This window comes from Lepidochelys kempii, chromosome 5 (genome assembly GCF_965140265.1).
Source record: "Lepidochelys kempii isolate rLepKem1 chromosome 5, rLepKem1.hap2, whole genome shotgun sequence".
Lineage (NCBI taxonomy): Eukaryota > Metazoa > Chordata > Testudines > Cheloniidae > Lepidochelys > Lepidochelys kempii.
The window spans coordinates 49,298,946-49,536,777 of NC_133260.1; the positions used below are offsets into that span (position 1 = coordinate 49,298,946).

Sequence of the window (237,832 nt, forward strand, 5' to 3'; positions counted from 1 at the left end):
TGCCCCAGCAGCAACAGTTATCAGGCACATTAAATCTTTATTTGCACAGCATGGAATTTCAAGAACAGTGATAACTGACAACAGACCACAGTTCAAAAATAGGGAATTTCTGGACTTTGCTGAAATGTACGACTTTCATCACAAGACATCTAGTCCCAGATATCCTCAAACCAACAGATTAGCTGAATGTGGAAGTATAGTGATAAACTTACTCAAAAAAGCATTGGATGGAAGAGAAGATCCATATTTATCTCTATTCATCTATAGAGTTACACCACTGCAATGTGAAAAGTCACCTGCTGAGCTCCTCTACAACAAAGTACAAAATACTCAATTACCAGATATGGGACAAAAACAAAGGATTACTAAAAGGAGCCTGTGACAGTGAGGAAAAGACTGAAAAAGTACCTCCAACAAAATATTACAATAAAGGAGCAAGACCACTTTCACAGTTAAATAAACAAAGACTCCATGAGAATTTGGCAAGATGGAGACTAGCTAGTCAAAGCTACAGTGATCAAAGAACAATCACTTCACCGATACTCAGTGATCAGAGATGAAGGCAAAATCTTACAAAGGAATCATAAGCATCTACTTAAGATACCTGACAGGTTGGCTGAAACAAGTGACAAAAGAGCAGACATACAACATTAAAACAATTCTCAGATTGACCCTGTTACTGACCCTGTTATTGAACTGGCCTTTATAGACAAGGACTTGCCTAAAGAGGGTTTGCAATACAACAGATCAGGAAGATGGCTGAAATGCCCCAAAAGACTGATCGAGACATGTTAAAGTTGTGTTAAAAGTAACCTGAAGGGCTGTTAAGTCAGTTATTGTATTTTTTATAATTTTTTTAGTTTAATTTTTATAAGAGAGAGCTGAAAAGGGGAAGATGTGCTGTTGAGTTAGTCCTCCAGGAAGTGTAGAAAGGCCACACACTTCCTATACATTCTTCATTTTCCTGTAACACACTTCCTGCTGGGGCAGAAACAAGGAAGGAAAGGACAATCACAGGCTGCACATACACAGAATAGTAAAAAGTTTGTTACCTCATTCTATACATAGTTCCTCTTCATAATAACAGGTTTATCTTGACCGGGGTCTGCTCTTCTGTAAGATACTATAGGCACAGAGGTAGGATAGTCTAAATGCCAATGCACTGGGCTAGAACTCAAGAAATCTGGGTTCAGTAACTGTCTCTGCTGAAGACTCACTGAATGAACTTGATGAACCATTGTGTGTCAGTTCCAATCTAAAAATGGAGACTACACTTAATTTCTGTTTAGGATACACCTAGCACAATGTGGCCCTGAACTGCAAAAAGACCTCTAAACACGATTGTATATAAAAATAATAAAGTCGGACCATGCTCTCCCCATTCTGCATCCCCGCTCGGGCAGCTAGCACTGGTGGTGGTGCTACAAAGGAGCTGCACCTGCACACATCAATCACACTGTGACTAGCCCCTGCACAGGGGCACAAGAGCAGAGAGAAAGCTCCTTGCACCCTCCCCCCGCCCCGCACGCACCCATGCAGGGACTGACCCCATTGTGGCCCTAAATGTCCATCGTGATGCTGGCAGGCAAGCTCTTCCCAAAACTGCAGGCATTAGCTAAGAACAAACAAACTCATAGCTGGAGACGACACCAGGTCACCTGTGTATTAGTTTTACACAAAATAGGTATTAGTCTTATAAGAATGTATTTAGTGTTTAGACTCTATGAAATGCTTGTAAGTTGCTGCGTGCATTCTCACCTTTAATGTCGGTATTCCATGTAAGTTTTGCTTTATACCTTTGAAAATGCTGGCATTGAACTTGTGAACCCAGGCATGTTAATCCCCCCGCCCCCAGAAGGACTATCAAAATCAGATGGGCCATCAAGAAACATCACAATACAGAGGATTGGCCCTAACGCACCTTGGAAATGCTAGCGTGTCCTGTGGACTTGGAAGGAAATAAAAGAAAGTCACAGGAAAATTTTCCATCTCTCTCTTCTCTGTTTGAACTCTGACAGGGCCAGAATATCTAACCTGAGGCAGAGATCCCCAGAGGTTATCTCTGGGTCTGCCCTGAAAGACACTGAATTGACAGATCTGTCACTCTTAGGATTTAGATCTCATTTGTGTATATACATTTGCTTGCTTTAACCTGTAAATAATTCTTATTTCTTTTTCCTAGTGGATAACCTTTTAGATAGTTTATTACAGAATTGGCTGCAGGTGTTGTCTTTGGTGTAAGATCCAAGGTACCAACTTTGTGACTGGTCTCTTGGGACTGGAAGCAACCTGAACATGGTGTGATTTTTGATGCAAGTGAGCATTTATCACTGAGTCCAGTTTGTCTGGGTGGCAAGATGGACTGGAGAATCTATGGGGACTGTCTGTGACTCCCTGGTAAGACTGGCATAGTGATCCAGGAGTTCACATTTGTTCCTGGCTTGATGAAATCTAATTATAGAACACATCATTCTTTGGGTGTTTGCCCTGTTTCTGACAGTTTGCCCTGAGGTAGGCACTCACAGTTGTGAGCCACTCCAGACGGCGCGACATCCATCTTATACATGGATAATTAAATGAATCTACAGAGTGAAAACAAATAATAAAGTAAACCTCCTGTAATGTCTCTAATCTGCTTGGGGTTAGATGGGGGAGGTAGTGGGTCTATTTGTCTGAGCATCTCTAGCCCTCTCTTGCAGTTCAAAGCACATCATTTTACTTTTCTGAATATTTTTTTCTTGTCCGTCAACAGGGCAAGTCTCCTAGATTCTGATACCAGGAATATCGAAAGAGCTGGTGACATTTAAAATAACGAATGAATCGGTACGTTTTCCTTAGATGTGACAGATGCAAGAGATGCCTCTTCAGCCTTTGCTCTTTCCTTTGACTGACTGAAATAAACAACTATCTTGGTTAATGAGAGAATCAAATAGAATACATCAAATTATGCATGATCTGTAGACTCTGCAGCTCTAGCTCCCTGCTCTTCTTACATGGCAAATGGCATCATTGATTTGATTTTGCTAGGAACTGTATTAATTGCTATCAGTCTGTCAGCATATATATGGTGCTATTTCTGAACCTATTGCATTATTGCTACATCTTTAAAATATCAGCTAAAGTTGGAATTCCTACAAAGCAGGACTCTTTGCAATCTTGGTCTTGACCTTCAATAGTATCTTCTCAATATCCATGTGCCTAGCCATCTATCTACCTACTTGTAAGGCCATCATCACTGTAGAATCTCAAATGCCTGCAAATGGAAGCCATGTTAACAATCAGTGGGCTCGAGCTGACTTTACTTTTTCGTTTCTTTCTGTTGTTTAAGGTAAGCATTCTCAGCTCTCGAACACTGCCATTATGAACGCAGGTTGATAGCGGCCAAAAGCTGTAACCTGCCTGGGACAGGAGGCTCGTATATCTGAACGATGAAGCACGTAGCGCTCTTCCAATACTGCAATAAAATAATGAAGGTGTTCCCCTCTGGTGGCTATTTAATGAGCCAGATGCAATTAATTGGTGATCCCATCCAGTTCCTGGTAGGCAGATGCTCACTTCCCAAAGCTACCATTGAAACGGACATCTTTGTTGGCAGTCTCTGCACTGCGGTTAAGGAGTTAATTGATTGAATGCCCTACAGTCTCTCTCCTCTTCAGTTGGTCCCTCCAGGGTATGTATGGAAGTCTGCACTGCTATTGCCTGCCCTGTATCTGTTCTGTGGATAAATAAAGACCACCTGTCTGTCAGGCTCGCACCTATCCAGCACACCTCACATACACGAAGGGCTTGGGCCAAGCCCTTTAAAGTCAGTGGAAGTCTTTCCTTTAATTTCAATAGGCTTCTATCAGTTCATTTTAAAAAAAGCTAAAAAATTAACTACTCATCCAAACAACCTGGCATTAATATATGCACCCTTTAGAAATAATTAGTATGATTTAAATGATAACTAGCTATAAATTGGTGTGAATATGTAGGATACATTCTTGTGCAAAACCAGCTATTAAGATCATAGGTTTTCAGAAATGACGTCTCACTACATTATACGTCAATTTTTTCTGTTAAATTTCACATACTCTGTTATCTTAAATAATATTTTAATACAGCATGTGAAGGAATTCTTGAATTCAAAATATTGACTGCACCATCCAGCCACTGAGTTCTACTTCCTGAGAGAGATCAGCTAAGCTGAAATTGAAATACAGAACCAATCAGCGCAACACAAACCCCTTCCTGTACAGCTTCAGGATAGAGCTTTGTGAAAACTGAATTTTTGGGTCACTGGCCAGTCTGAATTTTTTTGTTGTAAATCATGTCACATCAACCTGAAAACAATTTTAAAAAAAAAAGTCAGCAAATTGAAAAGTCAAAAAAAATGTTTGGGGCTGAACAAAATGTTTAGTGTGACCCAAAACAAAATGTTTCAATGTTGGCCATGTACAAAAAAATAAAAATAAAACTGGAGGAAATTTTAAAATGAAGTCATTTTGGATCAAAACATTTAAAAAATGTAAAAATGAAGCATTTCAACTGTTGTCAATTTTTTGGGGGGGGGACTTTTTTTTCTTTTTCTTTTTTTTTTAACATGAACAATTAGGAGAAATAGACACAAATTCACAAAACATCTTGGTATCGCCAAATCTGCTATTTTTGCTGAAAAAGTTTCAGCCAAAAAACTGCACCCCGCACTACTCCCAGGACAATGCAGCTATATGTTTTAGCTTATACAAGGCAGATTGTTTATGTGCAGTCGAGACCTAAGACTGCTGATTTTTTTTTAAATGGTGACCACTGTAATTGTATGAGGTATCATAGAAAATACCCTGCAACAGGAGCAATGATACTTGACATGAGTGAAAACTATTCTGTTCCCCTGAAGTAACTGGTTGCACTAAATGTGTTAGGAACTATTTGTTGTGGTTACTTGCACTAGATGGTTGAAGAAATTACTCTGTGCATTGGCAGTGAATGTCTGTACTGGGGGCTTAATCCTACACTCAGGGAAGTCAATGGCAACGTCCCCATTGACTTTAATGATGCAGGATCAGGGTCTACTTGAGAGTAGTAAGTGTTGACTGTGCTCAGATGAAACAATCTTAAAACACCTGTCATGAACTTCAGGGAACTCAGCACATTTTACTAGGGATTCCCTGGATTCTTCCTGGAGACACTTTAGTCGAGTCAACATTGCCACTCTATTTCAATCCTTTTTATTTAAAGATTTAAAAAAAACAAAACCCACCTTATTTAATCACATTAGTCCTCCACAAAAACATTTGGCAGTTTTTGTCTTTTTAAGCCTTCACTCACAGATTTATTTTTTCTCATTTGAGAGCAGATTGTACTTTTCTTGATGGAAAAAATATAGATTTTAAAATCAAAGTAAGACCAAGCAAGCGTCTCATTAGCAACAAGAAAAATAGAAATAAATCTAGACTCATTCAAAAGGCAGACCTTAATCTCTTCTAATTATTTCCATAACTCTAAGGAAGCTGTGTTTCCCATGAGAGTATCCAAGATAATCCTTGAATATTAAGAAAGGGGTGGAAAATGCAGCAGATTTAGCAGGCAAATTGGAGAGAGAAAGTGGGAATTGAGCACCTGGGAATGAGACATGCTTCAGCATTCATTGAATTGTCTGGCAGTTATTTCTCACAAGCTGAAAGAAAACTGCAGATCACCTTTCATTTCACAATCATACAGAGAATTCAGACTGTTTTTTAAGACACAAATAATTCCATTTCATAAATATATTTTTCAACATCTTGATTACTATCTGGGCAGCAAACTTGGATATGAAATTATGTTCAAAGAGCCTGGGATGGGATAATTTTTCAGAAATAGGTCTCAGGATAGGAATTGTTACACTGAAATATTTTATTTTTAGTAGCTTTCAGCGTGTCAATATTTTTGCTGTTTCATCTAGCCTTTATAATTCCTCATTTTCTCTGCCTAACCCTCCAAGCCATGATTGTAGATGATGATTGCCCTGGAAATTTCAACAGTTTTATTATATCTACATGGCTACACTGTGACAGCTTTTGCCATGTGTGCTTGCTCTGAAATGGCCCTATCCTGCTCCCACTGAATTCAATAGTATTGCTACAGGCACCAGTAAAAATCTAAACTTCTATATATGGGAAGATTCAGGGACTTCAATCAAAAAGATCAAGGATGCATGTGAGTTTGTTAGGTAAATTCAGTTTTATTGTTTAGTTTTAATGTCTCTCTCACTAGCATATTGGCTCTTTGGAGCCCCCAGCTATTGTAAGTATAAATCAACCTACATATGTATTAGGGTTGTATTTTTATTCAATTAGTCCTTTCACACAATACATAATGAACAAAAGATGGAAGCTGATTTTGAAGGCCTTTGTTTATTCACTTTTTATCTGCGTGGCAGGGGGAAAAAATAACCTGTTCAGTCATCAGCAATTCATTTTACCTGAAAAGCTGTTAAGGATGCCAAGTTCTTCTCTTTCTCTGTCACACACAAACACATTCTTTAATTACAAGCAGAAAGCACAAATGACACTACATACTTCACAGCATCTGCTCAAGCCTTAATTAATCCAGTCTTCACACCGTCACCATAGCAACAATGCTTAGCCTGCTGGCTTGGAGTGCTCAACAGAAAATCTTTGCACTACATATTTTATTCAAATTATAGTCATTATAGAAATATTTCTGAATTAGCTCCACAATGTCAGTGTTGATGGAAATGGAATGAATCCTTACTATAGGTGACCTTACCTTATTGTCATGTACAATGACGTTTCTGCTAAGCCATAGAAAAGAAAACACACTGTTTCTCAAAGCTTATGAAAATGGCATGACCACCTTTCGTTTATTCTTAACAGAATTCCCAAGCTGCAGAAAATTAATGGCCATAGTTTTCAATGCCATTCCTACAACCAATATCTAAAAAGCAATTTCTGTATGAAAACATAAAGCAATAACAAAAGGATAATTTTCTTGCAGTAGTACCTGAATGTCCATCTATCTAGGTTCTGTGTGTGGTATTCCAAGGTGGGTTCCCTAGAGTACTTTAATTCAAATTTGGGTGGGTGGGATGAGTGACAGTGATCGTTAAGAATAATTACATCATCTGCATATTTTGGTAGTTTGTTTGCCAAAGAAAGACCTGTTCATTCATGGTATCTGTTTTTTTGGTCATGTCCTTTCGTTCCAGCTAAGTTGAATGAGGTGCAAGAAAATAAAACAACATGCTTAACGTTACATCCTTTGTTAGTGCCTCCTACGGGATTCGATCTCAGCATCCTCCATGCTCACAGTTCTTCACTTTAAAGGTTACATTCTGGGGCCACTGCTTTAAGAAATAAAGGATTTGACCCAGATCTTCTGGGGAACCCAGTCTATGTTGGACACAGGCCTTGGGCTGTCAGTTGTGGCTCTATAATGTTCAGGCCAGTTTTATACCAGACACAATAGAGTGTAAAGCAACCTGAAGGCTGCTCTAAACTGTGCCAGCTGGCAACAGCTCCAAAGGAGTCATATGCCAGTTGTGGGAAGCCGAAGTGCATGGTGTCCCAGAAACACTTCTCTCTGCCTTTCCGTGCCCCAACATGCCCACCACACCAGTGGCTACAGGTGGATGGAGTGTCCTGAGAGCCTGGTACACTAGCTCTATGCCCTCTGCGGGACAGTTCTACCATCAGAGGATATCCAGCATGGGAGACTGAGCCAGTTTGCCCAAAGCAGACAAGGGGAGTGACAAAATGGCAAGATCTGGCCCTTTGATTCTAATCTGATTTACCCTGATTTACACTAGAGTAGTTCCATTGAAGACAATGGAGTTGCATCAGTGTAAAAACTGATGTAAAATTGATTAGAATCAGTCCTAAAAGATTGCCTTCTGGCACTGTTATAAATTGCAATAGTACAGATCATGAAGTCAGATCAAGGATATTATGCATATACTGATGACACTGGAGTACAAGGTGCATTGTACTGTGAAACTGACATTTGTTTAATAAACAGTCATATCTTTTCTACGTATATGAAATTACAACTTTCTTTAAACATTTACAGTGTATACATGGACTTGAAAAGAACAGGATTTTAATACTGTATTTGTACAAAATTGCTGCTCTGGGGGCCTATACAAATTAAATGTTAATCTGAGCCTTGGGATAATCTAATTATTGCTCCTTTTGAAGTACAAGAAATAATATTTACTGAATAGATTATGAATCTTTAAAGGTACAACTAGCTTTGAAGATTAAACACCACATATGTTGTTAGTTAGTGTAACCATGTTCAACCCTTTTCCCTTTGTAAATCATAGGAGAATTTGGAGCTTTCTATGAGATTTCATGTAGCAGTAGAATCTCACTAATTTGCTAATTAATGATTGAGACACTCATTGTGGTTCCTCAAACTTTTTAAAACAGCAGGCAAATGGACAACATAGTAAAAGTATAAAGGGGGTTAGATCACCAAAGGTACACAACACACACACACACACTTTTCATACAACCCACAGTCACTCTGGTGTACACAAGAATCATTCATTCTGGTACGCGGTGGATATTATGGGGCCAGGTTGCTCCAAAGGAGACTGACTGTGGAGGACAACTTCGATGAGGCCCCTCACAGAATGAGGTTGGTCCTCAAAGCTCCAGCTCTTGGTGGTACTTAGATGGAGGCCAGGGCCATCCCAATGCAGATGTACTGACTGGTACTCACCTGCCTCCCGATTGGCCTGGAATAGTCCATTTTTTTGTGAAGGAAAATGTTCACAGCATGGACAGGGCTCTGTAGAGAAGTCAGGAATCCTTAGAGATTATTTAGTACATTATTCCTTTCAGCAGGAGTCTAAGTATTACTCCCACCCCTTCTCATTTGTGAATCCTCTCCCCTGCAGAGGGATTTCCAGGGGTGCAATGCCCTGGAGGAAGATGATCTCTCCCCCAATGTGTGTGCCCCCCAGGAACCACACAATCAAGCTCATCTTTTATTAAACTCAATCCATTCTGTGTAGATCCACTTACAGCATTTGATTAGAACAGACCTACAGTCGGCAGTTTATTTATCTGCTAAACCCAAAATGTTGAAAGTACACTTTCTTTTTATTATTATTTATCTTTGCCTGTGTATTTCTGTGTCTGCTAGTTTGTAGTTTAAGTTTAAAAATACTTAATTTAATCAGAGATGAGCATGAGTGGTTGAAGTTTGGATTCAGGTGGGTAAATTACTTATAGTAAGTGGAAGGTCTCCAAAATCTTGTCTGTATTCCACTGTGGGTGTAAGCATGTGCTCCATGTGCCTTGAGTCAGAGAATTCCTGAAAGCAATGTCTGTTGGTCCGTGCATGTGCCCTCACTCTCCTTGTCTCCAACTGAGTAGATAGAGGGCAGGGCTGACCACCTGCCTCTCTGGTTCCTTCTCTACTTCTCTCCTTCTGTCAGGATCCGGGAGTTGTGGTGGATCAGAATCTCAACATGTGTCAACAGGGTGATGCTACTGCAAAAAAAGGAAAAGTAATTTTAGGTTGTATTAACAGAGGCATAACATGCAAGTCACAGGCAGTGATAGTACCACTCTATTTGGTTCTGGTTAGGCCCCAGCTAGAGTACTGAGTCTAATTTTGATCACCAATGCATAGAAAGGATGTGGAGAAACTGGAAAGGATCCAGAGGCAAGTGACAAAGATGATCAAAGGGATGGAATGCAAGCCAGATGAGCAAAGGCTGAAGGAACTGAGTTTGCATAGTCTGGAAAAGAGAAGATTAAGTGGGCTCATGATAGCAGTCTTCAAATACTTGAAAAGCTGCCATAAAAAAGGTGGAGAAAAGTTGTTCTCTCTTGCCACAGAGGACAGGACAAGAGGCAATGAGTTCAAACTACAGCATAGCAGATTTAGATTAAATCTCAGAAAAAACTTCCTAACTGTAAGAACAGTAGGACAATGGAACACACTGCCCAGGGAGGTTATGAAAGCTATTTCATTGGAAGTTTTCAAAAGGAGGCTGGATAGCCATCTGCCTTGGATAGTTTAGACTCAACAAATCCTGCATCTTGGCAAGGGCTTAGACTAGATGACTCTTGCAGTCCCTTCTAACCCTAAGCTTCTGTGACTCTACCTCAAATCCAAGTATGATGAGAAACAGAGGGGAAGGAGACAGGGTATTAGAATACAGATAGAGATCACACATCTCAAAGAACCTCCAGTTACATAAGATAAGTAACTTACTCTTCTTCAAGTGCTGGTCCTTATATACGTTCCATTGTGGATGACTGACAAGCAGTACTCAAGAAGGTGGGTGTGAGGATGCAGGCAGTAGAGCTGTTTGAAGAACCGCTGTCCCAAAGGAGTTCTGCACTATAGCATAATGTCTAATGAATGTGTGGATGGAACTCCATGAAGCTGCTTTGAAAACGTCCAGTAGAGGTACCTCTTGAAGTGATGCCATTCATGTCGCTTGTGCTCTTGTAAAATGAGCCCTCACTCCATGATGGGGAGGAAGATGTGACAGTTGGTAGCACAGGCACCAGCTTCCTCTGGACCCCAGGGGTGCTCAACCCCCCGCTCTGCCCCAGACCCCACCCTCTTCCCCAGGGCTGGAGCATGCACAGAGTCGGCGCGTGTGGTTGGTAGCAGGGTAAGATACAGCCCGAAATCCATTTGGAGATCATCTGAGAGGTTATCTAATTTGATTTGGACTCATTCAGCTACTGCAAAAAACAGGCAGGGTGACTTTCTGATTGGCTTTGTCTTTGCAGGTAAAAAAGTTGCATGTCAAGGGAATGATGGTTCCTCTCCTCTTCACATGCATGTGATTTCTGGGGTGAAATCACAGGTAAGTGGATTGACTGGTTCAGGTGAAACTCTGAAACTACTTTGGCCATAAACTTAGAATGTAAACATAATGAGACTTTGTGTTTATGTAACACGGTATGGGGCAGATCTGTTGATCGAAACAGAAGCTAAAATGAAAAGGTGGCCCAGATCTCGGTCTCAGGTTCGTCTCCTACCCGTATCTATCACCGGGGGCTTGTATATATTTCCACATAAACACGAACAAGAGGAAGGTACAACTGAATTATTAAAAAGGGGGGCAAGGACTCCCAGAATAAACAAAGTAAAACAGATAGCAACCAGGCAGATAATAAAACAAAGCAGGCTGTAACAATAGGGGACTATGTACACAGACAAGTGATGATCACCATACCATCTCTGGCAGCTCTCATGGATGTCTTCTCCCTCTTAGGGTGGCACAGCACAATGGGACTGCTGGATCCCTCAGGTGGAAGCAGGAATTCCAGAACAGGATCAGACGAGCGCTTCTTCAGGTAAATTGTTAAATTAAATCCCTCCCACTCTATACATTGCGTCGTCGTGCGTGTAGTAAGCGAATCCTATAATAGATGGATTGGATGCATGTGAGTATGTGTATCCACTATTTCAAATAACCCTTGTGAGGTGAATGGCCTAGCCTGAATTACCAAGTTTGTCTTCACCAGACTCTACCGCTTAGGGCAGGCCCGATCTGATCTGAACACTGCCTTATATAGACACTTGGTCACTAGGCAGATTAGGTGATTGACAGCTACTGTCATTTCCCGCCAAAACAGAAAAGAGCACCAAACTACAGCTAGGAGGGGACAAGAAGGGCTTACGAGATGGACACCAAGTTGTCCTTTAGAAGAATTCAAGATGGCCTTCTGATTTTTATCCCTACAGATCTGCCATCAGTGCACCAAGCTCACCTGCTCTTCTGATTTAGAATGATGATGGCCACAAGCAATGTAACCCTGGGTGCCTTCTGGCTCTGGAATTTTGGCTCAGAGCCCTGACGCCAGCAGCCTGCCCACCTCACAAAGGTCTAACCCCGAGCTTCCACCAGCCCAATTACTCCTTTAAGGGTGACCCAAACAACCCATCTAATTGTGAGGCTCCTCCAAAAACTTTCTCCCCTGTGGCGTCCAGTCCCTCTTACTGGAAACTCACACAGGTCATGCCAAGTTTGCTGCCTCCGAAGAATGAGTGCACACTACGGTTTATACTCTCCACTTTAATACACAGCACTGAGATGGTCTGCAGTAAAACTAAGAATATGCTTCTTAACAAAGGACATAGATTTAAGTGTCAGTGTCATCAGTTCCTGGTGTTTAGGTTTAACTGGTACTGGAGGTAGCATTGTCACCGGAGCATGATCTGGAACTGACAGAATCCTGCTTTGTGGGCTTTCTTGTCACGATCGTGAGACTTAGGACGTTCTAAGTCCTCGTGGGCTCAATTACAATTCCCCATTTACAGTCACATTTTGAGACCTATCAGTTTGCCAGTTTTTAATCCACTGAATGTGGGCCATGTTCATTTTATATCATTCTAGTCTTTTAATCAAAATCTCATGAGACACCAAGTCAAATGCATTACAGAAGTCTATTACATCAATGCTATTACCTTTATCAACCACACTTATAATCTCATTTTAAAAAATTAAGATCTATTTTCCATAAACCCAGGTTGATTTTCATTAATTCATTTTCCCTCCTTTAGTTCATTATTAAGTTGATAATTATTGATAATTCTACCATTTGCATCTAATAATGGACCAGTACCATTGTCAGGATTCTTTATGTTCCTAATATATTTTAAAAACTCCTTTTTATTGTCCTTAGCTTTGCTGGCCATAGATTTCTCCTTGTGTCTCTTAGTTTCCCTTATTTATTTTCTACAATTTATAACTTCTGATTTATATTCATTACTATCAACTTTCCCTTTCTTCTATTTGCCTTTTTTATTATTAATTAATTAATTTATTATTATTATTATTATTAACAGAAGCCTTCACCACTTCCTCTCTAAATCAGGTTGGTTTTTTAACCATCAGAGCCTTCTTCCTCATTTGTGGAACTGTAGCTTTTTGGACATGTAGTAAGCTTTTCTTCTATGATTCCCAATTATTGTTCATATTTTTCTGAATAAATTCTTGAAGGAGGGTTCCAAAGAGGATGGAGCTAGGCTGTTCTCAGTGGTGACAAAACAAGGAGCAATGGTCTCAAGTTGCAATGGGGAAGGTCTAGGTTGGATATTAGGAAAAACTATTTCACTAGGAGCGTGGTGAAGCACTGGAATGGGTTACCTAAGGAGGTGGTGGAATCTCCATCCTTAGAGGCCTGGCTTCTCAAAGCCCTGGCTGAGATGATTTAGTTGGGGTCGGTCCTGCTTTGAGCAGGGGGCTGGACTAGATGACCTCCTGAGGTCTCTTCCAACCCTAATCTTCTATGATTCTTCCTCCCAGCTGATTTGGTTCATAATTGTTTTCAGCTTTGTGAAATTGGCTATTAAAGCACCAAGTATATGTACTGTTGCTCTGGATTTTATTCTGCTTGTAGATTACACATGTGATCAAATCGTGATCATTTGTACCTAAGCTACAATTAACTTTTAGTTCTGTGATCAGTTCTTCTTTATCTGTTGGGACATGGTCTAATATACAATTCCGCCATGTTGGCTTCTATACTTTTTGAGTTAGGAAATAGTCTTCTATATTCTTTAGAAATTTCAAGGAAATTTTAGTACTGGCAGAATCAGATCTCCAGCATATGTCACTCAAATTGAAATCCCCCATGATTACAAAGGGTTCCTCCCACCGCCCGCACCTACACATCTAAAATAGGTGCATAAGAAAGCCATCATCCTGTTCCTTAGTGTGGTTTGGAGGTTTGTAGCAGACACAAGCTAAGACCCCCATCTTGTGCTTTATCTGTTAGGAAATTGATCTATTTAAGATCATTTTCTTCCAAATCATCAGTGACTTGGAAACAGGTAATGCCATTTTTGACACAGAGTGTCACTCTCCCACTCCCCTTACGTCCACTCGATCCCTCCTAAACAAGTTATGATTGTGCAAATCATACCACCAGGTTTAAGAAATACCAACTAGATGAAATGTATTCTCATAAATGAGCAAATCTAATTTCTCTTGTTTGTTACCCAGGGCTCCAGCAGGCTCCGGGGACAATTTAAAGGGCCCGGCGCAGTAGTGGCGGCCGGAGCCCCGTCCCTGGAGCCCTGCTGCCGGAGTCCTGGGGAAGCAGTGGCGGGGCTCCGGGGACAATTTAAAGGGCCCAGGGCTCCGGCCGCTGCTACTACCCAGGGCCCTTTAAACCGCTGCCAGAGCCCCCAGCTGCCACTGTTACCCCGGGGAGGGGGAAGGAGGCACTTGCCAGTACAGGGTGGGCCGGGGCTGGCTCTGACCTCCCCCACCCCCGCCCCTTCTGCCTGAGGCCCCGCCCCTTCCAGGGGCCAGAGCCGGCCCCAGCCCAGCCTCATACCGGTGAGTCCCTAGACTTACTTTCACCCCTGAGCACAGCCACCAACTTGCACTTCATGCACAGGAAATCCCTTCTGTCTTCAGGCAGAAAAGAGAATATGGCACAATCATTGCAGGTCACCACCAGTGTTCAATTGCTGACCATCTTGAAATCACAAATAGTGCTCAATTTGGAAGGAAAGCTTCTCTGACTCCAGATGCATGATGTGTGTATCTACCCATGGAGTACACATAGGGACCAGCAGTCAAAGAAGAACTGAATTTTCCATATGCCTCAGAGCTTTTGGATAGGGGATTTTGGTTCAAACCCATCTCTATAATTACCCTCAAACTGTTCATAGCATTTATAGAAATAACAGATTTGAAACATCTGAACAAGGTTTAAGGAAAGTTTTCTGCTGATCTGAAGGCCTTTGTTAAATTAACTGGTACACACTAATTAAATTATAATTAATAGAGATCAGAGATGGTAGGAATGCATTTTGGGGAATTTCAGCCACTCAGATGTTCAGCGCTCTAAGTTTCCCAGAAGAATAGAACATTCTGAAGTCTGAGGTTTTTTTGCTGAAATGAGTTTTCAAAATGCTCTTGAAGCCTCAAATTTATCAGGGGACCCTGAGTCTGAGCTTCAGATAAAGAACTGATAAACACTACCAGGACTGTCTAACCCCTTACAAGTATTCCTGAAATGTAACCTCACTTTAAGGTGCTCTTGGATAATGCTAATGTACTGTGTTCTTGAAATTAATTATAATGAACCTCAAAGTACTGTACTGCACTACGATATGTGCATCAATAACCAGAACAACAGGAGTAAGAGACATAAAGGATATGCTTACTGAAGTATATGAGGCTTCAGATGAAATAGCTGATCATTCTGACCATCTTTAAACATTTCTTATTTTCATATATTTCTTTGTATTCATTATTTTGTTCTTTCACCATATATCTGAGTGCCTTCCAGTAAGACATTAAGTGATATGACTAACCTCAATCATGTGTGGTTCCTTCTGACTCTCATCCTCACCCTACGGGGAGAATTGTGTGTGCAACAGAGTGATTTGTTTTGCTAGGGTTTTTATTTTTGTTCTATGCACAAGTTGCTATGTGTTTATGTTTGAGAAGATAGGTCAAAGAAGTGCACTTTGTACTTGGAGCAGAAGGTGGTGAGGCTTGTGATGGTTCTTAGATCCTATGAGAATTTGCTCCATAGTCTCAGAGCATCCTCTGAGAAAGCTCTTTCTCTTGCACAGATGAGATTTACTCTTGTGATAGAAAGTTCCATTGTGCTTGAGAAGCGGAGTTGTCAACCACAGTCTTCATCCCAGAGCTTTAGGAGATCTTTTAGATAGACCAGGCCCAATCATGAAGCATGATAAGGACCAAGACCTTGACCTTGGCTTGATGTTCTGTGGGAATGGAGAGTGGAAGACAGATAGTTCTAGTGTGCTTGTTCAGGGGACGCGCTGCAAAGTTCTGTACTAGCTGGCATTTCCTAATGGCTGAAGGCATCATGTCCAGCTGTATTGCATTGCAACAGTCCAGATGGAAGGTGATGAAGCCAAGAATAACTGAGGGCAGGTCAACATCCACCAGGATAGGGATGGAGTTTTCTCACCCATCAGATAGGGTAGAAAGCACTAGTGGATTCTGCTATGTGAGAGCTTGGCTTCAGTGAAGAATCTAGGAGCTCTCTTAACCTATGGACTGAATTGACCAAGCATGGGTGTGTCCCAAGGAGATGGCACTGTGACTGAAAACTCTTCAAAGTGCTTGCCTCTGCCCACTGGTATCACCTCTGTCTGGTCTGGGTTGAGTTTTGGCTAGCTGTTGTTCATCTATTAATTAACCTCATCCAAGCACTGGGCCATCTGGATGGTAGTGGTGTGATCATGTGTGAAGAAGGATAGGTACAGCTGTGTCTCATCTGCATATTGCTAGCACTAGAGTTTATGCATCTTAGCAGTTCACCTAGTGGCTACATGTAGATGTTGAAAAGGACCAGAGAGAGAATTGATCCTTGTGGGACTCCACCTGTGAGGGGGGTCTAGTGGAGGTGCAGTTTCCCATCACTACTCTTTGTGTGCCTTCTTTCAGGCAGGACTCAAACTACTTTAGCCATTCCTCTTTGACACCCAGGCAAAATACCAGTATCTCATGGTCAACAGTGGTGAATGATGCTGAGAGATTTAGGGTGATAATGGATGTGTGCTCTCTAACCTGTTGTTCATGGTTCTTTCACCAACCAGGAAGGGCTCATGTCAGATACATTGCTTGGGGCAAGCACACATTTTTTCATCTTCTCTGTGTATATATATCTTCCTACTGTATTTTCCACTGCATGCATCTGATGAAGTGGGCTTTAACCCACAAAAACTTATGCCCAAATAAATTTTTTAGTCTCTATGGTGCCACAAGTACTCCTCATTTTTTTTGCTGATACAGACTAACACAGCAACCACTCTGAAACCAGTAGTCCTTGAAGAGTGGATGTACTGAACTCTGGGAATGCAGGTAGGCTGTTTGTTGGGTGGTAAAGGGGAAGTGGATCTTGGCTTCTTTGAAAAGCCTTCCTGTTTGTGTACAATCTTTTCAGTGAAGTAGGATGATAGTTATTATGCAGCGCTTGGTTCTGATGTGGGCTGTAGGCATTCTGGTTTAATGATGTAGCTTACCACTTAGGAGAGCTCCAAAGGTCAGGATTTGGCAGCTTCAATAGAAGGTTCTCTTGGCCTGTAATACAGCCCCAGCTTAGGTCTGGAGAAATTATTTGTTTCAACACATTTGTTTCAGCCTTCATTTTCTGCCATTGGCACTCATGTTTCCAACTTTCTTTCTTCATTTGCCACAGGGTGTCAGAACACCAAGGTAATCTGTGTGGGCGATGGAGAGGAATGGGCTGTTTAGGGGCCAGCGTGTTAATGGTTAAGGTTAGCTTATAACGATGAGGTTTCACCAGATCCTCTACTCCTTGTCTTGTGGGTGGTGGAATGCTGCTGTCCTTTAGCATGCATGAGAAGTTGATGGAATCTATGAGTCTCTGTGGTCAAATCAGGGTCATGGGTCTGTCTGGGGTTGCCTGAGACCTGGGAGAGCTCTAACCACTGCCTTAACATGGTGATGATTTGTCTAAGACGGTGACTGGGTTGTGATGTCCTTGATCTTGACATCTAACCAGAACACCAGAGCCAAGGTGTGACCAGCTGTGTGGGCTGGACCAGGGATGACCTACAGAAATCCTAGGGAGGCAAGTGAAGAGATAAGTTTTGAGGGTGAGGGGTGTTCTACATCTATGGCCTTGTCAGTATGGACTCATGAATGTTGAAATCTCCCAGGGCAAGAAGCCTGGGGTATTTCGCCACCAACTAGGTATGAGTGAGGTCCTTTCTCAACCATTTATTCCTTCTTGGTCTTTAAATGATCCTCAAGTCTGTTAGCTTTGGGTCGGTTCCCTATTGTTAGGTTTCAGAGTAACAGCCGTGTTAGTCTGTATTCGCAACAAGAAAAAGAGTACTTGTGGCACCTTAGAGACTAACCAATTTATTTGAGCATAAGCTTTCATGAGCTACAGCTCACTTCATCGGATGCATACTGTGGAAAGTGCAGAAGATCTTTTTATACACACAAACCATGAAAAAATGGGTGTTTACCACTACAAAAGGTTTTCTCTCCCCCCCACCCCACTCTCCTGCTGGTAATAGCTTATCCAAAGTGATCACTCTCCTTACAATGTGTATGATAATCAAGGTGGGCCATTTCCAGCACAAATCCAGGTTTTCTCCCCACCCCCTCCACCCCCACAAACCCACTCTCCTGTTGGTAATAGCTTATCTAAAGTGATCACTCTCCTTACAATGTGCATGATAATCAAGGTGGGCCATTTCCAGCACAAATCCAGGGTTTAACAAGAACGTCGGGGGGTGGGGGGGAGGTAGGAAAAAACAAGGGGAAATAGACTTGAATAGAGACTGGGAGTGGCTAAGTCATTATGCAAGGTAACCTATTTCCCCTTGTTTTTTCCTACACCCCCCCCCCCAGATGTTCTTGTTAAACCCTGGATTTGTGCTGGAAATGGCCCACCTTGATTATCATGCACATTGTAAGGAGAGTGATCACTTTAGATAAGCTATTACCAGCAGGAGAGTGGGTTTGAGGAGGGGGGGGAAGAAAACCTGGATTTGTGCTGGAAATGGCCCAACTTGATTATCATACACACTGTAAGGAGAGTGATCACTTTGGATAAGCTATTACCAGCAGGAGAGTGGAGTGGGGGGAGAGAAAACCTTTTGTAGTGGTAAACACCCATTTTTTCATGGTTTGTGTGTATAAAAAGATCTTCTGCACTTTCCACAGTATGCATCCGATGAAGTGAGCTGTAGCTCACGAAAGCTTATGCTCAAATAAATTGGTTAGTCTCTAAGGTGCCACAAGTACTCCTTTTCTTTTTCCCTATTGTTAGATGAATTAATTCAAATGAACTAGTTTTATATTCAGTGCTTTGCCTACTAGGCACAATATAACATACAGTGGTACAGAGCAAGGAGATGTCCCAGTGGGTCACATCTGAGCAATAAGAAAACCCTATAGGTTTCGATCAGAGAGAACTTAGGGATGGAGCCAGTGTGGTTTCACACAGGCCTGCAAATCATAGAATCATAGAATATCAGGGTTGGAAGGGACCTCAGGAGGTCATCTAGTCCAACCCCCTGCTCAAAAGCAGGACCCATCCCCAATTAAATCATCCCAGCCAGGGCTTTGTCAAGCCTGACCTTAAAAACTTCTAAGGAAGGAGATTCTACCACCTCCCTAGGTAACGCATTCCAGTGTTTCACCACCCTCCTAGTGAAAAAGTTTTTCCTAATATCCAACCTAAACCTCCCCCACTGCAACTTGAGACCATTACTCCTTGTCCTGTCCTCTTCTACCACTGAGAATAGTCTAGAACCATCCTCTCTGGAACCACCTCTCAGGTAGTTGAAAGCAGCTATCAAATTCCCCCTCATTCTTCTCTTCTGCAGACTAAACAATCCCAGTTCCCTCAGCCTCTCCTCATAAGTCATGTGTTCCAGACCCCTAATCATTTTTGTTGCCCTTCGCTTGACTCTCTCCAATTTATCCACATCCTTCATGTAGTGTGGGGCCCAAAACTGGGCACAGTACTCTAGATGAGGCCTCACCAATGTTGAATAGAGGGGGACGATCACGTCCCTCGATCTGCTCGCTATGCCCCTACTTATACATCCCAAAATGCCATTGGCCTTCTTGGCAACAAGGGCACACTGCTGACTCATATCCAGCTTCTCGTCCACTGTCACCCCAGGTCCTTTTCCGCAGAAGGAATATCACGGCTGCTTGTCCAGTAGCCTTTACTTGCTTACTACACAAAACCAGCTTACAGTCATTACCACAGTCCCTTCCCATGGCTTGATTGTTGTTGAGAGAGGATGTATCCTTTTCAGAGATGAGCTTAATGTGTAATTATCCTCATTACAAAGATTCTCGAATTTGGACAGCTAATTGTTATTTGTGCAGTGCTTTTCCATGTGGCTATTTCCTGGGGATTAGTGAATTAATACATTAGACTTGGGAAGCAAGGTGAAATTAGGACTATGATTCAAAAAGAGAAAGGTCAGTAGTTTGTTCATGAGACATCCAACCCCCCCTCCCACCCCGGAGAAGTAGCGTAATAACATCACATAATGCTCTATCATGCTTCCATATATAAAATAAAGAATGGTTCAGTGGGCAGTAAAGAGCTGGGACCCAGGAGGAGCCTGGATTGAAATTTTATCTAAGCAGCTCATTCATCATAAGATCTCAAGGAAGTCTCTTGCCCTCCTGACTTCTCAACGTCAATCCATGTGGAAAACTACTCCCTCAATGTAACACTACAATTATATAAGGAACACCTTTCCTTGCCATTAAAAAAATACAAGTACTAAAGGTGTATATTCACTATAGCATGTGCTCTCTCTGTGTCTTTCTCTGACTGAATCGCTACATGACTCTGTGTGCTGGCAAGTGTTACAGCACATTACTACAGAATTTACACCAGCTTGATGAAATGCAGTGCAAAGTCTTGCTCAGTTTTGCACGTTAAGGGCTGGCACATAAATTCATGCAGCCCCAGGGGCAGCAGGCAAGGGAAATATTGCCGTTTTTATGTGTCAAATCTCATAAGAGATTTTAAAAATCAGCTCAGTAAATAAGTTCTGCTCTCTACTGAGAAATCAAAACTTTTTATCGAATTTAGTCACATTCCTGGAAAACAGTTTGGCCTAATCATTTCAAAAATACAATCTCTGTACACAGGCAAATGCTATGATGTGGCTCTAGAGACAGTTAATAGGTGGCTAGAGATTTTTATTTTATTTTATGCTATAAATGACAAAAAGATAAAGTATTTAGTATGTTCCAGCCTAACCTTGCCACGTACCAAGTGCCCAAAGATTGTATGCTCAGCATCTTGTAAGACTGAGCCCTTCATGAAGGTCATTGGACCATAACCAAGCTGTTTATAAGTATTATTAGCACTTGCAGGTTTGCTGAAAAGCTTAGTTTTTAAGGCAAACTCAAAACTAACAAACTTTACCAAGCTGTTTTGTATCTTTGCTTTGCATCACATAATCACATCAAACTAAAGGCACCGGGCATTAACTTGAAGAAACACCCCCTTTATTAAATGATTGAGGAACATTTTAAATTTTTTTTCGAACAGCAGAGAGAAAACAGAACCCCACCAGTGTGGGTGCCTCTCAGTAAGATGAATCTTCTTTATTGTCAATATTAAAATGTATTACCAAAGTCAATGCTGAGGAGCCAAAGATAAGCTGCTCTGGAAGTCATGGTAGAAAAAGGAATCAATTCCATACCTGATGAGCTGAAAGTAATTCTGACAGGAATGCTTGGCACCTGCAAAATAAACCTGCCTCTAAATGGCGTAATAACAAGCAAGGTGATTTGCACTACTAAACAGCAGCAGAAGGTCAGAGAAAAAGTGGAACCAGTTCTTTGAAATACATTTCTCTACTGCACATAAAAATGAGAAATGGAGGAGAGGTCATTAATATTCTCCTGACAATGCCTGGAAAATGTGTCTACTGAGGTGGCTATTGAAAAGGTACAGTGCTGTTTCAGGGAGGTGATTTCATTGTTGTTAGCCTAAGCTAGCTGATTTTCATTAGTTTTTAAAAGCTCACGTTTTAGTTCAGCTAAATATTAGAAACGTCTGAATAATGGCAAGCGGTCAGGTTGCACACTAGATCTCATTTTAAAGACCACCTGCCTATGGCATGCTGGCCTGTTTTTTAAATATTTTCTTCATTTCAAATACCTAAATCCAGAGGCCACCTGTTTCCTGCCTTTGCCTTCTTCAGTTTCATAAGTTTTATTGTAAACACAGGTGAGCGAAAGACATTGCTTGATGTTGGGGGGGTGTGTGTGTGTGAGGAATTTCAACAACAGCTGAAGCACAAGCCAGCTACTTCTGGAGCTTTCCAGCCTCCTCAATGAACTCGATGAAAGAAGTAAAATCTTTCCCCCTTAAAGATACTGTTTGTAAAAATTACCATACTGGGTTTTGAACTGTGGCCCATCTAGTCCAATAGTTTGTCTTTGGACTTTTAACACCCCCCCAAAAATAGATCTACAGGCAGATTCTCAGCTGCTGTGAATAGAGTTACACCAATTAATATTAGCGGTAGAGCTGGCCCAATGTGTTTGGGGAATAAGCCTCTCATTTGCTTAAGTCTAAGTAAGAGTCAATTACCCATTCTGCTAGCCCAATGACATCAAGCTTGAAAAAGGCCACTTTTGGACTATTCCTAATCCAACTCACTAGAAGTACAGTTTACAACAACAGGAAGCAAGCAAGTCATTGCAATGAGGGTGCAGGCATTATGTTCAGAAGACTGGCCTGCTCTCAGCAGGCAGGTAGAATAGAAATTTACTATAAGGCTATCAACTCCTTGGTAGAGATTTGTGACTATTTAAGGCACTATTTCCCAAATGATGGATTGTGGGTCATGGGAAGGTTCTGGATGGGTAGTGGGGCCGGTGCGGACGGAAGGTTGGAGAACGAACCCAACCCATAGTGGCAGTTCCTGTCCCTTGGGGCTGGCCCCTGCTCCGGGCAACCAGGGTCACACAACCACTCAGCATTGTGGCCCCATGCACCAGGTCACAACACCCGGAGCAGGAAGCCAAGCCCAGCCCCGTGGGACAGGAGCTGCTGCTGTGGAATCAGTATCCCACTCCAGCTCCCAACCCTCCACACTGGCCTAGGGTGGAGGGTGGTGCTGCAGGTGATCAATGCTGGAGGAGAAGAATGCTGGCCTGTGACCCCCTTGACTCCTGGATGGACTGTAAAAAAAAAAATAAAAAAAAAAAGACGAAGTGCAGTTGGTGGGTTGCTTACTAAAAAGTTTGGAACCACTGATCTAAGGCCTATGTGAAATGTGAATCAGTTTATCTACCAATTTAGGCTAGTCTGGTGTAATTCATTTGTTTGGCGTTCAGTCACTGCTGTGTTTGACAGTAGCAGAGCGCAGATACAAGACCAGACAGCACACATTTTAGAAGAAGGTCTTCTAAGGTTGCACCCGATGAAGTGAGCTGTAGCTCACGAAAGCTTATGCTCAAATAAATTGGTTAGTCTCTAAGGTGCCACAAATACTCCTTTTCTTCTTCTAACTCTGTTCAGAGTGCGGGAATGTCATGAAAGTTAAAACCTTCCAGAGAGGTACAGAATATTTATTAAATCCAACAGAAGTATACAAATATTTCTGAAGAACAAAAGCCAAGAACAGGTCCTGGTTTATTATTCTCTAACATACCGAGTGAAAGTAGAAAGGTGGCTTTCTCCTTTATAGAAAAGCAGTGAAGGCTTAATGGGATTCAGTTAGACTGAAGACACTACATGTTCTTCTCTTCTTTTCCCTCCCTGTGGGAAAGCTTCATTTGGTGAATTTTAATGCTAATGTAAGTAAGGGCACTTTCTGTAACCAGGCACAGTTATACTACAATACATTGCCAAGCTGACCTACAGCACCTGTGCACAGAAATCATGCCCAACACAGGCTGATTCTCTGTTGTTAACAGACCTCAGCTGAGACCGCCCCCAAACAGCCTCCTTTGTGAGGTGAGCCATGTGGGAACCCAGCTCTGCAGAGCTGCAAGGCTAGTAACTCAGAAACCCATCTAGTCTTCCAAGCAGAGTACATTTTTATAAATATTACAGCCTGCCACGCTCACTGGTCCATCTTCCCCTATCATATCGCTATTGTTAAAAAGTTACTGATTCATACTATGAAAGCTCACATAGCAGGCACTTATCTCTAAACATGGAAATCTGCACTTTTAAACTCAAGAGAAAAGCAACACCGATCTTTGCAGTTCCTACCAGCAGTCTTATGTCATGACAGTTCCAAACATCACTACCTTTGAGCTTGTCCTTCTTTCTGTTACTCCTTGTGAAGCATTGGAAACCATGTGTCATAAATTAACGATTACAAAAAATTGCTTTTAAAAAAATAACTTAATTGTTATATTTATGGTGGGGGAAATCTTGCACTGAATATTAAATACTATTCTTAGAGCCTTTTGGTCATCGAGGGACCAACTGCGTAGAGTTAGAAAAGCAAAATACAATTTCATCCCAAAGTGCTACTGGTATTAGAAAACGTGCAATCAGAGGTAAACAATATTTTCTTCAACTCTCGCTCCGTTTTCTGCATCCTGCGAGCTGTGAGGCTGCTGGTTCACCAGCAGAACATCGGCAAGAGACTGGGCCTGGATGCGTCCGGGATTCAGACTGTGCGTTCTTGGACACCGGATCTGGGATGCCGTTAAGTCTGTAACACATACAGAGGACATGGTACAATAAACAGCTGATTCAGACTCATAACTAACAGACAAAATTCTTACTTGGTGATTGGCAATTTGTTAAACCACCACTGTGTATGTACAGTATTTGTGCATAAAGAAAAACGTAGTTACTATAGGAATGCACCCTACAGTGGGGCACAATGTAGGCCTTAGTCACAGCTCAGTGAAATCAATGGATACCTTTCCATTGCTTTCCACGGGCTTGGGCTGATGTCATTGTTTTTAACCATGGTACTAAAAACATAAGCAACTATTATCCATAAAAGAAGTTTGTGTCTATCCTGTAGTTATTCTGTGTGCACTTATGGAATGGTATAAAAACTGTAAGAGAAGGGTTTGGAAGGTAGAATACAGTAAATAATACATATTCTGTTTGCCCTTGTTAGTGAGCCCACCCCTTTCATAAAGGTATTACACTGTCACACAGCACATAATGGGATGTATTTTCAGCCAGGCTGAGACTTTATTTGTGGGTGCATTTTTTGTGCTTGCAGATAAATTACATAAGAATGGCCAGACTCTTTCAGACCAATGGTCCATCTAGCCCAGTATCCTGTCTTCCAATTGTGGCCGCTGCCAGATGCTTCGGAGTGAATGAACAGAAAAGGGCAGGTATCAAGTGAGCCATCCCCTCTCACCAACTCCCAGATGCTGGCAGTCAGAGGTTTAGGGATATCCAGAGCATGGGGTTCTGTCCCTGACCATCTTGGCTAATAGCCACTGATGGACCTATCTTCCAGAAACGTACCTAATTCTTTTTTGAAACCAGTTATTTTTGGCCTTTGCAACATCCCCTGGCAATGAGTTCCAGAGGGTGTGCATTGTGTTAAGTACTTTTTTGTTTTAAAGAAGTTTGTTTTAAACCTGTTGCCTATTAACTTCATTGGGCGACCCCTGTTTCTTGTGTTACGTCAAGAGGTAAATAACACTTCCTTATTCACTTTTCCAACCATTCATGATTTTATAGACCTCTATCATAGCCCCCTCCCCACTCCATCATCTCTTTTCCAAGCTGAACAGTCCCAGTCTTTATCACTCCTCATATGGAAGCGGTTTCATACCCATAATCATTTTTGTTGCACTTTTGTGTATTTTTTTTTCCAATTCTAATATCTCTTTTTTGAGATGGGGTGACCAGAACTGCATGCAGTATTTGAGGTATGGGCATATCATGGATTTATATAGTAGCATTATGATAGTTTGTCTTATCTATCCCTTTCCTAATGGTTCCTAACATTCTGTTAACTTTTTTGACTGCCACTGCACACTGAGTGGATGTTTTCAGAGAACTATCGATGATGACGCCAAGACCTCTTTCTTGAGTGGTGACGGCTAATTTATATCCCATCATTTTGTATGTATAGTTGGAATGTTTTCCAATGTGCATTACTTTGCATTTATCAACACTCTCAGAATTTCATCTGCCATTTTGCTGCCCAGTCATCCAGTTTTGTGAGATCTGTTTGTAGCTCTTCACAGTCCGCTCTGGACTTAACTATCCTGAGTAGTTTTGCATTGTCCGCAAACTTTGCCACCTCACTGTTTACCCCTTTTTCCAGATCATTTATGAATATGTTGCATAGCACTGGTCCCAGTACAGATCCTTAGGGGACCCCGCTATTTACCTCTCTCCATTGTGAAAACTGATAATTTATTCCTACCATTTGTTTCCTGTATTATAACCAGTTACTGATCCATAAAAGAACCTTTCCTCTTATCCCATGACTCCTTACTTTGCTTAAGACCTTTGGTGAGGGACCTTGTCCAAGCCCTGAAATTCCAATTGTGGGAGCAAACCTTAACAGTTACAAGTCTATCTGATTTGTACTTGCAATCTGCAGTTAGATGTATAGCGAGTCTTGGAAGCGTTAGATGTTCTCGGTAAATGTGAAAAGAAAAGGAGTACTTGTGGCACCTTAGAGACTAACCAATTTATTTGAGCATAAGCTTTTTGCGAATACAGACTAACACGGCTGTTACTCTGAAATCGGTAAATGTGGTAAACGTCAATTTCACTGCACACACAAACCGACAAAAATATTTCTATTGAAAATAATCAAAATGTACAGAAATGCAAATTAAGAAAAACACTGCTTGAGAATGGATTAGAATTTGATTTAAGGATATTTACTTTGTATATTTTGACATGATCTTGACAATTTGTGTTTTAATGGTTATAAAACTAACTTTTTGTATCTCAACATAATTGCCTGATCCTCCCCATAATTTCCCAAAACTGTGAAAATTTAAATCAATACAAATCTAAGAAAACATTGATATCCATCAAAATTACTAAAAAATAAAAAATTCTGCCAAGTCTAGTTATAACTATTCAGATTTCACAGCTCAGCCACAGACTTCCAGTGTGACATCGGACAAGTCAATCTACCTTCTGCCTCCATTCCGTGTGCTTAAAATGAAACCCAACTATACTACATTGTGCAGTGGGCTTGGATTCATTTGAGTGGCTTACTGGTTTAACAATGAAATCTACATATTTCAGTGAAGTGATTCACTAGTTCACATCTTCAGCGTAACTGCCTGTGATGCAAAGACACTTCAATCCATGTTTTCTTTCTAAACCAACTGTTACAATCGTGATACTGTGTTTTAAATGTGTCATTATGATGGATAAGATATTTGGTTAAACTAAACTTTCTAGATTAACTCGTGTTCTTCTATTTTGCTAAATAGTATAACATCTTCCAAAGGAAACTGCATCCTCTGAGATCATCACAGGGAGGAGGCATCATTGCACACAGGACTCAGCTCATGACATTGGCATCAGCAAGTCTTGAGTCCTGATCCAGGCTGTGCCAGTGACTTTCACTATTACTTTGGACTAGTTGCTTCCCTCTCTTCCTCAGCGAACCCCATCTGTAAAACTGAGAACACATTTTGCAACTCTGATCACAAACGGTTCAGCTTGTACAATGAGATGCAAGCATTAACATTTACTGCAGATGGAAACACTTCTGACTCCATCACTACTGCAACAAATTATTCATGGACAGCTTTTGGAATTCTGCTCATAGACTCAGACTTTAAGGCCAGAAGGGACCATCACAGGCATCAGTCTGACCTCCAGCACATTGCAGGCCACAGAACTTCACCCACCCACTCCTGTAATAGACCCCTAACCTCTGAGTTACTGAAGCCCTCAAATCATGGTTTAAAGACTTCAAGTTCAGAGAATTCACCGTTTACGCTAGTTTAAACCTGTAAGCGACCCCATGCTGCAGAGGAATGTGATCTCTGTGGATGTTACAATGCTATGCCAAAGTCCCGCACTTCATGGGTCTAACACGTGAGGCAGGGGGAGAGGGAACACAAGAACTGTGAAGGAATAAACAGGTTAAGCCTAAGTTAGGAGTAGCCAGTACTTTATTATGAGGCTCTTTAAAAATAGCTCTTTCAAAGTTCAGGAAAGTCTCAAATAGGGGAAGTTTCAGCCACTATGAGGGTGACAAGTATTTTTTGGCCAACAAATGCTCTGTGTAAGCTGACAGATGAGGAAAGCGCCATTCTTGGCTGCCATTTGGAAAGGCCAGAACATAGGCCCTGCCTAATAAAAGCACAATGTGTCCCCAAGACGACATAATCAGTCTATGAATGGAGAGGGTGCCTGCTGTCTCCATGCTTCAGTGCCATGAGACCTCTCCAGAGAGCAGCTGGTACCACAGTAGGCAGCAAGATGCCATGACGACAGCAGCTGCTCGGGGAAGAATGAAGGAACTGCCCTGGAACAGCAAATAAGTATCTCAGGTGTAGGAAGAGTTGAACAAATGGGGCCTGCTGTATGTTTAGTTATGCCCACCCTGCTCTCCTGTTATGCATAATAGTGACAGCTGAAAAGAACAGTGCTTTATGAGACTCTTCATCCAAACTGTCCACACTGGGACAGAGTTCCTTTACCAAAAGGAAGAAATTATAATAGTCAAGTGCTAAAGTGGATACTGCTAGAAATAAATAGTCAAGTATTATTCTCTAGTATTTATATGCAATGGAGGTAAGAAGCTGCTGCAGATTGTGGGTAAAGGTACAGGACGGCTGTGTGAGCTTCTTTTGGTGGGTACCATCTTATTCCCCTAGCTACACCAGACACTAAATCAGTTTCATAATCTTCCCTGTGCGTCTCTGTTACCTTTAGGATTAAGCAAGATCTTTTTTGCTGATTTTCCAGCCCTTCCCCCAACTTTGAAGCAAATTTCCAAATTTTAGGTGACCACTCTACTATAGCCACTGAGGCTTAGCTCCAAACATGGATCTCTTTTGTAGAACATGGTTTAAACCAGAGCGCTTCTTGTGAGGTACTGATCACTATCAGCTCCCACTGATTTGTACTCAGCCCCTCACAAGATATGATAAGCACCCGGCAGCACCAGGTCCTTCATGATTCAATTATTTCTCACTGACATCATTAATGTTATTGCACATAACCATATTGTGCTGAACAGGATGTTACTTCCCCAGTGACTGTAACCACGGCAAAAGCAGATGTTGTGGGAAAGGTAGGAGATGTGGCAGCCAACCTGAACTGAGGGCCAGATTCTTGGTCCCAGTTTCAGCAGCATGAAACAAGTGGAAAGTTGCCCTGAAGGAGCAGCTGAGGGTTCCTCCTGACAAAGGGGAGCCCTCAAGCAGATTAGTCCTGGTGCTGGCCTCAAAACATCTTGTAGCTCCTTCTCAGATATGAAACAAAATATATCATCACCATCTAACTGTTTAACTAACTCTTATTTAAACACACAAGGCCAAATCCTCAGCTGCACCACGTTTCCTCTATGCAGAGCTAAGGAGAGCAGGAGAAAAAGGTCTACTCCCCTTGTGCTGGGTTGGTCAGATTCTACTCCCAACTACCCTATCCCAGAGGGCGTGTCGAAGGTAGGAAAGGGTAGGAACTGGATGACTTTGAGTAGTCCTAGACTGCTGTATGCTACACTAAAGCAGCCCACCGCAGGATAGATGCAGTGGAAAAATGGCTTCAAGCCACACTTCTCCCTCAGCTGAGGATCTGGCCCTGTATGTTTAAACTAGAGTTATTGAAACCAATCAATGACGATTTATGTCAAAAGGAGCTGGAGGCGGTTTCAATAGCTGGTAAGTACTAAAGTCCACAAACAATTGAGACACAGAAACACATAGGCAGTTTCAGTATTAAAAATGAACCAAATTCTGTTTAAATGTAAATAAGAGCAGATATTAGCCAGCTGGCTAAAGTGCATGTAAATGAACTGTGCAAGGAACATTTTACTCATAAGGATGTAGTTTCTGTACAGCCAAACTGGAACGACAGAGGGCAAATATAAGCAGGTTTCAGCTCCCGTGGACATCTGAGCCAAAACCTGACGACATATAAAATGTGGTTTAATTTAGGTGTAAAGTGGTCAGAAAATGGGTGCAAATGACAAAGCAGTGTAACTTGTACCAATCGAGGATGCGGCGCGTGTGCAAAACGAACGTAACTTGCACCTCGAGGGACTGGCCTGGCAATGCAGCAGGGAAAATGACTAACAGGACAGTGTAAGACAAACCGATGCCCCACCTTCAGTCCCATGTCATGCTGTATTGATTAAATACCACAGATGGTCTCCCTGACCACCACTCTGTCCTGGAAACAGTGCTCTTCAGGTCGGCCTCAGGTGCTCAAACACCATAGTAAGCAGACAGGAAGGACAGACAGACAGGGTGTCAGGGAATTAGGGAGCAATCCTATCACAAAACGTGGGTGTATATAAACAGAAAATCCCCTACAGCTCCCTCCTGCTCTGACCCAGATTCCCTCTCTCCTCTCAGGTCCCCTTAGGGTCCATATGCAGTGGCCTCCCCATGGAGTAGGTGTAGAATTCCTTTGCCCCAGTCCACCAATCCCAACTGTTGTCATGTCCTGTGCAGAACCAGTTCAACAAACTGAACGGGGTTACTGTGATTTTTACAGCCACGCAGCGTACATTTCAGCTCCTTTTTGCATCAAATACTTTAAAAAAACAAACAATAACGCCTCCATTTTTCCCTTTACAACTAAACAGCTTTTGTACCATGCACCAGGTTTTATCCCACGTTCATCTGGACTGACAGCTGACATGTCGAGTTCAGCCAAAAGCTATTTGAAATGGCAGAAGTACTGTATTTAACCCTGAGAGCCGCATTCCTACATAATGGAAAGCATTGGCAGAAGCCAAAAGTATTGTGTTAGTGTAAATGTGATTGAGTCTGGGATTTTCAAAGGTAGGAGATAGGCATCCACCAGCCATTGAAATTCAATGGGAATTGAGTGCCTAAGTCCCTTAGGCATCTTTGAAAATTCCAGCCTATATTGCTACTGCATCTGTCTAGATTTCTGCCCATCACCGTAGTATCTGAGTGTCTTGCATATGAAATCAATAGCAATAGCCAAGTCCTTAGTGGGATTCATGGAGTCTCTGGCTCTTCTCCCTTTTTGGGGGGCAGATTCACTCTACTTGAGAGTTATCTGGATTTTTATTATATGCTAAGTATTTTCCCAGTATTAAATGGATTTTACATGTTAGGGGTTCACTTGTGGCTGTGAACAACCAGCCATGGGCGAAGACAACCTGAAGTGTGCTGCCCCATTGGGGTGCCAGGAGGCAATGAAGTGAAAGCTGGAGTGCAAGGGGAGCTCTGTGCCACTCTTTGAAAGCATATGGATGTGCCCCCTACCTGTGTGTGGCCATTTCTGCTGCCTGCCACAGCGTGGTGCCATGGCTCCTCTCCTTCCCCTTTTTTGAGTTACTGGGTGCACTGCAATTGCTGGATGCAGAGTGCCTGCACTCAGGGAAGTGCATCTGGCCCACACCCTGCACAGAAGGGAGAAAGCTTCTTGTGCCCACTCCCCCGAGGGCTGGGCACAAGCAGGCCTTTGGTGTCTCCGGGGGTCTGGCATTACTTCAACTGTCCCTCCATGAAAGGCTTCACACTGGAAACTGGAAGTGTTATGAACCTCTCACACACCCAGAAAAATTTTGACCCTCATACCACTGAGGAAAGAAGAGCCTAATCCATTTCTTAACCAGCTGAATAAGACTGAAAATCGACCTAGGAATTTTAATGCTGCCCTTTACTTTTAACCAGTCCTACAGAAGAAAAACCAGCTGCTACATTTCTCAGGCAAACAAGCATCCTCCTGCATGAGAGATCTTTTCACAAAAAGCAGAGGAGCAATTAGATCAAAACAGACCCAGGGTTAATTAGCCTCGTCAGTCTTTTGAGTATTTTGTTGTTAGTGGATTTAAAACGAAGGAATCAGAGTTCAAGTTCTATGACATTAAAGGTCTGCAACAGCATAATCTTTTCTTCTGTCTCTGGAGTGTCACAGGCCTATGTATGCCTATTATCTGTGCAATTCATAGTTTAAACAAAGCAGCGTGGATTTTGTTTTAGCCTCCCAGTTGTTTAGAAAGGTTCTGTTAAGAGCCTTTGGACCAAGTCCATGGCTTAAATGGGTGCAACTCCATGTTGTTGACCTATGGAGTGGGGTCGTTAAAAACAGTTTTGTAAAGATTCTCAGATACCATTGTTGTCAACAAGGTTTAAATCTTGGACCTTCAGCATCAGATATACAGGTCTCTTCACCACTTGAGCTGAAGGTGACCTCCTTTAGGCTAAAATATTTATTTTTGGTTTTTATCCTATTATATAGACGCATCAACAATTGTGCTGGCTTTAAAAAGTGCACAGCTTTTAAAACACTTTCTTTCTACAGTATTTCCATTGGACACTGACAGCAGAGATTTAAAAACAGATATTACTTGAAATCACACCCTTCTACACATTAAATGTCTAGTCTCACCTCAGTGTGGAGCACTGCCTACCAGCTGTCAGATATTGCTTAATATTAATTTAATTAGGTGTGAATTCTCTACTAAGTTGTCTATGTGGTAAGCTTTGAACCTTTAGATGGCTAATGACACGCACACGTGGTCCAATGGGTAGTCTTTGAACAATGAACAATGAACACATTTTATTGACCTACTTCTTTTCCAGCTCATTAAACACAGCTGCACACAAATGATCAAGAGAAAATAATCATCATAAAACCTTAGAATGCTTTTTTATACAAAAGAATCACACAGAATGTTACTGGCTTTATGTACAGGGATCATTTCACCCATCACAGTAGCCAATCTGTGCCAGCACACTACACAAACATCAGCTTTAGAAAGAAAGTAAAGAATATTTTATCCAACTGATAAAACTGGGGAAACACAGGTAGATACCTCACGTAATGTAAACACCAGAGCTGGAATGTAGCCAGGATACTGAAGTTAAAACAAATTACAGTGGGTAGCTAAAACTTCAGTATGAGCTCACACTGGAGAAACAGAAATTCTGTAACAAACCACACCTTAGAACAGTGCCCCCATACTTTTGGGAGCTGTATCCCCTTCAGGAAAAATCAAACCAACTGCACCTTCCCCCCCCAGCACTGCCACATACTGCTAAAAGCCTACACATCTTAATTTATTCATCTTCCGCCACCTCAGCTAACCCTTTGCACTCCGTGATGGCTACAATGCTAGTGTGGATAATCATAGTAAATCTCTCTCTCCTTTCTTACATACGTTAATTTTCAGAGTAGCAGCCGTGTTAGTCTGTATCCGTAAAAAGAAAAGGAGTACTAGTGGCACCTTAGAGACAGACCAATTTATTTGAGCATAAGCTTTCGTGAGCTATAGCTCACTTCATCGGATGCATTTTTACATATGTTAATGTACAGCTAAATCGTTAACCATGCAGACATTTAAAGTGTGATCACTGGCATTTGAATTAGCACCTGTTGAAATGAAAGGGTTAATTCATTACTGTTGTTTCAGGCTCTCTGCAAACTCAGGCAGACATCACTGCATTGGTTAAACTGATATTTTGTAGGCTTTTCTGCAATCATAAAAGACAGACACTTAAAAAATGAAAGCTGAGGTCCTGGAGAACTACAGCTGCTGTGTCCACCTCCCAGGTCATCATTCACGTGCCCCTCAAGGGGCCGTGCCCCACCCTTTGACTAATACTGCCATAATATAATACTAAGTCACAGATTCATTACCCATGCAGAAGGAAGAGTGCCTTCTACAGAGGTACTATGCACACTTCCCAAAGCACCAGAGTTTTTACTTGGTAATTTCCTAAGCAATGACCAAGTTCAACTTTTTAGCTTATAAAAGCTGCCAAGACCAAAACCCAAGGTGATGTGAGTACAAAAGGCCTGAAAACAATGTGAAGAGCCATTTCAGTAGCTAAACTAATGCCAAGTGCTTGTTTTAAATTCATTATGTGCTTATCTTACCCTTTAATGGAAGAAGCTGCTGATTACTGTAGGAAAACCATGGACACCACTAAAATTGGAAGCATGTGATCAAAGCCTCTTATCTGATGGTCATAGTGAAAAAATCTTCATGCTCCGCTGATTTCAACAGACAGGGAAATGTTCCCTTTTTCTGGTCTGTGAGGGATCTCCTGACAGTCATCTTAATGTGGCCATTGCTGACTTTGCTTTGTCTTCTAATCAGCACTGGCAGGAAGCATGCTGTGTTGATTTCGCCTCCTGTGGTCATTTACAAAAAATATTGCAAAACCGGAACCTTGGCATGTAATCTGTGTTATGTGCATCTCGGACACAGGAAGTTTAGGGGTGTGATTAAATACTTTGAAATGGGCTCTTTTTAGATTGTTTGATAAACACACTGTGAATAAGTAACTGCTGTTGAAACAGTTTGCGTAAAACCAAAGGGAATATTTTACATTAAGGCTGGGAAAACACTTACCAAGTAAACTTGTGGCTTTGTCTCAACTCCTTTCAGTGAAGTGCTTCCCTTGAGCAAAAGGAACAACCTCAGACATTACTCTTCCTCTCTCCCTCCCCCTTCATTTTCCCCACTTGTCTCTTTTATCCATAACCCTGGCCTTACCCTTGAGTCTGAATTTATCAGCACTTCCTTCATCTCCCTTTTCTATAAATCTATCACCACATCCTGCAGCAGTGCCCATGTACGATGCTGGTCTGATTTCACTTCCGCTGTAATCTGCAATTGTAACTTCATGTTCCCTTGCTTTAACTACTGCTAACCCCTTCTTTATGACCTTCCCAAATGCTAGCCTCTCCAGACCCCATCAGGTGACAATGCAGGCCATCTCCTCCCAAAAAGTAAAAAATGGTACCAAATCAGTCACATTCTCAAACTACTGCAATGGCTCTCCAGTCATTTCTGGAGGCAGTCCAAAATTGCCCTCCATATTTTTATGCTTTTATGGATGTGCTGCAGCATATATTAAGACCAATTTCTCGCCTCATCTGCTATCTGTTATTGAATTCTGGAAATATATTCTTTACAGTTACTCTTTAAAGTGTTTTTCTTTTTTGGATGAAAGACTCTAAGCAAAATAAAATTGCACTGTAGAGTAGAACCTCACTTATTCTCATTAGCATTCACATTCAGAGGAACTGGTGTGGAACAAACTTCCAGAGGAGATTAGATAAATCCAGTCTGGCCAACCTTTAGAGTATGTCTACACTGGAGTTGGGAGGTGTAATTTCCAGCTTATTGGAAATTAGACATACCTGTGCTAGCTCTGATCCCGCTAGCACACTAAAAATAGCAGTCTAGCCACAGTGATATGAGTACTTGGCTAGCCACCCCAGTACTCATGGAATTGTACTTCAGGCAGCTAGTACAGTATGGGTATGTCTACTTGAACGGGAAATTACACCTTCTAGCTCAAATGTAGACCTACCTTTAGAAAATTCTACAAAACCTTCTGATGTGCTAAAGTTTTTCTACCATAAACATAACACTGACACCATCAACATCCCATCATCGCTCACTACCACACCAAAACACCCTACCCAAAGAAGAGCTTTCTATAACCAGATAAGGAAGGCAAGCCAGAGATACCATGGCCAATATATTTTATGTGGAAGGCACTCAGCTACTATGGTGATAGGTGGCAGTACAAGACACAGACAGACAGACAATCTGCCCCAGATTTCTTAGCAAATATTAAGCAGATACTGTTGTGAGGTCTCGTATTACTATGACTCCATTATTTTTATATAATTTGCTATAGGGCATTTCCTGGAATATTATGAAGTACTATAATAAATAATTGAAGCTAGATTGCATTTTTCACAATAAGCAAGCAAGGTACATTTTGTGATTCAGTAGCCAAGACTTTTATTGCGGGTACTTGCATCCTTACTATTTTGCAAAATTTGATTATCTTCAAAGGGTTTCTCTGGGCCATTAGAGTGCATTATTTATTCATACTGGTGCATTGTATCCATTCCAGGCTGTAAGTGCATTACAAAATTTATATAAAACAGTTTTAATAATGTATTAAAACAAGGCCCCCTACTAAGCCTACACCCATAGATCATACTGCATAAGAGAAACACAGCCTCCCCATCAGCTCTTCTTCACCTCAAAAAAACAATTAGTAAAGTTCTACTGAATGGCGGCTCCCTTTCCTGAGAGATCACCTCTCTCTCCGGGACACAGTGTCACATGTGAGATCAGCAGACCCTCTCAAGTTGAGCTGAGGATTGAGTGTTGGGGTGGGGTGGGGGGGGAAATCTTCCGTGTTGGAACTTGTTCCCGTCGCACTCCACTTCTCCAAATCCCAGATCTGCTAACCTTCTGGCCATGCTACAAAGCCCATCCTTCTGGACTCTTCTCCAAGGATGCTGTATCCTTTATTTACTTTGTGGTTTCTAATTTATGGAATGGACACATACAACTATATTTCAGAAATCTGAATGAATAAATAAAAGTAAATAAGTATGTAGCCATCGTTACAGTTAACAGACTATGGGGATAGAGTCACTTTAAGGGACTGAAAACTTGCATGTTGTCTCCATTCGTTTTATGCTATTGGAACAACCACATGCCTGATCTACCCCCCTGCCCTCCAAAAAAACCCCAAGTCTATATGTAAAGGTTGATGATGGCCTTTATTTTTTATACCTACATGGCCAAATCCTCTAATTCTCCTTACTCTAGCTGTCCCATTGACATCAAAGCCCACTCCACCAAAATCCATGGGACTACATGTGTGAATAAAATGAGAAAGGTTTGGCCATTATCCTGTTTTTGTGTGAGAAATTGGCATGGAAGGCACCACTGAGTAAGAGGTGCCCACGTATGTAAAATATATAAAATGCCAGTGGGATGTCCGAAGGAAGGGGATGATTAATCTGAATGCTGCACTTCCACAGAATTATAATGCTATTTTAGACTTATCTCCTAATTAACAAAACCCTCAGAAAGGGACATTGGAAATTGCAAAGAGTAAAATTATACAAGAAATCCTCTATTTAAATTAGCCAACATTATAAAAACAACACTTAGTTAACTGTCTTAATTATAAGGCTATGTAATACCACTTCATCCATTGTGGTTATGTTCAAAGACTAGATAAGATATTTTCACTGACAGAATTAGTAACAGAAGTATAAGACCCTACAACTACGGAAGCCAAAAGCAAGTGTTGGTTGAAATATGCTAATTGCAGATGACATAAAATGACATATTTTTCACTTTGGTATCACACTGCCATGTGATTTAATCCCTTTTGCCATCTGCTTTAAACAAATGGTGATGTTATTCCCAAGAGGAAAACATACTTCCCTTATGATTCACTTCCACCAAGCATCCCACAAACATTGCTTTATTAAAGTTGAACATAAAACGTTGTGTTCTGTGTCATGAGACAAGACTAAAACTTGTTGCCAATTTCAAATTTAAAGACGATTTTATTCTGCCTGTGAGGTTATCTCCTAGCATTAATGCATCTGTGCAACATTAGTGCTAGCACTGATGGAATTACCTTGTCTTACAAATATCTATACTTGTTCAATTAGCTGAATTACAACTATGCTTTGAGCAATGGGTACCTTCGATGCAGTCACTCATACTAAGGGTACTGGGAATGTGTCTAGAACAAAAGACACAAACTACTCATCTTAGAATTAATGGAATGCTGTCAACTTGGCATCTCGTCAATTTCAAAAACTGCGTTAAAAGTAGTTTCAGATACCACACCTGCCCATGAGTCTCCATGTCAATTTTGTGGGTTTGCAACCACATAGTCCTCTATTTGAAAAAGTGTTTCTCCTCCTTATTCCTGGGTGAAAGACCTATAAAAGCAATGGAGGAATACAGGGCAAACAGTAAAAAGTGACAATAAACAATATGTTGTCAAATGCACAGAGTAAGCAAACTTGGGGGTGGGGGGTATTTTTTCCATGCTAATCTGCATTTTTTTTCCCTGCTAAAATTATGCAGATGGAATATTCAGAGCCCCTGTTTTGCTGTTTGCCATACAGGATTTCCCTAAATGAAATCAGAAATCCTATTGTGTACTATACTTGGGTGCAATTTTTTTTTTTAAATGCAGATGTTGACTGCTGCACCAGATGACTTCCTAATCTGATAATTTCAAATGAATTGGTTCATTGCTGATGGGTTATGTAAGCGACAGTATGATATATGCAAAAGAAGTTTATGTTTCGATACAAAATTTGGTATTTAAAAATAAACAGTTAAAAGACAAATAAAGGAACTGTGATGACATTTTTGTAACAACAAGGAGTCTGGTGGCACTTAAAGACTAACAGATTTATTTGGGCATAAACTTTCGTGGGTAAAAAGCCACTTCTTCAGATGCATGGAGTGAAAATTACAGCTGCAGGCATTATATAATGACATATGAAGAGAAGGAAGTTACCTCACAAGTGGAGAACCAGTGTTGAAGAACTGAATCAGAAGAAGTGGTTTTCTACCCACGAAAGCTTAGCCCAAATAAATCGGTTAGTCTTTAAGGTGCCACCGGGCTCCTTGTTGTTTTTGTGGATACAGGCTAACAGGGCTACCCCCGATACAGTACCTGACATTTTTGTAACAGTTACTCAACATCTTGAAAGTCCCAACTGACGAATGAATCCCTATGAGCTGTAGCTCATGAAAGCTTATGCTCAAATAAATTGGTTAGTCTCCAAGATGCCACAAGTACTCCTATTCAATAAAGCACTCAAACATGAGTTCAAAGTTAAATATGTACCCAAGTGCTGTTCTGAATAGTGATGGTTTTCAGAATCAGGGCTTTGCTAACTTGGAGCCCTGGTGAGACAGTAAGAGCACTTTTAGAATGTGTTTAACACTATGTAATATAAAGTGAATATCACCTGATCATCATACTTATGTTAGTTTCACATGGTGTGGGCCCTGTGACTTCAACAGAATTATTCCTGATTTACACTAGTGTAAATTCTAATCATGCCCATTCAGTGTATTTTTAATTTCCTGGATGGAAAGCACACTGCGGAAAATGATATGTAAATACATCTCACTATGTCATATCTAATGTTAAGGTTTTTAAAATCAACATATTACTAAATACTGCATCTTAAATATTAGGTTAAAGCAAGTGAAACTGGTTCACACTCTTTAAGAGTGGGCTCAACAAAACAATCATCAGTTTCTTTGCCTCAGGGAGCAACTTTTTAAAAGGATTTAAGAGTATCTAAAAGTATAAGAGACTAAAAAAAGGCAAACGGACTGGAAAAATAACTAAAGGAAAACCTCCTCCTTGGATGGGGATAGAAAGTCTAATAATAGAGTTTGCAGTGTTGTAGGCACGTTGGTCCCAGCATAAGAGATAAAAGGTAAGTGAAGTAATATATTTTATTGGATCAACATCTGTTGGTAAAGCTTCGGAGCTACACAGAGCTCTTCTTCACGTCTGGGAAAGGTAGTCAGAGTGTCACAGCTAAATACAAGGCAGAACAGATTGTTAAGCATAAGGAATTAATACAAGTTGCAAGAGACCATTCAAGATGAAGTGGGCAATTAACACCTCTGCAGTCTTAGGACAAAGGAGGGTTAGTGGGTTACAGACTGGTGTAATAATTCATAAAACCGGTGTCTCTAGTGAGTCCATGATTTTTAATGTCTAGCAAAGTTATGAATTCAAGTTCCCTGGCCTGGGACTCACCAGCTAGACTTCGAATGGTTCACCTGATTCTCCCTCCAACATACTTTGCTCTTTTCTATCTAGAACACCTGAATATTTATGAGGCTACCTGGGTCAACTCACTAAAGGGATAATGCTGCAAGGGGCTGAATGCCCTTAGCTTGACTACAAGAGGAGTTAAGGGCACTCAGCACATCATAGTGTAAAGTGTACCCCTATTCAGAGGGGCGGCACAAAGCCTTAAATTGACTTAAAGCCCACTTTAGCACTTGGGGAAGCACAAGTGGGATTTAAGTGGTGCACAGGTCTTGAGCTGGCCCTCTGCACAGGAATGAATTTTACCTAGGAGGCACTCAGCTCATGGCACACTACCCAATCCCTGAAAACAGGTTTGTTGCAATAAAGCCAAGGGTTCCCACCACCATGGCTAGGCTTCTGTACTTTGAAATGATGGCTAAATTGGGCAATAATTTGAAAATGATCAAGATGCCACCGATAGAGAAGCATTGTGAATATTTAAGCATGGGTGGTGGGTGGAGATCCCCTTCAGGGAGGCTAGCTCCTGGCTGCACCCCTTCTGCTTGTGCTGCCCCCCCCTCACAGCCAGAGCCCTGAGACCCACTTCCCCCCGCCGCAGCTGGACCCACAAGCCCTTTCCCCCGCCACACCCAGAGGAGCCCCGAGTCCCCCACCTCGGCTAGGAGAGCCTTGGGCCAAATGCAGCCCTGAGCACCTCCCCTCACCCCACGGCCAAAAGAGCCCCAGGCCTGACGGAGCCCCCCACAGCCAAGCCACACCTTCCCAGAACCAAAGCCGCCCAGCAGGAAAAGCTCTTGTCTTTTCTCTTCTGGAAGAAGAACCTGAGCTTTTGATTTGCCCCATGCACGTTCCGGGGTGGCTGGGGAGACAGTATGTGTTATGCAGCTTCCCAGTGTTCACCAACAATCTCCCTGAAGTCCAGAGAGATTACTGAAGAACCCAGGAAGCTGAATAGCAGATACTGCCTCCTTGGCTACCTCGGAACCTTCACGAGGCATAATAGTAAGCAAAAACTTCCACCAAACTCACAACCAGCATCCGGCAGCAGCAGCTGCGCCAGGGGAGGCTGAGCCTCCTGTGGCCTATTATACCTGCCACCCATGTATATAAGCTAAATGAGAGGAGATGAATAATTGGTGCATCCATTCAAAATTGTCTCTGATCACTAAAGAAAACAACTCAAGATGTGAGGTTTTCATCCTTCCCCCAAAAATGTGTTTTATGCTCTCAGAAGTGTCAGAATGATTAATAGTGAAAAACGTGTATAAGTAAAATGGTGTTATGAATGTTTTAATCTTTTGCTTGTTTGGAATGATATCAATAATTTTTGGTACATTCCCAAGAAATATTTTTGTGATACTTTTCAGTACACCATACAGTACATGGACATATCTTGTGCTGAGATTGCAAAAAATAAAAAATCAAACTTCAATTTCCCCCCAAATTTATCCTTTGTACAGACTGCAATACAATTACTGGTACAGATAACATCTGAATAGAAAATGCACTACAGCACCTTATATTGAAGCGTCCATATAAGACTTTAAAAGGGGTTCAAAGTGTACACATTAATCAAATCTAAGAGATAACGATTCAGTACTATGCATGGCTAAATCCTGAGGCATCATTGTGGATATGTACCCCGACACGTCAATTGAATTCCGGGAAGTAATTTATTCAATTCTCAAGCTATCCAGACACAGAACTATATTTTCTTCCTCTTTCCAATTAGCTGAAGTAGTTAAATTATCTGCATGAAAGAAGACAACAATTACCCTAGAACAGGGGTGGCCGGAGCCACATGCGGCTCTTCAGAGGTTAATATGCGGCTCCTTACCTAGGCACTGATTCTGGGGTGGAGCTATAGATGCTAACTTTCCAGTGTGCTTGGGGATGCTCACTGCTCACCCCTCTGCTCTGCCCAAAGCCCTGCCCCCCCCTCCACCCCTTCCCCTGAGCCTGCCATGCCCTCGCTCCTCCCCCACATAGCCTCCTGTGCATGTGACACAGATGACTGCAGTGGGCGGGGGGAGGGGGGGAGTAGGGGCTGATTGTTGGGGGCTGCGGGCAGATGGGAGGCGTTGGGGGCTGGGGAGTAGATGAGGGGCTACTGACGTATTACTGTGGCTCTTTGGCAATGTACACTGGTAAATTCTGGCTCCTTTTCAGGCTCAGGTTGGCCACCCCTGCCCTAGAGTATGAAGACACTTTTCTATCAATCATTTTCTTCCTTCTACTAAAAGACTGTATGGGAACTAATGCCAGTTACAGCTTAAGGGAACTTGCCCTAGGTCTTTGGTAAGCGCTCTCTCGCAAACACACACGATTTGTAATCGTGTCAGCTATGTGAAGAAACCCTATGTCTTACCTTTTAAAATATTAATTCAGTATTATTCAGTAAAGAAATGTAGCTATTTTCATGTGGGTATATTTATAAAGTTAAATTGTGTGGCAGGTAATACACCATAGAAGATAGTATCATTAGCTTTTTGTTAATATTTATAGGCATTAAATATCTTGTTTCTGAAAATTATTTCATATCTTATTTTTCCAGTATTCCTACATACTTATTACAAAACACTTAATAATGCAGTAAAAGCAATTGCCTAAATGCAGTCAATTGTTAAAATCAGAACTGTACCTGCAATACAATTATTTGTGCATTGCCATTTCTAGTCAACTAGAAGCACAAAATATTCAACAGTTGTTTTTTAATTCTATTTCCACTTATAATTATAACTTGTGTGTATTTTTTCCTCAGAGAATTATAAGAATTCACAATAGCTTTCAATAGAAATGGCTGAAAAATTCAAAACACCTTTCACAATTTTGTCAAAACTTTGAAAATTCAAAAAGTTTTCACTAACTCGTTTTCCTACATTTCTGATTGGGTGATGTCATAGTTAAGAGCAATGGCACTTGTATTCCTCCTCCACGGTTAAGCAAGGGCACCCACTCTCAGGCTTCTGGCTCCCCAGCCAGCACCTCTTCTGGACAGAGGCCTGTCTCTCTCTCCATCCTGACCAGGTTTTTCCCAGGCTGCAGAGTTTCCTACCTACACTCTGAGATCCCGAGCAAGCCAGACTGTTTAAGCAGGCCTCCTTTGCCTTCTTCTTAGAGGCTATAAACAGGGTAGTTACCCACAGTTGTTATGACCTGGCTCTTTCTAAGCAAGCACATTTATTCTTAAGGTAAAAGCATTACAGGAAAAGCATATTAAAAACAATTTAAAAAACACCTAATAAGCTTACCAGAGATCACACCCTTCCCCCAAACTCCACAAAGACTCTGGTTGGTGTCAGTACTTCCAACTTTCCCTAGAGGATTGGGCCCTCCCTTTGGACTGAACGTCCTGCCCATTTGCTGGATCAGAACCAAGGCCCCAAGTCAGTTTAAACTCAGTTTATTTATCCAAAAGTCCATTCTTTGTCTGCTGGTCTCTGGAGAAGCCAGTTTGAACGAGTATATGCAAGTCTCTCCAGGTGGTGGTGCCTCTCAGGAGGTTTTTACAATCTGAGTGAATTTGCCTAATCATACCCCATTGTTCTTAGTTCTTGGAAAGCTAGGGTCCCCCACCCCAGGGAATGACATAGAATACCTGGCCCACAGTGAAACATAAATTTAACACAGTAAGATTTAACTTAATTCAATGAGGTCTGTCCAAGATATTGCAGGATATTGCCATACATGTCAGTCAGAATTTTGGAACACTACAGAGCAGAACTGACTTTATCCTGATGAGGTATCAGGAAATGTGTGCACATGATTAGAGATCTCCCTGAACTCTGCAAGTTTAACAAAATGCATGGGGAAAAAAATCAGTTTCCTGATATGAAATATCCACACAACTCAGCTTATTTTATGTTGGGTGATTTACTTCATTTCCATGTGCTGAGCCATTTGATTTTGCTTTAGAATGCCATCTGTCTTTCAGCAGAGAAGTTTAAAGTACTTCTCATGCCGTACTCTGTGTACAGCAGCACATGATGAATGACAGAGCGAGGCCTGAATCATTCAGACTCACGCAGTGGAGGACCGTAATACAAAATACCTTTCATCTGTTTTACAAACATTATAATGGAATATCATACAATATCTATTTGCGGGGTTCAACGCATCACCTGCTCTAGGAGTACACTATGGGTAATATTTTTAAAAGTGCCTATGTAACTTAGGAGCCCAAGGACTTGTCTACACACAGAAGTTGCACCAGGATAACGTAAAATCAATTTAATCAAACCAGTGCAACTTTTGGCACGTATTCCCTTCTGTAGGTTTAATACTGGTTACATTGGTTCAGCTTGCACCTGCACATTTATCAATGCAAGCTAAATAAATATCCATGCATTTAATCCTGCATAAGTGTTGACACACAGAGTTGCATTAGTTTAACTACATCAGAATAAAAATCACAGTTTTAGTTAAACTGGAACAACCTTGACTAGGCCTAGGTCATTTAGGCATTTTTGAAAATGTTACCCTGTATTAATAGGGCCCTACCAAATTCACCATCCATTTTGGTCATAGGACTTTAAAAATAGTATATTTCATGATTTCAGCTATTTAAATCTGAAATATCACAGTGTTGCAACTGTAGGGTCTTGACCCAAAAAAGAGTTGAGGGGGAATCACAATGTTGTGGGGCCGGGGGGGAGGAGGGGGGGTTGCAGTATTGCTACCCTTACGTTTGCACTGCTGCGGGCGGTACTGGGCCCTCAGTCAGCAGCCGCCACTCTCCAGCCACCCAGGTCCAAAGGCAGCAGCACAGAAGGGTGGCATGGCATGGCATGGCTGCTGGCAGGGCGCTGCCTTCAGAGCTGGGCACCTGACTAAAGCCGCCGCTCTCTGACCGCCCAGCTCTGAAGGCAGCACAGAAGTAAGGGTGGCAATACTGTAATCCCCACTAAAATAATCTTGCAACCCCCCTGCAAGTCCCTTTTGGGTCAGGACCCCCAATTTGAAAAACGCTGGTCTCCCCTGTGAAATCTGTACAGTATAGGGTAAAAGCACACAAAAGACCAGATTTCACGGTCTGTGACATGTTTTTCATGGCTGTGAATTTGGTAGGGCCCTATGTATTAATAATTAAGCTGATTTGCTTTGTTACACAATCTAAAACAGTTATAATGATCAGACTAAACTGGCCCATTTTTGATTATTATAGGGTAACTGATCGTTATTGCTATATGGGAAGCAAGTGTGTTAAGGATAATGTTTGCTCAAGTAAGACTTGAGCTGATTCTCTTTTCATGCATAAAAAAGGGAATTAAGGAGCCAACTCCTTGGTCAATGAAATTCTTGTTTGAGTAACAACTTTAAGATTTGGCCCAAGATAAATGAAAATAACACTGTGCATATGCATGTTTTCAATTTTTGATCACACTCAGTTCCGCTCTCCATTGTTTTTTTGCCCTGTTTTGAACATAACCCCTACACAGTTGGTTGTAGAAAGAGTGATCTTTCTGCACTACCATGAACCAGGCTCAGATTCAATTCTCAGGATATTTTTATTCTTTGAGCTGGCAGGAGGTAATGTGTTCAGACCTCACCCAGTAATGCTAAATTGCCTTGTTTCACTTGGAATCACAGAAGTTAGTGTTGGGGTAAAAACCCTACTAGGTCATTTAATCGATTTCCCTGCCAGTGCCGGCTTGTCCCCTACATCTATTAGATCTTATTTATTTCTTGGCTTTTTTAACCAGGTTCATCAGAGTGCCTTACGAACTGTAATGAATCAATGAAGATACTAAATAAGACCAGAGCTGACACAGAACCTGAAGGCACCCCAGCTAGCTGCTTCCTTGAAAACTTGATACTTTGGAGTTTATCATGAACTTTTATTTAAATCCTTCAACAAGTTTTCAATCCATAGGACAATGTTTCTTGCTTGCCTGTATTGAGAGTGAGATTTCATGAAATAGTATCAACTGCAGGAACAGAATCCAAACATTTTATCTACAACTTTTCCTGCATCCAGTAATTTTGCATTTTGGGAGCAGGAATGGGCATAATCAAGGTCATACAGTAAGAGCTATTCTTCACAAACTCATACTACTTATTTTTCAAGATTCCTTTACTCTCTGAAGTTATGTGATTTTCCTTCCATGATTAAGGTGAGTCTTTCAATGCCATTCTCAGTGGATCCTCAATGAGGTCCTGAAGCAAAGGATATGTTCAAGGATTACTCTAAGCACTAATCATCAGTTAGCAGTTATAAATTAAAATCTGTTCTGACTGAGAAATTTCAAGTATTGAACAGGAAGTTTCTTGCAGTAGCAACTTGTCTGCAGCCTTGATATTTTACACAGTACTGTGAAATGCAAGCAAACCTTAGCATGTTGAAAAAAGGCCTTGATTTGGTGACACACAGGATAGCTTTCGCAAAGATTGAGTTATTCATCAATTTTTGTTCCATTCCTCTGACTTCCTTTTCTCCTCTCCTGTCAGTTAGCGTAATAGAGTTGTCTCAGTAAAATCTAGTGTATTAACAACTCTTCTCACACATCACAATCAAATCGTGATCAAGTATCAGCCATGCGTCCATTGGCACACACACAACAACTCACCACTGCAATATTATTAGTGTTCCTTTTTACTACAGAATTGCCTTCATTTTTTAGGAATAATCCCTCTGAAAGGTGATGGATTGCCTGTTTTGTCTATTAGATACAGATTTAAGGTGTTTAATTACCATTATTACAAGCATCCTTGTTGCTTTTGCAGGAGGAGGATACCTGATGGCAGGGAGCAGTAGATTTCCAAAGTTCATTGGTGATGGCTGGTTGATTTTCACTAGTCCTGGTTATATCTGAATTGGTGACGTTTATCCCATATACACCATCCTGGTACACTAGAGATGGATTTGATTTGTTGAGACTGTTTAGTGACATCTGTACTAAAGTTTCATTTATGAAGAATGAATTTTCAGCACTTAAGCTCTCCGATTGACTATGTCCCATTATCTGAACAAGAGAAAACAAGGAAAACATGTAGCTAACCACTTCACCTTTGCCTAACATCATCAGTCCCCTTCTTATACTAGCTGCCAGTAAGGGTGAAATTCATAACAAATGTCCACTTCATTCATCAGGAACACATTAAGTCGGTTGTGTTGTATAAGAATAATCAGCAAGAGTCTGCTAAATAATGTCTCAGCTCCATTCATAATACAAGAAAACAAATCAATGTTTGCCAAATGGAAAACAACAAAGGGCCAGATCCAGGGAGGAGCTGAGCTTTTTTGCTGTTCACTTTGAAGGGGTTAAACTCTGTCCCTCTGCTCAACATTGGACCATGTCACTTAGAAAGAAGGAGCAGAAATGGCAAGATAACCACTCCAGTTGCAAATTCATAGAAGCTTTTAAGAAGTCATCAGTGTCTTCTTTTCAAGCAGATCTTGAGAGTGTCATTCTTTCAACAGGCAGAGGGGGTTTGTTAATACATGAGGCCACCACTGAGACAGCCTTCGGGGACAAAGACTGAATTTCAGCCATAGCAATGAGGAGCTTATAGCTTTTAGTTAAAGGAATGGGAAGCAGAAACTTGACACTGGAGGCTCCCTAGACCGCTCTTGTGTTCCTCTCTCTCCATCACAGTCTGTTAGCACTTCTCCCACCCATTAAAACATTCAAATAGACACCCCCACTCCCTCCATTACAGTTGATGGACAGACTCTTTTTGTCATCCCTTTTAGTAAGTCCTGCCCAGTGAACCAAAGTGCATTGGAAACTGAAATACTCTCCAGCTGCACCAGTGCTCAGACTGGTAACTATACAGATTTACTCACATTCACACTGCTTTCACCAAGGTTAGATCAAATAGGGAGGTGAGTGGAAGGAGGCCCTCACTCACCTCTCACTTTGAGCGCTGGTCTGGACCGAGCCTCAGCTGGGGCTGGTCAGGGACATATGTGATTTCCTGACAACTTTTCACTCTCGTGCCCCCAACTCCCAGGACTGTTGGGGGCGGGAATTTGGTTCCCTTCATAGCTCAGAGCAGTCTCAGAGATTCTGCAAATTGTGTCAACTGACAATGGCCCCCACCAGGCCTTTATACCATCAGGGTTTGCTGGCCTGAAGCACAACCCCTCCTGCCCGCATCTGAGATGCTGCTTGTGAGAGAGGGTGACACAGAGCAGGTTTTATACCCGCCAGGGATTCCCGCACTGGGGAAAGCCCCAGCTGCTCACTTGAGCCAGCACTGTTGCAAAGGGACTGCAGCAACTGTTGAGGATCTGTCCCTTAGAAGTTTCTAGACAGTCTGTACCCCACACATGGATATAGCCTTCCTCTGAGAAACAGGGGTGTTCTCTTGCTCCAGAAAACTAAACATTTCCCCAACTATTTAATGGGAAAGCAGAAGTGGTTGAGTAAAATGTGGACATGATGATCCTTTCTATTTCCTCACGTTTATACCCATGGGCCGAGTGTCATTCTGCAGTGCTCCTAGCCTTTGGGAAACCCTTGGATGCTTCTGAAGCTAGGTCACATACACACCAACTCAATACGTTGCCAAGTGAAGTATCAGATTTGTCTCAGAAAAAACTTTCTGCAATTTCAGTATCTTAAGGGTAGGTCACTATAATAATATAGACTGGCTTAGGGTAAAATTATCGAAGGGAAATCATGTACCTCATTGCTCCCTGATGGAAATGCTGCAGGCAGACTGCTCTGGCGGCTGTGTTTCCAGTGCCACAATATCTTTTGTTGCATCTTCACGTTATCTCTTTCCTTTTCCACCATCCTCTGGCCCTCCCTAAGCCTTTCCAGGTTCTGCTGGAACTCCTGCAGCTGAAGCTCCAGTTCTCCCCGGTTCCGATGAAGAAGCTGTTCCTGACATAGGCAATCTCTCTCCCTCTCCTGCAGCTGATTCTCTCTTATCTCCTGCTCCCGTTGCTGCTGGTCACACTCGCGGGACCAACGCTGCTGCTCCTGTTGAAACTGTTGCTGAAGTTTGTGTATATTTGCCAGTTCTTCCCTTTGTTTTTCCAAATTTCGGTATTTTTCCTGGTCTAGCAGTAGGTTTCCACGAGAACTGTGACCCCGACTGGTCCTTTCATGCTCTTGCAGTAGTATCTTATGGATCTCCACATGGCTGTCCTGGATGGTTAAGGCTGCCTAGTCACCAAAACCAAATATTAATTTCCACCTGGTTTTGAATTTTTTTAATAAACATTATGTAAAAATATTACTATTTTCCTTAAGCGTCAGCACTCAAGTGCATACTGGCTCAGACCAAAGGTCCATCTAGCCCAGTATCCTGTCTTCCGACAGTGGCCAGTGCCAAGTGCCCCAGAAGGAATGAACAGGTAATCATCAAGTGATCCATCCCCTGTCACCCAGTCCCAGCTTCTGGCAAACATAGGCTAGGGACACCATCCCTGCCCATCCTGGCTCATAGCCATTGATGGACCTACCCTCCATGAATTTATCTAGTTCTTTTTTGAACCCTGTTATAGTCTTATCCTTCACAACATCCTCTGGCAAGGAGTTCCACAGGTTGACTGTGCATTGTGTGAAGAAATGCTTCCTTTTGTTTGTTTTAAACCTGCTGCCTATTAAAAGTACAGAATTCTGTATTCATGCATGTTCTGAGAGACATTTTGTAATGAACTGAATCATTTCACTCTTTTTCAGGGAGTTTCTAGTTAGTGATGAATATTATCATTTCATTTTTATATTACAGCCATGCCCAGAAACCCAAATTAGGATCAGGGCCTCATTGTTCTAGATGCTATATTGTAATAACAACAATAAAGAGAAAGAGCTTATGCAGATAAACCTGAAATGCAGCTTTTCATCAGTAGATTTCGAAGAGCCTTACAAAAGGAGGTCAGTATCTTCATCCCCATTTTACAGATAGGGAAACTGAGTCACAGACTTGCCCAAGGTTGCCCAGCAGGCCAGTGGCAGAGTGAGGAATAGACCCCAGGTCTCCTGAGTCCTAGTCGAGTGCTCTATCCAGTAGGCCACACAATCCTTGTCTCAAAACAGCTCACAGAGAAAAAGGATGGTTCAGTGGTTAGGAACTAGCCTAGAACTTGGAAGATCTGGGTTCAAGTCCCTGCTCTGCCACAGACTTCTTGTGTGCCCTTGGGCAAGTCACTTAGAACTGAGGCACAGAAAGGCTCTCATTGTAAAATGGGGACATACAGCACTTCCCTATCTCACTGGAGTGTTGTGAGGATAACTACATTAATGACTGTGGATGAGGTCCACATAAGTAAAGAGATGAAAAAAGCCCTGTTTATTTTGTTATAGAATAACTACTTCTTTCATTAAGAGTTGTACTTAAGCAATTAAGCAACACCCTGCATTGGGGCTGGCGCGGCTGAGGGAATCCATTCCAGCAGGAATCATCTGAGACTTCCAAGTGACTCCATTATAATTCCTGGCTCTTGCTTACTATATTGGCTGAGTTGCATTGCCTAGTTTGGAAGATGGGGAGGGCCATGGTTCTCTCTCCTTGCTCCTCTCTGCTCCATATGGTTGCTACTACAACAGAAGTAAACTATCATAGTTCTTAACATTAGGGAGAGATTATGGCTGGCCCCTGTGCAGAAATTTAAGGGGTGGCAAGATCACAGTGCCCTCACCCAGGAACATTCACCCTCTGCCAGGCCCAGTCTGGGTCTACAATACTGAAGTTATAGAAATGATAAAATAATTAACTATCAATTTCGTATTTTGCCAAACTATTGTATTTTGAAATTTTTAGGGAATGAAATTCTTTAGCTATTAGATAAAATAGATAGATACTCTGGCAAGTGGGAAAAGATCAGTGGCTCTGCCTGCCCATAAATGCCCTAAATCTTATAATAAATGACAACAGAACTGTGCATGTATATAGGGCCGCTCATTCAAAAGTATCAGGCCTGGTCTACACTTAAAAATTAGATCCACCTAACTATAAAAGCGGCAAAGAGTCCTGTGGCATCTTGTAGACTAACAGATGTATTGGAGCATAAGCTTTCGTGGGGAATACCCACTTCGTCGGTTGCATGTAGACTCAGGACTGTGATAAATTTCGAGCCCTGATTGCCATGGACAGGTTGACAAAACCCCCAGTGTAGATACAGCTACGTCGATGGAAGAATTCTTCCACCAACCTAGTTATTGCATCTTGGAGATATGGATTAACCTCATCAACAGAAAAAGCTTTCCACTGCTGCAGGACGTGCCTACTGCCATGCAGATGCTTGTGGAGTAAACAGCTATGCCACTGTTGCGCTTGTAAATTATATGTAACCTCAGATACTTTACAAACAGTAATTAATTAGGCCTCACAACACCATTGAATGAAGCCAAGCAATTATTAGCGCCGGTCCAAATCTTTGGACTGAAAAATTTCCTGTGGGAAAATGTGGCTTTATCAGAATTAAAATTTTTCATGGGAAACGTCATTTTTAATTTTTTTTCAATTTTTCTTCAACAAAAAAAATTTCATTTCAAAATGTCAAAAATGTTGTCATTCTGATTGTAAATGTCAACATTTTGTGTTTCAAAGTTTCTGAATCAAAATTTTTCAGAACTTTTCCTTCCAGCAAAATTTTTGATATTTCAATGTTTTGTCTTGATGTGAGATGAAAACTAATGTTGAAAGACGGGATTTTTCTGTGGGATGGAAATTCCACTTTTTGACCAGTTTGGGTAATTGTACCCTGTTTACAGTTATGAGGTTAAATAATATAGCCAAGATCATACAGCTGGCAACAGAACCTAGAAGTCCAACTCCCAGCAGGTTACTCTACGCATTAGACAAAAACTGTTCAAAGTCTTGGCTTTGTTGTTAGGAGTCAGGAATCTATTATGCAAGAGCTATCTGTGCAATTTACATAATCTGGGGAGTGTTTTAATTTAAATATCCAAATTTTCCAAGATTCTGAATGGTATCTGGAAAGGAGATAAAGTGCAATTTGACTGATTAGTTTAGATCCTCCATCTTATTTTCTCCACAGCCCTTCGGATTGTACAAGCCTCTCCTGGAAAAGGTTTTCCAAAAGAAGTATTCTTCTGAATTCTTGGAAGGAGAATATCATTGTAGCATAATATAAACCAACACGTGTTATATTACTTTATTATTTAAATTACGCAAGAGTAAAAAGTCAATAGAATGTGACATGGTGACAGTGTCTGAAAGTAGGGGAAGATAAAGAAACTTTTTCTTAAGGAAAACATTAATAGATGTATTACTGTATGAAGTTAACAGAGTAATCACCTGTATGCTGTACAAGAGGCGGGTTAAATTCTGGATTGCTTGTACAATCTGGAAAAGAAGAGAAGGATTTGCAAAACTATGAAAACTATAAAGATTAACTAAATAATACGTTCATATTTGGACTTTATACTCACCTCAGTCGGTGTAGAACCTGAGAAATTCATGTGTTCTACCTACAATAAATGTAAATACATATAGCTGTGAATATCTGTTATAAACTTTGAAATAGGATATTCTAGATAATGTTTTTTCCTAGCCCAAATACTCATATTACTAACTCATGCAATAGTAAGTCAAACCTTTTTATGTGTCATGTGACAAAAGACAGAAACAGTAATCTATGAAGACTAATAATTCACCAACACCAGAAATTACTTGGAAATCACTAGCAATCCCAAGGACAACTGTAAAAACAAAAGTATTTCATCTACAATTTTAATCCCCACGTGGACAACTCCTGCAGAGAAATTATATTTCCATTAACACTTTGTTTCCTTGACAATTTTGCAAATACAGTATCCTGATTACAGAGTGTACAGCAGAGTGACTTGTGTTACTCACGGTCAGTTGTAACAGATTTCTGAAGAACCACAAGCTATGTACTAACACAGCAAGAAACCACAACAGGGTTTATATTAACAAACTAGGGTGAATGCCTTAGATGTGTTATGAGGCATGAAGCAGAAGGGTGAGTGCATTCAGCCTCCTGAAAGGTACATCAGTAGCCTACTAATATGCATCCTGTCAAAGCTTGTTGCTATTAGAGCCGGGTCATTAATTCTACATTTCATTTTTTTCTAAGAACCTTTTTAAAATTCAGGAGTAAGGGTGTGGGTGGGGGGTGGAGAAGTTACCCACAATCCTTCTATCATGAAAAACAGCTCCTATGAGAAGGATGAGGAAAAACAAATAGAGAAAAAGCCAAACACTATCCTTTCTAGACTACTTTGAATACACTTGCTATGTGATCACTGTTACGCTGTTTTTGGTTGCCTAGAATATCTGGACTCTCTCTCACTTCTCCATGACAACAGCAGCATCTTCTACAGCACTTTGTGGACCAAAACTCACCGCTGATCTTAATTTCTATTATAAAGAGTAAATCAGGGGCCTAATTTAGTTTTGATAACCAAAAGTGATGACGGAAAGGCCACAAGCTGCTGCTGAGAATGCAGCCAAGGTCAAGGGGGAAGTGGAAACATTAAACTTGATACATTTTTCCCTTCCCTTTCCCTCTCCATCTTTTCTGTCTTCCCTCCCCACTGTAAACGCTTTAGCTGAAAAGCTGCTCCCTTAGTGCTGCTCAGCTCTGCAGCAGATTCCCTGCTGAAGTCCCAGTGCAGCAGGAGCACTAAAAAATGGAAGAGCTGCTGCCTGCCCTTGTGGCCCAGTTGCAGAGCTGAGTAGCACTGAAGAAGAAGCTGGGCTGCTTTGGTTGAAGTTGCAGTGGGAAAGAGGGGGACCATGAGGCAGCGAAAGGGAGACACGAAGGAGGGAAGGGGAAAGAGAAGGACAGGAGAGAAGGTTGGCACAGAAGGCAGGGCAGAGGGGGATTGCTATAAAATCCTACAGGTCTTATGTTAAATGGAGTGTCTATAGGGGAAAAGATGACCAACCATTCTCCCTTGTTTATTCTTATTAAACCTTTTAAATTCCATATAATGGGCATGAGATGGAACTGAGATCACAGCTGTGCCCGGCTGGCAGCTGACATCACTAAAAAGTGCCGAATGGGCCAATCAAAACATAGCATTGGACAATCAGTGCCCATGACCATCCTCTAAGACAGTGGTTTTCAAACCGTGGATCGTGACCCAGGACTGGGTCACAGAATGAAAAGCACTGGGTCGCAGCGGCTCTGGTCAGCACCGTCAACTGGGCCGTTAAAAGTCCCATTGGCAGTGCTGCCCGGCTAAAGCAGGCTAGTCCCTACCTGTTCGGACACCTTGCTGTGCCCTGGAAGAGGCCAGCAGCAGGTTTGGCTCCTTGGGAGGAGGGAGATGGGGAGGCGGTGCCTGCAGGTAAGAGCTGCGTGGAGCCACTTACGTGCCTCCGTCTAGGAGCTGGACCTGCTGCTGGCTGCTTCCGGGGCGCAGCATAGTCCATAGCGTCAGGATAGGCAGGAAGCCTGCCTTAGCACCCCTGCTGAGCCGCTGACTGGGAGCCACCTGAGGTAAGCCGGTGCCCCAATCCCGTGCCCCAACCCCTGGCCCCATCCCTGAGCCTCCCCCCCCCACAACCCAGATCCCCCTCCTGCGTGCCAAACTCCTCATCCCCGGTCCCACCCCAGAGCCTGTATCCCCAGCTCAGAGCCCTGACCCCCTCCCACACCCCAACCCACTGCTCCAGCGCTGAGTCCCTCGTACACTCCAAACCCCCAGCTCTGTTGGATCCTGGGCATCAACAATTTTCTTCAACTGGGTCGCCAGAAAAAAAGGTTGAAAACCACTGCTCTAAGAAAGGTTTGAGAACATCGGCTGCCCTTGAAATCCCTTGTCTCTTCTCTTGTGTGTGCTTGCTCTGCCACCTCCTGGTGGTTGATTTACTACAAAGCAAGAAACTAGTTCCCAGCTGTTTTGCCTTGGAAGCCCCAAGTCTGCAATGGGTCTGAATGTGTCTCCTCAAACCCCAGGTGGGATTGGTGCATCTCACCTAGTTTTTGTCCATTCTCTCTCACTTTTACCCCTCTGATCTCTTTTTTCCTTTTTGTCTTTTCCCTGCCATTTCTAAGCATTTTTACAATTTTGCTTTCCATTTTAAAGATTTCCCCCCCATCTTTCTCTCTCTCAACCCTCTTTCCCCTTTTTCTGCTTCTCTGTAAAGCTCCCAGTTTGCCCCTTCTCTCTATAGGAAGGCCATAGTTTTTGCCCAATTTTAATCCCTGTTCTAACTTTTTGAAAAAGCATCTTGCTGCTGCCTGAAATGTTTCATATGTATGCTCCATTAGGGAGAGATTTTTGAGTCCAACAGTTTGGAATTAATTGCATGAGTTGTTTAAAGAGTTAAGGGATTTTGAAATATTGGTAGTTTCTCTTATTTTGAAATTGTTCTGTTTTGCGTCCACTTAAAATTCAACAGTAACTTGTTGTAAGAACACCAAGTCTGTTTTATATGGGAGTTGATAGTGAGGTGAAAGTCACCGTGGTAAGGACAGCCAGCACATGTCCTATTTGTGCCATCAGAGATCTATTCCATGCAGGGGCTTTCACTACCATGTGTCAGAGAGGGGAGTGGAGGGAGTGCCATTATCTGCCCAACATAGGTTGGTGTTAAGTAGCGGGTCAGGATGGATCCGGGAACCTTGACATTGCACAAGTGACTCAGAGTGGCCCTGCAGCTGCTACTCCAAGCCCACAGGCTTGTAAGGCTGTCACAGTTAGCTACAGTGACCTTCATTTCTTTATTTGGGCTTAATAAAATGCACCCATCCAGTGCTGTGGGCACAGATACAGTCCTTAAATACCACATTATTATTATTTATTTATCTGCACTGCAGGAACCTCCAGTCTGGATTGCAGTGCCCATTGGGGTGGATGCTATACAAACACACAGGAAGATAGATCATTTACAGTACCTTATCCCCCATCAGAGAGCCTGCCTCTTCATTCACAGCATGACAAATCCTGGGACTGACGTCACAAGATTCTTCGTCTCTTTTAATTTCTGTAATTAGTGATGAAAACACCAACAAAATGTGTGGGGTGGAGAAAAATAAGAAAAATGCTAAACATTACACAGTACACTGCTTTTCTGAATAGAGAAACAAACAGTACAGTGTGTGTTAAACCTACAGTATGCTGAAATTACAGATTTACATAAATTGTCCCCAACCCACATATAGATGCTGATGAGAAAATACAACTGTGAGAGAAAAAGTGGCATTTCTTCCTTTTCTATCTCAAAAAATAAGAAATGCCCAACTTGCAAAAAAAAAAAAAACAACCCCCAACAAACACGTTATGAAATAAATATAGCTGGAACTTTACTGTATTAGCAGTTTTACAGGGTTTAGTACCAGAATTTTCAACTGGTTAAGAAATCAACACTGTATAATGGCTCTAATGATTGGAATGTCAAGCTCTGCACATCAATTGATGTATAGGGCCTCTCATGAAAGTCAGCAGAAATTATTTAAAAGGCAATATATGCTTGCAATGGAGTTCAACAGAAAAGACAAGATAATGTATTTTATACATGTATGAAATATTAATGTGGACTGAAGGAAGGCATACATCAAGGCGGATCCTCATCTGGTGTAAATTATCCACTGACTTCAATGAAGCTATGCCAATGTATACCAGCTGAGGATTGGATTTGTTGTATTTTTTTATTACTACTATATTGTTCTTTATTGATCCTGGACTGTTATGGATTGCAGAAGGCTGGGAAACATCCTGAGACAATTAGTACTGTTATCGGGGCAAGTAAAAGTGTCAGGTTTTACTTACGAGTCGGAGATTCAAATATTTCATTGGCGCTAAGTGTGTTTGTCAAGCTTGCGTCTCCAGTAGTCGCCTCTGATGACTTGTTTGCATCATTTGCTTGTGATGATGTTACAGCAACATGGAGGCTTTCAGCTGGAGAGGAAAATATGTGTTATAAAAACCAACGAAACAGTTGCATTCTGCATAAATAATTACAGTATTCTGTTACTGGAAAGTGATCCCCTTGGCAATTGCTGTAACGTTAAACTCAAAACCCGGATGTCTAAGGCACAGTCAAGAGCAACAGAGATGGGAAGGAAAATCAAAATTAAAAATGGGCAGAAAAAGGAGGATGTGTGTATGCTCTATTATACTTAGTTGTAAGTGACTTACACAGGGTTCCCATATACATTATTGTTTTTACCCTATAACCAAGAGATAATTATCTCATAAGATGCACCCTCAGAGAGGTCAGGCTCCACTATGAAAAAGGAGATACATCTTTCTAGCATCTAAGTAATACCTTCTTGGCAACTGATGAACTTACTTTGAGAACTTGGGGTTTTTCCTCTATGTATTTCTCATCAGACAGAATGATAACATTCGCAAAAAGAAAAGGAGTACTTGTGGCACCTTAGAGACTAACCAATTTATTAGAGCATAAGCTTTCGTGAGCTACAGCTCACTTCCTCAGATGCATATCGTGGAAACTGCAGCAGGCTTTATATATACACAGAGAATATGAAACAATACCTATTCCCACCCCACTGTCCTGCTGCTAATAGCTTATCTAAAGTGATTTCCAGCACAAATCCAGGTTTTCTCACCCTCCACCCCCCCACACAAATTGGGGGGGTGGAGGGTGAGAAAACCTGGATTTGTGCTGGAAATCACTTTAGATAAGCTATTAGCAGCAGGACAGTGGGGTGGGAATAGGTATTGTTTCATATTCTCTGTGTATATATAAAGCCTGCTGCAGTTTCCACGATATGCATCTGAGGAAGTGAGCTGTAGCTCACGAAAGCTTATGCTCTAATAAATTGGTTAGTCTCTAAGGTGCCACAAGTACTCCTTTTCTTTTTGCGAATACAGACTAACACGGCTGTTACTCTGAAACCAATGATAACATTATAGTCAGACAGTACATTTAATTCAAATATGACTTGTTTGAAATAATAGAAGAAAATATTCTTCCATCCATGAACACCTACAAAACCTGGACAATTTTTTTCCTACAGATTTCACCCATAATCAGTCACAGTTTTCTTCTTTGACAGGGTTGGATGTGGGGAAGCAGTAGATGTGCTACATCTTGAGTTCGGTAAGGCTTTTGACACAGCCCCACATGAAACTTTCATAAGCAAACTACGAAAATGTGATCTAAATGAAATTACTATAAGGCGGGTGCACAACTAGTTGAAAAACCATACTCAAAGAGTAGTGATCAATTGTTCACTGTCAAACTGGGAGAATGTATCTAGTGGGGTCCTGCAGAGGTCTGTTCTGGGTCTGGTACTATTCAACATTTTCACTGATGAGTTGGATAACAGAGTGGACCGTTTACTTACAAAATTTGTGGAGAACACTAAGCTAGGAGAGGTTTCAAGCACTTTGGAAGTCTGGATTAGAATTCAAAATGACCTGTGGAAACTGGAGAATTGGTCTGAAATCAACAAGATGAAAATCAATAGAGAAAAGTGTAGAGCACTATGCTTGGGCAGGAAAAATCAAATGTACAACTATAAAATGGGGAATAATTGGCTAGGCAGTAGTACCGCTGAAAAGGATCTGGGATTTATAGTGGATCACAAATTGAATATGAACCAACATGATGAAGTTGTGAAAAAGGCTAATATCGTTCTGTGGCGTATTGACTGGAGTGTTGTATGTAAGACACAGGAGGTAACTGTCCATATCTTCTTTGCACTGGTGAAGCCTCAGCTGGGTACTGTGTCCAGCTTTGGGTACCACGTTTTAAGAAAGATGTGGACAAACTGGAGAGAGCCCAGAAGAGAGCAACAAAAATGCAAAAGAGTTAGAAAATCTGACTTATGTGGAAAGGTTAAAAATTGGGCATTTTTCGTCTTGAAAAAAAAAAAAGACTGAGGGGGGACCTAATAACAGTTTTCACATATGTCAAGGGATGTTATAAAGGGGACATAGATCGATTGTTCTCCATGTCCACTGAAGATAGCACAAGTAGTAATGACAGGTTTCAGAGTAGCAGCCATGTTAGTCTGTATCCGCAAAAAGAACAGGAGGACTTTGTTAGTTTCTAAGGGGCCACAAGTCCTCCTTTTCTTTTTACAAGTAGTAATGGGGCTTAATCTGCAGCAAGGGAGGTTAGATATTAGTAAAAACTTTCTAACTATAAAGGTAGTCAAGTTCTGGAAAAGGCTTCCAAGGGAGGTCGTAGAATCCCCAACATGGGAGGTTTTTATGAATAGGTTGGACCTGTCAGGAATGGTCTAGGTTTACATGGTCCCTTTTCCAGCTCTACATTTCGATGACTCCATAAAACATGCAACCCACAGCATCACCTCCCACAGCACAAAAGTAGATGTTTCTTGGAAGTCTCTTATCCAGGTATTCACGTAGCTCAACCCTGCTGAGCTTTTGAGACCTTGCTAAACCATACCATAAAGCAATTTGGCTACAAACTAAGTGGATATCAATGGATTATTTACTTCAAATACCACCCTTGGGGCCTGTCTAAACCATAGGAGCTGGAGCACCCATGGAAAAAAATTATGCCTCCCCTGAAATACTTCCTGCCCGCTGGTGGCCCCACTGATCAACTCCTTCCTCTTCTCCCAGCACCTCCCACCTTCCACAGATCAGCTGTTCCGTGCTGTGCAGGAGGCGCTGGGAGGGAGGGGGAGGAACTGGGCCAGAAGAGGCTGGGCGGGGGTGTAGTGAGGGTGGGAAGAGTCAGGGTGGGAGCTTGGGGGAAGGGGTGTAGTGGGAGCGGGGCTCGGGGCTGAGTGGGGGGGTTAAGCACACCCCAGGGAAAGTTGGAAGCCGGCGTCTGTGATCTACACAGTCGCTGCTTCATTTCCTTCTAGACAATCTCACCTTCCCTGAGTGCTGCTGCCAACAATGAGGAAGCCTGTGGCATTTCTCCAGAGTCAGGTTTGATAAGGAGATGTGGTTCCACATGGACATCCTCAAATCCACTCATATCTCCAAGCTCTGCATAGATATGCAACTTATCTTCCAAATAACTGCAGATCTGCTGGTCCTGGCTACTCAGAGATTCTATTAATCAAATTTGGACATATTATGTTAGCAATAACACCATTCTGTTCTGAAGGTAAAGTACACTTCCCACTCCTCCTCTTATCCATCTGCCACATTATCGTTGCTAATTCAAAGCTACTATGTACTTACAAACAAAGCCGAGGAATGACTCAGTTTGCATGATACCTTTTGTAAACTGAAAGGGACAAGATTCATTCCGTCCATAATCTGCACTGATAAAAGTTGACCCAGATTCTGACAAAGTCCCCACAGTAGCGGAAAGTCTGACCATTGAGGAGTTCTGATGATGCAATCTTGACTATACTGTGGGCCCCTCGGCCATCTGATGCAGCCCTCAAAGTGGTCAAATTCCAGGACGCAGGCCTGGCTAAGGCAGCTAGAGGAAGTGAGGATTCTGTGCATATCTAATCAGCCTCCACCACAAAGGTCCAAGTGGAGATCTAAAGTTGTCCTCACCATTGTGACCAAATGCACCCCAGTATTTATATCATATATGTGATTGTAATCTTTGTACAAAATATGCCTTGTGAAGTATCAATAACCTGCAGGTCAATAATATCATGGTGAAATGTGTATAGCAACATGATATGTAAATTTATGAACATAAGCTGAAATTATGAATGAAATGTTCCCACCAGACAAATCAGGGTGAGAGGGGGGAAACCTGTTTTTCAAAGACAAAAGACAATCTGGCACCTCTAGTCACATGTCATCAAATCTGACTGACAATCACCCATTAGGTGGCCATTCCTTGGCAGTGAATGGGGCGGGGCAGGAATAGATCAATTCTTCATTTTAACAAACAACAACATGGAACCTCTTTCACCACGAGACTCTTGTCTCAATCCTCACAGTGGGAAGGAACTTTATCTAGGGATAACCCTCAGGAAAATGCATTTCAAAGGCTGCCTGGACTGTAACAGTGAGGAACACCCCAGACTCTCTCACTCACTCTTTCTCCCAAGAAGAGAAAGGAACCAGCCTTTGGACTTTGTGAGAGATCCTGACAATAAAATCTGATCAACAATATTGCTGGGAACCTGTGGTAAGAATTTTACCTTGAACCAAGTCTAGTTTGTTAAGTTTTAGTTACTAGAAAACATTCTATCTTTATTTCTCTTGTAACCATTTCTGACTTTAATACCTTGTACTTATATTCACTTAAAATTTCTCTCTTTGTAGTTAAACTTGCTTTAATCAAAACTAATCGTGTGTAGTGTTTAAACTGAATTGTTTGGTAACTGCAGTTAAAGTAGCAAACTGTTGTTCACTGACCCCTTCCAGGGGCAACAGACCTGTAATATTGGAACTGTCCAGGAGAGGGCTGCACAGTGCAGAACACATATATTTGGGGAAAGTTTGGGACTGGAAATGTGTTGAGGTGACCCTGAAAGTGGTTACTAAGGCTGCTGGAAGCCAGAATGTGGCTGGTGTGTAGCTGGCAGGCTGCAGCTACACACAGGCACACAGGGTGTGACTTGCATGCTGTTTGGCAGTCTGTGAGCAGCCCAGGTTTGGAGCGACAGCAGCAAAACACTGTGAGGCACCCATGGTTGCAGGGCAGGCAATGACAACCCCTCACAGGTCTGGATTACACCCCTGGAACGTAATACTCAAATGCTAGCAACTCTACCACTTACTCTCCCCTGGAGTCAATCGAGCAGAAAAGATGTGCAATTTGTGTCTCACTGTGTCAAAAGTGCTAAGCCTAGGCCTAAGTGCTGCATGTTTAGATAATACACAATGAAGTAGTGACAGATGAGTAGTCATAAAGAGATACAAATCCATGTAACTACTGAAGGTTCAGGCTATTTCGGTAAATAAAGAACTATACCTGTTCAATGCTTATTTGAAATCATCAATTTCTTTGGCTTTTTCAATACTTTTTCTTGTATTGATTGCAGTGGGGTAAAAATATAAAACAGGTGGATACAATGAAATATCAAAGAAACAAATATGTCTAGGCTCAAGTCACACACATCAAAGCCCTCCCTTGCTTTACCACTTCTGAAGCTAATCTGTCAATCCAACCATCCTGAAGTCATCACTGTGGTGTCTGAGCACCTGTTGTACATCCCTTTATTAGTCAGTAATCCAGATTATTTTTTACACTCCTAACTCTCTGGCAGTGGAATTTTAAACGTAGTGTGAGAGGCACTGTACCTTGACATTTTTGAATCTTGGCTGCTTTGGCCTCAGCTATCCGTCTGTCTTCATCAGATTCGCTAATTTTTCCTTCTTCCTCTGGACAACTTTAATGGTGAAATGCAAACAAAGGCAGATAAAGTAAAATCTGTATATCACACACACACAGAAATTTTTCAGCCATAAAAAATAAAATGCAACGTTAGCAACTTCTGCTCTAACAGAGAAGCAGACCCTTCTGCAACTTCTTCTAAAATTAAGTAGTTCGAAACTAAGCTCTCTGTTCCTCTTCACCACAGTAGGACTGCCAAAAATAAAAAAAAAGAAGAGCTACAGCTGTGCAAATATGTCATAACAAATCTTCAAACCTGGCAAATATTCAGTCCAACCTGAGTTCACTGAGATTTGCAAATTGGGCAAAGATTGAGACCACACCTACTTCTTACATGTCCCCATTCTGTGGGCTAATAGTATGCCTTGACCCTTCCCTCCAATGTCTTTAAGAATGAATGGATGGCCCCCTCATAGCTGTGGTACTGTAAAGATATTTTGGGGGATTATCAGGAGCCGATTTACCTTGTCAACTAAACCTGAGGCAGTAGGCCAGCTGGCCATCCTAGGAAGATATGAGGGCGATTTCCCAAGGACATGAGAAGGTCTGGAGGCCTACTGCACCCCAGAATATCATGACTACCAAAGACTAGGGAAAGGGAACCTGAGCTGGCTTGCGCATGAGATCTCACAGGGAAAGGATGGAAGCTCTGAGAAACTCAGCTGTTTGGCCAAGTTTCACTCTGAGGTTTGGGGGTTTATGTGAGCCCCAAACTCAAAGAAAAAAACTCCATTTCACCACTGAAACATATGGGTGACTCCAGTGAGTATTTGGCAATGCACTAAACCTTGACATAGAGTAGTGGGAGCCAGATACTGATGTCAAATGAACCTGAGCCCACTTATGCCATTGCTGAATTTGGCCATGGGGTGAAAATCCATGTGAAACAAAACCAACAAGCAAAATGGCTTGCTGAGCTCCATGGAAGCCTGAACTGACAGGCTTGGCACAGCTCTAGTGATATACAATTCCTGCCATAAGACATGCTCCTACTTTGCATGGTAAAAAGAAATACAGACACCTTCCTGTACCTTTCCACTGCATCTTGAATCTGCCTCATCCAGTTATTGCGTTCTTCTTTAGAATTTGTATGAATCTCATACATCTCAGGCCCTGCAGATGAAGCACTAATCAGAAACATCCCTCTTTCTTCATTGGCCACCTCTCTTACTATCAGCTTCTGAAGTGATATAACTGAAGGCTTCTGGTCCTATAGAAAATAATCATGACATATGCAGAAGAAAAATTATCCTATTACAAAAGATAAGTATTTTTAAAAGCACAATTGTTATTTTGTCAAATTAATCTTAGTCTTGACTTTTATGGTCACTCTCTAAGGCCTGGTCTACACTGGGGGGGGGAGGGAAGGGATCGATCTAAGTTACACAACTTCAGCTACGTGAATAATCGACGTACTTAGATCTACTCACCGCGGTGTCTTCACTGCGGTGAGTCGACAGCTGACGCTCCCCCATTGACTCCGCCTGCATCTCTAGCTCTGGTGGAGTACTGGAGTCGATGGGAGAGCGCTCGGCGGTCAATTTATCACGTCTAGACTAGACGTGATAAATCAACCCCCACTGGATCGATCGCTGCCCATCGATCCTGCAGGTAATGTACACAAGCCGTAAGTGGATTTTGCCAAAGATCAGCTGGTGAGCTCAAGTTTTGAATGACCAGGCAAACAAATATTCTATCAAGTATTCCTTTCAATAGTCAAGTTACAATTTATTTTACACTGTCCTTGTGATAAATTATTCGGCTAAAACTGGTGTTTATGTGTTAAAAATGTGACTCTATAGTGACATAGTGTCATATAGACTACCTGGGTTAGTAATAATGTTTCTGTCTTTTTCCCTGATGTCTAATTGCATAGGCTTGTGTAGTGTTCCTCAAGGGTAACATTTTCAGAACCATCCAAGCGATTTAGAAGCCTAAGTCCCATTGACTTTCTATGAGATTTAGGCTCCAAATTCATGTAGGTGCTTTTGAAAAGTTTACCCACAGACATTTTATATATTTGACATATAATGTATTTATTACTATATTTGCAATTAAAATAAATCTTCAGTTTTGCTTTAGAAATTTTAAATTTATTTTTATAAAAAAACTAAAAGAACCTGCTCTGTTATGGACCTTCAGAATCAGGTGAGACACAACTTAAAAACAATTTCTCCCCTCTCTTTTCTGCTCAACTCCCTCTCCTTAAAAAAACATAGTTACCTTTTCCGTAACTGGTGTTCTTTGAGATGTGTTGCTCATGTCCATTCCATATGAGGTGTGTGTGCTCACCACATGCACCGGTGACGGAAGTTTTTCCCTCAGCAGTATCCATAGCGGTGCGGCTCTGGCACCCTCTGTAGTGGCGCCCACATGGCGCCGTATAAGGGGCACCGCTGACTCCCCCCACCCTCAGTTCCTTCTTGCCGGAAACTCCGACAGTGGGGAAGGAGGGCAGGCCGTGGAATGGACATGAGCGACACATCTCGAAGAACACCAGTTATGGAAAAGGTAACTATCTTTTCTTCTTCGAGTGTTTGCTCATGTCCATCCATATTAGGCGACTCCCAGGAGTTCCCGTGGAGGTGGGTAGGAGTTCACAGCTGCACAGATTGTAATACAGCTTTGCCGAACCCAGCATCATCTTTGGCCTGCTGAGTGATGGCATAATGAGATGTGAACGTGTGGACCGAGGACCACGTTGCAGCTCTACAGATGTCCTGTCCCTGGATAGGATGTGCGCCAAGAAGGCCGCCGAAGACGCCTGTGCTCTAGTCGAATGGGCCCCACCCAGCCTTCCTACCGAAGGTGGTGTGGAAGAAAACGCTTCAGTAGGAAGGCTGGGTGGGGCCACAGCTAGACCTTATCCTTATAAAACACTGTGTAAGGCAGTTCTGAGGTCAAGGCCTTAATCTCTGAGACTAGTCTCACCAAAGTCACCACCACCAGGAAAACGACCTTCCAGGACAAGTAGGAAAGGGAGCAGGAGCCCAGCAGCTTGAAAGGCGGGCCGGTGAGCCTGGAGAGGACCAAGTTAAGGTCCCACTGCAAGACGGGGCCCATACCTGTGGGCAAAGCCTCTCAAGGCCACTCAGGAAGCTGTCAGTCATGTTGTGAGAAGAGGCTGGTGGAACGCGGAGATGGCCACAAGGTGCACTCTAACGGAAGAGTGCGCCAGACCCTGGGTCCTGAGTTGCAGTAAGTAAGTAGTTCAAGATGGACTGCACTGAAGAACGCGAGGGAGAAATTCTGTGCTCTGATGCCCAGCAGGAAAACCTGATCCACTTGATCAGGTAAGTTAGTCTTATGGATGGCTTTCTTCTTCCAAGAAGGACCTGCTGGACCTCCTCTGAGCAGGTACGCTCCTCCGGGTTCAACAACGGAGCATCCACGCTGAGAGGTGTAGAGACTCCAGGCTGGGTTGTAGGAGCCGACTGTTATCCTGTGACAGCAGGTCTGGGCAGTAGGGAAGGGGCCTGGGAGGGGCCACTGCCAAATTCATGAGCATGCCAAACCAGTGCTGGCTAGGGCAGGTGATCAGCTTTCAGATGGATGCCGTGGTCGATGAAAAGTCCCACAGATGGACAGCCTCTTGGCAGAAAGCCAATGAGCGCGCTCCACCTTGCCTGTTGATGTGGAACATTGAGGCCATATTGTCCGTCAGGACTCTCACCACTTTGCCCGCCAGGTGCAGCAGGAAGACCCCGCAGGCCAGCTGAACCGCTCTGAGCTCCTTGACATTTATCATGTAACTTTGTCTTCTCCAGAGTCCACATCTCCTGGGTCCAGAGATGTTCAAGGTGCACCCCTCAAGGTGCTTCCGACACTAGCTCAACAGATGGAGTGGGACTGTCAAATGAGACTCCTTCCAGGACCTTCTCACGATCAGTCCACCACCGCAGCGAGGTGAGAACGACCGGAGGGATGGTTACGATCTTTCCCAGGTGGTCCTTGGATTGGGAATAGGTCGACGCCAGCCACTGCTGCAGTGGCCGATGTGGAGTCTGGAAAGGCGGACCACATATGTGCAAGTTGCCATGTGGCCTAGCAGGCGCAGGCACACTGGCTGTTGTCAGGGGAAACATGGACACATCCACAATGAGGTCCATGAGGGCCCGAAACCTGTCTAAAGGCAGGCACACTCTCACCCAGGTCGAGTCGAGCATGGCTCCAATTAATTCTATCCTTTGAACTGGAACTAACATGGCCTTTTCGTGGTTGACCAGTAGTCCCAAGGAGCCGCATGTGGCTTGTAGTATAGTGATGTCACGTTGGACCTGAGCCTTGGAGCTGCCTTTGACAAGCCAGTCATCAAGGTACAGGTAAATCTGGATACCCCGATGTCTGAGATAGACCGCGACTACCACCATACACTTGGTGAACACCCTTGGTGCTGTAGCCTGGCCAAATGGAAGGACGGTAAACTGGTAGTGGGCCTAGCCAGCCATAAAACAGAGAAAGCATCTGTGTCCTGGGAAGATTGTTATGTGAAAGTATGCATCTTTCAGGTCGAGAGCAGTATACCAGTCTCCCAGATCCAGGGATGGGATAATGGAGGCCAGGGAGACCATGAGAAACTTTAGCTTCCTTAGGTATCTGTTGAGGTCTCACAGGGCCAGGATGGGACGCAGACCACCCTTGGCCTTTGGAATCAGAAAGTAATGGGAATAGAAACCCTTGTTCGGGTAAGGAGGCAGGACCTCCTCCACCACCCCCAGTGGTAAGAGTCCCTGAACCTCCTGCTCAAGAAGATTCTAGTGAGAAGAGTCCTTAAAGAGGGACAGGGTGGGTGGAGGAGGAGTGTAAGTAAATTGGAGGGCGTAGCTCTGCGCTGCCATACTGAGGACCCAGCAGTCTGAAGTTATCGCCGACCACAGCGGAAGGAAAAAGGAAAGGCGGTGGCAAAAAGTTGGGAAAATAGGATCCAGGAAAAAGACTGGTAGGTCGCCCCTGGGCACACCCTCAAAATGATTTTTTAGCTCCTTGCTTGGAGTTGGTCAAGCTCGACTCTCAGCAAATTTGCGGATGATACTAAACTGGGAGGGGAGGGATAGGATACAGAAGGACCTAGACAAATTGGAGGATTGGGCCAAAAGAAATCTGATGAGGTTCAATAAGGATAAGTGCAGGGTCCTGCACTTAGGACGGAAGAATCCAATGCACCGCTACAGACTAGGGGCCGAATGGCTAGGCAGCAGTTCTGCGGAAAAGGACCTAGGGGTGACAGTGGATGAGAAGCTGGATATGAGTCAGCAGTGTGCCCTTGTTGCCAAGAAGGCCAATGGCATTTTGGGATGTATAAGTAGGGGCATAGCGAGCAGATCGAGGGACGTGATCATCCCCCTCTATTTGACATTGGTGAGGCCTCATCTGGAGTACTGTGTCCAGTTTTGGGCCCCACACTACAAGAAGGATGTGGATAAATTGGAGAGAGTCCAGCGAAGGGCAACAAAAATTATTAGGGGTCTAGAACACATGACTTATGAGGAGAGGCTGAGGGAACTGGGATTGTTTAGTCTGCAGAAGAGAAGAATGAGGGGGGATTTGATAGCTGCTTTCAACTACCTGAAAGGGGGTTCCAAAGAGGATGGCTCTAGACTGTTCTCAATGGTAGCAGATGACAGAACAAGGAGTAATGGTCTCAAGTTGCAGTGGGGGAGGTTTAGATTGGATATTAGGAAAAACTTTTTCACTATGAGGGTGGTGAAACACTGGAATGCGTTACCTAGGGAGGTGGTAGAATCTCCTTCCTTAGAGGTTTTTAAGGTCAGGCTTGACAAAGCCCTGGCTGGGATGATTTAACTGGGAATTGGTCCTGCTTCGAGCAGGGGGTTGGACTAGATGACCTTCTGGGGTCCCTTCCAACCCTGATATTCTATGATTTCTATGACTAGGCAGAGGGTGGGGGCAGGTGGCTCATGCACCATCTGGAGATGGGCGTTTTGTGTGGCAGGTCCTGCCAGGGCTGGCTCCCTTACCCCTGGGGAAGTTGCAGTTTGAACCGCTTACATGCTGGGCCCGGAACGTAGAACCCCAAGGTGTTACGGGAGTCCTTCAACCCATGTAACTGCAAACATGGCCTGGCCATCGAAGGGGAGATTCTGAATCTAGTGCTGAGCTTTGGAGGACAACCCGGAGAAGAGCAGCCAGGATACTTGCTGCATGGAAATGGCGGACACCATGGTACGGGTGGCAGAGTCTGCAGCGTCAGATGCTGCTGAAGAGCGCCCTGGCAGCAGCCGTACCCTTGTCAAGGATCACCCGGAATTCTTTGCAGGAACCTTCTGGGAGGGCAGTCTCAAACTTGGCCACAGTCTGCCACATATTAAAGTCGTAACAGCCAAGGAGGGCCTGGTGGTTGGCCACCCTCAACTGTAAGCTAGACAAGGAATATATTTTTCATTTGAACAAGTCCAGTCTCCTGGAGTCTTTATTTTTTTGGCGTAGCTACGAGTTGCCCCTGGCATTCCCTGTCGTTAACTGCCTCGACCACCAGGGAATTTGGGGCAGGATGGGAGTAAAGGTATTTGTGCACCTTAATTGGGACAAAATACTTACACTCTGCCCATTTGGAAATGGGGGGCAGAGAGGAGGGAGTTTGCCACAAGGCTCTGGATAACTTCAGTACCCCTTTGTGAAGGGAAAGGGCTACCCTAGCTGGGGCTGTGGAGGAAAGGACATCAAACAGGTAGTCCACTTGCTCCTCCAACTCCTCCACCTGCAGGCCAAGGCTGGACGCGACCCTCTTCAACAGCTCCTGGTGCACCTTAGCGTCATCCAGAGGAACCGGGTGAGGGGCTCCATGATGGCCTCATCCAGTGATGAGGAGGAGGAGGCCGGTACCGCAGGTTCCATGACACCCACTGGTGGTCCAGAAGGCTGTTCCCCTTAGTCCACATGGACTTGCTGAGTCTTATCCCCCGGGGCTTCAGGCACCAAAGGGAGTTGGGTCGATGCCACAGGCCTGTCTGAGGCTCCTGATACCAAGCAGGCAGGCTGGGAGGGCTGGGTGAACCCCCACAGGTTCCAGGGGTACCATGGGCCCAGCCACTGGGCCTGGGTTTGGTACCGACGATGCAGGAGGCACTGTGGGTCTGGGAGGCTGCTCTGCTGATGTGAAGCCTTGCTCCGTGCTGGAGCCATATCCGGAATGATTGCTGCCCATGACCAGGACTCACAGTCGTGTCTAGAGGAGGACTGGTCCAAGCAGAGCATGCGCTTCCACGGGGACTAGCAGTGCTCAGCAGATCCATGAAGGGAGACTGGCAATCCATGCCTCACGCTTCGAGACCGGTACTGGGACGAGGAGCGTGACCTGGAGGTATTGCGGGCCTGATGCCAGGGGGATTTCCCAGAATATGGTGACACCTGTCTCGGGGATCGTCAGCAGGGCCCATGTCTGCAATCCTCCGATCGTTCCCAGGATCTGTAATGGTGTTCTGGTGACGCGAAGGGCCAGTCCCGACATTCCTGCCAGGGAGCAGGTGCCTCCAAGGGTCTGCGCCAAGTCACCGGCGAAGTCCGCCTCGAAATCCACTGCCGGTGCCCAAGGTCCGGTGACCGTAGAGGGCTCCGATGCATCTGCCTCCCTAACTCCAAGGCATGACGGCTTCAAGCGGGTAAACGGTGGTGGGACGTCCCCTGCGATGGGGAGCGGTACCGTTGAGGCAAGGGCGGAAGGAAAGGTCCCAAGGCAGGCTTACCCCTAGGTCTGGACGGAGCCGGTACGGGTGGCATCAGGAATGTCAGGATCTCCTGCGCAGCCTGGAGCGCTTCAGGCATCGATGGCACTTGAAGCTGCTCAAGGCTCGCCTCTGTGTCCAGCCTTCCAGGCAAGGAACGGGGAGGGCTGCATCGCTCGGCGTGAGCTGAGGTCCGACTTCCCGACGGGGGAGATGAGCCGTCTGGTGTGGGTCTTAGCTCAGCCCCAGCCCTCTCCTTCCCTTTGCAGGGAGTAGACCATCCCCTACCGGCCTTCTTTGACTTCTTGGCTGGAGCTGTGAATGGGGATCGGTGCCGGCTCATCAACGGTGCTGGCAGGACACTACGCACCGATGCTGCGGTGCTGGGTGCTGAGTCGGACCTTTGCTTGGGGTCAGAGTGAGCGCCGACTCCATCAGGAGCGCTTTGAATCTAATCTCATGCTCTTTCTTGGTCCTAGGTTTAAAGGACTTGCAGATTTGACACTTACCACTTATGTGCTCTTCACCGAGGCACCTGAGACAGCTACTACGCGGATCGCTCACAGGCATGGGCCTTTTGCAGCGATCGTGGGGCTTAAAGTCTGGGGACCAGGGCATGCCCCGTCCCCTGCCTAAGTCCCCGACAGGACTAACAAAACTAACTACTGATAAAGGCTAACTAACTTGATTACTATGTACACAACCTTTACAAGAACTCTAGTTCGTACAAAGGAAGCCTAAGCAATGCTAGTAAGAGTGGCAAACGTTCCGTGCACAGTGACTGGCGGCAAGAAGGAACTGAGGGTGGGGAGAGCTGGCAGCGCCCCTTATACAGCGCCATGCAGGCACCACTCCAGAGGGCGCCAGAGCTGCTCACCTATGGATACTGTTGAGGGAAAAACTTCCAGCACCGGTGCATGTGGCGAGCACACACATCTAATGTGGAATGGACATGAGCAAGCACTCAAAGAAGAACATTTCTTTTAACACTGGAAATATTCTTAGTTTTCCGTATACAAATACATTTTTGCTCAGACAAGATTCCCAACACCAGAAAAAAAACAACGTAACTATCAGTATAATTGGATAACAAAACCTAAAGTTCATCTAACTTTTAAGAAACGTGCAAATAAAATATTTAAAATACTTATTAAAAATGTTGTTTATATACTTACAACAGCTGCAAATATATATTTTTGGTCTTTTTCTTGTAAAAACAGCAGCACATCAGTTAGAAGCAGAGCTAAACTGTCTTTTAAAAAAGAAAGTGGTTTTAATGAAAGACATCACAATCAATTTCTCCTTTTAACCTGAAGACAAATCCTGATCAAAGGAAACTTAAGAATTCTTACAGTAAACTGAGTAAGAAATATCTGCATCTCATCACAATCTGCCAAAAGCAATTTCAGGCTACCGTTTTACAGCTTGTGTGAACGACAGCACTTTTTGCTGCCACCTTTCTGCAACAGAATGCTGGAGCACTTGATCAGTAAGTACTAACTTGGATGGAAAAAAGGGATGCTCACCAAATTGCCAGCCCTTCTTCCTGAAGTGACTAGGTGTTCTTTGGAGAAACCGCATCCAAGGACAGACCCACCCTAATTTATTTTCTTGTTGATGTTTAGGAGGCTTGATATAATCACAGCACAAGGAAATATGGGTAAAAGCATTTGTGCATTTTTTTTCTAATTTATAAGACAAACCATGAATAGATGGTTTTTAATGGAATGTTAATGATAGCAAAAAAGAAAACTGTGTATGATAAAACACTGAAGACCAAATTCTGCAATTAGATGTACATATGTGGCTCCAGTTAAATTTGATCCTGAGTTTTCCTCTCAAATGAAGGTGTTGCAAGTGCAGGTGAGTGTGATTTTGACACCGGGGCCAAAATCAGATGTGAAGTACTGGGTGGTGTAAATTTACATGTCAGCATGACATGAGACAGTGTGCGTGTAAACTGCATGATAGGGGTGCAGAGGGGCAGGTTTGCGGCAAGAAATGCAAATAGCAGCAGAGTGCAAGAATCTTATGTGATTGGTTATGTCATGTCTGAATTTGGCTCCATGCCTAGGTGTGCTGTGCATCACATACAAACCACAACACCTTCCAGAAATACTGTGTCAGCGATTAGCAGCATTTCTTGTTCCTTTATGGTACCTTAAATTCCACTACCCACAAACTCACACTTGTGAACTATTGTTACAAGTTATTTTATCTTTTTAACCCAAATGTTAATCTTTATATATTATTTGCAAATAAAAAGCTATGGAATTTCTTTGCAAAGATATGGTACCTTTGAAACGTCCAGTAGCAGTTTTCCAATACACCAAACCTTTATGCAAAAGTGTCCTCTCTTTCTTTTTCAGGTCCTGCTTCCTGAAAACATGGCCATTTTTCAGTTTGGTATAAGTTTTGTTTTCAATTTTATTGAGAATCTCCAGTAATTTTTGCCTTTTCTCATATTCGTTGACTTTCAAGTCTACTGCTGCAATCATGTCCTTAATCAGGCAATGGGCTTTGCATAAGTCTTTATGCTCCTCTGTTCCTTCTGTGTGAAGCAAAGAACAGACAACATTACAGTATTCACCCAATTCAAGAGATGACATTTTTTTCTGATTTTATATGATCTGATTAACACAGTTTAAGACTTAAATCAACTGATATGTTGTAAACAGACTTGGGAAATTAATTTCCAATAAGTAATTTATTTGAAAAATATTACCCTTTTTGTGTTTGTGAAATGTCCCTGAGCAGTTTGTAATTATCTCAGATTTAATCAATAGTTAAAATTACTTTCCAGATAGTTTCTGCAAATAATTCATGTACTGTTGATCCTTTATAAGCAATTCACTTGCAGTATTCAAGATGTAAAATTTAGATTATACACATAGATCGCATGGCATGTTGTGTCTCATGACTGGATGAAAATAACTTCGAATCTGGTTTATAGCATGAATAGTTGCATATTCTCCATTTTTACAAATATGCCTGTGAGTTTATTGATCACTAGAATATTCAAAGAAGGCACAGAAAATTGAAGCAACTTTGTATGACTATTAACAGAAAACACTTTGTACTATTTTATTGCCCAGAAGAAGTTATGAGACGCTTCTTTGAATTCATTTGAAGAGTTTTCCAGGCTTAGTCCCAAAAAAGTTCCATGTCGGACATTCAAGATCTTCTGCTAAAACAATTAGACTCTTCAGACTTTTGAGGCTTATCTGAATCTGACCTCTTAAACTTTTAAAGTTTGCTCATTCTTAACAAATATATATGCCACACATACTGTTTGGGTGACATTTACCCTGTGTAGACAGCTTAAGTGGTGCACAAAGGCTTTGTTGGCTCTCAGCACAATTTCAAATTTCACGCTTTGGGACTATGTTGCATATATTATGCAAGAGATGTATTAAGGTTCCAGATTTGTCTCTGATATGAGGCAAGATTGAATCTATTACTCACCTTTTGAGTACTGCAGTATCCTTTCTACCAGAACTGGGTATTTTGTGATGCGCTGAGTGACAAGCAGAATGCATTCCGGGATTCCTCGACGTCGAGCCAAAAGATTGCTATTTCGCAGCTTTAAAAAATAATTACGCATATTTTATTGTAAGTAGGAAAGTTATACTGAAACAATAATTTACTAGCAAAAGGCCTTAGCTCTACATGTGCTAAATAAATTGAAACTGAAAAAAAAATGTTCAATTATCTGCACTATCCACAGTGAAATGTCACAAAACATCCTGATACTCCCAACTATTGAGTCTATAGCTACATTTTCAATTAATGCTGAGAAAGTGCAAATTATACACAAAACCAAGCTTTACATTCATTATCTGTGCCTCATTTGATATATAATCCTTTGTTTAGTGTGGAGGTCTTTCCTATACAGTCGGAGGTGGTTTAGCTGGATGTCTGAAAGGTGTAATTGATGAGGTGGCTCATAACTGGAATGTGTGTCTATTATAGACTGATGTCCAAAGTTTTTTCTAATCTAAACAAAATTGGAATTTACCAACTCTCTGATTAAGCAGGACCCTCTAGTTTTTATAAGCTATTGCAATAGCTCTATTGAATACCATGGACCTGATTCTGAAAGGGAACTCAATCCAATTTCCCACTTTGCACCTACAATTATTTGTGCCCACAAGATTGCATGAATAAAATGGGAGGTTGCTTCCTAAACTCAGGTCCTGCATTGTTTAAATCAGAGCTACAAATTATGAACATGTTTTCTGGCCACTTTGTTAAGTCACATTTTTGTAAGCGCTTACTTTAATAAAATTCTGGAACTTCTTGTTTTGTTGCAGCTCTTTAAAGAGATTAACAGCTTCCTTTTGATGACTACAAAATTCTCCATATATTTTCTTCATTTTATTGGCGTTTTCCTCTGAAAACTGATGAAAATAATACAATTTTACTCAACAATATACCTAACTGTAAAGAGTATGTTTAAGGATTTTTGCATACTATTGATTGTAACTCCTATCAATGTTAATGAAAATAAACCACTTATAGGATCCTGACACTGCATCCTATAAATCAATGGGAGTTGTGATCTGTACAAGGAATGTAGAATCAGGCCTACAGGGGCAGGAATATATATAGCAGATTGACTGTAAAAACAACTACTCACACAAGTAAAGTGAATTGAATGTGGTCCCATATATTTAATTTTAAACCTCAAACAAATCTCCTTAGCTCTGCTATTAATATTACCTTAGTTTAATAAAACAGAGAATTTTAGAAGTCTACTTGTTTTAACCATTATTTGTGCTGTCACTTTCAAGTACAGTGTGTAGTGTTGTTGTAGTCATGTTGGTCCCAAGACATGAGAGAGACAAGGGTGATGTTATATCTTCTATTGTACCAGCTTCTGTTGGTGAGAGATACAAGCTTTCAAGCTTACACAGAGCTCTTCTTTAGGTCTGGAAAATGCACCCAGAGCATCACAGCTAAATACAAGGTGGAACAGATTGTTTAGTATAAGTAGTTAGCACACATTATAAGGGACCATTCAAGGTGAAGTGGCCTGTTAACATCTTTCCAGTCATAATGGTGCGGGGAGAAAGCTGGGGATGGGTAGAGTTAAGTGGGTTGTGGACAGTTGTAATAAGCCATAAATCCAGTGTCTCTATTCAGTCCATGATTTTGGTATCTAGCAGAATTATGAATTTAAGCTCCCAGATTCATCTTTTGCAGGTTTCCTCTGAGGATGAGGACTGAGAGATCAGCCACAGAGTGATCATTTTGTGAAAATGTTCACCCACAGGTGATATAGTGTTTGGCTTTTATCATTTTTCTGTGTGAATTCATTCAAGAGTGCACTGATTATCTGGTTTCATCCACATAGTTGTTATTAGACCATTTAGTGCACCGATGAGGTACACCACATGTTGTGATAGGCATGTTGTGATAGGACCCATGAATCCTGGACAGTGTGTTGATTGTTGTAGCGTTGGAGATATGTCTGCAGGTTTTGCATCTGTTATTCTGGCTAGGTCAGGTGCCACTTTGAGTTGGTGAGTCCTGCTGTGGGGAGCTTGCTTCTAATTACATGCTTGGTGAGGTTGGGGGGTTGTTTGAAGGCCAGAAGAGGAGGTTGAGGAAAGGTTTCTTTCAGAATGTGGTCCCCACCAAGTATGGATCGTAACTGTTTGAAATTAACCCATATGGCATAGGGGCTGGAAGTAGGGGTGCTGCACTTGACTTAAAGCTGTTTCCATCATATACAGGGTTTATAGTTTGGTTCAATGGCTCTCAGCACCCGCTCTATACAAATTGTTCCAGCACCTTGTCATATGGGTTCCACTGTGGGGAGCTAGAGGACAACTAGAGATGTGAGGTCGGTACAGGGCTTATTCCATACTGAAGCAGGTTCTCTCAGGGTATTTGGGTGGCCCATTCCCTGATGCTACTTACTTCCCCAGTGGATTGTCCTTGTTTGGTGAAGGTGCTTTTAAATGTGTTACTGTATATATCCCAGACTTTCTCCTCAGAGCATATTCTATGATATCTGAGTGCCAGGCTGTAGATAACAGGATTTCTTGGTGTGTTTAGGATGGTTACTGGATCTGTGAAGACAGGTGTGGTGATCCATGGTTTCTTATAAAAAGCTATCTGTAGTGTTCCATTGTTGAAGCTGATCATGATATCCAGGAAGTTGATGCTAATTGGGGAGTGTTCTAGAGAGAGTTTAATGGAAGGGTGGTGGTTGTTGAAGTTGCAGTGGAAATCTATGAGGGAGTTTAGGTCATCTAGCCGGAGGATGGAAATATCATTGATGTACCTCAGGTATATCATTGGTTCTGTGGTGCATTTGTCCAGAAATTCTTCAAGGTGATCCATGAAGAGGTTGGCAGATTGTTAGATACTTTGCTAGATACTAAAAATCAGGGACTGAATAAAGACAGTGTTGTAATGAGCCAAAAATCTAATCTACAACCCATTTATTTCCCCCACACACACACACCCTGCCAGCTTTTTTCCTCTTTCCCCGTTATGACTGGAGAGGTGCTAACGGTTCACTTCACTTTGAATGATCCTTTAAAATATGCATTATGCTAAACAATCTATTCCACCTTGTCAAGGTTCCTCCCCCACTCTGAACTCTAGGGTACAGATGTGGGGACCTGCATGAAAAACCTCCTAACCTTATCTTTACCAGCTTAGGTCAAAACTTCCCCAAGGTACAAAATATTCCACCCGTTGTCCTTGGATTGGCCGCTACCACCACCAAACTAATACTGGTTACTGGGGAAGAGCTGTTTGGACGCGTCTTTCCCCCCAAAATACTTCCCAAAACCTTGCACCCCACTTCCTGGACAAGGTTTGGTAAAAAGCCTCACCAATTTGCCTAGGTGACTACAGACCCAGACCCTTGGATCTTAAGAACAATGAACAATCCTCCCAACACTTCCACCCCCCGTTTCCTGGGAAATGTTGGATAAAAAGCCTCACCAATTTGCATAGGTGACCACAGACCCAAACCCTTGGATCTGAGAACAATGAAAAAGCATTCAGTTTTCTTACACGAAGACTTTTAATAAAAATAGAAGTAAATAGAAATAAAGAAATCCCCCCTGTAAAATCAGGATGGTAGATATCTTACAGGGTAATTAGATTCAAAAACATAGAGAACCCCTCTAGGCAAAACCTTAAGTTACAAAAAAGATACACAGACAGAAATAGTTATTCTATTCAGCACAATTCTTTTCTCAGCCATTTAAAGAAATCATAATCTAACACATACCTAGCTAGATTACTTACTAAAAGTTCTAAGACTCCATTCCTGGTCTATCTCCAGCAGAAACCAGCATATAGACAGACACACAGACCCTTTGTTTCTCTCCCTCCTCCCAGCTTTTGAAAGTATCTTGTCTCCTCATTGGTCATTTTGGTCAGGTGCCAGCGAGGTTACCTTTAGCTTCTTAACCCTTTACAGGTGAGAGGAGCTTTCCTCTGGCCAGGAGGGATTTCAAAGGGGTTTACCCTTCCCTTTATATTTATGACACACCTTGTATTTAGAAGCGGCACTGTGAGTACATTTCCCAGACTTGGAGAAGAACTCTGTGTAAGCTTGAAAGCTTGTGTCTCTCTCACCAATAGAACTTGGTCTAATAAAAGTTATTATTTCACTCACTTTCAAGTACAGGTCAACACATGCAGCAGTAGCACAAGCTGCCCCATATACCCTTGCCAGCATACATCGACACAGTTCTGGAAGACCCTCTTCAAGAGGTGAGAGGATAATTCATTCTTTCAATCCTTTGCCTCTCTAACAACTGTGTCAGCTAGTGTCAGTTTCGGTGGTAGATTAAGTGATGGGAGCAACTGTCCACTATGAACTTGACTCAGACCATCAGTACTCAGATAGGTTATGAAAACTGTCATCAGTGTTTTTTTTCACCGCGTTATCAATAATTTTCTCACACTAGAAGAATGTGAAGCAATAACCAAGAGATGAAAATCTTTGCATTCTATTAACCAATCCTAAGAGATCTAGTTATCTCCCTGCCCCACAAAAATGTTGAACTCAACAAATATCTTTTTTTGGTCTTGAATATGTGAAGATTTAATTTTGCTGATCTCTTTACCTGCTGCACAAGGATGTCTCCAATTCTGTTGATTACAAAATTTCTCTCATTTCTCCCCTCGCACGATTCCTGTCTTCTTTCCTTCATAGTGCAGAAGAATTGCCTGTGAATCTCTAGCAGTTCATCTAAGCAGGGAAATATTTTGTCTACAGTGCTGTGATCTAGTTGTAATTCTTCTTTCATTCCTTTCCTGAATATTTCAGACATAATGAAGAGCGTGTGGATGTGATGTACTTCTGTTTGCATCAGCTCTATAGTTTAAAGGAAGATGGTACAGTGTAATAATCCAACTAGACATTTTCCCTCAAATTATTTGACATGCATCACATAGTTTTACATTCAAATATATGGACATAAATATGATTTCTTCCATGATAAGCATTAAAACTAATAAAAACAGCCCTAGCTATGGTTACATGTGGTCTCCAACCAGCCCAGTTCCTCTTTTACACTTTCTGCCCCATGACACAAATTTTGGGTCTGAAGGAGTCAGATAACGAAGAGGGCAATGCAGGCGTTTCCATGCAGGAACACATGCAGAGAGCAGAATACCATTTTCACACAGGCAGGTGTCTCGATGCAGCTACTCTGCAAAAAGCTCCTCTGGCTCCCTCTACTGCACTATGCTGACTAATACAGCATCACAGCCCAAGTCAGCAGAGCCACAGCCAGAAATATTGAAATCTGATTCTTGCCTGAACCGATTCTTGTTAAATTTTTCACCATAGTTTGACTTTAACATCAAAAAATTAGAACTTACTGATATGCTGCACTAATGCAAAGCATGTCAACTCAAACATGGAAACTCCCAACCTCTACAATATTAACAACTTACATTAAACTTAAATCTCTCAAGTCCTAGTAGTAAACATTAGGAATCATATGTAACTGAATACCAAGATTCTTTACATTAGTCTGCTTTACATTAGTCTGTATTTGCACACTAATACATAGGCATCCAGATCCTGAAGTCATTACTCTTTCAGTGAGTCTGAAGTCCCTGGAAGATTACTTGAGTAAGAACTGAATAAAACCTTGAGTAAGGATCTCCCAACTGGCCCCAGAATGTTTTTTTAAAAAATATTAATTTTCTGCAAAGAATATTATTATTTTCAGTTCATCTATAAGTCTGAACGTTGATCTTCGATATTTTATTCTTACAGATACCTACTAGCTTTCTCTTTCAAAGCACTTTTTATTAAAGATTTATTTAATACGGAACATTTAAGCATTTTAGGAACTTTACTTTGACTTCTGAAGAATAAAAGGTAAGTAAACAAGAGAACAGAGGAAATAATTTGCAATGAGTGAGGTAAGGAATTCCTGTCACTTTTTTCCCCACAAACTGTCAGGGAAAAGTTGTGAACTTCTCAAATGTATCATTTACTCAAAATTATTTGTAACTTTCTTTAGCAAATAATTCTTTGGTGTGCAGCTCATCCATGAACAATTCACCACAATTATTTGTATTTCATATTGTGTTGGTTAGTTACACAAGTCATATGGCTATAATTTCTGTTCCCTGACTGGATAATTTACATATCTATCAAACAGTGCAAATTGTGAATTTTACAATTGAGTATACAATTCAAAATTTGCTTTTCATTACTATTCCAACATTTGAGTTTAAAATTCACTTCTCAGGAATATACATGCTAGTAAAGTTTGAGTACTCAAGTGTTCACAGGAGGTGGACATGGATGCCTCAAGAATACCGTTAAATTGAAATTAACTTTAAAATCCAAATGAATATTTTTAGGCAATTATCTTCAATATTCTGTTAGCTCTACATTATTATACATTACATTATTATTTGTGACAACATATTATTTAAATATTCTTCGTTATTCATATTCAAATCTAAGCACTGAGAATTTTCTTCCAGTTATATGACTTGTGTATCCTACCTTATTTCCTGTGCCAAGTTATTTTCAACTTTTTAAAAATAATTGAAACACTGACCAAAAATTACATCCTGCCTTTTGATAACATCCTTTTCTTGCTTGCTACAAAATGCTGGATCCACAACAAGTCTCCAAGATTCTGCCTCAAACTCCTGTGCCTCTGTGCTGAGGTCAGTCCACAGGGAGGCATCCACATCATCTATGACAAAATAAAAACCTTGTAAACACTGGTCGCACAAACAGGTTGGCAGTATCAGAGCAAGGGAAGATCCTCATGTGCATGCATGTTTATTCATTCAGTGAGTATATTGCTGAACTGAAGTAAGCCTTAATTAAAGATTCTAACCAGTACTGAGAAAAGATTAAAATGAAAAGACAAAACCTGCCAGTGATGACAGCATCACTATCTTACACGTTAAAATGTAAACAGAACAGAGTGGAGGCAAGCAGAGATTTGGGGATCAGAGGGAATATTTTTTTCAGGATTGGATCCATTGTTTGAAATACCCCCTCAGAAGTGCCCTCTGATTTGAGGTGCCTCAAATTTATGCGTACCCAACTTGAGAATCCTTGTGCTGGATTTTCTCTCTCTATGAATGCCCTTCAGCTCTGGAATTCACACCCCCAACCCCTTTTCTGAAATAGCCCATATCTGTTGACTTTCCAGACATGAATGGTGGATGGAGGAGGGTAGTTGGGAGGTGGGATTTTTGTGTTGTGGGAGGAATATGAGTGATGGGTGATACTGTTTGTAATGTGTGTGCTGAGTGAGGGCGGGAGAGGGCTGGCTACCTGAGTGCCAGAAAGAAATATGAGGCTGTTTGGGTTTTGTAATCTCTTTTATATTATATTTTTTAATTTGTGGCAAGGATGTTGAAAGTCCAGGATAAAAGTTTTTACCTGTTAATTTTTAATAATGACAACAAATAAAAAAAACACTTAATATTAGCAAAGAGTTCATCACTAATTTAGACCCACTTGCAAGGTATCATGGGTCAAATTTTAATTCTCATTTATCTGATGGTGTCATTTTAATGGTGGTCAGAATCATAATTAAATTACTACACACACATTTTCTTTTGATACAGGAAGTAGTATTCTTAGACTTACTAATTAATTATTCCACTTTGCATTTTGCAGCATAGGTTACAACATGTAGATTTCTCAGTTTACGTCTCACCTTCCATTACAAAAGAATCCATTGACGGAAGGGTCCCTATAGATTGTAACAGCGTTTCAGAGTGTGAGCTGGACATCCAGCTGCTACTATCAGTGTCTTGGTCGGATGATGGCATAGATCTTCTGCAATGAAAAAAAATGCATTTAATTGTAACAACTCACTTAGGAATGCTGAATAATCTAGTTAGCGTACTGTGCTGGTAGGTGCCTTCTACCTTTCAAAACTGGCGCTTGGAACACTTTTGGATAAAGAGTGAGGTTGCGGTGAGACTTCTTTCCTTACAGAAGAAAGTCCAACGGGCATTGAGGAAGACGGATGCATTGAGGAGAACATGGGCTGAGGAATATCTCTAAATGATGAATCTGTGAAGTGAAATATATGTGCAAGTCTTATAGAAAACCTCATATGTTATTGCCTCTTATGATTATAGCAAGAAATACTACACAATTATCTTATACTGTCGATTAATACATGCCACTGGGCATATTCTCTTATGGTGCAAGAGCACTGTGCTCTTTCCTGAGTTGGATGGAAAAACAAGCCACAAGGTGAAGCTGAGTGACTTTGGTGCCCACACTGTCAATTAGAGAGAACAAGTTTAAGCTATGGACATGCTTACATCACACTCACACATGGCTAAACCATGTACATTGGGGGTACATGACGGGGAGAATTTTCAAAAGCACTCAACTCTGGCTTACCTCTGCTCTCACTGCTATCAGTGGTAAAACTTCTATCGTCCAGCTATGCAGGAGGAAGGACGGGAGAAATGGGATGTGATTTAATTAGGCCACAACTTTGTTCTTAAATGTCTTGGTGGATCGGCAGATAAAACTGTGCAGTGCAGGTAATTCCATAATCATTTACACATACTTGGTGTGGTGGGGTGCTGCTGTCAGCCCTCCCCCTTCACCCATCCTGGTCCCCATCCAAATGAGGTTGGGAGGGATATAAAGGAGCGGTGGATTGACTCCTTGCTGTACCAGTCATAGGAGCCCCAACCCTGCCCCCATTTCTGTTCCTTTAAAGAATACCTCCTTTAAATCCTTTACCAATCCATTTTGTCTGATCACTGTATCCCTTCCCTACAGAGTACTGCACTGGACATCTGCCCCAGGCATACATAAGGAGTTGTGACATCACAACCTAACCCCAATTAATTTATGTCCAAACTAAGCCCCTAAATCACTGTGGAGAAGGTGAATAAAACCCCACCCCACCTTGGCCAATCTGGCAGAGAGAGAGAGAGAGAGAGAACATTCCTTCACAGCTGCCAGAGAAAGGAGCAACTAGTGTAATGCCCACCGCCACTCATGATAAAACCTGGTATTTATCTACATCCAGGGGTGGGAGGGTGAGTGCTGCTCTGCCTGGTCAAGGTAAAAGAGGGCTTTTCCTGCACTGGCATGGATCTAAATAGTTCCCACCCCCTTTCCAGTCACCTGGTGCCAGGGGGAAATGGGTCAACAGCCCCATGCTAACCGGATATGAAACTGCCACAACAAGACACACTCTGACTCTCTAGCCCTTAAAGGAGTACACACCTTTTCCAACCAAACGACAGCTGCCACTGCTTAATATGGGACTTCAATGGAAGAAGAGTTAGACCAATTATGAGTGCTTTCGAAAATCCTACCTTATATGTATTAGATACTAGCAAATGCACTTGTTTTCCAGTAGATATGGGAGTCACATGTAAAAATGCTCTCACACATACAAAATTGTAAAGAACAAACTTGTCCTATTATTTTATTATTCAGGCAACGTACTAAACTTTAAAATGATAGATTTATGCCTATTAGCTTGCTTGCTTACTATAATACTTACTTGTTAGGACAGCTTGTGGTCTGGTCTTAATATGGTATCTCTCTTGGAATTTCTGGTAAAGAAGAATTTCATCTTATTAAAATGAAATAACCGCTGATTACACACTGAATAGTCAGTAATCTACTTTCATATAATCATCTGGAAGAGCCCTCAAGCAAACTGCATTTTGATACTGAATTATGATCCTGAATTTCTGCTGCTGACAAACAAACCTAAGTAAAAGGATAATGAATTTCAGCCACATTATAATACAAAATTAATTCAAATTATTTTCTTTCAAATTACTGTGTTGTTATGGAATTATTCTTTTGCAACATGCATATGATTTGTGAGGGCTTAAAGAAAACAATTACACTTGTAGGGCTACACTTTTTAAATGAGTTTGAAGAGACCTGAGGCAGGAAATTGACTCTAAGTCAGTCTGTCTGAGCCAGAATTTGTGTCCTTTGCTACATTGTGCAAGGCTTATATGCTTAAACAAGTGTTGCATTTAAGGAGAGCAAGTAAGTAGTTTTTCCTCTGTTATCCTCTTGATGATTGGTTGGGGATATTGTCTCTTCCTGGTAAATATCCACCAGTCCTAGTAGTTATAGTACCTGTTAGAGGCAGCTGATTTAGCATTATAATTTACGTTTTAGATCCTTTTTGTAAGTTTGCCCAGAGGCTATTCAGTGGGTGTACACTGATAAAGACAAAATAAAATAAAATAAAATAAAAAATGCATGTTTTATAAGTGCAACCTTGGGCATGTTTACCCTGAAGATCTGTGCACTGCAACAGCTACTCCGATATAGCCACACTGGTGCAAATCCCTTGTTTATATGCACTGCAATAGTTTGAAAAGTGACTTGCACTGGTGTGGCTGATTCAAGTGCTAATCACTTGTTAGTCCCTAAAAAACAGAAGCCCCCTTCAGTGAACAGTTTTGAAAATGACAGGTTTGACAAGAGTTGACAAGAACGTCTGAGGAACAGTGGGTTCTCTATGTATATAAACCTCCCCACTGTATTTTCCACTGAATGCATCCAATGAAGTGAGCTGTAGCTCACGAAAGCTTATGCTCAGATAAATTGGTTAGTCTCTAAGGTGCCACAAGTACTCCTTTAGTTTTGAAAATGTAGCCCTCATTTTAATTGGGGGTTACCTACTGAAGTACGTTGGTTGTTACACTCCAGGGGGCTCTGCTACGCTTCAGCTCAGCCCTTTTAAGTACACCTTAGAAATGCAAATCAAACTACACATCCCAATTTATCCTGCAACGCTTCAAAGATAAAAAGGAAGTGACCCTACCTGTTTTCACTCCTTTTATACAGTATTTGCTCAAGGACATTGCTTATTGCTATTGGTTGTGTCAGATATTTATTTGGCATTCTCTCAGCCCTTTGTGTACAAACACTTGGGTGGATCATTTCTGCACTGTTTTCTTTCTCAGCTTCATCTTATTTGTTTTAGTAACTAATTATTTCTAGGTCTCCATATAACAAGTAAGTCAACCAACATGAACCTATTATGAAGCAGCCTACAAAAACAAGGTACTGTTCAAACACTTTGAATAAGCACAGCATACGCTAATCACCACAGAAGAAACTGTGGAGATTGATTTAAAAAATGAAAGAGAGAATATACACAACAACATCGTAAGAACAGTAAGGCATAGAAAGTTACCTTTGTACATGCAGGAGCACAATCCTTACAGTTTTTATGCACAATTGCATTGCAATCTGAAAGGAAAAACAGATCTCAAAGCCTGAAATTGAAAGGGGTCGAACATTGTAGTGCACTTTATTCTGGGACTTCATCATTTTTCCTCCTTCAGACCCACATGCTAAATAGCCACAAAGACGGCTTTAATTTTTCTCTTAGCTTTCTCCAGGACTGTTTCAGGAATCAATTAGCAAGAGTCTCTTGTGAAACAAGTGGCCATCACCTTTGTCCCCTCTCCCTGAGGCCTGGGGACCCTGGCTGAGTAGGTAGAGAAGTATGTATTTTCAAATCCAGATACTGTCGCTCTTGAAATGGAATATTAAGCAAGTATCTTTCAGCAGATTTTCAAAAGTTACATAAAAGCTGCATAAAAGACAGTAGCTACTTACAAGAGCACTGCAATGACTCTTTCCCTAAGAGGGCTTTGTCGCATGCCATACACGGGATACTGCCTGAGAAGTTCCCAGTTATAAACTGATGTCTGTTCAGTTTGTCTTTGGCATCCTTATTCTTTGTCTTCAGATCCAACAGACCAGGCAAAAGGAGAGAGATTAAAATAGATAAATAACCACCATAATATTATAACTTTAAAACATTCTTCTCTTATGAGAAAATGGATTTTAAAACATTTATCTCTTCTCTCTGGTAACAACTGAGACAGTGGGGATTTGTGCCTCCATTAACCTAATCTGACATACAAATACATGCACCTGTAATTAAAGGTAGGTTTTAAAATTAGTTTTTACAACTCGGTTTTTGATCTTCAAAGGGACACTGCTAGGTTAAAAATCATCTATTTTTGAAATAAACAAGTTTCCTTTCCTGCGTTACTAATAGCATCTTATGGCTAAATTGTACAACACTGAGTCACATTGGGAGCACTTACTCACATGAGTAGTCCCAGCAGCTAACATTAATAGAATTACTATGTGAGTAAGTGCTCACCAGCATGGACATATGTTGCACAATCTAGACTTTAGATTATTAAAAATGAAACACTGAAAGTATCAGATTTACTTTTCACAATTAATTTTGTGTTTACACTTAGCACTTTGTTTGGGCCCTGATTCTAAAACTCACATATGCTCAGCAGCACTTACTCATGCATTAAGTTCAAATAGGACTACTCAACTGAATAAATGCCACAGAATCAAGCCCTTATTGTGGATAATAAGAAAAATAGACATATACTTTCTAATATTTCTATTTTTGTATATCATGTAAGAAAACTTTTTCCAAATACACTGCAGACATTTGAACTTGGGCTAAATCAAGACACGAGATAAGTAATAATAATTAAAAAGTGGCAAGGGAATTCAGTACTGTGAAAACAAGGTTACTTTAAAAAATGAACGATATTGTTTGTCTATACAAGGACACTGTCAACATATTTGTCATAAGTTTTAAATTTAAAATGTCTTATAAATACAGTTTAAATAATTGCGAAAATCAGCCACTTATCTTTACTTAAGAGGCGAGACAGATCTGATCCCAAGCTATAATGCATTTCAGTTATGCTAACAAGCACCTAGTTATATGTAGATCTGGAATTACCTTGCACTTATTTCGTGTACTAGACATTCTGTTCATCAAGAAGCTGAAAGTACGGCTCACTTTATATTTTTCGGACTCAGATTTTGTAGGTATAATATACTTATCCCATTCCTCCTCCTGAATCCTAAAATGTAAATCAGTGAATACAACTCATTACACTGGACATAACATCTTAAAACGGAGAAGCACCTGGCTGATATTCTGCTTCAGCTGCTTTTAACAATCCCAGGATGTATTCAGGTTTAAACCTTAATTATTTAAGAGGTCAACATCAAACCAAAAAGTTACATTAGTCCCTGCATAATACTAATTATGAACACATGCATGGGTACTGTACATAATGTGAACTATACTGCAAGTTTGCCATAATTATATTGTTATCAAACCCCTCAGCATGTATATTCCCTTATTTTACATGTTCCTTTGGGTAGCTCCCACATTAACTCCTTTTTCTTGCTATGTCTGAGCTCAGTCAGCTGTGAAACAAGAAGCTGGGGCTGCAGCAGCCAGAGATTCTTCTGCATGAACACCAGCCCCATAGGTTCCAATTCAGCACAGCATTTTAGCACATGCTCTATTGAATACTGGGTGGCCTGCTGAATTGGTCATAGATGTGTGCTGTTTCCCTCCTTCTCTCCCTAGATGGCACTGGAGCAGAGGCTTCTCTCAGCCAGCCTACAAAGTCACGGTGCAGTCCTGACTTGGGGATCAGATGGAGCACATGACACAGCAGTGGGACCTGCTGGGAGTGTCACTGCCAGACTAAAGGAAAGATGGGATTTGGATTCCTGCACTTCACAGATAATGGGATGGTTCCCTGGCATCCAGCCACATCGATCCAGAACATGCAACTGATTTTTATTTGCAATAAATAAATGTAAAAGGAAATGTCAGTAAAAGTTGCAAAATGAAAAACTCAAAAGTCAAGAGGTACCAGTTAAGGTTGCCTGTGAAACTGTAACTCTGCTCCCCTGTGTGTGTTCATTATAATACAGTCTTTACTAACATGAACACTCAGGTTTTTTTCAACAGTTTTTTAAGGTGCACAGTAAATGGAAACCCTCTCCTCATTCAGTATGCACCTCATACGTAAACAGCTCTCATGGTGTCCATTTGTCTGGCATACAAAATAATGAGTAGAGTAACATAGATGCAGAACACCTACATTTAACGGTTTTAGGGGAAAATGCATGACATTATATTCAACAAAAACAGTAAGCGGTTACAGAAGTAAAGACTATTGCACAAACAGAGAGAGCTAAGGTTGTGTATGCCAAATGGACTTAAGAAATGCCAAACTTTAAAGTTGCACAGTCAGACAACAAATGTGTTGCAAATATAACGTTGTTATAGACTATATCCAACTCTCACACTAGTATGGAGTATAACAGTAACCTAGAGAAGCATTCTGAATTCCATTAGTAAAAGGCACCACAAGAGAACATGGTATATTAGTCTATTTGAGTCTGCTACTTTTCAGTTATGATGATTATTACAAAGATCTTTGCTACTAGTGTTTAACTAGTAGCATTAACATGTAAATAATGGTAGATGGATAAAAATTACACTGCAGAAATTCATCTGTGGCAAGTGTCAATACCTTTTTTCCTTCAATTGCTCTGGCAAGCTGTATGCGCGTTGTTCTACAAAACACAAAAAGTTAATGAAAACTAACGTGGTTATATTGGGATATTTATTTGTTTGAAGCACATAACCTCCACCAGGACGAAAGCTCAGTCATTATATTCTAGCACAATTGGTTGGGAATTTAGAAAGCAAAAATTATTAGAAGCAGCATTGCCCAGGATAATACACATTGTTTATTAAACAGGTTGTATTTGACAGAGTTTGCCTGGATCTGGGTTAACATCAGAGAATGTCAGTCTTTGCAAACTGATGGATTGCTTTTAAGAAGTAAAGAAAATTAATATTGATCTTTTTCTGAGCAACCCGGTTTTTTGAATGGTTCAATCTTTCATTTTGCTTTTTAGCTATTCTGTTGTAAAACACATACATGATTCTTTTCTATTATTTCCGAGACCAGACGTTATTTAGCTTTGTAGAGATTATCTGCAAACATATGCCTAATTTTAAGTACATATGTAGCCCCAACGACTTAAATGGGACTATTCTCATGCTTAAAGTTAGGTCCATGCTCAAGTACCTTGTTGAAAAAGGGCCCATATGAGAAAATAATCGACAGCTCAGCAAGTAAGATAGCATATTTTATCATGTACGTACTGAGAATCAAATCACATTTCAGTTAGTTGCCAGACCAAACATGTGCAACAAGATGCTCTTCTGAAGAAATAAAGGCCATGTTCCCATAGAAAAATGAAGATAGCTTCATGCAAAATAGCACCATTGGGTTGCCATTGCAGTACTTACTACAGGGATGGAGCAGAGACACTGATTTAGAGAGTGAAATAGCCTGGAGAAGGGGTCGACCACTGTTCATGAACACACCATCTACACAGCAGGGACAAATTCTTTACAGTTACATACTAGAAATATCCTCCTTTAAACACATATGTAGCCAATTTATTTCAATGTGTATAAAAAAGCTTTGGTTATTGCTACGGCAGTAGGCAGTGCATATCCTACTTCTAGATTGCAGCTCATGATGCAAGAATGAAACTCTCCTATTATGGGTTAATCCTTTTAGACTCAAAAACGCAAATCAGCAAACTCAGATTGGATTTTAATTTACAAGATCAGATTTTCTACCCTCATTTATGGCCAAATCCTAAACAAGACATTAAAGTGGTGGAGTCGTGGGAATTCCCAGCTGCCGAGAAGTTGCACCTGAAAATCTCTGGTTCTTCTGCTTGCTGCAAAGTAGTTCCATGTAGCAGCACTGTCCATGCCAACATGTTGCAGTGGGAGGGTGAGAGGTTGAGACAGAAGGAGGGCCAGCAATGTGCTCAGCAGATCCCTGATGACTAAGGCTCAGATTTTGTCAGGGATATTTTTAGTAAAAACAACAGACAGGTCACGGGCAGTAAACAAAAATTCAGGGAAGCCTGTGACCTGTCTGCTGCGGGGTTCCCCATCCTCCCTCGCTGGCCGCCAGAGCTGGGCTTCTGGGGCAGGGGTGTGTGACCCGTGCCATGGCTGGGCAGCTGCTGGGAGCCCAGCTACCCTTGGGGAGTTGGAGCTCTGGGGTCCCCCTGCTGCCCAGTGGCTAGGAGCTGCTGGGAGCCTCCATCAGCAGTGGCTGAGAGCTGCAGGGCTGCCTGCTGACAGCCCTAGGGCAGAAAAAGTCACAGAGGTCCCTGGAAGTCACAGATTGTGTGTCTTCAGTGACCTCCGTGACATAATCGTAGCCCTACTTATGACACAAATGCATTGGCCAAATCGCCCCATACTTGGAGAACACAGTGACTACAGACACTTCCGCAGCCTTGATGGGCTACAAAGTGACTATTTGTGTCCCATAGCTTGGGAAGAAGGATAATTCTAGCTCTCCCAAGCCCCATGTAAACTCCTATTAGTTTACTCTGACTTTATATAGGAGGTCAGGATTTAGGACTGATTAGGGCAAAGCTCTAAACCATGTGCTTAACTTTACACAGGTGCTTCAGTCCCATTGACATTACCAGGAATTAAACACATGCTTAAGTGCTTTGCTGAATTGAGGGCTTTAGATCTTATGGGACACATGCCCTTGTTCCTCATCTGCTTTTTAAGACTTCTCAGCTAATCTGCAGGATGAAAAATTGTTAAAAACAAAGTTACATTAAAAAAAAAAACAATAACAATACTTGTAAACATCCCAGTGTTGCAGACAGTGCACAAAAAAGAGTTATGAGTAGAAACAAAGCGTTATTGTGGATTTGAGGGACAAAACCCAATGAATTTGAAAAAATGTTCACCTACATTTTAACCAAGATTGTCGCTGCTGTTTTTTGCATTCTGCTACTAAGCATCATGTGAAAAATGCCCCAACCCTGCAAAGGTTTAAACACATGTTTAACTTTGAAATCAATGGTACAGCAAGGTAAGCCTGCACGTGAGTCTTCCCAGGATACAGGCCTAAATAAAATAATTAAGCTTCTGGAGCGAATTCAGGATAGCACTTAAGCACACACCGCACTTTAAGCGCACACTTAAAGTTATGCTTAAGTGCTGTCTTGAATAAGGATGCTTTTCTTAAATGATGCAGCACTTATTAGAAAAAAAAAATACACAGTCAATTTCCAGCCCATCTTTTCTCATGTTTATAGCTTTAAGTATGAATTTTCCTTTTGGAAGAAAATCAGGTTTGTTCTTATCCCAAAAATAATTTAAAAAAAAACAAAGAAAATGGATTCTATTGAAAATTAACTGATTTTCAGAGATGTGATCATGAATAAGATCGAGTACATATTTCATACTTTATATCATTCCATGGATTTCTAATGTAGCATGTTATACAGATTTCTCCAAAGAAGGCCTGTGTTGTTTGCTAAGCTTAAAAACAAGCAAACAAACAAAAATACCCTTAAAATCTAAGGCTGCTAGAAACAATTCTTAACATCTTGCAGGCAGCACATAAGCAGAACAGTCAATTATTTAACATGAGGCTACGCTGTAAGGTTCTTACAAGTTTTCCAAGGATGAGCAAATACCTACTAACTTCAATGGAAATCTGTCTGAGTTAGGACTGAATAGGAGCGGAGGATCAGATTATCCCCACCATGGTAAAACATGCAGAATAGGAACAGAGGGAAGGCAGGTTTGTGAGAATCCCCTCGCAATGAATCCACACATCATCCCATGAAGAAGGTGGTGTTTGCTCCCCTGCCTATGGAAAAGGCCACAGCTTACACACAGACCTCACAGATTCCCAAGGATCTGCAGGATGTGAGGACCTTCGGCACAAAGGGCCTGTGCCTCTACACCAAATTTGGCCTCTCCCTTGGTTCTCTGCTGGACTCCGGAAAAGAAAGTTGTGTCCTAAGCTGCCTTATCTTTTCTGACTAAGCTCTGCAGGGTTGGAGCAGGGACAACGTGTGTCTCCCTCCTAGCCGCACCTCCAGATTGCCCACTTCTCCCTCGCAGCTCTGTCTCTATGTTCTCCCACACTGCAGGCTCTGGACCTATACGGTGCCCCTTGAAGAGCCAAGAGGGATGATGTGGAGGCAGCTAAGCCCCACTTCCACATGGACTGGTGGAGAGCTGCACACATAGGGGACCACTCTTTACATGGATACCAGGGAGACAATCCAGACCTGAGTAAAGAAGTGAGCATTTGGCTTGTAGTAAGCATGGAGTTTGTGGCATTCCATACACGCAAATGGAGTAGAACTAATTTCTCACCTTCATTTGAATCACAAACTGTGAAGTCACGTGCAAAGCGAGATTTCCCTAATAAAACTTTGGGTGAAGAACATGAGTAAGAACGTGACCGGATTCCAGAAAGTAACGATTCCTAGAAGAAATCAAAATGAAGGGGAAAAACACATTAATTTTAAAGAAAGGCAATTAGTATTACAGGAAAGTGTGTGTGTGCAAAGTCAGAGCAAGAAAAATCCTAAATTATTTCAATTTGGTGGGGACCAAAGTCTGAACAGTGATGTTATTCTACTATATCAGATGGCCAGTTATCTTCCCTGCCTTTTTCTGATGGTACTTGAACATAGTGTTTTCAGAGCAGAAAAGACCAGTGTTCCATCTAGCCCAGTATTCTGTCTCCAGCTACGATCTGGATATTCCAGAGGAAGAAATTAATCTCTCTCTTTCTTTTCCCTTACGTTTACCTAATTGTGCCTGGATACCATGACTGGAAATCTCTTACCCCAGCTGGTGATTAGTTATTGATATGCCTTGAAATCAAAGTCATAATTACCTGTGCAAAACCCATTTCTTTTGAGAATTTAAATCAAACTAACATTATCTGATTTTTGTGGTTCATTAAATACACGGACTTGCATTAAAAAAAACCTATATTTTCACTACTATATAGATATGTTTTTGACATGTTAAGTGCACAGGTGGCTTCACAGATAAAACAATATTCTGTTTGTTTCAATTCCAGATCTGAAGTCAACTTTAAAGCTCTGAAAGAAACAATAGTGATGGTCTGCGCTCTATCAGATGGAAGCTTGCATCATGACACCAACAATGACTACATGCAGCATAAAGTGCAGTCTTTTCTCCAAAGAGGACACTATGTGACTGAGTCACTGTTGCATGAAAACTGAACTACTTTTCACCCCTACTGAGGGCCGTCATTTGAAATCATCGGCACAGATAGCATTGACATTGCCTTACAAATGTATTGCTCACAATGAACTTGGCCTAGAAATACTAACAGGAATTTCCATCGTGCACTTGCAGCAAAGAGTTCCATGTTGCAAAAAACTTTTCTGAAGCAGCCTTGAGTTCCAAAATATTGTGAAAACAGTATGTTGATTTGCAGGATAAATACTACTGAGCATGTTGGAAAACACCTGGGGAGAAAACCATTTATGCTTCAACTGAGAATTTTGCTAAACTGCTTGATAGAAACAAACCAGTGTTTTTTAAAAATAGCTCTCTTGCATTTAGGTTTAGTAGTTTTTTCCTCCAGTATCATCTTTCCCCCTCCCCTTACATGAAAGATCAGGTAAAGCCCAGTGGCAGCCAGGACTTTTTATCTGTTTGATCAAATAAAAATAAATCTCATGCCTATGAATAAAAGAGAAAAGAACTCTGTGTATGTGTTTGACGTTTCCAGAAATAGCCAAAGGTTCAATGAAGTTACAGTAGCCAGAATATCTGTGGGAAGCATTAGCAGAGAAAGGAGCTTGTATTAGTCAGTGTACAAAATTCAGCCAACTAGACCCTCCTCCATGACTGTCTTTTTAAAAAAATACTGGTTTGCAAAGGCATTAACCTTCCTCATGTGCCATAGAGAATACCGGAGCAAAATTTTCCTCTCTGTTATACCAGTGTGTGGAAGTATAACGTTGTATAAGGGGACATGCTGGATACATTGTATATGAGAGGGCATGCCAAAACATGTTACAAAGTATCTGAGGGAGCACATGTAGGGACGGTTAGCTTTTGAATGGAGAAGCAATTAAGATAGAGCCAGCACGTCTAAGAAGCAGGCATCAGAATGGAAGGTGTGAAGGGCAATTAGTTAAGTTAACTGGAAGCTGTTAAAGGAGATTGTTAAGGGTGGCAGGTAATTGAAGATACGTGACTGGTCTCAGGGATCTCGATACGTGACTAAAATCTTTTTCTTCTTTTGTCTGTAACTTCTCTGTAACTTGTTCTCCCAGTAAGCTGTATAAATTAAGAGACACAAGCCCCACTCGGGGGGCTCACTTCTAAATGTATTAGCAGAGCAGCTTTGCTAATAAAACAGAGTGGTCTGATAAATTGTGAGTCTGAGTCAAACTTTGACAAGTGTAAATTGGGATAAGTTTTGTTGACTTCTATGGAGTTAATCCGAATTTATACTAATATAATTGAGAGGTGAATGTGGCCCTTCAAATACAAATTCTTATATATTTTCAACAACTTAGTTGAAAGCAAAATAAACAAAACCAAAATGATATCCGAATACCTTTGACTGCAGATTGTTAGAGTCCATCCTGTGGATGCTATAATCTAGGTCAGTGCTTGTCTCAGAAGAATCTAATTCATGCCTGCTGCCAGCCACGGTCATTGAAGAACTGAAAGAAGGGTAGCGAACGTGGGATCTGTCAGAAATCCCTTCACTTCCACTGTCTACTTCAAGGTCATCAAGACTAGAACTAAAGCATACAACAAAATGTATGGAATGTAAAGCAATCTAATTATCAGACTTAATGCAACAAGCAAAGTGAACAGTCTAATAAATGGTGCTTGGGTTAGTCATGCTCTAGTCCTCTCTCAGCTTTGTGGTCCTCCCTTATCATGCCCATGGCTTTACTCCAGTTGCATCTTGCTGATACTTTAAAATGTGGTCATGTTGTAACCAGGCCCAGATACAAGTGGCTTAGAACCATGGGTCCTTACCTGAATGCATTTGTAGAGTAAACAGGGTCTTAGATATCTGCTCCTCTTTTGCTTCTGAACTTCAAAGTCAAGTTTAAGTGAGAAGTTGCAAGATAAGGAAAAGTGCGAATAGCCTATATAATGTGGCAACGCTCTGACTATTTTCTCCAACATCTGGTATGCTGAAGGAGTTTCCTAGAAGCCACTTTTTGAGTAAGTCTGATTTTAAGGTGTATAAATTAATCCTTCTTTTTTAAAAAAAAGATAGAAAAATGAAGGAACATGACAAAGCTTAAAAAACCCAACCCTCATGAAATCAACGATGAACACAATTAGAGAATGTGTGATTTGCAGATGTTCTTGCATATAACATTACGATGAGATTTCCTAGAAGTATCAACACCACAGGGGTGTTCTCTGCAATCTTTTTGTCCCTTTATCTGTATACATAAGCCCATGGTTTCTTTATTAATGTGACTGAAGTGAATGGTTGACTGCTTGCAACAACATTCCAGTCTTCCAGGACAAAACGTTTAGAATATGCATGGTATTTCTCAATAACTACAGATCCAAGCTAGAATTGTAGCATTGTAACTCCTTCACACAGCATTAGAATTCACCTAATTAAAAGATTTCTTTTTCAACACAGTCCAAAGCTGTTTGATCATTGGACTTTTGGATATTATCCATCCCCACATTTGCCACAAATGTGCCATGTGACACTGGAAAAATAAGTTACTTAGGCTATTTGTGTGTCAGTTTCCCTATTTGTGAAATGGGGATAACCATACTTACCTATGGCCCTGTCTACATTAGAAAAACATCACCATTGCAACCATGCTGATGAAGTTACACCATGCAAATGCCTAGTGTAGACATATTACACCCATGTGAAGCAGGACTTAGTCTATCCTGGCTTATTATAGTAATTTACAATAGGAGTTGCACAGGCACAAATTTCTCCAATATAGACAGGACCTACATGAAGGTGTTGAAGATTTATTAATGTTTGCCAAGCACTCTGAGGTCCTTGAATGAGGATGTTATTTAACAACAAATTTGTATTATTTTACTTCATACCTGATCTGATCCTGTAATCTGTACTCAGGCAAAACTCCCAATGAATGTTTTAGGGAGGGATAATTTTGAAGTACACATTAAAATAGGAGACAGATCATGTGCTGCAGCTGGGGAACACCAGGCACAGCTCAGAAAGAATGTGGTGTGTGTGTAAAGGTAGCTTTAAACCATATTTGTGTTCCCCAATCCTGGAGCAGGTCCTATTCCCAGCATAACATAGAGCTGCCTGTGGGAGAATCCTCCAGTGGCTGGACCTGCTGAGTTTTGGCTGCTTTTTACCAGTAGAGCAGCACAAAGTAGGCCAAACACACCAGAGATTTGGGTTCATGGTATTAGTGTAGCACGGTGACTGTCAATCTGCAAAAATCATATGCATTCAGGAATGTACAATTCCTTTAGGGCCTGTTTGGAACAGGCCCTCAGTGGAGAACAACAGTTATAAATTGGCTTATGCTTCACTTTCACTGTTTATGATGTTCTGACAAATTTCTCAGTGAAAATTCACAAAATTAATAGTTGTCTGGTTCCGTTTTTCTAGCAAGTGTCACACTTTGCAGCACCTACCACAATTTATGCCAAAAAGTATGAAGTTGCTTAGAAACCACTTACAGTTTGTAAGAAACAAAAACCAAAGAAAAACAGAAAAAACCCCAAAAGAACCCTTTATAACCAATTTATAAAAATACAGAACTAAATAAAGCACCACATAAAATTTGGGATATAAGTGATTAGGGGACAGTTTTTTGAAGATACTTCAGACTTTCTCTCAGTAGAGACGTTAATATTCCAGGTTTTGTTTTATTTTTCTGAACTAAAATATACTTAATGTGTGTGTATATATATATGTGTGTATATATATATATACACACACACACACACATATACACAAAACGTGATGCTGATTACCTTGATTTCAAGGATGACGTCAACAATCATAGTTTGTATTAATGGGTCTTCATGTGACTCCATAGACCAATTATATCACTGGCCACAGAGCTATTTGCCTAGCTGTTCTGATTGAGCTGCACGTTGTTACCATGCCTGGCACTGTGCTTCCAGCTACTCCACGCACTTCTTCTCAAAGTCAGGAAAACCCACCCTCACAGTATAGTTCCATGCAATGCCATTTGTGTGTGTGTGTGTGTGTGTGTGTATATAAACATATTACTAAATGTTCGTCTTTTCCTGACAATACCATCAAAACAACTCCATACCTTCTTTTTTTCATGTCAGCATAAAGTTGACTTCGTTCCTTATTAAATCCACGAGACTTGAGTGGTAGATATGAACCTGCTGCATACAGATTTGAAGGTGAAGTGAAAGGCTGTGTGCTTACGTTGTCTATGTTATTCATTACCATTTGGTTATCTTCATTTTCTGCATAAATATATTGGTTGCTTTCCTTAAGTGAGGCAGATGATGAGCCCTTGGGTGTCGGGGATGAGTGGATCTGATCCGTGCCTGTTTCAGTGGTGACACTGTCTACGTTAATGTAGTTAACATCCAAATCTCCAACCTGGAGCATGAGATAGATATGTATTAATGATACTGAAAAGTAAATAACGATGTATCGCTAGAGAATAGTGATCTTTCTTCAAATTACACTTCTCTGTACCACCATTTTTTCCTTTATTACTTTTCTGCGGCATAGAAATTGGAGACAAACTAATATGGTTTTTCAGGCCTCCAGGTCATGAGTATATGTGCAGCTTGGACAAATACAGATACAAATGGCTGTTCACACACCTAAGTAGCCATTTGCATGTGCCATTATTCAGTTTGCACACATAAAAGTGGTAGTTTTATGCAGAATTGTGGCGATCAAAGGGGTGTTATTGGACATTTTAGGTCATGACTGACTTTCAGTTGAGAAAATTTGGCCCTAACTAAATGCTTTGTGTCGGTCACAAAGAACACTATCAGCTCTTAATGCGATGGGTGACTTTTTCAATGAGAGGGAAAAGAATATGAAGATGCACTTTCAATATCTCTGCCTTCTTCCAAGATTTTCAGTTAACAGTATAAAATAATTTCTTACATTCATTTATATACTGCCTTTCATCCTGAAGGATCCCAAACTATTTTATAACATATATCTATATCTATTGTGACACAGTCAGGCCAAATGGCTACAGGAGAGTGATAGAAGGCAGATATATTAGCCCCAGGTTAAGTAGGTCCCTTTTCCCTGGGCAAGGTAACAGGGAAGGTTCCAGAACAATCAGGAACTTTCTGGAAACAATTCAGGAAGACAGGCTGATTAGAACGCCTGCAGCCAATCAAGAAGCTACTAGAATCAATCAAGGCAGGCTAATCAGGGCACCTGGGTTTTGAAAAGGAGCTCACTTCAGTTTGTGGTGTGTGTGCAGGGAGCTGGGAGCAAGACGTGCAAGAAGCTGAGAGTGAGAAGGCATACTACTGGAAGACTGAGAAGTAAACGCATTATCAGACATCAGGAGGAAGGTCCTGTAGTGAGAATAAAGAAGGTGTTGGGAGGAGGCCATGGGGAAGTAGCCCAGGGAGCTGTAGCTGTCAGGCAGCTGTTACAGGAGCCACTGTAGACAGCTGCAATCCACAGGGCCCTGGGCTGGAACCTGGAGTAGAGGGCAGGCCCGGGGTCCGCCCCATCCCTCCATTCCCCCAACTCCCTATTTGATATCAGAGGAGTTGACCTGGACTGTGGGTTCCACCAGAGGGGAAGGTCTCTGGACTGTTCCCCGATCCACTAGGTGGATCAGCAGAGACTGCAGGGATTGTTCTTCTTCCTTTTCCCCATGCTGGCCAGTGATGACGCTAACTGAGTGAATGGCAGATTTGAGCCACTAAAGTGGCAAAACTGAGGGCTGCCGTGAACCTCTGAGGCGAGCAAATCCACCAATAAGCGCAGGACCCACCAAGGCAGAGGAGGAACTTTGTCACACTATATATATAATAGAACCTCAGAGTTGTGAACTCCTCAGGAATGGAGGTTGTTTGTATCTCTGAAATGTTCTTAACTCTGAACGAAACGTTATGGTTGTTCTTTCAAAAGTTTACAACTGAACATTGAATTAATCCAGTTTTGAAACTTTACTATGCAGAAGAAAAATTCTTCTTTCCATTTTTTTTTAGTAGTTTATGTTTAATAAGGTACTGTATTGTATTTTTCTTTTTGGGGGAGCGGAAGGTCTCTGCTGCCGCCTGATTGTGTATTTCGGTTCCAAATGAGGTATGTGGTTGACTGGTCAGTTCGTAACTCTGGTGTTTGTAACTGAGGTTCTACTGCACAAGAATCACTTCTACCACCACTGAAATGCAGCCACCTCTCGCTGGAAGTTGGCAGGTGTTTTACAATACATAGCATCTATCCACAACAGTTTACAGTAGGATAAGAAGTGAGGAAGAACAGCACTTTGAATTGAGATTGTGGGGAAAATTTAGATAGGTAGGATGCAATTACCCAAAATGTAGTTTGGCCAGAATCTACTGGAGCTAGTCTCCTTGTGATAAGTAATATAGCACAATTAATAATCACAAGTGGCCAGGACCTCAGTTTTACATCACATCTGGCAGAAAGCACTTCCAACTTTGTGGTATCCTATAACAATAATTGGACATTGGTTTGTCTGGTCACTTATTTTTTATTCCTGTTGAATTGATAATTGAGGGACTTGTTAATTAACAAACATCAGGAAACATGACCCTGTTTTAGATAAGAGGGAATTTAAGTGCAAATAATCAAAGAAGAGGAGCTGTTCAGCTCATAGAAAACTAAAACAAAAAAGCTAAAGATTTACATTTTCATAACTTATTTTGTTTATTAAAAGCATCTAATAAATGAATCAAGAATGACAGACAAGAGAACAAAGTTGCAGTTATTACATAAAAATTAATCGCACGATTAAAAAAAATTAATCATGCGAATTAATCACGCTATTAAACAATAATAGAATACCATTTATTTAAATATTTGTTGATGTTTTCCACATTTTCAAATATATTGATTTCAATTTCAACACAGAATACAAAGTGTACAGTGCTCACTTTATATTTATTTTTATTATAAATATTTGCACTGTAAAAATAAAAAATCGTATTTTTCAGTTAACTTAATACACGTAATGTAGTGCAATCTCTTTATCATGAAAATTGAACTTACAAATGTAGAATTAGGCACAAAAAAAAACTGCGTTCAAAAATAAAACAATGTCAAACTTTGGCGCCTACAAGTCCACCCAGCCCTACTTCTTGTTCAGCCAGTCGCTCAGACAAACAAGTTTGCTTACGCGTGCAGGAGACAATGCTGCCTGCTTCTTGTTTACAAGATCACCTGAAAGTGAGAACAGGCATTTGCATGGCACTATTGTAACTGGCATCGCAAGATATTTACATGCCAGATGCACTAAAGATTCATATGTCCCTTCATGCTTCTACCACCATTCCAGAGGACACACGTCCATGCTGATGACAGGTTCTGCTTGATAATGATCCAAAGCAGTGCAGTCAGATGCCATCAGGGGAAAGCTGGTTTTCTTTTTTGGTAGTTCGGATTCTGTAGTTTCTGCATCAGAGTGTTGCTCTTTTAAGACTTCTGAAAGCATGCTCCACACCTCATCCCTCTCAGATTTTGGAAGGCATTTCAGATTCATAATCCTTGGGTTGAGTGCTGTAGCAAGCTTTAGAAATCTCATATTAGTACCTTCTTTGCATTTTGTCAAATCTGCAGTGAAAGTGTTCTTAAAATGAACAATATGGTGGGTCATCATCCGAGACTGCTATAACATGAAATATATGGCAGAATGCGGGTAACACACAGAGCAGGAAACTTACAATTGTCCCCCAAGGAGTTCAGTCACAAATTGAATTAACATTATTTTTTAACGAGTATCATCAGCATGGAAGAATGCCCTCCAAATGGTCGCCAAAGCATGAAGGGGCATACAAATGTTTAGCATATCTGGCATGTACATACCTTGCAATGCTGGCTACAAAAGTGCCATACGAATGCCAGTTCTCACTTTCAGGTGATTGTAAATAAGAAGCGGGCAGCATTATCTCCCATAAATGTAAACAAACTTGTTTGTCTGAGCGATTGGCTGAACAAGAAGGAGGACTGAGTGGACTTGTAGATACTAAAGTTTTACATTGTTTTGTTTTCAGGGTGGATAAAATTCCATGATTTAAAAAAAAACAGATTTTTTATTTAAATAGGATTTTTTTGATCAAATGATTTTTGAGGAAAAAACTTATCTAAAGATAGTTTTAATTAAGATACATTATAGCTCAAAGATATCTCATCATGGAATAGGGATTATAAATTCTAACTCTATAATATGAGACAATATAGTCATGTAATGTTTAAGAAAAGTTTTGTAAATGAGTTCCAATAGTTCAAGAATTAGGGACCCAATCTTATGAGGTTCCAGGGGCTCCTGTATGATTATTTAGATTAATCTTTCTATCTACCCAATGGGACTCAGTGCTCAGTCTAGAAGATACTATCAGAGATGCTTAGTTTTGAAGTTCTCAGACTGTGGATGTGTGTCTCCAGAGATAACATGCTTGTTAATAGCAAAAATGTGTTTAAATATATAAATAAATAAATAATATATAGAAGTGAGAAACAACAGACCTGAACCCTATTGTCCCTCTGCAAATTTGTGTACACAGAGTCAATCCCTTACCTCTCTTTAAAAGTGCAAAGTCTCAAAAAGTTCAATGAATAGAAGATTGTTGGGGGTGGAATAGATCTGAACAAGGAGAAGAAGTCTGGAGATAAATGTGAGAAGGGAGGGACAGGCAGTAGAAACAAAAGTGAAACTGTTTGAGCCACATATTCCAGAAGTCTTGATGTCTTTCTGAGCGTAGCCTTCATTGATTTGAGATCTATCATACAATTCTCTTACTAGAAGGGAAAACCTATAATGGCAGCAGGCCGTAAAAAAGACCCAGTTTGGGAATATTTTAATGACGTTTCTCTACCTGTGGGTAAGACAGGCATGCGTGCAAAATGCAAACAGTGCAACAAAGAAATGCAAGGCCCGAATGAAATGACATCATGAGAAGTGTTCCTTCTCAGGAGGAAGCTGCGTTGAAGATGATGAAAGGAACATGTCTGAACATGCAGGATCTTCAGGTTGGTAAATTTTTTTATTTCAACCTTCTTTCTTAAGGACTGCCTGTCTTCCTTCTGGACTATTCTTGAATTCTCATGTTTGAGCAAAAAATATAGTTGTTACTCTATGATAATGTCATTTAGATGCAGTTGTGATAAAAAATAAATAGCTGAAACAGGCAGATCTTCCTTTACAAATTCACCTTTAAAGTAGTACAGCGTGTCAGTGAATGCACCGAGTAATACTAAATTAGCAATATGGTAATAATAATTAAATAACTGCACTGACTTATTTTGTTTAGGAGAATCCATCCTCAACATACAGGATTCAGAAGACTATCCACCTTCAAGATCACCATCATTTTCTATAGTTTCAGAGTTATCTGCCAATGATAGTGTTTTAGTCACATCATGTATCTCACATAGCCACAGTATATATGACCTGTAGGAAAAAGAAAAAAAAACTCCATCTTCCAGAAACAATCATAGATAAGATTGTGATAAGAACCAGCAGATTACAAAAAGAGGTAATTAATGAAAAAACTGCCCAGTTTGTTTATGCAACAAACTCTCCTTTCTGTATGATTGAGAACCCACATTTCATTAACATGGTCCAGTCATTAAGACCAGGATACAGTCCACCAACAGAATAGATGCCGCAGGCAAATTGCTGGATATAGTGTATGAAAGAGAAATTGAGCAGTGTGCAAAAGGTCTAGAGAGTGAAATCGTTAACCTGAGTCTTGATGGGTGGAGCAATGTCCACAGTGATCCTATTGTATGTGCTTGTGTGACAACAGAAGAAGGGAATGTCTTCCTTACAGGAACAATTGATACATCAGGAAATGCACACAATACTTACAAGAAGTAGCAGTAAAAGCTATAACAAACTGTGGGGAAAAAAATTCAAATGTCTAGTACACAGCTTGGTCACAGACAATGCTGCAAATGTATCCAAGATGAGAAGAAATTATTTAGAAGAGAGAGAAGAGAGTCCCAAGCTAATAACATATGCTTGCAGTGCTCATTTGATGCACCTCCTAGCCGAAGACTTCAGTGTTTCAGAAATAAAGGCTAATGTTGTTGAAATTGCAAAATACAACAATTACAACAATTACAATTGTAACAACCACTTTGCAGCAGCTGCTCTGAAAAAAGTGGGAGGAACCAAGCTAATTCTCTCACAAGACGTGCGATGGAACTCAGTAGTGGACTGTTTTGAGCACTATATCAAGAACTGGCCTAATCTGATGACAGTTTGTGAACAAAATAGTGAAAAAGTAGACGGCATTGTCACAGCCAAAGTTCTCAACATTGGGCTTAAGAGACATGTTGAACACATGCTGAGTACCCTGAAGCCTATTTCTGGAGCCTTGAACAAAATGCAGGGAAATAGCTGTTTTATCGCTGATGTTGTTGAAATTTGGAAGGAACTGAGTGAGATCTTAAAAAGAGAAATATGCAATGACAGATTTAAATTACAAGTATTTAAAAAAATTATGGGACAAGCACTATCTCCAGCTGATTTTCTTGCAAATATTCTCAATACTCGGTACCAGGGTCAAACCTTAACTGCTGAAGAAGAGGAGTTGGCTGTGACATGGGCATCCAGCAATCAGCCCTCCATAATGCCAACCGTAATAAACTTCAGAGCTAAGGGTGAACCATTCAAGAAATATACGTTGACTGATGTTGTTTTAAAGAAAGTCACACCAGTGAACTGGTGGAAGTCACTTAAGCACTTGGATTCAGAGACTGTTGAAGTGATAATCTCACTTTTAACAGCAATAGCTTCTTCTACCGGTGTAGAAAGAATATTTTCTTCCTTTGGACTAATTCATTCCAAATTGAGAAACCATTTGGGGCCTGAAAAAGCAGGAAAGCTTGTTTTTCTTTTCCAGATTATGAACAAACTAGAAAATGAAGGTGAAGACGACTGAGTTAGCTGCAGAAGCCAATATTTTAAGTTTCTCATGTTGACCTGGCTGACATAGTCCATTTAATTGTTTTTTAAAATATTTCATTTAACTATGTTAGTTAAAAACAATTTTAACAAAAAGAAACCTGATTTTAAAAAACTTGAATGTTTAAATTCAAAAATTCATATGCTTGTTTTGTTAAAAATATTATATGTTTGCTGTTGAAGAAAAAAATCCAGAATACATAATGTTGCTGTTTTAATTAAATAAAACAATTTAAATGTCTGTCTGGTGATGTTCTCCTCCTAATACAGCATGGCAAGAAAATCCTCCAAATATTAATGATTAACCTGTTGAACTGGAGATAGTTCACCTCCCAGTGACTTCATAAATATCTGCTTCAGTTACCTTTGGTAAATGAAATAACCAAACAATCATTCATTTTCTGATATAGCTGTAAAACTAATCTGAAAAGTTTTCAAAATAAATCACTTTAAAAATGTATAGTGTGTACCTTCTAAAAATGAAACCTACCTCTATCTATGAGTTCTGAAGAATATATATTACAGTTGTAACAACCAACAAGAATGCACTTTTCTGTAGAAATCGATGATTAAATTGAGTCTTCCTGACTAGTGATTTAAATCCATTTGATTTAAATCAAATCCACCCTGTTTGTTTTTGAGTGCAGTTATGTAACAAAAAAAAAATCGACATTTGTAAGTTACACTTTCATGATAAAGAGATTGCACTACAGTACTTGCATGAGGTGAATTGAAAAATACTCTTTGTAATAAAAATAATATAAAGTGAGCTCTGTACACTTGGTATTCTGTGTTGTAACTGAAATTGAGATATTTGAAAATGTAGAAAAACATCCAAAATATTTAAGGTTTCAGAGTAGCAGCCGTGTTAGTCTGTATTCGCAAAAAGAAAAGGAGGACTTGTGGCACCTTAGAGACTAACCAATTTAAATTGGTTAGTCTCTAAGGTGCTACAAGTCCTCCTTTTCTTTTTGCAAAATATTTAATAAATTTCAATTGGTATTTTATTGTTTAACACTGCGACTAAATCTGTGATAAATCACAATTAATTTTTTTAATCGTGATTCATTTTTTTGAGTTAATCGTGTGAATGAACTGCAATTAATCAACAGCCCTAATAAACCTATGTAATATTTATAAACATAAAACACTGGAAGGCTCTACCGACTGACCCACATTTTACTAAAATTCAAATAATATATTTTACCAGGAGACAATGAACAGCGGTGTACTGAGAGCACAAAGATGCAAGACTATCTTACTTGATCCACTACCATGCAATTTGCATACACTTCATCACTTCCATTCAGCATGGCAGTACGTGTGGGTGCAGCAAAGAAGGTAGGTGGATTTGGGTATTTCTTGAGGACATCAAGTGTAGAATGTCGTTGCTCTGGAATGAAATATTATGGGAAAATACAGAATTTATTTTTTCATACCACTTCCTTTTCTCTTCTCTATTCTGCCATAAAAATAGCTAAGCCTAGTCATTAAGCATCACATTTTAAAGAGACTCTTATTAGTTATGCCCAGAACATTTAAGACAACATTTCTGCATTCATTCAAAAATCTGTATTTGTATGCAGAAGCTCTCTGCTAAACTACCTGATTTCACGACATTTGTCAAACGGAAATTAGTGAGCAACAAATACAGCTGAGTGACATTTTTTGGCCAAAAACCTTTTTTTTTCCTCCAAAAAATGAAGATTCAGCTTGACCAACACATTTTGCCAATTACGCCAAACTGTTTCAGTCAAAAAAATAAAAATTTCCCCACAAATGTTGAAACATTTCATTTTGACACTTTCCAAATGAAACATTTTGATTTTTCAGGCATGATTCAAGAAGAGATCTACATGCCATTGATAAAATGGAAGAGGCAGTGGAGCCTAGTGGGTAGGGCATTCACCAAGAGCAGGGACACTTGGTTTCTAGTCCCTACTTCAATAAATATTTTATTATTTACACATACTGGAACGGCTTCAATAGGAGAAACAGAGAAACTCAGGCCAGAATAGCCAACAATCTGGTGGCTAGGGCATTCACCGGGGGATCAAATCCCTTCTTCAGAGCAGGGTCTCAAACCTGGGTCTCCCATTTCCAAGGTGAATGCCTTAGCCAATGAGCTATTAGGTACAAGGAGGGCACCGCTACCCCCACCATCTCCTCTGTTTTGTGAGCAGTGCCTAAGCCCCTTGGTGAATCTAGCCCTTCAGTTCAAAATTTCCTTTGCTTTTATTAAAAAACACTAAGCATGCCCGAAATCAAAACAAAGACATTTTGTTCAACCCAAAACCATTTTTGGCCAAAAATTCTGAAAAATTTCAGTTTTGGGTTGATCCAAAAGAATTTTTTTCCGATTTCTCAAAATTGCAACAAGCCAAAAAAATCAGTTACTTGCACAGCTCTAGCAACACATTAATGCTCAATCAACTGCAAATGAGAACAGTAGTAGCTACCTACTTGCTACCCGAGCATGGCACTGCGGACCATCTCAAATCCTACATATTCTCAGATTTTGCTTATAGTAAACATAATTACCACCACTTTACAGATGGAGAAGCCAGAATATAGCAGCAGCCATGCCAGAGCCCAGGGAAAGGACTTCTCCCCTGATTCCACACAGACTCCAGTGTGCAGTCCAGCCAGGCATACAGTGTACTACTTCCAGGATTTTCCTTATGTAGGATAATAACTTCCTTTTTACATTTTTGCAGAAGGACATATAAAGGCAGTTTATAAATATAGAGTAGTATGCTTTGTAATGAAATGACTGACGGCATTAACTACGGCATAGTTTCATTCATCTTTAAATACTCTGTAGTACTGCACCTTTAGTGCTGTGGGTGCAGTAGAAAGCCTTTCATTATTATTTCCATAATAACGAAATACAAATTGGAAAGACCTTGTAGTCCACCCCAGCCTCCAAGACAAGATCCATATTTAGACATCAGCATAATTCATTCATTGGTATAGGAATCTAGCTCTGTGATTGATGATTGTCCATGTCAACTTTAAACAAAAATGTGTATGTGGGAGGAGCATACTATGGAAGATGATAAGTATGCAAAAAGCTGTGCAGAGATGGCAATGTCTATTTCTGATCCATGGTTCAGAAAAAAAAAAACTGGGAAAAATTTACGTACCACAAAAACGTATTTACTGGTTTGTCAAACTACCATCTTTCCCACATGATTTTAGAAACCAGTATCTGGACAAGCTGTCAGAAGCAAGGAATAATGGTCTCAAGTTGCAGTGGGGTAGGTTTAGGTTGGATATTAAGAAAAACTTTTTCACTAAGAGGGTGGTGAAGCACTGGAATGGGTTACCTAAGGAGGTGGTGGAATCTCTTTCCTTAGAGGTTTTTAAGGTCAGGCTTGACAAAGCCCTGGCTGGGATGATTTAGTTGGGGATTGGTCCTGCTTTGAGCACGGGGTTGGTTAGATGACCTCCTGAGGTCCCTTCCAACCCTGATATTCTATTATTCTCAGCAGAAAACAATGATTTATGCCATTTAAAAACAAGGATTCCTGGCCCTTGGATAGGATTGATTTCTATTTTCAAACTGCATTAGGATTCTGTTCCTGATATACAGTGACAGAATTTGAAAGGTATACAAGGTGAGAAGATTTTGGGACTGGGATGGAATTTATGTAATTATGGTATATTAAATAAGGTCTAAAACTTCTCGTGTAAAAAGACATTACACATTTACATTCAAACAATGCCTTCATTTTCTCAGATATTCTCTATCATTCTACTATGCTACTTCCCATATGGTAGAAAACTAAATAGATAAATAATGCCTATAAATTATTTATTTGGCATATGGAATCCGGATGAGCCAAGCCACACCGTTCTTATCAATGATGTTCAAGGCAGGAAGACCTCCAGGAAGTTGAGTCATTTTGGAGTCCTCAACAATACGTGTCATGGTTTGTGGCTGCCCACATTGACATAGTGGACTGTCTCTGAAACGTCACCGAAATTCTGCTGCAGCACAAATTCTATGTCTGGTACAAACCCAGTTCAGAAGGTTCCATTGCCTTTGCAGTAAATCAAACCCTCGCTGACGTTGAGTGGGGTCCAAGAGAAAATAATTATCTGTCATTTTCTCTGCAGACCATAAAGCTTGCCATTGATCCTCTACTGTAAATCCCTCACCCAGTAAATTTATCCACAGCAGGCGGCATGAGGGCAGATGACCATGTGGTGGATTAAATGAGTTTTTAATTAATGGCAGATGTGGCATATCAAGCAATTTGGTCACAAGCTTTGCTACGCTTTCCTCTCTGCAAACACTGGGTGGAGCAATATTGCAGAGAACCAGTAACCATGGTAGAGCAATAGATTTAAGTGTGCCTGAAGTAATACGCATGGTGGAATTTAGTTGTGAATTGATCATCATTGTGTGAGACGAGCAAGCCCATACTGGAGCATACTACTCTGCCACTGAATAACAGAGTGCCAAGGCTGGAGTGCGTAAAGTTTGGGCATTGGCACCCCATGTCGTTCCAGCCAGTTTTCTAAGCTAGTCGTTGCACATTTTGACGTTAGTCGCCGTCTTTGTAGGATGGTCACACTATGCAAGAGTTCTATCCAACGTGACACCCAGATTGACTGGGTAGGAATCATGCTTTATTCTCTGACCACTGACAACTATGTTCAGCTCTCTGCCCACTTGTGCATGATGCAAGTGGAAGACACTTGATACAGTCTTACTTCCACTTGGTATCAAGGTGCCACCGATGACAATAATCGGTCACAGCCATCATATTTGCATTCAGAACATTCTCAAGTAGGTCAAAGGAGTGTGACTGAGTGCTGAGACATATGTGGAGACATAAACAAACTTGCAAGACCCAATATACGGTAAGTCATATGAATAATACCTATCAATAAAATAAAGTTAATAAGGGACCATTTATCACCAGTTGTAATAAATCAAGACTTGGCCTGACAGTAAGACACTGTCAATGAAGGCTGTGCATGTTTTTCTTTTGAAACTATAACAACTTATTGATTCCATGATTAATTAATAAAAGGATACTAAATTACTGTACCTATAACACACACATTTTTTACTTTAGTTTCTACCAAAATACCCACAGCTTTGGATGGTGGTTCCATACCTTTTTGTTTTATCCAAGAGAAAAACCTATCTCAGCTATGGAAACATTTTCAGTGTGTTCTGCAGACACCTTACTTTTCAAGCTGCTTTTGAGGAGAGGGCTCATGCACAAATTCACCACTTAGCAGACCAATCTGCCTAATTAGATAGTACTAAATATTAGTCAAGTTGGTAAATGTAGCCTCATCTCAGCAGCTGATTGCTGAATTTGAAAACTATCAGGGAGCAACAGCGCACAAAGTGCCAGCCAGTTCAGTTTTAGGCAGGATGGGCAGTCAGGGACTTGAAAGGTGACATTCCAAAAAAAACATGTAAAATCAGGAGTTCCCTATTGAAATCAACGGCATACACTGATGTAAAACTGACTGAGAGGCACATCAGGCTCTTTAATTTTTAAAAGTATAAAAATTTTCAGTAAAGACAGGTTTGACCCAAGTTTGTCTGGCATCAAAAACTATACAGCAATTTCCTCTCAGTTCTACAGACTACAACCTATTTCCTGCAAAGCAGAGGAGGAGGAGGAAACCAATAAAGATTTACGGATATAGGTGGAAAAACAAAGAAAACAATGCAATTGCCTCTGGAGGATGCTGTATGGCCCTCAAAGTGCACAGAGGCATGAGATAAGATGTGACGGCCATGACTAGAAATTACACTGGTCAAGGTCTGGGACTTGCTTTATTAAATCCAGGACCAGTGCCAAAATAGCAATGCTAGACCCAGGAACCATGCCCATACCCCACAATCAACAGAAGAGGGATCCTGAATGGACCACAGGTGATGTACACAGTGCCTGGGAGGAGAGGGGGAGCAGCGAACGCAGGAGCACATATCTGGCTGGAGAGGGGAGTTGCCCCACCTCAAACAGCCTCCTTCCCATTGGCTGGGGATGGGGTAACAGGCTAGCCAATCAGCTTTTGTGCCCCCTTCCCACACTTACTTAAACTCTCGCAGGCTTTTCAAAAGTCTCTTGCTCCTGCTACTTACCCAGTACTCCCTTCTCCTTAGCTGCAGTGTAGCTGCTGCAGTTTTTAGGATGCTACAGGTCTGACCAACTGCCTGTTTTGGGATCAAGAGGGAATTTTTCCTATTGAACCAAATTGGCAAGAGGTCTAGTGGGGTTTCTTTCCTGCCTTCCTTACAACATCATGGTCAGGACACATCATCACAGTCAGGATACAGCATTAAGACTTAGAAGGTTCATATTAGGAAGGACTGCTTAGCTCATCTCTACTTGTAGGCAGTGTTCCAGTGCAGATAAGGCTAAAAGGGAGCATTGCCAAGGGGTAAATGAGACCCGGCCTTATGTCCTTTTACCTATGGGAGAAAAAGGAGACCTGAAGTCTTTGCAGACTGAGGTCCCCCTGCTGGATCCTTTACTACCCCTCCACTTGGAGGGGTGGAAGGTGGGGCAGACGTGGAGCGATGGAATGGATTCAGAAGTGAACTGAGTCCTAGGCATAGGCCAAGGGGTATTCCCTGGGTTACTAGTTATATGGTAGGAGCCCTGAAACTCACAAGGACCCAATTAAATGCCTGGTATGTGAGAATGGGGGGTGGGGCACATAACATCCCTCCGCATTGTTAAATCAAGTTGTGATCTGCCCTTTAAAACTCATCCCACATCTGTCATTGGTTCACCTGCATGTCCTGATCAAATGCAGGTTTCACATCATTGTGAAATCTCATCTCTCACAACCCATGACGATTGAAACAAAAATCTTCTTGCCACCTGGAAATTGAAAATTCCAATTTTTAAATGGTATACTATAAACTATTTGGTTTCTAACCCTGGCAGGTTTGTGGGATTTCAGACCACAAAACCACATCCTTTATATTACCGTTTTGCTTTTCCTTCCTGCTTGAATTCTAAAATGATTTTAGTGACTGACATCTTGAGAACTGTTGGAGCTATAAATCAATTCTTTATGCCTGACTAAAACCTGGACTCCCTGTTTTAAAAATCCCTATAAATCATTGTTTTCTACAGCAGTTTGGCAGATATTTGGCAGTTAAAATCACATGGAAAATGTTGGTATTTGGCAAACCAGTAAATATGTTTTTGTGGCAAGTAAACTTTTAGAGTGCTGGTTCTGAACCATGGATCGGAAAATAAAAATAATGAGCCCTGCACAGCTTCTTACAGACTTATTACTCTCCACAATATGCTCCCCCTCTAGTACATATAAAATTTCGACTGAAGTTGGCATGGGCAATACTCAGACATTCGAGTGGATAGAGTTGATATATTGCTCTGAATAAGAGTCTAGGTATCAGGCCTTTTCGAATCAATGTGCAAATCAGAGCCAATTCCTATTGAGATGGTTTACTCATGTAAGCAACAGCCCCCACTGCTGCAGCGCTACAATCAGGTAACTGACCGTACTACAAGTTATGCATCCCAAGCTGAAGACAAATCCGTATGTTATATTTTTATTCATAGGGCACTTTTAATACCACATACAATACTATATGATTTTACTACTATGTAAGGGAGTAATAATCTGGTGCAGAAATCTTCAACAAAGAGAGCTGCTGCGAATACACATGGGCATATTAAAATATATAATTCTTTGGGATATTTTCAGCCACTAAATCTTTATTAATAGCAATTTATTAATTAATAGGGGTAATGTGTTTTGCTGGTGATGTTTCAGTTGGTTTATTTTTAAAGCTGCAGTCTCTGAATAGTCCAATTAGCTTTTAACTAAAAATTAAACCTCAGTAGATTAATTGGGCTTTCCAATATAATGTAATCCTGCAGCTCTTACAAAAGCAGAACCTCCCACTGATTTCATATGTGCATGAAAAGACAACTAAGTCAGTCTAACTTCATAACAGGAAAAGTATTTCAAGACTTTGCTGAACTCATGTGACAGCACTAATAATTATACATTGACCGCGCTAGTAACTTATTTCCTCTGGAAAGGCCAGGTCATTTTTTTAAACAGTCAAAACCATAGCAAGTACATGTTATGCACCAGATTCCTGCAGCCTCACTCACTGCTTTCTGCCTGACATGCAATCACTTACAATTCAAATACTGCACTTGATCCTGATGTCACAGAAATCAATAGCAAAACTCTTATTGATTTCAATGGAAGTAATTTCTGGCCCATTACAAATTAGCTGCCAATATTAACATGCCGAAAGCCCTTACTTACGTCACTGAAAAATCAGAAATGCCAACTAAAAAAGTGTTTTCAACAAAAATATATCAACCCTATCAATGTTGCTATGACTGAAGACCCAAGGTAAAATACCATTAAAATAAATAGGCCAAATTCACAAAGCTGGTGCAAGGATGTATAGAGTATGGTGAATCCTATGAGGTCATAGTATTTGAGCCACCCCTTTAGATGGCATATGCCATCTGCCTGTGATTGGCAGTGTAGATTCTACAGAATGGAGCTTTCATTGCTTCCAGTATGAATTCCGAAGGTGGAAGACTCTAAGAAGAGTCATACAATTGATAACACTGTGGGTCATCCTAGACACACATGCTTCAGCACTGCCTGCTTTCAGGCTGTGCGATCCTGTTGTAGTCCTCTTGCCCTGTAAACAGCGTTATGGTTTTTTTATGCGGCCACAACCTGGTACCTCAGCACAGTTTCTGCTACCCCAGAGGTCCCCCCACACTTTAAGCCAACATACACTGGTGAAAACTCAGCAGTTGGTGTTAAGCGTGATGGTGAATATGTCCTAAAAAGTTTATATGTCTGACAGATTGTTGTAAGGAGTTGTGATTTATTTACCCAGAAAAATCTGACAGATTCAAAACCTAGAGGTCATTACGGCCCTCACTTTTTAATGCAACTTTCAAGCAGGGCTGCTGGGTTGGTCTAAGTGACAAATCTCAATACTATTATGCCATGTTCGGTACCAAGACAATAGGCAAAGTTAGTATAAAAAAGCATGCCTGTCTCTATTAACAGAGTTGTTGTAGCCATATCGTTAACAGGATATTAGAGAGACCAGGCAGGTGAGGTAATATCTGGTCTCCCTCACCTATAGAAGTTGGTTCAAAGATAAAAGATATTAACTCACCCACCTTTTCTCTCTATTAACAGAGTATGTAGATCAACATCATTGACATGGTAAATGAAGATTTAAATGACAGCAATGAATGTTATTGTTATTTAGATCCAAAAGCAAAAAAAAAAAAAAGTTACTGAATGACAGAAATAATAATGCCCAAACGTTAAAAAAGTGATAGTTGGAAACACAGTGCATCATTTAACTTTATTCTCCATCATGTTAAGTTGCCATCCTACCTAAGAGTCGCACATTTCAGCAAGCAGGGAAGCTAACAAAAATATGTTCATTTTTAACAACAGAGCTTCAAAATAACACTAATTTCAAATGTGTTTTGTGTTGGCACAAGAAAACCTCTAGCCCTGAATGACCTACTTTACAGAATGGCAAGTACATAACAACACTGAAGATTTTTTTCCACTCAAGTCAAAGCCTATGTCAAGAAGTTTTAAAAGAGCATGCATAGTGAGAGAGAACTGAAATACATCAATGTGCCCAGACTGGGAGCCAGGAAAAAAAAAAAGACTAATTCCTTTCTGTGGATACAATAAATAGCTTTCAGACAGCTCACCAGAATTACCTCCAGCAATCTGAATATGGATTAATGTATAACTTGAAGTATTACAGCTATGAAACAAGGAAGGAAAAATCAGACAATTAAACACATTGGCCAACCTTTTCAAACCTGGGTGCTTAAGCATGTTAATCCAGATTTGGATCCAGATTTCCAGCAGTACTCAGCTCCCCAAATGGAGTGAGATTTTTCGAAGGAGCTCAGCTCCCACACTGGCACCCAAATGAAGTGGCCAGCTCTTGAAAATCTGGCCCTCACACCCCAGTTCAGCAAGGTGCTTAAGCTTCTGTCTAACTTGAAGCACATAAGGAGTCTAAGGGGCAGACTGACTTCAGTGCAACTATTCGCCTGCTTAAAGGTAGACATGTACTTAAGGAGCTTAAGGAGTAGGGGCCTCAGTGACTAACTTTAGGCACCCATGTGTGAAAATCTTGACCATAATTTTCAACATGCTTCTTTCATGAGAGCCATGTAGTTCAGCAGGGTTGAGCTTGGAAAATAAGCAGAAACTTGCATACATAACTTGTTCAGGGCAGTTTCCTATTACTAAAACCAGTTAGCTGTAGAGTAGCTGTAGCACACTTGAGAGGCCCACCAGTTCCTACTTCTGATGTCTCACCATGCCTGCTGCGTGCCTATGATTTATGGTTTGCTGGTTGTGGTAGCAGCAATTAGTAATTCTCTTTAACTCGTATCGGCCAGAAGAAATATTGCTGAAAGTGTATCTGATCACACTAAGCCGTCTGTAGGAAAGCCTGGTCTTTTTTGATATGTTGTATCCCTTATAAATCACCACAGAGCCAGATGGAAAGTATCTTCAAGTTACAGAATGACGTCTCTGCAATTTTCAGAAAAAATGTCCACAGTTTTAATTCCAACCATTTGCGTTTGTTTACTTTATTATTCAATCTGAGAGGAATTAACACATTGTGCAAGAAGGGAAGCACAATGGTCTTTGCACCACTTAAGCTCCATAAACACATAAGGATTGAGTTGGGGCACTATCGGGATTACAGCTGGGCAGGGATGCGTGTACACCACCTATGTACCACAGAAAGGGTCTCTGTACTGGGACCACTTGGTTTGGCCTAGCAGGACACAGTGGAGGCTGACCAGAGGTGAATAGGGAGGAGACATGAACCAGTAGCCTCCTATAGAAGTGACCTGTTCTGGTTTGGAGCAGAGGGTTGGATTTCCCTTCCCCAGCCTCCCTGGGTACTTGGCATTTATGCAGGTGGAATACATTTCACACTATAAAGTAATGCATTCTTGCTAAGGCAACCACCACACATATGACCTAGTCTGCATTTGACAGACAGATGCATTGGTATACTATTAACACTAATGAGATAAAAATCACCTGTGGAGGAGAGAAGATACTTATAACATATATAGCATCACAGGTGTACCCAGTGCTGTGCAGCAGGTAAAATGTGATGCATAAATACAGCAACAGAGTCCCAAAAATTTTTACTGTCTGAAGGCAAAAGAACAATTATAAAACCATGACAGAGTGTGTGCTTACAGCTTGACACTTCATAGATAAAGTGGGTCTTCATGAGCTATTGAACAGAGAATATACCCCCATGAGACTTCAAAAACTCATTTCACCTTCTTGACAGAACTCATACATACCACACATGACAAAAAAAACCCTACATTCCTGGAAAGGAATAAATGTAGCAAACTAAAAAGGCTCCCATCCCCCACCAGGTTTAAAATGTTCATTTTATAAACATTTTCAGCTCTAAACAAACTTGGGGCCAGACTCTCAGCAGGTGTATATCAGCCTAGTTCCATTGATTTTAATTACAGCTGAGGTTGTGGAGTTTATTTTTCTTGTTTATTTTTTCTTTCCTAAAAAACAACTTTATGAAAGGAAAGGGTAAAGATTACATGTTTCCCTTTGGTGCAATTATTTTACTGTTTCTGATAGAATGAAGTAAAAGTTAGCTATCCTCAGTAAGATTTTCAATGATAATCTTCTGTGTTATAAACCTACTACCTTCCATCTACAATTTCTTTTAAGGAATTTATGCTCTCTACAATACCACCTTGCTACAATGATATTCATAACACTTACCTCCCAAAGCTTTCTCTGCAAAGAACATTAAACATTAAAATTAAACAAGGATTCGTGCAAGTCAAAGTAAAGATGACCTTGTCATCTATTATTTTATGGACAGAAAAGGATTTTCCTCTCTCCTCTGATTTTTGCCTATAACTAAATATTTCCCTACTAGCTGTTGACCACTGCCACACAGTTAAGTTACAAATCGCCCCGAAAATCAAAACAGGACTTTAGGCAGGTCTTATACATACAGAGAATCTGTTTATAACAGTTGTTGCAATACTATTTTATAAGTCCTTAGTATGTCAGAACTGATCAGTCAAAGAACTCTTGTAACCCGAAGAAAAATTCACTGGGCATATAAAGAAATATAAACAAGAGGGAAAATCACAACATGTAATTTGGATAAAACTATTTTCTTTTACTAAACAAACTGAGTGTCTCTGATTTCAAAAAGACAAGTTTCATTGAGGGTGCAAAAAGCTAGAAAAATCTGTTCATTCCAAAAGGCTTTTTACATCTACTTGCACATGATCAGCAAGAAGACAATGAAAAGGAGGTAGAACTATTAAGGAATAGGGGTTTAAAAGAAGACAGCTTTTTCTACCTTGCTTGGTTCCCCTTCTTCGAATCCTCATTTTGGGTAAGGAAGGCCAAGAATAATTAAAAGGTGAATCAGAATCTGAATCCATTCTTTTTACAAAATAAACAGATCAGACAGCAGATACTTAAAGCTGCACTTAGTTGTATTCAAAAGCAAGTCAAGTCTGAGAGTGATGGAAAATAAAAGAATGGACAAGGCAGGATCAAATTGCCTTCTAAACGCAGGGGAGGGAGAAGCTGTAAATGTTTGCTCTCTTCAGGCGTCCAGGCACGTAGACAGATCAGGCTGTAAATATGAAGGCAGACCCAAGGAGGTTAAAATATGAGAACTCAAAGTAGTGCTGCCACATCATGGTCCACAGCTATTTGAAAGGTCATTGTGTGCCAATGAATCATTAACCCACCTTTTCATTTTGATGTAAATGAAAACAATAGGAGTTAAGTTTGGAATGAGAAAATGTGTCTCAAAAGTAAACAACCCCACTACAATACGTTTTTTAACAAAATGCAAAACCTTGTTTCTGTGTTATAATTTTTAATAAAACGATTGCATGTAAAGCTATGCTAAAAGTTGGGGCTTTAGAAGCAGAAGATTAAGAAATCTAGAGAAGTAAGCTAATAACATCAAGTAATCAATCTGCTGGACTATATATTTCTCCAGAGCAATAGTACCCCATCAGTCTCAGCAGACCTTTGGATCTTGCAGCTGAAAAAAAGCACCAATAACCCTGCAGCTCCCATCTTTCCAAATCTAAATGAGCTAGAAGCGTAAATGTTGTAAAGAAAGATTATACAGCCATTAGGGGAGCTCTCTTTCCAATAATATTTACTCTGAATAGCATTTTCTCCTTCATACTGTCACCAAGTGAGACAATGAATCATAAGGATTTTGTAAGGCTGGCACCTTTACAGCACTGGTCTAACCTCATAGCAATGCACAATAGAGCTAGTGACTAATTTACAACAAATCCTCCATTCTTATACAGTCTCCCTGAACAACTCGTAGGCAATTAGTATTCAGCAGGAACTCATTATCCCCTCCTCCCCCAACATCTTTACACTATACAAACTACATTTTATAAACAGGCTCAAATGTGGCTGTACAAGAGCCAACACAAAAATGACATGTCCACTGTTTGTTAGCTGAACTCCATTAAACATTTCTTTTAATTACCCCACAATGTAGGTATTCTTGTATTCTACATAAAGGAGAAGCGTGAATATGTGATGCAGTTTAAATGTCAGGTTTGGAAGATGATGACATTTGAGCTTGTTAACATTCCTCACTTCACTTCAATTATTTTTCGGACTGTTGAGGTCTGCAGGGCTACTTCTGTGTTATGTTTCAAGTGATTCCCCATTCCACATTTTTGTAGTAGATAATGATACATTTGTTGGAAGAAAATAATTCAATTGAAATGCAATTCACAGGTGCGATTATACAAACACCTATCAGTTTTCATGGATGAAGACAGCAGCAGTATACAAGCACTGAATAAAGTGCTTGATTTGTGCAAAATGTAATTTAATGGGTCATCGTTCTTTCTTTGCTTCAACTAAATCTCTGTTTACTTTTATTAGGCCAGAGAAGAACACTTTCCTCAAAGGCTTCAAGTGTTGGATTTTTACTTCAATATTAAATACCACCACACACATTTTGTTTGAATCATATGCATCATTAATGACCACAGTGAATTAGAAAAAGACGCGGATGACCTCAGAAGGGTTACTCTGATTTAAATGGATGGTGTAGGCATCAGTTTTGGAATACCTAGACCTCCTGGAATGTCAGGTTGATATTGCATTGATAAATCCCATAGATATACAGGAACATGGGAACTGCCATACCATTTCGCACCAGGGTTACTAGCCTGTCTAAAGAAAAGGAGTACTTGTGGCACCTTAGAGACTAACAAATTTGTTCGTCTCTAAGGTGCCACAAGTACTCCTTTTCTTTTTGCAGCTACAGACTAACACGGCTGATACTCTGAAACCTATCCTATCTAGGGTACTATCTAGGGTACCATCCTGTCTCCAACAGTGGCCACTACCAGTTCCCTCAGAAACAGGGACAAGAAACCACAAAATTATACGTATGTGTTCTTTAGTCCACAGAAGAAATTTTTTCCCCTAACCACAGGCAGTTAGTGGTTGGTTTTTGCCCAGAAGCAAGAGGATTCACTCCTTATACACAATTATCCAGTCTCGTGTAACTGTGGATGTTCTCATTACCCATACAAATATCTAATCCTAATTTGTATTCTAAATTCTTGACCTCAATGATACCCAGTGGCAGAGAGTTTAATGGGTGAAATGCAGATTAATGGGCACCGGGGGAAGTATTTCCTTTCATCAGTTTTAAATCTGTTTCCTTTCAATTTCACCAAACGTCCCTTTGTTCTTTCTATGATAAAGGGTAAATAATGAGAGGGCTTGATTTCCCTTCTTTTTGCCATTCATTATTTTGCATACTTCTATAATGTGTCATTGTTCATCTCCTCTCTAAATTAAACACTCCTCACATTTTTAGTCTATACTATTATAAAAGGCCATACATTTATTTGTTTTCATCAGCCTCCTCTGAACTCCTTCTACTCTGCTGTGTTTCTTCTGAGAACGGGTGACTGGCACCAAACACAACTGTCAAAGTGAGGGCATACAATTGATGTATTTTAATGGCATTAAATAACTACATGCTTCATGCTCACATTTTGTTTATTTTCTGCACATTGAGTAGATGTTTCCACCAACCTGTTCACCGTGAAACCCAGGTCTTTGTCCTAAATCATTAGAGTTCATTTAGAACCCAGTAATATGTATCAGCAGTTCAAAGCATTCCTTCCAACGTGCTTTAATTACCTTGCATTTGCCAGCATTGATTTTCCTCTGCCATCCCAATGTCCATTCGCCTAGTTTTGTTAGGTCTTTTTGAAGTTCCTCAGAGTCTTCTCTAGTCTTGACTAAGATCAATAATTTTGTGTCAACTATAAATTTTGCTTCCTCATTGTTCCCCTCCTTCTCAGGATCATTTATAAAAATATGATAAGTACTAATTTCTTAAAGTTTCAAATTCTTACATCCAGTGCTTGCCAAGACACATCAACATGATACGAATGTTCTTTGCAGACATTACAGCCTATTGTCTATTGTTTGAATAGTCTCTAAACTTGCAGTAATAGGAGAAGGAAGCTCAGGAATGTAACCAGTTTTCTTAGCTTACATGGAGTATTGAAGTCACCAGTGGCATTTTCAGAAGCAGCTGTTTTATCTACCATGCAAATTCTCAACCTTCAGGGGACACCCTGATAAGGGAGCAGTAGAAAAGGAGGAAGATTCTCTCTCTTCTGGTTTACAGTCACCACAAGAAAACTTTTAAATGGACTGCATGGCTGAAGCCCATCTCCCTGACTGAGAGCTCAGCCAAGGAGAGAGAGAAATCCATTAAGTCAGAAATCACCTCCCCGCAAATGGTAAACGTGGCATGGAAGATGGAGTGGCCACTTCAACAGGGAATGACCCCACCAACACAGCTGAAGATGAGGCCCTCATCATAATCTCCAATTATGCATGGCAGGAGCTTCCCAAGCCACAGCTCTCTGCCCCACACTCTCCCACCCAAGATTGGCATATTGTTTCATTCTGCAAAAACAGAGATAGCTGCAATTCTCCTCATCTTCACCTTGTCCAGGAGGCAGTAGAGCCTGCAGTTACCAGCACCTATACTGCAGCCTCAGTGAGGAATTAGAGGTGAGAGGGCTGGATATGGCACAGCGAGTTATGGTGCACAAGTGGTGAGGCGCTCATCTACATATGCTCTTCAGAGAGCTCTGCAATCTTTAGGTGTGCATGGCTTTCCCCAACCTGACTCTTTGGTTTTGCACACTAGGCCAAATGCTCCTGATCAGCCACCATGCCTGGATAAAGCCCACAAATGATAATGTAAATAACTGCACATAAGCAAGTTATGTTTTAACAATAATTTCAAAATTCCACAAGTGTAATTTGACAAAATGCCATCAACCAGAGCCACTCACTAAAGCTACCTCTAATCTACTGCTACTCCCAGCTGCTTAGAACAAAGGCATTTATTATTCTCTATGCTGCAGGACAGGAGAATTACCACAGTAGAACTACCAGTTTTCCTCACAATTATTCATCACATTTTTACCACTTGCTCTGCTCCTGGCAATACCTGGGTTCTTCTGATGGACGTTTACATTAAAGCGGTTTTTGTTTTTACAGACCTACTAGAGAAACACCACAAAACCTGGCTTTTAAAAAAAAATACTCATGGTTTCAGCCTATGGATTTATAATTGAGTCCATCATCTGAGTAAGTTGGTGTGAATGTGGTCCCTTCTTCGTGCTGCTTTCCACTCTTTTTTCTCCTTATCATTGAGAACAGGTGTATTTAATATGCTGGGGAACAAAGAAGTCAATAAAATATATACCTGCATTGGTAGAAGTTTACCTACCATATGTATGAATTTGATACATAATTCAAAAGATAAAGTAAACATTACCGATTTATTAATAGATTTTAAGGCCAGAAGAGAGACCACTAGATCATCTAATCTAATCTAACCATTTGTATAACACATGCCATAAAACTCATGTATAACCAACTGCTGCCCTCTCTACCACAATACTTAATGTGCTATTCTTCTAAATAATGTCAAGATTTTTTTTAAAAAATTATGATGTATAATTGACTATTTCAATCTAGACCTCTCTCTTTTGGCTGATTTATCTCCTGTTTTGTCTAGAGGTGGGTGGATGTTGGATAACTGATCTGCTTGGGCACCAATGTGTACAGTTACTGCCCACAGGCAGCCTGTAAGCTGAACTTCATGATGGAGTATCCAGAAAGGTGAACTGGGTGTTTAACAGTTGCCGATGTTACCCAGAATATGACAGACTGGGACTGCACCAAGTACTATCTCATCAGCATTCAGAACCAGCACCTCTGTCACTGCATGACAGAAAAACAAGAACACCCACTTAAGGGCTGGTCTACACTACAAAGTGAGGTTGGCTTAACTGCATCACTCAGGGCTGTGAAAAATTTTATGCCCTGTGCAGCGTAGTTAAGCCAACCTAAGCTCCAGTGTAGACACTGCTAGGTCAACTGAAGAATGCTTCCATCAACCTAGCTACCACCTCTCAGAGAGGTGGATTTACTACAGCGACAGAAGACCACCTTTCATTACTGTAGTAAGTGTCCACACTAGAGTGCCCCAGCTGTGCCACTGTAGCATTTCTAGTGTAGACATAACCTAAGAGAAATAAAAGTGTAGTGAGAAGAAAAGCAATAAGGAACCTCCTGAGTTATGCTATGGGTGGTCTGATACAAACACACATACCCTCTTTTCAAAAACCAACATTTGTAAGGAGCTGTATTCAATAGTCTTGTTTCTCTCACAAAATTTAAGAGCAGTTTAACCTTAGCAAGGACTGAAATTAAGAACAATAGCTTTTCATAAGTGTATGGCAGTGCTCCAAAATTGTAGATGACTATCTATGTGATTAGGATGAAGAAAAGCAGTGCTGCAGTCAACTGACCACCACATACAATGAGGGGCAGATCCTGAGCTGGTGTGACTTGTCATAGTTCCAAAGAAATCATGATAAATCACACCAGCTCAGGATCTGCCCCTCCATTTACTGCAACAATTTTGGGAGCTCACAGCTCTTCTTGGCTCCAGAGCCTTTAGTTTGTAAGACAACTGTGACAGGAGCCTAGGGCTGACTCTGGTCTTTACTTTCTGGCCCTGTTCACCTCACATTGGTCAAGGCAACAACACATTAATACCACTCTCAGGTGACAGGATCCACTGACTCCTGTGGCTGCTGTTAAACAAATCCAACAAAATATATACACTGATATAATTTGCCCAAATACCCTTCTTGTTCAATGTCAATTCACATCAAATCCACAGTAGGATATACTTAGTTGGGGTTCATAGTAAAGCTATGGACAGAAACCTATTAGCTGTGTGTCCCTGATTCCGATGAAAAGGTCCCTTGATCTTGCAAAAGCTTGAGCCTTAAGGGCTACAGTCGATTATAAAAATGAAAACAAAACAAAGCAAAGCAAAAAAACCTCCTTCCAATACCTGCAGTGAAGGCCTATGCAAGGCCCAAAGTCTCCAACAACATTTAGAGCTTGCATAGCTTTGCATGAAAGCTAAATGGAGCTTTAATTGGATCTAGTCCTTACAGAAGTTTAGCTAATGGGCTTGCAATAGAAAGCAAGTCTATGCTTACATTGATAACCTGCAGCACTGGAAACAAGATTACTGCATAACAATTTCATTAGTATTTTTCGTGTTTTATCGGGAGATTTCAAGGGCAGGGATAATCAAACTGGGTGTCAAAGAGAAAGAAAGAAGAGGTATGTGTCCATATACGGAATGCAAAGATTCTAACTCTGTTCCATAACTATATTCCAGAAATAATGTTTAATACCTTGAAGGCTAATTTCACATTTTATGGATTCCAAGTTGTTTATTTACATTAGTGTGAAATGGAGACCAAGCAGGCAGAAGACAGGCAAAGAAGCTGATTTAAACATCAGAACAAAGGGATCCTCCTTTTTGAAGAATTATTTCATCAAGTGAATGGGGGGGAGGGGGAATTTAGACAGAGGAAGAAGACATGTTCTGGGAGGCCAGATAGCATAGGTTTGCAACTCATTCATTCTGGAAGGGGTTTCAAGTGCTTTGGAGGATAGGATTAAAATTCTAAATGATCTCGACAAACTGGAGAAATGGTCTGAAGCAAATAGGATGAATTTCAGTAAGGACAAATGCAAAGTACTCCATTTAGGAAGGAACAATCAGGTGTACACATACAAAATGGGAAATGACTGCTAAGGAAGGAATACTGCGGAAAGGGAACCAGTGGGTCAGAGCGGACCATAAGCTAAATCTGAGTCAAAGGTGTGACATTGTTGCAAAAAAAGCGAACATCATTCTGGGATGTATTAGGAGGAGTGTTGTAAGCAAGACACGAGAAGTAATTCTTCCGCTCTACTCTGCACTGATTAGGCCTCAACTGGAGTATTGTGTCCAGTTCTGGGTGCCGCATTTCAGGAAAGATGTGGATAAATTGGAGAAAGTCCACAGAAAAGCAACAAAAATGATTAAAGGTCTAGAAAACATGACCTGTGAGGGAATACTGAAAAAATTGGGTTTGTTTAGTCTGGAAAAGAGAAGACTGAGAGGGGACATGTGTGATGTTGTTGACATAAGCTGGGACTGTATAGATCATTGTTGCAACCAAAGTCCTGTAGTGGCATCAAATCTTATATAAAGGGGGTCAAATGAGGTGTCTAAGACAAGGTTATGGTTTGCTGATTATGATTATGCTGACTATATGTGTGTATCATTTTTGTAGTTAAAGTTATGAATATTGGCTCTATACTGTCTGTATTTCAAACTTATGCTATGCTTCTGGGTGACACCCCAGACAAGTTGGTGTCAGCACTGACTCACCTGCTTGATGGCCCATTAAGGACCATCAGCTATACAACTGACCCATTGAGAAAAGGCAGCTATGCCTTGTGACTCAGCAAAGTATGCAGAGACTTGCCCATGTGACTCCAAACTCCATTTTGCTGTAATTTTCCACAGTAAGAACAAAGAGGTGTACTTACACCTGGAAAAGACTATAAAAAGCTGATGCCTCATCTCCATCTTGTCTTCAATCCTGCTTCATACCTCTGGAGGAACTTTGCTACACTGAAGCTTTGAAGAAAGGACTGATGACCCATCCCAGCTGCGGATGTACTCCAGAGACTTGCTTTGAACCTGCAGTTTATTCCATCACTGCTACAAGCCTGAACCAAGAACTTTGCCATTACTGTATGTAATTGATTCCATTTAACCAATTCTTGCTCTCATCTATATCTTTTTCCTTTTATGAATAAACCTTTAGATTTTAGATCCTAAAGGACTGGCAACAGCGTGGTTTGTGGGTAAGATCTGATTTATATATTGACCTGGGTCTGGGGCTTGGTCCTTTGCGATTAAGAGAACCTTTTTTCTTTTACTGGGGTATTGGTTTTTATAACCATTTGTTCCCATAACAAATGGTGCTGATGGTGATACTGGGAAACTGGGGTGTCTAAGGGAATTGCTTGTGTGACTTGTGGTTAGTCAGTGGGGTAAAACCAAAGTCTTCTCTGTTTGGCTGGTTTGGTTTGCGTTGGTATGCACAAAAACCACAGCCTTGGGCTGTAACTGCCCTGCTTTGAGCAATTTGTCCTAAATTGGCACTCTCAGTTGGATCCTGCCAGAACCAGCATCGTTACAGTGTATGTAATGAACCTTTCATCCCTGACCCCAGCCTAGAGCCTGCACCCCCAGCCCTGACCCCCCCACACACCCAAAACCCCTCATCCCCAGCTCTGTTCGGTCACGGGCATCAACAGTTTTCTTCAACTGGGTCGCCAGAAAAAAAGTTTGAAAACCACTGGTCTAGATAATACTTAATCCTCCCGTGAGTGCAGGGGACTGGACTAGATGACTTCACAAAGTTCCTTCCAGTCCTATGATTCTTTTTCTCTATCTATATTTATATTCAGAGAGAGAGAGAGATTTACTTGCATAATAGCGTCTGAGACAAATTAAGAAAAGAGGGAGAAACTTTGAGAGCCAAGAACAAAAAAGCCTGCATATTTTAATGCTTAATATTATGCTTGGAGATTTTTCCATGAACTTTTAATTAAGCTGTGTTTATAGGCTCACATACTTAGGAAGATTTTTGTAATAAAAGAGAGCTTACTTCTCAGGTCTTCTTCAGCTCTCGTCTGTTAAGTAAACCCTGACATTTGATTGTTTATAGACATATAAGCATGCACACACTTTGTCTCTCTACTGAAATAAACTAGGATCACCTATCCATTGTTTAAAGAATGCTTTTGACAAGGTTCTGTGAGAAGCCACAGGCTAAAGCACTCTTCACTGGGCAGTAGCACTCTCCTTGAGGTTTTGCAAAGATTCCAGAAACAACTCTTAAAGAACATTGAGACCCCTACAAACAAGAGTGGTGCGTAATTTCCCCAAACATTAAAGTTCTGCTAGGGCAACAGAATCATGGGTTTCCTCAGTTATTATGTTGCTTTGCAATTTTCAGAATATGCCTCTTCCATAAAACTGGATAAAGACAGGCGTTTCTGAGACTCTTCAGATTGGAAAGGGACCTTCCTAAAGTGTCAACTCTGCATGAAGCAGAAGTGGGGGAAACTAGGAACGAACAGTGCCAATTAACAAAAAATAACACATTTGTCACAAAATTCTCAGTCATCTCAATAGACAATATTTAATAAAATTTTACATATTTTTAAAACATTACTTCCTATGGTCACAAACTCAAAAACAGGCATATTTGATTATAAAAGCCTTAGTTACAAATAGTTTGCCCATCTCTGACAGCACATATGTAATATCTTTTATATAAATAAATAAATAAATAAATAAATATTTTATCCAGACCAGTAGTAGTAGTAGTAATTACTTTATAGACCTAACACTAATTCTAAAGGCTAATATTATTTAAGCACAGGAGAACATCAAGAAAATAGATCAATTTCTTTCTAAAGAAAACATTTTAAATCTTACCAACTGCAGTAAGAAAAGCTAATTAAAACAAACAAAACAGCAACATTGAAACCATATTTTATACAGATTACATTGTAGTGGTTTATATAGAAGAAAAGATCATGATGTTCAGTTCCTTAAAACAATATATGGTTAAACTGGGATTTCTGCGAAAGCTGTAAAAATCAAAGGACAAGAATCCACTAAAAGTTTTGTGCTGCCCTGATCAGGCATAGATTTGCCAAAAATTTGGCTTCAGTATTTTTATCTTTCAAAGTGCAGAATGTGGACTGCAGAATTAATTTTAATTTATTTATGTTTTCATTTTCTTGCTGCCAGTAATGCAAACAGGGTAGACTAGAGACATACAAAACCCACTGCCAGGTCACTTGCACTATGACTATCTGAGCAAGACAAATATTTTGAAAAGTTGTAACTTCTTCCTCCCGCCATGTTTTTAATTGATATTTTGAGAAGAAAGTCCACACTTACGTTTGTTAAAAGGTTTAATATTTCTCTGGAAAAAGTAGAATATTTCTATTGAAAAAAGAATCTTTTACAGCTTTATAGATGGCCTTGTGGACATCATCCTTCTCAAACTAGTTATGCAAAACATGAAGAAATTATAAATGTTTAAAAATACATGCCCTGTTAATTCAGTTAAATGCCAAACAGTAAAAGCATTCAGCTGTCACCTCCCAGACTCCTTCCCAAAAACATAAGAGTTGTGGAACTGGAGAAATACAATGCACTATGAGGACACATGTTTTAACATTAAATTTAAAAACCACCCTTTCTGTTTGTTTTTGTTTGTGTTTTTTTTCCTTTTTCTGTATCTTTTACTCACTCTTCCTAATTCCCTGTTCGTTTTTCTCTCCCATCCTGTGCAGTTTTTCTCTCTCTCTCTTTCACTGAATAAAGAAAGATGTATTGGTAATGTTTTTGTTTTTAATTACACAGACCGGATCTCTATCAATTCCCAGGAGAGAGAGATGAAGAGACTGTTGGATATGGCTGTTCCCATAATCCAACTTTCAGCCTGACCTAATAGTTCCTTTCCTCCAGCACCTTGCACCTACCCCACCAATTCTCAAATACAGTAAACACTGCCTCCAAAAATATTTAGGACTCTTTAGTTAGATGTCTGCACAGTTCAAATGGCTTCCCATATGCTCATATGCTCCCAGAGATGCTCAGTGGGCATAAGGAGACTGCTACCCCCAACCTTCACTCTGTAGGGAGGGGGATCAGGGGACTAAGGGGAAAGCTTCTTTGCCTCTCTAATCCTGACACGGGCTGATGAGAGGCAGAAAGCCAACCTTCCCCCTGCTGGACAGAAGCAGAACAGCAAAAGCTTTCTGTAGGGTGCAAGGTAAAATCCCACAAGGCACCTATGTGGTCACAGCTCCCACCCCCAAAAAATGTATAGGAGGGACAAAGAGACCTAGCTCCCCTGAAGATTCTGGAGAAGGCATTGTGGACACCTCAAAATACCTTAAAGGCAAATACCTGTTGGGAGAAGGGTATTGCTAGAACTTGAGGGGTTTGGTGTAAGAGCAGGGTGCTGAAACAGGCAAGTAGAAAAGGACTTGGGAGTCCTTTCAGGAGCTGCCATTATTAGTATTAATTTTTGACAGAGTTTTTGGAAAGAGGGGCCATGTGGGAGGGGGAAATGGAGCAGAGAAGGGAGAAGCTAATATTCATCAGCTGGTTGATATTCAGAAACATGTAAATGACCAAACAGAACTACATAGTCTCACCATTAAATGTATTCTTTGCTTTGCTCATCCCTACCTCCTAGAGACACTTTACAACTTACTCTTTTCTATTCATTCTTCTCCCCTCACATCTCCCCTCAGTATCTCACTCTATTTTTCTTCTTCCCTTTTCTCTCTCCTTGTCCCCCACTGCGTGTCTCTCCTGCCAAAAACACAGCCATTAACATAACAATGCCAAAAAAACACAACAAAAACCAGTCTAAAGCAGTACAGGACAGTAAAATTGTTATTTGACAGTTATTGTGGTATGGTTCAAGTTAAAACATGCATAGATTTTTATTGTTAAATAAACCCATCAAACCACCTTAATTTAATATTCAAAATATTTTTTAAAATACAGTTCCCTCCTTTCCTGCATTATTTCTATGCTATATCTTACCCCTTGTTCAATTCTCCTAGCATGCAACCACAACACTTCATGGATTAACCTCATTAGATCTCACATACAATTCAGACTGGGGGTGGAGTCCAGGCCCTAGTGAAATAAATAGGAGATGACCACAGCTGGAGATGGGACATTGCAGGTGGCCAGATCGAGCATTCTCTCTCTCTCAGCTGTGTGTGGGGGAGCTCTGAGCTCGTGTAAAGCCCACAGAACTGGCTCCTCAGACAGCTGCCTCTAGGCTCAGTGTAGATCAGTGGTTCTCAACCTATTTACAATTATGGGCCACATATGCAGCTCTCTATGTGATATGTGGGCCGCATCCACACAATAAATATTCTACCTCTATAGCTCTGAGGATGTCACATGTGCCACAACTGTGTGCTGGTTGGGCTGCAAGTGGCCTGCAGACCACCGTTGAGAACCATTGGGTAGATGGTGTCTTGGTGGAGGGACAGAGTATATCAAGGGCGAAAAGGGGTGAGTCAGTTGCCAGGAAGAGCACAGATCTACCAATTACCTGCTGCTGTACAGTCCCTTAAAGACTATATGCAGCTGGTGTAACCAGAGCAGGAACGAGAACAGATGTGGCTTCAAAATTAGTGAGCCATAATTGCTCCCTGATGGCTCACGCCATCCTGTGCTAAAATCCAGTCCAATAACTGGTTTTGCTTAACAAAACATAATGTGATCATGTGGACACTATCATTTTACATACCTGTACAGTATTATTATTTATGCAGGGCACTTAGACTTATTCCAGAATATGAGTCTGGTCTATGAACAAAGGCACCCAAGTCACAAACACACAAACCAAACTATTATTTCACAAACTATTATTTTTCTCTTAATTCCCTTGTTAAACTTCTACATTCCTGGGACAGGGAGGCAATACATAGCTGCAACATGTGTGTGCTAAAGTTACTGAACTGACAGCATCTCTCACAATTGTGATTTGTAATACTGATGATTAGAGAATGGATTATTATAAGAGATCATTAGAAATATTGAGCCAGAATATTATCTCTGGCATGTGTAGATTTACACCATTGTAGAATCAGACCCATTCCCTCTACTGCCCTACATAAAAAAACAAGGCAGCTCTTATCTCTGTAGCAAGATCTGTTAAGTTTGCACACTGGTTGTTTGAGTATCGACAATCTGAGTTATCTGTTCTATTTATGCCACTGTACCTTATTGCAAATTAAAACAGCCTGGCTACTTCTGGCTGGAATCCCAGCTCTCATTGGCTGAGCTATCTGACTCTTTGCCCACTTCCTTCTTGTTCTGCTTTGTGTTATCTGATGTTTGCACTTTGTTATTGTAGCTTTTCCCAAACTTGGAAATTTTCCTCACTGTTTTGCTTGTATTTGATTGTGTTATTGGCTGCTGGGCTTACCTAGCTATATCCTTAATCTATCTACGGGAACTATAATGCATCCATCCCCATAGTATCTAGACATTTCTTTACATGCGTTTCATTTAATCTTCACTCATTTAAGTTAATTGTATCAATTCTTTTCAACATTTTTATTTCCACTTATGTTGCTGGAAGGTCCTAGAATATCACAGGTGGACACAAGGACCTAAATACAATAGAAGAGTCTGAAAAAGTTTTCCTTCCAAATAACACAAATTTGGCTGAGTGCGCCCTTTGGTTGCAGCCCTGTGGTGCTGCTCATTAAAGTTAGTTGTCCTGCTTCTTTTAGAGAAACTGTCTGACACCTGTCTGTCTGCTATGTATTTGGATCAATGATAGCTTTGTAGCATATAGATCAATCACTTTTTGAAGAGTGAAAACTGCTAAAAATTCCTTACCTATATCCAACAAGACCTGGTCTTCATTTTCACTTGACGGAACCAGAGGATCTCTGAAAGGCTAGAAAAAGGAAATTTGAGCTAGATTTTTAAGTTAAATGGTCAAGTTTGAACTTCATTACAAACAGTGCCTGGTGCTTCCTGAATTCTCTTTAAATCTTTTCAGCACCATTTGTTCATTTCATTTATTTCAATAGTAAGCAGAGTCAGAATGAGCTCTAACCTGACATCTGGTGGTAAGCTGTGGAAAAGGACTTCAGGGGCTGATCTTATTTGCATGGGCACTCTCGTTTGCATGGGCACTCCCAGTGATGAGCTGCCAAAATCTTAACAATGGGTTCCCTCCTCATCCCACGAGGGGGTCATTGCCTACCCCCGCCTCCCGGGACTCCTGCCCCATCCAACCCCCCCGCGTTCCTTGACACCCCATGCCCAGGACCCCTGCCCCATCCACCCCCCTCCCCAGTTCTGGGAGCCGGGCAGGAGGGTCTCGTGGGCCACCGTAATGGGTGCCCACCCCACCCCTAAGAGCCAGAGGCACCTGCCTTGGGGTGAGGTGCGGAGTCCCGGCGGCGCTTACCTGGGGCAGCACCCAGGAAGCATCTAGCAGGTCCCTCTGGCTCCTAGGGGCGGGGGAGCATAGCTGGCAGGGAGCAAGGGGAACAGCCACTCCCCCACCGATCACATCAAAAGTGGCGCCTTAGACGCCGACTCCCTGGGTGCTCCGGGGCTGGAGCACAATGGGGAAAATTTGGTGGGTGCAGAGCACCCACAGGCAGCTCCCCGCACCCAGCCCCAGCTCACCTCCACTCCGCCTCCTCCCCTGAACTCACCGCCCTGCTCTGCTTCTCCGTACGCCCCCCCGGCTTCCCGCGAATCAGCTGTTCGGAGGGAAGCCGGGGAGGGCAGAGAAGCAGGCCGCGGCTTCCCGCTCAGGCCGAGGGTGGCGGAGGTGAGCTGGGGCGGGGATTGGTTCCCCTGCACGCCCCACCGGGTTACCTGCTGTGGCGCAGGAGGCCCTCCTCGTGCCCCCCCCCACCCCAACTCACCTCCACCTCCCTGGGCCTGAGCGGGAAGCCGCCACTTGCTTCTCAGCCTGCCCCGGCTTCCTGCGCGAACAGTTGATTCGTGGGAAGCCGGGGGAGCGGGGGGCACGGAGAAGCAGAGCGGGCGGCACGTTCAGGGGAGGAGGTGGAGCGGAGGTGAGCTGGGGCCAGGGGTGGGGTGGGGAGCTGCCGGTGGGTGCTCTGCACCCACCAAATTTTCCCCTTGGGTGCTCCAGGGCTGGAGCACCTGTGGAGTCGGCACCTAAGGCGCCACTTTTGGCCGGTTAAATTTAGAAGCCCTTTTAGAACCAGTTGTCCCTCGCAGAACAACTGGTTCTAAAAGGGCTTCTAAATTTAACAACCGGTTCTAGCGAACTGGTGAGAACCGGCTCCAGCTCACCACTGGGAACACCCACCCTGCCTACCATGATGGACTCCTTGCCCAAATGGTCACATTGGCTGCTGTGGGATCCCCAGTCTCTCTGTTACTGGGGCAGGAGTAATAAAGGGTTGTTATCCTGGTTATGTGAATCAAGGACAGTAGAACTGTACTTGGCATTTTATGATGGAGAGACTCGCCCTCAACTAAGTAGCAATCGCTAGGCAAGGGACATGGGCTCCAAAGCCCAGTGAATTGAGAGAGGCTGGGGACAGGTATGTGTACCTAGTAGTGTGGGCCCCTTCTGAGGGCCCTAAACACTACGTTGACTCCTCCTCTCTCCCCATGGTGTAATAACAGAGCTAATTTTGGCTCCGTTAGGAGTCTTGTTACATGCTGCAGAGCTGAAATCACTGACACCTAGCTCTAAGCATCAGACCTACTTTGGGCTAGTGTGCACCAGCACTGAGGCTCCCCCTACTACCAGCTAAAAATCACTGAGAGCTGAAATCACTAAAGAGCTAAGTTGCTGAGAGCTGTGTTAAGTGGGGGGGGCCTGAAGACAAGTTGGTGAGCAGACAGCTAGAGCAGAGTGGATAACCAGGCGGTGGTGGAGAGGAGCAGACAGCGAACAGAGTGGAGCAGATAGCTGGGCAGCTGGTGGAGAGGCGCGGATGATGGTGAAGACTATAGCAGAACCCCATGGAGAGGCGTGGCACTCAGCCATCGACCTGAGAAGTGGAGCATGGAAGATGCCCCCTGCACCTCCCTCCACTTCCACCCAGGCTGGGAGGTAAACTCTGCAGATGAACTTCTGAACTCGGGGGCTGCACTGACCAAGGACAGAAACTGGGCGGGAGGGGGCTGACTACTGGGTTGCTGGACTTAAGACCCTGAGGGGAAAAGGATACTGCCAAACTTACTTGGGGGTGGGTCTTTTGCTCATGGTTGGTGTTATGAATCCTGTTTGTGGTGCTTCCCCAACATAATACCACATTGTTTCCCTCCTTCATTAAAAGGCTTTTGCTACACTCAGACTATGTGCTTGCGAGAGGGGAAGTATTGCCTCTTGGAGGCGCCCAGCGGGGGTGGTATGTAATTGTCCCAGGTCACTGGGTGGGGGCTCGAGCCGGTTTGCATTGTGTTATTGGAATGGATCCCCTAGATACTGAACCCGGCCCTTGTTGCTGCCAACTCTGATGGGCAGAAGGGTTACACAATAAATACAGAAAATAAAGAACTGCCTACCCCAGGCTTTGTGAACCCTTAATGCCATTATGAGCTGGGTAAAACCTTGTTATGGGTTGAGTTACAATCTTGTTCTAAAACTGGTGTGTGAAAATGCCCTTTATTTAAGATAGCTGTAAGAGACAGTTAAGGGGACACACCTAAAACAAGGCCTAATAGAATCTGCTCAAAAATGGGCAGGGGGCTTCACTGGGTATCATGACCAGGTGCATGCATGCAAGCCAAGTCAGAACACCCAGAAACTGAGAAGAGACAGAAGAGCGAGTGAGGCAGAGGCAAAAAGCAAGAAAGCCAAGCAGTGGCCTGTGACCCTAGAAAAAGCAAGAGACAGAACTTTTGGGTCTAAGGAGCTTGGGGCTGTAAAATAAGACATTACACTCCCTTTGTTCTTGCTTCCCCCTGCATTCAGAAAAGCAGGACTTTGTCCATCCCTTGGAAATAAACAAAACTGCATCAAAGAAAATACCAAACTCCACCAACTGGAACATCCCTTGAACTTTGACTAGCAAGCTGAGGTGGAAAGAGGCAACGACACGTTAAAAATAAAATTGCCTAAAAGATAAAACTAGCAGCCTCTCCTCCAGACAAAAAATAACCAATGAGAGATAAAAATCAAACCCAGACAATACCCCACCTCCCTGCAAGCACTAGCCTTCATGGTGACCCTCCCTCCACAAGAGCTCAGGCTTTATTGTGCCTTGAAGGTTCAACAATTACAGACTGTTCTGGAGCAGAGTGGGATATAAGTTTAAAACGAGAGGGCTCCAGCTCAAAGGTCTCTAATGACCAAAGCTGTGAACTTATCATACAGGGAGAGGCAGTCTCAGGCCATTTACAGCTTTACAGGTCAGAACTAATGCCTCTAACTCCGTCCAGAAATCAACAGGCGGCCAATGCAGATGGGGGATAACTAGTGTCACATGCTCCCAGCAACATAGGTGGGTTGCTGCATTCTGCCTCAACTTCAGTTTCCAGGTTGATTTAACATGTAGCCTTATGTAGCTGCAGTAATCAAATCTGAAGGTGACAAAGGCATGGATTATGGTAGAATGGTCTGTGTCCACAAGAAATGGTCAGTCTCCTGGACAGACGTAGAAAAAAGAAAATGAACAAGGCCACCACTGCTACACAGAATCATCACAGGACTGGAAGGGACCTCGAGAGGTTATCTAGTCCAGTCTTCTGCACTCAAGGAAGGACTAGGTGTTATAATCATCTATACCCAGGTGTAGCTCCAACACCACCCCCAGATTGCAAACTCTATTGACAAACAACAGGCACAGGCCTTAACAAAAGGGGAAGATATTATTCTACCCATATCTTCCAGTTGCTTCTCAACCTACAAATATCACTTCAACCTTGTACATTCTGAGCCTCAGCCAGCTAGCTCTCGTCCACACCCAAATCTCAATTGTGTAAACTAGAAAACGTAAAATTGAGACCAAGGATTTCTCACAACCGGAGACATACATATAAAGCATGATTTAAAACAGACATCAAATAGAGCTGACTAATCAAAATTGGATTATATGCAAGCATCACAGCTTCTCTTTCTCCTATCAAGTGTAAAATATCTTATTTTACTTTAGATCCACATAAAAGTAATCCCAAGCAGGAGCAGTATTTTTTATGCCAGAATTTCTCACTGTCAGTCTCTAACAGGCTCTGTGTATGATCCTGCAAATATTGCTAACGAGAGTTTCCCCATGTTATCTCCCAGGCTCAAGATTATCCTAAAACATCACCTCACCTTCCTGGACCTCCTCTGCCCTCCTCAGCTCCACTCCCCATGAACAATGGAACTCTCTATCTCAAGGAGGAAGCTGGTGCACATAGGAGATGGGGCTTCACCTCAGCTGGTCCCAAGGCTGTAGAACACACTCCCGTAGAAATGACCACAATCATCATGACTTTCCAGTCCACACGTAAGCCTCATTTCTTCGACCTGGCTTTCCAGCCCACCAACACATAACAGATTCATTGAAGTAAATAATAAACATACATACCCATAACTTTTCCCTGGGGCAGGAACGGAAAGGAAATGTCACTTGGCAGGCATTAGTCACCTTATTTATTTTTTTAACTGTGGAAGATACTCAGATACCACAACGTAAGGTGCAGTAGGAGAACTTAGACAGAGGCTAGTTATTCATACAAGGATAAAGCTGTACCTTCACATCTTCACTTCCAGGTGCTGGTTCATCAGATGCCAAGTTCATGAGATCTGTAAAAGTGAGATTTCTTATCAACTTCTAGTGATCAACAATGGAAGTTTACTCTTTTTTCAACTAGGAAGGGAAAAAAATAATGAAGCAAGCAACACAGAACAATGTACTTTTGTAGCATGCACATCCCCCCAGCCTAGCATACCAGTGGGCAGAATACTAGATGGTTGTACAACAAGCTGTTATGTTATTATGGACCAATTGTAAACAGGCTCTTGAGCTTAAAGGAACAGACAGCGAAAATATATGTTGATTCATAGACGAGGCTGGTGATGGGCAAAGCGGTCCACACAATAGCACAAATCAGAAGTTGTGCCTTAAACTATGGGAGATCCCAACAGCTGTGCATTGTCCTAAAGACATGTCATGCATTTTAAAAATTAGTCCTGGCATTTTCAAGAAAATGTGATAAAAAACTTCATTTCTGTCGCTCTCTTTTCTATGGTTTCTGCTCAAGACAATTGGAAAGGACACATTGAACACAAAGACATGTTCAAACTCTGCAGGATATGCCCAAGCACAGACATTTGTGAAACAGCAAACAGAGCAGGAGTAATCTGCATGTAAGGAAGCACAACAAGCATCTGCAGGGCTTCCTAGAACTGTTAGCTACTGTCACGTTTGTTGGTTAAAATAAAATAAACACTCCCATTTTCACAATCTTTCCTGATATTTAGTTTTATTTCTTGTATATTGAGGCTTGTAACTCAAGATTCAGGTCTGCCCTCAGATATAGACTCAGATGATATTTTAATAGACTTTAAGGTCAGAAGGGAGAATCATGATCCCCTAGTCTGACCTCCTACACATTACAAGCCACAAAACTTCACTCACTCACTCCTTTAATAGACCCCCTAACCTCTGGCTGAGTCACTGAAATCCTCAAATCCACCATTTACACTAGTTTAAACCTGCAAGTGATCCATGCCACATGCCGCAGAGGAAAGCGAAAAAGCCCCGGGGTCTCTGCCCATCTGATCCAGGGGAAAAATTCCTTCCTGACCCCATATATGGTGATTAGTTAGACCCTAAGCACATGGGCAAGGCTCTCCAGCCAGACACAAATATGCAGCTGCATTTTCAGTTTACCTTTGTAAAATCAGCTACTGCACATGAATTTAACCATAACTTAATATTTAAAAATCATGTATATCTTAGTATTTGGGGGGAATATCATTCATAGTCCTTTGATGCTTGCTATACCTTTTCTCATCCTGAACTCTGTGCAGAGCCCAGGGAGAGGTTACAAACCAATAACATTGTACCAATCCATCCCCTCACAGGAACAACTGCCTGGTATCTAAGTCCAGCTGCAGACTCCAGCAATAATAATATGGTCTAATCCTTCAATCCTTATTCAAATTAAACTATCTGGGAATGAAATCCTGGCCCCACTGAAGTCAATAGGAGTTTTGCCATTCTGTACAAGTAAAGGCTACACAGGATTGATTAATTTCTTAATGAATCATTTAATCGTTATCTTCTGTTGCAACTCAGATGTGTGCCTCGCCCTGCTCCCCGACCCCATCTAGAGGGTTCCTACTGAAATGCAGCAGGAATGTGAGAAGATGTGACAGTCCTTGTCTTGCAGAGAGATCACTGTCTTCCATGCTGGGCAGGACCCACTTGGTACACAGTGCACAAGCTCCAGACAACCTGCAGATGGCGCAGAGGTACAAGTTACAAGCACCACAACAGCAGCAGCGATTTCTACTGACTACTGTAGTAACTATTAGCACTACGAGTGAGAAAATGCTCTAAACATTAGTACATTTCTACTCTGCTTCCTGCCTCTGCCTCAGGCTTCTCATGTGACCTTGGGCAAGTCACTTTACCACTCCGTCTCTCAAATGAGGACAATAATATCTTCCTGCCACAGATGTAAACTCTCTCATGTTTAGGAGATGCTCTGGATAAGGGCCAAATATAAATAGCTGGGCAGAACACTGGTACTGTTTCCTGCAATTGTTGCATCGAATCTCATGAGTGCCAAAGTCTAAAGACAAGATTCCCAAAAGGTGTTTTTGGAGCAGGCAACAATTCTATAAAACAACGAATCCATCCCAATAAAACAGGTGCCACAATAACGTAATATTTACCCACAGTATGGAAACAGATCATCCCAGACACCACTATGTAGTAACCATGAATAAAGAATGATGTAACTCTGGGTAGGTCTTCACTGCAGCTGGGAACAATTCTTCCAGCTCAGATACACAGACATGTGCTAGCAGGGCTCAAGCTAGTGTGCTAAAAATAGTTGTGTGGACATTCCAGCTGGGGCGGAAGCTCGGGCTTGCAAGCCTACCCGACCCCCTAGGCTTCAGAGCCCAAGCCGGAACATACACATTGCTAGTTTTAATGCGCTAGCTCAAACTCTGCTAATGCTAGCTCAAGCTCCATTAGCTTGCTCCCAGCTGCAGTAGAGACATACCCTAATTTTAAAAAGCAAGATGGAGAAAAAGAGCTGAACTTTAGAAAGACAATGCCCAGGGAATGCTCCCCTAAATTCCTCTAGAAATTTTTTCTAATACTACTGGGGTTCAGTTGACTTTACTGTAATTCATTCTTACAGTACTTGGGGAAACACTGTTTACTATACAGTAAGTGATTTAATATGTAGACATACATTGGCTATGGCTCAAAATAATAATATTCTGCACAATTATTACTTGCCACAAACCTTCAAAATTAGAAAACCACAAGATTTTTTTATAACATAGGAATGGCTGAAATAATCAAAGTAAAATATATTTGTACTTGATTTTGCATTCTTACTAGAGAATGTGTCATTCTGTGTATTTTAATTTAATTAAGTTGCTATGGGAGATCCACTGTTAAGCTAGCAATATCACCTTACGTTGACCCACTGCGTTGCCCATCCTGAAATGCAATCAAACTGCTGTATTGCTATAGCAACCTTCAGTAGACAATAGCTCAGAGCTTCTGATAGCATTATGCTTTAAAGGTCTGTTGATCTTGACTTTAGGCCCACCCAGGAGTGAATACGTATTACTTATTGGAACAATAGATGCTTTAAACTCTAACGGGCATCCCTTTATGAAGTTACTGCAAAGAATTTTTTGCTCTAAGCTTAGCACCTCAATTAACAAAAGTATTTAGTAGAATGTTGTAGAAAGAGTTTTATGGACCATTTGTTACATGATTTCTGTTTGTAGCAGCAAAAAAAATTAATTTTGTTTCCAACAAAAATTTTGTTTTGTCTCTTTAGCTCTTGTTAGCAGAAGGTAGAACATGGACCAAAGTTATCAATTATATTAGTGATTTTCAGGTATCTGGGTTCAATGACTGTATGAAAAGCAACAAATACACAAATAGCTAGAGCTACACATATTCCTTTTTGCCAGCTGATAAAAATATGAACATCTGTGACAGTACAAAACTATATAAAGATACAGAAACACTGATTCATTATTATTATACATTTCTACAGTGGTAGCACCCAAAGGTCCCATTGTCAGGATTCTGTCCCCATTGTGCTGGGCACTGTACAAAGTCAAAAGTCACTGCAAAAGTCAAATGATAACCATGTATTTACTCAAGTCATAGGGCTAGTCTACACTACATTATATCTCTAGCAGTATAGCTATGCCTGCAAAGCTCCTTAGTGGACAGGCAGCTTATACTGGCAAAAGGAATTATTTTGCCACTATAGTTAAACCATCTCCCCGAACAACATAAGCTATACCAGTTAAAGGACTCTTTTGCCAGTATAAGCTGTGTCTATATGATTTTTCCACACTCCTAACCAACACAGCTATGCTGGCAAAACTTTGTAGTGAAGAACTGGCACTAATGAAGAGTGATAGAACTCTCTTTGCCATTAAATTGTGATGAGCATAAAGTACTCAGCCTGCTAAGGTGATGAGTAATTCCTGCAATGGCTGAGTGCCAGGAGCTGAAGGCACTCAGCACCACACAAAATTGCTCAGCATCAGCTTGCAGGTTTGAACCCAAAATGAGAGGGTATAGTCAGAAATTAAATGATTCCTGAAGTGCAAAATCAGTATTTATTGATATTTGCTATTTGCATGCATCAAGTCAGACTGCTTGGACATGCACTAAGAAAAACTACCAGGCATGACATGCATTGCCCAAGCTGCTGCTATGAATTCACCTGCTGTTAGTGACACACAGCAGAAGGTACAAGATCACATTGACCAGGAGCACTCTGAGAAATCTGCACCCAAGATAATAAAGTTTTTGATAGCAAAGTTTCCAATTCCTTGTATTATAAATGGTTGCTTATATTTACAAAAGTAGATTTTAGACTGTTAGTGTCAACGCTGATTATTGCTGATGGTGACTTTAGATCTGCCTTTATCATGTTAATTGCCTGTAGGTTGCTGGAGAAGTTGGGCACAAATTTCCAGCAAGAGCTTAATGATGACAATCACATGTAAGGAACTCTTAACTATGTAAACTGGAGCTAGTGTCTATTAAGGAGGTCACTTCCTCAGTCTATTAACTCACCCAGAATAATTAGCTAATACCTTTGGAATCCAATTCTTATTTACATCATCATGCAGTGCCTGGCCCTGTAACGTTTATGCAACTGCTTAACTTTATGTCGGCTTCAGTGGGACTTCTTACAGTGTATGAAGTTAAGAGCATGTGCATGTCTTACAGGATTAGGGCCTTATCCTGTAGAATTAGCCACTGCATACTAGCCATTTCTTACAGATAGACACTAATGTACATGCAACAATGAGACCTTGAATCTGGGATAGCCATCAACTAAATGCCAGACCAGAGTATTATAGACTTTTTAGTGATTTTTTTTTATAACTCTTCTGTGCTTCTTGTTACAAGGTCTGTAAATCTCAGTATGATCTATCTGGTAAAGAAAAATAATTATGATAATGAAATAATATCCTACAACCCTTATACCGGCAAACTTGCAATTGAAATCAATATGGGAGACTCATTTAAAACCATTTGAATTTTGAACAAGGTCAGCTCCCAGACTACTGCACTGGGCAGCACAGCATGGGGAGGAGGTGACCAGCCCTCTGTGGAGAAAGAAGTGGTTCAGGACTATTTAGAAAAGCTAGATGAGCACAAGTCCATCGGGCCGGATGTGCTGCATCCGAGAGTGCTAAAGGAGTTGGCAGATGTGATTGCAGAGCCATTGGCCATTATCTCTGAAAACTCATGGCGATCGGGGGAGGTCCTGGACGACTGGAAAAGGGCTAATGTAGTGCCCATCTTTAAAAAAGGGAAGGAGGAGGATCCGGGGAACTACAGGCCAGTCAGCCTCACCTCAGACCCTGGAAAAATCATGGAACAGGTCCTCAAGGAATCAATTCTGAAGCACTTTGAAGAGAGGAAAGTGACCAGGAACAGTCACCATGGATTCACCAAGGACAAGTCATGCCTGATTAATCTAATTGCCTTCTATGACGAGATAACTGGCTCTGTGGATGAGGGGAAAGCAGTGGATGTGTTATTCCTTGACTTTAGCAAAGCTTTTGACACTGTCTCCCACAGTATTCTTGCCAGCAAGTTAAAGAAGTATGGGCTGGATGATTGGACTATAAGGTGAATAGAAAGCTAGCTAGATTGTCAGGCTCAACGGGTAGTGATCAATGGCTCCATGTCTAGTTGGCAGCCGGTATCAAGCGGAGCGCCCCAACTGTCGGTCCTGGGGCCGATTTTGTTCAATATCTTCATTAATAATCTGGAGGATGGCATGGATTGCACCCTCAGCAAGTTTGCAGATGACACTAAACTGGGAGGAGAGGTAGATACACTCGAGGGTAGGGATAGGATACAGAGGGACCTAGACAAATTTGAGGATTGGGCCAAAAGAAATCTGATGAGGTTCAACAAGGACAAGGACAAGTGCAAAGTCCTGCATTTAGGATGGACGAATCCAACGCACCGCTACAGACTAGGGACCGAATGGCTAGGCAGCAGTTCTGCAGAAAAGAACCTAGGGGTCACAGTGGATGAGAAGCTGGATATGAGTTAACAGTGTGCCCTTGTTGCCAAGAAGGCTAACAGCATTTGGGGCTGTATAAGTAGGGGCATTGCCAGAAGATCGAGGGACATGATCATTCAAAATTGGAAAGCATCCAGCGGAGGGCAACAAAAATTATTAGGGGACTGGAACACATGACTTATGAGAAGAGGCTGAGGGAACTGGGATTGTTTAGTCTGCAGAAGAGAAGAATGAGGGGGGATTTGATAGCTGCTTTCAACTACCTGAAAGGGGGTTCCAAAGAGGATGGAGCTAGACTGTTCTCAGTGATAGCAGATGACAGAATGAGGAGTAATGGTCTCAAGTTGCAGTGGGGGAGGTTTAGGTTGGATATTAGGAAAAACTTTTTCACTAGGAGGGTTGTGAAGCACTGGAATGCTTTACCTAGGGAGGTGGTGGAATCTCCTTCATTTGAGGTTTTTAAGGTCAGGCTTGACAAAGCCCTGGCTGGGATGATTTAATTGGGGATTGGTCCTGATTTGAGCAGGGGGTTGGACTAGATGACCTCCTGAGGTCCCTTCCAACCCTGATATTCTATGATTCTATACCACAGTAAAGAGTTCAGGACTGGCCACTAAAATTGTTCATAAAATGCTTAATTCACTCTTCTTTAATTCACTCCTATCTTTATTAATCAGATCTTTTTGACTTCACTGGAACTTCTTGCAAGTTGACCTGTTTTTATTTCAGCTGAATACTGCCCTCTTCTGGAATTTTAATGAGGTTGTAATTTAGCTGTTGTAATTTTTTAACAATTATTAGAAATTCTTGTGAACATTTTTAGGTTCACACTGGTAAATTAATTATTTCAAAAGTCTGTAGAATGCATGATTTCATACCTCCCTTATAATGAAATGCCTTATGTATTTTACCATTATCTATTGCACAGCTCTCTGATATCATGTATACAAAGCGATCTTCCTAAATAAATATATGGCACAAGGACACATGCTACCTTACCTAGGACTTTAGAAAGCTATTACAACCAAAGATGAAAAGCTGTACCTTCTGCAGAATCTGTTGAATTGCAGGGCATTTGTGGTCCTTCCACTGTCCCAGCTTGTTTTGAATTAAGACTCTAAAAAACACCAAATTCAAACAACAACTTTCTTGGATGCCCAAACATAGTAATAAACCCATACATGTATGCACTCACACACACAAACCAAAGGAAGTCAAATAGATACATTTAAGTTAATATTAAAAATTTCTACATACATTTTGGGGAGAGAAATTTATAAAATATTTTAAACTAAAAATATTTGGGGAAAATTTACTTTGTGTTTGTAATATATAGGTTGTGTAACATATCAGATTTAAGATTTGTATTTTATGTAGCATACCCTTTCTCCTCCCTCTCTCTGGAAAAAAAAGAATAGTGTTTGCATTAATATAACACTTCATATGTTCAAAGTTCTGTACTAATTAACCCCCATAACTGTCCTGTAAGGTATAAGAATTTTACAGCTGAAGAAACTAAGATGGAAAGGTGAAATGACTTCCCTAAGGCTATACAATGAATGAGTAGGTGAGCCAGAATTAGAACTCAGCACCTCCTTGACTCCTAGTTCTGTGCTCATTCCTTCGTACCATGGAAATCCATATAAAGATGGTATTGAATTGAACTCTGTGTGTCACGTAGTCAGTTTGAATTTGTATCCTGTGATGCTAAACAATTAAATAAAGGATTAACAAATATACAAAGTTACCTGTTTCCAAGTATTTTCCAAGCTATAAGAGCATTAGACAGTAAATCACATGCATACTGCACTGCCATCTTTATAGTCTCTGGATCCCAGAAAGATCAAGGAGCCAAAATAGCCCTCACATAATTTAGAGCAAGCAGCCTAAGGACTACTCAATTTTACATCAGCTGCAGGAGTCTCAGAGGGACTACCCCACCAGATGAGGCTGAGCTGGACTGCTGTGCACTCTGGCCCAGATTTTAAATAGCATTTAGGTAATGCTGCACTCAGCATTGGCAATGCCTAACTGATATAGGAGCCCAGATCTCATTTTCAAAAGTGAGATAGGCACTTAGGAGACTAAATACCATTAACTGTCAACCCAAGTCTGAGTTTTTCCTATTCCTGCAGCTAAGGAACAGAAACAGCAACTCAGCTTAGCTCCTCCTTGATGCACCGCTTGATTTTTCTGATACTAGGCAACAAAAGGGCTTCCCTATGCAGAACCTTTAGAAACAATGATCTAATGCATCATCTGTCCCCTCTCCGTTTTACTGTTTAAATTTGGTCACTAGAAACAGGATTTGTTCTCTCCACTGATGTTCCATAGAGTCCTCTTTCCTCACACTGGTTGCATTTACTAATGTATCAACAGCTGATACACCCAAACATAGCATCCGCACAGTCAGACATTTTTTAAAGGGAGTAGGGCTACTCAGCCTGCAGGACATCCATTGTCCCTCATGATGAAAACTTAACCATGTCCTGGACTCCCTAACAGAGCTTCCTTTTGAGCCCCACCACTCAGGCTTCCCCTACATTTGGTGTAGACTTCCCCTACTCCCTACATTTGCTGTCAAAATGGAATTGTTTATAATGTAATCACATCATCTCAAAATTGGGAGCAGTATCAATACTGTCATTTCCATAGGGATAAGATGGTTCTGAGGACGGGTCCATTGTTCATTCCAAAACTTTACTCCGTTCTCCACCATCTCAGGAAACCTCTCTTCCATTACGCTGCCCAACATCAGTCCATTCACTAAATGGAGACAGAATGGCATGAACTAGTTCTAGCAATTGAGGTAAAGTAAGCCTCAAAGCTATCAGCAGCCATTTTATGCACAGGAAAACATACAAAACCAAAGGACGTTTGGCACCACAATGGATTAAAGCCCATTCTGCTCTGCCAGTGTCTGCTTCCTGGGTCATAGTTATACACTTTGTCTGTGGAGCAATGTATAAAGCATCCATGTGCTCATTTATCCATACATTCTCAAGACACTATATGTTAAATATGCAATCTTCAGCCTGTGGTAGAAGTGTTGAATGCTGTAAATTCTACATCTATTTCAATATAAGTAGCTACATTGAAATGTTCACTGCTCTTCCCCGCACCCGTTAGCTTTCAAAGATGTCAAAATCCCATTATGAGGACTGGTGGTCCTCCTGATTGTGACAAAGAAAGAAAAATGTGTATTTACTCTGTACTTTCCTTAGCTTAAGTTAGCTAGATCAGACAAGCTGACCCACCCACTTGGGGTGACAACTTCTCAAATGGAGTTAATGCCAATTTGATTTCCTAGGCTCCGTATAATATTTAAATAAAAAGATCATGTGCTTTGGTACAGTGGCTTGTTTCTCTACCTAGGTTTCAGTAAGCCCACCATTAAAAATCTTGCATCACTGAAAGGATGATCTCTAGTGGTTTTTCCCAATGAGGAGGAGCTAAGCTACAGAACAGATCTGCATCTGTCTCTTCAGGAAGAGGGAAAACCCATGTGGATGACTGGCAGAATGTTTTACTGATCAGAACAATAATTGTTTTGCCACCTTTAATCTAAGAATTTTGCCATGGACACTTTCAATATGGCACATTGATTACCATTTTCTCCCTTTTTTCCCTCCCAAGTGCTGCAAAAAACACAGGGTTTAATGAGTGCAAGGGGTATAAACAATATTACAATATTTGTCATGATTTTGTTTTTGCCTTAGGAAATCAGGGCACCTGTGTGAAAGTTGTTGGACGCAAGTTAGAGCTATGAATCTGGGACCAGTTTTTATATTGGAAAGCCTAGAAATCTAGGGAATGACTAAATAGGAATGCCTGTGTTATAAATCAAACGCACAAAACTGGTGTGCAAACGTCAAAGCATATCATGTAGCACACTGTTAGTTTAAAAACCTATAACCGTTTTGATAAATGCTTAAAAATAATTAAACAGAAAAACAAAACACGGAAAAGAAAAGCAAAAACAGAAGGGAAATTTAATAGCAAGAAAGGGAAAAACAATAAATAATAATAATTTTATGTAACCTTTTAATCCAATAATTTGATACAGACAGACAAAGGCCCAAATTTAGGAAAGCAGTTAAGAACATGTCTAACTTTAAACACATGAATATTCCCATTGAAGTCAATTACACTACTCACCATGCTTAAAGTTACGCATGTGCTTACGTACCTCACTGAATCAAGACTAAAGTGACCAATATATCATACAACAAATACAATATAAATGTAAGCTCTTTGGAGCAGGAACTATCTTTCCTCTCTGTGTTTGTACAATGTCTATTTTTATGAGGAGAGGCTGAGGGAACTGGGATTGTTTAGTCTGCGGAAGAGAAGAATGAGGGGGGATTTGATAGCTGCTTTCAACTACCTGAAAGGGGGTTCCAAAGAGGATGGAGCTAGACTATTCTCAGTGGTGGCAGATGACAGAATGAGGAGTAATGGTCTCAAGTTGCAGTGGGGGAGGTTTAGGTTGGATATTAGGAAAAACTTTTTCACTAGGAGGGTTGTGAAGCACTGGAATGCGTTACCTAGGGAGGTGATGGAATCTCCTTCATTTGAGGTTTTTAAGGTCAGGCTTGACAAAGCCCTGGCTGGGATGATTTAGTTGGGGATTGGCCTGCTTTGAGCAGGCGGTTGGACTAGTTGACCTCCTGAGGTCCCTTCCAATCCTGATATTCTATGATTCTATGATTGATTCCAGCATACAATAGGGTTCTGGTCCATGACTGGGGCTGCTTGCTGCTATAATTAGTAACAACAACTTAAAAAAAAAATACCTCCCACTACAAAACATGAAAACAAATGGAAAAGGCAAGATTAAAAACCAGAGAGAAAGGGTTTTACAAGAAAAGTATTTACCATAGGGCCATTCTAAAAACATCTCTGGAAATACAAGAGCTTTATCAAGTACTCCTTTAACATTTTTTCTACACTTCAGTTTCATGCGTGAAAACAACCACTTTGGCACAAATGAAAAGGTAATGACAATAATTCTTTGTCTACAAGACCAACACACTTACCATCCCTAGAACCTGAACAGTTTAAACTAAGAAAGAGTGCTACCCAAGAAAAACATATTGAGTATGAATAGCAAATGGTGCAAATTGTCAAAAAATATATATGCTTTTTGCATTCTGCTAATTTGGCACCTACCTTGTAAAGAAAGGTTCTATCCCAGAAGTATTTCCTGAAGAGCTTAATGTCAGACTCCAACAAACCTTCTGCCGTGTGATTAAATGTCAGTGTCAGAGTTCCTGATGAATGAACAAACTGTAGGAAAGCACACTCACTGATCTCAGCTCTAGAAATGTCAAACGAATGACTGCCCTGAAAACTGAAACAACACACTATTTAAATAAAAACATATGCTCTGTGCACAGGTTTAATGAAAATATAAACACACAGCACTTTCTGTTCTCGTGCACAGCACTTCAAAATTCTACAAAAAAAATCTAAGGCAGAAAATATGAAACATCCATGAAAAACACATCTGGGAAAACAAATAGTTACCAGTGAATCCATTCACCATAAGAAAATTCTGCTGTTTCAAGCCATCAAAATGAAAAAATGGTTACATTAGAAATAATGGCAGCAAAATAAAACAGCGACACTAAACAACATCTAGTATTCCCTACTATTGTAAAATAGAAATAGTACCTTTTCCTGTTAATGTTGCCATATATAGTAGCGTGAAGAAACTGGCAGGCTTACTAGCCGATTACAGTGAAAAACAGACAGTGTCTCAAGGGAGCGCTGCACTGTTTGGATGTTACAAACAAATGAGACATTCATAACAAAATGTACTGTACCAGCATTGTAAGTCATTTTCTCATGCAAATTAAAGTAGGCATAATACTCACACAAACTGTATGTTGTGCAGAGCCATAAACGAAAGAGCTTCATTCCAAAACAAAAATGTAACTGAATTCTTGCATGTATTTTTTTTCTGTTCACTTGTGGCTTTTCATTTCTAATGGGGACTTTCTGATGGTGGAATATGATTATTTGGTACTGCAGGACAAATACAAATACAATGGAGGTCCTAAACTCCATACATCTGAAACTTCAGATAATTAAGGTCTGGAAGCTTCAGTCCTGCAAGTTACTGATCAGGGCTGAAGCTGCCTGGCAACTCCAGAAACTTAGCCCTGCTGGGTTGATACTCAGCACCTTCATTTATCCAAACCTCTGTGTTATGGATGTTTCAAAGTGCTCCAAGACTTTTGTAAAATTGGGGTTCGATTGTATTTTTTAAAACAAATTTCCATGCCCTAGTTCCTAACAGCACTTTAGATTATTAAAACAAAAACCTGTAAAAAGTTACTTTGATTTTCACCATTTTAACAGTGTGTATTTTTTCACAGCTTCTTTGCATCTCCAGAACTTGGACAATGAAAATAAACCTCCACTTTTGAGAGTAGTCACTTTCATTTTCTAGTTCTGGTGCACTAGCACTAGACCAGTGTGGCAATCCTTGAGTTGGGCTGCAAACACTACAGGGGCATGAATGTTTAAAGTTACCCAAAAAGCAGTTTTCAATTTATCTTCCCATTTCATGAAGCATTTCTACGAATAACAGATTTTTATAACTCCCTTTTTCCCCTCCAAAACTTGTAATTGGGACTTAGTAAACAATTTTGGCGATGCACAAAAAGGAATAAAACACAACTCCCTCCTTTTTGCCACATTGGTACTGCAAGATTAACAACAGTAAAATTTGTTTTTGTCATTAAATTAAGCAGATATAACTCTGACTATACAGAGGGAGCAGCTCAGAGGAGTAAAAAAGTGTGCCATTTCTACGTCACTTTTCAGACTAGAAAAGTATATTAAAGGCTATAAACACTCAGATAATCATGGAAAAATGACTACGTGCTACTGTACAATTTTGTAATGAGGTCCCACAAATCCAAAATAAACTGGTATTTTTAAAATATTAATTCTTAAAGCAACAGTCTTAAGTCAGATGCCAAACCTAAACTATTTACTCCAAAAAGGAAAAATAAAAGAATTCCCTCATGTAAATATCTAATCAATCCAGAGTTTAAACCAAATTTAGGTTCTTATGTTTGCCATTATATTACTGTTAAAAATGTTACCAATTTTGCCACAGACGTAGAATGGAAGATATACATGAAACCCTTATTTTTAACAAGAAATACAAGATTTCACACCTAAAAACACAACGCTGACAACAACCAACAGAACAGAAACAAACATTCAGTTTAAACTATTTTGAAATAAACATTTTGCTGTTCAGTTTTAATGGTTAATAGTTTAACAGAAGTAACGGGCCATTACACTCACTTCATGAAGATTTCAACAAGTCTGGAGTGCCCATTCTGGGAAGCCAAATCTAATGGTGTTGCTCCAGCTTCATTAGGTAAAGCTAATGCCAATGGCCCACCAGGCTGAGATAACAGGAATTGCGAGAGTTTAACCAAGCCCAATCTTACTGTGAGATGAAGCAGTGTTTCTTTGTGATTAGACTCTAAAAAACACATGTGTATTTGTTAGTAAGCATCATACAAATCTTTTTAAAGGCTGTGCAAATATAAAATACATATAGTCCAAAGATCCACTTATTCCAAAAGTTAAAGAAAATGCTTGGAGTCGGAGTCTGTGTTTTCTACATCTCAACTCTCTCCATGTGTACAGCATCTAGCACAACGGGGCCCTGATTGCTGACTGGGCCCTCTAGGCTCTACTATACTACAAATTGTAAATAACAAGGCAGCTTTCCAGCTGCTTCGCAGTGCCTCAACAGCACAAAACAGCCACAGCTGGGACCAAGAATCTAAAGCAGTTTCTTTACAAGGCATGTGATTTATCCAGTAAGGCTGTTTATAAATACAGCAAAAGATTCTTAATGATGCAGACATGCAGATAAAATGTACAGGATGCATTTCTTTCATTTCTCATTTCAACATGGTTTCACCTGCCTGTTTTTCCTCTCACCTGCCTCTTTGTTCTCTGCTTTTTCACATGTAAACATCAAGGTCAATGAAAGGTGACGCTTAAAAGAAATAGTGAACAAGACAGACTGAGTCTCTTTCCGTCACGTCCTACTCTCACACTTCATAAAGAAAATGCTCGGGCAGCAAATTTGAAAAAAAAAAAAAAAAAAGCAGGCCTGCAGCTCAGATTCTTCTTCCATTCTGTTCTACACAGGTTTTTAGAGTGCATCTATCACCGTAGTATCTAAGTACCTTCCCGTAGTGGATTAAGCAATGTGACCACATACCTGTCACATGCTGGTTATTCTCTCATCCTCTATCCAGAGAGAGAAGTGTGTGTAGTGGAGGTTGGTTTTGTTAAATATACCTGTTACTATGTGTTTACATGGGAGGGGTGCGGGGAAGAGATCAAAGAAATATGCCTCGCACTGAGAAAGTGGTTAGGTTTGTGACAGTCTGTAGGAGTTCATTCTACAGTCTCGGCCTGAAGAAGTTTCAGTCTCTGGCACAGGCGAGCTTTACTCTTATTGTTGACAGTTCCATTATGCCAGAGGAGTGAAGTTGACTATCACAGTCTTCATCCTAGAGCTTTAACCGGTATGCTGGGCCCAAGCCATGGAGCACTTTAAAGATAAGGACTGGGAGACCCTGAACTTGGGATTCTATGGGAAGCCAGTGCAGAGAGTGGAGGACAGGTGTGACGTGCTCACAGTAGCCTGTGTTGTTGAGGAGACATGTTGCAACATGGTGTACTAGTTGGTGTTTCCTAAGTGCTGAATGTTTCATACGCAGGTATAGCATATTGCTGTAGTCCAACTGAGAGGTGATGAAGGCATGAATAACTGAGGCCAGGTCTTCATCCAACAGGGTGGGACTGAGTGTCCTATACAAGTGGAGATGGTGGAAAACTCCACTCACAGCCATCGCTCTGAGAGAGCTCAGCAGAGCAAGGAATCCAAGACTACCGACTGAACTAATCAATTGTGGAGTGAACCTTCAATCAGAGACTGCACTGTGCCTGCAAACTCCTCAAAATATTTTCCTCTGACCAGCATCTTGCACTCTGATTTCAACATGGAGTTAAATGAACGGCTAGAACTATTAATATGTTTGATATTTCAGTTTAGTCAGTCTATAGTCCTCATAACAACAATCATCAACGTCTGAAGGAACAAAAATCTCATTTTGGACCCACTAGTTTATACAATTCAATGTAAACATTATCTCATCAAGTAAATCCATTTTTCTAAAATAAATAGGATGAAATTCACTAAGGACAAATGCAAAGTACTCTATTTAGGAAGGAATAATCAGTTGCACACATACCAACTGGGAAATGACTGCCTAGGAAGGAGTACTGCAGAAAGGGATCTGGGGGTCACAGTGGACCACAAGCTAAATATGAATCAACGGTGTAACACTGTTGCAAAAAAAGCGAACATCTTTGTGAGATGTATTAGCAGGAGTGTTGTAAGCAAGACACGAGAAGTAATTCTTCTGCTCTACTCCACACTAATAGGCCGCAACTGGAGTACTGTGTCCAGTTCTGGGCACCACATTTCAGGAAGGATGTGGACAAATTGGAGAAAGTCCAGAGAAGAGCAACAAAAATGATTAAAGGTCTAGAAAACATGACCTATGAGGAAAGATTGAAAAAAATGGGTTTGTGTAGTCTGGAAAAGAGAAGACTGAGAGGGGACATGATAACAGTTTTCAAGTATGTAAAAGGTTGCTACAAGGAGGAGGAAGAAAAAATGTTGTTCTTAACTTCTGAGGACAGGACAAGAAGCAATGGGCTCAAATTGCAGCAAGGGAGGTTTAGGTTGGACATTAGGAAAAACTTCCTAACTGTCAGGGTGGTTAAGCACTGGAATAAATTGCCTAGGGAGGTTGTGGAATCTCTATCGCTGTAGATTTTTAAGAGCAGGTTAGACAAACACCTGTCAGGGATGGTCTAGATGATAATTAGTCCTGCCATGAATGCAGGAGACTGGACTAGATGACCTCTCAAGGTCCCTTCCAATTATATTCTAAATGACTGTGAAAATTGAGCAGAATCACAGGTTACCGTTCCATCAATGACAATGGAAAGGTGTGATCCTTGATTGGAGTGGGGGTGGGGGGGTGAATAATCCATTAACAAAGACCAGCACAGTTTGTAAAATTTATGCCCCACCACAATAGTTACAACAAATAGAGTGACAGAAAGATGACTCAAAAGAGAGAGACAGGGTAGTTGGTGAAAGAAGCAACTAATTATATTACCCAAGAATACTGCTGAATCAATCAGTGCAATCACTGTAACAACAGACAACTACAGTGACTCAGAATTGAGCGTGGGACGGATTCTACCATCAATACAGTGAACAGTCCCTTGCCCTATAATGACATATTTTATAACTTACCATAGGCATTGTGAAAAGAAAAGGAGTACTTGTGGCACCTTAGAGACTAACCAATTTATTAGAGCATAAGCTTTCGTGAGCTACAGCTCACTTCCTCAGATGCATATCGTGGAAACTGCAGCAGGCTTTATATATACACAGAGAATATGAAACAATACCTACTCCCACCCCACTGTCCTGCTGGTAATAGCTTATCTAAAGTGATCATCAGGTGGGCCATTTCCAGCACAAATCCAGGTTTTCTCACCCTCCACCCCCCCACACAAATTCACTCTCCTGCTGGTGATAGCCCATCCAAAGTGACAACTCTTTACACAATGTGCATGACAATCAAGTTGGGCTATTTCCTGCACAAATCCAGGTTTTCTCACATCCCCCCCACCCCCATACACACACAAATTCACTCTCCTGCTGGTAATAGCTCATCCAAACTGACCACTCTTCAAGTTTAAATCCAAGTTAAACCAGAACATCTGGGGGGGGGGGGTAGGAAAAAACAAGAGGAAACAGGCTACCTTGCATAATGACTTAGCCACTCCCAGTCTCTATTTAAGCCTAAATTAATAGTATCCAATTTGCAAATGAATTCCAATTCAGCAGTTTCTCGCTGGAGTCTGGATTTGAAGTTTTTTTGTTTTAAGATAGCGACCTTCATGTCTGTGATTGCGTGACCAGAGAAATTGAAGTGTTCTCCGACTGGTTTATGAATGTTATAATTCTTGACATCTGATTTGTGTCCATTTATTCTTTTACGTAGAGACTGTCCAGTTTGACCAATGTATATGGCAGAGGGGCACTGCTGGCACATGATGGCATATATCACATTGGTGGATGTGCAGGTGAACGAGCCTCTGATAGTGTGGCTGATGTTATTAGGCCCTGTGATGGTGTCCCCTGAATAGATATGTGGGCACAATTGGCAACGGGCTTTGTTGCAAGGATAAGTTCCTGGGTTAGTGGTTCTGTTGTGTGGTATGTGGTTGTTGGTGAGTATTTGCTTCAGGTTGCGGGGCTGTCTGTAGGCAAGGACTGGCCTGTCTCCCAAGATTTGTGAGAGTGTTGGGTCATCCTTTAGGATAGGTTGTAGATCCTTAATAATGCGTTGGAGGGGTTTTAGTTGGGGGCTGAAGGTGACGGCTAGCGGCGTTCTGTTATTTTCTTTGTTAGGCCTGTCCTGTAGTAGGTAACTTCTGGGAACTCTTCTGGCTCTATCAATCTGTTTCTTTACTTCTGCAGGTGGGTATTGTAGTTGTAAGAAAGCTTGACAGAGATCTTGTAGGTGTTTGTCTCTGTCTGAGGGGTTGGAGCAAATGCGGTTGTATCGCAGAGCTTGGCTGTAGACGATGGATCGTGTGGTGTGGTCATTATGCAAGGTAGCCTGTTTCCTCTTGTTTTTTCCTACCCCCCCCCCCAGATGTTCTGGTTTAACTTGGATTTAAACTTGAAGAGTGGTCAGTTTGGATGAGCTATTACCAGCAGGAGAGTGAATTTGTGTGTGTATGGGGGTGGGGGGGATGTGAGAAAACCTGGATTTGTGCAGGAAATAGCCCAACTTGATTGTCATGCACATTGTGTAAAGAGTTGTCACTTTGGATGGGCTATCACCAGCAGGAGAGTGAATTTGTGTGGGGGGGTGGAGAGTGAGAAAACCTGGATTTGTGCTGGAAATGGCCCACCTGATGATCACTTTAGATAAGCTATTACCAGCAGGACAGTGGGGTGGGAGTAGGTATTGTTTCATATTCTCTGTGTATATATAAAGCCTGCTGCAGTTTCCACGATATGCATCTGAGGAAGTGAGCTGTAGCTCACGAAAGCTTATGCTCTAATAAATTGGTTAGTCTCTAAGGTGCCACAAGTACTCCTTTTCTTTTTGCGAATACAGACTAACATGGCTGTTACTCTGAAACCTGTCATAGGCATTGTGGTAACTTATTTATTTGTATCTTCAAGACATACAAAATATGTTTTATATTATAAGGCACTTATTACTTAAAAATCACATGATAATTCAGCCAGTCAAACTTCATGACTGGCTCAACATTAATCACCTTATACCACTTAAAGAAAACACTTTGAACAACGCACCTGGCTCTGTAACAAAAACAAAGCCCACTATAATTGCACTAGGGGAAGGAAAATGAAGTTTTAAAAAAATCATTCCTTAGGTTAAGTTTCAGGTAAGCTAGGTAGTTACTGCTATTGATGTGGAAGTTTTCAAAAGCGACCACTGTGCTTGGGTGCCCCAATTTTTGGGTGACCCACCCTGAGACACCTTGTGCCTGATTTTTCACAATACTGAGCTCCTTTAAAAGTCCCCAAAAATCTAGGTACTCTGAACTGATGAACTAATCACTTGTGAAAAGTTAGGGACGACAACAAATACCGCCCAGAACAAAGATGAAATGAGTCTTTCCATGCCATATCGTCTAAGCACATCTCAGAGGACTTGAGAATGGCCATGGCCACCTCTAGTCTATTTTTTTTCTGCCTTGAAAAAGAATAATGCTTAAATGGGCACTATCCTGTTTTATCAGTATATTTTAATAGGTTTAATAATCCTGGATTTTCATGTCTTCTTAGAAGATGAAAGATAATCTGCTTCCATACCAAGGGTCAAATTCTGACTGCTCAGTGCTCAAAGACTCACGCCAAAACTCACACCAAGTGACGGCAGCATGGGAGAACTTGAGGAAGTTTACTGACTGGCAAAAGGAAAAATGAAAAAAGAAAGAAAAATGAAAAAGTGGGTGGGACAAAAAAACCCAAACCTGAGCATCATTCATTGTATTGCATTCAGTTGCGAAAAGAAAAGAAAAGAAAAGAAAAGAAAAGAAAAGAAAAGAAAAGAAAAGAAAAGAAAAGAAAAGAAAAGACTGGGGAAAGTTTAGATTAAAAAATGGAAAGATTTGAAAAGGCAAACGCTTTTTGCAAAAGTTTTCAGTTTTGAGAAAAGGTCATTTTTCATTAAAGAACTATTCCCCCTCCCCTCCAAGAGCTGAGTGAAAGTTTTCAACCATTTCTAAGCATAAGAGTATGGCAGTTGTTTAATAAAGGCCTAGATGCTGCAAAGCAGGTGGTGTTGGGGAGGGGATATGCCAGCTAGACCTTGTTTTGCATCAGATCTTGATTCTGCTGCCAAAACACTGTGTTCGAGTGATAAAAATCTGAGCCAAACAATCTGTTTTAAACATTAAATAAATCCTTTTGTTTTTACTTGCACCTGAATCCCTTCCTCTGTCCAAAACAATAAAAGAACAAAACAAATACTTCTCTCTGACAGAAATGACTAAGCTCTTTCTGGGCTATGAACCTCATTCATTTCCTGGAAGGAGACTGAAAACTCCAGACTTGTAACTTGAAGAGAAGACGGAGACGACAACAGGCCGACAGATTCCAGTTTTTCCTGGCTCCATCTTCCTATGAACTCCTAATGCATTGTCAGGCCTTTATATTAGATAAAGAGATTGTTTATAAAATGTTCTTCAGTATACCGCAGTCCTGAAAAACTTACACACATACTTATCTTTACACACTGTGAACAATCATGTGAGTTGACTTCAGTGGCACTAATCACAGCTGGGCACGTGAGTAAGTCTTTGCAGGATCAGAGCCTTGGTTAGTGCGATGTGATTAGATTGGATGACCTCCGCTTGTCCAATATTGATCCATAGTCCTCCCTATTGTATCTTCCATTTTTTGAGATAGGTCACTTATCCCTCATTCCTAAGGGTAGTGCAGGCTACAGCATCTTTTAACCTATCGTACATCTATCTAATAACATCCTTTAATCAATCTAAGTAGTGCATATAGTTTGGATAAATGCTCGTTCAAACAGCCTGAATATTGGTCTCTGACATTCTAGGCATTGCAGTTAAAGTAGGAATCCAAACTGATATTTTTCTCAGAGATCATTCTGACCTGTCTAAGATTACATCAATCAACTTTTTTTTTTTTTTAAACCAGCACACAACAGCCTGGAAAGTATCAAGAGAACTGATTCCTTAAAGATACTAATTCTCACTAGTTCTTCCAACCAAGTCATATGGGGTGAGACACTCTCTCTCTCTCTCTCTCTCACACACACACACACAGTGTAAAAGGGCCGGAGTGGCACAAATGGCCCTAAAAATCGATAGTTTGGGCTGTGGAAGGATTTCCCTGGTGCAGGCATGGCAGAAAATGGCTGTGAGGCTGCCTATTGAGGACCACGCACAAGCCCTGGCAAAGGGGGTGTTTGGGGAGCAAGGCCTCACATCCACGGCTGAGGATGTGGAGGAGATTCCCAAACCTGAGCCGTTCCTCTGAGGTGAGAGATCTGAGGAACTGTCCCAGATTGGGGTATCATTAGAGGAGGTTTTGGAACAAACTGATAAATTAAACAGCAATAAGTTACCAGGACCAGATGGTATTCACCCAAGAGTTCTGAAGGAACTCAAATGTGAAATTGCAGAACTAATAACTGTAGTCTGTAACCTGTCATTTAAATCAGCTTCTGTACCAGATGACTGGAGGATAGCTAATGTGATGCCAATTTTTAAAAAGGGCTCCAGAGGTGATCCCAGCAATTACAGGCCTGTAAGCCTGACTTCAGTACCAGGCAAACTGGCTGAAACTCTAATAAAGAACCGTATTGTCAGACATATAGATGAACATAATTTGTTGAGGAAGAATCAACATGGTTTTAGTAAAGGGAAATCATGCCTCACCAATCTACTAGAATTCTTTGAGGGGGTCAACAAGCATGTGGACCAAGGGGATCCAGTGGATATAGTGTACTTAGATTTTCAGAAAGCCTTTGACAAGGTCCCTCACCAAAGGCTCTTACACAAAGTAAGCTGCACAGGATAAGAGGAAAGGTGCTCTCATGGATTGGTAACTGGTTAAAAGATAGGAAACAAAGGGTAGGTATAAATGATCAGTTTTCAGAATGGAGAGAGGTAAATAGTGGTGTCCCTATGGGTTTGTTCTGGGACAAGTCCTATTCAACATATTCATAAATTATCTGGAAAAAGTGGTAAACAGTGAGGTGGCAAAATTTGCAGACGATATAAAATTACTAAAGATAGTTAAGACCCAGGCAGACCGCGGAGAGTGACAAAAGGATCTCTCAAAACTGGGTGACTGGGCAACAAAATGGCAGATGAAATTTAATGTTGATAAATGCAAAGTAATGCACATTGGAAAGCATAATCCCAACTATATATATAAAATGATGGGGTCTAAATTAGCTGTTACCACTCAAGAAAGAGATCTTGGAGTCATTATGGATAGTTCTCTGAAAACATCCACTCAGTATGCAGCAGCAGTCAAAAAAGCAAATAGAATGCTGGGAATAATTAAGAAAGAGATAGCAATAGGACAGAAAATATCATGTGGCCTCTATATAAATCCATGGTACGCCCACTTCTTGAATACTGTGTGCAGATGTGGTCACCCAATCTCAAAAAAGATATATTGGAATTGGAAAAGGTTCAGAAAAGGGCAACAAAAATTACTGGGGTACGGAACGGCTTCCATATGAGGAGAGATTGATAAGACTGGGACTTTTCAGCTTGGAAAAGAGATGACTAAGGGGAGATATGATTGAGGTCTACAAAATCATGACTGGTGCAGAGAAAGTAGATAAGGAAGTGTTGTTTACTACTTCTCATAACACAAGAACTCGGGGTCACCAAATGAAATTAATAGGCAGCAGGTTTAAAACAAATAAAAGAAAGTATATATTCACACACAACGTACAGTCAACCTGTGGAACTCCTTGCCAGAGGATGTTGTGAAGGCCAAGACCATAACAGAGCTAAAAAAAAAAACTAGATAAATTCATGGAGGATAGGTCCATCAATGGCTATTTTGGCCAGGATGGCGTCCCTAGCCTCTGTTTGCCGGAAGCTGGGAATGAGCGACAGGATGGATCACTTGATGATTACCTGTTCTGTTCATTCCCTCTGGGGCATCTGGCACTGGCCACTGTTGGAAGACAGGATACTGGGCTAGATGGACCTTTGGTCTGACCCAGTAAGGCCATTCTTATGTTCTTATGGTATTGCAGTGAGTCTGTGTGGTGCTGAGGCCCACAGAACAGTCTCACCAGGACTTGTCTAAATTCTGCCATAGGACTCTCCAATTCCAAAAGCAACCTCTAATGTGGACATAGTTATATGAATACAGAGGTGATTTATATAGGTATAGCAAATTCCTGTATGAGGATGATAATTAGAGGCCTACCAAATTCCCGGCCATGAAAAATTCATCACGGACTATCATAAATTTAAAGGGAAGGGTAACCTCCTTTCTGTATACAGTGCTATAAAATCCCTCCTGGCCAGAGGCAACATCCTGTTACCTGTAAAGGGCTAAGAAGCTCAGCTAACCTGGCTGGCACCTGAACCAAAGGACCAATAAGATACTTTCAAATCTTGGGGGAAGGAAGGCTTTTGTTTTGTACTCTTTGTTTACATGGTTGTTCTCTCTTGGGACTGAGAAAGGCCAGACAGAAATCCATCTTCTCCAACCCATCCTAATCCAAGTCTCCAATATTGCAACCAGTATAGGTACGCCAGGCAAGGCGGATTAGTTTATCTTTTGTTTTATGTGAATTTTCCCTGTGTTAAGAGGGAGGTTTATTCCTGTTTTCTGTAACTTTAAGGTTTTGCCCAAAAGGGGATCCTCTGTGTTTTGAATCTGAATACCCTGTAAAGTATTTTCCATCCTGATTTTACAGAGATGATTTTTACCTTTCTTTTTTTTTAATAAAATCCTTCTTTGAAGAACCTGACTGATTCTTCCATTGTTCCAAGATCCAGGGGTTTGGGTCTTTGATGATTTTGTAACAAATTGGTTAGGATATTATTCTCAAGCCTCCCCAGGAAAGGGGGTGTGTAGGGCTTGGCGGGATATTTTGGGGGAAAGACGTCTCCAAGTGGGCTCTTTCCCTGTTCTTTGTTTAAAACGCTTGGTGCTGGCAGCATACTGTTCAAGGCCAAGGCAAAGTTTGTACGTTGGGGAAGTTTTTAACCTAAGCTGGTAAGAATAAGCTTAGGGGGTCTTTCATGCGGGTCCCCACATATGTACCCTAGAGTACAGAGTGGGGAAGGAATCCTGAAACGGTCCGTGAAATCTGCTCTCCCCCCCATTAAATCTGGTCTTTTGTGTTTTACCCTATACTGTACAGATTTCACGGGGAGGGGAGGGGGGACCAATGTTTCTCAAATTAGAGCGTCCTGACCCAAATGGGAGTTACGGGAGTGGGGGGGTCACAAGGTTATTTTAGGAGGGTCGCGGTGTTGCCATCCTCACTTCTACGCTGCCTTCAGAGCTGGATGGCCAGAGAGCAGCAGTCACTGACTGAGGGTCCAGCTCGGCAGACAGCAGCCCAGAAGTAAAGTTAGCAATATCATACCATTCCATCTTTACTTCTGCGCTGCTGCTGGCAGTGACTCTGCCTTCAGAGCTGGGCTCCCGATGCCAGCAGCCGCCACTCTCCCGCTGCCCAGCCCTGAAGGCAGCGCCTCCGCCAGCAGCAGCAGCAGCAGCACAGAAGTAAGGGTAGCAGTACCGCAACCCCCTACAATTACCTTGCAACCCCTCCATAACTCCTTTTTCGGTCAGGATCCCTACCGTTACAACACTATGAAATTTCAGATTTAAATAGCTGAAATCATGAAAATTACACTTTCAAAAAATCCTAAGACCATGACTAAAATGGACCGTGAATTTGGTAGGGTCCTAATGATAATAGAGGCACAGCACAGAATCTCCCACGTGCAGTCATCAGGGGATTTCAGACACAGGCCAAATCTACCCTAGAAACTTTTCCCAGTATAGCAATGTCAGTTACAGGTACAAAATTTTTGTGGCATTTCTATCCCAGCAAATGCCACTAGTGTAGCTACAGTTATACAACATAATAGTTCTTTTGCCTGTATAGTTTATTTCACCCAGGGAACAGATATATGCTATATCAGCAAAAGCACCTGGTTGTTGCATCTGCACTAGGAGGGTTTGCTACTATGCCCGCAAACCTTTTCTAGTTTAGCCACAGCTTCAGTTATGTTTGCTTGTTTGGGCAATTCCAACAAGTTGTGAGGCAACACGGGGTCTGTTAGCAGAATGATATTTCCCTTCCATTTCTATAGTAGCCAAACACTCAGAAGTTGTCTAGCTTATTATTATTGTTGTTATTGTCTACTGAGCACTGAAAATGTGCCTAATGCAGAGAGCTTAGGATCTCGAAAACAAATACCGAGAAGAAATAGAAACTGCCATAATGGAGCAGACCCAAGGCTCATCCAGTTCAATAGCCCATTGCCATCAGAGGTCAGTACCAGATGTTTCTGAGGAAGATGCAAGAAACCTTCTAAATCCCCAGTAGTCAGAGACTGGTTTAACCACTGAAATATGAAGCCTGTTTCAAAATTTGTTAGCACTAGCAACTGTAACTCTTGATATTTTTGTTATCTCTACAAATGTCCAATCCCTTTTCGAACAGCCCTTTAAAATTTGAAATGGGGTGGGATATGGAGTGGGGGATACCAGAAATATCTTCCATGCTAACTAAATTATGCATCCAGTATTCCCAATATTTCCCCAAATCCGTGAAGGCAAATACATGTGTTTTGCCAATTCCTCCACCTTTCTTTCTCAAAATATCAAATTTTAACACAAATTAAGCGAAAAAGTCATGTACACAATTTTTTTGTTCAATTTAGAGCAAGGATACAATGTGGATAAGCTGGGTGTGAATAACTGAGATTTATCAGGAATGGCTACTATCACAGGAAGTACTAGTAAAGAGAATTATGCCAGTAAACAAAGAAAAGTAGATAAGATCTAAAATGTCATGAAATAATGAATACTGTTCAGAAAAGTAGATGATAAATGCAATGGGTATGAATTCTCTACCAGCTTCTCATACAAGAACTATTCCTAAGAAATAATTATGACATATTTATGAAACAGGAAATCAATGTTGTTTATGCTAGAAAATTAAACATGAGCATAGGCTACTTCCTTTGCTATATCTATAATTGATTTTCAAGGTGAATAACATTCATGAAAATTCAGAAACAGAAAATTATGTTGCTTCTACTAATGGTTCCAAACTTTAAAGAACATTATTTACCTTGAAAATTATTATGGTTTGTGACAAAGGAAGTAGAAATTATTATTTCATTAATAGCACATTTACAGTCATCCAGACAATCTTAACTCCACCCTGTAGCAGACCCCTGAGAACATCCATCCATCACCCATGGGTCTTCAAAATGTATGGGTGAGTCCCAGAGCCTGTTCCCCACAAATTCTACCCCACCAACAAAATAGGGGACACGTTGTGCAGGGATCCTTGCGGAGATTTCCTCGCCTGGCCCAGACCTCTCCCACAGGTTTTTGCCCATGAGACGGGTCTATTTGGGCTGATAGGTTTTTTTCAGCAATTTCTACAGAGCCCTTAATCTCTATTCTGCTCTACAGGGGTTTTCTATAAAGGGAATAAAAAGTACCTATCGCAGGAAGTATTTTAAAATATGAATTCTAGAGCTGCTTGAAAAAATCCAATTTTTTTGAAATTTTTTGGCCAGTTCTAACCAATGCTGTGCCTTAGTCCACATTAGTGATTAGCATCCTGTAGGGTTTCTTTTTCAGAAATACAGGCTACATATTATTTAAAAAAGGGGGGGGGTATTTGAATGCATGGAGTCTCCCTTAGCTCTGGTTGCGACTGTGAAGCAGAACATCATGACCCCTCATGTATTATGTATGTGCGTAGCTGGTGACATTGCTTTCTGTGTGTACAAACAGCCACATATTACAATAATAATTTATGCTTCCTGAAAGGATCATGTTTTTATTAACTGTTCCTTTTTTCAAGTTTAAATAATGCGGCTAACAAGTTCTGATCTGTGTGATTGTATTAAATTCCTGGATTGTTTAGAACACTCAGTAGCCAATTCAATTCCTCCCTTTATCCAACCCATTTTATACACTTACAAAGGGATTACAAGAACTGGTTCCAAATACCAAAACTCTTATGAATAAATTATTCTTTTGACTGTATTTCCATCAAACCATATGTCTCTAAATACTCATTAAAAAAATGAGGTCCAAAAACACCATAAGGTAGAATAATTTCCTCCATCAATGTCATTCTAAAGTCATTTTCTTTGAATAAACACTCTGGAAATAGATAACAGCAGCCCTTTGAAAACTAACAATTCAAACAAACAGTTCTTTTGTCTGATAAATGTGTAGTCCTAACGTAGGTACTCTTTCAGTAACTGATAAGCAACCAATTAGTGAACAAATCATGTATATTAGCAGTTCTTAGCCTGGGATAAGAGAAAGGTAAGGTATTAGTTATACAAGATTTTTTAAAAAGAAACATAAGAAACAAAATAAAACCATACACATAGAAATGAGAGGAAAAGGACACAGTGAAGGGAAAAGGAAAAAAAACATGCAGTGTAGACAAAGAAGTTGACAGAACTAAAGTCAATCAGCATATATGCTATGAGTGCAGGGGACTGGACTAGATGACCTCTCAAGGTCCCTTCCAGTCCTATAATTCTAGCGTGCGCGCACACACACAAAATGCTGCTCAGGAATTTGTAAACTTGTCAAGTTGTTGAGAGAGATGCTCCCTGACAACTTTGATTACATGCTCTTTGGGACAAGGACTACCTTTTGGTTGGGTGTTCACACAAAGCCTAGCACAATGGGACCCTGATTATCCATGTTTGGAGAGGGGTCCCCAGGCACAGATGAAATGCAAATAATGAATAATAAGGGACCCATTCAGACATTTTTCATTGGAGCTAAAAAGGATCAAGAATAAGAGAGCTCATATAGGTTATGAAAAAGCAACCCAGTATAACTACAACAATGTAGCTAATACAAATGCCCATGATGCAGAGACACTGCAACAGTACAAAGAGGAATTGCACTGGTGCAATTTACACCAGTAAGTTAGCAGAGCAAGTCACCTTGGTGCAAGGTCCATCTTACCATTGCAGTGCACCTACAATGTGGGGTTTGCAGAGCTGTAGCTACACTGGTGTACATACCCTGGTGCAAAAAAAAACCAAAACAAGAGACAGCTGTATAGAATAGTGGCACTGTGAGAAAAGCTGTTCAGGACACTCCAAATCAGAAGGGATCAACAGGAGTAATCAGAGTTCATTTTCCTGAGTGAATAGATATATTCTCTTCTTGATTTATGTATGTAATTCCTATTAGTGTTAGCAAGAGATTTGCACACATATAAAGAAGAATATACCCTATCTTGCCAAATAAATACAATTCAAGCCTTTGCACTACTACATTCATGACTATAGAAGTGAGGGCCCGCACCAATCGTGCTACCAATTGTGGGGAGTTTTATTCAGGAACCAGCAAAAAGAGAATCACTGCTAATTTTAACAACCATGATACAGGTATAAGGTGAGAGGTGGTTTCACAGATAGATAAGTACCACATTAGAGACTGTCACCACTGCCTTGAAATGCACCCAGAAACAAATGGGAAGTCAGAACAGAACTTTAAGTAAAGCTGTTATGTGCTCAGAACAGTTCACCATGCATAGGTGGGAGGGATCCTGCACATGCTGATGCTTCCATGTGGTCTTCAAGGAGGATGGACTAGCTCAGAGGTGGGGAAACTCCGGCCCGTGGGACTGTCCGGCCCAGCCCCTGAGCTCCCAGCCAGGGAGGCTAGCCCCCAGCCCCTTCCCTGTTGTCCCCACTCCCCCACAGCCTCAGCTCGTCGTGCCACCAGCGCTCTGGGCAGCGGGGATGCGAGCTCCTGCGGGCAACACAGCTGTGAGAGCCTCCAGCCTGCTACAGTGCTCTACACTGCACGGCAGCGTGGTTGCCAGTCCTGGTGCTTTGAGCAGCATGGTAAGGGGGCGAGGAGCGGGGGGGGGAGAGGTTGGATAAGGGGCAGGAAGTCCCGGGAGGGCGCGGTCAGGGGACAAGGAGCAGAAGGGGTTGGCTTGGTCGGAGGTTCTGACAGAAGTAGTCAGAGGACGAGAGTCAGGCTGTTTGGTGAGGCATCGCCTTCCCTACCCAGCCCTCCATACAGTTTTGGAACCCCAATGTGGCCCTCAGGCCAAAAAGTTTGTCCACCCTTGGACTACCTATTGACCATTAGTTACTGGCTAAAACAGAAACACAGATTACAAGGAAAATCTAAAACACAGAAAGTATCCACACAACATAACTGATAATGAAACACATTTGGGGCAAAGTGATCACATATTTCAAACAATTACATTTAATGCAGTAGTTGGGACACATTTCCCAGCTTTATCACTGCATTTGAGGCTTGTCATTCTCAAACAAAGTGGAAAGCAAGTGCAAAAGGTATGAAAACAAAAGGTAAAGTGAAGCCCTTTCAGACTCTTCTGGTAGTGAGTAGTGCAATATTCAGAATGAAAGGAGCATTTTGAAGTAAACTTGCTGGACAGTAACTAAAAATTAAAGGAAGAGTCCAGTGATACTTAGATGGAAGCTGCTATTTTCACAGGAGTGCCTAATACTGGCTGAGACAGTCTCATGACCCTTTTCAGAGTAACAGCCGTGTTAGTCTGTATTCGCAAAAAGAAAAGGAGTACTTGTGGCACCTTAGAGACTAACCAATTTATTTGAGCATGAGCTTTCGTATGCATCCGATGAAGTGAGCTGTAGCTCACGAAAGCTCATGCTCAAATAAATTGGTTAGTCTCTAAGGTGCCACAAGTACTCCTTTTCTTCTCATGACCCTATGACTTTAAAACTCAGTCGGCCTAGTGGAAGTAACTGAAGCTGCAGCACGTTTAGTGTGGGCAGGTGCCATGCAAGTGTCCCAACACAGCCCTGGCTTTCTACCTCAGAATATAGCTATGCCTACTGATACTTTAGACATGGGTCTCACTACAACCCCAAACTGAAACCCACTGAAGTAATGAGAGGATTCCCATGGCCTTCTGTGGCCTTGGCTCAAGCCCTTGATTAGAAACTATGCTCAACTACAATGTAGTTTAGTGATGTGAACCAATGTTTACTACACATGAGAAGGAAACAACTGAACACACACTTTCTTATTGCCGAAGCCAGCAACTCTCCGTACATGCGTGCACTAATTCAATGCACCACACAAGCCACTCTACTTTTTTTTTTAAACTCTAATCAGGTATATCCCTAATATAAAATTTTGTAGGGAAAAATAATCCTATGAATTAAAACCATTTTTTAAAACAGATTTCCAATCTCCTGAAAAACCTTTTTTCAAAAAGAACACCCCAGAGCAGTATGAAATCCACTACTATCTACACACATAGTGGAATTAGAAAAGTCTTGAAACAATTCACACCAGAGAGTGCAATAAATATAACTGGGTGAAATTCAGTGCTTGTGTTTCCCAAATGTCTTTTTTCAGCTTAGGTTCACATGAGGTTGCTTGTCTTCAAATTCTGAACAATTTCAAATACTCAAAACAAAACTCAGCCAAACGTACCAGATCATCAGTGGAAAACACATGAAGCCATGAAGTTTCACACGGCTTACAAGCAAAGCTATAAATCCGCTGGGTCTAAAGAAAAAGTTCATGCTCCTCAGCAAACCTAACCCTAGTTGTGTGTTTGTAAATAAACCTGAAACTGACATTTCACCTGATTTCATGACAAAAGTTTTAGTAATACTGCTCAAATAAAGTACCATGGCTATTTTTCATTCTACGTTCTCTCAGCACACAACCGGCCACTAAAAAAATCCCATGCTCCCTTAGCAGAGCATATTAATATATTAATGAGGACTCCATCTTGTATAGGGTAGCCCTGAAACTTATAGAATATGTATTCTTCAAGGGGTCAATGCAATCCTAAGCAAGGCATCACTATTGACTGTAGCGTGGTAAACAATATGCATAGTCACTAGTTAGAATTCCTGTACTGTGACATTCTTTTGCCTGTTTCATGACATCATAATTTTTTTTTGTGGGTCTAAAGAAAAATTTCACGCTCCTCAGCACCAGGGCCGGCTCGAGGTTTTTTGCCGCCCCAAGCTCCAAGAGCACAACTAAACAAGCAAAAAAAAAAAAAAAAAAGGGATGGCCGGAATGATGCCGCCCCTGGAATTGTGCCGCCCCGAGCATGTGCTTGCTTTGCTGGTGCCTAGAGCCGGTCCTGCTCAGCAAGCATTATAATAATCCTTAGTTTTTTTTGAAGCACCAAAATTGTCATCAGTTGTAGACAGGCATTATTCATCAAGAGGACTAAATTCACAGTGAGAGTCAAGGTACAAAAGATTCTTTGACAGACTGAATTACAATAACAATATGATGATACAGGAACAAACTGAAGCCTTGATTTCCCTTCTCTGAAATGTAAGTTGCCCATCATAACAGTAAAATAAAATCACAGGGAATCTGCTATGAAAGGTCACAAACACTAGTTTGAATTGTACAGGTAGAGGCAAATTACAGTTAAAAGCTTTTCAGTGAAAAATCCTACCGTCTTCTGAACAATTTCCAAGGACGTTCCATGTAGGTGGCAGCTCTTCATGAGCTATGGCCAGCATCATATCATGATCCAGTGACTGCAAATCTTCCACAGTTAGCCCAAACTTACTGAGTAGTGTCTGGTGACTGGTAGAAGTGACGCAGTCAAAGTGGCTAACCAGAAAATGAGATAACTTGCAAGACAGATTCTGTTTGTAAGTGACAGAGCAGCAGCCCAGGGTCACAGGTGAATATCCCTTCGTGTACATGAACACAGAGACTGAAACTGTTTCTTGGCATCCATGGCCTGAAATATAACGTAGATCAATCATTAACACATTAGCTACTTTTAGAATATATATTGCTCTTCCCTCATCTCTTGTTTAACCTAAGAAATACTTCGAAAATGTATTTGACATTGCTTTATTTTATTTCCCTCCATTTAAATCTATTTGTTAAAGGGAATCTATCACTCACATTTGGTCACAAATTTAAAACTGACTATACTGATAACAAATGTCCTCCCAGTTATATGGATGTATTTGGTTTCAAAACCAGCCTTTCCAGTCCTGGGTACTTTAAGATGGTCTGCTTAAAAACACATCTCAGATTACAGTAAGTGCTGAATGCCCTAATTCAAAAGCATGAGGTGGCTTAGGACATTTCAACACCTACCGTAATTTAAGAAAAAAAAAAAGAAAAAAGAGATGTGAAATGGTAAATTTAAATTATCTGAGTCCTAGAATTCCTTTAACAGTCTTGGTTCTACCCTGCAAAGTCCTCAGTATTCATCAGCAGGATTGAAAGTGGGAGATGGGTAAGTGGTCATTGGCAGACCACATCTGAGCATGGGTGCTAGTTGAACAGATCCCAGCATGCACATTTTGGGACCAAGCACAGCTAGGTACCTCCAACCCCATGCCCAAAGCACATCTGCTAGGTCACAGTGAGTGAGAGTAGGGAGGGGGGAAACAGAACCGGGGGCAGTGAATAGACAGGGCAGCAGATGTCACCTGCAGGGTAGCAGATGTTGACATGTAAATTAAAGATGTAACAGTCATATGAATGGAAAAATCACAACTTTCAGTGGAGGACCAGTATAGATGGTGACTCACCCCCAGTGGCAACTTTTTCTATACCTCCCTTCTGCTCTCCTAGCAAGATCAGCCCTTTGTGACTGCTGTCACCAACCACAGAAACAGTTCTTTGGGTCAGAAGCAAGAAAAATGATGACAGCAAAAAAGGGATTCCTGAGGAACAAGGAGTGGGAGCACCAGGAGTTTTTTTAAAAAACATGGATTTTATACCCACTGACCTCCCCAGAAGCTTTCCACAAATGTATGTCTCTATTTATGCAACCACATTTTTGACAACACGGATTTAAAGCAATTTTAAGTTTTCAATTTATGGCTGGAATTTTCACAGGTGCCCAGCTGTGTTAGGAGCCCACTGTCCTAGACACCTAACTCCCTCAGGCTCTTTTGATAACCCCAGGGTTAGTTTCAAAGATAGTTATCTAAATGTGATGTCTTAGAAATATCTCTACAAGAGCTGTGCACTGTTCTTAAACTTCTCACATGAGTGAATGCTGAAACCTACTGATACTATTTTAAAGGGTAGATTTTAAAACAATGTAGGTATTCATCTGATTTCTGCATACTACAATTGTTCATACAAATCAGGTAAATTAAATACACAAGAAAATGGGCAAGTAAACAAGGAACAGTGATAGCAGTCGTCTTTAAACATAAAATGATACAAAGTACTTTTATTTGGCAACTTTACTAAGTAAAGTTTTGTTACAATATAAAGACTATTCAACCCTCAATCTTTGTTTTAAATCACCCATTATTTTCTGTAGGAATAGACAGGAAGTTGAGTGTAGTCTATGGCTTTATGTTTTTATTTCTTGTTCAAAAACAAATTCATCCTCTATAAAAAAATTAGTTTGATACCCTGGAATAAAACATGACATTTCTTCCATTTTATTCCATGATAATCTCTTCCCATTTAGTGAATTAAAGAAGCAGTCATGGGACAGCACAGAATTTTTCCTTTTCATCAACTGCCTGTTTTCAGAATCTAAATCTCCTCTAGTTATTGCATAAGTAAATAGGAATAAGTAACAAGCAGAGCCTACTGCACTGGAAGACTGTATTTATATCTGCTATTTACTAACAAACGGAACGTTCACAAATAAGATTTTTTTAAAAAACAATCAGTTTCCGTATTATAGCAGCCAAGGAGATAATCTCTTTTTAAGGCAGTAAATGGGGTGTCAGGCTAGTCCAGGTTCACACCCTTCATTGTGAAGCACCAGGATCATATGTTTGCATCCCACTCCTCTTCCACATACATCATCAGCTTAGGCAATGTTCCAAATACAAGTGTTGATGACTTCTTACTACAAGACTTCAAATCAGAAGAGAATTAAGAAGTGATGCTCCCCAGTCCTGCTCTTAGGGATGGTGGCCCTAGCTGCAAGGTGACTCCAACCCAGGTCTTGATGTAGCACTACATTCATGGGCGCCACAACAATTCCAGAAGTCAAATAAGTATGGGCATTTCTCACCCCACCAGAAACAAGAGGGTTCACTTGCTCACCAACAAGGGTGTTTCTCATTCTTTGTTCTGCCTTCCCCCACAACCCAAAGAAACAACACTGAAAGGCCAAGGACATAAAAACAAGCACTTAAAATGCAGAGGCAGGTCTAGGCACTTAACCTGAACGCTGCCTCCTTGGATCTCCCTCCCATAATATAATCTCTTCACACCATTTGTCAAATGATACAATGCAGGCTGGAATTGTCCACAAAACACCATACCCAGCAAGCCACAGAGCAGCACACACATAACCCAGACCTGGACAAATCCACAGTTCTCAGTAAAATCCCCAGATCAAGCCAAGATTGAAGAACTGGACGATCTTAACCACTACATTCTGGGATGGCCCACAGACTGACACAGAGGGGTTCTGCAGGCTTCAGAAGTCCAGTAGCAAAAGGCCTGAGCTAAGACTTGGCTTGTTTTGTAGACATCACAGAGGCTTAATCATCAAGTCACATCTGAAGACCACATGCACTGTACTGCTCCCCCATTGCAAACAATATATATAGTGTTGCAAAAAGCACAAGAGGGCAGAAACAAGACTAACCACACAAACTCATCTCCAAAGCCCACCCCACCGTACCATGTTTCCCATTATAAAAACTTAATAAGAAAACACAACTATGTCAAACTATCAGATTTTAATTCACATCAAAAAGGAAAGTGGGGGTGGGACAGAGAAATAAAAATGTGATATAACAACAGTGCTCACCTGGAATGATGGACTGAAGAGCACTATCATTAATTCGCTCCGCAAACGTTATGTGTCTCTGAGTGGATCCATTGTAAACAAAGTAACATTCAGCATCTTCTCGGAGGTAAGTATCTTTGTCAAACTTTGCATACACAGTCATCTGTCCCTGAAAAGGGAAAATAACTTTGTATACACCCAGCAGTGTTCTAACAGCCAATAAGCCTACTAATATATATTTCAGATTTTAAAAGTTTACTGGTTAATTTTTCAGCTCTACAACATAACAGTAGTTCAAATAAAAATCTGCTATTATCCATCCCTGTTCAGAAGGCAATACTATATTTATCAAACTGTAATGGATAGGATTAATTTTTAAAAAATATTTTAACTAATTCCTGTAATCACAATTCATACCTACAGAAGAATATCCAACTTTTAACCAAGCATAAATAAATGGGTCAAAATAAGTAGGCCAATCAACCAGTATATTTTAATATTCATGAGAACATTCTATTAAAAATAAAAAATGTCTGCATTCTGAAATTTATTTTATGCTAATTTATTTCAGAATTTTCTTCAAATGAAACAATCTTATTGTTAACACTTGGTTGACCAAAAAAAGCACTAATATCTCCCTCTAGTACAGTGGTTCCCAAACTTTAACAACTTGTGAACCCCTTTCACTAAAATGTCAAGTCTCACAAGCCCCCTCCTAAAAATGAATATTTCCAGGGATTCCCTCCTTTACCAGAGTATAAATTATAAAAGCAGTGACCTTGGAAATATAAAATTTGTTTTTATGACATGCTTATTACACACTATTTATTATTAAATTATTTATCATTACAGTATTTTTATTACATTATGAAAACAGCAACACTCTTCCAAGATCTCACTTTCGTAGCTTGTATCACTTTGAATAAGCCTATTATAAGACAAGGCTCCTATGTTTCATCAAGGAGTATCAGATGTGAAACAGCATGAAGGTATTTAAGAAGCCAGCTCAAAGAGTTCCTCCTACACAAGCATTCAGGTCTTGAGCAGTCCAGGCAAACAACGCATGTTACAACAAAGCTTAAACTTGTTCTTCATAATAATTTTAAAAACAATACTAGCTGCCTATTTAATTTTAAGAACACCAAAAAATATCCAACTCCATTTCTATTTCTTATAAGGAGTCTTGAAGTTTAAATCTCCTCAGTGTGATAGATATGCTTGCTTTGATCTGCTTAGCTCTTGGAAGTCCAGGGGCTCTGGGCTGCTAGCCCCGTGCTGCCTGGGGTCCCTAGGGACAGCTCTGTCCACTATTTGGGAATTTTTCCCTGAGAACCCCCTGTAACATTTCACGAACCCCAGTTTGGGAACCACTGCTCTAGTACAATTGTGCAAGATTGAAGAAATATGACGTCCCAGAGATAGCCACCCTTTTTGTTTTATTTTTTAAATAATCAATAGAAAGTAACAAGCCAAGAAAAAGCCACTGTACAATAGCTTCAAAAAAAGCACAGGAAAGGGATCTGAAAGCAGCAAACAATAACAAATGTCTGCAACGTCTGAGGGAGGAAATTTAGATGAAGATGCATTTCCTAAAAGAGAAGAACAGCTTGCTTCACAAGGGTTGCTGGTCGCCACGATTACTTTTAATAAGCCACAGACAGAATTGTCCTAACATGTCGCTAAATGTGTATTTTCTGTCTCCGCAATAAGACACTTTCCCTGCGCCAGTCGCTGATAACTTTGGCAGGCCCGGTTGCAGTCAACAGACTAGTAGCATACAGGTGTGGGCAGCTGTGAGATGCCAGCAGCAGCTGTGCTTTCTATTTATTTGCTACCTGCATGAGTGAGATATCAGCTAAAATCACCACCACCTGTGGGACAATGGTGCCAATATCCAGTGCCATTGCCCTATATTCATAGTTTCATGCAACCAAGCAATTTTCTCCTCATTTCTCTCACATCTTGCGGGCCCTATTCACCCTGCAGGTGCTGTGAGCGGTGCCATGCACAAGTCATCCCAAGCAGAAGTGTCAAGTCTTGTTTAAAACTTTGTGGGAGCAAAAGGAGGGAGTTCTGAATCTTAACTTTTGCTTTTCGTTGTGCCTGTGCTGACAATGGTATCTGTGCATGGTTTATCTATAGCTGCTGTCGCTGTGGCCTGGAGGGGTTCTCCCTTCACACTTGTCAAGGTTCCTTCCCCACTCTGAACTCTAGGGTACAGATGTGAGGACCAGCATGAAAGATCCCCTAAGCTTATTCTTACCAGCTTAGGTTAAAACTTCCCCAACGTACAAACTTTGCCTTGGCCTTGAACAATATGCTGCCACCACCAAGCATTTTAAACAAAAAACAGGGAAAGAGCCCACTTGGAGATGTCTTCCCCCAAAATATCCCCCTAAGCCCTACATCCTCTTTCCTGGAGAAGGCTTGATAATAATCCTCTCCAATTTGTACAAGTCAACACAGACCCAAACCCTTGGATCTTAAGAACAATGAAAAAGCAATCAGGTCCTTAAAAGAAGAATTTTAATTAAAGAAAAGGTAAAAGAATCACCTCTGTAAAATCAGGATGGAAAATACTTTACAGGGTATTCAGATTCAAAACACAGAGGATCCCCCTCTGGGCAAAACCGTAAAGTTACAGAAAACAGGAATAAACCTCCTTCTTAACACAGGGAAAATTCACATAAAACAAAAGATAAACTAATCCGCCTTGCTTGGTTTACCTATACTGGTTGAAATACTGGAGACTTGGATTAGGATGGGTTGGAGAAGATGGATTTCTGTCTGGCCTCTCTCAGTCCCAAGAGAGAACAAACGTGTAAATAAAGAGCACAAACAAAAGTCTTCCGCCCCCTCCCCCAAGATTTGAAAGTATCTTGTTCCCTTATTGGTCCTTTGGGTCAGGTGCCAGCCAGGTTAGCTGAGCTTCTTAACCCTTTACAGGTAACAGGATGTTGCCTCTGGCCAGGACGAATTTTATAGCACTGTATACAGGAAGGTGGTCACCCTTCCCTTTATATTTATGACAACACTTGAGCCAGATAAGGAGGGGAAAGAAGCAGACTCAGGATGACCTGTTCAGGAAGATCCTGCAACCCAGTGCTGTATCAAAGCGTGAAGAGAGGGCCTGGAGGATGAATCATGCAGACTATGGAGAAGGAAAGAACAGAGAGGAGAAAGGTCCAGGACTTCCCAGCAGGAAGAGGCTAGGAAGCTGCATCAGGACATAATGGGGCTTCTCTGGCAGCAAATGCAGATGCTGCAGACTCTTGTGGACCTACAGATTCAATGTCAGGCTCACCTCCCTTTGCAGGCCATGGAGAACTGCAGTGTAGCACCTCTCTACATGCCTCCCTCCACTATTCCACCTGGCACCCCTGTCCCTACCATTCCACACTAAGGACAACCACAACTTCACACACACTGACCTGTGAGAACCATGACTAATGTATGTGTAGCTAAAATGGACATGAATGTTCCTTCCCCTTCTCTAAACTTTGTGATATAAATTTATTAAAGTTTTAATGTATTTGTTTTTAACGTGCACAGAATTTTTAAAGTATTTTCATCACTCAATAAAACTCTATTGTTTGTAAAACAATTAATCGCTATTAGTTCCCAATATATGCTGCAGAATGCCTGGTGGTAGTGAAAGCACCCACTTAGCTGTACTTGTATACTTTGACAGAACTCATAGGATGAGTGACACATGCAAGGATACAATCATAAATCTACAACAAGCACCACAAAATTAATAGATACATTGACAGTGTTATATTCACAGATGAGCATCAAGCGCCACATAATTCCTAACAGGCCCCCAAACTGCAGGGCCGGGTAGAGCATAGTACACCACAACACATTACTATGGCTCACTGTTAAAGTGCTCTTTCAAAGCCTCCCTAAACCATTGAGCCACTGCATGGCTGTTCAAACTCAGCAAACAGCCACTCCACCTTCCCCTCCTATCCTGTGACAACTTCTTCCCGTTTACTTCACAGATGTTATGCAGGACATGGCAGGCAGCTATAACCATTTGACTACTTTTCTCAATGAGATACAGTCTTGTCAGTAAGCAATGTCAGCATCCCTTCAGTTTACTAAAAGCCAATTCAGCTGTCATTCTGCACTTGCTAAGCCTGTAGATCAGTGGTTCCCAAACTTTAACAACTTGTGAACCCCTTTCACTAAAATGTCAAGTCTCACAAGCCCCCTCCTAAAAATGAATATTTCCAGGGATTCCCTCCTTTACCGGAGTATAAATTATAAAAGCAGTGACCTTGGAAATATAAAATTTGTTTTTATGACATGCTTATTACACGCTATTTATTATTATTTATCATTACAGTATTTTTATTACATTATGAAAACGGCAACACTCTTCCAAGATCTCACTTTCGTAGCTTGTATCACTTTGAATAAGCCTATTATAAGACAAGGCTCCTATGTTTCATCAAGCAGTATCAGATGTGAAACAGCATGAAGGTATTTAAGAAGCCAACTCAAAGAGTTCCTCCTACACAAGCATTCAGGTCTTGAGCAGTCCAGGCAAACACCACATGTTACAACAAAGCTTAAACTTGTTCTTCATAATAATTTTAAAAACAATACTAGCTGCCTATTTAATTTTAAAAACTCCAAAAAATATCCAACTCCATTTCTATTTCTTATAAGGAGTTTTAAAGTTTAAAACTCCTCAGTGTGATAGATATGCTTGCTTTGATCTGCTTAGCTCTTGGAAGTCCAGGGGCTCCAGGCTGCTGGCCCGCTCTGCCCTGAGTCCCTAGGGACAGCTCTGTCCACCATTCAGGAATTTTTCCCTGAGAACCCCCTGTAACATTTTACGAACCCCAGTTTGGGAACCACTGCTGTAGATGAATCTCCCCTTGATGCTCTCAAGGTGGCCAGTGTCTGGCTTCATGAGCCAGGGTAGTAAGGGGTAGACTGGGTCCCCCTAGGATCACTAATGGCATTTCAATATTGTGACTGGTAATCCACTGGTTGTGAAAGAAAGTCCCTGTTTGTAGCTTTCTGAACAGTCCTGAGTTCTTAAAAATGCAGGAGCCATACACTTTTCTTAACTAGTCAACATTGATGTCAGTGAAGCATCCCCGATGACCAACTTGCACCTGCATAACCGTAGAAAAATAGCCTTTTCAGTTGATGTACTCTGCAGCAAGGTGGTCTGGTAGCAAAATAGGGATGTGCATCTTGTCTATTGATCTACTGCAGTTTAGGAACCCCATTACTGCAGATCCATCCATTATGTCCTGCACACTGCCTGGAGTCACAGTGCTGAGTAGCAGAGGTAAGTAATAGCCCTGCACACTTGCATAACAATGGTCCCCACAGTGGATTTTCCAACACCAAAATGATTTGTCACTGACCAGTAGCAATTCAGCATTGCAAGTTTCCCCAGGGCGATCTCCACTTGCCCTACCACTGCTGCTCTCATTCTAGTATCCCTGTGCTGGAGGACTGAGGTGAGCGCAGCACACAGATCCAGGAATGTGGCCTTGCATATCCAAAAGTCCTGCAGCCACTGCTCATCATCCCAAACCTGCAGTATGATGCAATCCCATCAGTCAGTGCTCATTTCTGCGGCACGCCATTATTTACAGCTGCTCCATGAACGTTATCAACCATTTTGAACCGGTTCTCGCTATGTCCCACAGCAATCTGCCCTTGAAGAAATCATCACATTCCCCGCGGCTCTGCAAATACCCAAGGATCACATGCCCTGTGCTTGCAATGTTCATTGCAGTGCAGAGCTGTGTGGACTCCATGCTTCTGTCAGAGACAGCAAGTCCCATTCGGGTTTGTGAGATTTTCAAAAAAGGCATGAAAATTATGGGATAGGAATGGCATTATGGGGTGGAGAAAGTAGCATGATTGAAACTTGACCCCGCAATCCTAGTGACCCCTGTGCGACTCATTTCTGCCCCACTGTGCTTTACCGGATCTTCCCAAAAGTCGGACAGTACCTATCCATGGGGCACCACACCACACACTGAAACAAGCACTCCTAGTGAGTATGCACAGTGCCAACACAAGAAGCAAAGTATGCAGGCACACAAGCCATGTACTAACTGCAGCAGCTTTATGCCAAAGTAACTTGTGTCACCAAAAGTTTGTCGGTTTCAGAGTAACAGCCGTGTTAGTCTGTATTCGCAAAAAGAAAAGGAGTACTTGTGGCACCTTAGAGACTAACCAATTTATTTGAGCATGAGCTTTTGTGATGAAGTGAGCTGTAGCTCACGAAAGCTCATGCTCAAACAAATTGGTTAGTCTCTAAGGTGCCACAAGTACTCCTTTTCTTTTTGCAAAAGTTTGTAGTGTACACATGCCCTACAAACATACATATCTGTTCCTACCTCTCAATCTGTTAGCGTATCAAGGCTAGTTTGAAACATTGCCGTGCCTGTGAAGTGCTTTCTCCTACTTTCGCTTGGCTTGTACACCTTTGTTTATACTCAGCAAACTGTTGATCTTTAGGTGTGAACATGCTAAAACGGGATGTGGGATGTTGGGATGTGGGATGTGGGATGAGCTCCAATTTTGTGACTCACTTCTCTGGACCAGTCCCTGGCATAACTTAGAGCACCTCAGGAACTGCTCTACATTACACCTGAATGCCTATGTCTTCTAAGAGCTGATCCAGTGAGATCACTGGAGCACAGGGAAACTTCAGCCGTGTCCCCTTTTCCCTGCCCTCTTTTCCCTGTATTAGTGCTATACCACCTGGGGATTCCCCTCAGGCATGGCCAGCTGGCCAGAGCTACCCACTTTGCAACAGCAGACTGGCACAAGGGAGATGCAGCATGACAGCACTTCTAGTCTTATCAATCTACTCTAATTTTAAAATGTAGTTTATTATTGTACCCAGTGGCCATCGTTGTTCTGTTCTTTAAAAACACTTAGGTTACATAAAGATAGGAGAAAGATATGGGGAACACTAATCATATTATTTGATGCTCAGTATTTTCATGACAACTCACCAAAACAAAAAGGGAAAGGGGAAAAAAGGGAAGAAAAAGCAGTGGACAGCTAATGGATGTAGGATAAGATACTGATTTTTCATGGCCTGTACCTTACAGAGGAAGAATCTGCTTAATACTGTAAGGAAAGATTTTATAGGAAGAAGGCATCTTCGTAGCTACATTGTAACTGGAAAACATTTAGGTTATTCATTTGGAAAATCCTGCAATAAGAAGACTTCACTATGTGTTACTACAGAAAATTCAAGATGCTAGGGAAAGTGGGCTTTTAGAGGAGGAACGGGAGCCCCAGATTTTCTGGTGATGGCTGATTGGTTTGGCATTGGATCCAGGTACTTCACATATGAGTCTCAAACTTCTCTTTCCTCCCTTCGCATCCGGATTCTTTCTTCATATCTTCCTGCTTAATAACACAAAAATCTTCTTTTTAGTCTTTATTCCCTCTGGTAAAACCCATTGTCTACAGTAGCAATTTTGTGTCTTGATTACAATAAATGTCTCTTCTCCAGTAACACCATCCCTCTCCTCTTCCCACCTGATTCTACCCAAAATACTCCTGCTAATATCATTGAAATCTCCCACTGGTCCATCCATGTTATCACCTACTCACCACCCTGAATCCCTTCCATTGCTTTTCATCTCTTACTGCCTCTTATACAAGCACCTTTGACTCATCTTCAAACCCTATATAATTATGTATTATTTCCATGTTAGCTTTAATAATTTTGTTAAAGCTAAAGCAATGTTAGTTACACCTTGTGACTTTTTTTAGACTTTAATGATGAACCTAGAAAACGTGTAATAAAGGAGACTACTGCTGCTCTTCAAAATGTATTTTATTTTATTTGGGTAATTAGAAACATCTTCATTTAGTGCAAACTACTTGTGATGCAAAGCTGTTCCTATGTGATGCAATGTCAGTCAGCTAATGGCTAAGTTTCTCTTACTTTACAGCATTTGATTAGAAGGTGTCATAAATATAAAGGGAAGGGTAAACACCTTTAAAATCCCTCCTGGACAGAGGAAAAACCCTTTCACCTGTAAAGGGTTAAGAAGCGAGGATAACCTCGCTGGCACCTGACCAAAATGACCAATGAGGAGACAAGATACTTTCAAAACTGAAGGGGGGGGAGAAACAAAGGCTCTCTCTGTCTGTGTTGTTTTTTGCCAGGAACAGAAAAGGAATGGAGTCTTAGAACTTAGTAAGCAATCTAGTTAGATATGCATTAGATTCTGTTTTGTTTAAATGGCTGATACAATAAGCTGTGCTAATGGAATGTATATTCCTGTTTTTGTGTCTTTTTGTAACTTAAGGTTTTGCCTAGAGGGATTCTCTATGTTTTGAATCTGATTACCCTGTAAGGTATTTACCATCTGATTTCACAGAGGTGATTCTTTTACTTTTTCTTCAATTAAAATTCTTCTTTTAAGAACCTGATTGCTTTTCATTGTTCTTAAGATCCAAAGGTTTGGGTCTGTATTCACCTATGCAAATTGGTGAGGATTTTTATCAAGCCTCTTCCAGGAAAGGGGGTGTAGGGTTTGGGGAGGATTTTGGGGGGAAAAGACGTTTCCAAGCGGCTCTTTCCCGGTTATATATTTGTTAGACGCTTGGTGTGGCAGCAATAAAGTCCAAGGGCAAAAGGTAAAATAGTTTGTACCTTGGGGAAGTTTTAACCTAAGCTGATAAAAATAAGCTTAGGGGGTTTTCATGCAGGTCCCCATATCTGTACCCTAGAGTTAGAAACCTTGACTGAAGGTTTCTAAGCTTCTAAGCGTGGAATCGGTGTGCATGTGTCAGAGCTCTGCAAAACTGGTAGGAAAAGTTTCACATAGTGTTTGCACAATTCATCTCTCCCGTGTTCTAAACCTGACTTTTATTTTTTAATATCAGCACTCTTCACACAGTGATTTGAAAACATAATGCACCATATAACTGCTAAATAATAATATTACATATATACCCTTTTTGTATATTATAAATGATCTAAGGATGCTTTCAGAAGCTGAACAATATATTAAAAATACAGGGTGAAGTCCCAGCCCGCTGAAGTCAATGGGAGTTTTGCCACTGACTTCAGTGGAGACTGGATTTCTCCCAAGCCTTGCTGTTCAGCCATCAGCTAATTTTTCGTATTATATACTATCGTGCTCACACAACTTTATGTAGTGGGCCTTAGTCCGGCTGTCTGGAAGTAGTTGTTGCCCCTTTAAGGGCTCCCCCCACAACTAGTAGCAGAGAGGAGGAAGGCAGAAAATTTATCTGTGCAGAGCAGGGAGGAACAGGAAACAGCTGGACCAGGTTAGGGAGGGGCACTGCCCTTCCAGCTGACGAGGTGGTGGTGGTGATATTTATACCCATACAGTCCCAGGGAGCCATCTTTCACCTGGATTGGGCTGGCAGCACCTGCCCTCTGATCTTTAAAATCTAAAAAAGGACCAAGTCCCTTCATGATCCACTGTGAGCATCATGCTAGTCACCCTTTTTCCCTGAGAGCTGGGAAGGAATTTTTCTCGTGCTGCCCAACTGGCCAAGTCAAGGTTTTTTCACCTTCCCCAAAAGAGTTTGGGACCTGGTGGGGTGGGGTAAGGTTATAATGTCACAGCTTAATAAGTAAAACTTGTGACAGATGTTCAGTGCAGGTACTCAGTATGGAAGAGACATGGTTATCAGAGAAAATAGATTCATGTGTCTCACTTTCAGGTGACATTGTAAACAAGAAGCGGGCAGCATTATCTCCTTCAAATGTAAACAATCTTGTTTGTCTGAGTGATTAGCCGAACAAAAAGTAGGTCTGAATGGACTTGCAGGCTCTAAAATTTTACATTGTTTTATTTTTGAATGCAGTTTTTTTGTACATAATTCTACATTTGTAAGTTCAACTTTCATGATAAAGAGATTGCACTACAGTACTTGTATTAAGTGAATTGAAAAATACTCTCTTAGTTTTGTTTTTTTACAGTGCAAATACTTGTAATCAAAAATAAATATAATGTAAGCACTGTACACGTGTTCTGTGTTGTAACTGAAATCAATATATTTGAAAATGTAGAAAACATGCAAAAATATTTAATAAATGGTATTCTATTTTTTTTTAATCGCGCAATTAATTTTTTTAATTTCTTCACAGCCCTATTCACAGGTGATGTTCTTAGTACTGCTGGTGCTTCTTGTCTGTTAGAATCAGGAAAGGAAACAGTTTGAGAACTGTTGCCACCCCACTACTCATGCAACTCGTATGCTGCCATTAGTAACTCACTTCTTGAACTTTATGAAGGCACTGATGCATAGATTTTAAGACCTGTACGGACTTTTATAGTCATCTAGTGAGTCTGATAGCCTGCATAACATAGGCCAAATAATTTCACTCATGATTCCTGCATCTAGTCCATTACGCCTGGTTGAGCTAGAGCATATCTGGTCTCAGCCCATGAACTGTAAAGTGCAAAGTGAGCAAAGTCAGGGTTCTGAACATTTAAAGGGTGCAATTCAGTCCTAAACAACCTTAACAAATCACTACACAAAAGTGAAAAGGACAGTAAAGTTCTACGTCATATATAGTACATGAAATTGATACTTCAAATGATTGACTTATTTTAAAATATAATCTGTAAAACAAGTGGTTATTACTTATGGGGGGCAATGTGCATTTAGGGTCCAGAGACCTAATGAAAAGATGTAATAAAAAAGTTAATCTTCACTTATTAATTACAATTGTAATTAAAATACAAAGAGTACAGAAAACCTTCCCCCACCCCAATATTTTCACTCTAAAGATGTGCACAACATTTGTCATTGTGCATTACATTGAAAATTATAGAACACTCCAACTATTATATCCTCTTACCTCTGTTGAGCCAATACTCCTTTGAGGCTGCATCAAGTTTTTAATACTTTCAGAACTTATCTTCCACTCCTTTATAGCTTGATAGAAAGGAAGACTAAGAGGAAATATCCCATGCTGTAAACCTTAAACTCAAGGGCAGATGTGCATCCTGAAAACCAAGGGTATTTCAAGGTCTGTTTCAGACACTATGGCTAAGCAGTTTTCCTTATTGACATATTTATTCTGCACAAAGGGTACATTTTTAAGATATAGAACTGATCTAAAACTACTAGTGTTCTTTTTAGGTACCAAAACCCCAAATTAAAAAAGCCACACAGATCTCTCCTCTACTGAAAAACTGGACAAGTGGCCTGAATACAAAGCAGCTTTGATACTGTGGACAGCACAGAACTTCTCTTGGCCAGATTCCTAGGAACTTGCATGGCGCTTAGTAAATTGATCACATACCCTCTTGACACTACTTTCACAAGTTCATTTGTCTATTGACGATTCAAACTCTCTCGCTTTCCTCTCCCCCTGCCAAGCACATCTATGTTGTTTCCTGATTAACGGGGAAGAACATAGTACCAGTAGATCTTCATTGTTCATTTATTCATCCATAAAAATATGTTCAATCAACATATATAACATGCCCACCCCACCCCTCAGTACCCACCAAATAAATTTAGTCCCCTGTCTTCTTGTCCCTCAGTCTCTTAGGCAAATGCCTAGGAAAGGGGCCTTGTATCATGCTTGAATACTCAAAATTTAGTCCTGGCAGACCTAGCTGGGAAGCAAATTCCTGACCCAAGGGCCGTCCACAGAAAACACACTGCCATCATCCTTCATATGTTTCCATCCAGGGACTATAATCTGAGCACCTCTGCTGTCCTGGGAGCACATGGTGAGAGAGGAGGTGTCTCAGACCACCAGGGCCCTAGCCATATGGAATTTCATACAACAAAACCAGAACCCAGAAGAGTACACAGAAGTCAGGGGAACTTTGAAGAATGCAGTTTTAGACAGTGTTCCTGCAAGTAACCCCAAGAGCAATCACATTCTGCACAAGCTATAGCTTCCAGATGGTCCTCAAGCTAATTTCCATACAGAGCATATTGCTGTAGTAATCCAATATGGAAGCCACAAAGGCACAGAGCATTGTGCAATGTCTGGATCTAGAGAAAGGTTTGCAAATGCCTAACCAGATGCAGGTGAGAAAAGGCTTTACTGACCACCAGCGCTACCTGGAATTCCAGAAGGAGCCAGGGATTCAAGCTGACTCTTAGTTTACAGACAACTTGAAAACACAGTAGACTAATCAAACTCCTACAGCAGCAGAGGCAGAAACCAACACGGCCACCTCCTTCCAACCCTTCTCCAAGCCTCTTGGCATCGGCTCCAACATATCTAGATTCAGCCACAGACCGCCTGCTGTCATCCAAAAATTGCTTAATAGAAGAAGCCATAGCATTTAGAGAAGATGGATGAAATCCTAGCCTTCTTTAAGTGAATGGGGATTTCCCCTGAACTTATAGGGTGAAATCCTGGCACCCTATAATTTTAAGCATGTCCTCTCTACAATAACAAAGCGCGTCACCAAGAGTTAGGCTGGATTTCATTGTTTAAATTCAATTAAAATATTACTGCAAACCACTAATAGTTTCTCCAGCTGAGAAGCAAGAGTTACATTTTCAAACATACATACACGATGGACAGAGATCTGATCTCAATTCATTGATAATACTTATGTAAATCAGGAGCAACTCCATTGACTTCCCTTCCTTGTAAATAAGAACAGAACCTGGTTCGAGACATACACGTGGCAGAAAATACAGAGGCAAACAGATTTTCACACAGAACCAAAGAGCTTCATAACTTGTGCAAGCAAGTACATAAATGCTCAAAGAGTTTTAAGACACCAAAAGGAATGGACAGAGTGTGGGCAGGGCTAAGTTATTGAGCATTTATAAACATATGTACCGAATTCTAAACATATTAAATCCATGACTAAGCAACTGTGACATTGATTTCCTCAATTTGGGGCTTAAAAAACAGAGCACACCTCGTATTAGTGAAAATGCAGCCATGGCACTGGAGCCAAAGAAGAGATTAGAAGCGTTTATGCATCTAACAGGATTTATAGAGCCAGGCATTCTCTTTCTTTTAATCAAATAGAAAAAACAGGTTTTTCATACATATAGATTGATTTAGTCTGTGTAAGGAATTTGATGGTAATTTACAGCAGGGATGGGCAAACTGGTTCTTGCCAGGAGCGGATTAAGGCAAGCTTCCTGGAACACCAAGTTCTGAGCCTCTGAAGTTTCAAACCAGCGAACTCCAAACATCTGGCACCAATAATGTGAGAGCAGTAGCTCATCCCTCAGAACGCAGAGTGAGCTGTTCAGTAGTCAGCTCCCTCTACACACTGATCAGAGAGGTCAGCAAAAAGACTCAGCAGTGTTTGGGAACACTTCTCCTGCTCACATGGGAGGCTGCAGACATGCCTCTCCCCATGAGCAAGGGGGAGGGACAATAACGGAAACACACTAGAGTTGGGGAAGAGTAACTGCCTCAGGACTGAGAAGGGACTACTAGATTTTTGATGGGTCTGGACATCACTTTGTCTTAAATTACCCCAAGTTCTTATAAAGTAAGGAAAACTTTGAATTTCAGCCTTAATCCTGAACTGAACCAAAAACTTATTTTCGTCTTTGGACTGATTTTGTTATATTGTCACCTTCCTTTCCTTCTTCCTTTTTATTTGCTTCACCCTCCTTTCTTTGGTTGAAAAAAAATGCAATGCAAAAGAGAGACCCACTCTGCTGTACTTGAGTAGGGTTGCTACCTGTTCAGGTTTTCCCAGGATTGCCCCTTTTTTGAGATAGCTGTCCCAAGAAATCTGTGGGGGTGCTCAGTACATACTGCCAGCTGTCTAATTTTATGGGATCATCCCAGATGTCCCCTTTTTTTGGACTTTGGGTGTAGCAACCCTTCAGTGTGCACTGCAGGTTGAATCTGCCAAAGGATTGCTACCGCTGGAGTTGGTTCTGATTAGCTTCCTGGATGGACACTCCTATTCCAAAACAAGAGTGCCTTCTTCCTATTTACCATAACCTCATGCAAATAATCAGGAACAGTACCATGTGTAGATAAACCCTTACTCTGGAAATTAAGCATTTGACTCCCACTCATATTTGCCTGCACATTTGCCCAGCTGCCTTAACAAATCTAGCCTTTACTATGTAAGGAGACAATATTACACAATTACAATCCTATTGATATGCCCCTAGCATGAGTCCTAAAACTACCCAACAAATGTCTTCACTGAACTACATGAAAAAATTATTGTTCTTTTAGGTATAGCTTGAGACATTATATATAAACTTTGTAGATTTTAAGGAAAGTATTCTCTCAACATTACATGTACCTCTAAAAGTGAGAAGAGACCTTGTAAACTTGCAGTGGTATGCTGTATGGAAGATATAGCTCCATACATTGGGTAGAACATATTCATTGTTCCAGAAATATGGAACTCAACAACTTGAGGAGAATTCCCATAAGCTCTTAACTGAGCTGGAACTTTTACCCTTCCTGTAAGCTGTAACCAGCTATTAGAATTCAACATAGTCACACACATACTAACCACGGCATTCCATGATTGATTTGTAAGCAATCTCACCAAAAAGGAATAGTTATTTTAGATATTTAAAGCCAGCAACTAAGGCATCTGTGCACCATCAGTATGCTAAAATAAATCTGGTTTACTGACTGCATTAAGCTCATTTCATTATTTAATCAGGGGACACCTCATTTTATTAATAATAATAAATGTATTTATGTATGTTACACTAGCATACAGAGGCCCTAACCAAGATCAGGACCCCACTGTGCTGGTGCTGTACACACATGCCTAGAATTCAAGGACAGTAGTCACCATTATGATAATCAAGCCTGACTTCCTGCCTAATACAGGCCATACAATTTCACCAAATAATTCCTTCGTATACATAGTCTGAGATTGTGCCAGCTGAAATCTGAAGGCTGTTTTGTTTTCTTTTAAATTGAGCATTACAATACTTCTCCAGCATTGTAATGAACCATTTAGGTGAGTCTAAATATTAAGGCTGTCGATTAATTGCAGTTAACTCACATGATTACCTCAAAAAAATTAACTGTGATTTAAAAAATTAATCATGATTAATCGCACTGTTAAATAACAGAATATCAATTGAAATTTATTAAATATTTTTGGATGTGTTTCTACATTTTCAAATATATTGATTTATATTACAACACAGACTACGAAGTGTACAGTGCTCACTTTATATTACTTTTATTACAAATATTTGCACTGTAAAAATGATAAAAGAAATAGTATGTTTCAATTCACTTCATACAAGTACTGTAATTCAATCTCTTTGTCGTGAAAGTGTAACTTACAAATGTAGATTTTTTTTGTTACATAACTGCACTCAAAAACAAAACAATGTAAAACTTTAGAGCCTTCAAGTCCACTCAGTCCTACTTCTTGTTCTGCCAATTGTTAAGACAAACAAGTTTGTTTACATTTACGGGAGATACTGCTGACTGCTTCTCATTTACAATGTCACCTGAAAATGAGAACAGGCATTCGCATGGCACTTTTGTAGCCGGCTTTGCAAGGTATTTACATGCCAGATCTGCTAAACATTCATATGTCCCTCAGACAGAATGCGCGGCACGAGCGCATTCGGCTCTGTGCACATGGCCCCTGCCTAAGGAGGCTGCAGTGTGCACTGGGTGTGCAGGAGCCACCCACTCTTACCTGCTGTCATGGGTGGTGGGTGAAGCTGCTGCTTGGGGAGGCTAGCTCCCCAGCCCACTTCTTCTGCTCCAGGCCCTGCCCCGACTCTGCCCAGGCCCCGCCCCTCCCCAATGTCTCCCTCCTTCCTTCCCCCTCCCTGCTCACCCCCCTTCCAGTCAAATCCTTGAACCCAAATGAAGCAAATGACATGAGAAAGAAATTGCAGAAGAGAGGTTTTTTCAAAAGAAAATGGAGCATGTTTCCACTGCATGCCAGAAGGTGAAGACTGGACATGCAGAAGGTACCTAATTAAAAGCACTAAACTTGGGAATAAAAAAGGTCAGTCACAGGTATTTTGATATACCCTGAAATTTGTCAGAGATTTATTTGCAAAAACTTTGTAGTAAGGGCAAGTCAGATGCCCTGCTGAATACAACATTAAGTATTATGGAATACATGATGCAGCTCTTCTCTGTTTTACATTTTCTTTATCAGTATTTCTAAGCTGATTTTATATTTTAAATGTACTCTTAAATGTACTCTTTAAATGGCCAACCCGAGCCTGAGAAGTAGCCAGAATTTACCAATGTACATTTCCAAAAAGCCACAGTAATACGTCAGCAGCACCCCCATCAGCACCTCCCCTCCACTCCCAGAGCCTCCCACCCCCACCGATCAGCGCCTCCCGCTCCCTCCTCGCACCTCCTGACTAGCTGTTTCATGGCATGCAGGAGGCGGGGGGGGGGAGCAAGGGCACGGCAGGCTCAGGGGAGGGGGTGCGAATGGGGACAGAGCCTGTGGTAGAGCCAAGAGTTGAACAGGGAGCACCCCCCGGCACCTTGGAAATTTGGCGCCTGTAGCTCCAGCCCCGGAGTCGGTGCCTATACAAGGAGCCACATATTAACTTCTGAAGAGCCGCATGTGGCTCCGAAGCCACAGGTTGGCCACCCCATCTTAAACCTTCATAAAGTAATCATTCCAGATTACTTCGTATTTAACTCACTGAAAGAAAGACATTATTTTAAATTAATCAGTCACAGAGGTTTAGTGTGATCATAACAATGTTCGTTGCTTTTAGAAAAAGGGAACACTAATTTACTTTGTGTGATCTCCATAACTACAGACATGTTTATGAAATTTCACTTACTTTAAAAAATACGTTTCCAAAGATTTTAGGCATAACAAAGAATTTTATATTTTACAAAGGTACTGATTTTGCTGGAGGGTTCTCTTAAAACTAGTTAATCCAATAATCAGAAGTAAAGAAAGGGAAACTCGTTTGTCCGGCTATCTGGAAGGAAAGGGGTGTTGTCCCTTTAAGGGCTAGCCGCTCTTCAACAGGAGGGTGGAGGGAGAAAGGGATGGACAGAAAGGACAGGAAGCAAGTTTTCTGTACTGTAGTAATTAAAATTAAAATGTGTATTTTAGATAAGAGTGGTCTTTTGAAGGATTTATTTTAAAAAACTGTGTGTCTGAAGATCCACGCATTTACGGCTAAAGATGAATGCTTAGATTGTAGATCTAAAAATCTATGCAAGGATTTTTTAGAGATATGATTTTATAATCTTCAGAAGTCTTCTAATGAAATATTTTTAAAGCAAATTTTAAACTAAGGTCCTGTAGACTAACATGTTCTGAGTAAATATTACAGTAATGCACAACTGTTTTTGTCAGTAAATTCAGAAACGGACAATATATACATAGGGGTTGGCAAATGCTTCATGTTAAATGGCTTCATTACCACTTGAATGGCTCTTTAACAGTTTCAGTGTTGTGCTAACAGGTCTGGCAGGCGGGAAGGTTGATCTCCTCTGGAATAAGAGTCACCAGGCTGCAGCAGCTAGCTGTGGGAGCCTGCAGGAAGGGTCAGAACAGGGATGGGAAGAGGCAGATGGGTGGACACCAAGACCCAGGGGTGCCCCAAATTTCCCGGTGCCCTATGCAGCTGCTTATGCTGCATATGCCTAAGGACAGCCCTGCATAGGTAGCATTATCTCCTGCAAATTGTAACCAGACTTGTTTGTTTGAGCAATCAGCTGAAGTAGGACAGAGTGGACTTGTAGGTTCTAAAGTTTTACATTGTTTTATTTTTGAATGCAGTTATTTTTTGTACATAATTCTACATTTGTAAGTTCAACTTTCATTATAAAGGGATTGCACTACAGTACTTGTATTAGGTGAATTGAAATATACTATTTCTTTTATTTTTAACAGTGCAAATATTAGTAATAAAAAATAAATATAAAATGATTACTGTATACTTGGTATTCTGTGTTGTAATTAAAATCAATATATTTGAAAATGTGGAAAACATCCAAAAATATTTAAATTAATGATATTCTATTATTAACTGTGCATTTAATCACAATTAATTTTTAATCATTTGACAGCCTTACTAAATATTTTAAAGCAAATCACTTAAAAAAATTTTAGCTCAGTGATTTTTTTGGTCAGATAAGAATGGGTTAAAATGTCAAAATATTTTCTCTGAGCCATCACAAAGACCTTTGTAGCGAAGCTTAGCTGTAATTACAACAATACCTGAACAAAACCTGAGCCACCAAAAGGAGACAAATACCTGCCACTCCTTGTCCAGGTTAAGTAACAAAGGTTGGTTAACACAAACCAAGCATATTGTCTGCTCTATAACTAATAATTAAAAACAAGGACAAAAATAAAAACATGACCTATATCTTTAGGATCATTTATAACGTTGAGCATGCTTTCCTTTGCTGCTAAAGCTTAGTAAACAATTGCTGGTGATTTGTTCAAAAAGCATGTGACTACCTCTTTGAATGGAATGTAACTGGATACAAGGCTAAGCAGGTATTAAACCAACAACTACACATAAAGAGGAAGAGTATTAAATTAAACACAGACCAGCAAGCCAGAAGTTAAGAGAAAATAGCCCAACACGTTGTGTAGTCATTGACTTAGGAGCAAAGTATGACTAATAATATCTTACATAAAGTTTAAAAGAGTTTTTTTCCCCGTTTCTGTTGCTTAAAAAAGGAAATGAATAAATACAACTAATAGGGCTGTCAATTAATTGCAGTTAATGCATCTGATTAACGCAAACCAAATTAACTAGATTTTTAAAAATAACCACGATTAATGTCAGTTTTAATTGCGCTGTTTATAATAGAATGCCAATCTGAATTTATTATAAATATTTCTGGATGTTTTTCTACGACATATTCAAATTGGCATTCTATTATAAACAGTGCAATTAAAACTGACATTAATCGTGACTATTTTTTTAAATCTCATGATTAATTGTGATTATTTTTTTAATTGGTTGACAGCCCTAATAACTAAGTTCCTCCACATCCAACTACATGTACAAGCATTATCATCTATAAACACAAATACCCTGGAAACAGGGGATGCACTTTGATACACTAATGTCAAAAATAGTGTTATAAATTGTACAAGTTTACTCATATGCACTTATTACAAAAATTCAAATAGTAATATACAAATGGTCCTTTGAGTGTGTGAAAGCCACATCTTCAGCTGGTCTAAATTGGCAAAGCTCAACTGAAGTCAACAGAATTACATTGATTTACACCAGCTAACAATCAACTCTTGGAGTTTATGTTGTGAGCGTGTGCACAAGACACTAAGAAGTATGCTCCAGATATGCACACACACAAAAAAAAGCCTCGAGCATGTGTTTTGTTTACAAGCATATGGGTGGGTCTGAAAATAACACATGAGCTGTACACATCAAGCACTGGATTGAATAAATGCTTTTTTACAATGATGGAGCTTTGCAATGAAATTTACATGAAGAATTTCCATAGAAACCTCTTTCAAATAAGTGAAAAATTCCCCTTTTGCACAAGAAGATGCTGAGGTGGAAGAGTGGTGATAACTGGCAGCTGAGGCTTAGGGCTGTTCTCATAGTTCATGTCAAAACAGAGAGAAAAAGGAGTGAGGAGGATCCTTACAATTCTCAGAGCATAACGTATCAGTATTATCTTGTGTCGGGAAGCATTAGCAGAGGAATTTCCTGCTGAAGGCCCATAAAATGCCCTTTGATATGGAATTTCACCAGTTTGGTTTTGATTTATTTCACATTAAAAAGAAAAATAAATGTTGAGTCGCTGTTGCCACCTCTCTCCCATGTCAGTTACTTAACACCACGTCCAGAGGCCTTTTGAATAAATATTTATCTGCACAGGGAAAGCTGGCATGTATGTGCACAGAGACGATGGAGAGCCACTCTTTAAGCAGTCATTCATCGTGTAAATAGTGAACATAAGAAGCTATGTTACTTTCGTTTAATAAGCAAGATCAGATTGGCAGCAGCAGCACGTCTAGTTCTTACAAAAGAAAACCACAAACCTTATTTCTTCTCAGACTGTATCCTAAAATCATCTTCAGTGAAGTCCACTCATTCACTGGTCCTAGAAATATGTGGAGAGAACTAACATATTCCCACAATAGGTGTGTCAGATCAAGCCATACTTCCTGCTTGCTGAACCCACCACCTAGCCAAGAAGTGCTGACACAGGCTCACATGTGCTCACAGAAGTAGAAATGAACTCATGCACCTAAGAGCTGCAGGATTTAGCCCAGCAGTTCCCAAACATTTTCCATGCGTGACCCCATTTTCACAAATATTGCTTCCTGTGACCCCAGACAGCACCAAGGATGCCATTTAAAAATGGCATCCTCCGCTCAGCATGATCTCACCCGCATACAGTGTGTGTGAGGTTACGCTGCATGGAGGGTGCCATTTTGTAGAGCAAAATAGCGTCTTTCATGCCGCACGACCTCATTTATATGTTGCATCTGAGGTTACACTATGCGGAGGATGCCATTGTATAAAATGGTGTCCTCCACACACTTTGGATTGCCACGACCCCATTGGGTGATGAAGTGACCCCACTTGAGGTCATGACCCACAGTTTGGGAACTGCTAATTTAGCCCTTCATGTGGAAGATTCAATGAGGGAGGAATTAAAATCATAGAAGACGAGAGGAATGTAAAAGACCATTCATTTATGGCACAACCAAACACAATTCCTCTGAAATGGAAGAGATCCAGGACCAGCCAATGTGGCTTTAATACTTTGTCCTTGTCTTCATTGCAAAGTTAACTCAAGATATAACAAGTATTGTCTCAACTCACATCCTATCCACACACAAAAACCCTTAACAGAAGTGTGATGGTGCTTTTAACTCGAGTTGGATGGCCCGGCAGGATGTATGGACCAGTGGTTCTCAAACTGTTGGTTGGGGCCCCAAAGTGAGTCACAACTCCATTTTAATGGGGTCACCAGAGCTGGAGTTAGACTTGCTGGGGCCCAGGGCCAAAGCACAAGCCCCACCACCTTGGGCCGAAGCCCCACCGCCCTGGGCCAAAGCCCAAGAGCTTCAGCTCTGCATGGCAGGGCTTCGACTTTGGCCTCCTTACCCAGGGCGGTGGGGCTTGGGCAGGCTCAGGCTTCAGTCCCTCCTCATGTGGTCATGTAGTAATTGCTGTTGTCAGAAGGGGATTGCAGTGTAATGATGTTTGAGAACCCCAGTAAAAGCTAAAGCTGTAGTTAGCACAACTCGTCAGCTGCTAACACAACCGCTCTGCAACAGTGCACATGCTAGAGTGCTACAAGTCCTCCAAACTCTTCCCACAATTCTCCATGTGCACGGAAAGGACAGACAAGTTCTCCCACAATTCACTGGGAAAAAAATAATAGAGCTGCTCAACTTACTGCAGTGCAAAAAAACTCATAGGAAAAGCCCCCAGAAGTCTTAGTGCCACACATGAGTGAGTGTCCAGGACAGCTCGAGTGTTATTTCTCTGTGCAGCTGCCCTCACTCGAGCCAGGCTAACTTGAGAGAAGTAACTCAAGCATAGATAGCTCCAGTTAATGCTGCAGTGAAGACATTCCCACAGTGTCAAAGGTCTGAGGTTAAAATAAAATTTGTGCTGAAAATGCAACAAACAAAAGTAAGACAACAAATGAGATCACGTAATGCTTTCAGGGAAAGTAAAGTGGCAGAAGAAAAGCAAACTCCTCACCACAACCCAACCCCCAAGTTCCCTCTTTGGTCCTGATTCCAACTGTCAAACCCCCATCCCTAATTACCAACTGCTACCCAGCTATTAACTCTCCACAGCACCATCTTCCCACAACCTGGGGATGCCCTGGCCCTATCTCACTCTATCAGTCCCATTTAAACTGGTGTACCCCTTATTTCACCCTGCTCCTTCCAGCTTTGGGCTGCTGTTCCACCTCACTGCTCAGTCACTCCTTCTGCATGTAGAGCAGTTATGCTGGGAGAGATTTAGTACGCAAACAAACAAGACAGGAATTTACAATTAATTATGGTTGCACACAAAAACGGTGGACACTGTGTCATGCAGCAAGAAGGTAACAAGACCTCTTGCATAGGACTCTGGTGTGGAGACACCCTGAATATTACACTCAAGTCTGGGCATCACATTACCAGCTAAACACTGAAATCCCTCTGATTTATCACAGCACAGCAATAAAAATTACCAGGATACTGAAGGGATTAATACATAATGGAAGATTGAGGGCTTAAGTTCCTAGAGTACAACTTGTACAAGTGTCAAGTAAGGTGATGGCAAGGAAACCTAGTAGTTTATGAGTATTCAAAAGGTGTAATCCTCAAGGATGGAGAGGAGTTATTTATTGTGATACACAGAGATATAACTGGGAGTACTGGGACAAACTTCAGAAATTTAGGCTGAACATCCAGGAAAACTTAGTGAAAGTAAAAAGAAAAGGAGTACTTGTGGCACCTTAGAGACTAACAAATTTATTTGAGCATAAGCTTTCGTGAGCTACAGCTCACTTCATCAGATGCATTCAACTGTGGAATCAGTGGAGCTAATTAGGGAGGGCTGAGGGGAACAAACACCCTCTCCCCTAACCCCAAGATTTTTGGGTTTGCTCAAAGTTCCATAAGTCAAGGAGACGGGACGGGAAGGCATTGCCTGACCACTTTTAACCAATGGTCCCATTCTAAATTAGTATGCTGCTGCCAGAGCAATCCAAAGCTTTGCTCCAGCTGCATGGTCACAATGCCACAGAAATTTGACCCGGCCACCCCTCCATACAGAGTGGCGGCCAGAGCAAACTGCAGTGAATGGCATTGCGACCTGGTGCATGTGGTCACAATGACACTCAAATATGGCCTAGCTGTACCTCTGCCCAGACCACCAAGCCAAAATGGGATTGCAACCTAGCATACAGGGAGTCTGTTCCTATATGGCAGAGAGCATGGGAATCCTGGCGGCACCAGCTCATGCACCGTGTGGATAAGAGAGAGGGCAGACTCCCTGGCCGAGGCAGACCTGAGGTCCCTGATGGGGAGGGAACAAGCAGGGACCAGAATAAGGTCCCAGCCAGAGGGCAGGAGGGACCTGAATTTTCTCTCCCCCAAGTAATATTTGAATTGGCATCACTGTGTGGAATAGTCTTTAATGGAAATGGTTGCTCAGAAAACATAAAATGATATTTTTACAACAAGGTAAAGACAAATGTCTTTTATGTTCTAAACAACTGAACATATGACATATAACAAAGGCCTGGTTAAAAACCACCAACCTACAGCCGATCCCACGGGAGCCACTTCTCCAAATGTAAGGCTCATGCCAAGTGATCTCTGTGTCTTACAGACTTGTTTAGGCTGCCTGACCTCTTCAGAAGATCTTTTATGTCAGCATTATTTAAACTCAAAATACAGGCTAATGGTCCAGCCTCAGGGAAGAAACAGCAACCACAAACATTAACAAAATTATTAAAGAATAAAAGCAGACAGATGTGCCCATTAAATCGTTCCGAAATATTCAATGACCAGCTTCTCCCTGTAATCTCTTTTTAAAAAACCCAGCATAAAACAACACTATTCACATTGCTAAAGGTATAAATGGCAGCTAGGCTGAGGGGAAAGGAGCAGGGAGTTTTCAGATTCTCCCGCTTGGTGATGTAATCAATATAGCTGGAGAAGAGGGCAGCCAGGTCCTAACTCCAGTGGAGCTGCAGGCTGAAGATGGGGCTCACCTGGAGGCCTTGGACGAACCAGCCCAATTTTTCTGTCTGTGATCAAACCAGTTTTTAAACATTACACCACTCAATACACAGTTTGGGGGAAATCTTGTTCATTATTAGAAGCATCACTCAAGATTTCTCCTTTCCTTTCTCGCAACACCAATAAAAGCTAAAACTCACTACCTAGACTAAATCATACAAAATGTATAGAAACATATCTAAGAAACAAAAGAGCTACCTCAAGAACCTTATGAATGAGCTGTTGACAACAGCCAGCAAGTGTCCATCAATATGATATTTAATGCAAAATGGAGAGGAATTTCGAAAATTCCCCATCTCCCTAATTTTCACCTGTTTTACTGCCAACCATCAGAGACCCTTTTTTTTTTCTTTTTGATTTGCAAAAGGGCCATGAAGAGATATGTGCCCTCTGATTTTTACTATTAGCTGAAATAATTAAGACGACTCATTAGTTAGATTATTGTCTTCAGTTTACTTCATTGTAAATGGATAACCTTGATTATTTATTATTATATAATGTGTTTTTAAAAGTCCCCAGTAATTATTAGGGCCCCTATATGCTACGCACTGCACAAATACATAAGACGACACAGTCCCTGCCTTGCAGAGATTACAATCTAAAGACCAAATATTAAATAAAAGGGAGAGGAGAGGGATACACCATACAAGCAAAGTGGTCAGGGTGATGAGGGACATGGTTTGTCAGCTCCAATTCCTTCTCTTTTAAAATAGATCCCATTGTTCTAAATATATTTCCTCTGCACGTCTTATTTTGGCAGTGACTTTGCATATAAACATAGGCCAATAACGATGTTTGCACTTTTGTGTTCACACCAACCCATCTACCCACTAAAGGCCCAACCCAGCAGTCAATAGCAACACTCACTGGTTTCAATCAGATCTGGATCAAGCCCCACAAGTGGGGCTCTATGCATCAGTCAATGTAAATGGGAGATTAACATACATTATAAAAGGTCATCACATTTTAAATAGTGTTTTCATTTGTACAGCTTGAAATCACCCTTAAATATGACAGTTACTTTGGGCTGGTTGAACATCCAAACTATTGGCTAGAATTGTATCTGGCCCTAACATAGCTGAGCACAGGAGCAGAAAGGAGAGAGGAGCCTCCCTCAGTCTCCCAGGAGAAAGGTGGCAGGGAGTAGGCAGAGTTATGGCACTGTCCCCTCAAGTGCTTGCCAAAAGAATAGGGTGGACATGTGGGAGCATGAGGGAAGAAGTGTGCTGCACCCCATAAAGCGATCTCACAAGTTACCCTCCCCAGTATAATAGGACAGATCTGGGTGGAACTGTGACTCCAAGGAACTGTGACGCCTATGCTCACCATCCCTTCCTATGGGCTCTGTTCCTTCTAAGAGGGGCTCCTCTTACTAATCCAAAACCATTTAACTGCTAATATGAAAACAAGTGTCTAAATGTTTTCACGTTTAATTTATTCACATGTACAACAGCAGTTAATTTACCAAATGGGTCTAAGTATAATGGAAGCTGCCTACACAATTTTTCACTGTAAATGGCAAGTGTGGAATTATATCATATCCATTTTTTCCCCCTTCTCATGGACATCCTCCTTCTTCCCTGTGATTTTTCTGAAGGAGTTGGTTATCCAGTCCAAAGGGTAATCTCCTTTAGTCCTCATGCACTTTTTCATTCAGTTTTCGTTCAGACAAAATTCCCATTGAAGTCAATGGGAAATGTGCTTTCCTGAAATCTAACATCCATTCCCTATTATACTGTAGTTTGATTGTAAGATTTTTGGGGGGAGATTTTGTAAGATTTTTCACTGTATGTGAGTAAAGTGCCTAGTATAATGGGGCCCTGATCCCTGACTGGGGCATCTAGAGACTACTGTGACACAAATAATGATGAATTCATATAGTTCATGGTCACTAGTACCAAAATTCCCTACTCTCTCTTTTTCAATCAATTTCTCCCTCTCAAAGAGTAGACTCATTATCGTTTCTCCCTGGTATGATGCTGTGTTTTTTGGATCACAAAACGATCCTTTTCATAAGCAAGGATTCTCTTGGTGGACTCATGTTTTGCTGTGTTTCTTACCCACCAGATATCTGGGTAGTTAAAAATTGCCCATGAGTATGGCAGCCTGTGCTTTCAAAAACCTTGAAAGTCAGTCAAGGAATTTGTTGTTTTCACTCTCTATCCCAGGTGGCCTGGGGCGGAGCCCTGATGTAACTTTTCCTTTATTTCATTTTTCATTTCTCGTATCTTTAGGAAAAGATCCACCGACTAACTTTTTTAAAATCAGGCATAATTTTGTGTATGTTCTTATTCCGATACCATGTACTATAAAGGTACCTGTTCACAAACACCTGTAATGGGTTTCAGTTTGGGTCTTAACTATGCCCACTCACCCTACCAGAAAGAAATATCCTGAAAGAAGAAAATAATTAAGAAGTTAATTAACCTAACTAGCCCAGGTGTTTGCCCAAGCACCCCTGGAGAGAGGAAACGTCCTCTGAAAAGGTATCAAAGATCAAAAGAACTTTGAAATGCTTGTACCGTTGCAGAAGGAAATGAAGATTGTATCTCAAGGTATAATTAACTGAAGTAAGTTGTAATATATAGAGATGCCTTTATAGGGATAGGCTATACGTATGTTGACTTCTGAGAAAAACAGCCAACACAGATCTTGGCTACATTAGCATTTTGTTTCTAATTTCCCATCCCTTGCACTAGCAGCAAAGTTCCATCAAACAGGCTGCTAATGGCTGGTAGCATTTTAATCACACTATTGTCTACATATGCTCTGAGCGAGTTCTAGATGGCACACTTAATTTTGATTTAAAATGATATTTCGAAACAAAAACCGTCGTTTTGTTTCAGACTTTTGAAACAAAATGAAATATTTTACTTCATTTTCTAACTTTTACCAGCTGGAACAGAGTAAAAAGTGTGAAAACTGGGCCTTTCCACAATTTCCTCTAACAGCTAAAGGAGCGGGAATAAAAAAAGTGAGCGAATGGGAATCAGAAATCAGAATCAGAAAGGGAAACACATTTTTACAAACACGTGGATTCCAAAAATCCAAAATGAAATGACCTTCTTGTCAAAACAAAACAAATGCATTTATTTTTAGGGTCAAATCAGAATGAAATTTTTCATTTTCATTTATCCAAGTGGTAAATCTTATTTTCTTTTTTAATAAAAAAAAAAAGTTTATATTGTCTCTCTGGTGTTTTTTTTTCTTTTTTGACAAGACTACATTTCCCAGCAGGAAAGTTTATTGTGAGAAAAAGTTTGACCAGCTCTAATGGTCAGTTTCACTGTTTGCCTGGTATAGCCTGTTAGCCAATTTCCTCTGTTGCTTACATGGGTCTTTAATACAGCAGAACTGAATGGGATTTTTTTTTTTTAAATAGGAGAGTTTGATTGTAAAATCATAAAAATTGGCAGGGAAACTAAGGGGCAGATGTAGTACCTGAAGCTTCTGCTAACTCCTTTTTTTTTTTTTTAGACAAGATTTCAAGTTGACACTCTCCTTTTAGGTTTCAGAGTAACAGCCGTGTTAGTCTGTATTCGCAAAAAGAAAAGGAGTACTTGTGGCACCTTAGAGACTAACCAATTTATTAGAGCATAAGCTTTCGTGAGCTACAGTGAGCTGTAGCTCACGAAAGCTTATGCTCAAATAAATTGGTTAGTCTCTAAGGTGTCACTAGTACTCCTTTTCTCTTTGTGAATACAGACTAACACGGCTGCTACTCTGAAACCTGTCATAAAGACCCAGTATCTCCAAATTGCTCTCCTGGCCTCTTCTCCCCTGGAGCAACATGGCTCCTTCTGGAGAACAGCCTCGCAGAAGCAGAAGAGGATTTCACAGCACAGAAGGTGAATCTGCTTGATTATACAAACTGGGGCACTGTTATGTTCTACAAGGAAATATCTGCAACTTTGTGAGTTGATGGTGCCTCAGGCCTTGTGTATAGTGGTGATGGTGGCGTCTAGGGTACATGTAGCTACATGCAGCAGTAAAAGGCAGGCTGCATCCACACTGTGGTATGCAGCTACACACAGCAGTGAAAGGCTCTGGCAGTGGGAAAAGGGCTCCAGAATCTGCCAGAGACTTTCCCCCTGCCGCTGCCAACCAGAACCTGCCCTGCTGCTGGAGTCTTTTAGTGGCGGGCAAAGGCTCCAGCAGCTTCCTGCTGCCGGAGCCTTTCCCCACTGCAGGGAGTCAGCAGGACACTACCTGCTAAAAAGAGCAGAGTAGACAAGGGAGGCTCAGCTTGGGCATGCAGGGAGCGGTGTAGGGTATATACCTTAAGGTTCTGGCATGTCTTTACTCTATTCACTTAAGCTGTACTGTCTACACTACTATTTATACCTGGGCTGGGGGGCATGCAGTGTATGTACTTCACAGGCCCCATAAGTGTAGACACAGCTTTAGAGCCTATCCAGCACCTTTGCAGCCCCAGCATACCTCCTCCACAACCTGTGGAGAGCTCTGACTTCAAAGCTGGCCGGAGTGACTTGAGGGGAGGAGGGGGAGCATACAATGGCGCCACCACATCTGCACTACCTGAATAGTTTCCAACAGGTTTTTATAGGAATTTGTTCCCTTCCATGCACATCAGCAGAGGGGAACATAGGGCCTTAAGCCCTAAAGCAAGCATATAGGGCAGTGGATACACGCAGGGTGCAGGTCTGTTGAGTAAGAATGTATCATTTCTACATACTCACTTTTCTGACTAACTGTACTTTAAATAAATAAAGATGACAGTGTCACCACTGAATAATGTTAAATGGACAGCCGGCAAACACCGGAAGTCTGGTTTTTAAATAAGGAAGTACGTCTAATCATTTGAAAAGTTTTGAGAAACTACAAACATCCTCCCATAATGCAAGAAACATAAGCTAAGGGGACTGACAGAGAATGTCAGAATCCAAGGGAAACTTGGAACCAATGACCCACGCTTGTTCAATTCAGCAGAGTAAGCGATAGGGTCATAGAAAACAGCAGTATGGTATTTCAGGAAAGCACATTTTGAGGACCAAAGGTATCTAGTGAGTAAGGTGCAGTCGGAGGTGAGAAGGGAGGGAGACACCATGCAGTTCTGCAGCCCTCCTACCAGACTGGAGCTTTCTCTCCTGATAGATCTCAAGGACATGCCCCTGTCTCTTCCACTGTCCTCCAAACCCCATCCCCCTGAGTGCAGCATCTGTCAGAGTCTCAGTGCAGTGTACTTTACAGACTTCTCTGAGCCCTCTGTCTCCGTTCTGTGAGTTTTACTGTCCCCATGACCGTCTCTCCCCCATAGCAGCATGACACTTCCTGAAATATTTCTGAAGTATTTACTCTACCAGTGCTTAAAGATCAATGTGGAGAATCAATAACATTCCTAAAAAATAGCTACTTACTGCTAAATAAAAAGCCTGGCTTCTTATATGCAGCCACTTGCTTTTTTGTAGGTTAGCAATTATTTTCAGTTATGGACTATAGTAGACTTCCCTTATTTCAAACCTTTTAAGTAAGGCTGTCGATTAATTGCAGTTAACTCACGCGATTCACTCAAAAAAATTGATCATGATTAATTGCAGTTTTAATCACACTGTTAATAGAATACCAACTGAAATGTATTAAATATTTTGGATGTTCTTCTACATTTTTATATATATTGTATTCCATATTGTAACTGAAATCAAAGTGTATATTTTATTACAAATATTTGCACTGTAAAAATGATAAACAAAAAAAGAAATAGTATTTTTCAATTCACCTCTTTCAAGTCCTATAGTGCAATCTCTTTATTGTGAAAGTGCAATTTATAAATGTAGATTTTTTTTGTTACACAACCGCACTCAAAAACAAAACAATGTAAAACTTCAGAGCTTGCAAGTCCACTCAGTCCTACTTCTTGTTCAGCCAATCACTAAGACAAACAAATTTGTTTACATTTAGAGGAGATAATACTGTCCTCTTCTTATCTACAATGTCACCAGAAAGCAAGAACAGGCATTTCAATGGCACTTTTGTAGCCTGCATTGCAAGGTATTTATGTGCCAGATATGCTAACCATTTGTATACCCCTTCAAGCTTCTGCCACCATTCCAGACAACATGTCTTCATGCTGATGATGCTTGTTAAAAAAAAATGCGTTAATTAAATTTGTGACTGAACTCCTTGGAGGAGAATTGTATGTCCCCTGCTCTGTTTTACCCACATTCTGCCATATGTTTCATGTTACAGAAGTCTCTGATAATGACACAATACATTTTGTTCATTTTAAGAACACTTTCACTGCAGATTTGACAAAACGCAAAGAAGGTACCAATGTGAGATTTCTAAAGTTAGCCACAGCACACGACCCAAGGTTTAAGAATCTGAAGTGCCGTCCAAAATCTGAGAGGGACGAGGTGTGGAGCATGCTTTCAGATGCCTTAAAAGAGCAACACTCCGATGCGGACACTACAGAACATGGACCACCAAAAAGGAAAATCAACCTTCTGCTGATGACATCTGACTAGATGATGAAAATGAACATGCATCGGTCTGCGCTGCTTTGGATGGTTTTCGAGCAGAACCAATCATCAGAACGGACACATGTCCCCTGGAATGGTGGTTGAAGCATGAAGGCACATGTGAATCTTTAGCGCATCTGGCACATAAATATCTTGTGATGTCAGCTACAACAGTGCCATGAGAACACCTCTTCTCACTTTCAGGTGACATTGTAAACAAGAAGTGGGCAGCATTATTTCCTGAAAATGTAAACAAATTTATTTATCTGAGTGACTGAACAAGAAGTAGGACTGAGTGGACTTGCAGGTGCCAAAATTTTACATTGTTCTATTTTTGAATGCAGTTTGTTTGTACATTATTCTATATTTGTAAGTTCAACTTTCATGATACACAGACTGCACTACAGTATTTGTATTTAGGTGAACTGAAAAAACTATTTCTTATTTTTTTACAGTGCAAAAACTTGTAATCAAAAATAAATATAAAGTGAGCACTGTACACTTTGTATTCTATGTTGTAATTGAAATAAATATATTTGAAAATGTAGAAAACATCCAAAATATTTAAATAAATGGTATTTTATTATTGTTTAACAGTGTGATTAATCACGATTAATTTTTTTAATAACTTGACAGACCTACTTTTAACATCTTGCATGTGTTTCATCAAATGCTGGTTTTGTCCCTGTCACTTTACTCTGTTCAAGATAAAAATTAAAATAATAAATTTTAAGAGAAGAAAACAAAGATACTATTAAAAGTTCAAGTTACCTACATTGTAAAACTACATTGACTCAAATGATATATCTTAATTATTGGACAGATGGACTACCCAGAATCACATGATGTTATTTTATTAATCAGGTGTTATTGGTTTGAGTAATCCTGAACATTTGTGTGGTTTACAAGGGAATCTTCTGTAATGTGGACTATAATACTTTGCTCTTGAGAGCTGGAAACGGATCTTTCAATTAACTGAAAAACATGTGCCTGAAACCTCTAATTTTCTCTGTCATTATAATTTATTTTTGAAACCATGACGTTTAAAGGTGTGGTAATTAGATTATGATCCTGTTGCTGTCACTGAAATTATGTATATGGAAAATGTATCAAGATAATGCATTCTCCAAACTGAGGAATAACATGGACCATATGTATTTCATTATACTTCACATAAAATCAGATAACCTAACATTGACTGACTTTTCTGAATATATTTCCTTTTAAATAACAAAAAATAAACAGAAGTCATTATTCATTTGACCAGATTAGACTATACTATGCTGGTAAGATCTTAGACTTGCAAAGAATTTCAGGTATTGAGTGACTATTCTAAATAACACTCCATTATACATACCAATCTCAATAAGTCTCCTGAAGGCTTTTAATGATAGCTTGCACACAGGTGGTTAAAAATTCACCTCCTACCTGAACTTCATGATTATTAGAGTTACAACAGAATAACATAATACTAGACGTACCCTATGATTATTCTGTTCTAATTATTATTATTCATTATTAGAATACATCACTGAGGCGGTCTTATATTTACTTCAGATATTCTCAGATTATAGGCAGTATAGTCCAGTGGATACCAGTGAACACAGATGCTAAAAATAATGGGAAAGAGTTTGAAAAGCAAACACTCCATGGGCCCATTTAGCCCTAATACGTAGAGCCCAGCGTAGATACAAAAATGTGGATCTGCATCCACCAGGATCAACCCGCAATCTGACCCACGATCCACTAGCTGTCTTTTACCTGTATCCACATCCACAACTGAAGCTGCAAGCCGTCTCACAAGGTCTAGTGACTGGGGGGATGAGGGGTTGAGGGAAGCTGGGGGAAGGCAGCGGAGAGGCGAGGAGGAAAGAAGCGAGTGGGGGGGCAGGGTCTTGTGGGGAAGAGGCAGTGCGAGGGTTGGGACTGGGGGTAAGGGGCAGGGTCCCGAGGAGAAGGAGCAGCGTGGAGCGGGGGGCTGGGGGAAAGGGGCACTGCATCGCGTGCTGCTCCTGGGGGCTCTCAAGTGACAGCACATGGCAGCAGCAGTGCGTGTTGCCTCACAGTGGTGCAGAGGGGTGGGGCACCGGGGCCCCGCCTGCTCCAATCCCAATGGGCAGGGACACACCTGGCTGCCCAGGAGCCAGAGGGCCAGGCCCAGGACTAGGTGCTCAGCCAGTGCTGCCGGGCCAGGCCATGGTGGGGACACTGGTGCTCCCTAAGGGGCTCAAGCTGCTGGACAGGAAGTGACGCGGTGAGTGGGTGCTGGACAGCCCCGACTCCGACCTGCTGCCCAGTCCCAGCCACTGGCTGCCAGCCCCGAGTGTGCTGCGCTCCCTGGGTTGCCCAAGCCAGATGCCGCAGGCCAGGTGCCACTAGCAAATAGAGCCCTGCATGGTTGTATCTGCATCGGATCCACCAGCCGCAAAAATGGTGCACAGCTATCTGCATATTTGCAGGGCTCTACTAATACGAAGTAGATAAGTCAGTCTTGAAGTACAACCAGTGCGTTTTTCCTTTTCTGCCAGTTTTCATTGTGAGATTCTCCAACAGACTGAGTGGAGAAGACATTGAGCTAAAAATAATTCTACTCCTATTGGACATAATACCTTACAATGTAACACTGAATTTTTCAAGTTACATGTGCTCAGTATATAAGCATCATCATTTTTCATTCTGTGTCCCCCTCTCCCATTTCCCTCCCCCCACCACCACCTCCTTCAAAAGAGAGAAACTCAATTATTTCCATTATTTTTCTAATTAATGCAAAAACTCACCTCAGGCACCTCTTCAGAGTCTTCTTAAGAGACCAAAAATCAGAGTATTTCAGACAAACTCAAAAAGCCAGAAAACTGCTTCATGAAAATGGACAAAAGAACTAATTTCACATCTAATTTAAATACTGACTAGATTGTGATTTCCATGAAAGCCATGCAAATAAGGCAGGAGTTGCGTCTTGGAAGTTCCGTCTATTAGAGCACATGTACACTAATTGGACCTGGCTAAAAGAAAATACCCTTATTCAAGGGTTCCTTCATAGAGGATAGAACAGACTTTTTGGTTGTTTTCAGATCTAAATTGAAAATTATCCAGGCAGGGAAAAATATGACTGGCAAGATCCTTAGGAAAGAAGCCTGTCGCCTGTGAATCTGACGGGGGATGCACAGAAATAGACTCCACCCTCCTGTTGAGCCTCAAGAGGTCTGTCAGGGAGTTCCCAAGACCTACAGTTTATAGGAACCATCTCTCTCTCCCATTGGCCCCAGGAGGCAAGTAGGGTCCTCCATGAGCCCTAGAAGATTTTCATCTCCCAACCCCTCTATGCCAGTCTTAATAGGCTATTCAGGGATGTCTTGAACTCCAGCTTCTGAGAGACTTACAAAACTCATCAGGACACTAGCTGCTCCAGGAGCTCCCTCCACTAATCCTAGGAAGTGCAAAACTCACAATCACTCATCCTGGCGGGAATCTTTAGTGCCCTCCCAAACCACAACCACCACCCCAGCAAGCCTCAGAGGAATAGTTGGCAGCTGTCCAACTGCAAACCAAATTATGCTCATGGGGCCTCCAATAAGAACATAAGAATAGCCATACTGGGTTAGACCAAAGGTCCATCTAGCCCAGTATCCTGGCTTCTAACAGTGACCAAAGCCAGGTGCCCCAGAGGGAATGAACAGAACAAGTAATCATCAAGCGATCCATCCCATCACCCATTCCCAGCTTCCGGCCAAAGAGACTAGGGACACCATCTGTCATAAATATAAAGGGAAGGGGAAACACCTTTAAATCCCTCCTGGACAGAGGAAAAACCCTTTCACCTGTAAAGGGTTAAGAAGCTAAGATAACCTCGCTAGCACCTGACCAAAATGACCAATGAGGAGACAAGATACTTTCAAAGCTGGAAGGGGGAGAAACAAAGGGTTCTCTCTGTCTGTGTGATGCTTTTGCTGGGACCAGAGCAGGAATGCAGGTCAGAACTCCTGTAAAAAGTTAGTAAGCAATCTAGCTAGATATGCGTTAGATTCTGTTTTGTTTAAATGGCTGATAAAATAAGTTGTGCTGAATGGAATGTATATTCCTGTTTTTGTATATTTTTGTAACTTAAGGCTTTGCCTAGAGGCATTCTCTATGTTTTGAATCTGATTACCCTGTAAGGTATTCACCATTCAGATTTTACAGAGGTGATTTGTTTACTTTTTCTTCAATTAAAATTCTTCTTTTAAGAACCTGATTCCTTTTCATTGTTCTTAAGATCCAAGGGTTTGGGTCTGTGTTCACCTATGCAAATTGGTGAGGATATTTATCAAACCTCTCCCAGGAAAGGGGGTGTAGTGCTTGGGGGGATTTTTTGGGGGCGGGAAAGACGTTTCCAAGTGGGCACTTCCCCTGTTCTTTGTGTAACACTTTGGTGGTGGCAGCGTTTAACCTAAGCCGGTAAGAATAAGCTTAGGAGGTTTTCATACAGGTCCCCACATCTGTACCCTAGAGTTCAGAGTGGGGAAGGAACCTTGACACCATCCCTGCCCAAATAGCCAAAATAGGCTTATCTGGGACTAAGAAATCCACTAAGGTTTATGTGTGGTTGAGGATGACCTTCAATGAGCCTCCCAAAGCTCAAATATAGTGATGGGCACTCACTGATTCTAAAGTTTGGGGGATTAACCCAGCAACCCTCTTAAGGCCTGCAGGGGGGCTGATAAGCCCCCCTAAGGCTCACTACGGGTTCTCCTCTCCTGAAAAGCTCAGTAGCTCCACAGGAAAGAGGGAATGCCTGGCCCCTAACCACCAATCCAAACCCTGCTCTCTACAGCCCCTTAGACTGAGCAGGGGGCTTGGAAAAGAAGAGGATCAGAAGGATACCCCCTTTCTTGTGAACTTTCTGAGGTCTGCAGGAAAGGAGAACCCCAGAGAGCTTTAGGAGGCTCATCATCCCCACTGCAAGCCTTTTTGCAACCATTTTCTCCTTCTTCCATCAATAAGGCTCTCAACAGGTTACAACATTTGGAGGTCTACATTTACAAGGAAAAGAGATGTTGTTGTTGTTAATGAAAGAGCAGAACTCCAGCAGTCCTTTGATGACCAAATATTAAGCTTGCTGCAGCAGAAAGCACCATTACAAATCTGAACATTAATAACTTTTGAAATTAAAAGTTTAATCCTCTAACTTTTCATCCTGGACACCAGATCACAGGTAAGGAGCCCAGTAAACTAAATTTTATTCACTGTATGTCTTATTTTGCTTCAAAGTCAGATGGCTTTTTGAACTCTGGTGAGTGCATCTATTTTTAGGGTGTCATCATGCAAAAATTTCTTGTCCAATCGCTCCACATTTTGTTGAAAAACTGTTCCTTAGCCCCAAATATAAACTACCAATTTTGAGACTGAGAGGACTTTTGTATATGATGAGGAAGGAAAAGGTGGGGGGGGGACAATGAAAAATTTGGGTTTATAGCAGAAACACAGTTGCAACTTTAAACTATGGAGTAGCTCCCGAAGTATTATCTATGTTTCTAAGTACTGAAATTAAGAAAATCTAAAATAATGACCATGAAGGGAATTTTAAACTGACTTCAGCAATGGGAGCCATAACATTCAAAGAGCATTATCCCCAGAAACGCCTGAATTAGAAAGCAACTTTCAGCGGCCTAAAGTCTCAGTCAACCAGAGAACAGCTTTCTGTTTCATTCATTCTGCCTTGAATAAGCTGTTATCGAAAAGAAAGAGCCTCTTAGGGCAAAAGCCTAATGTTGTAGAACTTACATAAAGAGGTACTTCAGTGCAGCTCAGCTTCATTGTTACAGCATCTACAAACAGAATAAACCAGAGTAATTATCACACACTGAATCATGGGGCACTGATACTATTCAGGTTCTTATAGCACGCCAATCACCATGGTGTCTGAATATCCTCCAGAATGAGGACATTAAGAGACTAACTTTATCAAATGTGCAGTTCTTCTCCAGTTTCTTACCTCATGGGAAAAAGAAATGCATGTGTATTTCTGGAGGAGGGGTCGTTTCTAGTTAATATGCTGTGTGTTTTTTTCAATACTATACACAGTAAACTAAACAAAACAGGTCAGTGAACATTTCTGAGTCCAGCCACCAAGATGTTAATATTGACAATAAGTGAAGTATTAAAACTTGTTGAGTATATCGGAGGCAGAGAAAGGAATTGTGAATTTGATCCAGGGATGTAGTTGCACCTACTCTTGTATTTAACACCATAAATCAAGTGTCTGGTTTTTGGGTGTGTTTTTTTTTAACTCCTTCATTTAAGAACCCCACAGGCTTCAGTCTGTCATTGGTTACCTGAAAAAGCACGTAAAGTGACAAGCAACTGCTTAGAGTAATTTAACAAATGCATTTTAGATGATCAATTTCAATTATTACTATTTTAATATAGTCAAGATAACACTGATTTCTAGTATTATATTATGATTTCCTTTTCCAATGCATCCACAGAGACCATTCCCTAAATTTAACATTTTTTAAAAAATTAGAAAAAAATCAAACTGGAAGCAACCAAGCCTTTAGAAAGCCCAGGCAGACATATATACTTACAAATCCTCTTCCTCAACTCACTGAAACAGAGAAAAAAAAGCCTGTCCGAAAAGAAGGCTGTCTCAACTCAGATGTGGCTATGCTGTTAAAGTTGAACCCTTTCCAGTAATAATATGATTATGTTGTGCATAGCCTGCTCACGCATATGGATAGCCTGCTATGAGTCAGATATAATTGGAATGTTTCCCCTTTTACATACTGCAAAATTTACTTATAGAGTTTCCACCATGAACAAAAAACTTCTTTAGCAAATGGTTTATTTATACTAGTCTCATACAGCCCATCTTTTCATATGCACACAAGCAAAACTGGGCATGCTGCTATGTTTTGATTTTCACACAATTTTGACAAATAGGCAAACTCCTTTGCAAGAACCTTGAGCACAAATGTCAAACGAAGGCCAGTCTTTCACACCATAAGCTTTGTAGATCTCCCCCTATTTCGTACTCATTCTGAAACCAATGTCTGGATTAACAGGTCAGGCATTGTCTGCTAACCCCTCCCAAACAGTAGTCAAATGAAGTCAATATTTAGTCAATAGCTACATTCAGATAGAAGCTCTTGTTTTGTTTTGTTGGGGGGAGGGGGTAGGAGGAGGAAGTTGGTTTCAAGGTGCTTTGTTCTGACTGCCAAGCACAGACAAGGTTCTTTAGTTATTCTGCAGACAGCCGTGAATCTGACCCAAACTGAGATTAACATCTGAAGCACACTCGTGTTTGTGCAGACTAAAGAGGGTTACGAAAGGTAACCCAAAAAGTTGTTTCTTGAGGAATTATCAAATACACTGGTTTTCCAAAAGTATCATATTTCAGAAAGGATGAAGCCCATTACCTCCTATCTTGGATCTCTCATCAAGCCACAGTTATTGCCACCAACATGTTATATTTATAAACAAGTCAGCAGCAACTGCATCATTTGGTGTCATGCATGACAATGAAAAGAAAGGCATGTCACATCTGCTTTTGAGCGGCAACATGACAGCTAACAGAATCTCCACAACGTTTCTCTTCTATTTTCTGGAGAATCTATTAATCTCCAATTGTCCATGTACATAAAGGAGTACACAGACCATCAGACTTAAACCCACACAACCTCTTTTACAACATGAACACTGACCCTCACATAAATCGCAGTAGCATCTCAATAAAACAAAACATGCATCTAATTATGGTCACACAATAGATATAATTCCAAGAGATATACACCAACCCCCTCTCATTCTGCATGAGTGCACAGGGGGATGGGAAAGGCAGGGCTCCCTATGTCCTCTTCCTATTCCAGTGCACTTATGCAAGAGGAGGCATAATTTAGTACCTAATTTGGGGATTATGGTAGTGCCAATGGTCAGACTTGTACAACTCTTAATTTATTAGGAAGTGAAGTTCATACCATGTATACAGCACACACAATAAATAAAATTCACTTTAAACATGGACCTAGCACATACATTTCCTCATGCTTTATTTATATGCTATTTAGATCATAGGCTCTTCAGGACAGGGATCTTCTCTTCATATCCACACATAAAAGTGTCTAGCATAATGTTGATGCCATAGAGACAATAAATAATATAAATACAGTAGGTCATTTGAATGGCAATTTCCCCTAATAAATTATGCTTACTAACCTAGCCTTCCAGTTATTAGGATTAATTGGTTAATGATTGTTTGTATAGCACTTCAAAAATGTAAATCACAATTAACATACTAAGAAGCTTTTACATTTCCAATGAGGCCTTGAATTTGACCTTTGATCTTGCTCACATGAGATGTATACCCATATGAAGATCAAAAATACACATAATTTTTATTGAACCCCTAGTGTGTCACTGAGTTAACAAGAACAAACTCATAGAATTCAATAATATCTAAATTTTAAATTTATTTACACAAAAGATCAATTTCTCAAGTAGACAGTTTTATTAGTATTTTTATATTCTTCTAATAAATACCCATAACCTGCAAACTGCCTAGCCTTATGAAAATGTTAAATGTGGTGTAGAATGCTGGCTGTACTGGTTTAAAACATACTTGTGATTGTCTATAAACAAACTTTATAATCACCAACTTTTAATGGTGTTTCTTAGAAACAAAAGGGCATCTAATTGATCGTCTTTTCACTTCCTGCATAGGAACCTGTTAACATTAACATATATAATAATAATGTTCTAAGCAAACAGTTCTGCTTTGCTGTTTTTTTTCACATTTGTTTTGATGGCAGTTGTTGTTTAGAAAAAGTTCCACTCAAGTGATCCAAGTCTTCCCCCCAGTGCTAAGCCCAAGTCACTCACCTGGCTGCTGGGAATCACTGAAATTCACTAAAAACAAATGCAAAGCACTATATTTAGGAAGGAAAAAATCAAGTGCACAGCTACAAAATTGGAAATAACTAGCTAGGCAGTAGTACTACCAAAAAGGAACTGGGGGTTATAGCAAATCACAAATTGAATATGAGCCAACAACGTGATACTGCTGCAAAAAAGGTAAATGTCATTCTGAGATATGTTAGCAGAAGTGTTGTCTACAACAGTGGTTCTCAACCAGGCATCCGGGGCACCTGGGGGGCTACGAGCAAGTTTCAGGGGGTCCATCAAGCAGGGCCGGCATTAGATTTCCTGGGGTCCAGAGCAGATAGCCAAAGCCCCACCACATGGGACTGAAGCCCAGGGCCCTAAGTCACGTTACCCAGGGCTGAAGCCGAAGCCTGAGCAATGTAATTTCATGGGGGCCTCTGTGTCATGGGGCGCCAGGCAATTACCATGCTTGGTGCCCGTTAGTGCCGGACCTGTCTTTTATATACAGAAAACCTGTTATTGTGGCACAAGTGGCCCATGGAGTTTTTATAACACGTTTTGCGGGAGAGGAGCTCAGAAATAAAAAAGTTGAGAAACCCTGGCCTACAAGACATAGAAGATAATTGTTCCATTCTATTCATCACTTGTGAGGCTTCAGCTGGAGTATTGTGTCCAGTTTCAGGCACCACAGTGTAAGAAAGATATAAACAAATTAAAGAGTTCAAAGGAGAGCAACAAAAATGATAAAAAGTTTGGAAAACATGACATATGAAGAAAGGTTGAAAGAATTAGACACTTTTAGTCTATAGAAGAGAAGACTGAAGGGAGACATGATAGCAGTCTTCAAATATGTTGAGGTCTGTTACATAGGGAATGGTAATCAATTATTTCTCCCTGTCCACTAAAGATAGGTTAAGAAGTAATCAGCTTAGTTTGCAGGAAGGGAGATTCAGGTTAGATACTAGGGAAAAATGTTTATCTATAAGACTATTAAGCTCTGGAACAGTTTACCTAGGGAGGCTGTGGAATTCCCACCATTGGAAGTTTTAGGAACAAGCTAGACAAACCACCTTTCAGGGATGGTGGATGTGTACTTCATCTTGCCTCAGCATGGCAGGATGGACTAGACGACCTCCTGTGGTCCTTTCCAGCCCTGCATTTCTATCATTCTATGACTACAGAAGAAATCCTCCCACCGTGGCCATGGAACCAGAACAAAGTTGCTCTGTAGTCACTACTACAGCCTAAGGAATGGAGGAGATTTCCAGGGTCCTGACACCACATCACCCACCATCTCTGGAGGATTCATGAAGCAGCAGATTCTCCAATGCCAAGCCAAACTGCCACCACAGACTAACTGCACAATTGCACTGAGAGGCACTAGGCAGTAGCTACACTGAGCACGAGTGCAGACCCCATGCGATTTCCTGCTATACACACATCCCTCCACATAGTGGAACTACATGAGTTCCCTTGTGTCAGGGGTCAATCTGGGTGATGGGAGAGAAAATTGAGAAGGATTTGGACCTAAAAAACCACCATTTCCAATTTCAGCCTTCTCCCACTGAAGTTAAACTCCCATTAACTTCAACAGCGGCAGGATCAGCCTATAAATCAGATCTTTCCTCATTATACGCAAATTTGAGTCAGTTCAGTAGTGAACTTGACAAAAAACGCACATGATTATGTGCCATAATTTGGAGAAGTCCAAGGCATAGGCTTGTTGTCCAATCTAGTTGAATATCTGCACTTTATCTAAGAAAATCTGCACCAAGTACATCAATTTACACTCTCTTACCACTGGAGCAAATGGGAAATCTGTGAATTTAAGAATTGTTGTAGGTAAATTCTATCAGTGATTATCCCCAAAGTTTAAAAGAATAGAATTTACCCAAAAAGGGTTTTGAAAATGTCTAGTTTGCCACTTTCCCCAATGGAAATTGAATTTTTTGTGTCCTAACCTACTTGAGATGGTAAAGAATGTTTATTACTTTTATCGTAGTAAAGATACATTTTAACAATTTTTACCTATTTACTTTACAAGAATCTTAAATTACATTTCAGTTTCTTTTTTTTTAAATACACGACTGCTTTTAGTTTTTAAAACTGTGTTTTTTCCAAATACCGGAGGTACCTTTAATAAGGGACCCAGCAAGGAAATCTGTCACTGGAAAATGTGAATGGAAGTGTGTCATGCGGAGAACATGTTAATGGAAAAGGTTTCTGTTATCAAACCTTTTCAGTTTGTACATACTAGAGAAATTAGATAATGGAAAGTACACAGGAGAAATTCCAGTAATAATGCCTTTTATCGTGCTTGACAAGGTGATCATCGGACATTACTTTATTAATGGTGTTTTTTTCAAACGAGAATTTTCTGAATCTTATTTGGATTGCAGCAGCGCCTACTGTGTGTTAGATGCTTTCTAAAAGGAGAAGGACATATTTTCTGATCCAAAGTCAAAGGCCCTGATCCCACAAGTTGGCCTGCAGCTCAGTATTTGAGCCTTGCCTTCCCCAAAAATGAGGTACTGCACTGTGATCCAGGAGAGGCAAACTGCTGCACCATTAAACTAGGGGCTCCACACAGGTAAGCAGTTTGAACTGCCTAGATCAGATTCAGAATCAGGATTGGAGCATCCATCATTTAGTGTTTGTAAGCCTTTCAGAATAAAGTATAGTACAAAAGATAAATTAAATTCATATTTCTATTGTCTCTTAAACTGTATATAGAATACAAAGTTATGTGTGTAGACACATTTACATGTTCCTTTTTGCATAATGGTCCAACACCTCTGTACCACACAGATCTATTGTCATCCCATAATCTGTAGAGTAAATTACTAAAATCAAAATGCTGACCTGTGAAAATAAACCTACAGTTAAAAGCCATGAGTATCTTGGAATGTATATCTCATTTCCATGATTGTGATGCCCCATACTTTAATACATGTTTGTAAAACACTTTGAGGAATACAAGTCCTATTATTATTTTAGAGGCCAGCACCCCAAATTTGATTTTGATCGATTGAGTGTGGAGTGGGGCGACTGACCCGCTCCGATAGGCAAGGGTTAAAAGCAGCCAAGCTAGACTGATTGGGGAAGCAGCCACAGCTGTGGCCACCTCAATCAGGGCCCAGCCAGCCCTTATAAGAGGGCTGGGGGCCAGGAGCTAAAAGAGTCTCTCTCCAGCTCTGGAGGGAGAAGGGCTAGCTGCCTGAAAGGAAGGTACCTGAACTGGAGCAGTGCTGGGGAGCTCCAGCCTGGTAAAACCCCAGGCTGCGAGCCTTGTTGAAGGCCTACAGAGGTACTGGGGCTGCAGACATACGGCCTGGGAAATAGGCAAAGGCAGCAGGTCCTAACCCCTTGCCAATGATGAGTGGCCATTACAGACTTCAGTCTGCCCTGGTGAGTGGGGGCTAGATGATGACTGACAGTAGCCACTTAGGCAAGGTGGGTTTAGAGACTTGGGGGTTCCCTACGGAGGAGAGACCCAGACTGTGGGGTACTGCTGAGGCAGAACCCTGAGGTAAAGGGCACCGGGGTCTGGGAGGGACGGGGCCAGCAGCAGGCGAGACACTGGCCTGCAGATGGAGCTCCATATGCTGGAAAACAGCTAATTCCCAAGATCACCAGCAGGAGGCGCTGTGCCAGTGAGTCTCACTTTGCTACACGGAGCAACATGAAACAAAAGGCGTCTTTGTATTTTAACAATAGTGGCCATGTAAAGGTCATTAGCAGGCAAGAAAATACTTCCACTGAGCACATACGCGCACATACACCCCCCATCCTCACCCCACAATACCCTTACTGCCCCTTACACAAAATTATGAGATTCTGAGGGGTGCTTATAAAACCAGAGATTTCCAGTAAAATACTGCTGGCCGGAACTGTTTTATTGCAACATATGTGGCAACTTGAATCACAATACATTATATACCAAAAGGCACTATCATTGTTTCCTGTCAGGACACACTGCACAGAGATCAAATCTTAGTCAGTACAGAATGTACTTTTATGCACAGCTTCTTGCCGTGGACCAAAACTAAAAGATCTTAAAATAATTCAGTGACAGAAAAAAAGTAGCCAGTTGAAGCAAAAATATGATGACTACTTACTTCCAAAATGCATGGATTTGTACCATATAACCAAGGTTTTTCAAATCAGTCTTAATTCTAATTCTGATGAAGATGCATAGCATGAACTGCGGGGGGGGAGGCGGGGGGGGAGGAGCGGGGAACAGCTACCAGCCTTGCAGTCATTTACTTCATTCCAATATTTTTCAAAGTGAGAAGTAAAATAATCCCTTACCTATAAATGTATAATGAAACAGCTTGCATAGGTCTTGATCACCTCACTTTGCACTCGTCTGCTCTTGAAATCAAGAGAACTTGAGAAACTTAACTAAAATTTCTTTTACAAACACCGTTCATATCAACAAGAGAAACACACTTCTCATTTTATTTGGGACTAAAATAACAGATCACTTATCTTCCTGAAGATTATCACCCAATTCACCGCTCAGTTAAAATACTAGTGTTTTCATTAGTTAAAGCCACCACTATTTTGTGTTGCACTGCAGAGAAAATATTTGAAGAGCCAAAATAAAAATGCTCCTTTAGTACCAGTTTTGGAAGCTGTGTTACTTTTTAAGAGTGTTGTTTGCTAACACTATTGATGAAGATATTTTAAATACTAAAGAAGCCATTGTACTGGGGCAATAATTTTGTACCACCATTAAAACCAATGTTTCTTTCTTCATCATTTTTCATAAAGGTTCCACAAAGCTCACAGTCACAGGCAGGAGATAATATAAAAACTCTGCCCTTGTACTGTTCACTGGTAAGAATACTGAATAAATGAATGCTAGAGCAATGCTTTTCTAACTGTGTTCAAACATATAATCCAATACTAAATGTGATGGTTCATCACCTCTTCAACCTTTGACTTTTCCACATAAGTGCTCTAACTTTATGAATAAAGTTTAGGAGGTTTCTCTACCAAGCTATGCTAGCTGTGTGTCTCATCACATTTCTGTAATATGCAGTTCATCTGCCTTTTTGAGCAGTGGGAAAAGGCTGCTCTGAGTATGCTATTTGTCTAAATTAGGAATTGCTGAAATACATCTACGTTGACATAAAGTTGTCTCAGCATTCTGTCTTGTTCTGAGGGTGACTCTATGGAACAGAGTTAAGGTGTTTAGGTGACTTTAGCTATATATCTGCATGCTTTCACTTCAGTCCTGGCTGGCGGGGCTCAGGCTTCAGCTTTAGCCCTGGGCGGCAGGGCTCAGGCTATAGTCCCCACACCCAGGGATGAACCCCTTGGGCTTCAGCCACCCCGCCCAGTGTGATGGGATTCGGGCTTCAGCTTTGGTTCCCCCTCCGACCTGGGACATGCATTAATCATGCAGTGTGTCACAGTGCAATGAACTTTGAGAACCCCTGGGCTAAAGCGATACATGCTTTCAATTTTAACTGCAGGATGAAGGGGGGTGGGGGTTTGCTAGGAAACTCCCTCAGGTTTTTCAAAATCCACAAGCTATTCCTGCAGTCACCCTCCCATTCTCTTCCCCCTCTTGCAGAACTAATTTCTTAAGGATGAAGCATGAAGTTTCCCTTTGCTCCTCCCTCTCCCAATGGGGAGCTCATGAGCTCTGCAAGCTTTGAAAGTTCCACAAGAAGTGCTGGAGGAAAATCCATTCCTCCTTAGCATGAGCTGTACATGTACGAAGGCTCACAAAGGATATATATTCAGTCCTGGACTGTAGCAGTCTAATCTACAACTCTACCTGCTATCTTCCTTAAAATGTGGCAGCACTATGGAAATTTCCTCCTCCCCCTATCCCTCAACTGCCAGCAATGCAAATCCAACCTGAGCTCTAAGAATCAAGGTGTGGTTGTTTTATTCACACCGCCATCCTTAGTAATAACATTTCTGCAATTTAAACTTGCTTAAACAATTATGTTAATGATGTATGAGACAGAACGGATTTCTGCTCACTCTCCCATGGCCACGTTAGCATTGCAGAACAATTAAGGAGTAAGTAATTGTAACATTTTTGTCAGTAAAGTCATCAGATATGACTCAGTGTCATAGGGAGCAGATTTTGTTGGGTAAGATGGCATTATTTTTAAATGGTCTCTTTCTGATCATAAATACAATTCAGCTTGTTGTTTATGGCAGTGGTTCTCAAACTTTTGTACTGATGACCCCTTTCACACAGCAGGCCTAAGAGTGCGGCCCCACCCCCTTATAAAGTTTGAGAACCCCTGGTTTATGGCTTTCAATATCCATCTTAATGATACTCAGACTGTAAGTATCAACGAGCCTGTAGTAACTTTAAAAATATATATTGATTTTTAACTTATCAATGAACAACTTTGAAGAAAAAACTGAAACTATCTGAAAAATGTCAAGATGCTCAGAAAAGCCATTCAGAACCAAAAGGAGTAAAATACAATCAGTAGATAGAGTTGAGAAGTGACATCTAAGGAAGTTTAGATGCATGAAAAGCTGTGGTTGTAGCAATATATGTGAGATGATTTACAAGTATACTAAATACAGTTTTCATTACAAAGTTTCCCTATAAATTAAATGTTTGGGTATAGACAGACAGAAATTGTCAAATGTAGATCTGAAATGCATGTGCAAATCCTATCCCATTTGCAAATGGGCTCCTGGGTGTACATAATGATTAACTGTCCACCTAAGCGTTCATATATGCATGCAAATGATTATGAGGAATCTGCATTCTAGGCAGCCACTTCTGAAAACTGGCTCCATAGTTTTCAAAACTATGTAGCTCAGCTCAAATGATCTTAATGCAACAAAAGTGAATTTGCTTTTTGACGTAAAATAGCATTTCCCAACCTCTAGATAAGGTACTAGTAAAATAGATCCATTTCTACCCTACACACCACACACTCCTCATAATATGGTCTCTTTCCTCAATTTTGTCTCAGACACCAGCATCACCTAAGCAGGCAACAAGAGTTGTGTGACCTCTTACTTTTATATTAACAAAGGGAGTCACACATTAGTTGATATCTGGAATAAGAAATCATCTTTTCTGTTGTCTAAAAATATCTAGGTTCTAGAAATGTAGTGAAGGTTCTCTCACCCACCTTGGCACAGTGAATGTTAATATAACTTCCACAATGAGTGCAAGCATCTGGGTGATGCGGATATAACCCTAAAGCTATGTGTTGCTCTTGCTCCATGGAGAAGCTCCAAATGCTATCAATAGGAGCTGTGTGCAGAGACCGAGCCTTTTAAGTTATCCTTCTAACTATTATTTCTGGATGCACTTCTCCCTTCAGTACTGTTAAACTGTTTTGTAACCTATTTTGGGTCTTGTATATGAAAATATCACAGACCTCATCACATTTGACTACAGTCTATAAATGCAAGTACAAGGCATCTATGCAGGCTGCAGTATATCACACAGCTAGCATCTGTAGAAGCGGTATGGCTGGCTGGAAAATGGAAATGATTCATGAAGAGTGAATTGGTGTTGGGGAAATGGAGTTGCTCAGAGACCAGGATTTTAACGTTTAATGTTCACTATAGTAATAACGTGCCAGGCTGAAGAGAGATTTTGAGGCAGGATCTGAAGAGTCAACAGGAAAATTCCTGTGTTTTTAAGGACTTTAGATGTATAAGCATGTACACCCTGTGTACAGCGTGGAGCTCTGCTCTGTGTTGCTGCCTGCATAGCAGCATGCAGGTTCTCCCATCATCCACCAAGCACAGCTACGTAAGGGCCCATGGAGGCTATCTGATACATTGCACTGGAATGGCTCAGCTGCTGGTGGGGACAGGGAGCATTCCTCCCTTGAGCCCCCTGCCCTCTTCCCTATATCTGTGCAATGCATAGCCCAGATCTAAGCTGGGCACTCAACAGAAGGTTTGTCTTATGTTTCTTTTATGTTTTACCTTGCACCAGGCCACAAGTTACAGCAGCTTTCTCCAAAGTCTTGCTTGTGCAAGTAAAAGCAACGAAGCATGGCTGTGATTCTGGTGACTTGGGAAGCCTTACATCTCTATAGTAATAATAATAAAAAACCATACTGGACCAATAAAATACAGTTCAATGCATTTTTAATAAACCTAAAGAGCCTGCTGAACAACCTGGGTTCAGTATCATGTCATCACCAACTAGTGCTGCTAGAATAAAGGGTCTTTCAGTGTAAATAAATATTTCCAGAAATTCATCACTTGACCATAACCTTTGACTATGATAAGATGAAACCTAGCAGTACAGGTATCATTTTTATTATTGGTATTACAATAGCACCTACTAGCCCCTTTCTACTAAGCATTGTACAAACACATGTAATACTATGTAAGAGTATATTCCCCAAAGAGTCTACAGTATTATCATCATCCCATTTTACAGATTGGAAATTCGGGCACAGAAGTATTAAGTGACTGACCCAAGGCCACACAGGAAGTCTGTGGCAAAAGTGGGAACTGAAGCCAGATCTCTGAATCACAGCCCAGCGCCTTAGCCATACACCATCCTTCCTATCATCCCTGAAGCATATACTTAAAAACTGCTATTTGGATTAAAAGAAAGTTAAACCATAGTTTTCTGAAATGTCCCTGGCGCCCAAATGCTGAAGTCTCCACAGGGGAAGCTCCCAATGGAGCCAATAGGATTTTGGGCTGAATTAGGACAGCAGTTTTAAGCTCATTGGGAGAACATTGCTGTATATTAAATAACTGATTGTGGGCTTCAAAACCTAGTCTTTAACTCAAGCTTTTCTGCCTAACTGAGAAGACCAGGAGATTACCTGATCTTTTATTTTTAAAACATACCAGACCATAGGATCTGCTCATCAATTTAATTATTTTATCATCAAGTACACAAAAACTGCCCTGCAAGAAGAAAACCCAAAAAACAAACATATATTTTTAGTATAAACATTTATGAAAACACCAGTCTCTAATTTTTGTTTTTGGCTTGCTAATGTGTACAGTTTTGTGAAGACAAAGATAACTCTTTGTCTATGTAGGAAACTGACACATGGCCCTTTAACATTCCTCTACTGGTGGTCCCTTGTACACTGCACCAAGCTGACATATCTCATCCTCACCTTCAAGGCTTTGGCACAGCTCTCTCATCCTACATGGCAGATGTTGTCTCCTTCCACATTGTCCCTTTCTTTCCCTCCAAGAGTGACACCAGACTTAATGCCCTGTTCCTACACGTATTCTCATATCTGATCCTATTCCACACACACACAAAAAAAAGGAGTACTTGTGGCACCTTAGAGACTAACAAATTTATCTGTGCTTAAGCTTTCATGAGCTACAGCTCACTTCATTGGATGCATGCAGTGGAAAATTTTCCACTGCATGCATCCAATATAGCTCACGAAAGCTTATGCTCAGATAAATTGGTTAGTCTCTAAGGTGCCACAAGTACTCCTTTTCTTTTTGTGAATACAGACTAACACGGTTGCTACTCTGAAACCTATCATTCCCATCAGAGTCTCAAATAAACTGTTCCTGTTTTCTTTCATAATTTTATTTCTTTTAGCTTTCCAGTTCATCTTTGTTGTTGTTGCTGTTCAGTTGAAACAATGTTTGACTCCAGTTCAGAAGTACCAGTATAAGCATTTTTCAATACAGCTATAATGTAAGTGACTCGCTGAAAGTCCTAGCTTATTATTTCTGCCTTCTGCTACTCAATTGTTAATTGAGATACTATCAAAACAAGCAAAAGTGCTGGTGCTTAGCTCAAACTTGGGGAAAAATTATCAGGAGCATAACTGCTGCTTCCTTCACACCCTGGGTCAGTCCAGCCAGAATCATTCTGGGAATCCACTTGTTGGCTGGAAGCCAGCACCTGGTTCACCAGCTGTCCCGATGACAGCCCAGTCAGAGATGCACACTCATAAGACCAGCCTCAGAGCTTAAATTCATAACTTTGCTAGACACTGGAAATCACAGTCTTAATAAAGACACTGGATTCATGGCTTATTACAACAATCTATAAGCCACTAAGCCCCTTTTTTGTCCTATGGTGTTAATAGGCCAGTTCACCTTGAATCGTCCCTTAGCTTAGCATAGGGGTAGGCACTAGGTGGACCATGGGCCAAATCCAGACCACCAGATGCTTTTGAATGGACCCTGAAATATTTTTATTTACTTATCATCATTGATGTTTTTATTAATTATTATTATTATTAATTTCTCTGGAGTCTGGCCCTTCACTACACTTTGACCAAGAAATTTAGACCTGGACAAACAATAATGGACTGCCCCTAGTTTACCATATTCTATCGGTTCAACCTGGCATCTAGCTGGGACACTGGGATTACCTTTCCCAGGCCTACAGAAGAGCTCTGTGTAAGCTCCAAAGCTTGTCTCTCTCACCAACAGAAGTTGGTCCAGGACAAGATCTTATCTCACCCACCTTGTGTCTCTAATATCCTGGGACTCCCGCGCTACAAAAACAGAGAGCCTAGGACAGACACCTGGCCCGTGAGCTCTCCCTAGCAGGACCCGCTCTTGGAAGGGAAGTGATGGGCTCAGCAGCAGCAGCAGCCCCTCCCTCGGGTGTGCGATTTCCCCGGCAAACACATCCTTAGCCTCCCACTCCCTCCAAGGACCCCAGTACTAGTGGCGATCAGCGCTGCCCCCCGCACCCTGCATGTCACACTGCCCAAGGGGCGGCTCGCCCCAGCCCTTCGCCCCGCAATGCAGCAGCGCAGCTGCTCGGGGCACTGACCAACCCTGGGACGCGAACCCGCAGCAGAGGCGAGACCAGCCGCCTCGGGCGAAGGCACCTGACCGAGGGCCACAGCTGGACACTCAGCCCCCAGCACCGCGCAAACGCCAGGCTGCAACCTTTACCTGCGGCAGGGAGGCTCAGCCCCGCTCTGGGCGGCCGGGCTGCCCCCGCCTCAGGCGGGCCGGTCTTTGCAGGAGAGGCGGGAAGCCGGGCTGGAGACCTGCTGATGGAGAAGGCGCCCTACACTGCCCAGAGACCGGCGCCCGCCGGGCTCCGCTGCCGAGGGGAGGAGCCCGGCGCTGCACAGCCCAGCGGACCTGCAGCTGCGTGTGAGCGCCGCCGCCTTTCCCCCGCGCCTGAGCGGGGGGAGGGACGCGCTCAGTCCTCTCCGGCGCCCGAGACGCGCTGGCCCTGTTGCCAGTTCCTGGGGAGCTTTGGTCGCTGCCCAGCTAGGGGGACAGAGACGTCGAGAAAGGGGCCGGCTGCGTCTATAGCACCCCTCCGCGGGGCATGGCAGGCCCCAAACGTTTAAAACTCTTGAGTCAGGCTGCCAGGCATCCTGGGATTTTATCTTTCTTTCTTTCTTTATTGAAAAGGGCCCCAAACTAATTATTCTTTGTTTGCCTTCTGGTTTGCGATCATTTTCAAAGGTTCCTTTTCCCCCCCTCACACCCGCGCTTTGGAGAGCCTCAGGGAATCACCAGCCTCCAGAAGCTGGGGCTTTAAGAAAAACCATCAACTATCACGAGATGAGCAATAAGGTTACAGGGAGCAGCACCATCGCATTTTCCCTTCTTGGAAGTCAGGAACTGTGTTAAGGAGGGTTAGCTCCAGTTGTACTGTGGTAGCACACAAAAGCCACATTGTTACAGACACTGTTGTAAATGCATAGTCAGACAGACTCAGCTCCTCAAAAGGTATTTAGGCACCTAAATCCCACCAATTTCTATGGGAGTTTTGTGCCTAAATACCTTTGAGGTCTGGGCCACAGTCTCTGCTCTGAAATGTTACAACTTTTATTCCATCAACCCAGAGAGACAAAGCTCAATGATGCGCAATGTCCTTCATCGAACTCTAAGGAAGCCCTATTAATCCTAAAATAACTTATATATCATCTTTTGCTATGTTAATGCTTTTAAAAAACTATTGCTATGTTTGTATGCAGTGTTACTGTAGCCATGTTGGCCCCAGGATATTAGAGAGACAAGGTGGGTGAGGTAATATCTTTTATTTCAAAGGCTTGTCTCTCTCACCAACCAACATTGGTCCAATAAAAGATATTACCTCACCCACCTTGTCTCTCTAGTATGGCTGTGCTTGTAATTCATGCTCTAGGACGGTACCACTGCCCTCTACTGGATGGATTCACAAGGCATGAGGGATGAACTGTATGCCATAGTCTGTATATATCTAGCAGCGTTTCTTTCCTTTTACTCAATTTGTAGGAGGCTGTGCTTTGGGATCAAAGTTCTAAATCCTGCACTCCACCATCACCTTTTGAGCAGCTAGAGTGCATAGTGAGAAATGTTCATTCTTCGAATGCCATAGATTTGCCACACTATTACTAATCATTGCCTGGTTTGTGTTCTATAATACAGAGAGCACTACACAAACATTAACCCTTATGCCCCTCAGCCCCAGTGAGGTGTAGAAATATTCTTATCCCTGCTTCACAGACAAGGCAACAGATACAAAAAGATTTCTTGACTAACTCAAAGCCACACAGTGGCTTTGCAAAATATACCCTAGAGTCCAGATAATGCAATAGTCTTTTACATAATAGTACTTTCATTCTAAAGGATCACATTACATTTTGCTTTCCATACCATCCTGAATGTACGGTATATATATGCCCTTTGTACTGCTAATGTGATAAATTATCTATTTAGGTATAAACTGGTCAATGTCTGTGGCATTTTCCTAATATGATACAACAGGTGCAACTATAGTGAAACTTTTGTTAACAGTCACCTACTAACCCTGGCAACCTGCCCTTATGGGCAACAAAATCTCAATCTCTGTTGTACTACATTATGCAGCTGCTTGTTAGAACTTCAAGAAAAATAGTCACTTACATGCCCACCATTAACAGTTTACCCTGTGTTGTTTTTTTTTAGTCTCATCCCCAAATGAAATGGTCCACTGCAGTGTCATTGAATAGGCAGAATAAGGGATGTCTTAAATCAGTTATTAATGTTTACAATTTTAATAGATAATAAAATGATAAATAACCTATTGTCCTCTTGACCAAATTGGCCGAATTTTTTGTTCTTGATTTCCTATTTTTTAAAATGATATTGGATCGGCTGTTTTATTAAAATAATCAAACATTTAACACAAATTTGCATTTTGTAACATATTTTAAAAGGTTACTATGGTTATCCTGAGTTTTAGTGTCTTACTTCATACGTCTTAACCTGATTTGCTGGAAAACTGGTCCTGATGAATGCACAACCTCTTCCATCATGATGGAAGTACTCCCTACAGAATCTTCCACAGACTCTGTTGAGCCTATCTCTGGTATTGCTCACCTCCCATTCAAACTGCTTGTATTATGTTTTGTGATTGCCTCTATCTGACAAGGAGAAAATCCTCATAGTATCTCCCAGCCTTCCCTCAGACTTGATTGTTGACTTTTCCGCAAAGTGGCTGACCTGGCAGTAGGCCAAAGGCACCCTCTACACTGTTCCAGAGTAGCAGCCATGTTAGTCTGTATTCGCAAAAAGAAAAGGAGGACTTGTGGCACCTTAGAGACTAACAAATTTATTTGAGCATAAGCTTTGAGCTGTAGCTCACGAAAGCTTACGCCCAGATAAATTTGTTGCCCTCTACACTGTGAAAATTAATATATTAGAGTGGCCACTTAATGCAGATATTACTGGGTTATAGCACAGTTTGGTAAGAAAGTTAAGACATGGTTTGGTCCCATCTACACAGGCATCACCAAAATCACGTGAAGCCTATGAGGGCATTAGTCTGTAGTAACCAATCAGCCCAAAGGGTATAATTTATAGTGTACCTTGGACCAAAGGTATGCAGAACTGGGAAAGTGGTTCCTTACCAGGCATTTATTTATATTTTTATGTTTCTTTCACAGGTTCTGTTATTCCAACACTATGCACAGATGCTAATGTAACAAGTTCACTTTGCTAGAGGTTTGTTACTGTGCTCTGTGGGAGCCTCCCTTGGAATTAAAAAATAAAAATTATCTGGAAAGCAATTGTCTTCCTTTGGTTCCTTGCCTGGGAAATCACTATAAACCTGCTGCATATGCAATATTTCTTTCTCCCGTGCCTACAGTGCTCTCCCTATCCCAGTGTGCCAAGTGCCCACTCTCTTCATTCCGATCTCCCCTGAAACCCCACTTCTGCAAGGTTCACAATATTAACCCACTGACTGAAAAGCAGCGTATGTACTACCAGGCTTAAAGGATTCCAGTCTATTGTGTTTGATCTTTGTGTGCCTTTCAGACTGCCAGCCCCTTGCAGCAAGGATGTCTGCATTTAGTACAGCACTTGGTAAGTTGTCTGCATGCACAAAATAAATAAAACAAAACATTCTGCATAGAGGGCAACTACAGAATTAGGTCCAAAATTGTCTCAGTGTTAAAAGCCAGAGCCACACATCACACATTAAATTAATTTATAGAAAAGTTGTGGCCAAGAACGTTAATACACTGGAGGCTCCTTGCTAAGAACATGAGGTCATTACCAGACTCAAATTATATAATGGAAGACTCAAGCTTCTCATTTATTTGCACAGGATGCCCTCAATGTAATTATTGGCTTACGTGCCCATCATTTTCTTTTATTTAAAAATAAATAGTTTTGCCATCCCATTTAAAGAAGCAGACCTATCACCCTGCTGCAACAAAAATACAGCTCAGAGAGGCAGCCCTGCCCCACATGAATTGGATTTCTGAAGGAGATCAGAACAAGGTGATGTACTCACCATTTGCAAGGCCAGGAACCTTGCCCTCCACAAGGAAAAATAAACCTGCATTCAGAATTTGCTGATCATCATTCATTCCTCCATTCTTTGTAGCTTAACACCAAGCTTATCACCTCCTGTGCTCTCTGGGCCAAATCCAGGGTACAGTGAGGTCCCATTAACTTCAGTGGGACCAGGATGTAATCTTGCATACAGGTCTTTTAGATGTCAGAGCTGGAAAAAGAGAATAAATTATGGTGTAAATTCAGAGTGAAAAGAACATAAGAGTCAGATCCATGGAGGAACAAGACAATCGGATGATACTTGCAGCAAAATCTTTACTAGAACAACTTATTTATATAGGACCTTTCATCCAAACCAATCCCAATGTGCTTTAAAGACAGCATACAGAGGGATTGTTTCACCACCATTGAAATCCAGCCACCTCTCATCTGCAAGCAATCCATCTGGCACCTGCACACTTCATTAAAATTTATGAAGCAAGTGAAGAATTACTTATACAAATGAAGATCTCTTTTCCCTTCCCCACTCCCTTTGCAAAAAGTGCTATGGAAACTTTCTTGAAAATAAGTGCTCAGGATCTTTCATTTACATCTCATCTCCAACAGTACAGTGGCCTCTAGCATTAGGCTGGGACATTGGTTCATAACTGAATTAGAGAGAAGTGTCACTTAAGCCCTGATCCAACAAACACTTGAGCACTTGCATAACTTTATTCTTGTTAGCAGTCCCAGTGAAATCAATGGGCCTACAATTTGTGAACCCAAGCATTTAATTCTCACAGTAGAAAAAAAGTCAGAAGATTGGCTTTAGAAGCATTACATTTGAAAAATAATTACTGTATCTTTTGCTTTGCCTTCAGTTTTTGAGCTCTCTCTCCACAGCTGTGAGACCAAAGGTACTGCATCAGGCATATCAGAAGGCCAAAGAGAACAACAGATGATCCAGTGCCAAGCTGCAAACTCAGGAGTGAAATATCAGCTAAAATCACCTCTGCCTGTTGAAAATGGTGCCAGTATTGGGTACCAGTTCTCTATACTCATAGCTTCATGCAATTGAACAATTCCCTCCCTTCTGGAAGGCCATACTCACCATGGCTGGTGCTGTGAGTGACACCATGCAAAAAGCACTCTGAAGGAGAAGCGCCAATCAGCATGTCTTGTTTAAAACTTTGGGGGAGCAAGAGAAGGGAGATTATACTAACAATGGTACCTCTGTGTTTTATCTGTAGCAGCTGCCAGTGCAGCTTTGAGGGGTTCCCGCTCCACACCCATGGAACGCCCAAGCCAGATAAAGAGAAAGAGGACTCCGGATAACATGTTCAGTGAGATCCTGCAAGCCAGTGATGCATCAGGCTGTGAACAGAAGGCCTGAAGGATGAATAATGCAGACTGTATGTAGAAGGAAAGAGCGGACAGGAGAAAGGCCCAGGAGTTGGAGAGGGACATAACGTACCAGGACACAATGGGGTTTCCTTCTGCAGAAAACACAGATACTTCAGACTGTTGTGGACCTGCAAGTTCAACAGTCCTGAACTCACCTCCCTTTGCAGCCCTTGGAGAGCTCCAGGCTAGCACCTCCCTCAACTTTCCATGTGGCATCAGGGGACGCATCCCTGCTCCTACCACTCCACACCAGGGAGATATTAAGGACAATCACAACTTCATATACACTGACCTGAGAAGCCACGGTTGATGCATGTGTAGCTAAAATGGACATGAATGTTCCTTCCCCTTCTTTAAGCTCTGTTCCATAAATTAAAGTTTTAATATCTTTGCTTTTAACTTGCACAGAATTTTTTAAAATGTTTTTGTTACTCAATAGAACTCTATTGTTTGGAAAACAAAGTCATTTTTATAAGTTCCCAACATATGCTGCAGACTGTCTGGTGGTATTGAAAGCACCAACTAACTTGCGATTGTATACTTTGATACAACTCATAGGATCAGTGACACTCTGTAATAATTATAAATGTACAGCAAACACCACAAAATGAATAGATGCATTGTCAGTTTTATATTCATAGAGGTACACCAAGTACCACGCAATTCCTAACAGGCCCCCAAACTGCAAAGCCTGGTAGAGCATAGTACACCACAATGCATTACTGTGGCTCTCTTAAAGTACTCTTTTAGAGCCTCCATGAGCCGTATAGCTCTGTGCTGAGCTCTTCAGATAATAGCACTTGCATCAGGCTGATCAAACTCAGCAGACAGCCACTCCACCTTCATCCTGCAGCTTGGCAGCAGCTTTTCACCATTTGCTTCACAGATATTATGCAGGACACAGCAGGCAACAATAACCATTGGGATATTTTTCTCACTGAGTTCCATTCTTGTGAGTAAACAATGCCTGCATCCCTTCAATCTGCCAAAAGCTTACTGAACTGTCTGCACCTGCTGAGCTAGTATTTAAGTCTTTCCTGGCAGGTGTATGGCTTCATGAGCCAGGGTAGTAAGGGGTAGGCCGGGTCCCCCTAGGTTCACTATTGGCATTTCAACATCGCCACTGGTAATCCACCACTTGGGAAAGAATGTCCCTTCTTGTAGCTTTCTGAACAATCCTGTGTTCTTAAAGATGAAGGCTTCATACACCTTTCTTACCATCTAACACTGATATCAGTAAAGCATCCCCAGTGATTCACCAACACTTGCATAACCATATCAAAATAGCCCTTGCTGTTGATGTACTCTGTGTCAAGGTGGTCCGGTGCCCAATTAGGGACATGCATGCCATCTATTACTCCACTGCTATTCAGAAACCCCAAATCCATGCACTATGTCCCACAAATGGCTGAGAGTCACGGTCCTGTGTAGCAGCAGACAACTAATGGTCCTGCATGTTTACATGACAAATGACTCCGACAGTGGATTTTCCAACACCAAAATGACTTCCCACTGATCAGTAGCAATCCAGCATTGCAAGTGTCTGCAGTGTGATCACCGCTCACTTCTTGTCAGTGCAGCTCTCATTCTCATGTCCCTGTGCTGGAGGGCCGGCAACCTCAGCACACAAATCCAGGAACGTGACCTTGTGCATCTGAAAGTTCTGCAGCCACTGCTCATCATCCCATAGCTGCACTATGATGTTATCCCACCAGCCAGTGCTCGTTTCTTGGGTGCAGAAGTGGTTCTCTACCATTTGCAGCTGCTTCATGTATGCCACCAACAACCTTGAAATGGTTTTCACTTTGTCCCACAGCAGTCTGCCCTCCAGGAAATCATCATGTTCCCCGCAGCTCTTCTTGCAGCTCTGAAAATACTGGGTGATTGTGCATTCTGTGCTCGCAACGCTAACAACAATAGTGCAGAGCTCCACACGCCCCATGCTTCTGTCAGAGATGTCAGACAGTGACAAGTCCCACACAGGTTCATTTTCAAAACAGGCATGAAAATTATGGGATAGAGATGGCATTATGGGGTGGAGAAAGTTGCATGATGGGAACTTGACCCCTCATTCCAGTCACCCTTGTGCAACTTGTTTCTGCCCAATTATTCATTGCCAAAACTTCCCAAAAGTCAGGGTGCCAGACAGTGGAAAGCTGCACATTGGGATACCTACCTATGGTGCATCACAACAAGCACTTCTGGTAAATACACGCCGTGCCAATGCAAGAAGCCAAGTATGCATGCGCGCAAGTGATATACTAACTGCGGCAGCTCTATGCCAATGCAACTTGTGTCAGCAAAAGTTTGCAGTGCAGGCATGCCCTAAGTATCTTTAAAGGACTCCCAAACAAATGCTGACCAGATTTATTTCTGCTTAACATAGACCACAGCTCAAGGCGGTTTACTGGGAGATAATATAGATTTTAGCATTACTAACTCAAAAGTACTTTCCCCAATTTAAAATATGTATTTATCACATGTAGATCCAGGATATTTGATAAATACACTGCTTGCAGTGTTCCTGGCATCAAGTTACCTGAGTTGTCCTGCAGTTAAATGTAATTAACTAATAGTTATTTAATTTTGTCATGCTGTATAGAATGTCTTTTTACTGCACAGCAAATATGGAAGTAAAAGTCATTCATATCTGTTACTCCCATAATACAGGCACTGTGTGTCTCTACTTTATTTAGAGAATAACAGCCAAGGAAATAAAGGTGTCACATAGCAATATTTATGTGGGTGAACAGAAGAGTTGTTGGCTCCATTTAACAGGCCAAGTTTAATGGACAATCCTTTATTTATTATGCAATTTTGCATAAAAAAAATTATGCAGCTTGATTGGCTCTGCTTTTTTCTTTGATGCCTCTTATGAAATAACCCACCTGTCATTTAAACTGAAACTTTTGATCTGCTGAGTGTTAATTGATTCAATTTGCAAAAGTAAATTGAGTCTTTACTCAAAATTATTTTTTTAAGATAGTATTACATAATCAACGTATCATTGTGGGCCAGGGTGACAGGATCATTTCTTCATCTCATGAAGTAATACATTACCCCAAGAACGGGACTGCTACAAAAGTAGGGAGGTCATTCTTCTCTTGCACATGAGATGCAGGCTTAATTTGCTTCAAAATGAGAACAGCTCCCACTAATCGCCACTTGGGAATTAAAATTTGCAACACAGAGTGCTCCAGAAACAACTCCCATCACAGGAAACCTGTTAATTAAAAAGCACTGCCATTTTAGTCACCCTTCATCATTAAGGCAATTGTTTGCACAATTTGTGACAGGTTGTGTAGATAGATTTAAAAAACCCTACTCTTCTACAAAAATCTAGGAAATACTTTATTATGGAAATGACAGAATATTTGTGTGCCTGCATTTCTAAACAGCTCACATGGGAAGAGTTTTGAATCCATTTTATTTTAAACTGAGTTGTACTCACTTTTTAAGAAAGGCACAGTAAGAGAGTGCCTCTTCACAGAGACGGTACAGAAATTTCACCATATTTTAAATATTCCATAGTCTTTCTGCAATAAAAATGTAGTGAATCCCTATAGAATTTAAAGCTTAGATATCTTTTAGTAACCACTGTGACAGGATCGGGCCAGATGGCTATAGGAGAGTAATTTTTTTTTGAAGCAAAAGATGTTTTTTTTATTTGCATAACACACTTACAAAGTAAAAACAGCAACATATGCAATGTGTAACACAGCCACCAATCACAATTGTTTTCTCATTAGCTTCAGGGGAGGGAAGTGTTCAAGCTTGCCTGGGCCCAGAGAAGGGGGGCTTCCTCAACTCTCAGGATTTTCCACCCTTCTGAGTTACCTGGTGGCCCAGAGCGAGAGGGCTTCATCAACTCTCGTGGTCTTCCACCCCCTCGAGTTACCTGGTGCCACGCCCGAGTGTCACCAACAATTCCCTCCTCTGAAAGCACCCAACAAGAGGGGCAGGCTGTGGGGTAGACAATCCGGGGGGGGCACGTGCACCCACGTGTGAAAGGACCCCTCTAAGGTGGTGGTGTCCGCAGCAGCAATGGCTGGGGCTGGGGTCCCTTACTCTCTCCCCCAATCAAAGGGTCAAACAAAGGGACCCGGACGGGATCACCGAGCAGAGAACCTCGGACAGCGCACAATGCTCCTCAAAAGCATCAAGGGAGTCGGTGGACGCCGCCCAGAGGAACTCCACCCGGATACGTGAACGGACCGAGGATCAGAAAATGGCCCCACGGTCACAAGAAACTCCATCGGCCAACCTTCTCTCTCTGGTTTTATAGATGGCCATTTTAGCCAGGGCCAGGAGGAGGTTAACTAGGAGATCCCGCGACTTTGTGAGGCCACGGATGGGAAGTGCATAAATAAAAAGGTGAGGGGAAAAATGCAATCAAAAACATAATAGGAGATCTGTGAGGAGCTGGAATAGGGGCTGCAGCCTGGCGCACTCCAAACATACGTGCGCCAGGGTTTCCCTCACTCCACAAAAGGGACAAGTATCTGGGACGGGGGTGAACCGCGCCAAGTACGTGCCCATGCTCACAGCTCCATGAAGGAGCCGCCAACTGATGTCCCCGATGGGCCTCAGAACCAAGGGGGAATATAGGCTGGCCCACCGGGGCTGCTCACCCTCCAAAGGTGGCAGAAGGTCTCGCCACTTTGTGTCGGGGCGGGACACTATGGTGAAGGCGTGAAGGTATGGAGCATGAGCGTGTATAGATGTTTCCTTGGCGCGGTTTGGAAGCATACCGGCTGCAGTTCATGCAGCCGGCTCGCAGTGAATGGGTGAGGGGGTCGATTGGGTCTGCGGGGCAGAGGTCCAATTAAAAGGTCCGGCGGGCCTGGGGTAGAGGGTGGGCGGGGCGTGCCCTCGAGAAGGACCCGGTCGAGGTAAACTTGAGCAGCGGGTGGCAAAGCGGCCTTCACCTCCTGAAGTACGCACCAGGGGGTGCGAGGTCTGGAGAGCCCCATGCGCCAGGCAAGCATCAGGGGATCCAGCCAGTCTCCCCGCTCGTAGTCCAGGAGGTCTCCGACTCTCGTGACTTCTGCCAGGATAAAGCTCTGGCACACCAAGCGGGACTCTGCCACCTGCACACGGAGCTGGGGGTTGTGTAGCAAGGGCTCCATGAGGTGGAGCCCACAGACCTGTTTGTTAAAAACAGTTTCCAAGTCCAGAGGAGGTCCTGGTAGGAGACCGGCAGCCCCAAGACGTCTCACGGAAGACCTCCCGGACGGAGATAAAAGAGCTGCCGTTCATATCGAAGCCCTCGGATGTGGTGCAGGATGGCGTGCGCCAGTGTGCTCCACGCCGAACTGCCTGCACCATAGAGGAGCCTCTGTAGGGCCTGGAGGCGGAAGACACGGACCTGAGTGTGTAGACACTTCAGGCCCTGTCCTCTTTCCTTCAGGGGTAGATGAAGAACCCCTACAGGGGCCCAGTGTGTTCCTGACCAAAAGAACCCCAGAATCAATGTCCGGAAGTTAGTCAGGAAACCTGGGGCCGGGACCAGGGTGTTGAGCCGGTACCAGAGCATGGACAGGACTAGTTAATTAAGCACCAGCGCTCTCCCTCGGAGGGAGAGATATTGGAGTAGTCCCGTCCATTTCCGGAGTCGCTCTATCACCCCGCCCTCTAAATTTTCCCAGTTTTCCAGCAGAGAGGGATGCGTGGCAGAAAGGTAAACGCCGAGGTAGAGCAGCGGACCCGTGCTCCACCGGATGGTCTGAAGCGCGGGTGGGAGGGAGCTCACCTGCCACCAGTCTCCTATCGCCAAGCCAGAGCTCTTGACCCAGTTGACCCGGATAGAGGAGGCTGCCGAATAGATGGCCTGGCAAGCCTCCACCCGCGCTAAGTCGCCGGGGTCCTGGATCATGAGGAGCACGTACGCCGACAGGACCAGCTGCAGCTCTGGCTCCCGCAGCACCAACCCTGTCAACCTCCTGCGGAGGAGACAGAGGAAGGGCTCGATCGCCAGAGCGTACAGCTGGCCCAAGAGGGGGCATCCCTGACATACTCCTCACCCGAAGCTGACCGGTTCGGTCAGGGTCCAGTTGAGCTTAACCAGACACTCTGCAGAAGTGTACAGCACCCGGAGAAAACCCACAAACTGGGGTCCGAAGCCAAACGCCCGCAGAGTGCTCAGGAGGTACCCGTGGTCCACCCTATCAAACGCCTTCTCCTGATCTAGGGACAGGAAGACGAACAACAGACCGTCTCTACGCCCAAGTTCCAAAAGGTCCCAAACCAGAAATAGGTTATCAAAGTTACTGCGGTCCAGGACGGTGTAGGTCTGGTCTGGGTGGATCACATCCACCAGCACAGACCCTAGCCGCAGCGAGATTGGTTTCGCTACGATTTTGTAGTCCATGCTGAGGAGCGAGACGGGACTCCAATTTCGTAAATCGCGGAGGTCCCCCTTCTTCGGCAATAAGGCGAGCACAGCTCGCCTACACGAAAGAGGGAGGACCCCGCTCTGCGGAGACTCGGCCCAGATAGTGATTAGGTCTGGGCCGAGGACGTCCCAAAACACGAGGTAGAACTCCATGGTCAGCCCGTCCATGCCTGGAGACTTATTAGTGGGCATACGACAGAGGGCTTCCAAGAACTCGGCCAGAGTGAGAGGCAACTCTAGCCAGTCTTGGTCACTCGCACTGACCGTAGGGAGCTCCTCCCAAAGCACTCTGCAAGTGCTAGGGTAGGTCGGATCCTGGGAGAAAAGACTTGCGTAGAAGGCTCGGGCCCTCCCGCACATCTCCGCCGGTTCTGTGAGGGGTGTGCCGTCTTCTGCAGGAGGCAGGTGACGTGTTTCTTGGCCCTCCTCGTTTTCTCCAGGACATAGAAGAAGCGGGAGCCGCGATCCATCTACTGAAGGAGACGGATGCGGGATCGAACAAAGGTGTCCCGGGCCTGATGGTCCTCGAGGGCCTGGAGCTCCTCCCGCTTCTCCCGGCACGCTCCGCAGAGGAGCGGGTCTTCGGGGCTGGCAGCCAGATGCCTCTCCAACTCTAAGACCTCCCGTTCCAACTGCTTTATTGCCGCATTTCTCCGTTGGCTGGTGCCGCGGGTGTAGTCGCGGCAGAAGAGCCTGGCACGCACCTTCCCCAGGTCCCACCATCGCCGCGCCGAGGGAAAGGCGCGCCGCTGCCCTCACCAGGCCAGCCAGAATTCCCGGAAGGACGTCACGAAACCCTCATCCTCCAACAGGCTGTTGTTAAAATGCCAGTAGGCCAGCCCCGGCCTCTTTGCACAGAGGGAGGCTGTCACGGTGGCTAAGTGATGGTCAGAAAATGGGGCAAGCTGAACGCTGGAGGAGTGGGCTCGTGAGAGATGGAAGCGTGATAAATAAATGCGGTCCAACCGGGAGTGGCTCGACCAATGGGCTTCCACCCAGACAAAGGTGAACGAGGAAATGTCATCCGGGTGATGGTCACACCAGATGTCCACTAGGGAGTGATGTTCAACTATCTCCTGGAGGGTGTCCGCAGCGGCTGGACTCTGCTCGGTCCCCGAGCGGTCTCGCTCCTTGAGGGTGGTATTAAAATCCCCTCCCAGGACCAGGCACTCATGAGGATCTAAGGTGCCGAGGAAAGCGGACGCCTGCTGATAGAATTGCAGCCACTGTGGGCCCGATGTCGGGGCATAGACATTAAAGAGGTCAACCACAACCCCCTCTATACGGACCCAGAGATGCAGAGGGTGACCCGGTACGGCCTCGGCAACCCCTAGCACCTTGGGCCGTAGGTCGGAGGAGAACAGAGTCGCCACTCCAGCCTGCCAAATCGTAGAATGGCTAAAGTAGACCCTGTACCCCCACTCCAGCCACCAACTGTCTTCGGTGGTCGGATCCGTATGGGTCTCCTGCAGGAAAATCACAGAGTTCCCTCCTTCCCAAAGGAAGAAGAGCACCTGGGACCTGCGGAGAGCCATCCTACAACCCCAGGTGTTCAACGTTGCAATGGTGAGAGGCGTCATGGGGAGGGCCAGGGGGGATTCTCACTGGCAGGGACGCTCACATCCCCCAGCAGGCAGCACAACAGTCCTTGACCCATCCCGTAGGTGAGTAATTGGTCACGGAAGACGCAGACCCGCCAGTAGGCTGTGGCATCCTGCTCCCCCATCCCTTTACCTTCCCCCATGAGGGCCCTTGTGGCCCGGGGGATTTGAAAAAAATCCCCCCATTGCTGGAGAGTAAGCTGTACCTTGTTGCGGGAGCCATGGACATCCTCTAAAAACTTCCGCAGCTCTCCTCGCAGCTCATCGGGGGGTGGGGTTATGGTTTCCCAGTTGTTCCCCAGCAGGGCCCTTGGTGCAGCCCTGTGGTCCACTAAATGGACAAGCAGGGTGCGGACCCCCGACAGGGTGCCTGATGGGCTGGAGCTTCTAGGCCCGCCTCAAGCTCTGGGGCAATAGGGGGCAGTGGAGGGAAAATAGCAGCTCCTAATGGATCGGGGCAGGAGAACACAAAGGCCGCTCCCTGGGGGTCATCAGTTGGGAAAGGGAAGGAGAGAGCCCCGGGGGCGGCAATGATATTGCAGGAGGTAAATTGGATAGGGACAGGGGCAGAGGCGAGGTTCTGGGAGGCAAGCAGCTGGATGGTGGCACCTCCCGATCCGGCTCAAGGGTTAAGGGGGTGGGGAGGGAGCTCTCAGTGACATTGGGCATGCGCTCTGTGGTGGATTTAGTGGCCACAGCATCAAGAGGTGGATTATCTTCTGTAGTGCCCCCGCCCGGGAAGGAAGTCGATTGCTCCGCACCAAAGGGGGGTGCCCCTGGCGACTCGTGCCCCAGCTGCATGGCACCGGCTGTCACCTGAGCAGGCTCGGTGGTCGTCAGCGGGGTGCCATCAGCGGCTGGGTCAGTGGAGGAGTCCAGGGGCTCCTCAGAGGTGGGAGCGGAAGCAACAGTTAAGGGGAGGGAGCATGGGGAAAAGAGAGGTGGAGTGAGGTTGCCCAGATCGAGATTTGCTGGCAAAAGTTCATCCTCCCCCGGGGCCAGATCTAAGGCCTCGATCTCCTCGAACATGGAGGAGAGGACGCTTTCCACCGCCCCGGGGTTCTCCCCGCCGGCACCCACCACAACAGTTGTCTTGGGGTTCACGGGGGCTTCAGGTAGCGTCAGGACAGAAGGGGCTTCCTCGAGGGTCTCGGAGGGGAGGGTCTCCCGTGGAGAAGCTGATACTGGTGGATGGGACGCACTCGTGGGCAAAGCAGAAGGTTTAGCATCAGTGCCCCCCTTCCTGGTCTTCTGGGGGGCCTCCGCCTCGGGTAGATGAGGTGGAACTCGAGCCTTCCGCTTGCCTCGCTTCCCCTGGACTAGGGCCCAGCCCTCCATGGCATCATCTGGGGGCTGGTTAGCAGGGGTCATGTCAGGAGGTAAAGGCAATGGCTCAGGGACTTGTGGGGGGGGGGGAACGGTGGGGCAGCATAAGGGAGGGAGGATTCTCCCTGGGACAGGCTCTCTCTCATGCCTGGTGGTATCTTTGCCACACCCTCCTCCATAGGCCCCACTAGATTGTCAGCAGCAAGGGCGGGGCTCTCCCACTCGTCTGGGCGTTGTAGGGGAGGTGCCCCTTGGGCCTGAGCAGAGTAGCGGTGGTCCGAGGCGGGGGGGGCGGGTTCGGGTGCCGGGCAGCCAGGAGCGTCGTCAATGACGGGGCCGATGTCCTGCCGGGTCTCGGGGATCCCAGGTGCCCCTCCTTGCCGGGCTAAGGGGCAGTCCCTCCAGACATGCCCTGACGCCCGGCAGAGGTAGCACCGGGCTTCCCCCATGGAAAAGTACACCCGGTCACGGATCCCCTGGTGGGGGACTAGGAAGGACCCTTCGAGCGCCACTCCATCGTGTGCTGCCGACGGCAATAAATGTTGCACTTGCCTGCGGAAGGAAAAAATGTGACGGAGGGTGGGGTCTCTGCAGCCCAATGGGAGAGGGCTGATAACAGAAACAGGTTTCCCCAGGGTGGAAAGGGCGGGTAGCAGGGCAGCATTGGGAAGAAAAGGAGGGACAGAGGTCAGGACCAGGCGGACACCCAGGTCCTCTAGTGGCTCTAGGGGACAAACACCCCCCTCGCCCCCACCACCACGCCCCTCTCCAGCGCTTCCTGGGTGGCAGCCTCCGATACTAAGATGACAACGACCTTCCCGTACATTTTGGAGGCCGCCACAATGGCCAAGGGCCCCACCACCCTCGCCAACGCCTGCATGTAGATCTCCATGTGGGGTGAGGCGGGCACCAGGAGGCATCAGACACCGTGCTTCCTTGTCATGGTGGGAAAGGGGCCCCGGCCGCTATTGATGGTGGTGGAGGCAGTGGGCGGGAGAGATGATGAGGTGGCAGACGGGGGGGCTGCTGCCGCCTGGGCATACATCCTGGGGGGTGAGGGAGGGACATCTGCAGAACAGGTGGAGGGGGCAGCAGGGAAGGACGCTATGGTTGGTGGCGGGGTCACAGCAGTGGGGGTGGCCCCTGCCATGGAGGGCCCGGTGGTTTTAGGGGGACACTTCCCCTTCTTCTTGCCCTGGCCTTCCCCACCGGCTGGAGGGGCTTCCCTAGAGTCTGGGGAGGCGATGGGCATGGCAGTGGTGGAGGTCACCCCGGTGCCCTCCATTGCCGATACCCCAGCGGGGGCAGTAGCAGGTGGTTAACAGGAGTTGGGGTCAGATAGAAAGGGACAAGCTGTGGGGTGGACAATTCTGGGGGGGGTACATAAACCACAGTACGCTTGTCCAGAGAGTTCTGTTTGGTTGGCTGGTGCTTCTGGTCCATACAGTGGAATCAGGGCGAGCAGCTGAGTCCAGAAGCAGACGTTAGATAGCCAGCAAAGATGGCGGGGGGGGGGGGGGCGGCAGTGAGGAAGGTTGTAGTGTGGGGGTTGGGAGGACACAGATGGATCGGGGGGCAGCTCCGTGCCACACTCCCCGTGTCCTACAAACACAATTAAGACACAGTCAAGGCCTCCCCCTCCACGAGAGCACAGTTCGAAAGTTACTCAGTCTGAGGCCCCCCTCCACGGCAATTTGTAGAGTCCCCAGGCGGTGTTCCTCTGTTGGTCAGCTTTTTTTTTCTGTCTATTCCGAGTTTTCTTTTTTTCAGTAATAGCATTCCAGAAATGCCGCAGTAAGTGACAAGAATCCTCTCAACTGAAAACGGGTCCGCAGACAAACAGCAAGCGGCTGGATCTGGGGGCTGGGTCCTTCCACTCCCCCGTTCTGGGGAGCGGACCGGCAGGCCCCCCCCTCTCGGGGGGGGGGAGGTTTCAGCTGAAGCGGCAGCAGCGGCCGAGGGTGGGCGGGGGGCAGAGGGGCTAACAGCACTCTAGCAACAGCAGGAAAGAAAAAAAAACAACAACAAAAAAGAAAGGGAGGAGAATCGGGGGGAGTGTCTGGACCGGTCGGGGGGGAAGCCGAAAGCAGGGGCAAAAAGCAAGGAAAGCCTAGGCCAGAGGGCAGCAGCAGGAGAGCAGGCTAAGTAGGTCCCTTTTCCCTGGGTAAGGTAACAGGGAAGGTTTTAGAACAATCAGGAACCTTCTGGAGACCATTAAGACAGGCTGATTAGAACACCTGCAGCCAATCAAGAAGTTGCTAGAATCAATTAAGGCAGGCTAATCAGGGCACCTGGGTTTTAAAAAGGAGCTCACTTCAGTTTGTGGTGTGCGTGTGAGAAGCTGGGAGCAAGAGGCACTAGGAGCTGAGAGTGAAAACGCGGACTGGTGGAGGACTGAGGAGTACAAGCATTATGAGACGCCAGCAGGAAGGACCTATGGTGAGGATAAAAATGGTGTTGGGAGGAGGCCATGGGGCAGTAGCCCAGGGAGTTGTAGCTGTTGCACAGCTGTTCCAGGAGGCAGTCTAGACAGCTGCATTTCACAGGGCCCTGGGCTGGAACCCGGAGTAGAGGGCGGGCCCGGGTTCCCCCCACATCCTCCCAACTCCTGGTCGGAGACAGGAGTCGTCGACCTGGACTGTGAATTCAGAAAAACGGCCAAGCTGAGGGCTGCCGTGAAGCTCCAAGGCGAGCAAATCTGCCAATAAGCGCAAGACCCCCCAAGGTAGAACAGGAACTTTGTCACACCACATGTCCAGCAATTTAATTCTTTTAAATGTTTATGTTGAAATATTGCATAATAAAGGGAATATAGCACAATACCCTGCCTGAAAGATTATTTTCCCCAAATTCTCACCATACCTAGTAGCAGCAGGCTGTGATTCTAGGCCCAGGGGTTCAAAGGCTCTGCTGTAAATGATAGGAACGTCAGAAGGTAACATTGCAACTCCAGAGAGAAAACAGTAGCTTACGTAACACTGCAGAAGATGGTGACTATGTACACAAAGGTATTTGAACATATGATATACACAAGTAAGGTATTTACAAGAGTGTAGAGCTTCACTGGAGGTTAATTACCAGCTCAGACAAACGTACATGCGCTAGCTGTGAGCAGGTTAGTGCACTAAAAAAATAGCAGCGTAGCTATGGCAGTGCTAGACCCTGCCTGTGGCATTATGGCTACACTGCTATTTTTAGTGTCCTAACTCAAGCAAAGCTACTCTGTGCATCTACCCATCTGGAAATTAACTACACTGCAGCTGGAGGCTAATAGTTCTGATTGTGTTTGTGCAACATTAAGAGCATTTTGATGCACAGACAGTATTCTTGAGGTATTATGATGCCCAAATTGGTGATAGGAGAGAAGTCTCTAGCACAGATAAACCTGTGCAATATAATGCTGAGGCTTCTTTGGTGAGGCAGATCAGGAAAAGATTGTTTTCCAAAAATCAAAAGACAGGATACCAGAGTATGATAAGGCATTCCCTGAGTGAAAAATGCAATTTGTGTCTGCTTCATCATGCTAAGTCTACATGAGGATGGACCCCGAGAGAGAGTGGCCCTGAGTTGGGTGTAATGCTCCCAGATTTGGGTTTGCTAGGCTGTCACTTGGTAGAGCTCAAAAGTCAGCAAACCAAACTGAATGCGTGAGATTTTAAATCCAGGACATGAGGTTTATGGCACCATTCTTAATAGCGTTATGTCCTGAGAAGAGCAAGAAGCAGAGGCAGGTACCCCAGGAATGGGGGTGGCTGATGTAGTTCTCCACCATTAAAAATGAGTAATATGGCTTTACTACTTTACTCCTCTGCCACACCACTGCTCTCTTGCCAGCAACTGACCTACTTGATTTACCTCAGAGCTGGTGTTGGGCCTTGTCTCTCAGTCCACACTGGTTTGCTATAAAACCAAGACTAGATTATTAGAGTACATCAGAAAGTGAATAAAGCTTCATAGAGAGGAGACTCCCATTCACCTAGAGACAGTGGTGGCATTTGCTGTTCTCACTAGAAATACAAACCAAGAGGCTCTGGTTTCTCATCCTTCAGCCACAATGCCCCTAAGCTTTCCCTTTTGTCAGCGTGGAACCTCATAACCTCTCCATTGCACCCCTGTGATGAAGGCAAAGGATGCTGAACTACCCCCAGTCTTTACAACTTCATGCAACTTCCCTGAAGCCTCCTCCCATCAACTCAAGTATCACAATTTTGAGCAGCATCACACCCTACTTCTTATCCTTAGAGCAGCGGTCCTCAAACTTTTGAGGGTTGTGCCCCCCCTTACCCCTGTTGGCACTCCCCCCTGGAGCCAGAAGCAGGGCCGTGGCTCAGGGGAGGGGGGGAGAGAAGGGATGTGGACAGAGGTAAGGGGGCTGAGGCTGGGGCTACAGCTGGGGGGGGGGGGTTGTGGCTGCAAGCAGGGCTGCAGCCAGGGGCTGAGGCGGGAACAGAGCCACAGCTGGGCTGCAGTGGGGGCTGGCAGCTGGACCTGCAGCCAAGTGCAGCTCTGCTCCTGACCTTGCCCCCAGCCTTGGCCCTCGGCCAGGAATGGAGCCAGCGGCCAACACTGGGGTCTGGCGCATGGCTGAGAATGGAGCCGCACCAAGACAGGGGACAGGATCAGGCATAGGGCTGGGAGCCTAGGGCAGGACTGGAGCAGAGCTGGGGGCAAGAAGAGGCTGGGTGATGCTCCTTCCTCCTCCCCAGGCTCTGCCATGCCCCCATACTTTGGGGACCTCTTTCTTAGGGGCATGGGAAATGACAGTTGCTCTCCAAAGAAGCCCAGAATGCTTATGTAACAGTCATTGTCTTGGCTAACACATCAGGCATTGAACCAGGAGCCTCCAGAACTTAAAGCATGAGCTGCTATAGTGTGATCTTAAGATCCTGTTAGAATTATTAATATCTGAAATTAACATTGATATAAGAAGCCAAACACCAATTTAACCATACATTCCTTTGTTAAATCTAAAAGGCCAAATGGTATTTATACACTTGCTCGAAACATGCCTAAAAAGCCTAACTAATAAGCAATTTACTACATCCAAACAGTAACAAAACATTTAGAAGCATTTGATCAAGATACTTACAAACAGGCTAAACCCAGAAGTGCTTAGACCTGTACTGGTTGGCTCCAATGTGGTCATGCAAGTATTAGCAATGAACCCTTTAAGAGTTTACTTTTTACACCCTTTAATAAATAAGCAATGTCATTGCCAATGACTGTCTTTAGCTAAAAACCAATTTAAGAGAGTTCACCCTAATTTGCAGTCTTAATCCAGCTAAGATTTACAACCTCCTCTCTTCCAAGGACTTTTCTCCCCTCCTTCTTGGTGCTCAACAGTTTTTCCATTGCATCTGGGCTCACACAGGCTTTAACACTTCCCATGTAAATAGCAGGTCCCTACTTTCCTCTTCTTGCTGGAGGACTCTTTGGAAGAATGGACTAGGGTGAAGTTATCACAACAGATGGAAACTTGAGCTGCATCTTTCCAAGTGTATATCTACCATTCTGTCCCTTTCTCCACTTGCCTGTACTCTACGCCCACATTAGAGAACAAAGTATCAGTTCAGGGTTTCAGGCTATTGTAGCGACATCACCATTTTACTCCATTTTGCTGGCAAAAGAAACAAGGGCTTAATATTGTTAATAAAAAAAGAACTCAAAGCCAAGGTTTCTCAAATCACCACCATTGCTGCAATTGTGCTCATGTAACATCCATTTGGCAACTACAGAAATTGTTCACATGGAGGAGTAGCAGTAAATGTATTTTTGGCTAGCCTAAAGAAGTTTAGCTCCTGAAAACAAGAGCACACTCAACATAACCAGCTAGCTCTATAGAGGCCAACGGCAAGTGTTCCATGGACCAGCAGTAGTCCACAGATCACACTTTGTAAAACTTCTCTAGATCAAGCAGCATGACATATCTAAGGTCTTAATATCTGGGTTAAAATAAAAAACATGAGGCTAATAAGGTAAGCTGACTATACTTGTGAAATATTTCC

At 41.9% G+C, this 237,832-nt stretch overlaps 1 protein-coding gene across 18 annotated transcripts; it reads right to left on the reverse strand.

The window, feature by feature from the left end:
* Positions 1–23,032: 23,032 nt before the first annotated feature.
* ARHGEF28 (Rho guanine nucleotide exchange factor 28) lies at positions 23,033–217,514 on the reverse strand. Of its 18 annotated transcripts, none has more exons than XM_073344263.1 (37): positions 217,293–217,514; positions 203,331–203,374; positions 167,432–167,579; positions 164,126–164,419; positions 146,586–146,769; positions 144,432–144,612; positions 140,304–140,376; positions 133,241–133,293; positions 128,397–128,457; positions 103,666–103,796; positions 95,561–95,862; positions 92,854–92,962; positions 90,618–90,729; positions 87,705–87,785; positions 86,917–86,959; positions 85,317–85,440; positions 84,152–84,278; positions 83,724–83,779; positions 82,059–82,110; positions 80,446–80,593; positions 80,232–80,353; positions 79,110–79,250; positions 77,148–77,398; positions 73,326–73,448; positions 72,514–72,631; positions 71,345–71,599; positions 70,224–70,300; positions 62,398–62,576; positions 61,273–61,361; positions 58,924–59,106; positions 55,873–56,001; positions 54,999–55,087; positions 51,559–51,597; positions 51,425–51,472; positions 47,839–48,324; positions 45,900–46,170; positions 23,033–24,153 (listed from the first exon to the last, which is right to left on the reverse strand). In XM_073344263.1, exons 2-37 carry the CDS (start codon positions 203,361–203,363, stop codon positions 23,990–23,992), a joined length of 5,076 nt encoding a protein of 1,691 aa, XP_073200364.1. In that variant the 5' UTR covers positions 203,364–203,374; positions 217,293–217,514; the 3' UTR covers positions 23,033–23,989. The 18 variants fall into 18 exon arrangements, with proteins under 18 accessions (XP_073200364.1, XP_073200361.1, XP_073200362.1 ...); XM_073344260.1 differs by having other exon boundaries at positions 92,854–93,043; XM_073344264.1 differs by having other exon boundaries at positions 24,075–24,153; positions 45,943–46,170; positions 92,854–93,043.
* Positions 217,515–237,832: the final 20,318 nt, after the last annotated feature.

Excerpts from the sequence above, each read along its gene's own strand:
- ARHGEF28 (XM_073344260.1), bottom strand. The coding sequence starts at position 203,363 with ATGAAGCTGAGCTGCACTGAAGTACCTCTTTAT. Across the intron at positions 90,730-92,853 it reads CTAACAATCTGCAGTCAAAG|GAATCGTTACTTTCTGGAAT; the intron begins GTATTCGGATAT and ends GATTTCTTCTAG. Across the intron at positions 59,107-61,272 it reads CAAGATTCAAAAATGTCAAG|AATCTCTGAGTAGCCAGGAC; the intron begins GTACAGTGCCTC and ends TTTGATTAATAG.